This window comes from Xiphias gladius, chromosome 4, assembly GCF_016859285.1.
Source record: "Xiphias gladius isolate SHS-SW01 ecotype Sanya breed wild chromosome 4, ASM1685928v1, whole genome shotgun sequence".
Classification (NCBI taxonomy): Eukaryota; Metazoa; Chordata; class Actinopteri; order Istiophoriformes; family Xiphiidae; genus Xiphias; species Xiphias gladius.
Genome location: NC_053403.1, coordinates 953,414 through 1,227,093, shown reverse-complemented (window position 1 = coordinate 1,227,093; position 273,680 = coordinate 953,414). Strand labels below are relative to the sequence as shown.

Below are 273,680 nucleotides of genomic sequence, written 5' to 3'. Positions count from 1 at the left end.
GTTCAACACCAAAGCACGACTGCGTAGTGAATCACGCATTGTACCGACCGTCGGGAACCCAGGCCCACCTTTCTCTTTTCTTTTGCCCAGAGTGGCAGAAGAAGAGATGAAGCCCCTTTGGCAGCTCCAGTGGCATAGCTTCTTTCAGTCACTGGCCTCGGTTCAGCCCCAGGAGTGGGAAAGATTACTCCTGTTTTCTGTCCTGGCCTGATAACGCAGCCAAAGACAGCTGTAACTACAGAACTAAATGAAGGGCAACAGACGATTAAATCCCCTAAATTAAAAGGACCGTTGTAATTTGGGTGATTTTATATCTAACGTCAAACATGCTGACCCGGGCGCTGCCATTTTTACTTTGTAGGCGTTGGCTAAATTTGCTCAAAAGAAGCATTACAGGTGTTTCTGGACAATCTGATCTGGAGGACACGGCCAAACGCAGCCCGAAGAGTCGGAGACAACCGTTGTTTGAAGTGGGAACACACACATTGAGCTCGTTTATTCCTATTTGAAAATCTGTTTTACTGCTACCGTCCACAGTGGTGTTTTCGGTGTGTGATAAGAACTGACGCAACAAGTAGGATCAGTAGAACAGTTTCATAATTTCTCTCTCGTGATTTGTGCCTGAATTCACGCAGCTCAACGGTTCTTTGGCAGCTCAACAGAAAGTAACATTAGTCTCTGCTCGCTCAGATGCATAAACAGAAATCAGCCTAAATACACTTGATTTGTTTGTTTCTGGTTAAACAGCTGAATGCATGAGGTGCTGAGGTGAATCTTGTTTTGGCAACGCTGCATTTCTACCGGCCACGTGGTTACACAAAGTGCTTAAAACCCAAAAATGGTTCATTTCATCACTGTAGCCTACAGGGTTTCCAAACCCTGATTATGTTGAATGCATTGTCTACTAACCAAACAAATATCTGTCCATCATGTGGCTTTTGTTTTTCTCCTCCGTGTCGTATGTACAGTTCCAATTAATTTAAATATTTCTCTAGTAACTCTGAACCACAGTATGTCTCGTGGATGGATATTGTACCAAATGCAGATGTTTCGATGAGGATTGTAATTGATCTTGGCTTTCATTGTTGATTGGTATTTGTACTATTATTATTATTATTATTATTGTTGTTGTTGTTGTTGTTACGTAAACACTTTTCTGCACCCGTTGTTGTATGGTTTGTCAGTGATGTTATTATCTGGAAGCTCACTTCAGCATCTCAACATTAAAGGGAATTAAAAGTTGTGAAGTGGGATATTCCCAGAGAAGGGTGAAGGCGGACGCTCGTGTGTCTCCGGCTGATCGCTGGCTGCTTGTCTGACAGAAACGTCACAAAAATACGCCGTGGGCCACTTTTTCTCCCCAGTTGACCGGTAGTGAAGCCGCTGTGGCAGCTGCTGTGACCAGGGGTCTGGTCAGGCGAAGTCAGTGCAGACCCTTCAGCAGCATCAGCAGCAGGGTAGAGGTCTCCGGTAGAGCAGTCTCAGGGCTGTGAAGGTAGTCGTGTTGAGAGATGGCCCAGCTTCACCGTCCTATACCCACTTTGATCAGTAGGAGGCTGACGTGAACAATGTTTTCACACTCTGCTTCTTTTCCCGCTCTTTGGAGACATAATGCGAATGGCGCGCTAACCCCTGGTCCTAAGGTGTCGTATAGCGTCGCGTCACACGGGACGGGGCGTGTCGCACGGACAGAAGAAATGGTCAAGCTACTGTGCATTGGCTGGTTTCTCTGAAGAGCTGATGCACAATGACAGAGGAAAACCGTCCGACGAGATGACCCACGTCTTACGCCACCAGCGTTTGGACGTTTCACCAGCTTTGCAAGTCTCAACCAGTGAAATCATCCAGTGTGACAAGCTTTAATAAGTCTATGCACGAGCCGTACCCAGATGTTAGCAACCTTTGAGATCCACCAACAGTGTGCGTGCAGACGGCGTGTGTAGTTGTTCGGCTGACGGCTTGGACTCGGACTGAAGAGGGGCCAAAGAACTCCTTACCCAGTCGTGGTGGCGGCCTAGCATTCATTTGTGCCCACCTGCAGCTTTGTGCCTCTTCTAGTTTGCATTCAGGCTAAACGCAACTTGAGCAGTACCCACGTGAATATGAGGCCCTATTTTCTAGCCTGGCTGTTACACACTGAGCCCGTCTCTGTGTGCAGCCCATCCTCTAGTTGACCTCAGGATGGAGCCAGCTGTGGTTTCCCACCTTTCTCTCTGTCTCAACGCCATCATATCTTCACTTCATTAGCCAATCACAACACTGCGATTCATCCCTAAGCATGTGGTAAAGTAGATAATCCACTAAACAGACAGAGATATGTGAGGAGTCTGTGGCTACATCTGCCAGGAGCCAGAGGAGAGAAAACACAACGGCTCCCAGATAATTTATCACACAGAGTATGGAGATGAGTTGTTTTATAGACACATACGTTTAGACTGTACACATACACACACACACGCATACATTCCATCAGACGAGTAGTTTTAATGCCACGGTATCTGGATAAAATCTGAGGTTTGGAAGCAGAGGAGCATATCTGAGCAGTTGGTCCTGGGGTCGGCGAGGGTACTGCTGGGGGATTTTCAGGGGGTCGTGAGTTGAAACGAAGGCCTTCAAGGAAAAGACGTCAGACTGAACTACGACGCTTCAGTGTGGGGTCCCAGAGTCAGAGGCTGTTACGCTTTGGCAACTTCTCCGAACTTTGAAACTCCATTTCATCTGTTGATGAACAAGAAAATCGGAGATTTGACGGCCTGACTTGGAAGTTTTGAAATAATGACCTGGACAGGCAGGTGACGAAACTTCTGAGACCAACTTAGAGGACACGTTTCCAGAAAGCCCCACTTTTACAGCCTAACGTCCTCATTAAAATCTCTCTAAACAAGGTTCCCCAATGTCCACTGTCCATTTATTACGCTGGGCTGAGATCTTTGCCCTCGGTTTCGACTGTCAGGTTACATGGCGCTTGCCCTGTCTCGTTGCTGGAGGCTGTTAGGGTATTGTGCGGCCTGGGCGAAGGACTGCAGGCAAGACTCGTGGCTGCAAAAAAACAATAATAACAAAAAGGAAAGCAATTCGTGTTTGTGTTTACTGTTATTTTTCCTAAAATATAACTATCAAACGAGACAAGAGGAAAAGACACATTCATAGTCAGACATCCACACAGCCTGCATACAAAAACAGAAAGGACGGCGCTATGACACTATCCATCATAACCCATCAAGTCTCTGCCAACGAAAATAACAGCTAATTATATGGCACTTCTTTCATTTTCTTACCCTGCTTTCCAATCAAAATCATGTAAGTCATTTCATCATGTTATTAGATGAATAGAAATGTAAAGAATGCAGGAAATAGCATTAACCTCAGACTGAGCTGCAGAAGGTCTATTGAACACGATACTTCAGGGATTGAACACTGCAAAAAGGAGAAATTAAAACGAAACAGCCTTTTTATGTCACCGATTCATAGAAAGCATTTTGTTCTCGGCCGACAAGGTTGTGTATTCAAAGACATGGAATTAATAGTATTGTTAGAGTCATATTCCATCAGCTCACTATTTTACCTCGTCATAATATGAACAGCTGAAATGACAAAACACAGAGGGAAAAAAAAGCACAGCTAACTGTTTGCCAAACCAGCCCATCCATCATGATTATTACTGATTTCGTTCAGGCTGACAGGCCAAATGGCCGAGTTGTTATATCAGATTACTGTGGTTTGGCAACGGCAGACTGTGAAATTCCCTCATCTATCATCCCACGGAACCAATAAAAATCAATAAAGGCGACTGACATGACTGACTGACAGACAAATTGTGTTGTAACCCCAGATTCCCCATCGTTAGGCTTTCTGGATCTGCCCGCCCTTGGATCATGGTTTACTGGACAGTACACAGTGTACCTCAGTCTAAGGCATCTCGGGATGCAGCTGTAATTTTGGTTTAGCTGCCTCCTGATTGAATCTGTATTTTGGAACAGGACTCATGACCTGCTCTACATTTTTGGAGGCGAATTTGAGGGGAAATGGAGGGGGGAGCCCCCACTCGTTGCCCTCTCCATTGCCATTGACCTACCACCCTCCATATCTCTGGAGTCCCCCCCTCTCCCTCTGCCCCTCCTCTTGTTTCAACATTTCCTCTCTAACCATCCTCTTCCTGCTCAGGAAACAACCGATACTCAAGCCGCCGCTACGCTGTGAATTAAGCGACTGAGAAGAATGAATATTGATGAAGTACTTAATCACTCTGTCAGGAGAATTCTCCATTTCCTTCAGCGCCAGCAAAAAAGAAACGTGAAAGGTCGGGGTCAGCTGCAGGGAGAGGCCTGGTCTCGCTAAAGGATCAATCATGACAGCAAATGTCCTCCATCATTTTGACATGAGGAAATAAAGAGCGAGTCACACTGTGGTATCACTAATAAATGAGCAGCCCCTCACCAGAGGTAACGCCCTGACCTGGTCTCCAGCGAAAATGAGTATCCAGCCTAGTTTTGACAGTACTGTCCACAGGAGGCAAAGTGCAGGGAAAAGACTACACCTTAAAAGACACGTACTGGAGCGGGACGCCGCCGAGCGCACTCCCTGCGGGTGGACCCGCAAGTCATGGATCATTGGACTGTTACTGTTTCTGATCGTTTCAGTTTATCACTAGCTGTCCAGCCGAGCTATTACGCTGTACATTAAACTGCCTTTAAAAAATAATTAGCCGGTAAACTTGATTAGGATTTAAGCAAACGATCCAGTGGCACAGAGGGGACGGAGCCGTAGATCACGGAGGGACTTTATTCCAGTGGCGATTTTCAAAAAATAAAACCAGCCATTTAAGTGGATTCATGAGCAGTTCGCTTCTCCACTCTACTGTCGAGTTTCCGAGCTTCAATTTTATTTGTCTGTCTGTATTTTTAATCTTATATTTTCAGCAAGGTGAGCCCAGTGACGACGAGACAAGAGAGGAGGAAGCAGAGAAACGAATACAAGCAGGCTGCATTTGTCAGGACATAACGTGACTTCAGCGTCTTTGTAGGATTAGAAGTTCATTTCTTCAGGAAAGCAGAGAGTTTAGTTGATTTTTCAGTGAAATCTCATCTGTTTTTGTTGCTTTAGCAGCTGTGTCACATCATTAAACTTCCAGGCTGAAAATGAGACTCGCTTCCGCCCTGCATGAGACTTAATTGAATCATTTTCACACAGTTCATCACCCCTGACGCCAGTTTTCATAGTGCCTGTGGCCAAAACGCCCCCTTGATTGTAACTGCTGCTAAATGTCAGTCTGTCTGGTCAGAGGTGGTAATGCAGCCATAAATCATGGGGAGCCTGGTGACGGAGCAGCCAGGTACAGCCGCCGGGTGTAGATGAAAACCAGTGCAACTCCCAGGCGCGGTCACCGTCGCGCCACAGTGAGGCCGAATAAGCAGAAGTCCGCTGAAGAAAGCGTGAAGTGAAGTGGGAGGCCAGTCTTCTCTAACCTCCAGCGAGCAAACCCCAGTCAAACCAGAACAGCCAGTTGGTTTTAAAAGTCATGCTAATGCTATCGGCTAGCTGTGACTGGAAGCCATGTTATCACCCGGCAGGAGGAGGCCAAGAGCCAGGTCCACAGCCACAACTGCAGCGGGACATTATACGGATATGGACACTTCACCTCGTTTAACGGAGGAAGATGGACTTTGACTTCAGATAAAATGAGTTGGACCCCTTTTTGTCTGCCTGTGTGTCTGCTGGTCTGTCCCATGTCAGTCCAGTCACCCGCTGACTGTCAGTGATTAGCGAAGCGCTGCGGGCTGTGCGCAGGCTCAGCTGAGTTTAGTCTTCAGCCTTGGATTATTCAAGCTGGCCTCTGATGAGTCATTACTTAATTATTCTGATAGAATGGAGACTACTCGGGGCTATTTGTGTGTGTGTGTGTGTGTGTGTGTGTGTGTGTGTGTGTGTGTGTGTGTGTGTGTGTGTGTGTGTGTGTGTGTGTGTGTGTATGTGTATGTATATGTGTGTGCATCAGTGAGCTCCTGGACAGTCTGAGGTGCAACCTTGTGGCGTCGGACAGACGGAAACATAATGTCCCAGGGGTGTTCTATTGAGGACGTACAATACCACATTATACGGCCACATGAGGACGGGCATTGTCGTGCACCAGGCGGAACCCAGGACCCAATGCGCCAGCGTAGGGTCTGACAACGGGCCCAAGGCAGCGTAACGTTCTCCACAATGCCAATCGAGCTCCACGGTGTCGGGCAGCAGCGGCGGGGGCCCACCCAGAGGGACTGGCCCTGGGGCTTCCCTCACACAGTCTGGCAGTGCTCTCCTGTGCCTCCTTGCACAAAAGAGCAGATACCGTCCTGCTGATGGGTTAAGGATCTTCTGTGGCCTGTCCCAGCTCCTAGAGTAACCGCCTGTGTCCTGAAATCTCCTCCATGCTCTTGAGACTGTGCTGGGAGACACACAGCACCTTCTGGCAATCACGGCTGATGTGTGTGCCTGCCTGGAGGGAGAGGACTCCTCCCCAACCAACCTCTGGTCCAGGTCAGGCCATGCTACCATGCTACCAGAGACCTGACCCAAATGCAAAACTAAAAAAAAAAGTAAAAAAAAAGAGAAAAAAAAGAAAGGGGAAAAACCTCCGACCAACCAAAAAAACCCTTTGGGGGGGGGGTCCTCTACCTTGTTGGTTCCTGTTTCACACAACAGAAGCTCAGAAAATTGAACGACCCCCTGTGTATCTATATCCATATATTTATTTATATTAATATATATTAATATATTAATATAAATAAATATAAAAATAAATAATCTCATTCAGCCACCACATAAAAACCGATAACTGGTGTTAATGTTGTGGCTGACCGGTGTATAGATAGAATCCATACCCACATAAATACACACATATATAATAAACTCCAGGACTCCTCTGAATCTGGAACAACAAGGGGGATCACACTCTTCCTCTCCCCCGGTTTCCCCACAAACCACCTAGTCTCCTCTCCTATCATCATGTAACCTTTACTCTCATCTCCTTTTCCTCCCATGTTTTGTTTGCTAGAAAAAAAAAGAAAAGACGTGAGCCGCTAATGGAAAACAGGCACGGTCGGCGGTCAGAAAAGTGGTTGAGAACTATACATTTAAATTTGGTTTGAATTCAGGGTTCAAAACAGCAATCCGAGCTGCCTTCTCACTTCCCATTAAACGGGGGTGAAGGGAGGGAGGAGGAGAGGGAAGAGGGATGAGGTTGACCAAAAATCCAACCTGAAACGGTGGATGGAAGGGGAAGGGTGGTCAGGGTTGCACGTAGAGGCCATTTGAGTCAAGCCAGCCCAATCCTGAGCATAAACGAAACTGAACTTATGGAATTGTCTGTTTTCGCCAATGCAGCTTAGGAGAGGAAGAAAAGGAGGAAAAGTGGTAGCGAACGAGGGCAAAGGTTAGGAAATACAGAACCGATCTCGTCTTTTGTTTGGTCTCACAGTTTTAAAACCCAAAGATAAAGATAAATATTTACAATTATATAAAACAGAAAAAATAGCAAATCTTTTGAGTAGCTGGGACTAGAGAATGTTTGAGGTTTTCAACTGAGATGCTGTAGATATAAACTATTTTCCAGGGAGTATAGAAAATCCTTTTGCTGTACACTGATGACTGAACACGTAAAAGGCTTGGTGACACCAGCATGTATGATGGCAAAGTTTAGCATTAAATTCAGTTCATGTGACTGGAGTCATCGTGATCAGTCAAATTGCTCAAAGACAACGAAGTAATTCCTATGGGGGTCAGAGTGGAGTTGTTATGTTTACAGTCTTCTACTGTCCTTGTCAAAGGTGGCTGTCGCCTGGGGAGAGAAGCTGTGGGGAGGGCGGGTGGTTCTGGTTCTGGCGGCTCTGAGTCTGATTTTCCTCTCAGAGGGGAGTTTTTGGCTGGACCGCGACAGCGAGGCCTGAATGTCCGTGACTGAGTGACTGACTGAGTGATGCTGTTACACCATTGGCCCGCGGGCCGATTGTTGGAGTTTCCCCATTGGCTGTTGCTCTTTCGAAATGAATTGGCGCAAACAGATTCTATTACATCATCGATGGGCGTTTACAGGCAGCGCTGCCAACTTAGCGCCTTTGGTGCTAGATTTACCGACTGTTCAGACTCCTTTAGTGACTTTTCCTCACGTAGCAGCAAATCTAGCAACTTTCTGGACAGACCTTAGCTACCTTCCGTAGAAGAGAGTCGCAGTGTTGACCCGTGAGCTCGAAGTCGGGCTTTCCCTCCGCAGGCAGACCTCTCTGTGTGTCTCATCAACTTTCTCTCTGACTGATCATTTTACAGGTAAATACACCTGAAATCAAGGCACAGCCGTCGTCTTTAACTTATGTGTCTGGTGATTCTGTCAGACGACGTCGTGGTTATAAAACCAGGATTTCAGCTGCAGAGCAGCGGCTCGGAAACATCTTGGAAGTGTCTGCTGGTTAACATGTCGTCTTAATGGGCCACACTTGTTCCGTCGTCAACAGAAACAGAAAAACATGTAAATGACAACAGCTTTGTTGGGAATTCAGCTGTATTGAAATATTGTACATGTGAACACAGAGAGAAGAGAAGCAAAGAGATAAAGGGCTGAAACGGGCCGACGCTAGGCTGAACGGAAATACGACGCCATGATGTCACGATTATGCTAATTAGCGTATTACATCATTCAGCAACTTTTCCGGCAGGCTTTAGCTACTACTTGTTTACAGATATTCCACAACAGTTTTCAACTACGTCCTCAATTTCGCCCATAATGCGTTCCAGCCATATACTAGCTTTGACCTAGTTTTGTTTGGAGAGGGGATGGCTGGCGAGGGGGGTCTGGCATTACCCACCCTCTTTCTGAACTGGGAGGTGTGGATGTGTGTGAGGGAGGGGAGGGTTAGTCTGAAGTTACGGTCGTTTTGATTTTTTGTCTAGGTTATTTGTTTTCTTCAACGATACATGCATTAGAGTGAAAATCCGGATAAGCAAGTAAAATGGTTTAACGGTTTTTCAGTTGCCATTAGTTCACTTAACAACCAATCAAGCGCATTTTATGACGTTATCAGGTTTCCAAGTGGAAACCAGCTGTTGTATACCTTTATACTTTTTATGAAAACGACTCATCTTGTGGTATCCGGATCAGCTGTTTGTACCTGTGGCAGGATAAGGTCTCCGCTTTTATGAGAGTTTAATCATTTTCTAATTGTTTTCATATGAAGAGATTTGGTTTGGTGGTTTTTTTTTTTTTAAACAAGGCCTGTAGCCACTTTCTTTTCCTTTGTAATAAAAGAAACAGCTTGGCAACAAATAACATATACTATAACATAGTATTTTTTCATCCTCACTGGTGATGCTTTTTATTATCTTAATAAGTCCCTGATGTGCACCTGGTGAGCCTCAAGTTCACAGCTTATCCCAGTCCTCAAAACCCGCAGCCTACATGAAACTGGACCACCAAGCATTACAGATTAAATTTGTATGTATATATATGTATGTATATGTTCTGCTCTCCTGTTTAGTCACTTTGTTGGGTTTGGTTCACTTTGGTTTCCCAGCATTGTCAAGAAGGTCTGTCTTCTCTATATCAATGTCCTGATACTTGATCCTTTGCAGTTTCCCTCTTAATGGATCTTAAGCATCATGTCACACAAAAAAAAAGAAAATGGACACAAAATAAATAAGTAACTGGCTCCAGCACGAATATGAGCTGAGAAATCATTCATTGAATGCCTGTCTTTTTTTTTCTTTTCTTTTTTTCCCATGGAAGTTCTGCGTTCTGAGGGTGCATTTGAAAGCGGCCCCCGCCACAATTGGCAGATCCTACTCCCCAACAGCCCGAACTCTAACTGACACTCTTATATAAAGCATTTTATTGGTAGAATACACTTGCACTGCATCACAGTATTTTTGCACTGAGGTCCGGAAAATGGAGTCTGCCTAGTTCCCATGGAATTATAGACGATTTATAGGTTGTTTAAGTGATTTTTATAGGTAATTAAATTATATACGACCTGTCCTGTTAAATGTAAGTTTATAAAATTTAGTGTTTCTCATCATTCTCTTTCTCTATAAACACAATACAATAATTATTCACTCATGGTGAGCATGAGCAGTTTTTAGGGCCATAGCGATCAAAGGTCTCATGTTAACCTGCCTGATAAATGATTCCAATGAGTTCCACACAATGAAATATACAGATTATGTATTTGGGAAAAGGGAACTCGGTATTGGCCGATACCCTGAGTTTATGTATCTGAACTGGTATTGGGAGAGAAAAAGTTAGACCGGGGCATCCCTAGTCTTTACACAGGCTGTGTGAAACTCCTGCTTTAATTGGGCTTTACGCATTAAACTGCGACCCTGAAGCACATTTTTATGCCTCCACGCTGACGACAGAAGTGGCCAGAGGCGTTATGTTTTCAGGTTGCCTCTCCGTCCGTCCGTCCATCCGTCCCAATCTCGTGACTGCGGTGTCTCGGGAAACCTTGAGGGATTTTCTTCAAATGTGGCACAAACGTCCACTTGGACTCAAGGATTAACAGATTAGACTTTCGAGGTCAAAGGTCAAGGTCACTGTGACCTCACATCCGTCCCATTCTTTCAGGCAACACTAGCCGGTGGTCAGTTTTATTTTAGCCGCGACTGAGCTTTAAAATATGCCGAACTCTAGGATCAGCTCCAGACACCTCTGTTTTAATGGAAATGCACGTAACTACATTGGCCCTATATTGGGCTTAGTGTTGCAAAACGCTTCTAATGCACAGCAGTAATGAAGCTTAATGCATCCAGTGTGATACCGATAGAGGACTGAGTGTTGCTGCTGTGCTGCCTTCTCTACGTTGCCCCTGTAGACAGGATTAAAGGAAGACCCGCGCTAACCCAAGCTCTGATGATCTTAGTACCTTGATATACTTTGAAGGGAGTTCGAGGTGTTTGGGGGAAGTTTGGGCCGGGGGTTGTGGGTTGAGGGTTTAGGAGGGTGTTTGGTATACAGAGGGCAGGAGACGTGTAGGTGGGGTGGCTTCAGACCAGAAGCGTCTGCTCCCAGCCTCAGACTTTATAATGTGGCGTGTTCTCCAGCAAAACCCTGCTGGTGCACCATTGAGATGCAGCAACAACAAAGCAAGAAAACAGGCAGGACCACTTCCTGGATTGAATCAGTCTCACTTAAACACTCAGGGGTAATTATACAAGTTCAGATGGAGCAGTCAGCCTGGCCAGACAACCACAGATCTGTTTTGAACACAGGGGGATAAATTAGTGTGCAAGCCTGTGTGAATCTGTGTTTCCAATTATGCAAATGAAGAGATGAGATCTTCATATTGTTCAGTAGCTGAGGAAAAGCTATTCTTTCCTGTGAAGGCCATCTGTTTGAGCTTCTGAGAAGAACTTGCTGTAATCCATCATTCAGACAGAATCAGTGAGGAAGAATTAGCAATTTTTTATTTTCCTAATGCATCTCCCCGACCTGGACCATATGTTAAAGTTTTTCCTGGCGAGAGAAAAGGAGAGGGTAAGAAAAGTGATATCACACTTCGAAAAAAGAAGATGAGATGCACTATGGGCAGAAGACAGGGAGAGGCAGTCGAACAGGTGGACAGACTGCTCAGAGAGAAATGGAGAAAAACCTGAGATATCAGTTTAAAAAGTGAATGATTTATAGCTCACTTTATTTAGAGGTCTATGGAGACTAGGAGGAGTCTTGGAGCAAAAGAAAACCAATTTCTTGGCACCAATTAAGAGGACGTCATGTTCAAGATTCCTTTTAATTATCATTATTCAACACGACATTGTGTAATGACATTACAGATGTCCCTTTTTTTATGCAACAAAAAAGACAAAAAACAAAAGTTCTATAAATGAATGATTGAATGAACAATCAAGTCGTAAAAATAAAGCTAATGGTCTTTTAGTATCCTTTGGGCTGCGCGCAGGCCCCCCCGCAACCGACGTCACCGATGCTCGGCAGATGGGTGCCGGCGATGTTCCGCGGCAGAGCCTTCCTGTCCTGGGCCATGCACGTCCCATGCCAGCTTGGGATGGGACGGTCATGGTGCTTTCTAGTCTTCCTCGTGAAAGGTTAACAAGAAGTCGGCACAGGAATTAAGCCTTCTGAAGAACTGCAGTGGTTTCTGGGCTTTCATTACCAGAGCGGAGATGTTCGATGACCGTTGCAGCCTCTCTGTGATGTTGATGCCCAGGAACCTAAAACTGTTCACCTGCTCCACCTCAGCTCCACTGATGAAGACACGGGTGTGTGTCTTTGCCCCCTTTTTTTCTAAAATCAACCATCAGCCCCTTGGTTTTGTTGACGTTGAACAGTAGGTTGTTTTCTGTGCACCAACCTGCAAGATTGTTGATTTCCTCCTGATGTGAATTCTCATCATTGTTTGTTTGTAATCGGACTGATGGTGGTGGGGGTGTCGTCCGCAAACTCCTCAATAAAGTTCTCTCCTTCTCTGGGAATGCAGTAATGGGGGTACAGCGTGAACAGGAGGGGGCTGAGCACACAACCCTGGGGGGCTCTGGGGTACGTTTTATGAGGAAGTCCGATTGCAGAGTGTGGTACTCAAGCCCAGAGTGCCGAGTTTGATTAGAAGTTTCATGGGGGAAATCAACACATACCGTTCCGAGGTAGGTGCTGTTGTTTTCTAGGTGTGTGAAGACTCAGTGGAGGGCAGTGGATCTGCTGGTTCTGAACGCAGACTGGTGAGGGTCCACACTGGCTGGGATGTTGCCTTTGAAGTACTGGTGAACCAGCTTCTCAAAGCACTTCGTCAGAATGGGGGCGAGCGCCGCAGGGCGGTAGTCATTTAGACGTTTTAGGTACAGGGATGAGATCAAAGCAAGCATAAAATGTGTTAAGCTCATCTGGCAGCATGGCCTCACACATGGCGGGGGCGCCCCTGCTTTTGTAGCCTGTGATGTTCTGGATCGCCTGCCACACATTCTTGGTGGTGTTGGTATTGAGATCTCTCTCGAGTCTCTCCGCTTTGCGCCCATGATGCCAGCTTTCAGTCTTGCTCCGGGGCTGTTGTATGCTTCTTTGTCACCTGGAAGGCAGCTTTTTTGGCTCTGGATAGAGCCCACACCTCTTTATTTAATCCAGCCTTTCTGGTTGGGGCATGATTTATAGTGTCTTTGTGATCACACCATCAACACATGTTACTGGTGATATATATTCCTCAGATTGATGTGGTTCTCCTGGGTGGCAGCCTCTCTGAACACGTGCCAGCTCTGTAGAGCTGCCGTAGCTTCACCTGTCCACACTGTTTGACCCTTTTTACCGGCTGGGAGTAAGTGGGCAGGAGAAGCAGGGAAATATGGTCTCACAGACCAAAAGGAGGACGGGGAGGGCTTTGTAGCAGCCAGGAATGGTTTTCTTCCCCTGAGGCCGGTACTACGAAGCAACTTCCATATACCCAGGATATCTTTTTGTTATCTGGCCTCACTGAGGCTGACGTTGGCTGTCCTGGATGACCTGTATCGGGAAGCCAGTTATCAACTGGCTCCGTTAACTCTGGGTTTTCCAGTCCGGCTAGGTGTAGTTGTTAATTACGAGCGACCTTGTCGGAACCATGAATAAGTACTTAATATGACATGAGAGGAAAAGGTGACGCCTGCAGGTAAATTCGGTCAAAGCGACATCCAAAAGTGATATTCAACAGGTTGAAACATAAACAATATGATCACATAACTAGAAATAATTTCCAATTATAAAGATATACTGTAAATAAGTACAGGAATTATTATCAAGCTTCTTACTAAGTGCGTGTATTTGTGCTTTTGTTTGATGATAAACAAGCAATAATGAAAATGTGATGCAGATTAAAAAGAAAAGTGAAAGTAATGTCAGACTATTTCTGCTGCCGAAGCAGGGAGGGGAGAATAGAAGTTGTTCATCTCTGACGAGGTCAATCTGGTTGGAAAGTCCATTTCTAACCATGGGAAAATATTTAAAGGTGTGTGGATAATTTTTCCATTCATCGTCAGCTCTTCTTACTCTGAGCTGCAGTGATAGAATAACAGAGTGCAATTATCAAGACTGTCGGGAATTCTGTCCGTGTCAGAGAATCTGCAATTAAAATGAAGCTAGAATAGTTGTTATGTAGGTATGTAGTGTGATAAACTCTCCACAGTTAACACGAGAAGAGCCAGGAAACGCGAAACGATTCGACTGATCTATAAAAATTTCTGCTGCTCTTTATTATTTCTCACTTTATTGTGAACTATTTTGTCGCTGTCGGGATCCCGGGGGAATGAAGAGTCTGGTTTTCCAGGGATCTGATTGGTCAGCGGTTGGTCTGTTGACAGGTTTTGATCTGATGCTCTGAAGTTACCATGGCGATGCAACCCCCCCCCCACCTCCGGTAAGAAGCGCAGGCCTCTGGTGTGGATGTGCACATGCTGGTGGCGCTTAGATAAAACAGATCTGAGGTCTGTTTGATTGAAATCAGCAAACGGCCGTCAGCAGGCGCAGACTGGTAAAGCCCAGCGCTCGGTCGAACAATCTGTGCTCTCAGCTTGTCAGCTGCTCCCTCAGGTTAGATCATCAATGCGATTGCACAAAATTACCACATTATTTTATTCTTTTCTACCACGTGACCCTCGGGAGGCTCTGTATAGCATCCATCTGGCCTTTAATCATTCATCTTAACCGCAACGTTGTGACATACCCCCACTAAAAGACGACCTCATCATCCCCCTCATCATCATCATCATCATCCTTTTGTATGACAAAGCAATGGACGGTGGACGCCCAAATGGAATGCAGCCACCGTCAGGGCTATTAGTCACACCTCTATTCAACACCGTGCGCTGTGGGAAAATCTTTGCGTGGCAGATTTCCTGTGAAATGCTAATGACCAATGCAGAGCGAAGAAACTCCTCGTTTAGAGTAATTACACGGATCCCAGCCCCTCGACCCCAAAAATTTCTAAGCTAATACGTCTCGACTACTGGACAGGTTTTTCATGGTCCCGAAAGTCCGTCTAGCGCCTCAGGTCGTGTTTGTTTTTTAACCTCAAGGAAACTGATAACCGGCATATCCAGTAGTGAGAAGGTCAAAGATTAAATTTCAGGATTCCTGCAGCCCCAAGATGAAAATGTTAAGAGAGCGAGGGGCTAGGTAATGATTTAGAAAAAAATGAGAGAGGAACTAAAGTGTGTTTACACGAGCAGATGTGAAATGATTGTGGGTTAATTGTCATTTCTCCCAGTCTCTCTTTCCAACCAACGTCCCCTCCCTCACCTCTCTATCTCTCAGGAATGTTGATCCGGCATTTGCCTGGTGGACAGTAAATATGAGGTGGATTTGTGGACAGAATTAGATGGTTTTCATGCTCAGACCAGTCAGGACACGATGTTCGTGGGAGCTCGTCCGTCTCTCTCTTCCTTACTGTCTTGTCCACTTGAAACAACCGGCATGCAGTTCTTGCACCTGTCTGTCTGTGAGCTCCCTTGGGTAAAGATGACGTATACATTCTTCTGCCAGAGCTGCCAGCAGGTTGGGCTGCATGAGTTGATCCAGATTTCCATCGGCCTCTGCGTTTCTTTTTATTGCACATAATCTCACAGTTAACAAAACGAAATTCCCAGAATTCCATCGTTATTTATGTCATCACGTGTCCTTCATGGCCCTTTGTCCTAATCCTGGACGATCAGCTTGAGCTGTCGATCCAATATGAAGAATGTCCCAGTGTTTAGTGCGTCGCAGCTTAACCCTGTGAGGTCTTGGGGGCATTTTCTCAGTTTTTACACATCTTCTTAAATGCACCTTTCTTAGAGGGGCTTGCATAGAACATGATACCTGTGTGTTTTATATCACAATTTTCAGAAAGATCTCAGCTCTGTCTATAACGAGGTGCCCATTCCTACCAGAGCACTGTGTAAAGAGGTAGTTTGGCTTTTCTGAAATTCTTCAAATCTCTTGTGAGAACACACCTGCAGGTCTTAGGTTCACAAAAGTAGTCGAATAAATGAATAAACTAGTAGATAAATGTACAATAAATATTTGCAGTAGAAGTGTTGTCTGTCACTCTACTTTCACCAAATGCCCCCCCCCCCACACACACACACACACACAACAATTCAAACCTAAGAGGAACTTGGAGGGTGGGGATACTCTCTTTCCCATTTCACAACTCTACACCTGAAAAAGAGGTTTCCAGTCATTTTAAATTCACTATAAAATCACACTCACACACACAAACGATTACAATTCTATGACAAAGCCTCATCTGCACAGAGCAGCGTGGTAAAAGAGTCACTGGCCAAAACATATCTACTCATCTACACTATTAGTGAGTGGAAATAAGAAATTACACACTTTACTAATGGACAGTCAGTTTTGTCAAACGAAGTTCATGACTATTGATACACAAATCAATTTCACGTATGTAAGCAGCGATTAGCCAAGAGGGTCCCGTTCACGCACAAAGCGCTTTTTACTGTGATATCGCAGACACATACACTACACGTGGATCCCTGCTAATCTCGTGATCCTCTTCGTCTCCGACCCTTCAGCCAGGCCATGCTGCAGGCACTTCCCTGAGCTTTAGCTGCCGGGTTCGATTTCTTTAATGTGTTTACAGGTGACTGCGCTGTTACAGCCAAAGCACATTCCGTTATTGTCCAAACGTGGTCTGACCATTTCCTTCCCTCCTTGTGGGACTGCTGGCAGAAGATGACCCTGCAGTAAAGCAGAGGTAGGGACCTGTTTAATTGCAGGTTATAATGGAAACCATTTACCTTCTGTAACAAGAGATAATGATGAGGGGGTAATTATTGGTTGAAAGAAAAAACCCTGCCTCTGAATCCTCCCTCCCCTCCTCCGGCCCTCCGACCGCCCCCAGGTCATCTCTCCTCGCCTCCTCCCGGGAGCAATAAGACAGCTGATCAGTCATAGCATCGTTCCATCGTGCCGGGGACGGAGGGGACCGTTGAATTAAAAACAGCAGTGAGAGTTTATTGGGAGTCGGGAAAACTGGACCGGCAGATGAAGAGAAATGGGGAACAAGAATTACTGCTGTGGCTGCTGTGACAAGTCAACTGATCCTTTTTCTTTAAGGCTCAAGGTATTTGGTCATAAAACGATGTGACTGAAGCAATTTTGAGCTGATTGCAGTTCCTGTTTTCGGGGACATAAATGTCTGAACCAAATTTAATCACAGTCCATCCAGATGTTGAGGAGACATTTCACTCAAAACCACAAATGTCAACTGCATAGTGTTGCCACGGGACAGGTCAGGGGATCACCAAAGTCAACCTGCTGGGGACCATAAAGTGCTGAACCAACAATCATTTCGGTCCGCCGGTCAGCGGGTCAGTCACCTCGGTCCATTTCCCTCCCCAGAGCCGTGCTGCTAACATGGCTAAAAATTAAAACCGCGTTAACCACAATGAAGACTGTATCCACTTTAAATCTTCCCCCATTTTTCTAAATCCACACCACAGATTACTCTCGGTTGTTTGGTACACTACTAAGTTGAAATGATTGGATGTTTTTTACATGGCACTACTGCTTTAGTAACAACAATAGTAATAATGATAATAATAATGAAAAGGGCTGCAACTAACGATTCAGTTCATTATCGATGAATGTCGATTTGTTTTCTCAGTTAATCTGTTTGCCTACAAAATGTAAGAAAACATGGAATGTAATGGGTCTATCTTTAGTCCCTGTTTCTTTTATTATTTACAATCATTTATTATTTTTATACTTCGGTCTATTTAGTTATTGTAAAGAATGTAGTCTTTGATTGCATTGTTTGCTATGTTTTTTTGTGATTGATATGAAGTGGCTGCTATTTCTCTTTGGCATTAATGAAGCACTCTATTGGTCTATCTATCTATCTATCTATCTGTCTATCTATCTATCCTCGTGTAACCGATGGGAACAAGTTTCTGTTGCGTTTGTTTTCTGGAAATAATTGTAGGATTTTTTGATGTTTTTTGATGCCTGTAACCTAGACGACAGGAGACAGACACAAGGCTCACAGACAGGTGATTTAAAAAGGAGTCAATAGAAGCCTCTGTTAACTTTTAGTGCCAAGTGACATCCACGTCTTTTTCTGTATTCCTCAACGATGCCCTTTGTACATCCAAAGTCCTCTAACTTAAATGAAAAAATATGTCATTGGTCTTGGTCCATTGGAGCGACACATGGAGGGAGACTGATCTGATCTGACTCCACTATCGGCAGGAAGACATTTAAAAAAATTATTACTGAACCGACCCAAGTATAACACAATTTTTTTTTATTTTTTTTCAGATCACGTTTTAAAAAGTGGATTGTCTGATATTCGGGAGTGAGGCAATTACTTGCTCACAACACCAGATATTCTTCTTGAATGGAGGGAGCACCGGTGTACGTGTTGAATTATGGGTCGTCGTTGAGTGTTTTCAGCCCCTTCATCGCGAGTCGGCTCTAAGGGCGTTTGGTGAGTCCAGTCGAACCTACAGGAGTTTCTGAAGGCTGCCGTAACGCCTTTCGCAGCCACAGAGGAAGATAAATCATGACGAGTGAAGACGAGTTCGCGGCGTCTCCCGACGTCTCTGCTGCAGAAATGAACCAGGGAGAAAATCTGTCTCAGACGATGAGCTCAGGAAGTCTGGAAAACACTGACTGTCAGAGCAAACGATTCCGACAGGAGAGAGCGTGAGTCCGTGACTGAGAGACTAGATGCACCACTGTGGGGTTTACATTTTGCTGTATTTCATTTTCACGTACACCAGAGAAAGGTGCCGTGTGACGAGGACTCTGTTCTCCGGGGATTAGTGGGATCTCAGCGAAACTCTCCCAACGAAACCAGTGTCCCGCTCTCTGGGACACATCTCTCCTACTTTGCATGTCTACTACATATGAAACCATCAATGATTAAATTTACGTGTTTGACAACATATAGTAAACACATAAATCCAAACTCTTTGATCATTGGAAAGTCAAACATGCCCTTTCTGTATGTTGGCTCAACGGACCGAACCACTGCTGGCTGGGGTTCAAACACTGACCGAGGCTTAAATTGAAACCAATCTTTTATATCAACATTGTTTAAAGAGGAAAAAAATGCCTTTTACACAGCTGCTTTTGATCAACCACATCTTATACTTGAAGTTTCTGGTATACCGTCTATAATCTATACATACTTTCAGCTGTTTCTAATGTGGGTGGTGCTACGCTCTGATACATTTTCAACGTATACCAGTATTTCACCTTCTCCTTTCTCTCAATATACTGAGACGTTGTGTCCAATCCACTGATGTAAAGCATTCGAGATTTGATTTGTTGGCTCTGTCATGTTTACACGTCCGCATTCTTCTGTCTTTTTTTACTTTTTTCTATTTTCCTCTATTTGTTCTCATCTCTTTTCAGAGTTATGACTTAATTTCTTAGTTTTTCCTCTGTTCTCTTTGCCACTCCCTCACCTATCACCCGTATTTTCCTCCTCTCTTTTTTACTACCTCTCCTCATTGCACCCCCCCCCCATCCTCCACCCTCTATCCTGCCCCATAATCTCACCTGCGCCTCTGTAATTGCACAATATCTCGGGGCAATGGGAGAAGCAGGCTGTTTTCTCCAGTTTCCCTCTGCTCTGTAATTATCTCACCTGAAGACCTCAGGAGAAGTCAAACAGCTAACTAAATGACAAGCAGACACACGCACAAACGCGCACACACACATACACACACAAGGAATTTAAACTGTTTATGTGCAGCCACTGAAACAAATTAAAATGTGTAAAGATGGCAGATAATTCATAGAAATGTAAATGATGCATACGTCTGTCTGAGGAGTGACTCAACACCTGGAGAGTTGACGGTATGGAGATATGGAAGAGCCAATATTTTTACTACACTTGGGCGAATTCACAACCGTGTAGTGTTTTCTCTCCGCATCAGGACTCTCCCAAAATGATGCGAGGAGTATGATCAGTGTGAGCATTGTTGCTGAAGTGTTAATAGTCACATATGTGACAGTAGCACAACCGGGTGGGCCGAAAGATCGTAATCAAACATTGTAACGTGCGGATCCATGTCCTGCTGTAGTAAGGACGTGGTTAGCCTGGCTCTGTTCTAGGTTAAAACTATGCACCTAACGACACCTCTAAATCTCCCCGATTAACGTGTGTTTCAAATATTTATCCCATGCGCAAACGGAAATGTAAAAATGCCAATCTGTGGCAGCCGGACACATTAAGAGGGCTTTGACGGCAAAAGCACGAGTTGGATTGATTTGTAGCGTATGCAGATATTGCAGAAAGAATTCGAAAACCATTAGCTCTGGGCATAATCCAGGATTTGGCACAGCTGCCCAATAAAGACTTTCTTGACTGGCTATAGGACTGGTTGGTCGGGGTGACGGTGCTCGTCCTCACAGAGAGGCCAAGTTTGGTATCATCTAGTCTCAGATGAAAACTACACCAACGTATCTGGCTCAAGACGCCGCACAGAAGTCCGGGACGGTTGGATAAACTGTTGTTTGTCAAAAAATAGCTCTGTTTTACGAACAGACTGAACAAACAAGATACAGCGTGGCAATCAGTCGATTTAGAGGCGTGAGTAGGTGTATTTCTGAACTTTGGACAGAGCCAGGCTAGCTGCTTCCCCTTGCTTCCAGTCTTTATGCTAAGATAACCTGAGCATATCCTGACTCCGGCTCGGTACTTAACGCACAGACATGAGATTGATATCAATCTGCACATCTCATCTGAACAAGTTTCAGCCATGATGACAGAAAAAAAAAAGCTCCACTACCTTACAAACTGGGAACTGAACCTGTGTCACGAGAATTCATGTCATAAGAAATCAAAGAAGGTAAAATGCATTTCCAACATAAGTGACGGTCTGTTTTCGCTGTGCCTCGTCCCTTCGTGGTGGTCAAACTCACTTCCTCTGCACAGAGCTTGCTATTTGCATTTCAGGACGCTGTGCTCTTTTCAAGAAGTTTCACAAGATCTGGTGGAGGAATTCTGGGGAAACCCAACGAAAAGGTTCTTTCTGGAGCTCATTGGATCTGCCTCCCAGATGTTTGGATTGTCCTCGTTAATCTCTTTATGAATCTGGTTTACCGTGATGGCCTCTCCCTGGTGAGACCGGCAGAGAGCAGCGAGACAGCTTCCCCCTAAAGTGGGCCCAAAAAAAGATAAAAAGGTATACAGGAACAGGGGGCCGCCTCCTGCGGTTGTGTGTCGTTTCTCTGCTCAGTGTACAGTATTGTGTTCCAGATGACCTCAGAACGGTATCTTTAAAGTCTGCAGGCAACTCCTCAGCAATCCGGTCCAAAAAAAATGCCCTGAGAGTTTAATCTGCCATAATAGGGAGGCTGAGAACAGAACAGTGTTGGGGGTAGAACGATAGCTGGAGGACAGAAACGTCACTCACCATTAATTCACCTCATTATCCAGTTCCAACTTCTGCAGTTACGGTTGAATGAGCAAACACGGATTTCAGTCATTGTTCACGATTTATTAAACTGCATACATGGACGACCACAGTCCTCACGTCACCGTCGGCCTAGCCGCTGTTCCACTAGTTTCTGTAACTCAATAGCATCCACCATTTAGAGTTTTGTTTGAACGGTGGTTTAGAAAAAGGGAAACGTGTTCTTGGGGGTTTGCTATTCCATATTCCACGTCGAATAGCAAAAGCATAAATCAAGCTTCTGGGGATTTTAACCAGGTTGAGCATGTAAATCGTCAGTGTACAAAAAACCTCCAGCTCCCGTCAAGTTTTATCAGCGCATCAGCGCACAAACTATTGGTTTCTCTGTTCTCTGCGTTGCTCACACCTCGGCTGTAGAGCCGGGGACATTTAGTTCGGAGCGCTCTTAGGCAACATGAGAAAATACCAAACTTGTGTGGGCGAAGGAGATAGCATCAGCGCATAAGCTAGCTAGCCTTAGTCGCTAGCTTGAGACCTTTAGCCGAAAACACTAGCTACATCGAGCGGGCAGAGAAAAATCTTCTTCACCGCCCCAGTTATTTGTCCTGAGTTAAACGCTGCATCACATTTGTTCCTTTGGTACGGGTCCGTGTTATGCGAGCAACAATGCCTTCTGATGTGTCTCATGAAGGAAACAGTGGATTTAACGGAGGAAATCTTCGAATCTGCACAGCCTCAGTGGCGACACAAAAGTTATGTAGAGCAGCTGGATACATCAGTCACTGTTAGCGATTGGCTTCTCCTCCCACAGAAAATAACTCTGAGTGAAACATACAGTTAACAGTGTTAACCAAACAGCCGATGACACAAAATTTGGCTATTGTTACCACTAGTGGCACTAAAAAATGTAAAACGTGTCCAGAGTTTGGCACTGGATGAAGGGTTGTGGTGTCTCAAATTTCTTGTGATCCTTTTGAAAGAATGAATCCCCCACGTGAATTAAATGGCACCCGTTAGATTATGAGGTCACTTCTCTTAAGGTGAAAGTTTGGAGGGAAGGGAAAGGTCAGGGAATCACCACATCAGGAATCGTGCTTTCGCTGTCCCCAGATATCCACAGCAAACTTCAGCAGGGTCAGTGCACTGTTGAGACCTCTTTTTGATTTTAATCTCCAAACTCTTGCCTTGAGCAATCAGCTGATCGTTTCAAACACATGTTCAAATAGTGTAAGTTAACTTCAAAAACAAGAGCTTTGTTTCTTCTCAAGCTCATTCATTTACGTAGTAAAAATACTAGGTCATTTAATATGTTACAGCAGCATAAATGTGGAAACAAATCTATCCTACATTCTACCATTTCGGGTCCAGTCCTTGCACAGCTGTAAATCACTTAGCTCTGTAGCAACAAATTGTCCGACAGACGCTACCGTGGCAGTGCAGTCCAGGTCTCGGTTCCACCTGTGCCTGTCTGTGCTTTAGTCTCACAGCAAAGAGTTTGCGGTGCGTTCAGGGATTCACTTGTGCTGTGATATTACGTTCTACATTGGCAGGATAACTTGCTCCCTCTCAGACACACATGGACACAGACGTGTACTGACTGACTGAGACAGAGCTGAGACGAAATGAGCGAGCCCGCTGTGGGAGACACAGCGAGTGCGAGAGCTCGACGCGGGACAACCCCAGGCAGAGGAGACTGAAATTAATGACGTTCAAGCCGCGAAGGTGTCCCGCGGCAGATCCAGCCTCCCCTGTGTATCCTCCTCCTCCTCCTCCTCTCCCGCAGTTCACTCCTCTCCATCTGTTGCGATACAGCTCGACACAACTGTGCTCCCAACCCGTCACACTGTCCTCCCCCTTTCTGGAGCCTGCAGCAGCCTCAGAGCCACTCAGGATAAAGCTCTACACCCTGAACCAGGGGTTAGTTTAGTTCTGCGCTGCTGCAGATTTCAGCACTGACCCGACTGGATCAAATGGACATTTTCGGTGTGAACCTTAGGAAGTTTTTTTCAGTGTTGACTGGAAACATTTAAAAGCTCAGGTGTGTGATTCACCAGGACCCTTTTTTTCCTGCTTTGTGTTTGAAAGCTTTGGTAACTGTCTTTGGGTTTTTCCCTGCTGTTTTACATGACTGGAAGAAGGGAGCTGCTGTGAGGAATTTTACGCTAAGTCTGAGGTGCTTTCGCCAAATTTCTCACCTGGACATTGACTGAGGAGGCGCGCAGGATGGACTTCACTAACGTTTGGCTCCTCGCCACGACTCTGATTTTGTTCCACCAGTATCAAGGTAAATCCATCTTCAACATCTGTAGCTCCAGGCTTCGAGTAAGGAGTAGAATTATAAATAGTTTTCTCTTGGATAGGAGAGGTGATGCCTTCTGGCTAAACAGTTTTGATATAAGTTGCTGCAGATTCTCTTTTATGTTTAATTGCAGGGAGGTGTTAGCCGCTGAGGCTCAACGAGAAACATGAGTGTTAATTATTAAGGGATGCCCTCTTTTTTTCAGTCTGTTACAGCTGGACATACGATTGTTACTTGAGCTTGTTTTCCAGTTTATAGAATTTTGCTCAAAAAAGCAGCATCTATCATTTGAAAATATCACCAATTTTGTATTCTTAATACATGACCTGAGTGTATCACCAGGTTTGCAATACATTGTTATTTCACTTGTAGGTGTTCTGTTGGGGGGGGGGTCTTTATTGTTTAACTGATGGATTTTGATACCTCTTTTTACACATATGTTGTGTATTGGGAAATAATTCACTTATAGTACATTTTGGAGACTTGCCTTTAAAATCACAAAATTTATTATCCAGTATAAGCTTACAGGTTTATGGATTACAGTCAGGGTTGATGAAGGCAGAGCCCCCGAAACTACCAATGGCATTACAAGTCAAAAATATAAGTGAATGCATCAATGTATTATACAGTCCATTAAATGATGAAAGTGGGGTGTAAACAGAAATTTAAAACGAGAAGCTCGTCTTTGACTAGATCATTTTATTTCCAACCCTTTAGTTGAATCTTTCATTAAAGCACTTGTGTAAACTTATTTCTAATCCTTGTTTTCACCCCCCCCCCCCAAGATTTCCCATTTTCCTCACCAAACTTCCAGTTTTGCTCACCTTTTATATCACGAGGAGATGGATGTGTCCATGTATCCATGGCCGGGATTGGCCCAAGGCGGGAGTGTGGGTGTTCTCACATTTTAATGAGTTACTTATCTGTTAACTAACTGCTGATGTGTCAGTTACATTGTTGACTCATCTGATTATCTTTTTACTGCCTTTTTTCAGTTGTAAAGCTCCATACATGAAGGAGGTTCAATACAAAGAGTAAAGCCTTGGTGATAATGCACTACAGTTAGTCCCGAGTAACGACGAATCTTTTAGGAATGATTGAAAGTTTGTAACTTTCAAATGTAAGAAAGAAAAACACTACAAGCTCTACAAGGAAAATTTTGCCTTCAGGCAAATACCTGTGCTCCATGGAAGGCTCACTCACACCTTCAGGAATGCAGGACTGCACATCATAGGTGTTTTAAGGTTTCCCTGCATATGGAAAATCTGGAAGGGGTTTATGTGATCTCACTGCCAGCGGTTTTGAGATTGCCAGCTACACCTGTGTGAACCCATGAGATAACACAGAGGGAACATTTTTTGAAGATTTCTCAGCTTCGTCAGCTCTGGCAAAACCGCAAGAGTGAGTGTCACTACTGGCTGTTGTAAATCTTCAGTTCAGTCAACTGAGTTGAAACCATCTCTCAGCATTCGTATCTTTGTGTGTCAGGTGAGACAGCAGAGATTAGTCATATGTGGACAGATGGTGCTGGGGCAAAGAACCAACAATGAACGCAAATAACTTTGTATGGCCCCTGGCCATCAGATGCAAAGGTGAGCGATGTGGATGATGTGGTACAGTTTGGATTTTACAGCTGTACTTGCTAAGGCCTGTGTGGTAGACCCTTTTCATTTACCATAGATCCTTTAAGAGTGTTGGACAAGTTATGCAACACCCTGGTTGTAATGAAAATATGAGTAATTTAAGCTTTAGATGCCTTTGGTTGCCACTCCCTGGTTTAGGTGTTCTTCAGATTGTAACCAAAGCCAGGAGGGTTTCTCAAAGAACCCATAATAATGTGTTCACGAACCTTGATGCGCTCTTAGCAGAAGGTAGAGCAGAATTTTACCTTTTTTGAGTTTTAAAACTTCACTGGGGCATAATGGGACCCTCTCTTGCTTAAAGAAGCCCCCTCCCAAGTGATTTAGTTTTCACTTCCATAAAGTGGGGGCTTGGAGGAGATTAAAAAACAAATCAAAATCAAAGCTGCAGAGTTAGACGTAGAGATAGTTCCTAGCTCCAAAAGCCCTGGATCCTCCACTTCCGCTAACGCTACTCCTTGTCATCTTTCATTGCGCCTACCTACCTGGTACGCCCCCACGTCTTTCAAGCTTCACGACTGAGGATTATGACGCGGGCTTTTCCTTACGAAGCCTGAAGTCTCCGTGCCCAAGCTGTCATTCCAGGGTTTTTTCAGATTCGACAAAGAGCCACAGAGGACGTTATGTACAACTGGTTTCTCTACACGATGAATAAGTTGACTTGAAGACGTAAAATCATTCCTCCTCGTAGCTTGTCTTCGTCGCTCGGTGATACTGGTGGTGGTGCAGGTTTTTTTGTTCTCCTGGGTAGGTACCTATAAACAATGGTATTGGACTATAACTATTGGACAATATCAACATGCTACTTTTTTTTGAAATGGCCAAATCCCATAGTCCCACAGTCCACGCCTGTACTGGGCTATCTCCCAATACACACCCGTTGAGTGTGCAGACAAGGCCAGGTTAAGCCTCTAGGTGGGGCTCACTGCTAAATTGACCTGCTGGGCCCCTATTAACATATCGTATCCCCATTAGTCTTGTTGAGTGATACCTCTGAAGATACTGTGCGTCATGGATTTTCGAGGAACAGTTTGGGCATATTCGGGCACGTGTCTGAAACAAGCACTTGAGTGTAAAGTTTTTCAGCTGCCAGAAATGTAGAGCTGATCAGTGAAATCAGCTCAATCAACAACAGGTTGGAATGAAAAGTGAAGATGGCACACGGTTGAAAATCTTCTCCACAAAAGTGCTTCTTGTTAACAAAAAACATTGCTAAAGAGGAGGTTTGCAATAAAAAGCATTGTGTAGTTTTTAAGCGTTGAAAAGATGTGGGGATAAAATATTGTGGCAGACTAGCTTGTCCCCTCAGAGGAGGTGTATAGATTCTTACGATGACAGTTGACCTTGTCATTTTGAAATACGTTTTGATTATGGAGTCCTCAGCAGCCTTTTAATCATTCCCTTGTGTTTATCTCTCCCCATGCTTATTACTGTCCCAGGGAACTCATTTATCACTGAGGTGAAAGCTTTTGTGCAACACTGAGCGTGCTGCATTCCTGGGCAGATGCCGCCTCCATCAAGTTAACAAATATTTTAGGATAGAGTCTTCCGTGGTGTAAGGGCCTCGGAGGAATATCAGAGCAAGCCTCTGTCAACATCTTGTCCCTCCTCTTGCTCCGTGACCTTTTCCACTGTCCATTTCTACTCCTTTCCACTTCTCTTTATTTACCCTGTCTCTCCATTTTTCTTTCTTCGCTATCTGCACCTCTCTTTTGGTCTCCATGGGTGCCGTCTGTTTTGTGTTTGTCCTGTGTCACAGCCAGACACCTGAAGCCTATTAAGGTTTTCTGCAGAAAACGTCTCTTTTAAAACAAAACACCAGAATATCTGTGTGTAACCACCTACTGACTAGATAAAACCTAACAGCCCATATAACTGCAGGAAAGGTCTGACTGAGCTAGTTAAAAGGGAAACACGCCCTGAAACAAATTTCTGTGTCCCTGTGCCATGACAGTTTTAAAACACTCGGTATCATTAGTACTTACGTTTGTCCACAGGGTGGCTCCAGCAGAAAGGCCATGTTTGTCCTTAAATCAGAAAGATGAATTAAACCGTGGCTGCCAAGAACACATGTGCTGAACCTGGTCAACAATTCACACGCATAGTACATAGAATGAGAACAATCTCGCATTAAGATTCTTGGCGGCTCACCCTTGTTATAGTAAATCATACTGTAGCCTAGCAACTAGGCATAACAGCATCTGTCAGTCTCTGGAGTAAGAGGTACTCGGCATGTGATGAGTTTGGAGGGTCCGGTCTTTCTTTACCACCTGTCCTAAAGCAGAAACATGAGCAGCACAAGTCGATGAAAAGCCTTTTTTGCCTTTGGTGTTTTGTTTTTTTTAAATACTGGAGCAGAGGGACTAATAACACCTTGTATTTTCAATTCTTATGGCAAAAACAGCAACATCCCAGCTCCCATCTGCACTCTCTACTCTGTTTACATTTCTCTGTCACTCTGCGCTACGTCACATGTTTCGTTGCTCGGATTGGTTGTAGGTCTATCGAATTGAGCCCAGAGGCCTTTTGGTCTGCGACCGTCGATAAAGCCCCTTGGGAATCGAAAATGAACTGAGCGGTTCCAGACCCATTCTGGCGCTGCTAGGCCACCCCAAGCCCAAAGATTATAAAAATGTGAACAACAGGAAAAAAAGCTGGAGGAACTCTGAGTCCTGAGAACAACGAAAAGCCGGTGAGGACTCAGTCCCGTGTAATTGGCGTGACCCTTCCCCCCAAAGAGCACATTTGCTGCTGCAATTTGCTTTTTGTTTACAAAGCAAAGACACATTTCACTTTTTCTTCCCATGGATTATAAAATATGCGGAATGAAGCTGACAGCAGCCAATTGGCAATGCAGACCAGCAGACACACAAATAATGAATACTGACAGAGTTCATCGGACCTCTCTTTCTTGACTAGGAACTTGACCTGAACTTCAAAGCCAAGACCTGAGACTCACTTGTGATGTGCGCGAACGTTGCCGTTTTGGCATCGAGTTATCTGCAAACACAGGATCCATAACTTCTTATTAATATCACTTGGATATCGCACTCATGAGATTTTTCTTTGTCGTTTTGACAGTCTTTTTTTGTAAAGTTGGGATGTTGCTTTACAATTCACAGCTGTGAATATAACGTTGTGTAGCCTAATGCAGTGCAGACTAAACACTGCAAGTTGTCTGGCAGTTGTCAATATAATCTAAAGTAAGTCAACCGCTTGAGTTTTTTTGATTTTGAAAGGAGTTTATGCATTAGCTTGTGCACAAAAATTCTCCAATCCTTTTCCTGGGCAGGGTGGGAAACAGTCGGCGTTATGGGCCCGAGAGGCCCATCGAGACATTTATAGGGTTATGCAAATAAAAATGATTTCACTTGACTAGAAAAAAATAAATATTTGTGTTTTGTCCTCTCTCCTGTCCTGTTAATCATCTCACGATCTCTTAAAAAAGCCATGCAGCTCCTTGGGTGCGTCCTGAGCCGCTTTAGCAATAGAAGCCTCACCTTACACCCACCCTGACCTGAGCCCTAAAACAGGTTCTTAATGTCCCCTCCCTGCAAGCAGCGCTCACTCCGGAGGTCACAAATGGTTCTCACACCGCAGCAGGTTCACTGGTGAGAAACTGGCCTCAGAGGCTCATCGGGGATATTGGATGGAGAGGAAGGCCAGTTTTACTCCTATCAGTCCAATAAGATTTGTCCCGCCTGTCTGGAGAATCCAACCGGAGACATTTGGACTTCAAAAGCTCGAAATTAGGCCGAGCGTTTACATGTTGGCTTCCGCACCTTTTACCTCCCAAGAAACTTGAGTCCACCGAGACTAGAACAACATAATGGATGTGAAACGTTCAGACTGCGTACTTGCTTACACGATACCGCTGTATATCTTCGGTGCCCTTGCGTAGGTTCATATGCATGCCGATGAATGTGAAGATAGCAACTGCAGTATGTGTTACTGTAACAATGTTTCTGGGAGGCTCCTAACTGCCGAGTGACTCCTACCAATCCAAACAGCCAGCTCATGGATTACGCGGCTGATCTGACTGTATATTGTCGAATATTGTCAAACCCCGTGGAGCCGGGCTGACTCTCTCATAACAGTGCGAGAGATTAAACTTTGGCTTGGCAGTCTCCAAACAATGCAGGAGCCTGAGCAGGGGTTTTGCCTCTTGAGTTTTCCCACATTGTTGTTTTTTTCTTTTTTCTGAAGCCATAGATGCAAACTAAAACAGACATTTGCATGAATACTTGCAAATGTACACAAAGTACGCAAGCTTATGGCTTATGGGAGCAGGCACACAAATACTTGCGCCCAAGACCGCCGATTGAAATTATGAGCAAAGAAAGGATGCGCTGCACTCATGGCCGCTCGGAGGACTGAATGGCTGCCAAAAGCAAAGACGGGAACATAAAATTCTACGAAAAGGTATATTGGGTTTGGTTCATTGCCTTAGACAGGAAACAATAAACTGCGAACTTTCATCTTACACTCTGGTGTCGCTTACAAAAGGAGGTTAGCACATTTCCAAGCTAGGGTTTTGACCTTCGCTAAAAGGGGAAGCGGTAGTATCGTGACAGCCTTCGCACCAAAGGGCAGAAACTGCGTCTAAAATGGTGACTGATACGAATAACGTTAATGTGAAATCTCTCATTGTGAGTGAACAGGTTACAGAATGATTCTGGTCTGGCTCGAGTTAAATACAGAATTCCTCTGAAGATTTTTTTCAGTTGTTGGCTCCCAGACAATGAAATAACATCATTATTTTTGGTTAAGCACAACATGGTTGTTTTTTTTTTTACAGCCGGGGAACAATATTATTATATGTGGTTTCTCTCCGTTTGACATCCATTAACAGAACAAGAACATGAAGTTAAGGGTCTGTTATGTTATTTTTAACATCTTTGTTCTCCGCATTAATGCCGTCCCATCTGCTGGAAGCTGCTCTCTGAGCTGCTAATTCCGTTGAAACTTTGGCCGCAGTGACATGGAAACCACTGATGGCTCCGAATGACCGATCCAAATGTTTACCAGGATTTTTGTTCCCAGTGTTACAGCGCATATTGCGGTTGTCTGTGGCAGAAAAAAAAGGCCATGTGGTATAAATCATTTAGTTGGTGCAGTTTTCCAGGAGCAGCATGGTCAGACCACAATGGGAGTTTAACGAAGACTCATTGAATTACATGAGGTCACTGGATTGCACCTGACCATGTTAGTACCTTGTTTTGCACAACGAGCTACACACAGAGAAGGGAATTTGTAAGTTTGAAAAAGTAACCCTGGAAGCAGCCTTGTAAAATCTTTGTGCAAACAGCTTCTTGCTTCGTACTCTGGGAATAACAATAACAGACCGCCACTACCTGTCTCCTGTGATTAAATACAACGTTCTGTAGGATTATGCGCCATGTGAGCACAATATAAACAAAAATAATGAGGCTCTCAGAACTCAATTTTGACATGGGGCCCCTGTGCAGTAAGCCCTCAAGATGATAGAGATGATAAAGGTGTGCCCCACCTTAACTGGTGAAATCAAGCTATCAAAAAGATCTAAGAGCGTGTCAATCAAGCACATTCTGTACATGTCCACACAGTGCTGCAAAGAGATCTGATCAGCCTTCCATTAGCCTTACCCACTTGTCCTGGAGCGGTCACAGCAGGCGCCACGCCCAGCTGACAGTGGGCTTCTCCGAACAGTTCACAGAACAGTCAATCAGGCTGCTGACATGCGGAGACAGGCAACGGTTCACACTCGCATTCACGCCAACGTGCAGTTCAGAGCCACCGGTTCACATGCAAAACCCGTGTGTTGGGCTGTTGGAAGAAACCTCCGGTTTTTAAAATGCCAGCGATGCAAATCAGCGGGTGAAATTTAGATTTTTAAAAATGCAATTGCTGGCATAAACATAATGTAACCATTTCAAGGGTTTTTTACCTACTGAGAAGGACTCTGGTACAGCATTTGCTGAGCAGTGCTCAGTGCGAGGTGACGCTGTGAACTCTAAGTCGTGGTGATCAGTGCGTTTTTTGCAACAGGCAACACTGCTGGTGGATGCACAGGAATAGAACATCCAGTTGAACATTTTTGAAAAATCTGGGTATTTTTCACTCTAAAATATAGAAAAGCTAAGAGCAGTGCACGCCGGAAGACCCCGTCTTCCTTGGAACAGGCTAAATCTGCCTTTCGGCTGTTCCCGTGTTCCACAGCTGCCTGCGTATGCAGATCTTAACGAGGTAATTTGCCACTGGACTGGAGTCTCTAAAGTCCAGCTGCAGGCTGCAGACACGAGTTTTTCATTAATGATTTAATTTGTTCAGTCAGTCACTGCTGTGATGATGATGAGGATTTCTGTTCTGTCTGTGTAGAAGTTTCTTTCACACTGTCATTTATAATACTCAGAAATATATAATGTGAGCCAAAATAAAAATAAATCAAAATTAAGTAATGCTTAATATTCTCCCACACACCAAGCTGCATTTTTTAATAACCGCTGAGGAAAACTGGAAAAAGACCAAGAAACAAAACAGATAAGATGATAAACTGTCCAAGCAAAAGCTTGACACTTTGGGAGACATGCTCACTAACTAGCCTGGCTCTGTACAAAGACAACAAAGTCCTCCCATCAACTCCTCTAGAGCTCAGTAATTCACGTGTTTCATCACATTTGTTTAATCTGTATAAAAACAGAAGTAATGGGTACTACTGTTTCTCTAAGCAGGTGCTAGGTGACCAGAGGAGACGCCGGGCAGTTACTGGTCAAGGCCAAGATATAATCTCCCACATAACCATCAGTAAAATGGTGAAAATGGTCATTTTTACGCTCACTTTTTGGTCTGGGATTGAAAGAACAAGATTTAATGTTCTAACCAGTGCGGAGCTGGCAGGCGTGTTTTGTTGCCATTGTACCATCAAAAACGACTCATATGAGACTCTCCTGAGCTGCCACTTCCATGCTCAAGGTTTTGGTTCAGGTTAGGCGTCTGAAACTGCGTGGTTAAGGTCAGGGGAAGAGGATGGCCATGGTTAAAAGACACGGAGGTTGACTGTTGTTAGGAGATGGGGTGGAATCTACGGGCCACCTGTGTCAGAGTCCCATGCTGACACAGGTGTTCCAGCCTCAACAGGTTACGTGCCAGTGTAACACATCCCCCCACTTTCCCCTCTGAGAAAGGGCAGTAATTCTAAAGATCAGTAAAGGTAATTGAACCTCCAATCTGTGGTTTCCATCCTGCTTGTCTAATCTTGTACATACAAACCACAGCCAGCTCTACGCTCTGCCAGGTGGCTCTTACCAGGATATTGCACGGTCTGTTTTGTGTCCGTGTGTTTCTTGGAGGACATGCAATGCCCGTGGATGAGAAGCGCGACATCTCCGTCCTAAATGAATTAAAACCCGTGGAATTCTCATCGGCATCGGGACCAAACACCTCAGTTGAGCCGTGTTTGGCTTGGCAGTGCCGAAAATGACCGCGCAAACCGCCTGGAAGCTTGTGTTTTACTTTGTTTTTGTGCTGAAAGACAAACTCATGATAAGGTAGCAGTGTGACGTTCTCTGAAACCTAAGAGGCCGGAGAGTAAATAGTTTTACTTTACCAACGGATTTTAGATCAGTTTAATCCATTATGTACCAGCAGTAAGTGCAGAAAGTATAAAAAAAGGCCCAGATAAGTAATTTTCTTATCTTCGAAATGAACAATAATCTTGTGCTTTTTCTGACATTCTTGCTTGACAAGGCGTCCCATTCATCAGGCCTCGCGTCTCTCTTATTAAGTCTCAGTGTTTACTTCAAACACTGAGGCAATTAAGGTGAAGACCTCAGCCATGTTGATCCCACGGTGAGGACAGGAGGTCAGGCTCGAGCCTGAAGCTAGTAATTGTCAGGACTGTGAAGCGAGGCAGAACTTGAAGGGATCATTCCAGGGATGCCGTGGCCTACGGGGTACCTGGTTGAACGACCATGACTTCATGTAAACAATAATACCCCAGTTGGCGTTGGGAGAAGTTTTCTGAAAGCCTCAGCCAGAAGTTTTAAAATCCTGATACACAATATAACTGAGCCCCCCCCGGTCAAAGACTCACTGTCTCTGCTTCGCTCCTCATCTCTTTATTTTCTACAGTTTTGGTCACATTTCGTCTCCGGTCTTCGCTCCTTTCCACTGCAGGTGTCCGTCGGACTCAGGCTACCAGCTTCGCCATGGCTCACATTTATTAGCTCATCTATTTAAGTCGTCTGTCATCTTCCTACCGTTAGTTGATTTGGACTTCACATTCAGATTCATGCAAATATGATACGCATTTAAAATCACATTTGTGTTTGTTCCTCTTCGGTTGTGGATGGTTGGTTACACAAATGCTAAGGCTCAGTAGTTGCTTTCTTTACCTACAGTTTAATACTGGCGCGTTCATGTAGAGCAGTAGACAACTGCGTCATAGTTTTCTGGTTAAACTGTCCGGTTACTAAAAGTTCATCCATATCGCGCTGGCGACGTCCGTGATGGGAGCCATTAGTCTGTCGGGATGTCCCTCCGTCCGTCCCATTCTCGTGAACGCGATATCACAGGAACGTCTTGAGGGACTTTCTTCAAATTCAAGGATGAATTGATTAGAATTTGGTGGTCGAAGGTCAAAGGTCAACTTCACTGTGAAATCGTAATGTTCTACAAAAAACGCTTCTCTGCCCATTATTCAACGCCATAACTCGGGAACAGAAGGGGAGATTGTGACCATATTTCACACTTGCTTGGATACAGAATTGGTGACACTAATCTTGGGTGCCCACTGTGAAACTGATTATTTTTAGATCTCATGTGCTGCCAGGTTGAAGATGTGTGTGAAAAATAGTCCCTGAGTGAAGACAGCATGTATCTCACTGCAAATTGTTCACTGTAATCATACATGTCAATGTAGTGATAACTTCCATTTTGCCAATAAATACATAACACCTTTTATTAAGTTCCCTCAAAGTCTTCACTACATATATTATGAGTCTGGACAGACATGGATGTAAACTTCGACTTGACTGGTTGGCGGAAGCGTACAACCACGAAGCGACAATTCTAGTTAAAGCACTATTCCGATTTGTTTCAACCTGGCATATTTCAAATAAATGTGGCCATTGTGGCTCTATGGGTCGTGCTAGCTTTGCACTCGCCATCTTCGTAGAGAAACCGGGAACAGAGGACTCTCACTAAACGGCGTATATCATCACAAGCCTTCCACGGCTTTCCAAATAAAACATTTTTACATGAATCAATTCAGGACACGTACCCACGAGTCCGACCAAAATAAACACAGAGATATGTAGGCCGATATGTGCCGTTTTGCGTGAGGCTTCGTTTCCCCGAATCTCTACAGCCGAGGTGGTGAGAGCAAAGATAGAAAGACCCAGAGAGACCCGATGGTTATATTTAATGGAAACATGACAGGGTGAAATCAACTGAAACTGTCCTTTAAATCTCTTTAGAAACATTACACATTTTTATACCGAAACACAGAATGTGCATTTAAAACACAGTACATGTGTTAAATAAATTTGATTCCTCCTTAAACATGTGTAAAGTCATGTTTTGACTTTACACATGTTAGTTAACAATGTTCTTCTTCATCTTTTCCTGGCGGGCTCTCGATAAACCAGGTGCTATTTAGTTTTGACAAAGCAGTGCCTGTGATTCTTCTTCTTTTATTTAAAGTGGCAGTGAGCACAAGGCCACACAGAACAGTGGCTCCATTATACTCTCTGATTATCTGCTGCCTCATAATACAGTAATGACGTGTGTCTGGCAGAGACCAGCTGTACTGACAGATGCGTATATTGTCTTTCAAACAGACAGGTGCAGGCGAACACTGAGACCCAACCAACGCTCTAGCTGAAGCTGCAGGTGTGTCTCAGACCACCGTGAGCAGCAAAGGCCGTGTGGTGATTTTAGCTCAGGGGCCACGGTCGGAACTGCAGGTCGCACGACGCACTGTGGCACAAGTCAAGTTTCCAACCAAATGTAGTGCAAACATTAAGTCAATTTCCAGGAGAGACTGTGAGATTCTAGTTGAAAGCTCTGAACAAGCTAGTAAGGGGAACTTGAGTTAAGGTTATTTGTTAAACTTCGTATTTCTTGTTGGATTTTCCCTTTTCTGTCCTCGGCCACGTTTAAGGCCTTTAAACGTGTTTGTTCCTATTGCTCCAATATGCTGAGACTTCGGACTCTTGGCTTCTTCGCTGTTGGTCGTTTCTGAAGTTGTGTTTGAAGCCGTTGTACTTGATAAATTGCTGGAAACAAAAGACAAACACGCAAAGCGTCCACACTCACTGTAGCGTCCCGGGACTCATGTCCTGGTGTAAGACGGAGGGGGCTGGTTGGGACGTGAGCATCTTGGACAAACAGCAGCTCCCTTGGAGACTTTACATGAATAACAACCTCAAATATTTGATTCCCTGCTACACCGTAATATAAAGAACAGACTAGTACCATTTACGGTGAGAAGAGGTGTTATTTTGCGCCTCTGTGTAAATCCTGCTTTAGATGCCCAAACATTCCCCTGAGTGCACTGAGAGCAGGATCAAAGGCTCCCTGTGGGCTCTGCCTGCTTTATGGTCCCTGTGTGTGTGTGTGTGTGTGTGTGTGTGTGTGTGTGTGTGTGTGTGTGTGTGTGTGTGTGTGTGTGTGTGTGTGTGTGTGTGTGTGTGTGTGTGTGTGTGTGTGTGTGTGTGTGTGTGTGTGTGTGTGTGTGTGTGTGTGTGTGTGTGTGTGTGTGTGTGTGTGTGTGTGTGTGTGTGTGTGTGTGTGTGTGTGTGCATGTACGCCGTTGCGTATGCGAGTGTGTGTCGAGATGTAGACGCAAATGGGAAGAGGCTTAAAGTTAACAGTAAAAAAAAGGAAAAGGTGGGTCACACACTCGTGAGGGCAACACACACCGAGCGTGTCCAACCCTGTCTCCTGAAGCTTATGTTTCTATACAACTAAATTGCAACAGCAAACACATTTTGTGGGAGACGTAATTGCCACTGGATTATGTTTCCTTTCAACATGATGAGGAAACGTTGGCAAATCCACCCAAAAGTATCTGATCTTGCAGTGCAATGTTCAGCCGTAGTCACACATTCAACCAAAACCGCCGTCATCCCCGAACCTTAACCAAAGACGGGACTCCGGATGTGAACCTAGTCCCTGGTGGGACAGTCCTGAACTTTGTGCGTCCTTTTGGCTGAAACATTAGATCAATTAAGTAACTTTTGCCACAGGACTTTGGACTCAGAGTCGGACACGCACTCTAAACTTTCTTATAGAGTAGAGGCCAACTTGTCAACAGGAAGGTTTTTTCAGGAATGCCAATGCAAACCAACACTTCCGTTCAGAGGCAGATATCTCAACAACTACTGGATGGATTGCCATCAAACCCGACAAAGACTTCCTACTGGCTGATCCACAGACCTTTCATCTGAGGCAACCAACAGGTCGAATTTTTCGCAGCTCCGTGAGGCTGTACTTAAGTTAATGCTAACATCAACATGCTAACATGCTGATGTTTAGCAGGTATAATGTTTCCCATGTTTGCCGTCTTCCTAACATTTAGTAACTGTCACTAAACACAAAGTGAACCTGACCCACATGGAATGTCATTAGTTTTGCAGGTATTTGCCATAAAGTACCGGACAAATTAAAATTTTGACCTGATGGTGGCGCTAGATGAAAAGTTACGAGGATTCGTCTTCTGGGAGCCACGAACGTCTGCCCATACAATGTCCATCAGGTAGAAGCTGAGACACTTCAGCCTGGAACCGGCGTACGTTGCATTGTAAAGAGTGTGTACTGGAAAAAAAAAAAATGAGTCACTAAACCTGCCGTTCCAGCTTTGGCCACTAGGCCAAAATCACCGGCTAAGTCAGCGCTGTTCTGCGGTTCGAGTTCGCCGCTCAGAAAGAGCCCAGTAGTACGAACACGAGAGCAATGCTACAGATGGGGACCAAAGGGGTCCACTGAAAAGCTGGCCCCCCGGTGCAGCTCCTCCAAATGGCCTGACTGTAGTGTGAATAGCATTGTCAAACAGAATCTCAAATGAAAATGGGAGTTTTTCAAAGGAACTCTGGCGAAGAGACCAGTTGCGGTACATTTGCAAGGAAACAGCATACTGTGATGATGAAAACGAAATGTAAGAATCAACCTGTTGCTTGCAAGAGCATGACCCACATCGTTTAAAAAAAGAGAGACCAGACATCTCTCGAATCCTCTGGCAATGTAAACATTAGGACAAAACAACAGAAACACAGTTGAACGGATAATAATTAATACTAAACCGTAAAGACAAGTTGCTAACCACCCTCTTCCACCTGTGCTTTCCAGCTTCTACCCTCTCTGTTACAAGCCCTACAGCGGAGGAGGGCCCCCTGGCGCAGCTCACCCACACGGCCCACCGGCGAGAGAAACGCTGCTCTTGCGAGAATCAGAAAGACAAGGAGTGTATTTTTTTCTGCCACATTGGCATCGTCTGGGTCAACACCCCGAGGTGAGTTAACCATCAGAAGAACATTAAACACTGAAGGAGTTTGTTTCCACAGTAATGGAACACTGGAGTGATCATCGTGATCGTTTTTACAGTGCTAAAATCTGACAGTAAACTAAACAAAGATAAGAAGCGATCAAGAATCTGTCCGAAACCTCGGAGGGATGTACAACGTTTTGCCTGCCGCAGCGGCCAGGAGGTTTCTGAGGGAGGGGGGGGGCGTCCCACACAGCAGCTCCAGTCCAAAACCAAGACAAACTTAGACCGGATCAGTGGTTTTCAGAGTAGGAAATAAAAGGTTACAGGATTGCAGGCACAATGAACCATCAGTGTCAAAAAACACAGGTCATATCATCCATATTCTTTCAAGTTTGACTTTTAGATGGGAAAATAGACTGACATGAAAATGTATTACCATCAAAGACTCTTGATAACTTTGGATTAGGTTCTGTCAGGTGGTTGTCTGTGTGTTAAAAGGCCTGTGCGTCCATTTGCGGCTGTTGAATTTTCATGCGAGTGTAACCCTTTTTTTTCTACACCTACATTACAGATTGCGCTTCTTAAGGATTTTTTCTGTCATATAATAATAATTAAGTATGAAAAATGTCAGTTCTCAAGTAATGATTAAGTCTAAATGTGCCAGCACAGTGGTTTTTTTTCCCCATTGGTGTCAACATATTCGTTCGACGTATCGTATAGTTTATTCTCCCCTTTTGATGCCATTACTTTTAGACTGAAAGAGGCTGTTTTCAGAGATTTAATTCAGTTTGTCCCCGAGCTGAGCAACTCGCTCTAGGCGCAGTGTTGCGTGTGTTGGCTGACACGCAGCCTTCGGTTTCTTTGTTTGGTCCCTGAGAAAAGCCGCCAGCGTGAATGAAAAAGGCTCTCGCCGGCGTCACTGAAGTCCCGTCTCCGCTAAAATACAGTCCGAGCATTATGTTGTAGACACAGACCACCTGGGGCAGCACCTCAGAACGCCTCGATCCCGACACGTCTCACTTCAGCTGTAGAGATGTTAAACGGGAGGCCTCCAAACAAGAGGCTGATCCAACATCACAGACGTCGGTCACTGTTCTGCATCAACACTGATTAGAGAAGTGTTGTACACAACAGTTGTAACCCATGTACCAGTGCACGTGGCGTTGGTGAATGACAGATTAACTCAAACCTCAACTGTCTATTTTACTTAACATTTCTAACCTGAAATTGGAAATGTCAGTTGGTCAGAGCAGGATTTTTGCGAGACGAGGATAAAGACATGAAAACAAGTCATCCTGCGAAGCTTCCGCGTGTCAAGACTAAATACGTCGGAACAGGTCGACAGCGCAGGAGAAGCCTCCGACTTGTTCTCGCTCGTCGCGACACACGTTACGGCAGCCTTCAGAAACTCCTGCGGGTTAAACTGGGCTGTCGTTAATCTTTCGGGGCTGGCTGACTTTAAGAGATTCACCCACCTCTCTCTACGTTTCCGCTTTTTTTCCGCACTATTTCCAGAAAAAAACAAGGTTGTTTTATATTTGGGCCAGTCGAGAACTATTTCTTGGCCCAGCTAAGAGTCAAATCACTGCTTTGTTATAGGACACACGTGAAAAGCAACACTGACATCCAAACGGTGTTGTACCATGTTGGTTTAAACGTTGCTACGGTGAGACTCAAAGTCGCCTCCGGATTATTTCACCAGCACAGAAACCTTGTACTGAATTTCCAGCTGTTCGTATTTTTAAGTTGCCTGGCCTCAAAAAGGAACCAGGCGCACGGCTCCCGTCACCATTGGTAGCAGTTAACTTCATTTTAGTTCAGTATGTGCAAGCAATGAGTGAGCAGTTGGATGTGGTGGAGCTAATAAGAAAGCACACCTTTCCTAACGAAGGGTAATTTCTGCCATGTTTCCTCTCGCCGCTTCCAAATAGCCTGTTTTAACCCTTTAACACGAACCCAGCGAGAAGACCGCAAAGAGCCTGAAATCCCTGCGGTCGGACCCTGATCTGCCCTCAACCCGTTAAGTCCTCACAGCCTGCTCCCATTTCAGTGTCCACGAGTACTTCACAAACCCAGTTCACACTGAATTGTTGAACTGAAATGAGAAGGACTTGTAATCGCTGATTTTACTCCTGTTCAAAACGAAGGTCTGAGGATTAAAAGGTAAAACCTTGGACCAGTATGTTGTTCTAAATCGACTCCTTTTCATCTGTAAATTGGATTTTGTTGTTTATCCCTTCATTAGTCTTAGCCAGTCCTGATCCAAAGTACCAGCGATTTTAACAAATAAAAAACGTAACCTATGTTTGATTTAGAGCATTCTGGACTGTGGGTTTTCCATGTCATGCCGATAAGTCACATCCGAAATTAATTAACTCTAGGGAGAGAAAAAGAGGCGTAACCGAAATAGCTTCCAGAGATGAGCCAAAAATAGCTCCTGCAGTGGTGGGACCCTCTCACTAAGTCTCAGATTGTTAGTTTAGTCTAAATATAGCCGTGTGGTAAAGTGCCATCTTCCTGCCTTCATCAAAAAGATGTTTTAAATAGCCGCGGCAGTGCCCACCGGGACTAACTAGACCACTGAACGCTGTGGGCGACAAGGAGCTCCTCTTCTTCTGCAGCACATCCTGCTAAAAATACCAGTTTGCTTTCAATGTGTAAACTAGTCAACACGTGCCTGACCTGGTGAGTCTGGTGATAGTCTTTATTCTTCTCCAAGTCAGCAGTCTGGCCTTTAGACTCAAAGCAACAGTGAATGTCTACTAACAAGTGTGTGTGTGTGTGTGTGTGTGTGTGTGTGTGTGTGTGCGTGTGTGTGCGTGTGTGTGTGCGTGTGTGTGTGTGCGTGTGTGTGCGTGTATCACAGCCTGATGTGTCTTGATTCCTCTGAGCCCCAGGGCCACGTTGTTTCCAGAAACTATTAAAAACACATCAGTGATTCACACTGTTGCTCTGGGTGACGTGTTCCTCCATCACCACGAACACAAACAAAGACTGTTTATCTGGACCCAGTCCGACACACACACACACAAATACTCACTACGGCACCAAACGTGGATTAATCCGGCGCCGAGAACAGTCCCCAACACGTGCACCATTTCCTCCTGTTTGTTTGATTAAAAACTGCAGTGAGCAGCTGCTTCCGCGAATTAAAAAAGGGGCTTTATATTTGTGAGCTACTAAAGGGTTACGTCTTCAGTAGGAACCAACGGGCTCGGAGCTGAGAGCCACAGACAGAGGGGGGACGGTGTTGGGGGACGGACCAACACACTGTTAATGGTATTTGTTGACAATAACAGAAATGTAAAGTAACACCAGATGTCCTTTTGAGATGAGCACAGTTCAGAAAATGCAACCTAGCTGCTGACTATACACCAGATGACTGCAACTGTTAAAACTGTTAAACTACACAGTACTTCCAGCGTAAATGTCAGTTTTTTAAATCACAATCACATTTACACATATTGTTATATCATATTTATTTTATATTTGCTTTCGCAGATTTTTTATTCCCACAAGTGTAAAAATATACACTGAAATTCGTGAGGAGTTTCGCTCTCGGTCACAGATGGATGTCTCCAAGCATCCAAAGCAGCTGCGATCCAAACTAAAGACAAGCTAATGGACGACAGCAAGCCTCCTCCAGGGTGGGAGTCACCTTTGGTGAACTCAAACAAATGCCGTTTTCATAGCATCTGCCATTTGGTGGACACATTTATCCGCAATTACTTCCAGCCAGACAAAATAACGCCTTTCATTTTTTTGGTATGAACATCATTTTAAGAGTCTGACGGCGTTGCAGTGCGTCTAGATACTATGAACCAGTTCGTCTGATCCCAATGTTGAAATCAGAATCGGTAAGATCAGATAAATAGGACCAGTGCAAATCTGTCACACGCAGGTGCACATAGACTAAAAACATACCTGTAGCGAAAATATAGGCCTGGCATTGAAAGAAAAATGTGTGCAGCACGTATGTATTTACACACAGAGTTGAGAAGCGTTTATGTGCAGATGCCAGGGTATTAATTCCTCACTGCATGTTTTAGCCCACTTACAGTGCGCGATGTGAAATTTCCTCCACAGTGATGTGTTCATTGTTCAGTTCAGTGTTTTCATTTGTAATGCGCTTGTGTTTTATCTGTAGATATTGTCGTTCTTATAAATGCCGGTTATTATTAATGATGTTTTTCTTCAATACATCCTACCTGCGGTTACAGGGCACGTTTCATTCACAGCCTCGACCCAGCTAGAGAGTTCAGCGGGATTGTGGCTCACTGGAGCCACAACTCATCGAGCTGCAGTTCAGTAGTTCAGGCTCACTAAGATTTATTCACCCCTTTAAGTGAAGGGAGGAGCCCTCTGACCCTTTGACAAATAAGTAAACATACAAAGGTGGGAGTGAGGCCAAGGGAAGCATAAAAACAATACAAAAGTTAACCGAGTGTAGAGAGGAAAATTAATGATATCGCGGAAATAAGCTTCCAGAAGCTGGGTGAGTGTTGATGGAGGAGGGTACAGAGCGGAGGAGGGCTGGGAGATGAAGGGCTCGCAACTGGCCACAAAGTGGAAATGGGAGCCAGATGTGTTGCCATTTGATCAAAAAGAGAAAAAGACACAAAGCCTTTTCAATATTGTCTTCCTTATGAAATGATCACAGCTGGCTCGTCCCAGAGACCTGAGTTCAAATATCTGACACGAACGCTGCATTTGAAGAACAATAAAGCAGAAACATTAAATTTATTTTAGGTATACCCTTGTTTTGGCAATAATGTAGTGCTGTTAAGCCACTGGCATCCGCTGGCAGTTCTCCCTGTGGTCTAGTTAAACCCACCGATATTCCAGTGGTGGATCCCCCTCTAACCTGGAGCCGTGGAGCCACCACGGCGGTTATCCTGGCTCCAGATGGATCAGCAGCAGGATGATTCACTGCTAGCTGCACAGCAGTAAAAGAAGCCCGTCTGGCCGTCTGTCGCGAGTTTTCTGAAGCGGTGAAATATGTGAAACAGAATAAGGTCTTGCATATACGTCTAAAACAGATCCAACTTGCACTAACACAAATTTAATGGGATGATAAATCAGCTCAGGTATTCTCAGCCTTGTTTGTGGTGTGGTTGTAGCGATGGTAACATCCAGAAGTCGGTCGGTGCAACACGTTGGTTCAGAGTAAAGTAAGTACATGAGGGATTGCTGGGAAATGTGTAACAGACATTCATGGCTGAGTCAGGGGTTAAAAACAATAAATGCTGTCTTATATTCGAGGACTAGATAAGTACACCAGATAGTCTTCTTGAATGGAGGGAGCACCGGTGTACGTGTTGAATTATGGGTCGCCGTTGAGTGTTTTCAGCCCCTTCATCGCGAGTCGGCTCTAAGGGCGTTTGGTGAGTCCAGTCGAACCTGCAGGAGTTTCTGAAGGCTGCCGTAACGCCTTTCGCAGCCACAGAGGAAGATAAATCATGACGAGTGAAGACGAGTTCACGGCGTCTCCCGACGTCTCTGCTGCAGAAATGAACCAGGGAGAAAATCTGTCAAACGGAATCACAGCTGTCTCAGACGATGAGCTCAGGAAGTCTGGAAAACACTGACTGTCAGAGCAAACGATTCCGACAGGAGAGAGCGTGAGTCCGTGACTGAGAGACTAGATGCACCACTGTGGGTTTTACATTTTGCTGTATTTCATTTTCACGTACACCAGAGAAAGGTGCCGTGTGACGAGGACTCTGTTCTCCGGGGATTAGTGGGATCTCAGCGAAACTCTCCCAACGAAACCAGTGTCCCGCTCTCTGGGACACATCTCTCCTACTTTGCATGTCTACTACATATGAAACCATCAATGATTAAATTTACGTGTTTGACAACATATAGTAAACACATAAATCCAAACTCTTTGATCATTGGAAAGTCAAACATGCCCTTTCTGTATGTTGGCTCAACGGACCGAACCACTGCTGGCTGGGGTTCAAACACTGACCGAGGCTTAAATGGAAACCACTCTTTTATATCAGGGAGAGAGGGTGAGTCCGTGACTGAGAGACTAGATGCACTACTGTGGGTTTTACATTTTGCTGTATTTCATTTTCACGTGCACGAGAGAAAAGTGTCGTGTGACGAGGACTCTCTTCTCCGGGGATTAGTGGGATCTCAGGGAAACTTTCCGACGAGGGTAAAGGTTTTTCTATCCTCAAAGTATTTTTCTCAAAAACAGATGTTGGGAAGCAGTGTAATCAGACCAATTCCTAAACTTGTCACTTAGCTTTCAATTCCTTTGCACATTTCTCACTGTGAATTTTGACCGGGAGACAGCAGGTCCTCCACTACAGCTACCAGCTGGCTCTGTCCTTACTTTACCTACTCTACATTTGACTGTTTTCAACCTTCCCTCATTTCTTCTACCAAATGATATTTTTAAGGGGCGTCACGTTGCAGTCGTTAGCACTGTCGCCTCACAGCAGGAATGTCCAGGTTCAGGCGTGACCGTGAGTTGAGTGGTTAGCTGTCTACACATGACAGCCCCGTCCAGGGTGCAACCCCTCCTCTTACCCAGTTTAAGCTGGGATAGGTTCAAGTCCCCCATGACCTGCGGTAGTGGATGTAAGGATCAATGGCGTCTGTGTGCACTGGTGTAATTTAGACCAACGGTTGTCAGGAGTTGCCGAGTTGGCGTTGGAGGGAAATGGGTAACTCGGAGGGCCAGTGCCAAGGATGACCAGTAGGGCCACTCTCAAAACAACAGGGCATCTTCTGATCATGGCACCTCTATGGCTAAATTCTGCTCAGGTTTAGGCAACTAAAACTACGCTGATAATGTTTGGGAAAGATCAGTTGTGAGTAAAAGAAATCTACACTGACTGTACAAGAACTACGCTCTGCAGGCTCAAAGACATAAAACTGTCCAACTCCACCTCCTCCTCAAGACGCCAAAGGATAATTCGGGGTTTGTTACGACTTTGGAGGTCCTTTTGTTTTTTGTTCCATCATTTCTGAGTTACAGCGACATGTGCCCAAGTCAGCAGAGTCCCGGGAACACGGCAAAATGGCTGCGATGAGGTACAAACAAGAAACAGGCAGGCAGGTTAGAAACAAACCAACAGTTTGTCCACATTATATAAACCACTTTATGTGGAGGTATAAATGTAGGTGAGTGTACCTGAAATAAGTCAGAAACTAGGGTGAGCACAGTGTAACAAAGCTGAAGCAGGACGTGGCTCTGTCAAATGTGACAGATGTTACAACGGACAGTTTGGATCATCATTTTACTCTTTCACCTTCGTTCTCTCTTCCAAAGACGTTTGGCGAACTGGGAAGTTTGGGGGGGGTTCACCTTTCTGATCAGAAACGGTTAAAACTTCCACTCGACTTCCACAAGAATTCGTCACTTTTGCAGGAATTTGGTCATAAAACAAAATTAAATATATTGGATAAGTTCAGATGTCAACCTGAGGATGGGGCCAAATGTCAGAGGGTCACCAAAGTTGCCCCAGTTCATCCTGAGCGAAACATGAACACCTGAACCACATTTCATGGGTAAAAAGGACAGGTGGAATCGTTTTATTACTCAACAAGAGGTCGCACAACAGTAAAAGTTCACCATAGTTAGCGTTCAAGGTATCACATTTCATGCGCATGGGTCGACACCGTCAGCACACCGTGAGCACAGCATAGGAGCAGACGTAGTTGAGGTAGTCAGTCCTTATCTTCTGATCTGGCTGATGCCCCCAGGATAAGGAAAATGACAGCAGCAGCACCTGGGCTCACACGGCTCGTCAGACGCCACTGGCGTGCGCAGCCCTCGGCGGGGCGACCGGATGCGAGCGCCAATACTAAACGCCCTCTCTGTCTTCCAGCCACGTGGTTCCTTATGGATTCGGATCAGTGCGACTCAGGAGGGAGCTCGGCCGCTGCCTCTGCACGGACGCGCAGGACGCAGAGTGTATGAGCTTCTGCTCCGTCCAGCCGCGAGCAGAGTAAGGACAAACGCACGTAAATCAACACGTGCATGGTAACAACACACTCCCGCTTACAACACTTACAATGCTTCTCACCCTGTTTGGTTGGGTTTTTTTTTCCTCAGAGGGGACAATGCTGTGGTGAAGAGGAAGACTGACAAGCGACTGAAGAGATACAGAGCCGCCTTCTGGGACAAAAGGAGCCGACACACACTCAAACACCAGACCTGAGCGAGAGGAGGCCCCACAGTAACACCAGCTCTCCTGACAGGAAGTCCATTATGCATCACAAACGACTCACATGGACCCTTTTGTTTCTCTGGCTGCCCTGACGGCAGTTCAGACATGTACAGTGTGTTTATGTAAATTTAATGATGGAGAAGTACTGAGAGGCTCGTCTCTTTAACATCCGGCTGACGTCTGCGACCAAAGCAGCGTAAGCACTTCAGTGTACTTAAACTTTCAGGGAGTTGAACCCGCGACCTTTCCGTTACCTGATGATCTCAGCTGATCTGTGGCGCTGAGGGACAGGAAACGTTTCAGCCGTTAGGTTACACAGCATCGGGGAGAGAGGCCGAGAAACGTACAACTTTTTTTTGCTACTATTCACATTCGCCCGAAAACCTCACGAGTCCAAAGTCCCCAAACTTTCTCGAGTTTGTCCAAACGAGTCTCTCAGGTTTTTTCTGAAGCCAAGATAAAGACCAGTAAAATCCTGACCGCGCAGAAGAGCGTCCGAAGAGTCCTGACGCACTGCAGAGACCACTGTATGTCCTCTACGGTTGGTTTCAGGGCCACTAGTAGGAAAAAATGTAGATTTCAAGGATTAAGTAACTTTCAGGAACAAAACTCAAAATTTAATTTCTTGCTATTTCACGAGACGAGGCCATGATACTGTATCGTGTAATCATTTTACGAGGAAAAGTCATAATACTTTGTGACATGAGAATAAACTCGTGGACTATGTTATGATTAGACCTGTGCGTGGGCAAGCAATGGTTACAGACTTTTAAAATTACATTTGAATTCCTAAAACATTACAACTTTTTTGTTAAACTATGACTTAATCTCTTCATCTTTTCCGTGTAAATTTGCAACTTTATCTTAAATTATTACGAGTTCCATATAAAATTAAAAAGTTGAAATATTACTATTATTTACCAACATTACAGCTTTATCTTGAAATATGACTTTTCTTGTGTGTTTTAAACTTTGTTCTTGAGATGTAACAACGTTTTTTCATATAACTGCAACTTTATCTTCTCATATTATGGCTTCTTTTATTATGGCTTTGTTTTTTTCTTTTTTACAACCTTCTCTTCAGAATATTTCAACTTTCTTCCCTAAATTCGAACGGATTTTTTTTTCTAGTGGTGGCCTGTTTACTCTGTCGCCGTCCTGCAGTGTTTTCCTGCAGTGAGAGCTCTGCAGTGCTCACTGTAATTGATCACCTGTCTCACCGTAGCTGTGTCCCAAATCCACACTACACACTCATTCTGAACAGTTGTAGCAGCTAATACACGAAACTGTTGAGATTCTTAGTCGTTTTATACTGACAGGAAAGTACAGGAGACGGGAAATAATACAACACAAGTGACTTCAGTTTTCAATTAAACTGCAAGATAAACCTCACAAAGAGACATCAAAATATTTTCCTTAAGATTTAAAAATGTAGTTTTTGTTGTCCAAGACTCTGTTTCACCACAATCCATTCTATATATATTTTTTTTGATGCTGTCAGCAGATCCTCCATTTGTTTTGTGCATCTGTTTTGAGTATTTTGCCTTTTTTTCTTATTTAGAGTGAAAACAGTTAAAACCTGCTCAGAATCAGTGTGACAGATGGGATTACACTACCACAGGTTTGTTTCGTGTCTGCCGGCTTCACAGCTGCAGAAACTGGCTGTAAAGCCCAACATGAAGCATAAATCCTGAGGAGACGTGTCAAAACCACCTGGATGGTTCTTGGGTCTGTTAATTGTTTCATCACACACGAGCTGGGACGTTCGGAGAGATTTCAGAAAAGCAGCATTGTTCTGTAGTTCAGGACATGACTCCTGGTCTGAACCTGTAGATTTGGTCTCGGACTCAGTTTTACAGCAGATGCGTTGTTGCTGTTTATTTTCACACGGAACGAATGCAGCGTACGTCATCGCCATCGCCGTCGTCGTCGTGTCCTCAGTAGTATACCTCAGTGTGTCATTAAGCGCAGGGAGTGGCGGGTCACCGCAGGGGCCCCGAGCTGAGGAGGAACCATTTAACCGGTCTGCGGGTCATACGGCCCCTGTACACCCGCCATAAAACCACGATACCCTGGGATCCCTCCCGCTTAGTTACTGGTAAACAATCCGTGGCTTCTTCAGGCAGAAACTTTGCTTTTTTTTTTTTTCTTCGGCGTCTGCATTAAGCGGCTCGACCCCTGAGCGACAGAAAACACACACATTTTGAGAAATGTGCTTATTTTGATTTATGTCCGGGTGAGGTGTTCAGGTGGATCTCGCTCTCATTACCCGTGTGTTCAGAGTTGGGATGTAGTTAGCCTAGCTTAGCATAAAGACCGGAAGCGGCGGGGAACAATTCGCACTACTAACAACGATCATAGTCTATCTCATGTGTTTAATGCATAACCAAACATGTAAGATGTAAATCTGTGGTTCCTGAGGGGAGATACATATTCGGAGGAGCGCTCAGTCGATACGACTCCTGATGTGGACCCCTGTGGACCTTCCGAATCAAAGGGGCCGCGAACGAGAGCAGCGGTTAGGGATCGGTGTCGGAAAATACGTAAAACTATAACCTGTAAACTGCATATAAAGGACAAGCAGCCAGTCGGAGCAGAGTATATATTACACACTCTGCAAGTCCCACTTACGCCGATCAGCCACCACATTAAAACCGGGGACGGGTCTCAGCGTTGCGGCTGATCGGTGTAAGTGTCAAAACATATGTAATTCATTTAACAGAGTAAAAAAGGCCGGGAGACGTATTTTGAATATAACCAGAATTGTATGTTAGCTAACAGGCTGTGACTGGCTCATTTTGACTTTGTTAAGTACAGAATATCTTATCAGGCTCCTTCAGAATCGCATTCATTCTGGACAGTTGTGCACCTCGTGTTTCATGTCCAACGTTCGGACTCCGCGCAAAGACAAGGGAATCCTTGTCGCGGGGCGGCGGGGAGCGAGGGCGTGGAGGTCGTGGTGACGGAGGGGCCTGTAGCGCGCCCGGCTGCCGGACGTCCCAACCACGGTCTCGCTCTAACGTTAACCGCGGCGAGCCGTAGGAGGCGAGAACTGTAAAAACGTTGGCCTTGGAACCAAAACGGGGGAAAAGTGACTGAATGTAGTCAGGGTTTTACAGAATCGCTGACGCTTGTGTGGTAACAGGGTCGCTCCTCTAGCTGCTTTGACCCTTGGCCGCTGCATCACGTGACTTCCAAGCCAATATTTACAGTGTTTCTGCCATACGACCCCCGTCAGCCTCCGTACCCCGAAAGTGCTGCCTGTGCCAAACATAAAACTGAAAACATTAAGGGCCGAATGTAATTCAGGCGGACAAGTTCTGAGCAGCAAAGACCAAATTTCAAGCAAGAAAAAAACTGATTAAACCCTCAAATAAGGTTCTCGCCTGCGAACGGTGACATGATGCTGGACCGTTGAAAAAGGGCCTCTTGTTTTAATAATACACCACCAGCCTGGCTCGATCTGAAGCCACGAGCTCAGAGTCCCCCCATCAACAGTCCAACGCGTTTTGATTTCAAGCCGTTCTGCTTTACACTGCACAGACCTCCTCTGGCTGACACGGACTAGTGAAGCGCTTCCAAAAAGGCCCCCGAGTCAAACAGTCCGGGAGCTCTGTCCCAAAGTGAAGCAGTAAAACCTCTTCGGTTACGTCCAGAGCGGTTCTGTCCAGAAAGACGTGTCCACCTGCTGAGATACACGGTGACCGATGTCACCTCATTAAAGACACGTCTTTCTCTGCAGCAGTCACATATAATCAAGCGTATAGCATCATATATGTATGTGGATGATTTTATTGCCGGATATTTATTTTGTTCAAGATTTGTAATTACTTCAACACATTAAAAACTACAGTTAAATCTCGTGTCTTGTGGTGATTTTCGCTCTTCCGACACGTGCAACAACGGCGTGGCTCCGACCTGTGATCCCGGGCAAAAGTCTGTCTGTCGTTCGAGGTGAATCCACTGGAAAATCCTTGAAAACGCCACATTTCTCTAATGTTGATGAAATTATTGGCTGATTATAAATCTGAGCCTCTCCCAGAACCGCTGAGGAAAACGAGCAGCACGGAGAGTCGAAGAGGGACTGGACAGGAAACGGAAAATCAAATGCCGCTGCTGTTTTCCCGTTTTTCTACCTTTCCCACTGGCCGCAGACCTTCCGGGCGCCATCGGCTCGAGGGAACGAGTCGCTTAAAAGCGTCCCCCTGCGCAACATATCGAGAAACGAACGGCACATATGCTTTTAGAGGCAACATCTGTCATAAGAAAACTGTCAGAGCCACCGACGGTTTCAGGAGGGAGAGAGAGACTTTATTCATTAGAAAAAGAGAAATAAAAAAAGGGAAAGTGAGAAATTTGGCTCTGGAAACATCCGATATCCATTCAAGACAAGCAGACACCGACACAAAGTCACACTCAGATCTCACTTTGCCTGAAGGCAACACCTGCACAGAAGGTCAGGTTTCTGTCCCGGAGCCGAATGAATTCACCGGTTAGTCCATTTATTCGGGATCTATCCCGATAATCGATTCAGATTTCTTTCTTTCTTTTCAAGCGAAAATGCCACGACAGCTTCTCTGTTTGATGATTCGCTGCCTGTTTTCTTTGTCTTCTATGACGGTAAACTGAGCATTTGACATTTGGACACCGTGACAGGTACTTTTCTGACTTTTTATAGTCCAAACGATTCACAGATGAATCGAGAAAATGAGGAGATTGATCGGCAATGAAATGAGCCGTTGGTTGCAGCCCTGTTCAGGCATTGGCCAATCAAATAGCTTCTTCCAGACCTGGGTTTCACCTGAGTCGAGACGGAGACATTGGATATTTAATTATTTTGGAATGCGAATAAGCAGAGGGTCAGTCGTCTGTCGCAGGGTAAGAGGGAAAAACGGTTTGGTGTTTGTGGTTTTCTGATCTTACAGCCGCTTAAATCCTCCCGCCAGCCGATCGTGGGCGGTTTATCATCGTCTGGTCCGTCGACGAATTTTTACACACTTTTCTTCCAGCCTTGCTCCCAGACCGGGTCGATTCGGTGTCTCGCTCGGGGGCACAGCTTTGGCTGAGGAGCTGAGCCCGGAACCCCGCGGGCGACGGTTTCGCTAGAGGCCGTCGTCGTCGTCGTAGGAACAATGGCCCCCTCAACTCGACACGGAGGTCGAACGGCGCCTCAATGAGCCGGACCCAGATTTGTTGTCCGCATGTTACAGAGCAGACTGATGCTGTTAGACTCAAAAAAAGACAACAAAGCAAAACACGTTTGGGTTGAAATTTGAACTGCGAACTTCAAATGCGACCACACGTTGTTCTGCCAGCTCCAAATTCCCTCCAGATTCGCGGCTTCGGACGAACTGGCCGTGAGACAACGGGCTGTTTGGTGTCGGCTCAGGCAGAAAGCCTCTTCCGCAGCAACTGGCCGCCGTGTTGCCGCCAGCAGAGCCTGCCGCGTGGAAATGAAATAGAACAGCAGGGAGAGGTACAGAAGCCTGAAGTTCGATCAGGCCCCGTCCAGGCTCGGTTCGGTGGTGTAGCACAAAACGCGGGTTCCCTGCCCTTCGCATGCGCTGTTGTCACACCTGCACAAATGTGCAGTTCCGAGATTTCAAAATTAAGGACGATCGTCCAGTCGGTGGCGACACAGAAGCACAGTCACCCATGAAGCTCCGGGTGAGGAGCTGCTGTCGCTCCCTCACCCACCGACCCGTCACAGGAGCCACGTGAAGAAATAACTCAGCATACGTGACTCAACGTGTCTGCTCCTGCTGCTCCTGCTGCTCCTGCTGTTCTCCTCCTCCTCCTCCTCATTCTCCTCCTGCTCCTCCTTCTCCTCCTGCTCCCCCTTCTCCTGCTGCTCCTGCTCCTGCTCCTCCTCCTGCTCCTGCTGTTCTCCCTCCTCCTCCTCCTCCTTCTCCTGCTTCTTCTCCTCCTCTTCCTCCTGTTCTTCCTGCTCCCCCTTCTCCTGCTGCTCCTGCTGTTCTCCCTCCTCCTGCTCCTGCTCCTCCTCCTCCTTCTCCTCCTCCTCCTCCTCCTCCTCCTCCTCCTCCTGCTCCTGCTGTTCCTCCTCCTCCTCCTCCTCCTCCTCCTCCTCCTCCTCCTCCTGCTCCTGCTGTTCCTCCTCCTGCTCCTCCTCCTCCTCCTTCTCCTCCTCATGCTCCTGCTCCTGCTGTTCCCTCCTCCTCCTCCTCCCGCTCCTCCTGCTCCGAGTCACCGGAGCGCTCTTGAGCGAGGCGCCGAGCCCTCGGCGGCTGCAGTAGAGGACGGCGAGGGAGGAGTTCCCTGCACATCGGGAGGAATAAGTCACGAGTTCAACGGGAGCACGTGCTTCACAATAAACAAGCCAGACCCACGATGATGACGGGGGAGTCTTACTGTCACGATTGGCTCCGGTCCACAGTCGTCCAGACCGTTTAACTTCTGACTCAACTTGCTCTGAGGGGAACGATACGCGAGGGAGGAGTGGGCGTCTAAGGACGTATAGACGAGGGCACAGCCGTCAACCTACAGTCATGCGGGACGTGTGGCAGTTCTGGACCGGGGTCACCGGATTCTTTTACAACACCGCCAGCTGGTGGAAAAGCTGCATCACAGCACGAACCCACGGCTCCCAGGAGAAGACTCCGGGGGCTGAATCCACACGTCCCCCCTCTGGACTTCAGTGACGTCCTCACCGCCATTACGTCGAGTCCGCAGGTCGCCCCTCGTGTGTTTCCATGGAAACGGAATTCTCCGACCCTCGCAGTCATTTCGACGCGTTGAAACTGAAAAATAACTGTATGCAGGACGTGTACATGTCTACAGGTCTGCTGCATCACGCAGTAACCGTTAAAGAGGAGCAGGGAGCGCTCCCTTAGTCCTCAAGTTCGGGGTCCAGTCCAGACATTTGGATCCTGGCACAAACTGTTTTCCCCGTCCCGGTCTTGGGAACTTGACGGCGGGTGCTTCACGGTCAGAGCAGGAAGTAGAGACAGATGGGGGAGATTTTGGGACGGAGGCCGCACTCAGACATGAGCAGCCTTTAGACTTGAAAGCTTTGCTGAGACGGTCAGTTCACCTGGAGCGAGACATTCAACGGTGAGACAGTGGACGGCTGTGGCTGCTTTCAGGGATTAGGTTTCCCCCAGCTCCGGCTCTCTCTCTCTCCTCCCTTCAGATTCCCAACCTCTGGTCCTCTCCGGACCCCGTCCTCGCCCGTCCCTCCACCTGACGTCTTCATAGAGTCTCCCGCCCTTCATCGGTCACCTGACCTTCATTTCGTCCATTGGGCCCACAGGACGCGTTCCCGTCCAGTCGGAACCTGCCGCCTTGTGCTGAGTGTTCCAGCCTGGTTCTCTGCTTCGCCTTGTTCCGACTCCTCCGTCCAGCCCGGCTGCCATAGTCCGCTTGTTCTAGACTCACAAGTCGGCCTGTGCTGTTTGACGTTCGTTGCGTCACCTTTTACATCTTTGTTCGATGTTTCGTGTGCACCATCAGATGGACAGATAGTAGGACCAGATCATCTGGTCCGGGATTTCCCTGACGCAAACTGGGTTTCTGTCACGGGTTACCCGGCCGTGCGCTCGCGTCGCTCAACGATCGGCCAACAGTCGAGGAAAGGCTGTCTTCTTTTTGGACGACAGAGACGAGGCCATCCGTCTCACAATCTTCATTAACGCTACGGAGAAGTGGCTCCAAGTAATTTCCCCGATTTAACGAGTCAGCGCCTTTGTTACAAAACAAACAAGATAATACGAGGGTTGAGTTCCATGAAGCATCATAAGCATCATGTATGTCGTGAGACCTAGAGTCACTCAAGTCTTTCCGGACCAGGTCCAAAACCTCAGCGTTCTGAATCTGAAATCTGACCTTCCGCGCTTTAGGCCTTGTGCAAGTCCGGTGCATTTCTTTCAGACAAGACTTTTTTTTTTTTAACCCAAAGACAAGAGCGCGTCCTGTCGGCAGAGATTTAAAAAAAACCCCCAATTGGCCAACACGTGGAAACCTTCTGAAGGGCGTTGTTACCTGGTCTTCTCAGTCCCTGGAGGATTCTCCAAACCTCCACCTGGATCCTTCACGTCACGTGAAGCAGCAGCTACGTAGATGAAGACCGATCGGCGCAGATCTTTCACTGGATGCAACCGGAAGTGTAAAGCACCGTTCAGTTGACACCGTGTCAGGCTCTGTGTCCGAGATAAAAGTATAAATGTGTTGATTTGATTATTTTACTGAAATGTCACCGATTTTTTTTTTCCCCACAAAAAAATATCCGACTTGTGAAAAGGCCTGTGCTTCTCAGGCCTCGGTTCTCAGCTCCCGGTCCTCGTCCTTGTTTCAGAGATCTGGACCTCCAGTAACAACGACCTGCAGGATTTTGGATTCAAGCCGCTCTCTGCTGGACTGGAGAGTCCATACTGGAAACACTGGAAACCCTGAAGTCAGGACCTAGATATCGTGCCAACCTTCTGCTGATGCGTACTTGGTTTCATTTTTCTTCCTGTGTTGTTGACACCTAAAACAACAACGACGACAATTTCAAACACTTTACACTTGAAGTGGATTTTGCTGATTCATCTTCTGTACTTTTACTTGTCAGTCAGATTTTGAGAGCAAGGTTTTTACTCGTGACTTTGGTTTATTTTTATTTTTATAATTTTTATAATTTTTCTTAATGTTTTATTTATTTGTATTTGTTTCTTTTTGCAATAACGACATTATAAAAATAAAAGATGTTGTGAACGCGGGGCGGCCTGTAGATGGCGCTACTCTCCTGTACCGCCGTGGTTGTTGTGCATCCGGTTCGCAGGCTCATCTGTTTCCGGTCTGAGAAAGTCCCGTTAAACGCGACGCAAACCGACCGTCCGCTAGTGTTGAGTGTCTGCAGTGGCGCTGAATCTCTCCGGTTACAGGCGGAGCTCGGACGCGCCGTTAGTCCGGGTCGTTCCGGTCTGAGCGGGGGAGAGACGAGACGGTGAGCATGGTGAAGTGCGTGGTCTCGGGGTGTCCGAACCGCACGGTGAACGTCAACCGCGGGATCTTACACCGACCACCGAAGAGGTTCTTCAACTTCCCCAAAGACCCGGCCCGGGTCAAGGTACGGACTGTAGAGACTAACCGGAGCTGAGATACTTTTACCGGGGTATGTGATATACGAGCTGCCCCGAACGACATGACTGGTTGTCGGCATGTTTTAGCCTAGCCTCGCTCCGGAGACCGTCCAGAGTGGTTCCCGCAGAAAAGCTCAGGGAAGGGGGGTGTGCGCGGCGCTTTAACGGAGACGGGTGGTTCGTCAGACGTACATCTAGAAACCAACCGCTTCATCCTCATCTTTAAAGTCGTTCCTCTTCAACAAGTTCAGAAAGAAAAAAAAATCACCCTCAGTTCCAAGCGGAAACCTCTTCCTGAGTGTGGTTTGTCCGAGTCTGTCCGTGAACGCGTCTTCGCTTCGTTCGAAAACAATCTTAAACAAGCGACACCTGATTTATAGCCAAGATTTCTACTTTCCTGGAAGTGTTTTCTAACGACGTTTTCCTGTTTAACAAGAGAAAAGACTTCCAGGATGAGGGCTGTGTGGTTGCTTTGGCAGATGGACGTCTGGTGAACTCCCCCGCCTCCTCTAAGCCTGCTCTCCTAAGCTTTTCTGTGGGAAGTATCCGGGAGTATTATGATACTTTGTCAGGTCACTTTACTCAGAGTCAAAATACATGATTACATGATCATTTAAAAAAAATAATTTTCCGTTTCATCTGTGACCAGAACTGGGAGCTGTGTAATTCAGCTGACGCATGTTTTCTGATAATGAAACCCAGCAGACATGAAATCAGATGATGATGAGGATGATTGTCTTCAGAAATCCTGACAGATGAAGCCCAGGCTGACGCCACTGGGTTGACTGGTACGGAGCAGATGTTCAGGTTCTTGCCACATAGAAGCAGAAAGCAGCAAAGCCTCTAAATCTTAGAGATGAGACTGGAGAACATTTGGCCTGAAACGTGACTGAGATGATAGATCAGATCAGATCTCTGCAGGAAACGAGCGGTGAAAATGATCAGATAAACTTGGTCATGTTATATTTCTGTCAACAGCCGACACTTTAGTATTCCCTACTACCACAAAACTGCATATTAGGTTATTTTCACTTCATTTACCTTTTTTAGTAACAATCAAACCAACTCAAACAGAAAACACGAACAACATTAATGCAGAAACAACCGATCGATCGCTCTGTGAATCAGAGATGAGCCGTGTTTGTCGGGTCCGGGACACACGAGTCCAGCTGAGCTGCAGTAACGCTGATGACTCTGTTCAGGTGTGGCTGGCGGCGCTGAGGGAGACAGACAAGCAGGAAGCGACAGACCAGCATTTAATCTGCGAGGACCACTTCCTGCCGGAGGACATCTCCGCCTCTGGGGTCAACAGTGACGCCATTCCCATCATGCCCCCTTACCTGGACGGGCCGCTGGGCCTGATCAGCCCCTGGGGGGCCGAGTCCTCGGAGGAGGAGGAGGAGGAGGAGGAGGAGGAGGAGCAGCGGCAGCAGGAGCAGCAGGAGCAGCAGCAGCAGTCGGCCGCCATAGGCTGTGAGGAGGATGATGTTGATGATGATGCTGGTGGAGATGATACTTCTGCTGCACCACGACCTCCTGCACCAGATCCACCGCAGCAGGTCTGGAGACTGGTTTTCTACCATTATTTTTTCTTACGTGATGCGTGGTGTATGTTACGAGTCTGTTCTTAAAGGCAACATAAGTAAGTCATGCTGTGATTATAAAACGCTGATTTTATCACCACGGCTGCGTGGGAACGAATGCTACAGGCAGCGCTTGTCTTTCATCCTCCTTCAGTTGTCTGACGACCGAAAGAGAGAAGAAGAGAAGACTACGTGTACAGCTGCTCCGTGCAAACATTGTAAAACATGCAATGTTTAGCTTTTATGACAGCGCTGCAAAATTACCTGTGACTACTGAATTTCTAATTTCTAGTCTTGAAATGTTGTCAGTGTTTGTAATAGTGTAACAAGTGTAGAATAAATGTAAACCACGGTATCTTTTCTCCAGGATCCAGGTGGAGGTTTGGAGAATCCTCCGGGGACTGAGAAGACCAGGTAACAAATATCTCTTCTCCTGGTTTTCATGTTTTATGGTAAATCTGTGAAAAGGCCTCCTACCAACGTCTCACTGGTTGTTTGTTTGTTAAAATTAAACGTAGTTGTACTTATATTTATTTAGTTGTTTTTGACTCACCTGTTGTCCAGTCGTTGCGGTGGGACATCTGACGAGGAAGGTATTTTGTTGTCTTTGTCTTTCCAGTGCTGCCCTGCCACAGAGGAAACGGTCGATCCAGTCCAAGAAGGTTTCCAGGCAGGGTCAGTGCCGCTCTCATTTAAGTGAATAATTTTGAAGTAGTTTCACTGTAAAAACTGTTGCCTAACATACTACAAGTCCCTCGGAGTTTGAAAGTGTCAGACTATTGTGGGTCCACAGATAAGTAATTGACAACTTATTTTCCATTAATCATCAAGTCATTTTTTAAGCAACATGTGAACCAGATGTGTTTTTCTCTGTTTTATATCGTTATAATCTGAATCTCTTTGGGTTTGGCCTATTGATAAGACAAAACAACACATTAGAAGGTGTCACCTTGGACTCGGGGTGTCCAATATTTTATGGACCAAACTATTAATAGATAAATCAAGAGAATAATTGGCAGAGTCATTGATCGTAATATAATTATGATATGTAGCCCTAGACAGCCCTAAACAAATAACTTTATGTTGTTTGTCAGGAGATGAACATCTTTAGTCGTGTTCTTATAAACAATACAGATGTAAACACACCTGTAAGAAACGTGCAGCATTATTTTCATTATCGATAAACCTGCTGATTACTGTGATTAATCCCTTCATCTATAAAATGTCAGAAATGAGTGAACATTGTTCCTCACAACCTCCAAAGATATTCACTTTAGTATGTTAGAAGACCACCAGCAGTCGTTCACATTTGACGGGACTTAAACAGAACACCTTTGGCACTTCTGCTTAAAAATGACTTAACTGATTATCAAAATGGTTCCCATTCACCTTCTGTTGCTCGACCTATCAATTAATAACCTCCGCTCTAAAACATGGGGATGCAATTTTGTCCAACTGTCTGCGTCTTGTTGTGTTCAGACGTGTCTCTGGGGCTGCTGACTCGGGGTTTCCTGGAGCTGTTGCTGGCGGCTCCGGACGGCTCTCTGGACCTCAGGCAGGTCGCCACGAGCCTGCAGACCCGCAAGCGGCGAGTCTACGACATCACCAACGTCTTGGACGGCATCAACCTCATCCAGAAGGAGTCGGCCAACAGGATCAAGTGGACGTGAGTAATGAAAGGACAGGATGTCTCAGGCATTTGTGTTATTCTCTTTGACTCTCTTACCCTCTGACACTCTGGCACTTTGCATGACTCTGGCTCTCTAGCTCTCTGGCTCACGCCTACTGTCTGACACTCTGACTCTGACATTCGGACTAACTCTCTTTTCTCTGACACTGAATTTCTGGCTCTGTAGCTCTCTGTCTGAACCTCTGGCTCTCTGACTCTCTGACTCTGACACTAACTTTCTGACTGTGACTCTGGCTCTGACTCTCCGATGCTGTGACTCTGGCTCTGACTCTGCGATGCTGTGACTCCTGACACGCTGATTCTCTGACTTTCTGAATCTCTTACTCTAACTCTCTGTTCTCTGACACTGAATTTCTGGCTCTGTAGCTCTCTGTCTGAACCTCTGGCTCTCTGACTCTGACACTAACTTTCTGACTGTGACTCTGGCTCTGACTCTCCGATGCTGTGACTCCTGACACGCTGATTCTCTAACTCTCTGACTCTCTGACTGCAGAGGCAAGAGTCCAATCTCCAACTTTCTGTGGAAGAACCAGCAGAGGTTTCAGAGAGAACTGGAGAACCTGAAGCTGGTGGAGGACACGTTGGACGGCCTCATCAAAAGCTGCGCCCAGCAGCTCTTCGAGATGACTGACGACGTGGAAAACTCTGCATATCCTTTCTAGCCAGACCGAGGTCAGAGGTCAGCAGCAGGACTACTAATAGTAGAAAGGGTTTCTATCTATCCAGCTGTTCATCAGAGCAGCCCAGATGTTCCTGGCCCCAGCCACATCTTCCCGCTCCTCCCGGAGGACCCCGAGATGTTCTCAGGCCCGATGAGGCTTAAATCCCCTCAGCGTGTTCTGGATCTGCCCTGGGGTCTCCTCCCAGCTGGACATAGGGGTCTGGTGTTTCAGGTTTTCGTGTAGCCTTTTTTTTGTGTTCAAAAATAACAAAGCAGTTAAACGAAATTCATTTCCTACAAAAATATACTTACATTTCTTGAGATATGTTTTAATACTCTGCTTTGAATAAACTTTATAGACCAATGGCTACAGGAAAATCCATCACAAAGATTTAAAGCAGTAGAACATGCAAAATGTAAAGTGTAGTTATGGAGCTAAATTCAGTGACAAATTAGAGCCACCAAAATAAAAAAAACTTTAAATAAGACGAATATAAAAATAAATACAACAACTAAGGTTTTTGTCTGTCGTGGGTTTTCCCAGTGTATTAATCTTGTTGCTGAACAGTGTTAGACAACTGTTTGGTGGCTCAGAGAAGAGACCTATGTACCATAAGTTATGTTAAAGTAAAACAAGGCAGCAGAACCAGGTTGTCAACCTGTCGAATTGTCCTTGAGCAAGGCACTGAGCCCCGAGTTGCTCCCGGTGGGCGGGCATGCGCGGCAGCTCCGCCGCGTCGGTGTGCAGAACTGTGAATGGGTGAAAGTGAAAGTACTTCGTCCGTTAAGGCAGAAAAACGCTTTACAAGTCAAGTCCGTTTACCATCCGCTGCGAGCTGTCAGGTGAAGCCAGGACGGATGGAAGTATTTTAAAAAACAAAGACGTGAACAGAATCCTTTGTTATAAAAATGCAACAGGTTTTCTTTAACCTTTTCTTTACGTGGGCCTACGTGACCCACGAGGACATCAGCGGGCTCAGAGCCCTCCAGGGGCAGACGGTGGTCGTCATCAAAGCTCCGGAGGAAACCAAACTGGAGATTCCTGCGCCCAAAGAGGTACGGAGAGGACCCGCACAGGCAGGCGGACCACAGAAATCCAGGTTTCACGTGCACAGTACAACAAAATAAGGCTGCAAGCAAGGGAAAAATTCATGTGTACCCGTGTGATGGACACTTTAAGAACAGATCAATCAGTGAATCAAGAAAATAACGTGCAGGTTCATTGAGAATGTCAGTAATCGTTAGTTGTGGCTCTAATTCGAGTTTAGACTTTATTAATATGAAAAGATATCATTTCTCTGGTGGCTGTTGAAATCACACGAGAGACAGAATCAAAGTGTTTGCGTGTGTGTGCTGACGCAGGACAGCATCCAGGTCCATCTGAAAGCAGGGAAGGGTCCCATCATGGTGGTGACCTGTGAGGTGGAGTCAGGAGACGCTGTGACCTCTGACCCCGGGGAGACAGGAAGGGGCTTCTTTTTAACGCTGGAGGAGAGCCGGATCAGGACGACCGCACTGCACACAGGTAAAAATGTCTTTACCAGTCCTGTCCATAATGTCTGTGGCTGATTATTGTATTGCTGATGGGTTGAGCCAGTGGCTTTTATTCGAGATGTTTGCTGTGAAACAATAATTCTAAGTTTTGGAATTGAATTCACAGATATGAAGCTGGTTCCTCAAGGATTCTCTCTCTATCCTCCATTGTTCTACAGCATCTTTTATTGTTAGTGCGAGAAATTAAAAAAAAATTTAAAATGTTTCTAGTCCTTGAGGCATATAAGGTCGTTATTTTGGGGTTTAGTCACTATGACTTTTCATCTGTCCTTGGGACATAATTATTTTTACCGCAGCCTCTTATTAACTGATAGAGAATCATGCTACTGTAGATGTCTGTGGTCTCTGTCTGAGAGGGTCTGTTCTGGTCCAGCACATTTGGATCAGGTCTGATATTCCTCCAGTCTATTCACATCAGGTCGGTGATAAGCTACAAGCTTTAGTTTTGTCAGTAGGTCTCAAGTTTTATTCTCATCGTTTAGTTTCATTGTGTTGTTGTCGCTGCAGAGTCTTGTGGTCCGCAGAGCACCGTGCAGAGCGCGTAGCCAGCGGCCGACCACCAGGAGGCGCCGGCTGTCCTCAGGGTTCGGACACGACCACCTGCAGGTACCAACAGGTCTCGCAGAGTGTCTGATAGAATACACGCCGGTGCCTGCAGCATTAGGAAGATTTCTACATGTGGTGCTGAATGTTGCGACGAGAGATTTCGATCGAAACACAAACCAAAACACCAGAATCATCACTTCGACCCGGTCGTGGGGAAAACAAAGGCGTTTTCCGATTGGAATGTAAAAACACTATATTTGTGGGTCACTTTCATTCGCACCAGTGAACCCAGTTTTTAGTTTAACTTGGAAAACTCCCGGACGGTGCTGATCAGCCTGAGAAGAGCTCGGTCGGTCTGCAGAGACGTGAAACGCGTGATGAACAACGGAGGGGAGGATGGCGACGGACTGACGGGGACGTTTTCAGCTTTACTTCTGTTTGAAAGCTACGGCAGCACACAGCTGTGCCTCTGCCGTGTCGCTGCAGGCTTTGTATTATAATGTACATTATCATCACGTCCTGACTGACGTTCAGTGTAAAATATTTTACTGTTGTGTCTGTTTTTGACTTTTCTTTGTGTTTTTGGATATAAAAACGTTTTCTCCCTGGTTTGACACACACACACCGTGCAGATGTTGTAATTAATAAAACACTAGCTTGCGTAAGACTGGGTAATCATTTCCTGTTGTCAGCCTGCGTCTTGAGAGTCGCTGTCGGGTCGAATCCCCCAAGAAGCAGGACGATGGAAAGTGTCGTGGCGGTGTGGCCCAGTGTGTGCGGAGGCCATCTCGCATGAAGATGTCCTGGTTTGTGACATCCACTGCAGAAGTGCCCTTGAGCAACACACAGAATGCCTGACTGCTTCGGGGTGAGAAGGGTCCGACTGCAGACCCCCTTGCTGGGGACACCGGGTGAGCCAACGTGGAGAGAGCAGAGCAGTGGTGGAGGAAGTATGCAGATGCTCTACCAAAGTAAAAGTACATGTGCCGCACCGTGAAGATTCCTCTGTTACGAGTGACAGTCCTGCACTGAAAATGTTGCCGAGGTAAAAGTATCTAAGTTTAATCAGGAAATTTCCTTTCTGTTAAATTCAGATAAAATGTTTCTAGTCATAACCGGGCGCAGCAGGCAGGGGGCAGCAGTGGGCTGTAAGTATCGGTTGTCCAAGTCTACAGGGATGTAGAACAGTATGTGTCATAATTATAGAAATTGTCTTTATTATTCATTAGGTCCAGAAGGATCCAGTCCATCTACTGAGGGTAGTGGTCTGAGTCTCTGCAGCCACTTCACTCCAGCGGTGGAGGAAGTTTGCGGATCCTTACGCTTTATGAGAAAAACCCTTCATCCCTGCTTTCTGTAGAGTACTGTAGTAAGAGTACTAAAACAACACCAGCAAAATGTAGTTAAAACAACACCAGCAAAATGTAGTTAAAACATCAACAGTACTCGTTACTCAGAAAATGGCTTCTTCGATGGGGTTTTATCATTAAACCATCCATACAACTGAGTCCTAAAAATCTTATTTAGTTCAAACAAGTGTCTGTCGTTGCAGTAAGGACGAGTTTGTTCTTAATTTAACTTCTTTACAAAATGTAGAAATGAGCGTCTACAGCTTGAAACAAAGAGGGTGCTGATTTGCGTTAAACACGTTGGAATTTTGTGTTTTTAATCACCGCCTGCAGGGTTTAACACTTGGTTTACAAAAGGAGTAAAACTTTAAAGACTCAATTAAAATTTCCAAAATACTCAAGAACATTGCATCAGATTCTATAAAGTGATCATATGTTGTGAATGTAAAAATCTTCTCTGTAACTTAATCAATAACCTAAACTGGTAAATAAACTGTACTGAAGTTAACAAAAAAAAAAAAGCACAATATTTCCCTCAGAAACTTAGAGAAAGAAATGAAATACTCAAGAATGTTAAATAGTGTACTTGAGTGAACGTACTTTGCCTCACTGTGTTGCTGAGGTGTGGTTTTCCTGAAACAAATCCTCCTCCTGCTGGTCCTGGTCCAGCTGAAGGACCCCGCCCTCCTGCTGTCAGGACGGAAGCACGAGACTCCAACACAGATATAACACAACAAGTGAGCACGGCAGAGACAAATACAGCTCCTCCGTCGCTCCTTAGGAAAGACGCGAGGGTTTTCCTGTGTTACATCTTTTAGGTGAGTCTCCGCTCGTCGCTCTGCTCTTTGTCGTCTGCGGCTGTTTGCTCGGAAGCGAATTACTGAGGCAGTGACTCAGGAGCGTGTTGGTCCAGAAATAAGGAGGACAACAGTGTTGCCTTCACTGTCCCTGCAGCCAAAGTTTAATTAAACAAGTTTTTTAACTAGACACGATATTCCTTCCAATCTTCACATATGGACTTGTGTTTCTGCAGAGGTCTGGCGGTTGGTGGTAGTTTGAGTATCCGCAGTATTTCTCTGGTATGTGTATAATACTCCCGTAGGGAGCTGCAGTGTGTCTGTGTTATGGTTTTATCAGACTTTGTGGCATTTTTATGGCAAACTCTCCTGGGCCTACCTTGTCGTCCCGCAGTTGGTCTGAGCCCGGCGTTGATCTTCTCATGTTCCTCACAGAGGCTGAGTAGAGAGGGTCGCTCAATGACGCGAGCACAGAGCGGTGACACCGTACATCAGAGCCCGTAGTGTCTCCGTGGACTCGCTCCGGTGACGTTTCCGTTTCAAATAGAGCCCCGTTGCCTTGTTCCTGTCCGTCCGCAGCAGCGAGCGTTGGCAGACTGAAGCCGGTTACGTAACATGAGCTGAGAGCTGACATGTTGTCCTTCGGCGTCCAGATGCAGCTGCACAGGTCTCCTGCTCGGATCGGTGGACGTGTGAGGACGCTGTGGGCCCCCCCCACCTGGGGTTTCCAAAAGGGGGGACACAAGATAAATCGATTTAGAGCAACAAAGAGGGAGCTTTAACCCACATCTCACGGCCTGACATGAGCAGGGGTGTGAGAGAGGTTGTCAGGGCTGTCGCATTCATTTGAAACTCTACTTCTACTTGTTTGAATGCAGGGAGAAAAAGCGTCGGAGTGTGTTAGCCCACAGGAGGAAGTCTCAAAGCCGAGGGTGAACCGTCTGAGATGTAACGCGTGGAAGCATTTTGGATTCAACACCACAGACAGAAAAATCATGGGTGAATGTGAAGGTGTTTGCTGACTTTGAAAAAAATGTGACCAACATCGTTAATGGAAAACAAATTCTGATTCAGCCGATTCACAGGAAAATAATAAATAAAACTACCCTGATAATTGATTCAGCGTTTTTTCAAGCAAATGCATTGAAACCGTTAAAGCCACTCAGGTGTGAGGACTGGCGGCTTTTTGAGGTGAGCGAGGAGGCGGACTTGTTTTGGCCCAGCGTCGGTCAGACCACGGGCCTTATCATCAGTGCCGTTTCTTCAGCAATCAACACCGCAGCCTCTGGTTCACGCCAGCAGCTGCTTTTCTCTGTTTGAATCTTCTTAGTCATGTTTCTTTTTGTGTGGCCTCAGACTCGTTTTATTGACTGTTCTTGTGTGAATTCCACATATTCCACAGAGCTGCTTCGCTTCACGTTTCCCCGAATTTCACAGCGAGAATCTGAGCATGAAATCCAGCAGCTGTGCCTCGATTAGGGGAAACCCTGTTAAATAATCCCCCGCAGGCCCCTGTGGTGTCTTTGGTGTGTGTGTGTGGCTGAGTAAAGAGCAGACACATTAAACACTAAGTGGTGTCCTGCAGAGCCCCTCCCCCCCAAAAAAAACCCTCCAGAGACGTGAGTTCAAGACCTGAAACTCCAACACACACACACATACACAGCCCCTGGGTTTCATTGTTTGCAGTGTCATACAGTGGCGAAAAGTAAGTGGACACTCCCTTCGTACACTATCGGTCTACAATATGATTCACTGCTGTTGCGGCCCATTGAAAAGCAAACTGAACAGTGACGTTAGCAGATGGAGGAAAAAGTTAATCGTCTCCTCTACCAAAGGGGGGCACACAGAGGCTGTGCTTAAATCCTTCTCCGTGTTCTAAAGTGTGTTTATACTCGGTCAGTTTCACCTGCAACATCAGTCCCGTTGCTACGGTTACCTGCAGTTTAATACACCCGGACCAGTCGGAGGAGCAGGATTTAAAGTGGTGTATTTAAGAATGTAAAACGGGTCAAACGGCAAACAAATCCTGAGGCTGTGTTTGTTTTTCTGCCCTACTGACCATTTTCAGCTCCTCTGCCTCGTGACGCAGTTTGACCCGGCTGTTTGTGTTGCGGGACGAGCGGCTCAGGTGGCGGCCTGGCGGCGGGGAAACGCCCCGGCAGGTCGAACACTGCTCGCCTGTGCCCAGAAAACCACACGGAGCTGTGTTTGCTTTCGGCTGGAAGCTGTGCGGTCCAGCAGGCCCACGGTCGTGTCAGCGTTGTTATTCCAACGCACCCGAGTGTTTTGACAGGATTTTACTCCAGAAAAAACAAATATTCGGAGAAAAAACCTGAAGCAAGACTCTGACGTTTCTCTGCGAGGCTTCAGGTTCGATTCTAATGTCGTCACATCAGGGAGGTCGAGAGCGCCAACACTAAACAGACGTGTGATGAAAATGAGATAATGCTGAAGGACCGGCCTGCACTTTTTGCATGTTACAGTCCGTTAACTGATACTGGATATCATTTCCATTCCTGCTGTGCGTTCGTTTGAGCCCTAATTTTCATTCATTTCCATAATTATCAACATGCAGGGACTTGAAACTCGCCCTGAGCAAACATAAGGACCGGACTGGTGCTGCATGTCTTTCTGATGACTTTTTCATAATGAAGCCTTCACTTTCAAATTTTGGTCAGTGTTGTATTTAGCTTGTAAAGGAAATAAAAGAGCATTTATCTGAACTTGAGACCCCTGAGACGCGGCTCTAAGGGCGACAGCGTCAGTCGGTCCACCGCTTTTGGTCCAGGCTGAACTGACGCTGAAAACAGTTGGGAACCACGGACACAAGCGCCTGTAATAAACCAGGAAATATCTGAATGTGACTGGACATCGATCCCTCTGCTGCACTTTTCAAGTCCCTGTTGATTGGAGTTGATTCTCGTAGAAATGAGGTGAAAAGAAGGAAATCGGTCCAAAAAAGGGATGGAGGATTTAGTTTAATGCAAGCAATAAAACCGCCCCGACTCCCGGGGGACACTTGGGTGATCAGCGTGACATGTGTTAGACCAGCCATCGCCTCCGATCTCCTTGCTCGGTCCGATCAACAACAGAAACGTGTTGTCTGGGAGCGCGATGCTCCGTCAGTCGAGCGTTCAGCCCTGGCTCTCCATATGTCACCTCCCAGTTCAACAGCACGGTAATGGATTCTGAGCGGACCTCATTAGTCTCGGCCGCGCGCTAATGAGAGTCAGCTTACGCCGTCACATCGGCTCGGTGACCAAGAGGCCAGAAACAGAGGGAGGGATTGTCTGCGAGCTTCTGCCCAGTTCCAGCCAAAGCTCTGGGTCCTGTTGGCTTGTGGTGTCCTCAGTCGGAGGGCTCACACTCGAACCGCCAACAAAGGTGGTTTTTCGCATTTGCAAGTGGAAACGATCTGAAAACGGAGTTCACAAGTTGAGATTAATGCTGGTATTTTTAGAAAGGACAGAGACCGTGGAAGTCGCCTTTTTTCTTAAGTTCCTCTTATCGACTTTTGCTGTTGAGCATTTTCTCGTCCCTTGTCCTGATAACCACAGGCAAACCTGCGTTTTTGTGACGTTCAGAATCTCCAGAGACAATCCTGCAGGTAGAAGAGTGTGTTTTCTTCTGCTGTGCACCAACGATAGCAGCTAGAAATGGTCACTTCTTACTGATCTGCCTTTTGTAAATCTGCTTTACCGGAGGAAACCTTTTTTGGTTTTTTGGTCTTTTTTTTTTTTTTATAGCAACAGATTCCATGTGTCTTCAGAGACGTTGGGAGTTTTGTCAAACAAACTGCTGGATTTTTACTTTGGCGTAAGAGAGCAACTTGTGTCTGGTACAGGATGAAACACCTGACAGAACCTCAGCTGTCCAGATTCTCTAAAACTCATCCAGCTGCTTCTCCCTGCAGCTGAAAACACACACACACACACACACACAGTGTGGAGGTGAAACCAGCAGTTTGTTTTTCCTCTCCCCACAGCGGGCAGAGCGCCCAGCGCGGCCGCCGCTGCAGCATCGCGGTGGAAGAAGAAGAAGTGGCTCTGTGTTGGGCTGGAATGTGCGGTGGATTTTCTACCTAATTAACCCTGGTGTTGTCCTGCCAGGCGGCGATGCAGAAGCGCGATAGGCTCGGCCGCCCTGTCGTTCGTCGCTGAAGCCGTCCAGCTCTGCAAGCGTCTGATCCGGCAACACAGAGGCTTTGTTTGAGGCACGAGGGCGAGCCGATTGGATCTGACTCAGCTGAGCAGAACTCAATTACGGCACAGAGTGAAGCAGCTTCTGGCTAATAAAAATAACTGGATCCCATTTTCACCATGATAGTTTGATTATCGCCCTGGTACCGGCAGGAGGTTCAAGTGGCTGCTTGAGATTCTTTTTACACTTAAAGTCACAAGACTGCCACAAGCCTCAGATTAGAGGAGAGCAACATGGTACTGTATGAGGACGTTCAGCTGTAGGAAGGTCAAAGGTCAGAGCCGAAGAACCTTGATTCAGATTGAAGAGAGAGTTTCTTACTGCTTGATGAAAGTACAACATTTGATTTTGATATTTGATTTTGTCAGCATTGTTGAGCCCTAATTCAAAGAACACTGGCCGACAAAACCATTTCACATAAAGCTACATTTAGTAGCTGTTCTGGAGCTTTTGATCATATCACATGATCTTCCTCAGAGTTTACTCAGGGGTCATGGGACTTTCAGTGATTTTCCTTTTTCTTTTTTTGAGCACTTTAAAGATTTCTCATCCACGATGACTTAAAAGTTTGAAAGTTCCTCCTTTTAGCTTGGAATCAGCAGAAAAACCAGAAAGTTTGACCATCTGCAGTCCCTCAGTAAACTCCATCGGCTGACGAAGATCATGTGATGTGATCAAAAGCTCCAGGAACAGCTACTAGGTAGACCCTTGAGGTAAGATTGCTGATCCGGACTTTTGGGAGGGCAGAGACGCATCAACCGTCCTTGAGCTGCGTCGCCAAAAACAGACACAAGAATAAAAAGATGCACAATGCTGGTTTTACACTACTTCACTGCTTGAGGTGAAGTATGAATAAAACGCAGGACTGCGCCTGCAAAGGCCGTGAAGGAGGAAATGTCCAGCCTGTAAAAATGGGCGTTGAAAATTATTTTTAGGAATCTGCTCTGCTAATCTGTCACGAGGAAGGAAATGAATCCAACACATTTGTTAGAGCTCAACACAGTGTGTTTCGGTGAGAGAGACTGCATTGAAACACACAAGTGTGTTTGTGTTTGTTAAACTCCACGGGGCACCTCTAAGAAAAAACACAATCTTAGAATCCAATGAAAAACCAAACGACCGGTCAAACTGGAGATACTGTTCATTTTGGTGTAAATTACCACCGGAACAATTAGTCAATTGATCGATCAGCCAATCGCCAGGAAATAAATCAGTAAGTCATTTGATAGTTAATTGTTTACGTAATTTCTAAGAAGTTCCCTGGTTGCAACTTCTCCACTGTACAGATTTTCTGTCAGCTAAACCGAATCTCTTTTGGACTGTTGGTCAGACAAAACGAGGCATTTGAAGACGTCGCCTTGGACCCCCGGTGGACACCTCAGACTATTTTCGGAAACGATCGATCGATTTAATGAAGAAATGATTTTTCAGGAGTCTGTTATTACGTTCGGTGTGTTTCTGTGTGAAGTAGCCGCCGGGACCCGTGGTTTGACTCTGCAGCCTCCATTCAGCCTCACGTGCAGGTGAATTAAAGCCTCCTTGAGCGCCGCGATCCTCGGCGTCAACACAGGAAGCGGATGGAGCTGCCGACCAGCATACCTTAACCCGAGTTTAACAAGGCCAACACTGTTCTTGGCAAAACCCACTGCTGTTTCTGTCGTTTTCCACTTTGTGGTTTGGACTGGGTTGTTGTGGACTCAGCTGAGCCTCAGGCAGCCGAAAGACCGTGAGGCTAAATTTAAAGTGGACTCCGAACACCTCAGGTTTCAGTCCGTTCAAGTGGAGATGGATTTTAAAAATGTCTTTTATGAAGCCGGTTTGTCGCAGCAAAAAAGATAACGACAAGTCGTACAGTAGTCATTCTGTAATTCAGCAATTTTCTCCAGAGGAGCAGAGTAAGCATCGAAATAATAGAGCAATCTCCCTGCAAATAAATAAATAAAATAAAAAATTAGAAGCCACTGAACACACACAAAGACACACACTCATTCATCCTGCTTTGATTATTCAGAGGATGGAGGAAACTGTAAGCGCTCATGATAATGAGGTTTATTTGGTGCCTGCAGCTGTAATTTCAGGAGTCATCTGTCTGCACCACCGGACTGAAAGGCTTTGGTTAGCATGTTGGAGGGCTGGGGTGGTGTGTGTGTGTGTGGGGGGGGGGAGTCATTGTGCAGACGGTGGTGGAAAAAGCTCAACCATGTGAGCGTGAAATGCACTGGGAACCACAGCGGCCGTTACGGTGCATTTGATGACAGTGGATGTGAATGATGAGCTGCAGAATCGTCCACTGAGGACGTCGTTCCCAGGATACTGACGTGACGCGTAGGTGTTGCAGTGTCTCTCCTCATCGTAGGCTTTGTCGGAGTCATACTTCAGTCAATTCTGAACACGCAGACATGATACGAAACACACATTTCTAGGTCCAGCGTGACTTACGCTGTCCGAGAATATCATTATCTGTGAAGTGTGCCGCAAATAAACGTCCATTAACCCGCTTCAAATCATAGAAAACAAAGAGTCTTCGGAAGCTGCCCGAGAATCTTCCTGTTTCTAAGTTTCCTTCAGGATCACACTGATCCAGTGACGGTCGTCTGTACACGGCTACACCGCAACAGGAGCCGATCACGGCTGATTCAGCAGCTTTTCATGGAGACCAAACGCGGCTCAAGTCGGAGCCCACGGCTAACTGACCGTCTCCATGGCGACATTATACTTCACGTTCACCTCCCCCAAAAGCCCCCAAATGGTCTGAACTTTAGTTCCACAACTTGGAGCACGATTATGCCCCAAATCTGATTAAGACAAAGAAGAAGAATACTGTGAGTTACAAAATAACCTTATCATACTAGTAATAGTATGATAGGGAGGATTGGGGGGTGCAGTTGTCTGTTTGGTCTGGGGGGGGGGGGGCACACAGTGTCACACTTTGAAAACCCCTGGTCTGACACAACATTGTAATTTGAGAGTGAAAGTGGATGTGGACTGGTTTTGCGTCGCTGTCGCGCGTTACGTCATCCCGCTGTTCTCAGAGCAGCTTCCAAACCGACCAACAACCAACCAGGATCATTGTTTCCCTCGGCAGCTGCTTCCAATTACTCGCATAATACTCTCTCTCTCTCCCCGTCCCTCCCTCCCTCCCTCCCTCCCCACATCGTAATAAACCCCCCTCGCTCACCATCCCCGTCCAGGGTCACACAAGTGAACTTGGCATGTGGTGGTTAGTGTGTGTGTGTGTGTGTGTGTGTGTGTGAGAGAGATGTTTAATGTCATGTTTAATTTCTCTGTGTCCTCGGGGGCAGCTTTTTTCTGCTGTAATTGTTCATATAAAAAAGGCTCGCATGGAGCCTCCTCAAACTCTTCCCCTCCTAAAGTGGATTTGTTCAGATTGGAGAACATATATCCAGTTATCCCATTTCCCACATCTAGGGCACATCTTTCCACCCCTCCAGCTTTACTTCCATCCATCCCTCCAGCTTTGGTTCCTCGGGGAAAATTGCTCCTGTTACGTTGGGGTTTATGTTTCCATTGCATTGGTGCAGCGTGCCGTCGGCGTGCTGGCTCCGTCCGGGCAGTTTTTCCATTGTTGCTCATTGGGTTTTGGACCCAGTTTGGTTTGGTAACGGTACACTGGAGGCTGACTGAAGCTCCCAGACGAACCTGGCTCTCGTTCACCAGTCAACTCTGCAGTGGAAAACCAAAAGATGCCGATGCTGGGCTGCAGACACCAGAGCTGCTGTGTGTTTTCACTGAGTTTTCCCAATAAATATCAGAACAGCTGAAATGTTTAAGGACAGTAACTCTCCGTCCTCTTCGCTGTTCTTTACCAGAGATGTGAGGAAATCTATTCTTCACAATAAAAGCCTTCTAGTTACTGGGAATCTGGCACAGGTACGGCATGAAGCAAGCTATTGCTGCAGGGCTTTTACTGTGAAGCCATTGCAGGGCTCGTGAAGCGACCGAAGGTCCTTTACTTTGAAGGTGCTGGAATGTTTCTGCTCCAGGGGCTTTTACTGTGAAGCGGAGGGAAGGCTTTTACTTTGGATCAGCTGGAGGGCTTGTGAAGAGTCTGGAGGTCTTTAACCCTGAAGGAGCTGGAGAGCTTTTACTGTGAAACTTCACAGAAGTGTTTGCATGTATGTGTCTAACATTTTAAAGAACGTGCTGCTGTTTTCAGTAGATACTGAATTTCAGCACATGTGGGAGCAGAATCCCTTTCGGAATATAAAGTTTTAATCCAAGAAGACCAGGGGATGTTTCATGGGAAGTTTACCGCCTCAACACTGTTTCTTTTACACCAGTGAAAACATTTGTTTGGAGCCTTTGATTGGGTTTCTGACATGTGTGACATTCCCTTCATTTTTCTCTCGTTGCTCAGTTTCTTCCATCCTCGCTTCACAGCGGTCTCTCCTCCTCCTCCTGGTGTGGCCCTCTTCTCGTTTATGACCCCAGTCGTCATTGTTTTCCAGCCTCAGTTTCTCCAACCTGTTGTGTAATGAGCAGAGAGAGACAGTTTGTCCCGAGCTTCCTGTGGTTTTGGGTGACTCTCGCCCTCTTGGTGCTCTCTGGTTCAGAGCAGCTCTTATATAAGACGACAGAGCTGCCCAGGGTTTAACATGTTCGGTGTGTTTTTTATGCGACAGTTGTTTTCAAACCGGAGTTTCTGAGGAAGATCCGGGTTGCGACGGATGCTTGAGGTTTACTGCAGAATTAGACAACCTGCATGAATTCTGTGTGAAAGAAAGGAAATCAGTCTAAAAACTGATGGATGCTTTGGAAAAGGAAACGCCGGATTTTGTAGAGGTTGAGCTCAAAAAAAGGTGTGACTTTGTTCCAGCTGCGTACGTCACATTTGGAAACCTTTTTTGGACTTTGCGTTTCCTGTTGGGGAACGAAAAGTTCTGAGGTCGTTGTGTCGGTACAGTGACAGCAGGACAGGAAGTGTGTGACGGGATGCTTGACCCTTCAGAGGTGTTTGCATCAAATGCAGCTCAGAGGAAATCAGCATGTCCTGTGTGCGTGCGTGTGCGTGTGTGTGTTGTTGACGTCATGTTGTTTACAATCAGGATGGGAAATTCCTGCCCCGGCAGCCAGATGTTGCTGCAGTTTGTCCCCAGGGCGTTTTTCTTCCTTCAGGAAGGAGGTATCATTCCTATCAGGTTTTTCAGACACTGGGTTTTGTAGTTTCGACGCTAACCCCAATGAAGTACAGTGATATAGTTTCCTAAACAATGCAGCCAGATGGACGTAGCTCAGAAATGCTCCCATGTGTAAACACTTTGTGAAAGCCCTGGCAGTCAGATGTACACTTCTCAATGTTGAGACATTTGGTCAAAACTGTCGTGTGTGATTTTGCCACTCAGTGTTGGGTCAGTGGTGGTTCTGGTTCAGTGGTTGGCATTGTCTCTTCACAGTGAGCACATCCTGGATTCGAGTCCTCTTTGTGTGGACTTTTCCGTGTCTGTGTGGGTTTCCTCCAGGTGCTCCTGTTTACTCCCACTGTCTAAAGACACGAAGGCCAGGTTAGCCGACGCCTCTCAGGCTTTCCACCCCGTTCGGGTCGGTTCAAACGAATTCTGGTGCGTTTTTGCTCCTTTGGTTCGGTTCACGCGGGCTGGTGTGACAGCTGTCAGCTGAGCTAACCTGGTTGTAAACCGACTCTGGTGCGGTTTGTTTGTAGTATGAAAGCAAAAGGGATCTAACCCCAGGATTTTACAATAGTAGATATGTGAATGTAGCATGAGTTTTGTGAACTGTTAAAGTCATCTGAGCGTCTAACGTAAGTAGACTGCAGTACTTCACTCACATCGGCCCCCCTCCTCAGCTACATTCAGTCCGGTCCTGTTTGTGTGTTGGTACCTTTGTCATGGTTTAAACACTGAGGCAGCAGTGGACTGTTGCTGACTCTCTGCGCAGGAATAACAAAGTCAAAGGAAAAACCTGAAGCTGCGGCTGGAAGCTCAGAGAAAAGACGTTAAAATCCAGCAAAATCCAAATGCAGCGGTTACTCTGCAGACAACAGAGTGGGTTCAGGACCACGACTCCCAGTCAGTCCAGTAAAAACACCAGTCAGGTTTTACAGCAGCAGTCAGCAGAGGGCAACAGGAAGGTAGTCTGGGATTTCTTTTCAGCAGGATAATGTTGTAGCTTTGTTTTCTGCTCTGGTTTCATCAGAGTTTCATCAATAATTAAAGTAGTCACTGTGTGTGTGTGTGTGTGTGTGTGTGTGTGTGTGTGTGTGTGTGTGTGTGTGTGTGTGTGTGAGATCAGCTCAGACCTACAGGACATTTATTGCAGAAAGATCCAATGAAGGGAGAGAAGCCATTAAGACTCAGATCGTCTGCTGCTGTGTTAACTGCTGCACTGCAGTCAAAGGTCCCGGGCCAGTCTCTGTTCCATAGACCTGTAGAGCAAATGAACCAAACCACAGGTGTGACAGAGACTTCAATTGGCCGTGAGTGTGAATGGTTGCCCGTCTGCGCCTCTCAGCCCTGTGACGGCTCGGCCACCTGTCTGCTCCTACCCCGACTCTCACCCAGTGTGAGCTGAGGCTCCAGCCCAAACACCTGTATCATTCAGACTCAGCTGTGTGAAGTGACATCGATCCTGTCAGGTCAGACCTCTCAGTCTCTGGACAAAGAGTCGGCTCAGCAGAATTCCTCAACCTGTTTGTGTGTGTCGGCCAGTCTTTGGTCTTCATCAGTATCAGAGGTGTTTTCTCAGCTTCAGTCTGGCTGCTCTGTCAGATCAGGATCATTTCCACGACTCTGCCCACAAAACACTCTGAAAACACAACAGGCAACAACCGCAGCTGCACAGTTTGTGTTTGAAATGCTTTGTTCACCTCAGCGACTTCGCTGTACAAGCTTTCGCATTCCTCTGAGGCTCAGCGGCTGCAGACTCTGACCTTCAAGGACCGAACCGGGCTGGTACGAACGGCCGCCAGCCGTAGACCTCGGGGAGTCGTACCCGCTCTCAAACAAACGGTCCATTCTCAGGTTTTCCTATTTGATGCGCTTTCAGGACTCTGCGCTTGTTTACAGCTGATCTGAAGCGGTTTAACCACGTTTTCAGGACAACAAAGGACACATTGTCCTCAAGGTACACAAAGAGTTGTGTTAAAGCAGTGTTTCAGTTGGCAGACCTTTCCCAAGACACCCTGTCTGCACTTAAAGAACTGGTTAGAGGGTGTTTTTGTTACAGTTTCTTATTTTAGATATGATGTTTTATGTAACAGCACCAGTGGAACAATGTCACAGGCTGAGCTTGGGTGTGAACCGCACTGCCAGGCCCTTTGTCCAAACCAAGCTCTTTTCTGTGGACGGGCACTTTGCAGCCTTTGCATCCAACAGCCTGCACCTTGTAAAGATACAGCTGCCGTGGTAAGTATATCCTTGATAGATTTAATGAGAAAAGTGCACAAGACCCATGCAAATAAAACTCAAATGAACAATCACAGACAAGAAAGCTAGAGACTCAGCAGCCGTGCGACGTGTATAACTACATAAATCAAATGTCCTGTAAGGTTGAGAAGGAGAGCTCTGCAGAAACCAACAGGGATTGTGAAAAACAGCTCACTGAAGGTAGAGGTCCACGTCAGCCAGACCCAGCATGCACCTGTTGGCCTCAGAATCACAGTGAGGTGCGTGTTCAGTTTGGGTCATTTAGTGAGATCACTGGCCGGTGCATCAAAGCAGCGATTAAGTTTTGAGAAACACCCCTGTTCGCTTTTTGGCAGAAAGTTAAGACGTTCAGGTTGATGCCGCTCTCGCATCCGTACGCTAAACATGAAGCTACAGCCACAGCTGCGTAGCTTAGCTTAGCATAAAGACTGGAAACAGAGGGAAACTGCTAGCCTGGCTCTCACCCAGGGTAACAAAAGAGGTGTGATAAACATGAAGCTACAGCCAGCAGCTGCGTAGCTTAGCTTAGCATAAAGACTGGAAACAGAGGGAAACTGCTAGCCTGGCTCTCACCCAGGGTAACAAAAGAGGTGTGATAATGCAACCCTGACTCCCAAAGATCAGGTTTCTATACAGCTGGGGATCTCTGGCTGGATCATGTTCAGAGGCAACGTACGGCGATCGGCATTAAACCGGTAACTGCTTTTCATGTTGTGGCTGATGGGTGTATTTTTTGAATGATCCTAAATTACTTCCAGGTCCAGTTTTCTGTCCTGTTTACTTGTCTGTTAAAATATAGCTCAGATTACAATGGGAAGTTCGTCTCTGTGCCAAAGAACAAGTGATTAGATTTTGGTGCAAATCCAGGAATTTTATAACATTTCAAGATTTGGCATCTTTGAACCTTTTCACTATTTTCTCATGAACTGCAGCTAAAAAACCAAACCAAAACCAAAAAACGGGGTATCTCATATGTTCATGTATCCCATGTACATATGAGATTCTCTGTTGTGTGAGTTAAGATGGAGACACAGACGCAGATTCAAATCTTCTAAAACTTTACTGTTATTGGAAAAACAACTGCAGGCTGTTGTCAGTTTGTTTGAGCTCCTTCAGGTTCTGTTTACCCTGTGGTTGGACTCTGTTGACACGGGCTTTGAACTAACCACCGAATCCTGCTAATTTCTGTGTGTGTGCGTGTGTGTGGTTCCTGCTCTTGGCCTGGCGTTGATCTGCGGATTTAAACGTAGCATGAACAGAGCAGATCGTGAGCACAGTCTGAGTCAGACAAATCCAAAATGAACACTGCGTGACTCTGATTTCCGGTTGTACTTCTTCAGGCTGCTCTCGGACGATGCATCGGCGGTTTGTTTCCGTCACATCTCGGCCTCCCGCCGGAGACTTGGCTCCGAGTTACGATGCCAACACATGGCTCCTTTTACCCAGCGAGGTTTTTTGTGATCAACGTCGTTATTCTCTGTTTCTCGCTCGTCTCCCCACAGTCTGCTGCCTCCTTCCAGTGAAAGCGAATCGAAGTTTTATCTCAGAGGGAAACAGCATATGTTGTTTTAATGGAATATTTTTTGCACAAATCACCCCTGCAGGACCATCAGTGTGTTTAATGTTGTTGTGGGTTTTGCAGCGGGAGGGAATTCGGCTCATAAGTCATTTAGCTGCAGAGCAACACACGAAACATCGGAGACTACGAGTCAGTGTGAACCGCAGGGATGAATCCTCTAACGTCACCGTCTTTACCTTGGGAGGTTCCACCGTATCAGCCCCATTGGTCCCGCGGGGTCATTCTCCTTGGCGAAGGCCGAAGTAGTGTGATGTTGTTAAAGCACCAAAAGAACACTCGATCAGTTTAAATGCACTGTAGTAACATGTACAAACCGTTTCCACGCAGCAGGCCAGTAATTGCATTTCTGTCCTACCTTCCTATTTTAGAACCATGGTTTTTTTACTTTAACTGGGTTAATGGCTCAATATACTGCTTTTTAAAAAAATGCTGTCGTGTGTGTGTGTGTGTGTGTGTGTGTGTGTGTGTGTGTGTGTGTGTGTGTGTGTGTGTGTGTGTGTGTGTGTGTGCGTGTGCGTGTGTGCAACCCCAAGCAAGTAATATTTTTGCCCAAATGTAACCAAAGCGTCATACGGACTTAGGGCTTGGTTAGATACAGGTTGTTCTTTTTTCCCATGAACCTTGTAAAAAGCCACTGACAAACCTGGTCACACCTACACATGGCCCAGAAATCAGCATTGTCCCTGAAGAATCTGTCTCTGATCACGTACCAGATACAGAAACCAGGTATCTGGTTTACATGACTTCGCACTTCCACCGCGAAGCCCTCTGCTTTCCGGCAGTGAATCCTGTGTTCTGATGGATGGTCCGGGGGACGGAGGGCCCCGCAGCAGCATCTGGAAACTGAATGAAAGGACCGACGCTGGGCACTCGTCTCTGCTGTGTCGGGGTCTCTCTCCGGGACAAAGGAGGAAGAAGAAAAGTGTGATCAGAGCGCACACACACACACACCTTCCATTCAGCTCTCACACACTTCACTTCACAGTCACTGAGAAGCTCACAGTTGTCTGCTTGGATTCGGCTTTCAGAGTTCACCGATGCTTGCTGCAGTGACAAAAAACGATTGTGTAGACCGGTGGTTCTCCCAAACTGCGGACCTGGGGTCTCTAGCGGTCCCAGTAGTCTGGTTTTGGGAAGCCTTGAGTTCAGCTGTAGGTTTTCTGAAATACTCCAGTACACTTGCAAGTTCCTTTGTTATTATACAGGGTCCAAACAGAAAGTACAGGCAGGTAATAATGTTTTCAGCTTCTGGTCATCAACTCGGGCTATCGAACTATTTTCTGACATTTGCAGCCTAAGTAATAAACTGATAGTTGCTGATGAAAAAGACGAGGATCATTGTTGCCGCAAAAAAGCAGCATTTGTTTGTGTCTGAACATTAAAGCAGCACCGATTGTCCCCCACCATGTCCAGCCCCCACCACCATCATCACGGTGTCTCCCAGCAGGCCCTTCAGCCGCTGGGATGGATTGATCGTCTCCGCGCTAATCGAGGGTAAATTAAATGAAGCGTTTGCCGGTGTCGGGGAGGCTGCCGAGCTAAACAGAGACTAATCCGATTTGAGCTCAGGTCAAATGTAGTTTGGTTTAAGCAACAGAAGGTCATCCGCAGGTCTTAAGTAAACTGTCAGTAAATCAGAGTTAGTCCACAGTCTGTCAGGCCTGGATTTCCCGTCCTGGATCTCAGTCCCTCTGTCCATGGAACGTTTCTTCTTTTCATGAACAGAGCCACATTTCTGATGTGTTTAAATCAGGAGAAGGCTGATCTGTGAGCATCCTGTACGGATCCACTTTTTCTCTTTCAATGGAGCCAACAGTTTTTCCTCTTGCTTCCAGCCTTCGCACTAAGCCGGACCGACCATGGCCTGGACCTGTCTCTGAACTGGACACAGATGTAGAACTGACATCCATCTTTTTAAATCTGACCTGGGGGAAAACGGCTTACGAGGATTTCACTAAACGTCAGACTGGTTCTTTTTATGCGCTGAGGAACACATGGCCTTGTAGTGAATCTATCTTTCTTTTAAAACCAGATGATTTCAGTCTGAGGTTCGGCTCATAAATCCTGCTGCGACTGACCCCTGAGACCAGCGTCAGAACCAGGGCTGAAGAGTCTGTAAATGTTCTCCACTTTTCTTCTGGGTGTTTGAGGCTCTCCAGAGGAGGAAGCAGCTGCGGCGACCACACCAAACCCAACACTCGGCCCCACCTGAGTCCAGGGGCCCCGCCCGTCTGCCCACAGTGCCAGGACAAGGACCCCAGTCAGCCGGGACAGGAAACAGACCCCTACCCACCCCCGCCGCCCCCTGGCCCAGGAACACTTCCTCTGATGGAGAGAAAGTGGCTGCTGGCTCCAGCCCCCCCCCCTCCTTATCGAAGCTCCTGCTTTGTGCGTTCCCCTGGGGAGGTGGAGCGCTCATTTTGCTACTTGGCGTCTCCTTGCAAAAACACAACACAGCCCCCTCCCCCTTTGTGCTGCACAATTAATCCCAAAGAAAAAGAACACGAAGGAAAACAGAGTGCGCCGAAGAATCCTGAGTCTGCAAAACGAGTGGCATGTTGCAGAACAAGAATGCATCTTATCAGTTGCAATTTTTCTCAAACGTTTAATTTCTAAAAATGCAACAACTTTAAGATTCACAGAGATTTTGTGCCAGCGCCCCCAAAGCACCCGAAAAATGGGGGACATTCTTTCATTTGATGCTGCTGCACAAATCAGGAGCTGAATTCGGAACGGAAGCCCGCGGTGGGTTGCTGTGGATGGGACTCCCCGAGCTTTCCTCCAGCCATCCAAAAGGCACGTTTACAGGAAATCTCTTCATCGTGTTCTCGCTCGCCAGAGGATGAACCGCTTAGATTTTTAACCGCCTTCCTGACCCTCGGGACAAACTGTGCGCTCCACGACTGACAGGGCTCCAGGTGAAGCTAAATCGCCCGGATGTTGTTTAAGGCCGGTGCTGAAATAAACTCTGCTGATTTAATTGAACAGAAGCCTGTTGTTTGTGTTATTTTCTGCTCATATTTAATTTTCTAACCATCACGTGTGAGAGACTGGCATGTCGTAAAACAGCAGAACACATCATCCGAGTTTCAGTCTTTGCACCCGCTGACCTGAGGGTTTGTTGGCGGCTACAGTCCATCTCCATGGAAACTGTCAGGGCGGTGTTACATATATTATATCACAGCACAATTAACAACATTTTTGTCTCGGTGCGTCGTCTGGACCTGTCAGTGTGGAGTTTGGAAGCGGAGAAACGTCCTGGCAAACCGCAGCGGCAGAAAGCACATCCTCCTGGACTGCTGGCTGCTATTTGATCGGCAGGAAACATGAGGGAAAATCGGAGTGTGGAGAAGGGGAGAGGAATGCTGACTGAGTCTCTTCTGGAGCTCAGACTACCCCTTGATTGGTCCGTTGTGTTGTCTGTTTGGATCATGGATTCATTATTTAAGTTGGGGTTCTTGTTTGGGTTTTTTTTAGCAGAAATGTTAAATATTCTCTGTGGCAAATCATCTCCATTGTGATGACTTGCTGTTGTTAATACGTCTTATGTGACAGTAAACTGAATATCTGTTGATTTTAGACCGTCACGGACCGGAGCTTCATCACGTTTCCTGGAAAACAGAAAGTGTGTTTAGTTGGTTGCAGCCCCATTTTGCAGCACTTCAGTGGCGACAGTTGACCTAAAATAAATGAAAAACGAACTGCGAATGAGATGAAACTGAGATGTAAACAGTGTTTTTTGAATTGAGTTTGAAGTGTAAACTCCAGGTTTAGCATCAGACCAATCAGTTTCATTCAACAGGACATGTGCTGCAACTTTATCTCCAGTTCTACTGAGCTCCCATCTGAGCTCAGTAAAACTTGAGGCTGTAACACGGTGCCATCATAAATCCTGCCAAGCAACAGTATAAAAAATTCTTATGTGGGAGTAAACTGAGGAGCTTTGCGTTGCGCGTTGCCGAAACTGTGACGGACTCTTTCCAGTTTTCCGACGTTTTATAAACCAAACAGTTCATCGATTCATCAGAGTCTGAACCTTATTTTTATAGTCTTTACATCATCCAGTGCAGAAATCCAGGGTTTGGTCGTAGGAATATACTGTAATTATAGGAAATAACAAAAATATAGTAATAAACATTAGCAGAAATATAAATCCAGCGTCTGAGGGTGTTGGTGTGTTTGTGTATCTGCTGCTGAAGGAGTTGTAGTTTCCTGCTATTTATGGATGATCTGGACTTCCTGTTTCCTGCGTCCGCTCAGCCTCAAGACAAAAGCTCCACCACACTGAGAACAGAAAAAAAAAAACCCAGCCCAACAAGGGAATATTTAGTGAGATTTATTAAGCTGTTTCAAAACTAAAAGCTTTAATCCAGAAAAGTTGAAGAAATCTGTCCGAGACAGCAAGAGTTTCAGGTTCGTGTTTATTCTGATTTTTTTTTTTCTTAATCTGTTGTTTGCGTTGGCAGAGCATTTTGATTATTTCAACCACTTCAGCCTCGTTTATGTCAAAGTTACCAACAGTTTAGACTCAGATGTTCCGAGCTCTCCAAAAAACCCTGTTTGCAAATTTGATTTTGATTTCGTTTGAAGGTCTTTTAAACTAAAATGTATTTTGGTTTTTAGTAGTAAAGACTTTTTAGTCCTGCGTTTTTCGTTGTGGACGTCGACTTCTAATCCTGAATTTACTCACTGCGTCTGACGGCAGCTGAAAGGTCTCTGACCCAAAATGACGTTGCGTTAGCTCAGCTCTGCTGCCGGCACGTTGTCAGGTTTGTCGCAGCTTCTCGTCTAATTCACAGTGGGTTGTGGGTGAATTTAGTCCATAAATCTGTTTCTCTTGTAACGAATGAGAACAGTGATTAGTTCGTTTGTCTTTCACATTTTCGTTTGTTTTTTGTTTGAGGTGACAAAACAAATGTCCTACATTTCCTCATAGTTCTTTCTCATTTTTGCACCCTTTGTAGTTCTTTTTGAAAGTGTATATAATCCCATCGCAGTGAACGAGCCTGTGTTAATGTCAGTGTTTGTCGGTGTAGCGCCCCCCTCAGGCTGTCACCGTAGTTTCATAGACACTGAAACTCAGAAGAATTGTAAAATTGAACTAAATTTTAACAAAATCCGACCAGTGGTTTCACCTTGACGTAAAGATACTTCTGAAACATCACACTGGAGCCTTGCAGTTCGATTTAAAGTCGGCGAAAGTCTCGTCAAAACCATCAGATGATCTTTGACGTCCACTTAGAGAACAGGTGGCATTTCTCAATACAAAGTCACGGGGGTTTTTAATCAGATTCTTTTCAGTTCAAATCCGATGAATTCCTTCAATATGTCGGCCTCACGCCTGCCTGGGGGAGGGGCGAGGGGGGGCGAGGAGGGTCTTTGTCTGTGAAGAATACGAGGGGTCGCCCGTGGCGGGGCGTCCTGCGAGCCGGCAGATGGCCAATAGGACGAGGGCGAGCAGACAAAAGTGGACACCAGACTTTCTCCTTTCAGAGCTGAACGTCAGAGCTCCAAGACACAAAACAGCGCCGGGGGGAGGGGGGAGGAGGCGGGAGGAGGGGGGAGGAAGCGCTGGTTGAGAGCAAGTGGCCCGTTACACACAGTTCAACCTTCGCTGATGCTGTGAAATCTGTCATCGTAACCTCAGGTCAAAAAGAAAAGATTTAATTTATTCATTGGAGACTGAAACTGTTTTAAAATGACAATAAAAATAATGATCTCAGTGTTAATACATTTTAAATCACTTCTGATCTTCTGTGTTTAAGGTTTACACATCAGAGCTCATGTATTTTAACCACTCCGCGTGTCTGCACAGGAAACACAACGGCTCTCGTCATTTTTTCCTTCTAGTCTACCCGAGTTCTACATGCGTGACTATAGTGAGTGTGTATCGGGTTCTGAGCGCTGCCAAAACACAGATTAACCTGCAACTCAATACTGTACCTGAACGCCTCCTGCGTGACACACACGCTCTGCTAACGTTCTGCTGTAGAAGCGTTGCAAAGCATCTACAGGTGACAAGCCATGGGTGTCCAGCTTAGCCGGACTGTGGGGGATCCGTCTTTGTTCAGGTCTCGGACCTTCGTTTCAAACCCCAGCGAACAAACTCACGTGTGTCGAGTGACAAAACGAAACAAAGGCCGTTTATTCTCGTTGCCTCTCAGAGGAGGCCACATCCTGCAGTTTTCGGTCACGCTGGTCACAGGGTGTTTTACAGACGTCCAGGTTGAGGTCCAGTTGTGACCTTTGACGCGACAACGGGTCTGGTTTTCTCTCTCTCTCGCTGGTCTTTCCTTCACTCTCTCTCTTTGTGTCTCCTTCTCCCCAGCGCTGTAACATCAGTAGCTGAGTACAGATGTCTCAGTAACACGTGTGGCGTCCTGATACTTTATTTTTCTTTCCGTATCAGGACGCACATAGAGGTTGGTTGTTACCTGTTGAAACTCTTCATTGGGACGTTCTTGGCTTCTACCTCGACCGTTGCTGATGCTGCTGATTCTGCGTGCTGAGGATTTTACCACCCGCTGAAAACAAGTGACACACTGTACCACTCCCGAAACACCAGAGAGAACACAGCCTCGGCCATTCGTTCAAACAACAGCCTCTAATCAGGAAAAATATCGCAAGGTTTTATCGACTGAAAGTCAATGAAAGACCCTTGATTATATTTTAATGGGCTGAGTGTGTGGCCTACCACAAACAGTTGTGTTTGTTTTTGCTGATTACCTATCATCAGGCAGTTCCCAGCAGTCCCAGCTCTGCTGTGCGCAAAGCGTGTTTTCCTCTTTTTAGAACGACCTATGTTTACTTTTTCCTGACATGCAACCTTTCGTGGTCTTGCAGACGATGACATATCGTTCAGAAGCAAAGGAGGCCGCGGTGTGACGTCGTCGTAGTGCTGCGGAACCTGTGAGAGCCGGAGGTGTCGATGTGTCAGCCCGGGTGAGTTCAGGTTGCATGTGAACCTTTTGTGGACTTGGGCTGACGGCTCCACAAATCGTGGGACTCGTTTTCCAGTTTCCTACCGCCAGTGTTTTTTTTGGCCCCGACCACCATCTTTCTCCAGCCCGAACCGAACTCCGCCAAACTTTATCCATACAAGTGGCGGATCAGAAACTAAAGCTCATGTAGGTCGTTTTGGAAGATGATAAAAATAAAACCCACCTGTCTGGTCGTGGAGGTACGAGGACCTGGGGGAGCTGTAACCTGCTTCAGTAACTTCATTCGCAGCCTGACCGACCGTTTTCATCCGTCTCTGATTAAAGTCTTCTTCAGTCCTCCTCGTTCCAGCTGTCGAGGTTTCCCCTCAGCACTTCCCATCCTGTTTCAGTGAAACAGGTCGGAGGTCAGTGATGCGTTTGGGGGTCAGCTGTACATTGTGTTGCCTCCCACCCCCCAGCTCTGACCTGTGGCACAGGATGGGCGTCGCCCCGCCTGAGCTCTCTCTTAGAGAACCTCAAGTCCGCTGTGACCTTCGACCTCTCCACGGCTGGCTCAGGAAATGAGCACTTGTGTTCAGACAGCTCAGCACCGTTCTGCACAGGACTTCTGGCTTTGCGATTATTTGTGATTACGTTTGATGTATTTTATGTTTTAGATTGTAGCTGGATTGAAAATCAGAATAAACCAGGCGGGATGAAAGATTTTAGTTCACGGAAGCTCTGCTCACAGGTTATGGAAAGTCCTGGACTTGAGGACAGGACGGTCAGGACAGGAATCTACTTTTCCGGGCATCGTTTCACACAACATTTAAAAAAAGAAGACAAAGTTGTCAAATGTTGAATGTGTCTTGTAAACTGCTTGTAAATCAGGAGTCATCTGCTCAAAGAATAAATCAACGCGATTATGAATCTGACCAGACGTTTAATGTCAGTTTTCACAACTCAACTGTCTTCGATGCTCTGTGCTGTGGACGCTCGCTCTTTTGGTGCCACAACGGTCCCCGAGGTTCGATACCCAGACGTCTACACGCGGTCCCGTGGAGTTCAGCAGGTAGATAAAGGCGCTAAAACAAGACTGTAGGACTCCGGTCCAGTCCCGGTTTACAGTCAGATCGTATCTCATTCTCATGGGTCTTTTGACTCGGACCTGTCTTAGTCTCATGGGTGTTTTGACTCGGACTTGTGTCGGTCTCGGGTGTTTTGATTCAGACAGGAGAGAGAGTCAAAACACCCACGCAACTGAGACAAGTCTGGGTCAGAACATCTGACTTGTTGGTCTTGGACTTGTCTTAGTCTCGTGGGTGTTTCGATTCAATCAGGTCGGCGCGAAAACACCCCCACCATCAAGACAAGTCCCAGTCAAAACATCTGATTTGTTTGTCTTGGACTCGTCTAAGCCTCTGCCACTGGGTCCACCTATCATACTTTTGTCCTTTTTTTCCTTTTCTTCCTCAGGTTGTCTTTAGCGGTGCTGCAACGATTATTCAATTATCAATCAACAGACTCCAAAATGAACTAAAATGATGGTTCCAAGTCATTTATCAAGCAACAATCTCTGCATTTAGCTTCTCCAATGTCGAGATTTGCTGCTTTTCTCTGTTTTTAAATCAGTTTACATCGAATTTCTTCGGACGGACACAATAAGTTATTTGAATACGTCGTCTTGAACCTCCGGGAAACAGTGATGGACATTTTGAAGACATTTAAAAGACATTTTGTAGACAATGATCAATTGAAACAGTAACTGTCAGATGAATCTTTATTTGCAGCCCTACTCTGTGTCCCTGCTCACTCTATATCAAACCAAAAACCTGGAACTGGACAGTTTTTTGTCCAATACCCTCCGCCTGCCGCTGTCAGATTGACGCCTGATAAAAGAAAAGGCATTAAAAAAAAAAACAGAGAGAAAATGAGGAGAAAATCGCTCGGCATTCCAGAAAACCAAAATAAACAGAAGACAGAGTGAGGTCTGGTTTAAGAAAAAAAAAAAACCCTCAGAGGAGACGTCATGGAAGAGGCTTAAGGGGAGGGGGGGCTATACAAAAGGAAAGTCTGTGTGCTAAAGCTCATGAAGCCCCTCCCTCCCTCTGTTCTCCCCCAACAGATGAGCTGGTGTGAAGAGAGGGGGCGAGCGACATAGACAAACACTGGGAGACAGGGAGAGGGAGCAGCTGGAGGCGACAGAGAGAGCCTCAGTAGTGAAGGGAGAGAGAGGAGGCAGCAGGACGGAGCATGAAGGAGCTGCAGAGTTTCTGTTTCTGAAGACGAAAACACAAAAAGGTAAAACTCTTCATGCTTTATTTACTCCGACAGAGCTGCTAAACTTTTCCTGTCTTTTTTAAAAATTCTCTTTTAGTGGCTTTTGCTCATTTATCACTTGTAGATTTTCCAATTTTTTTAAACCTATGCTGTGACTTTGTTTCTTTTGAGCTTTTTTTTTTAACTTTCTCCTTTCAACTGTTTGTTGTAAACCAGTTTGTTCTGGCTTGAAAAAGTGCACTGAGAAATGAGCAAAACCTAGACCACGTCCAGTAAGTCTGTCAGCTTTTCAAGTGACGCATGGGATGCAGTTTCATTGATCACCCACAGTGTGCGTTAAGAGAACTGACGCTGGTGGGGTTTTTTTTCTTTTCTTTTCTTTCATTGGTCGTCGGAAACTAAAATACACACGGGCTGTGTATTGGTCAGTTTTAGGAGCAGCAACAGAAATGTAGAAGCGGAAGCAGCAGCAGCAGTTGTAGTAATAATACTAGCAGCTGTGGTAGTAAGTGAGTAAAACTGTTTGTATTGTACTTTTAAAAAATCTGGTTTTCAGCCTGCTTCCAAATTAGAGAAAACGAGAAGTACGAAACAAAGGATGAAACAAATATAGATCGTAGTCATGTACAATATAAATATGGCAAATATAATTAATAAATAGTTGGAGCAGTAGTCATAGTAATCACACTACTAGTAGTAATAATAATAATAGCAGCAGAAGTAACTGGCATTAGTAGTAGTAGTTGTTGTGGTAGCTGGAGCGGTCGTTAAGTTTGGTTCACCAACGGGACAAAATGGGGGCCCCAGACTCTCAGGGGCCCCCCAGGCCCCAGGTTTACTGCCTGGTTTGTTGCAGTTTGATTCATTTCAGCTCAGTTAAATGGTTTTACTTGTTTTATTAATCCCAAACAAGACGATTAAGTAGGTCAAGTTTAAGCATGAAATCTGGACATTGGGATTTGTTTGACCAAAACAGTGTTGCTTGTTGGGAAATGTAGTCAAACTGGTCGTCGTGGAGACGGATCCGTGGATATGCGAACTCGGTGGCTGTTACGTCTTCATCCATTGCACCTTTAAGACTTCTCGTCATGTCGGCTTTAAAGTGAACTTAAGTTACTTAAGTTGGTTTTCATCCCATTAGCGGCAGTAAAGGGTGGTTGAAAGATCTGGAAAACGCAGGCAGGTGGACCTTGAGTTGGATTTGCTGTGTCAGAGTGCAAACGTAGGCTGGAAGTAAAGGTGTGTGAAGATACATACAAGTAAAATCTAAAAGAAAACAGCCCCTCAAACATCTCTGAATGACTCCCGGGCTCGTTCGAGATGACGAGGACTTCAGAGCTCCCGTGTTTTTACCAGATGTTGTGGCCCCGTGTCAAAGCCTCGTTTTAACCCCTTTATTGCTTCACGTTTCTCCGACGCGCAGCAAACCTTCGCAGGGCAGCGTTCAGTGCAGGAGCGCTGATCGTTTCCGGAGCTCTGATGGCCGGTTGAAGGCACCGGGGTTATTACACAGAGAGTGGGAGGAACGGGGGTCGGGGGGGTCTCAGGGCAGATCATCTCTGCCCTGAGACCCCCTAACAGGTGAATCCAGCCCTGGCGGTGGAGCCGATAGCGATCGTAGCAGTAGTGACAGTTATGGCAGTAGCGCCTTCGTTGATTCGGATTAGTCTCCGTGTCTCCTGGTGGGTTCTGTCGGGCCTGGAAGTGGTAAAATGTCAAATATCCGATATCCGGTTTCCAGAATCTCTGTTTACAGCGCAAATATCTGCACGTTTCCAGTGAAGTAACGTCGACCTCAGAAGTCAGTCAAACTAGCTGATGCTTTCTCCTCTGAGTTCCTATGAACTGGCAGAGAAACAGCAGCAGTGGTAGTTTTTCCTCCGTCTGTCTGGTGCTCATGAAGTCATCCCGCTTGATCCTCCTCCAGGTTGCGATGGGAAACACAGACAGTCACAGCAGCTTCGTCTCTCCTGCCAAACCCTCCTGCTCGCTCAGGTTCTCCTCCAGGAGGGAGGAGGTGCCGTCGGCTCGCAGCTGGTGGAGGAGCGGCCAAGAGGGCTGCAGGAGCCGGGGGAAGAACTATCCGAACCAGCACTCCGCCGGTCCCCCGTACACCTCCTGGCTTTACGAACAAGCGCCCAAAGCAGCCAGAGGGGGCCCCAAGCCGGGAGCTGGGTCTCCTCAGAGGTACAGCAGAGGGGACTGCAGGAGTCAGTTTGGATACCCGGAGAGCGGCGGGGGGAGTAACGGTATCTGTGGCAAGCGGACGTCTCTGGAGAGTGGCGGCAGCCCCAAAGTGCTGCTGCGCAAAGATGGCAGCATGACGGTGGAGTTTACCAACAGCAGGGTCGTCCCCGTGGAGCCGCAGGGGTTATCTGGCCTCCCCGCCATCGCCACCGCAGCCACCGCCGCGCCAGGGGCCGAACCCTCCCTCCGCACCAGCAAGGGCAGCTCGCTCAGCTCCGACGGCTCCTGGTACGACTCGCCCTGGGGGGCCGGCGCTGAGCTGGCCGACAACGTGTTCGTCTGCGAGCAGAGCATGGATAACAGCAGCGGCTACACCACCTACTCCTCCACCCGCACAGAGGAGACCGCCACCAGCAGCAGTGGCTACAACACCTTCTTCTCAGCTCAGGCGGAGGACATCTCCCCCGGATTTAACTCCACGATCCTCTTCCCCGCCGCAGAGACCAACGGGTTCAGCTCCGCCGCGGGTTACACCACCTGCTCCTCCGGTCGGACGGAGGACAGCGGCATCGGGGACTCGGTGATCCTGCAGCAGAACCTCAGAGACTTCAGCCTGGTTTCATCCCCCGCTGCGTCACTGGACAGCGTTTACACCAGCCACAACGCGCTTCCCGCCTTCCCCACAGCACCAGACTGCCACCTCCAGCAGCAGCAGAGGAGCGCCTCCTCCTCCTCGGCGCTGCTGGACGACGTCATCCAGGAGGAGGGCGGTGCAGGTGGAGGTGTGGAGCAGTGTTACTCCTCCCTCACGCTGCCCTGCCGCAGGGCCGAGCCCCTCAGCAGCGGCCCCACGGGCGGGAACAACCGTAAAGACTTCCTGAAGAGCCGGATCAGACGGCTGAGCGACTGGACAGGAAGTCTGAGCAGGAAGAAGAGGAGGATCCAGGTGAGAAACCGTTTCACAAACATTTCAAAAACTCAACTCATTGTCTAAAAGCAGTGGAAGTTGTACGAATATATGGAAGATTTAAAACGTCCAAATAAAAACAAATTAAACCAAGAGAGTGAAATACAAGACACATTATGCCACTTATTTCATAATGTCGTAAATACATGAAAAAATGTTAAAAGAACAATTATTTAGCTTTTTGTCTTTAATAACTGCATGAATTTTTTTCACTGCGACGTGAATTTATCCGTTTTTAACATGTTTTTCCTTTAGTCATGAACTAGTAAATGTATAAAATAAAAAGGGATTTTATTTCACCTTGATTCTTTTGATTTGTTTCTATATCGGCGTTTTAAATCTTCCATATGCATGTGGCTACAGAGATGAAAACAGCATCTGTAGCAGCGACTTTACCTAAAGTGGTGCATGATATGCAATGTTAGTTGTGGTAATGGACACATCTTTATTTATTTTTTCCATTTCTAATTTTCTTAAATATCTTTTTTTTTTCTTCTCTTCTGAAAAAGCTTTTCTGTTCAGTATTTCGGGATTTCAAATTTCACTTTCCATTTTCGAATTTCATATCATTTATGTCCATATTTGTCATTTTAATATCCAACATCCTTTTTTTTTTAAACATTTAATTAGTATTACAGTATCATCAGTTTTACAGTTTTCCCTTTAAATTTTAATTTTGAGTAGAATCATCCTCCGTACAGGTTATAGTTGTACTACTGTAGGTCAATGTTTTTATGATAAACACTGAATATTTAAAACTGCATCATTGTGGACACGTAATACACAGTGGCTTGTTAGAATAACGTAATTCCCTGGCGGTGTGGCACAGTCCATAATTACTACTGTACTCTGGACGTTCGTGATGTTCAGTTTATCATCAAAATCCCCGCCAGCAGCAGCTGATCCCAGCTATCACATTCAGGCTTTTCATAACACGCACCAGCAATCCGACGGTTTGGTTTCATTCGGAGCGAGACTTGGCTCGGACAAACGCCACTTCCTGTTTACGTTCAGCAGGACGGGGTCGCATCCCGTCTGCCTTGAATCTGAACGTGGAACAAGAGCTCGGACACTGACGCCAGACGACACGTTATATTCTTGTTTACTGCAGTCTGTTTCCATGGTGATGGAAACATTCTCACGGGTGTGTAGCAGGACGTTGGTGACAAAAATCTGTGTTGAATTTTGCAGCCAGGGCTTTTTTACTAAGGACTTCACTGGTGTCGTCGAGCACACGTCCATTGGACTCCAGTTTTACATTCTACAGCTGCTGTTATGGGCTGAGTAGTACTGACTCTAACGGCCAGACTAGGACTGCGACAAGCAGTTATTTCCTTCTTCATCACTTTCTTTATAAAATGGTGACGATCACCATTTCACGCGGCCCAGTTGGAGGACTTCAGATGCCGCGTTTTGTCCGACCAGGACATTTTACGCTCATCCGCTGATTGACTCATCGTTGCAGCTCTTTGTACACAAAAAAGTCAGTTTACTGATCAGTGGAGTCGGTGCTTGAATACTCAGCAGCAATGGAGGACCCCTGCCCCTGCACCGCCTCCTGTTGAACACCCCCGCCCAGCTCCCCCCTCCCCTCGCCCCCTTCCCCCTTTTTTTAATTCCAGTCAAAACACGGGGAGGAGTGCAGCATATTCACACCCAATTATCTGTAATGAAGGGAAAAGCTGTGGTTGGTAAAACTAACACATAAACACATTTCACTCCTTAAAAGCAAATTTACGAAACAACTACGGCAAATAAATACCAACAATAACCGGAATAAACCGGAATAAACTAGAATAAACTGGAATAAACTAGAATAAACTGGAATAAACCAGAATAAATCTGAATTTGGCGTAAAAGGAGAACCGGGTGGTGTGTGACACACCAGTGTCTCTGTCTTCATCTTCCTGTCCCGTGCAGAAAAACTTAAATTTTCCTCTTTTACTTTCGGTTTTGGTGTTGAAAGAAACACCAGAGTAAAGCTCACGTCTGATTTCTCCTCAGGAGCCCTACGGCAGCGACACCAGCGATGTTTTCATCAGCGGACTGAGCTCGGGGCTGGTCGGCTGTGGCACACCGTGGTCTTCCAACCCCCTCCACGTTCTGAACCAGAACCAGGTCCCTCCGATCCACTGTGGCTCCTGCAGAAGCCTGAACCAGAACCAGTTCCCTCCAGCCCACTGCGGCTCCTCCAGGAGCCTGAACCAGAGCAGCGACGCCCAGCGGCAGAACATCTACGAAAACTTCATGCAGGAGCTGGAGATGGGCTGCAGCAGTGCAGCCGACCGGACTGATCCGTCGGAGGGGGATGGAGAGGAGGAAGAGGAGGAGGAGGAGGAGGGGGAGGAGGACATGGATGGGGACGTGGAGTTGGGAGGAGGGGAGCAGCTGGATGTCCTGTTCGAGAAGGAGCAGGGTGGTGTGGGGCGGATGGCTCTCCTTCTCTCCCTTCTCATCACTCATCACAACAAGGAGGAGAAGAAGCTGCTGAGGTCGCCGCCTGGTGGAGAACACTACTCACTCACACTGAAAGGTCCCCCTGTGCCTGCGACCAAAAAAAAAAAGGACCAATTCTTTATTTAGACTCCTGGAACCTGGTCTGGGATGACGCCGAGACTCTTCCAAAAAAAAAAAAAAAAAAGCCCCCCCAATTTCCATTTATTTTTTTTTCCAATATCAGTTCTCTCTTCATCTCATTCTTTCATTATTCATTCATTTTGAACGCTTTTGTTTTAGTGCAGCTCAAGTACAAACAAACACACACAAAACAAACAAAAAAAACAAGTGTCCTCGGGGAGCTTCAGTACAGGAGCCATCATACACTCCCAGCGGTAACTCCTGCAGGTTGAAGGCTGCTAAGACCATGAGCGGTTCTCTCTACCGGGACATGATCCCACATCCACATAGATAAAACCGAGGAGAACAGAGCCCGGTCTGCAGCAGACTTAACGTGTCTGATTCAGTGTCTGAGAGAAAAATAAGGGGAATCATGGATCGTGTTGTTAAGTAATTCACATACTAGTAAAGCTGAGCTGAAATACCGTTAAATTGGTAAGAAGGGGTTGTAAACAGATTCTAAAGCCAATTGAGGAAAATGTGTGGTTTGTGATATTGGGCTGTAGAAATAAAAACTGACTTGACTTCAGGTCAACAACACCTCCCGTGCTAAATTCGCAAGGCTGTCTTTTAATTGAAACTACTCACAGCTGAAACAGAGCCTCGACACCCCTGAAAGCTCCAGCTAAGTCGTACAAACCCTGAGATCAGAACAACGTGGCTCTGCAGTGAACAGTAAAAGATAAGTGATGGTGGATGACGGAGTTCCTGGGAAACAACTCATCGGTCTTTCCCCTCAGGTTGCTCTCTGCTGTTTTACGAGACGTACGGGAGGAGCGGCGGGGCCGAGCGGGAGCTTTCTCCTCGTTACGCCCTGCTGGCCGACGACAGCATCGTCCAGGCCGTCCCCGAACATCCCAAGAAGGAGCACGTCTTCTGTCTGAGCAACTCGTACGGAGACGTCTACCTGTTCCAGGTGAGGGATCCGCTCGCGCGCAGCCGGAACACACGTTTTGGTTTGATTCACTATTCTCTATTCAGTTTTTATTTTAGGCTTGTTTCCGTGTTGTATGCAAATGTGAGCAGGAATCAAAGTCTCTTGGTGGATTTAGGGAAACTCTGAGGGGTTGCGAAATCACCCACTGATGACTCACAAGCAGCCAGAATCAAACCTGAATCTCGTTCCTGTAAATAAATCTGCTCCTGTGACATTTTTAACATTTCTGAGTGGAGCTGCAGAGGTTTTCTGGGACGTTTTCCCCTCTTTCTCTCTATATTTGAACCCTCTCAGTTTTCTCTTGATTGTCTGCCTTCTGATTGCTGGCCTCGTTTCTTCCCCCATCACACTCTGTCATTTCAGTCCCAGGACAGTGTGAATGAATGGGACGTGGTGTTGTGGAGGGTTGCGGTTTCTCTCCAGCACAGAACCGTCAGCTTCACCACAAACATGCACACAGGCCGGGAGACATTTTACGATTCCTCTGCATCTGTTTTACTTGGAAATGACTGTGCGGCTGTTGGCATTTCCTCCCTCTGCTGCCTGCTCTCCACCGCCGTCACCGAAGGAAAGATGGGTGAAATTCAAGAGTAATGTGGACTGTCTTTTCAGTCAGTTTTGACAGAACTGCTCAGACAACAAAACTAAAGCACAAAGGACTCTGAGCACACAGAAACCTGGGTTTTAGAGAATTGTCTTGCTGCCTTAGTTTTTGACTATTAAACCTCAAAAAAACATGGCTGTGGTCTCACCCGAGGAGATGTTTTGGAACCTGGAGTTTGCGTTTGCCACTTGCCACCATCTTTGTCACTTACTCCAACTATAAAAACATGATTTGGTGAAAGGTGGAGGAATGTAAAAGTAGATGAAGTGGAGCTAATAGCAGCTACTGCCAAGGCACAATGTGACAGACAGAGGCTTTAGGACACGGAAAGTATCCTACAGAGTTTACTGTTGGATCTGTTAATGCACAGGTAAACAAATAGCTCAGGTGTTAACTGCTGCTAGATCCACAACGTCTCCTTTTTACATTTCTATGTTTTCTGTTTCAGCAGACAAGCTGCAGTATGTAAATTAGCTTTGGAGCTGCCGTAAGGGGGAGTTTACGGTTTCCCACTGCCTCCAGTCTTTGTGCTAAGCTAGGCTAAACGCAACCTGGATCTCTCTCTTCACTGGACGCACGGAGATGAAACTCATTTCCATTTTCTCATTTAATTCCTGCTGTTCCTTGAAAATGAAATAAGCAGACAGCTGTGTGTATTTCATTTTAGGTATTTAGCTTCTAGTACAATAAATGAATCCACAGCATAAACTAGTTCAAAGCAGATCCATATATTGATCTGCAGCAAACAGCAGGACTTGAGAGGGTCAGAGGTCACAGCGCTCTTAAGTGTCCTCGCTGGCAGCAGCGCTGTTGATTCAACGAGGGAACGTTTATCTCTGTGACCGTCTTCCTCTCGCTTTTTACGAGCTCAGAAAACACTTCTCTATTCCCAGAGTAGCTCTCACCGCCCTCAGCTGTAGAGTGTGTTTACAGACACACAAATCACACGGCGTCCCTCTCATCAGGTCTCCATGGATCCTTGAAGGTTCACTGTGGAGGAGGAGGAGGAGGGGTGAATGGATACTGAGGTGTCGAGGAGCTTTTGTCAGGGGCTGAAGATGAAGGCCGGAGGAGGATGAAAGCCCTCTAATGGGAGTCACGACACCCGGCTAATTACTGCAGCAAATGTTCCTCTTCACGACGATGACCACGACAGCGAGCTGGTTAATCCTCTGACACGTTTCCCCCCTCAACAAAAACACCTGTTAGTGTCATTAGATGAAAAATACTGTTTCAGTGACCTGAAAACTCTGGAACAGCATCCAGACCATCGGGGGAAGACTAAAGTGCTGCTCTGTGCTGTTCAGGACTCCCTCGTGTTCTGCTCTTAAAGGAAATGTTCCTTGTTACTCAGCTCAGTTCTTATTAAAATGTTTTCCCCTCATTAAGTTCTCATTAGTACCTGATAGAAAGTAAAGTTTATCGCCCTCTTTTTATTGGTGGAAAACATCAAGGTGTCTGACTGAACTGGGAGATACGTAATTTTTGAAAACAAGTTTCATCCCAACGTTTGAAGGGATAATAATTCCTCTGTTAGTGAGAAGCTTCAGATCAGCTTATTTACGCGGAACCACAGGTTGAATGATACCATGTATAAAAAAGGTTTAAAGCAATCAGCAATAGTTTCTTTTATTAACATTGGATCAAACAACTGCAAATAATTGTGTCTCTGGTGGTGAGAATTCTGACCAGCTCTGCAGCTCTGCTGAGCTTTTTAGCCTCTTTTACCTCCTAGTTTTGTTTTGTTTTTGTTTTTGTTTTTTGTTACAGCAGCAGCAGGCAGATGTTTTCAGCTGTAAAAAAAAAAAAAAAAAAAAACACTGTCCACTACCTGCTCAGTAGCAAACAGCAGACAGACACAGTCAGAGACCAGCTGGTGAACACGGTGGAGCATTTAGCAGATAAAGAGCCAGATGTTTCCCCTCAGGAGCCGGTGGAGACCAAAACCAGAGCTAAAAGAGAGGGAGCACTGGACCTAGATCCATCAGGTGACACAGACACCAGATCCAGATGAAGGGTCATGTTGCTCTGGAACTGCTGGATATAAGTAGCTGGTTGATCACATGTTGGACACAACTACTTTATGATATGTAAATTTTGTGTTTATAGGTTATTCTGCTGCCTCCAAGTGGCCAAAAAATAAAATCACATTTTTTAAAATTTATTTATTTATTTATTTTTAATTAAAGCAGTGAACGCATCCCTTTAAGTGCCAATCAGTGATCACAGCCACATGAGTATTTGTTTTTCACAGATACTTGGAATCCACCAGGGCTGCGGATTTGAGGCCTCAATAAGTCAAGTCATAAGAACAAGACTCGGCTTCAGGCTTGAAAGCAAAAACATTTGAGGCTCAAGTTTTGACTTGGCAACATCTAGAAACAGTAAAAAATCAAATATGACAGCGTCAGGTAGGATAGTTAGGGATTAGACCTGTGGATTTAAAAAACTTGGTCTCAGTTATGTAAAAAAAAACCCTATTAGTAGATTTGAAAGGAAAATGTTCTAAAGCCACGTCATGTCAGCAACCGACGTGCAATTTGCTTTGACAAGACTTGAGACTGGACTTGGAATTTGTCCACCAAAGACCAAATCTGGAATTTACATGTCGTCTTGCCTGGACAGTTTTGAATCCTTTTCTCTGTTGCAGCCTCAGTCTCCTTTTGCCTAATGCAGCTTTGAAACAGTGAATAAAGATGAACCGGCTTGCTTTTGTCTCCTCCAGGCCACCAACCAGACGGACCTGGAGAACTGGGTGACGGCCATCCACTCTGCCAGCGCCTCCCTGCTGGCGAAGCGTCAGGGGAAGGAGGACACGCTGCGTCTCCTGCGCTGCCAGAGCCGCTCGCTGCTGCACAAGATCGACATGGACGGAAAGATGAAGAAGATGGCCGAGCTGCAGCTGTCCGTCATCAAGGAGCAGAAGAGCAGGAAGGCTGTGGAGAGCCAGGTCAGTGAGAGCCAGCGTTTACTGGGATCGAGGCACTGGGACGCAGTTCAGTCAGACTGGCCCATTAAGGTCGTTAGTGACCGTGGTAAAAATGGAAACCAGAGCGTGTCAGACTTTTAGACTCTGAGGTGTTTTGTTGGATCGACGTCGTCTTCTGCCGGAGTCACAGGTTCAATTCCCCGAATGAGTGAAGTCATTTATGAGGCAAAACAGTCCAATTATTCTCAGGCCGCAGCTTCTCAAAAGGTCACTTTTATTGTTTCCTGACACTGTTTAGATGAAACAGTGAGCTGATTAATCGTAGTTAGTCGTTTAGCCTTAAATTCAGACTTCTCCTCAAAACAAAGAAAAGTTCCCCCGAGGGGCTGAGATAATTCCACTCGTTAGTGGTTCAGGTGACTTGTGTCACATGTACACATCGCATGCAGGCGTGAGGCTGCTTCGGAAAGAGAAAGAGGATCCAACTGGGAGCGAAAGATTTTCTACGTCTTGAAATAATGTTGTGGTTTGGAGTCGGTGTGCAGGCGTTGCTCTGTTTTAGGCTTGAAGCAGGGCAGGAGGAGACGGATCACTGTTTTTATATCACCGTTGAGGTTCGGGTAACGGGCAGACGGACTTGATTTCACGCAGTGTCGCACCTGGACGCGGATTCCATAGTTCAGCTTGTCATAACAAACTGTGAACGGCCCGTTTTCAGATGGGAAACCCATTCTGTTCCCGACTCATTATCCTGTGTTTGAATGGGTTTTCAACACTAGGCAGAGAAACAGTCAAGTGAGAGGGGACCACGGAGACCCGAGAGTCAAGGTGTTAACGCCATCAGAAGCGAGAGAAAAACCCGAGCGGCAGCAGCGATGAGGGAGCTTATAAAGTTGTTACCATCCTGCTGGCGGTGCGAGCGGCTCTGACAGCCACAGGAAACTCTGCGTGTGTGTGTAATGGTGGAGGTGATTGCGTAACAGACAACCCGGAGGATGCTCTGGCAGCCGCAGAGGCAGAAAAATGTCCGAGCTCGGTCTCACGTGGAGTCGGGTTTAACATCTCTTCCAGATGTTTGGGGCTGTTACCGGCAGCCTGAAATAACACGCGGTTTCCCGCTAACGGTGGAGCCAGATGAGGCTGCTGAGAGTGACGTCGCGAAGCAACTGTCGAGGTGGTGACAGCCGCCGAGTGTCCGATCGGCACAAGCCATCCACGCTGAGAAGAAATGCAGCCTGCGCCGGCCAGCCGATGACCGGGGCTTTGCTCAGCTCTCCGGCCTCTCTCACAGCTGTGTTTAACGATCGCGTCCCGTCCTCCTCCCAAGACGTTACAGACCTTAATCCCGTGGAGACGATTTAGAACTGACATTACACTCTGGGCAGGAAACAGCGAGCGGAGCCCGAAGCGCACGATTTGATTCCCTGGTGGAAAACGTGCAGGAGCAAACGAACCGCATCGTATATCACAGACAGTTGTAAGGTCAGGAGTCTAACGACCCTTTGTAAGTGGAACTTTCGGAAAGTCTTAAGTTATGTTGTCTGCATACACACTCATGTACACAGTCATAAATACTCTGTATTATTATTCTCCTGCGTTTTTACCTATTTGCAAACACCTTGATTTTTTTTTTTTTGGTCTCCTCCTGCAGTTTCAGTTCTTCCAAAACTATCGGTAGTTTGTCAGATTGTGCTTTGTTTGCTGTAGTTATGAGTTTTCTCACTGACAACTGTTCTATCGTTACAGTTATTGTTTTAAAGACCATCTCCACAGACGTCCATCGTCCCTCTACCAACGACACCGTACTGCATTAAAGCCCAATGCGGGTTTAACTCAGCCACTGTGATTTTAACATCGCTAGCGCCGCTTGCAGCAATCACACATACGTTTTTCTTCTCCCTGCGAGTCTCTGAAATGCTGAGGACAAAAAAATCAGCAGCAGCTCGAAGGCAGCCTCACCGGGCCTGTGGTTACCGCCGGTGAGGGAAGCGAGGAGACGTCTTAAATCTGGTAACTCGCGTCCCGCTGGGCAGCTAGCGGACCGATAACATCATGCGCACCGTCTGCCGATGTGATCGAATCCGGTTTTATCATCAGGGCTTGACCAAGCTCGGCTAACATCAGCTCTCACCAGCAGCTCAAACTCTGAAAATCAGACATTGTCATGTATTAGAATACGATCCCTGGTGGTAGCAGATTAACAGCTGGCTGACGCCTTTTGTCCGACAGATTTCCAACTAGTTAGATGTGGGTCCTTCAAATCCTTCTAAAAGAGCGAGTAGCTGAGTAGAAGCTGATTTCCCACCTGAATCAGAGCAACAGCGATAAAACGGAGACTAATGCCTGAAGATGTGAAGAGAAGGGAGACTCCAGATCGGATGAGTCACTCGGCAGCTGGTTAATCTCTTTCCCTGAGCGGTGAAACTGATCCCAGCTCTGCCGTTTGAACTCCGAGGTCCTCTGACTGTAGATTAGAGGCTGATCTCACATCTCAACATTCAATTACACATGTACTGGGGTGGGGGGGGGTAGAGATGGTAAATTATAAAAGCTCGTTTCAACAGCACAACTGCTATGAAGTTTTCTGTTGTTTTGTTAACAAGCGTGTCCAATTATTTTCATTTCAAGTCAATGTGTCTGAACTTGAAGTGGCGTGGGAAAGAGAAGGGGAAGAAAAGACGGGGGGGGGGGTGGATTCCTTTCATTGGCCGTCTGTCTTGATGACTGGATGCCGAAGGACAAAATAACTGCAAACGTCCTCAATCTTGGTAAATTCTTATCATACATCCGAGCAGATTCGTCCGTTTTTACTTTTTAAGCATTTTGGTGTTTACTGCTCGTGATTGAGTGGTTGTCTCTGTATTTCTCAGAGACTTTTAGCTGCTCTATGCCTCCGTCTGAAGAAATGAAATATTCAGTTAGCTACTAAATGAGCTACTGGCAGCACCACGGGTCCAGTCAGGTGTCGGGAGTTGTTTTTGACATGGTGGTCCTGGACCGGAATCTGCTTTAGGGATATGTGATGCGGGACCATGTATTACATCTCATGTAACCCTGCTGTATGACGTTGTGTCCAGATCAAGCAGTGGGAGCAGAACCTGGAAAAACTGAACCTGGATCTGTTCAGACTGAAGTGCTACCTGTCCAGTCTACAGGGCAGCGAGCTCCCAAACCCCAAGAGCCTCCTCGCCGTCGCCAGCCGGCCCTCCAAGAGCATGCTGGGACGCCTGGGGGTCTTCTCCGTGTCCTCCTTCCACGCCCTGGTAAGAAATGTGGTCAGAGGGAGGGGGTCCAGGCCTGGGGGCCCGACACTTGTCTTGTTTAGACGGCTCTTAAACTCCTCTCCCTCCTCAGGTGTGCAGTCGAGATGAGGTGACGTTGAGGCGGCGCTGTCGGTCTCTGTCGGGAGGAAACAACAGGAGGAGGGGGCTGCCGTCCTCTCTGAAGGCTCTGGACGGGCTGAGCAGGCGCAGCAGGGACTCCGGGCACTCGACGTCCCAGGTGATGCACCACACTTTGCGGGGTCACTTGTCTTTGATTGTCCTCACCACGTCCTGACGAGACAGATGTATTTGCCTTAAACTGGCTCCAAGCACTTCCCCGCCGCTGTGCTGAGCTTTTAACAGGACTGCGTTTTTCTTTCCCTGCTGGTTGCACCGGGAGCAGGCGGGAATCCAGAAAGTCTCCAGGTTGCTGCCAAACTGTAGTTTTGGATTCGACTCGAGCGTTCGCCGTTGAGGGAGCGTTGCTTCCGTTTCGTACGCCTCCAGCTTTTCCTGGAGCTTTTGTCTGTTTTACAACCGAAACATCTCTGTGAGCAAATGCCTCGACTCGACATTCGATTAACTCTGAAAGGTCTGTTGGCTCCGCTCACTAAGCCAGGCCGAATCATGGTCAGGACAGGCTCGGTCTGGATGTGTTTTGACCACGGATGACTGGAAGTCGTCTCCTCTGCTCAGACATCGACTTCAACCCTTCCTACAGCCGATTGGAAGAACGCAGTGCTCGCTGGGCTGTCGTCGGTCTTTGCTTCTGGTTTTCAACCTGTAAAAACGCGACATTGTCCCGGAAATGTTTTTCATAGACTGTCTGACGGAGATCAGCTCCGTACTTGGAGACACTTTGGTCGTGCATTTGCAGAATAATGCGTCATCTTCCGTCGTCCAGCTGCTGGTTCTCCCTGGCGCTTCCCCAGATTAAACTCTCACAGACAACACCGATCGGATATTTTCGTCCCCTCCTCATGTGTAAACTCCGCTGGAACTCAGTGCTTCAACTAAAGAGCATCGGCCAGCTGAAGTTCCCATCGCCCTGGGGTCCTGAAGGCCCCCTTCTTGATAAACAGAGAGCTATTTCTGGACTATGAGAGTCTGGGATTTAGAGTCCGGGAGGAGGATAAATCTGTCGGCCCCTCTCTCTGCAGCTCGGGGTTTATTTTGGCTCAGAGTTTTGACTGACAGGCGCTTTGCTAGCTACGGAACACGTGTTCTGTGTTGACAGTCTGAGTGTCTCTCGGAGTAAACAGCGTAAATAAAGTTTTATAGACCTGACGGCAGAGAAACTGGAAGCAGAGCAGCAGGGTTGGGAGGATCTCAGCGTGGAACCTGCTCCCTCGTGCCCCCCGGGAAGGCACTAAACCTCCAGTCCTTCAGAGAATGACTCTCGTTATCGGCGTGAACGTGCTGTGGCCGGAAGTATGTGGACACCCTGGTTGGATTTGGTCTGCCGTCGTGGGAAAATCCCGGCACCAGCCGCCACCTGTCGCTGAAGTTTGTCTCCACGATTTGGCCGAAAGTCGACAGTCGTGCTCTGAACTAAACGTCACGTCGGCTGGTTCCTTTCATTTTACAGAAAACCGACCAATCAGAGAGCTCATTGTGCTCGGAGTGTTTTGTGAGAATTTTGCAGCTGCCTTTTCAGAGAAAATCTCAATGTTTGTACAAACTTATTTTATACTTTTGGCCTTAATCCCATTCAGTTATAAAACATTCACTATAGAAGTTTCTTTTCCTGGTTTTTAGGGTTAATTTAAGGAAATTCATACAATTTTCTGAACTTATCCACTCAGTTAAAGTAAAAGCCTCTTTATCCGCATTACTCAAAAGACTCTCACGTGTAAAAATAGCTTCAGAAAACACCACCAGTCTTTCCATTATTAACAAAAATCCACTACCTGGACAAAAGTATGTAGACGGGAGGGACTGGCTCCGGCTCGGCCTCTAGATCTGGAATCAAATCCCTGCAATGGGTTAAAAAAAAAAAAAAGTTTCCTCTGTGTCCTGCTGAAATCAAACAGATTTAAAGCATCAAATTTTCAACTGCCCACCTCAAAATGCTGCCTAAAAAGGAGGTGTGAGGTCTGCAAGCTGGATCCTGGTCAGGGTTTCGTGGATCTGTTCTCAGATCACATCAGACGATACCGACGGAGGTTTCCGGGCAGACCCGACCCACCGAGACAGTCTGATCGGTCTCGTCACCGAAGGACGCGTGGGGTTAATTGTTGCGTCGTTACCGGACCCAGTCCTGCCTCCTGCTCTGGTCGGTTCTGTGAAGAGGTCCGGTCCTTCCAGAAAACCTAGGGCCCGGAAGGGCTTTCGTTCTGACGTGTCCCTCTTGGATAAATGTTACTGCACATTCACATAATAACGATGATAGTAATGATCATTTTTCACAGTTTCACTCCTGAAAAATTCACATAATGTCGGCAGATACATTTTGGATATTTTCACATGTGAAATGTAAAAACGTCAAATGTTAAAACGCGTAATGTCACATGTGATAACTTTTAAAATAGGAACATGTGGCTAATCAAGCGCAATGCAGCATTTAACATCTGATGAAGTCAGGTAGTGATATACAGTAGGTGGTTTTCAGACGGTTCACCTGTCAAATTCCACCTTTTTCCGATGTCAGTATCAATGACTTTTATGTGTTTCTGTCATAAACAACAAAAAGGCACAAGAAGACAAAACCAGATTCAGTGCAACTTGCTAAAAAGAAAAAGAATACAAGGTGAAATCTAACTCAAAGCGTGAAGCAATCATTCCTTTAGCGTGAAGCACAAAGATGTCGGCCAGAAAACTGACGCAGGACACAGGACGACGACGCTAAGAGTTGATCTAATCGAATAAAGCTCTGACGTCTCTTTTGACTCCTGTCTCCACATCCTGCTGCAGTGTGCTGAGGACGTGTTGCAGTGCGGTCCGCGATGATGATGATGATGTGTTTACTGTCAGTCGGTGGTCCTCAGACTCCAGACTGACTGCAGCTCCCCCGCTCCGGTTACTGCTCCCACTTCACAAACCTGTAATTTCGGCGCAGCTCACCCCCTTTTTTTTCCCCCCATGACTCCCCGGGGCTAATTTTGGTTTTGATCCGGAACAGAATTCAGGACCAAAGTCTTCTTTTTTTTCCCTCGATAGATCGTTTTTAATTAAGTTTAAATATAGACTGTGGGGGGTATTTTTAGTTCAGTCCCGAGCCGTGACTTCACTGACTCTGTGTGTGTGTGTGTGTGTGTGTGTGTGTGTGTGTGTGTGTGTGTGTGTGTGTGTGTGTGTTTTAGGTTTTGAAGACTCCAGTCGCCACAACGTCTGCTCACCACGCCGCCAGCTGCTGCTCTGAGGTACAGTCTCTACTTTCCAGTTTATTTTTATTTCTTTCTGTAAACTCTTTATCTCTGACTTTGACTTCAGCTGTGGAAGATTTAAAAATACCTAAATAAAAAATTTTAAAAAATCAAAAAAGGGAAGTCAACACTATGTACATGAACAGATGTTTCCAGGTCGGTAATTTAGCTTTTTGTCTTTTAATCACTGGATGAGCAGTTTTGTCCTGTGACGTGAATTTTCCCTGAAACATTCGAGTAAAACAGAAAACACAGAAACACAGAAAACACCGTGAAGAGGCAGGTACGATACACAGCTTTTGTTTAGATGAGGCACCTTTGACAAACACACACAGCGTCTCCCCACCGCCGCTTTGTTTGTATGACGGCAATCGCTTACAATGTTTATGAATGAGGAGACTGTTTGGTTGTAGACACTTTAGGCCTCTGCTCAGCTCGCACGTAGTTCCTCCGCCGCAGCCTTCCTTTTAGCTCAGGTCTGGGTTTTTTCTTCTCACCTGGCTGCAGTGATGTAAAGGTGTACTCCGGGACACTGTGACATCACTGCCGGCTGTGGGTACACACCCCGGACCGCAGACAAGCGCTGGACGCCCTCCAAACACGACCCTTTCGTTACTTCAGCAGGCGCCTCTCTGGAGCTGAAATGATTCGCTGATTAATTGACCAGTCAACTGACAGAAAATTGACTGGCGAGAATTTAGCCAACGGATTTATTGGTGCCTCATTTTTTCTAAAGCAAAACATTCACTGGATCCGAGCGACGGTGCGGCCTCCCAGTACTTCTCTGACGGAAGAACACGACTCGGCCCGAGGTTTTCTGTCTGTCAACGACCTGATACACAGGAAAAAAAAAAAAATGCAGCACACGATAAAACACAACTTTACAAAAAACCGGAGACAGGATCACAAGATGGAGGATGGAGGACTTGATGGAGCTGATGTTGGACTTTTTCTCTCGAACGCATTTACAATTAATCCAAATATGTAGACCCAAATGATAGGAGTGTACCTGTGGCATTTGGGGCCCCTGGAGGTCTGGGGCCCCTGGAGGTCTGGGGACTGAAACTGTCAACCAGAGGGGACAGATAATCATCCTGATGGGAAGTCACTCATTAAACGCAGTAAAGAGACAAACACAAAACGGCGCATAAACTGCGACCGCAGCCCGGTGCAGCTCCTCGGGGACGACAACGCACGCGTGTGAGGGAAACCTGCGTCACACCTGCACCTGAAGAGCAGGCGCGCACGCCCAGAACGCTTCACTGCGGCAGGGGAAGGTACAGGAACGGGCGGTGCGAGGACCACGCCTCGACGGACGCCGACGCCTCGGCGCTGCAGCTGGATGTAGAAGGTGCTGATGTGACCTCCTGCCACCTGTCGCTCCTCAGCTCCCCCAGGAGGAGGACGGGGGGGGGTCTTTATTCAGAGTTTGTTTGGATGGGCAGCTGTTTCAGAGCAGCCTGCTGATCTGCAGACACAGAGGAGGAGGGAGTGTTTGAGGATTAAAAGGTCCGAGAGCCTTTTATTCTCCCAGAATTCCTTTGTCCCCGAGTGTTAATCCTTCCATAGAGGCAGAGAATGACTCCCCCACCTCCTCCCCTCTCCACATGACCTCCGCCTCCTTTCTTCAGCTCCTCTTCTCCTCTTTTAACCTCCTTCCTTCCTTCCTGTCAACATGACGCCTCCCCATCCGTCCCCTCTGCGTCCTGCTGCTGCTGCTGCTTCATCTGTGACTTTCATTTTCTCCTCTGCTCTCCTCACCTTTCGTCTCCTTCCTCCTCCTCCCTTTCGTCTCCCTCCTACTCCCCCCTCCCCTCCGACACCTTTCGGTCGGTATCAACCACGCGTTCTTCGCCGATGCGGTAGAAACCGCGATAAAACGAACCGTCTGTGTTCTTGAGTCTTGAAAACTCGCGCCTGTCGGTGCATTCAAGCGCTTGTGAGAAAGTTTGACTTCACTTAGATTTTCTTCATGTATTTATTTTTTATTGTTTCTGTGTTTGAACGTCTCAGTAATTTGAGCTCGGTGGTTTTTTTATGATCAGACTAATGAACCCTGTGTTCAGTATGTTGATTGAAAACAGAAAACAGAGCCGCAGAGGAATTTGTCTTTTTTTTTCTTGGATTATAGAAGTTACTGCTCCGTTTTGTTTTCTTTCCCTTTTTGGCGAGAGGTGATGTCTTTCTCTGCCCTTTTTGTTTCTTAAATCACAGCACAGCACTTTTTCTCCTTTAATGCACGATGCCTTTTTCATGTCCTGTTATTTGTGCAAATAAACAAACTAAACTAAGAATAAAAAGTAGTTTGTGAAATGTTTCTTCATTTCTGTTTCACGTTGGATTTGACTTTCAGATAAGTTGAGCATAGTAAAAAATATTAAAATCTGTGTTTCCTCCTGCAGAGACTGGACTGTGTGTCCAAACAGAGGGAGGTGGCGCCCTCCGCAGGACGTCCTGCAGCTGTGCAGGTGTGTGCGTCCACCGATTTACCTGCACCTTGTCCTTCATTCAGCGGCTGAACACACACAGTCAGTCTAACGATTCTGATCACTGATATCAGTGAGGATAATCATGATCAGCTATTAATGTTAATCAATTCCCATAGTTTTATTGTTAAAGTTAACAATAGATTCTACATCGGGAGCTGTAACAATTAGTCAGTTAAATAATTTGAAGACAGATTAATCGTTTTTCAGGCAAAAACGCCGTCACTGGTTCCGGCTTCTCAGATCTGAGGGTTTGTCATATAGGATAGTAAATGAGATGGTTTTGTTGGTTTTGTTGTTCAGATAAAACAAACAGTTCAAGGACATTATTTTCAGCTGTGGGCGTAGCCTGAACCATTAATCGAGAGAATAATCAGCAGGTAAAATAAAAAGAAGTCGAGCTTGTTTTGATTTACATGTGTATGAGTTTTTGAGCTTTTTATTCTGTGGTTTGGTTTTTTTCTTTTCATTTGAATAGTTTCTGTGTTAATTAGGTCTTTGTTTCGGAGTCTTTGAAGGATTTTTGTGTGTTAGAGTTGATTTTGTTTGTGGTTTGTTGTGAAAGAGTTTTTTGTTTGTCATTTTGACCAGTTGTCATCAGACCACTTGCTCTTATAAATCACGTTTAAATCAACGAGTTCAGCCCTCGGTGATAAATCGAAAACGCTGACTCGTCTCTCCTCTGCCCAGGTGTGTGATGAGCCGCAGGTTTCAGTCCTCGGTGTCTTCTCTCTGCACATCTGTCGACCCGACGCCGAAGACTTTGGTAAGAGAAAAACTCCACACGTCACTACGAAACATGCTTTTCATTTCGGTGTGAAAGCTGTTTGGTCTGAAAAGGGTCGAATAAAAAACAAAACACAAATTCCTTGTGACCCTGCAGGTTTTGCGGTGACGGGTCATGTGGACGGAGCCGGGAAAAGTCACATCTACGTCAGCGAGGTGGACCCGCTGGGACTGTCTGCCAGAGAAGGTCCAGCATCTGAAGCTAATGTTTCTGTTTCCATTGAAAGATGTGGTTTTGGTTATTTTGGGGGGAATTTGCCGAGTCTTTACGGGGCGATAAGGTGGGGTTTCACTTTACAATCAGCAGCAGAGGACAGACACCACTGTCTGTGTCAAACCTGCAGCCGAAGAGAGAAAAAACACACTGAGAGAAAGAAAACAAGGGCTGATCCCGGACGGCAAAAAGCCTCCTACAGCAAAATGAGACTAAAACTGAGATCTGGACTCAACAGTCCACATTCCCAGACCTCCTGTCTTTAAATGTACATCTCCTTGATTCTGGTCTAAATTTGATGAACTAGTCAACACTGGCTTCTTCCATCTCAGATCACTTACAAACTTAAATTCCTTCCTGTCTGTGCAGGACTTGGAGATCATAGTTCGGCCCGTGGTTTCTTCTCATCTGGACTGTTGCAGTTCTCTCTGTAGGAATCATAACAATAAAACTGGTAGCAGGAAGAGAGACCAGATCCTCCCTGTGCTGACTAGACACAGATTCCCCTCCTGTTTGATTTATTTCTTGAAACGATGAACTGTTCCTACCTAAAGAACCTGAGGAGGTCTGGTCCTGACCTCCTGCAGGTGGTCTTTCCGGACCACCTGTTCTCTGCAGGGGTTTGGTTTTACCGTCTGGTCCTGAGCTGGATCAAACACTGCAGCAGTCCAGTTTGGTTACACAAGATTTAAACACTGACCTCTGTGTTTGTTTCTGTTTCCCATCAGGCCTCAGGGCCGGAGACGAGGTCCTGGCTGTGAACGGGGCCGCTGTATCCGGACTGGACCTGGACCTGATGCAGAGTCTCTTCAGCCACCTGAAGCTCCAGCTGCTGCTGAGGAGACACGAGCCACCGGACCCCGAGGAGCCCCCCGCCGTCTGGCCTGAACCCGGTGAACCCGCAGACCCCTGTCAGCTCCCGGCCCCTCCAAACCTCCAGACCTGGACCACAGGTGCGACAAGCAGAAGCTTTTCATTCAGTTTTTTAAACCGCAGCCTGTATTTTGAGTTTGTTGCCTCAGATTAAACACAGAGAGCGAAATGTTGAATTTTAAAAGTCAAAGACAAACACTTTTCTTAAATCAGACTCAGTGAATCTCCAGCTTTTTGACGACTTTTCAAAACAAAAGAGTAAAAAATCGACCAAAAACGTAGGTAATGTAGAAATACGACCACTGGTGGTTTTCTTGGGTGTATACAGAGTCGTGTTCCTCCCACTGAACCACAAAGACGTTTTCAATATTTTCTCATTTTTTCGGGGCATTTTTCTGTTTTTTTTTGTTTGTTTTGTTTTTTATTGTGATAGAGCAGACAGGAAATGCAGGAAGACTTAAAACCGAGGTCCCCATCAGGAATCAAACTGGGGACGTTGCCGCTACATGGCGACCAGACCCCCCACAAGAAACCTTCAAGGGCGGGAGCTTCGGTTTCCCTGCAGCTCCCGGAGCAGCATTTAGTTTTAAATGGAAGGCTCTTATTCTGAAAGCAGGCCGACGGTCAGTCAGGCTCAGTTAAAGCAGCAGTGCAGACGCTTGGTCTCAGTAATAAAGATCACTGTGAAGTTCATTGCAGTTTGCTTGTTTATTTGATGGTGAATCTATTCAAATTCAACCGCTCCTAGAGCAGGGTCAGAGGTCAGGGTCAGAGGTCAGGGGCTCTGCATCTGCTCTTAGTAACTCTGAGAGGAAAATGACAGGACGCGTTCTTACTCTGATCCTCATCCTGCTGGTCCCTCAGATTTTCCGTCTCCCAGCGAAGCTCCCGACGGCGTCCCGCCTCCTGTTTTTGACGACGTCCCAGCGAGGTTGTCTGAGGACACCGAGCCGACAGGACAGGTGAGGTTGAGAGCGGAGGATTCAAACCAGTCACCAAACAACTAAAAGCACTGAACTTGTTTTTCTCCCTCAGGTTCATGATCTTCACTATTTTTTCAGTATTTTAAACTAAAATGTACAGATATTTTCTATTTCCTGTTTCATAAATAACGGGTTGATATGTCAAGGGTCAAGCAGATGATCATCTTCTTTTTCGCTAACTGTTTTATTGGTCCGATACTTGACTGACGATTTCCTCCAAAACAAAGTTGTAGGCCAGTGTCCCTCCATAGGGAGCTTCCTGGAAAGGGCTTTGCACTCTGACCCTCCTTGTTAGTGTTTAATTACGACAATTAATTCTAATTACTCTCTATATTTGAGAACAGCAGGTCAGCTCGACATGACACTTGTGCGTTGTTTTAAAGTTTCAGGGAGACAAACGGCTCAACGAATATGGAGGATGAAGTAATCAGTGGTGTTTACCTGAGTTTCTCCAGTCAGTAACAATGCTTCCAGGAACTTTGTCTGGAAATCAAGTGCTTATCAGCCCTACGCTGGTTCTTACTGTGTGTCCCGTCTCAAAACGTTTGTCTGCCATTTCCCCAGAATTTGACCAGATTAAAGTTAAACATCCGTCATGAGATATAAAAAAAAGAGCAGAATAAAGTCTTATCTGCTTTTCGTACCAGTGAGACAGAAGAGTCTTTGAGGAGTAAGGATAAATGTCTCACTGATGGTTCGCAAAGCAAATGTCCCTCCTGAACCTCCTCAAACCTGCCTGCAGAAATCTGCTCCCACAATCCTCTTGTTCTTCCTGAAGCTCAGACATCCGCTGTGTCACATGACCGGTAATCCGGGCTTACACCTTCAGGAGTGCGTGGAGTGTTTGTTTGTGAAGTCGGAGCGGAGGGGATTAATGGCGTCCACTCGCGGAACCAGAGAGAACTCGTAGATGTTGTTCCTGACCGGCTCCTCCTCTGGCGGCGGCTCCAGGAGACGACCTCTGACCCCGGCCGAGGGGCCCCCGTCGTCCTGCTCCCTCGCTATGGGGGCTCTGTGCTGGGTGCTCCCGCTGGAGGAGGATGAGGAGATGCTGGAGGAGGAGCAGGAGGAGGAGGAGGAGGCGGAGGAGGGAGGGGAGGTGTTCCCCGGCGCGGGCCTGGGGGAGCGGCTGGCGGGGCTGCTGGACGAGGCGGCCCGCTGCCTGAGCTGCCAGCAGGCCGCCGAGGGCCTCGTGCTGCTGGTAAACACACCCAGAGCGACAGGGTCCAGGGTTCAAACTGGGACAGAGGCCGGGGTTGTTGTGGTTGTTGTGGTTGCTTGTTGCCCTGTTGTCGTCACTGCTGCTGCTTTAGGGCGTTAAAATGCAGTTTTCGGTCTTATTCATGGTTTCGGATCGTCCATCGTCTCAGCCCCTCGTTTCTCGTCTCATTTCCCCTCGTTCCTCGTCTCCCTCAGTCGTTTCCTCCGTGATTCTAAGCAGCTGCGGTGTGTGGGCGAGTTCCTCTGCTCTGTGCTGCGCTGGTTGGACGGTTTTAAATCTAGACTCTGCCGGTGAGTCTGGGGGGAATGTAGAGTTTCAGGGCGGACAGTGAATCAGACTCGGTCCTCAGAGACGAGGCGAACGCGGTCGTCCTGAAAGTCGAAGTGAGGTGTCGTCGTCGTTTCCTATTAAAAGCTCGGCGGCTGCGGGGCGGACACACCGAAGCTCTGAATTTATCAGACTGTCAGCGGTTTATTAGAGGCTGGCAGCACAGATTACGATGATGAATGAGGCAGCTGCTCGGTTCGAACCCTCGTCCTCCTTCAGGGTCGAACCGGCAGAGAACGCTGCCTCAGACCAGCAAAATGTCTCTGTTTGAGAAGGATCCCTGGATGTTCATACTTTCTCTTAGTTCATTATCCAAACCCGGTATGAATACAGAAAAAAATCCAATTCAAAAGACGCATCTCTGACTTCGTTGAGTGCAGAAGGACACAAATTTGAATAATTAGCGTCATAAATTTGATCAAAATCGGCGCGACTTTATCCAAGAATTTGGAAATGATTCCTAATAAAGTTTCTGTGGATGTTTTATGCACCGGTATGTAGACGTGGTTGCAGGTTTGCCGTTGAATCGCGTCGCAATCTGTGGTCGAGGCTGTGGATCCCCGGTGGGGATCAAACCAGTTACTGACCGGCGAAGGAGCAGCTGTGTGGGACTGGTCTGTTCCGGTGTGTCGTACCCTGTCATGGGGTTTCAGGGTTCACGGTTCTGAGATCTGCTGACTAAAGGCAAATCCTGGTACTGACTGTGAGGAGAGGCGGCGGCGCTGCGGCTCCTGTTTTCTCAGCGGTGTTTAACCTCCCGCTCGGTGTTAATCTCCCTCTGATCCCTCGCACAGCGGCTGTGGCAGCGTCGGCCAACTTTCACCTCCCTGAAATCCACCAGACACGGACCGAGCCTGACGTCCGGTGGACCTTTAAATCGGAAGAGTGATTTTTGTGAATTTTGGTGCGAGATGCCAGACGGAAAACGTGGCCTTTGACCTTGAGCGTCGTTTATTTCCAACCGTCTCCTTCCGCTCAACGAGGCGCATGTGGAAGAAAAAGCTCTGACAGTCTTGGATCTTTAGAGGACCGGTGTGTAGGATTCAGGGGGGTCTGTCATCCGGGTGTTCAGGTGGTTGCCACCTAGTCACCTAGCAGCACTTTCACTGTCTTCAGTTGTCAGGTGTCATTGTGTTGTTGTCCTGTAAAACTGTAGGACTCACTTTAAAAAAAAAAAAAGATCAGAACTGATGCACCAGAACCAGAACCAGAACCAGAGAGATCTCTAAAGGCTTTATGGAACTTTTTCCACACATGCAGACGTTTTTGTCCGGTCCTCTCAGGTTCTGTGGCCTCTGACCTTTATTCTGCTGCTGTTCTCCACAGCTCAGATCATCTAAACTTTAATGGAGCTTCATTTTATTTTGTACCCCCCCCCGGGTTCTCAGAACATGGAGCGGGTGTACTCTCTGTACCAGACCTTCCCAGAAGGCCGAGCCTCAGACGCCAATGTTCCCAGGAACCCGTACAGCAGGGAGGTCGGCCTGCAGCCTGCGAGCCCCGCCCACCTGAGTGTGTGTCAGCGCCTGCGTAAAGTCATCCAAGAACTGGTCGACACCGAGAAGTCCTACGTCAAGGTCAGTACCGCTGTGGTACCACTGGTGCCGGTGGAGGTACCAGCGCAGCAGCCTTATAGCTCTGTTTGTGTCCCGTGTGAGGTTTAAACCCAGAGTCACAATATTTAGAGAATCGGGTGAATTCAGCTTTCACCTCCTGTAGGAAACACAAACGCACCGTGGAAACTGAGTGGCTTCATTGTGTTGACGATCGTTGTCGTCACGCTTCAAACTGAGGTTTAAAATCTCTCAGGGTGTAAAAAAGTTGTATCTCATCTTGTCTTATTTTGACATATTCATCTCGAGAACGATTCTTTCATTTCATTTGTCCAATTTTATTTAATTTCTGTTGATTTTCTTTTGCTTCTTAATGTCTGTAAATGCTGCTTGGCATTTCTTTGTCTGATGAGTCGTCCTCTCCTTCAGGATCTGGTCTGTCTGTTTGACATCTACCTGACGCCGCTGCAGAGGGAGACTTTCCTCAGTAAAGAAGAGGTACGCACAGAAACCCCCCCTGTAGGCTCCTGTAGTGAGACGTCAGGTTGTCGGCGCCTGTGACAGTTCACTCTCTCTCTCTCTCAGATGGAGGCGCTGTTCGGCAGCCTGCCGGAGATGTTGGACTTCCAGAGAGTTTTTCTCCAAACCCTGGAGGAGAAAATCGCCTCCTGCCCCAACTTCAGCAACCTGGAAACCCCCGAACAGTTCAAGGTAACGATTGGCCCGTTTGGCTCAGATATTTTCCGCTCCTCATTCGGCTTTAGGTCATTTGAGTGGATTTGAGGGGCCCTCAGACGCGTTGCTTTTCATTTATTTTATTTCTGACGTTACGTTCATCTGGCAGCTCCAGCTCCAGTTTTCACGTTTTTCTCTCTTTTTTCTTTCAGAAACTCCTCTTCTCGTTGGGGGGGTCTTTTCTTTACTACGCCGACCACTTCAAACTCTACAGCGGCTTCTGTGCCAACCACATCAAAGTCCAGAAAGTTCTGGAGCGAGGTGAGAATCCCGTGGGATCCGCCGCGCTCGGGGAAATAAACGGCACCTTGTCCAGCTCTTTTTTTTTATTTTTTATGTCGAGCTACAGATCAAGAATCATGAGATTTAAATCCAACTCCTGCTGCGAATTCTGGAGGCCGGTTCTGTTCAGATGTTCAGTTCTAAGCCTGAAACCATCGTTTTTCTCCGTGCTGCTGTCAGGAAGTTTCAGCTGAGTTCTGCTTTGATAATTGGTCGCCTCAACTCTGCTACTGATGTTATATGAACGCTTTAATTTCCTCTCCTCGGTCCTGTTGTCCTGTTCTGACCCGTCCGCTTGGGACCGTGTGTGTCTGGTCTCATAGGGGTGTCTGATGTTGTGTTTTGTGCCTCAAAGTTTGCGCGGATGATTCACGTAAACTGAAGTTTAAGGCGAGGTCGTGTGACGAGGGATAGTTAAATCATGTTTGGAAGATGAAAAGGAGAGGTCCCGGTTCGTACTCGGGAGGTGGTTCGTGTTGCTCCTCCGTGACGTTTTAATCCTGAATCCTCCCTGTTGTGTTGCAGCAAAGACAGATGGAGCCTTTAAACAGTTCCTGGAGGCGAGGAACCCGACCAATCAGCACTCGTCCACTCTGGAGTCGTACCTGATCAAACCTGTCCAGAGAGTCCTGAAGTATCCGCTGCTGCTCAGAGAGCTGGTGTCTCTGACCGACCCCGAGAGCCCCGAACACACACACCTGACAGGTACAACGCACACGCACCTGTACAGGTAGACTTGCCTGTAGAGGACACCCGCAGCATTTTACGCTCTTAGACAGTTACTGATTCCTGGATGTATTGTCCCCTGGCGTCCACTCAGAGGCTCTGAGAGCGATGGAGAAGGTGGCGAGTCACATTAACGAGATGCAGAAGATCTACGAGGACTACGGCTCCGTGTTCGACCAGCTGGCTGCGGAGCAGAGCGGACCTGACAAACAGGTGCTGGAAACGTCACACGCACGGTCGTCACACTGAGCTCCAGCCAAATGAATCTTTCCCCGTTCTGGTGACGTAGCAGTCAGGGAAAAATTCACATTACTACACCCAGGTTATTGAAATAGCTAGATCCCATCGGTGAGGTATGAGTTGGCCCAGGTGGCCCAACACTACTAACAGCAATATTTGGGCCAGAACCGGCTCACATTCGGCTCGGCAGTCGTCTAATGACTATATCTGTCCTAGATTCATCTGTCCATTATTTCAGAGAGCTCAGAAATAGTGAAAAAAGTTCTCAAAGACCCAGGTGACGTCTTTAAATGACTTGTTTTGTCCAAAAGCTCAAAGAGATTCGGTTTATAATGAGATTAAACACAGATATAAGAGCTGCAACCACAGTGCGTTTGGTGATAACATGACCGATGACTTCAGTGATTAATCGGCTCATTTTCTGCGGAACTGATCGATCGACTCCTTTTCCAGCGCTAAATAAAAGTATTGATTATTTTTCCTCCCACTCGGACTCTCAGGTGACGGACATCTCGATGGGGGAGTTTCTGGCCCATTCGTCGGTGGTCTGGTTGAACCCTCTGCCCTGTCTGGGACGCCTGAGGAAGGAACCAGAGCTCACGCTGTTCGGTGAACGCAGACGCATTCTGATCACACGACCGCGACCACGAACCACACGACACACTATTACCACGATAAAACAAAAACGACAACAACAAACGCATAAAACCGACCGCGAGACACGACAAACGACGACACAAGCGGCGCGACAACACGACAAACAACAAAGACAAACCAAGCACGACGACACACGACACACCGACCGACGCGAACACGACGACGACACGCGACAAGACACAAAAAACACGACAGACACACGACAACGACAACACGACGACCACGACAAGACACCACGAACACGACACGACACAAGCGACAACAGACACCACGACGAACGACACGACCACGACGACACGACACCCGACCCGCGACAGCGACGACGACGACGACACGAGACGACGCGACCGACCGACCGACAAACGACGACCGACCGAGCGACCGACACGAGACGACCACGACACGACACGACCCGCGACCAAAGACGACACGACACAACAAACAACAACGAACAAGCGACGAGCCAACACAACAAAAACAAACGACACAACAAGACCACGAGACCGACACGCGAACACACACGACCACACGAGGACAAACGACACACACACGCGACGCACGACCAGACAAGACACTTCAGGGTTGATGTGCACTAACGCTGTGTTTCGTCCTCAGTGTTCAAACGAGCCGTCATCCTGGTTTATCGCGAGAGCAGCAAACTGAAGAAGAGGATGGTGAGTCTCAGGTTTTAACTTCAGTCCTCCACCTGGAGTCCAGCTGTGGCCGTCTTTAGGGACCACACTGCTTTTCATGCTCTAGCCCTTGGGGATGCCGGGGATAAATAAAGTTCTTTGAATTGAATCGAAGGGACCGTTCCTGCTGATCATTTTCCAGATCGGCCGTCAGTTTTCAGATTGATCTCCTTCCTCGAAACTTGCTGCAGAGAGATAATCAATTTATCCGACTTTATTTTGAAGTCAAAGTCACGTAATGTGGGTTTGGTGCATTCAAAGAAACTCAGCGGTTCTGTGGTGAAATACAATGAAAACTGGTCAACCTGGATTAAAAGGTGCAGGTTACACAGTTTGGAGTGAATAAATAAAGAGTGGAAATGTGGAAAATTCAACGCTGCATTTATTTGCTTCATTTAGAGAACAGCAGAATGAACGACTTTAGCTCCGGAATATCGAGATTTGACTTTGCGTGTCTTCTGTTGGACAGACTGGATCCCGCTCAGCTGATCTGGACCCCTTCAGGTTCCGCTGGTTAATCCCGGTGTCAGCGGTTCAGGTCAGACCGGCCAACGTCACAGGTCAGTGGGCGATCACAGGGTTTTCTGGGATTTTTTTTAACACCGCCACAGATCCATCCGTGCGTGGGGTCTGCGCAGCAGCCCTCCAGCAGGTGGCGCTGTGCTGCAGCCGCACTCTGCTCCTGTGACCTGACCGTTAAACCGCGGTGTGTTTTCAGGCTCAGAGAACCCGTGTGTGTGGGAGCTGGTCCACAGCAGGTCAGAGGTGGAGGGGCGACCAGAGACGGTGTTTCAGCTCTGCAGCAGGTAAAAACCTCCGGACCGACTCGTGTTCACCTGATTGTTTCAGGTGTTAACGAAGCGACGGTCTGGACCAATCAGAGAGCTCGTTACAGCAAAAAACAAGACCAGTCTGTAGAAATATTAATGACTGAAGAACACACACATTTCATTCATCCTGCACACACACACAGTCCATATACGTCCCCGCCCTGTTTGTGTCATTTAATTTTACTGTGTGCGTTTCAGTTTTAAACCATTGTGGTGAGGACCGGTCCTCACTTCCTCAGGGCCCTCCCCGAGGGTTTAGAGCTAGAACCGGGTTCGGGCTGAGGTCAGATGAGCCAAGTGACAGGAAATTAGAGCTGAATCCATCAGTGGATCGACAGAGAACTTTATCAGCAGCTGCTTTGATAATCGATTAAAAGTTTCAGTCATTTTTCAAGCAGAAAAAATGCCGGACGTTCTCGGGTCCCGACTGTCGCTTCTCTTGAGGGTCGGGGTCACGAATGTCAGTAAACTGAAACTGATGTTTGGTTCAGACTAAACGAGACTTTTGAAGACGTCACCTTGGATCCCGTGAAGTTCGCCATTTATTGACATTTCAAAGATCGAACTTTTGAAGGATTGGTCAAGAAAACATCTGGCAGATTAATCGATAATGAAAATGATCAGTAGTAGAAAGTCAGTCTGCAACTGTTTTGATAATCAATGACTCATTTTGGTCCCATGTGAGGATTTTCTACTTTTCTCTGTTTTCTGTCACAGCAAACGGAATATTTTCTGTCTTGTGATGTTTTCTAGCGTAAAGAGCGAAGTGGTAGGATACACTCACCTGTTGTTTTGTTCCAGTGGTGTGGAGACGAAGGCCAGCGTGCTGCGAGCTCTGCGCTCCCTCCTCAGAGAGCGAGCGCCCGTCGGCTCCCTGAGGAGGACCCGGCTGTCGACGGCCGAGAGGAGCAGCTCCTGGAGGGGGAGGCAGCAGAGGGGCCGCGCCGACGCCCAGAGGGCGGCTCATCATCAGCCGGAGGAGGCCTGCAGACCCGACGGCAGGTTCATCCTGGGAGAAACCTGCTCGGAGCCTCTGCTGCCCAGCCACGCCGCGTCCGACCCCGCGGGGAAGAGGACCAGACTCTGCTCCCTGACCAGCGAGCTGGAGGCCCAGCTGCAGAGGCTGAACTTCGCCGAGGAGGAGGCGGAGCGAGGAGCGACGCCTCAGAGCGACGAGCAGAGGACCGCGGAGAACAGGCGGAGCTCGGGTCTGCGGCAAAGCCCCGGTGGAGAAGTGCTGGACCTCAGCAGCCTGCTGGAGAGAGACTTCAGCGTTCAGAGCATGACCTCCATGATTAACGAAGACTGCTTCTACGACACCATGTTGGGGATTCAGACGGCTGCGGTTCCCACACTGCAGGGCTGAAGCCGTCGTGCTACAGAGCCGGGATCTACCAAACTGCAGAGGCTGGTGCTGGACCTGAACAGCGTCTCTTACGCCTGTTCCCGATTACCAGAAGCTTCTTGGACCTGTCGAAGGCCTGGGAAAATCTCCACAGAAAGACCTCTGGAAATCCTGAGGCTGGAAAACGCACCTCCACTTGGATCATGGTCGCAAACAAACAAGTTCTCCACTCATCTTGTTCTGATTCCAACTACAGACTTTTAGGGGAAAGAAACTTTTTACAAGAGCAAAGTTGTGATATTACGAGATGTTTATTCAAATCCTCCAGAGCAGCAGAACTCTCAACATCGAGCCTTTTTTTCTTAAAATTTCACCCGTATTTTGTAAGATCTTGACCTTTTTCTTTTTATTACTTAACAGTTGAGATATTACAACTCTTCTCTTGTAAAATTGCGACTTTTTAAAAGATACGATATTCACTTTATACTTCGCACAAACATCATGACTTTACTCTCATAACATTCCTTTTTTTCCCTGAAAATATTTGGGCTTTACTCTCAAATTTTTGACGTTTTTACTCCTGAACTCCTGGAGCTTCCTTCAGCCGCCGTGTCTCAGAGCGAACCTTCACTCCTTCGCCTACGAACCGAACCGATCGAACCCCGGCAGACCTGCTGAAGGAACGGGCTGAACGTTCCTCCGTCTCGTCTCGGACTCAAGCCTCAGACCCCCAGAACATTTTCAGGAACTTTCTATCAGGAGCCTGGAGGAAAGCAGCTGTTTTCTCTTTGCATCTCTGAAATCCCAGTGTGGATTCAGAAAAGGACCCAAGTTGAGCTCAATCATCCTGAGCGGCCTCAGAAACCTGAAAACACAAACATCTGGAGCTCGGGTCTCTGTCTGGTGGATCTCCAATGACTTTATTTTACAATTTTGTTGATAGTTCTTGTACGTTTCTGTTCAAGAAGTGGAAAGCGGATGAATGTCGGACTCTCGTTTTTACCCTCAGCTGCCTGAACGCCTGGTTATTTTTTTAGCTTCGTCTGTGTCGCCGCTCTGCTGTGAATATTTCTCTCTGTACAGTTTATTTTTTCGGTCCTAGTTTTCTGTGTAACAGATATTTTCTTTGTTCTTGACAAAAGCAGTTTGCAGTAACTACCTGGAGCTGCTGGATTGGATCGGAGCCTCTGTAAATCTGCCGGGTGGAATGATTGTATTTAAATATTTTGTCCTGTTTGTTTTGTGTATTTCAGTTTGGTGACTGAGGAACTAGACGACGGTGTTTCATTTTAAAGGAACTTTTCAAGTTATTTTTTGAACTGTTAAAGTATTTGGTAATTTATTTTCTTAAATATTTGTGCACATCTTTTTGACGACTTGATGCTGTTAAGGTCCAATAAATGGAAAAGTATTTAATGTAACTTTTGGTCTTTATCTTGATCTGAATTCAGTCACATTCGGAACGTAAACGTGGAAACGCCACATTTAACACCTACGGGAACATTTTTGGAAAAAGCTTCGGAGCGAGATGTTCAGATGGAGTCAGACTGAACTGGAGTCAGGTCTTAGTTAGGCCTAGCTCAGCAGAGAGACTGGAGGGCAAGCGCTGGCCCGGCTAAAGACCGGAAGTGAATTTTGAGCCTGCACATTTTCCTGCTGGACTGTCAGTGCAGCCTGTGTTGGTTCACCCCCGGACGGTGGCTGTAAACTCCCTCAGAACCTCTGACTCATTTCCCTCCGGTCCCTCTCCCCTCCCCTCTCCTCTCATAGAAACCCGGGACTGACACCGCTGTTTCAGCGCGACGCGTTAACGTGCCTGGTCTTTGTGCTCGGGGGTTGAGCAGCGAGCCTCTTTGTTCCCCCTGAACAGAACAGTGAAGGAGTTGGTGTTTGTTTTCTCCCAGAGGGAACGTTAGCACGGAAATACTGTGTGGGGGTTTGATAACCTGGGCCGACCTCACTTCAGTGTCCCAGGAGGCTCCAAACCTCTGGACACTGAAGACAGGAACATTTTAAAAAGGAAAGAAGGTAAAAAAAAAGAGAAAAAAGTGTGTGTGCGCGTGATGGTGAGTCACTCCAGCTCCTGTTGCCACAGTTACTGCTGTACGGAGGAGAGACAAAACCCTTTCTAACACACGTCCATAAACATCCAACGCAGCAGCCAGCTCCTCCTAACAAACAGCACGTAGGATGAATTTAGCAGCCGTTTCGCGATCATTTTGTCCGAAGCGCAAAAGTGGAACCAGAAGGGACGATAAGGCCCAGAATTACCATCGTTCCGTCAGGTTTTCCTCACGACCTCCCGGCAGCGAAGAACAGCAGCTGCTCATTTTATCATGAACTGAAGTAACGAGGCCTGGACCCAGACGAGCGGCAGAGAACGGACGGTGAATCATTCCACGTGTGCCTCAGGCGGCGGCGTTGGAGGCACCGCGGCCGCCTGCCGAGACAAAAGTGGTCGTGCCGCAACGAAAAGTCCCAACTAAGGACAGTCGGCAAAATGTACTTTAAAGTTTCAGAAGTAAAAATACTCATCACGCCAAATTCAGTTCGGTGTTATGGTTACGATGGGCACGTTATTGGAGTATTAATGCTGATTTATTGACGCGTGCACGTAAGCAGCATTTTAACGTTGTCAAGCTGTTTAATGAACTGATCATTCAGCGTCTTCTGCTTATCAACTATTGATCTGAAGTCCGGCTTCTCCCTCTGAAATGTGGTGGAGTAGAAGTAAAATGGAAGTGATTCGTGTTTCCAGCAGAAGCGATGGTCCGGACTCAAAGTCCACTAAAGAGGACTCCACCGCCTCCTGCAGCTCCGTCCACCGTCACAGCCACGAATAACTGTATGGAAGTCTTTTCAATATCTTCTAAGGGCCTCGGCGTCTTTTCCAGACTTGCAGATTCCCCGACTGATGCCACGAACCCCATGATCATACAGAGACTCCAGAGCTGCTGCTTTTCAAGGGAAACTATACAAAACCCAGAGGGTGGAGCAGGGTGTTTAAAGCTTTGCGCCGTAGGTCACAGTAACGTTACGAGTCGGCAGCGACGGGCTCCAACTGAGGGCCGGCGTTTATGACGCCACCCAGTGAAGTTACGGGCAAATATTTTTGTACCATAAATAAAACCGGACAAAACCTAAAAGAGTTTATAAACCCGATGGATCCGTTTTTCTGTAAAACGTGGTTCTGGTGCCATGATGGTCCAGATGGTCCTTTGCCTCTATGTGTTGGCCCTGTGACGGGAACTATGAAAGTCAAAGTTTCCGTACATGTACAGTTTTTTAGGATTACTGATCGCACATCGTACAAAGGGCTGAATTGTCGCACGGGTACGATAACGTACAACCTGGCAACGCCGGCCGGCGCAGAACGAAGCGCCGCGTCCGCGGTTCGTGTCCAGATGTTTCAGGATGAACTTTGACTACAATAGATTCAGGAGGAAAACTTCAGCTCTCGTCGGCGGGCCGGGTATTTCTCCTGCGAGGGCCAGATTTGAGCCACGGGCCGCGGTTTGACTACCACCGTCCTACACGGTCAGTGTGTTGTGTTTGAACAGCAGGAATGTGCTGAGCCAGACCTCCTCTGCATTTAAACACACACACACCTGACAGGGACTCGCTGTGTGTCCAAAAACATCCACCTCTGAACCCCCTTGTGTGTGTGTGTGTGTGTGTGTCCTCACAGTAACTGTAGGATGGTGAACGCATCACATCTCAATCTGCTGGTGAGTTTTTAGTTTCTGATTTGAATGTATGTACTTGGACAGACGGGACCACGGTGGTGATGTAATCGACTATAATTCACTCTACATCAGTCGCAGTGTCCGGCTCAGCTCCGATGTTTTTAAATTTCAACTCCTGAGCGAGACAAAATGACCTGTAATAAACTGCAGGAAGCAGGATGAGACGTCGACGGATCTTCCTCCACCTCGTGTCCTGGGCTCCTGAACCGGAGATCAGGCTGTGACATGAAAAAAAAAAAAATTAGGAAAAAAAAAAAAAAAAAACAACGACCGCGGATCCGTAAAAAAAAAAAGAATTACAGGAAAAACCACCGAAAACAGACGACCGATCCGGCATGTAAACACTGTGTGTGTGTGTGTGTGTGTGTGTGTGTGTGTGGTGTGTGTGTGGTGTGTGTGTGAGATAAAGCAGTTCATTTATATTCCTGTCTCTCTTCTGATTGATGGCTAATGGAGCCTCGGGTGGTGGGGGTGGGGTGGGTTATTTCTGCCTGAGGGTTTGATTCTGCTCTAAACTATTATCCCTGAGACTGTGGGGGGTCAGAGGTCAAGCTGTCTGCTTTAATGTGAAGCTCATTTCTGCCACATTGGATCAGAGGTTGAGGAATCACGGGTGGACGCAGTCTTGATCCGGGGAGAGGAAGATCAACTTGCACGCTCAAACCAAACGTCCTGCTCCTCTTCAGCGTTTAATCCACTACGGCCCGATTCAGAAATCGAAGAGATCTGGTGATTTGTGCTGAAAACCAGGTTCGGGTTCCACTTAAAGCTGGTGACATGAATCGATAATGCGCTCAGTGACCAAAGCTGCTGTCTGAGCGTCACGTCGGTCAAAACGTGGATTTTTTTACCTGCACCCAACCAATGTTTCATTTGCCAAAGTTCTTCTGAACCAGAATCAGGGGTCGAATACCAAACAGAACCACACTGAACATTTCACTTTGCTCAGGATTTACCGCCTCAGAAGATCCCTGGACAAAATATCTGGACAAACTGAATTTGTCGCGTCTGGAAAATATTGTGAAATTTTAGCCAAAAGCATAAAATGAATCTTTCGTGCAGAAAATCGGAAAATAAACCCCTTCACTGGTAAACAAGGCCTCCTCCCCCAGGTCCAACAGGTACAGTCGCAAACCGAAATCAATAAAATGCCAAGAACAAGCTTCATCATCGAAATAATTAGACACGAGACAGGACAGGATGTAGCCCCTCTACCACCAAACGTACCTCAATTAATTTCATTCATTCTGATTAAAAACTGAATGAAGGTTTCCGCCGGGAGAGAAACAAATCAACGCGGTCTCGTGTAAACAGGAAGTGTTGAGGATCAAGAGGATCAGGTTTTGTCCGATCTTCACTTCAACAGTTTCCAGAAAACAACAGAAATGACATTCCTGTTTTTATAAGTTTAAAATGGAAAAGTGATGATAAATAGGGTTTTCTATCGATTTGAAACTCATCTGACCATTTAACCCGCGAGCTGGAACCCAGGACCAGGACAGCACCGGTCGGACGCATGGGCCCGGTTGGTCCCGCTCGGGTCTCAGAGGTCACCAGATGTTTCTCTAAAACATAATTAACAGCGACGTCTGAAAAGCCCAGGAGCTCGTTTACAAACTCCCTCCGCTGTAGCCGGCGGGCGGCCATCTTTGTTTAGATTCGGAAACCAGAGGCACGACGTGGGAGAAGACTTCAAACCCCTTCCTCTCCCCCAGCCGAGGGAATGGGGCCTTTGTGGGAATCTCGTCAGAAGGAAACTCTGCCGGTCGATCATCTTTTAGAGAAACTGCCGCTTAGCTCCGTGACCTGAATCTCATACAGCAGGGACACAACCCGGAGCCGGTGATCACTAAATCTGAATTCATCATCCTGCGAGCAAATACGTAGAGAGAGCAACTGGACCAGAAACACAGGCTGCCCGGCCGGAGGGGAAATGGATCAGGACAGTGAGGTGGCGCGCTGACTAGAAGAAATCTCTGTGGGGCCCAGAGGACGAAGCGTAAGAGAGAAACTGTCAGTTTGTCCTTCGCGCTCTGCAGCAGCAGGACGTTTGTTTCCGTTCAGACCGTGAGGGCCTGCAGCCTCCAGAGACCGGTTTCTAATAGACCGCCGCCTCGTCTCACATCACCCAGCGACCCACGGAGCAGCCGGACACTATGGCAGACTGTTCGGCGAGCGGGACCAAACACTGCCACCGCGACCAGAGCGGCCTCGAGCGCTGCAGGCGGCGTCAGTCATCGCACGCACGACCGCTGCTTTCCCAGGCCTGAGCCCGTTGACAAGATGCAGCGTTTACAGTCTACGCCGCGTCGCCGCCGGTCAGCCCGTCCTTCAGTTCGTCAGGAGACAGAAAGTAACAGGCACTCTGACAGTTGACCGTCTGTGCAAATAAATTACATGAATCCGAATCGTTTCCGGTTTTCCTCTGGTTTCTATCAAAATAAACCGAGTCTCTTTGGGTTTTGACTGTTGGTCGGACAAAGCAGGACCCTGGAAGACGTGGCCCGGGACGCAGGAGTGTGACCTGCACAGACTGACAGTTAACAGCCTGAGCATTAATCAGTGTTGAGTTCCTTCCACCGAGCCATTGTTTCCCCTCGCTGATCTGCGGAGAGAGATCGTCCATCACAGTCGTAATTCATCCTTTTTCAAGCATGACCTTATTATTCCTATCATTCTTATTATTGCAGCGGGACATGGACTGCTGTTGATGCATTCGAGGCTGCTCCGGCATCTGAGATTGGAGAGAACGGCTGCTGAGAACCTTTAGAAAAATCTGTCAACCAAGGTTACGGTTCATGTTTGCTTATGTTTTGTCTTCTGGATTCAATTGTACCTCCCACCTAACATCAGAAGGTCTGCTGGAAACGCGGCCGGACTCATTTCTACGTTAGACACTTTTTTATGCAAAGTCACTGGGTGCGAGCGTGTAATGTGTTCAGTGTTTCGATACGAGTGGTCGCGTCTTTTTATTATTATCCGTGTCGTGCGTGAGAAGAAGATGACCAGACTGTAACTCCTGTACCACTGACAAAGTAAACCTGATATTGAGCCCAGACCTCAGGCGCTGCTCCCCGTCCTTTACTGTCGGTTTACAGCACGGACACAGTGCGTGTTTCTCTTTGGCGTCTGTATGGTGTTTTCATACGGTGGCTCTGGTTTGGTTCCAGCAGCGGTTGCTGACATCAGCGATCAGCGGATCGGGCTGCGCTGCTTCACCTTTTTACGGGCTCCAGCAGCTCCTGAGTAACACTGGCGTCTGCAGTGTTCCACCAGTTATGACTGTCGACAGTGAGCATCGATAGCATTGATATTATGTGTTGGGCTAACGCTGTTAATCTGTGGCCTGGATAACGAATCTTTCAGATGCAAATTCATTTGAACAATTTCAGTCTACTCACTTATTACTGGATCATAAACAAACACTGAAAAGTGCTATAACTATTCAGGTGGCACACTCAGGACTCCATCTCTGGGCTGTTCTGGGTTTTTTTGTGCATATTTTTATGTCTCATTTTTGTTTTAACGATTTCTTTGTCTCAATATCTGATTATTTCAGAGTTTCCCAACCTGGGGTCGGGACCCCCCAAAATGTCCCAAAATAAACCCGCAGAGGTACAAACACGTAATTCACAGTATAACATTTATTCTTTACAACTTTTCTTTAATATTTGTTTCTATTTCCACCTCTTTAGGCCACAAAAAACTCCTCAGATGTAGCAGTCTGGAGGTAAAGTCACTCTTCAGTTGAAACGGTCATAACCAAGAACCGTCCGTAACCTGTAATGTTGAGTCACAAGAGCATATGTCTTCATTTTAAGGGGCCGCAAGCCGAAGAGATCGGGAACGCCCCTTTCATCTGACCACCCTGCAGAAGCTCCATCAGAAATCTGCCCACGTTAAACTTACGGCGACTCCTGGTCTGCCATTGCTCCGTATCGCCGGTGGGAAACCGAGTCATCTCTACCGTGTTTTTATTTGGTATGAGTTGTTATATGGACACAACAACGGTAATTAAGCGGCCGTGGTGGTTGAAATGATGCCCACGGCGTCTTAGAGGTTGTGTTTCCCACAGAGGAGCCGGTTGGTGAAGGGCAGGGAGAAAATGTGTGTTTATTGTTTCCAGTTTGGTGGGAGCAGCTCGTGTCTGTGCAGGTCTGAGGCTGATAAGACCCAGACTGGAGGATTATGGTAATAACAGGCTGCCACCGGCTGACTGCTGGGTCCCATCAGAACGGGTGGGTGGGCTGCGGACGCTTATCACTGTGTTGCAGTGGGCGATTCTTCACACAGTCACATGACGGGCGACACCTTGATTCACACTGCAGCCGGACAAAGAACAGCTCAGCGGTTTTATCACCAAACGAGGACGCAATGACGACCCGACGGTGCATGTTGATTGTTTTAAAAGCGCACGTGATCCCGTCAGTGGTCTGAAATGTGACTGGTTTTCAAAGCCAAGGGCTCTGGAAAGCAGATATTATCGGTAATAATCGGTGATCAGCTTTTACCTTCACGCTTTTTATCTTTTTTAAGAGGTGGTGACGCATTTTTCGAATGCTCGTAAAACTCTTTCTGCGACTGCGTCTCAGAAACCAGCGGCACGAAAACAAAATCTGACCGGCATCGTCCGCAGAAACCGATCGGCAGGTGAGCGGCTGCTCGCGTGCGGTCAAAAGCGACAAAGAGAACCATTTCTGCGGTGTTGCGAGACTGTGGTAGCCCGCCATCAACTCCTCATCAGATAAGAACGCCGCTCTGCGGCTCCTCCAGCGGAGCCGGTGACCTTCAGGTTGGAAACAAAAACCTGTTTCCCGAACCAGACTCTGGTCAGTTTTGTTCGTACGAAGGTTTCGTCTATTCACAGTGAGATTGCAGTAAAAAAAAAAAAAAAAAGGACGCCTGGTGCATCTTTTCCAGGACGCAGAATGGCATGAAACTGTATGTACAGTTGCCAAGGAGACGGGAGGCAGGGAGGTAGTTAGGGGCTGTTAACCCACACACCCAGTGTTTTCATTCACACTGCTTCTCTCTGCTCCGTCCTCAGGAATCACTTCGGGAGACGCTGCCAGACACACAACACGGGTAAGACTCCGGTTTTCATGCAACTCCGCTCAGAATTCATTTCTCCTGATGCTGCAGACGCTCCCCTCCGTCAAGAGACTGGGGTTGAATGAACTAGAAGTAGTAACTTCCTTCTAATGGAGCTTTTACTTTTTGCTTTTTCCTGTTTTAGCTTTTTTTGTTTCTTGCTGTGGAAAAGCAGCTCGGAGGGAGTAGAGCCGAGGGACGCTGCAGCTTTAAATGGACATAATTGAGTGTCAATGATCCCCACATCAGCTGCGGAGTAACTAATGCAGGCAATCATCGAGCTCACACACGCTCGCCCCCCTAAGACAGAAATCGAACAACTGAGAGAGAAAAAGGCATTCCCGTCAGCAGCCTCAGCTGCGCGTCCGTCACGCTCGCACGCTCACTTCAATTCTCGTTCCTCCCCCGGTCGCAGCCCGCTGGAGCCCGAGCCCCTGCCCGGGAGCCGGACAGGGGGGCTGAGCCATGCTGTCCGCCGCCGTCCAGATCCTGGCGTTCGCCCTGGCGCTCCTGGGCGTCCTCGGCGCCGTCGTAGCCACTCTGCTACCCAACTGGAAGGTGAGCGTCAACGTCTGGTCCAGCATCGTGACCCCCATCTCGCAGATGCAGGGTCTGTGGATGGACTGCGTCTGGTACAGCTCTGGCGTCTTCAGCTGCACCATGAAGAACTCGGTGCTGTCGCTGCCGGCGTATCTGCAGACCACACGGGCCGCTATGGTTCTGTCCTGCATGGTGGCGTCGTTTGGACTCTGCCTCGCCTCCCTGGGGCTCAAATGCACCCGCTGGGGGGGCAGCCACCGAGCCAAGGGGCACACGGCCATCGCCGCAGGGGGCTGCTTCATCCTGGCCAGCTTCCTCTGCCTGGTCCCCGCGTCCTGGTTCACCAACGAAGTCATCACCGCCTTCCTGACCACGGACCTGCCGGACAGCAGTAAATATCAGCCTGGGGGAGCTCTGTGCGTGACGTTTATCTCGGCTGGCTTCCTCCTGGCTGGAGGGGTCATTTTTTGTTTGTCGTGTCCCGGAAAAAGAACGAGACGACCGGACCGCGCTTCCTGCGCCGACCCTGACAGACTCGTGCTGTGCCGAGACGAGCAGCGGAAGCGGGAGCCGCGGCCGGAGCGCGAGCAGCCAAAAAAACGACCAAACAAAACTGTCCAGCTGCAGATGGACAAGATGAGGCAGGAGAAACCTGGTCAGGAGCAGAGGCTCTACTCATCGCCCTCCAAACTCCCTCAAAAAGACATCAAGGACAGCTACAGCCTCCAGGAGTACGTTTAATCCTCATGGCTGAGCGGGGAAATGTGGAGGTTTCAGCTGAGACTTTCTGGCTCGTGGGAAGGGGGAGGTGGGCTGGGGGAGGCGTGTTTGAGGGGGAATAATTACCAAATGTTGGAAACGACAGATTGTGGGTTCGGCCGAATGTCACAGAAATGAGACAGGAAGCAGAGAACGTGGACTCTGTGAAGAAGAAATGAACTGCACGGGCACCAGACACTGTAAATCCTTAAAAAAAAACTGCCACAGCTTTCCCATACCAAAGGTCTGAGGGCAAAAAAAAAAGAGAAAAGAAAAGAGCTGAACCTGCTGATCATAAAAAGAGAGAGAAAGCAGATCCGAGCTCTGACAGAAATTGAAAAGCCATCATTTTCCAGCCGTAGGTTATCCTGCGCTCACGCAGGGCCGGCCCGAAGCTTTCCGAGGCCGTGAGCAGGGTGGAGCCCCCTCCACCTCGCAAACATCGCGGCAAAGAGATCAGAATTAACATCAAATAAAATGAGTAAATAAAAACATGTAAAATAAACCACCAAAAGCCGACGATATTACAACTTTATCAAACACTTTCTGATTTTGTTAAAGCACTCTCGAGACCGAAAGCTTGGCATCGAGCCCCCAAATCCAGAAAATAGTTTTGAGCATGGAGGTTCTTACGCATCTGTGGTGAAATATTCTAGACATCAACCAGTGCTACTGGTTCCATCTACTGAAGAGGGGTCGTGAAATTCTGAATTATTCCCACCCGGTAACTGTCGGGTGAAACTGTTACCTAATTAACCGAACCCAACGAAAGCAACGTCGGCTTAATGCGGTGAAGTGCTCAGACTGAAGAGCCAATGACGTCGGGCGAAATGACCGCATGGCGTCAGTTACGTCAGCAAAAAAAAACCTGTTCTGCAGAAGTCACTTTTAAGCAGAGTACACGAACAAAAGTACATAAGAATGTAACTTTGTCCCACACTCCCTGATTTTGTTTGTTGCACAAGTACATTTTCTTATGATCTAAAAATGTTCTGCTGTGTTACGTACAAAAACCTCGAAGTGCATCTTCCTCCAGAGAAACCCACGGAGAGATCACGTTTTCGGTCGCGTCTGTGCATGTTGTCAGTGCTTTACGCGCTGCTTACAGCTTGCGTGTAGCGACAGCCGCTGGTGTAGAGGCTGCGCCTGAGGCAAAAATAAACCTCGTTCAGCTCTTTAAATTCACGAGTCCGGATCCAGAGCGTCAAAACGACGGCGTCCGCTCCGTCTTTTCCCGGCGCTCCGTGGGGAGGCGAGAGGTGCAGAGCGGCGTGGAGAGGGGTAATGATGCTCTTTGCTTTCCCATTATCCTCTCACCGCGGTTGGATGCACACTGCACGCTCACACACACCCCCTCCACCGGCCTGTTCCGGCTGCGTGAGAAGGACACCGAGTCATTTTCAGGATGCAACCTACAGCCTGATGGGGACTGGAGAGTCCACGGTAGTGTGTACAATCGGCGGGCGAGGTGTCCTTTAACCTGAGGTGAGCTGTAGATCTCACCCGCCAACACGTCCCGGACAGAAAAAAAGACCGGTGAGCTGAACGCCCACAATGCCTCTCAGAAGAAGAAAAAAAAAAAAAAAGTGCCGCAATGACATTTCACTGTCAAAGCGACAGTGACGCCATATTGTAGGTATCAGGACACATTCAAGCACAAGCCTTTCAAAAAAAATGGAAAGCAAATAAATCAAAGCATGGCAAGACGACAAAAAAGGCGCCAGCGGAACAATGTATGTGCTTCTGTGGCTCAGTGTGGCTGTTTCTGGCCCTCGTGGGCTCCAACCTCAGCCCGACGTGATTCAAGACACACACTTTTGTTTCGTAGATGTACATCTGCACATCTTAAAAGCTCCCTGAGAACAGAGGTCGCAGCATTGTCCGGACCCAAAGGCCTGAGCGCTTGAATGGTTTCACTTCCCTAATGTTGGACTGCGTACGGAGTTTGGTGACGTCGTGCAGCGGCGCGGGATCGTGTACTCCTCAACTAAATTACCTCAAAAACTCAAAAATGTTAACCTCATAAATATAGGGGAGCATTTGATTGAAAATGGCTCCGTACCACTACGTTGACATATGAAAATCAGGGAGCTTAAAAAAAACGCAGTGTTTTTCAGCTCTTTATAGTCGACTTCTCTCTGTGCAGTTTGTTTCCTTTCAGCAGTTCCCGTAAAAGAGAGGAAGTAAAACGCGCTACAAAAGTCAGCTTCTAAATATTCCTTCCGTTACCATTAAATTAAGGGGTCTCTCAATCAAAACCATAACGAAAGACAGAGTTTGGTGACATCGTGAACTGGCGTGGGATCACGGGAGTTGTTGTCGTCAACGCCGCCGCCGTCATTGCCGTCGTCGGCGCGCTGAATAAAGCGGTTTTGCTTAGAAAATCTGTGTTTTCTCCGACGCTGACACGGGACGTCCCGGAGGGGCTCAGCTTGTTTCTCCGATGACTAAAACCCCACTGACTCCTTCTCTAGGTTCGGAAATGGCCGGAAACATTCGGGATAATATAAGCACACAACTCGACAAAATACATGACATAGGTCCAGTCGTTTTTGGACTTATTAACGCAGAAAAGCTGAATGTTGAACCTTTAAATACCCTCGCACGTGTCCTCGCCTGAAGGCAGCTCGTCTTCACCAGAAAGGTTTCGTGAGTACGTGATGACAACCCAACGTGACAGTCTTTTTCATTTAAACTTTTGCTGACTGCTTGTTAGAGCTGAAACATGAGTAAACTCCTCACTTTGTTGATTACTTGATAACTGATCCTTGGTTCTGAGTCTTTTTGGGGTTTTTTTCCGAAGCTAAAATGCCAAATTTTTGCCTTTGTCTGGGACGAGTAGTTTCTGCTTTTCTCTGTTTTCTATCACTGTAAACTGAAAACCTTTGGGTTTTGGACAAAACAAGACATTTAGAGATGTCACACTGGGCTCTAGGAGACTGTGAGGAGCATTTTTCACTATTTATTGATCAGTTAATCAAGGAAACGATCAGCAGACGCATTGATGATGAAAATAATCATTAGTTGCAATCTTAGTGCCTCCAACACCAAACGTCAATCCTTTGCGTTTGTGTTGGTCATATTTTTTAATATTGGTTATTGGGTCATTTACCATCCTACATTTCACTTCTTTGCTTTTTTTTATTTGGAGAAAATGACTCAAAACAAATATCATTACAACACCGACAAATATTTTCAAAAATGAGTTTACAGAGGTCAGGGTCACATTCTCAGTTGCTGATTCGTCACCTTGGAATGAAACTGTCACAGTTGAGCTTGTGAGTTTTCAAAATTAAATTTTAAAAATCCGAATGGAGCTGATCCAGAACAGCTGAGAAGCATGTGGGTGATGAGATGATCACTGTTTTTCTCTGCTAACGAATAAAACACGTCTGGACTGAAACCTTCGCTGGGCTGCCGTGATTCATTTTGCATTTGAGGCCTGTAATTGGACGGTTTGATGGAATGGATGGAAGAAACGAGGTCCATCAGAGCGACACAGCTGTGTTCGTGTCCACCTGATAAATGCGCAATGTTATTTTACAAGATACACGGCAAAGACGAAAACAACTCAGCCGTGTGTCTGAGAATCCTTTGACTGACCGGGGTTCAGATGACGGCTCGGAAGGGACCAGGCCTATCCGGTGTGAACACCCGTTCTTCCTTCCCGTAGAAGACCGTATTTCAACAAACGCTTTCAAAGAAATCGCACAGCAGAACGGAAACCGAAATCCGAACCACTTGGGTGGCTCCTGCAATAGGTCCTCCCTTTGTGAGGCTTGCGTTCGGCTGTTTTGACACAGCCTTAGACAGGTCTTGGTTCAGCTTTATGGACCTTCTGAAGTTGTATTTTGTGGTGTTGTATTTATCTTAAATTGTATAATGAGGCGTTTTTATATTCTGTCCATGTCTGAAGGCGGCTACTTCTTCTCTCGGACTGTGCAGAACACTTGTACTATTTTCTATTTTTCTTCATCTGCAGCAGATGAGGAGCACGACTGCTGCCTGTTTGTTAAACTGACCTGATCCTCGACCGTTACCAAAGCACATGAACGTACAAGCGACTGTGCGCGAGCACACGCGGAGTTTCCGATCACGTGGTTCTGGTCTGGGGAGGTTGAAGCAAAGAAAAAAGAGGAAGCTTCGACCTCTCAGCTAGAAAGAAGGTGGAACCAGTTTGTAGGCAAACTGGTTTCATGTAGCGTGTTGGGGGCACGACATAGCGCACACTCTGGGAACAAAATGTCTGCCGGGTCGATTGATCACCTGGGCTGCCGAGGGGGGCAGAGGGGGCAGACTTGCTCTTTCACATGGCGGCTTTATCCACCGGCTTCACACCCTCTACTCGCTTCAACGTGCCCCCTTCACAAATTAGACAATTTCATCCAAATCCAGACACACAATTACCCACAAGCACTGGCACTCACACAGTTCTGTAGTCAGATCTCGCTCTCACCTCAGGGGATAAGGCGTTAAGATGACATTCTGTGTTTTCTCCTGGTCAACAGATCAGCAGGCGTTTTTCCGACTCTTCTGACACACCTGTCTACTACGCGGCGGCACAATGAAGTCCACAAGATCACAAGTGATCACCCACCCAAAGCCCGTTCCATTTTCCTACCTGTTTGAGTATTTGAGTATAGTAAACTATATATTAACGAGTTGTTTTAACAGACGCACGTCTTCAGTAGGAACCGACAGAGGAGGGGGGTCTGAAGGCGTTGAGAGGCGGACGAACACACTGGTGGTTCGGGTCTTTCCATGGACTTGAGATTCTACAGTCACCCCAACGGCTAGGTGAGGCTGTAATGCTAATTATAAGGAAAAGCGCCACACAGAGAGATGAATTTTAAAAAATGTTTCCAACCAAAGTCAAATGTTGACCTGACGATGGCGCTCGATGAAAAGTCAATGGATCACCAAAGAATTTAGAGTTCGTTCTGCGAGGCCACGAACGTCTTCAAAATTTCATGGCCGAGACCTGACCAGAGCACCGGAGCTTAGAGAGTCTCCGGCAGATGCAACACAGGCGGCGGCGGCGGCGTCAGAGCTGTGTGAGGCATTCGCCGGTTCAGTCGGCGCAGACTCCAGCCTCCAGCGGCGTGACAGAGAGGTGTGTCTGTTACCTGGCCTACCCTCACTGAGATAAATGGGGTGGACTAAATGATAGAAACACCTGTACGTAGAACGCAGCGCAGTTCAGCGGCAGCACGAACTACGGCCTCCGAAATGATCACAAAGTTCAATCAACACCTTTTTTTTTGGAGAACTGCTGCATTAGACTGCATTAGTTTTAGCTAGGTGTTCCTAATAAACTGCCAACTGAGTATGAAAGTGGCTTGTGAAGAAAAAAACGCGGGAAGTTAAATGCGGAGTTTTGTGTAAAGCTGAGAAATGTCTCGTGACTGGGAAAGTGTCCTCATTCTGCGCTGACATATATTTCTAAGTGCTAGACGGAGGCAGCTGGACTTCGAAAGGCTTCAACGCAGAACCGAAGAGGCCTTTCGAAGTCCGGCTGCCTTCGTCTAGCACTTAGAAAAACCACGACCTGGATGCCTGAGAATCTTCACGGATGTCACCACAGATAAACTGTGAAAATGTGAAGCAGAATTGGTTCAGTGAATCATCCCAGTGTGGAAAAGGAGAAGTAATCTAAGGCAGTTTCCTGTCCGTTAGCTTGGTATCGATTTGGCAATGTGATGAAAATGAATCGCACCTTCCTCTGTTTTGTATTTCACGGTACACAACCTACAGGGTCCACAACGAAAGCCCAGAGACATTTTACCCTTGAGCCAGCGGGACAGTGTCCCAGTGGACCAGGTCAAACTGGCTTTGTGGGGGACATGTGAAGGAAGGTTACATGGTATAACAACATCTGACATTATTCCGTAAAATAAAAAACCAAAACCGACCACGTTACCTTTTTTTTTTTGAAGTTTCACTACTTCCACAAATTTTTACCCGTGTCTTCCAGTTCAGTCCTGGTTCTGAACTGTGGGAGGGGAACGAGTTCTACAGCAAATCCCTGACCGTCAACGACAAAGTGCACGTTCCGGTTTGTGTTTGTGTTTGTGTCGTTCCCGCCGACACGTCGGCGCCGACGAGTGACGGAAACTGTGCGGAAAACTGGGGAGGTCAGGTTGGACGCCAGTCGCCCGGGTGACAGCAGAAATCAGTGCGCTTACTCCTTTTCTACACCGGGCTGAGTGAAATCAGACTCTCTGAAGAACAGGACTGGGAACTGATCGTGCACTCAGAATCCTCTGACTATCCAACACTCGCTCGCTGCAGGTTTGCCTGCAGTTCCCTTCCCTGCAGGAAACGGCAGCCGTGCTGGGCCTGACTCCGTGTCGGTTACGGTGGGTTCACTTACATGACGCTCAGCAGTTTCCTGCCCGTTGTCCTCAAGTGGCCGCTGATCTACAGGAGCACGTACCCGAAGGATAGGATATGATTTAACTGGTGATTTTACGGGTTTGAGTCAAGAAGACTGACTACGTGAGCTCAACAGTCTTGTCTGTCTCTGGGCTGCAAGTTGGGAACCGAGATGTTGTGACTTATTTTAAATGTAGATGGAGGAGTTCAGTGCAGACGTGGGTATTTCCCCAGGACCTCAGCGATGACACTGACGTCCTGAGACGCCTCGACGGCTACGGGAAGGACCTCATCCACAGGAAAGCTGTGGCGGATTTGCTTTTCTATCGACACTGTGAAAACATTGGGTAACCGTTGTTTTTTTAATAGAATATGGGATGATTAATGCGTTTAGACTCGTTTTTAAAGGGTTGCTTTGACTGGTAATGGCTGCGTTTAAACGGTAATTCTTTTTTTATTGCATAAATTCAGCAAGTAGTAATAATAAAAATACATCTAAATATGCACCGTCTTTCTTCACTTATTTGTATGTTATGAGAAGTGAATCACTAAAAAAAAAAAGACGACAGTGAGCAGCGTTAAATTCAGATTCATTCCGATTCAGATTAAGTCTCTGACGCTCAAACAGCCTCCCCTGCCTCAGAATCGGCCTTTTCTGCTCATCACAGGGTTACAGCGCCCCCCACAGGCTGGAAGACATTACAGCACATTACGGCTAAAGGACCATTCCTAAGCAACAGGTTGATACGTGACCAATTACCAACCACTGTTACCTTGATTTCTCAAGTCAAAGTTAAATGACTGGGATCCCATTTTCACCTCCTCTTTCGTTGAACTGCTGCAGCTTCAAATTTCCCTTTGTCACCTTAAGGACTTGGAATTTTAACACGGAGAAGAAGTTCATGACGAACAAGAACAAACGTTTACCTCAGCTGTTTGGACATAAACTGAACCGTACGTGGTGGATAATATTTGGAAATATATAAATATATTTGGAAAATATATTTGCAGAAAGTATATCAGTAAGATTTTTTTGTTTCCTACTGCAGAGTAGATGGTTTGTTGGACCGTACCATTTACATTTTGCCGCGACCTCAGAGCCCCGCGACATTTCCAGCAACCAGACTTGGCAGAGACGTAGTTTAAAAGTCTCGCCTGACACTGGTTCAACAAAAAGCATATAAACAGAACACAAGAGCCACTTTCACATTTTGGTCAGTAAGTTCTGAAACCAGTGGGCATGTGCTCGACCCGAGGTGTGGGCCAACGACATTCTTGCTCGTGGAAGTTAAATTCGGTCCAAAACACAGAGAGGTTTTGACGTTTTTTAATGTAAATTCTCCAGAATCGAATATCTTTGTGCTAATGTCACTAAATTCGGTGCACGTGTTCACAGGGTTGCACATTATGCAGTTTTATGTCCAACTCATGTCGAAAACTAGTTTTGATTGACAAATGAAGGCAGGTGGAGTTTATAAGCAAAAATCCAAATTTTAGCAAAACTGCTCCAAAAAAGAAAAGAAAAAGAAAATGTCAAGAATCACCAGCAGGGGCTGGAAAGGAAAACTGTGAATAAAGTTTGCTTCGACATCTGACCTCTGGTCAGTGCTGAGGTCCGTCAGCCCTCAGATTTACTGGCACCGTGAACTCGTGTGACCTGGACCGGAGCTGTGGTCGTTCAGAGGCCCGGGAGCAGGCTGTATCGTCAGGGAGCTCCAGCAGAGGGCAGCATGCCGTTATTTTCTGATGGTTTCAAGCTGCATCTGGTTCGGTCCCTCTTCCTGTCAGGATTTCACAAATTAGCATCTCGGAGTGCGAACACGCATTTCTGTCAGTCACTTTAAACCACGTGATCAAGGCGAAAACCTGCTAAATACCTTAGAGGGTTAAAACATCTCAGTTTGAGTTTTAAAAGACCATCGAGCTCTGAACCTTAAACGAGACGAGTGCGTGTTTGTCCGTTTGGGGCAAACACGCAAGGACAAAAACACACCAATGAAACAGTGTGAAAATTAGCTTTGTGTTTGTGTCTGACAACCCCTTCACAGATTCGTACACACATCCAGGTCCTCCAGCTTCCTGTCTTATCAGTGTTAATACGCAACGTGCGAAACTCTGATAAAGAATAAAATCCAAATTAAGCGTTAAACATTTTCACTCATATGAACAGATGGAGGCTTTTACGAGGGTAATCACAGAGCTTTGACAGGACAACAAAATGGATGGAACGGATCAGCTTGGTTTTAATAAAATAGACGGAAATGACATTTGTTTCTTTTTGTTTTTCTGTCATTAGTGATCAGTGGTTGAATGTGGAGCTGAGCTGCTGAACTCAGCTCCCTGCCGGTCTCAGTCATTCTATTCGGATGAGAGGAGGGGGCGATATATTGGGACGTGACCTAACTTTTCATTGGTGGAAAATGGCAAGAGAACAAACCAAATGGCACAAAGAACAATTTTTACCCACCCACTTCATTAAAAAGTAGGACAGCTGTGCAGAAAACCGCCCAATCTGGCAACACTGACGCATCACACCAGATATTCCGTTATCACAGAATATGGACAAAAACCGGCTTTTTCAGTTTTTCAGAAGTGGAAGATACGATGTGAGGACCCGCCTCCAGACCAGTTTCGGCTCCATAAATCAGTCCGGCCCTGGTTCTGAACAGGCCTGAACCTAGCTGAGCGTGCGGCGTGTGCTGTTTGGTGTCTGCGTGGCGTTTTCAGCAGCGGAGCAGAACACTGTGTTTTCACCAGTGTGTTTCTGAGAGCTGCTGCTGCTGCCGCTGCCGCTGCTGCTGCTTTCTGACCCAGTTTCCCTGCTTGACTTGACTGGGCTGTTTCCAGTGCTGCTGTGGGAGGTCCCTGCTGGGTCCCCTTCACAAGCACAAACGCAGCTCAGTGTGCGCTCTCGTGTGTAGGCAAGGCTTTCTTTTTTCGTCCGTGAAATTCTGCTGTATTGTAACCAGCCTTTACGTATTCTGACTGCAATGAATTTTATCTAATCCATGACACCAGCTAACCTCATTACTATTTATGTCTTGAATACACTCAAAGCACAGTCACATAATCTTTGAAAGGCTGATTTGAATATGTTCCCCGTTTGATCTCACGTCGTAGTGATTTTATTCAGAGCAGAACATCAATAAGTGCATTTCCATCCGCCTGTTTTTATGCACATTTTTAATTTGAGCATAACACAATCTGAGTGGAAATTTTAAAACAAGTACAAATATAACATGTGAGGTTTTCACACTTGGCTGAGGAGGAGAAATTGGTGTGAATCAGACTGGGCGACTAAACGCTGACGTACGTGAAGCGTGAAGAGAGGAAACCAGATCGGATCAGTGTGGAGCCACGAGGAGACCGGAACCTTCCTCACATCGACACATGAAACGTCAGATTTCCATCACCTTCTCCACACGGTTCTCCACCGTTTCCCACCAGTTCGGACGAAGCGCGCTCCGACCGAATGTGAAAGGTCCTATCGCCCTTCCGGCTGCAGCCCACTGCCTCACCCATCTCTCTCCCAACAACTCTGCGTCTTTGTGGTCTCGATGCGATCAGATCTATAAAATGAGGAAAACAGGGCCTACTCTCAGAAAGCCTCTGCCGTAGGACATTCACAGCGTTGCCCCCGACCGTTCACATGAAAATTGACAAAAGTAGTTGAGTGAAGGGGGAAAGAAGAGAGTTCGAACTCGAGTTTGTGCTCCACCACCGTTAACAGGGAGGTGTCACGGGGTAGGGCAGGGTTTGAACTTCATTTTTTCACCCTCCCATCAGTTTTCATGTGTACAAACCAGGGCGACGCCACAAACGTCTTCACACCCCATCATTTCAAGCCTGTTACCTGCTTTGTTTGAAGCAGATATGATGGTAACATTCCTTTAATGATCCTGAGGAGACTTTCAGTCTGTCCCATGTTACCCAGTCGTGCGTTTGCAGGGACGACATGATGTTTGTGTTGGACATCTTTTCGGTGCAGTCTGGGGAAACGAGCGGGAGGTCTGTAAAATGGTCGATTTTATCAGTCTATTTATCAGGCTGTGAAATTTAAAGAGGACGTGAGGAGCCGGTGACTCAGATAAAACTGGAGAGCAGGACGCTGAGCACGATATGTGTCGGTGTGAGCTCAATAGGGTATAAACTCACGGTAAAAGAGGGATTGTGTGTTTTTTAAAGTCATTTTTACAGCAAAAAAACGTGTATGGTCCGTGTGAAAATAAAAACTCTGTATTTGTTCGCTGATCCTTTTCCCTCTGGCCAGTCCGTTTCCACTCGCAGGCTCTTTGGAAAAAGGTTCAGGACTTCAGGAACCCCTTGACTTTGATTATGCATTGATTTAATTATTGGGTTCATTTTGACCTTTGAAACTCAGATTAGGTCTAAATCTGCTCTGATTGGTTTTAACAAATATATTTTTGGATTTTTCTTTGGAAATCGTTGTCCAAAAACTGTAGTTATTTCCTTTCAAATGCGAGTTTTTAAGTCAGTTTGGTGTTTGTCTTCCCTGCAGATGTTCCGGGTACACGCATTTTTCCAAACGCAGTAGTTCCTACAATCTTTAACAGTTAACAGTGTATTAATCATGTCAACACACATGTAGTAACGTGTTCTGTTTGTATGTATGTGGACGGATATACTGGTAGCATATGGGTGGATACGTGCCCTGTATGTGTCTGATTGGCAGGTCGTCAGATAATGAACTGGCAGCTACTTTGACCATCAGTTACTTGCTGTGCATATGGGGATTATATGGGGGGGGTTTAATGGGAGGGTGGGGGTGTACCTGTCCTCTCTGACAAACTTGATAATCACAGAAACTGTAGAAATCACTTTTTTGGAAAAATGATGTTTGAAGTACTAAGTTGGAGTTTTCGTGTCGAATTTTCCTCCACTTGCCCGCGGCACCTGCTCCCAGTCCGCCGGGGTGATCGGGGACGACCACACGGGACATGTGCACCTGACCACGGCGGCGCGAGTGGCATCCCCGTCGGTGTCGGACGGTGATAAGAAATCGTTCGCGTTTTCGAGAGACTCCCAACTTTAAACTGGGATAACTGGTGGCTCTGGTGGAGCTGCAGCATCAGCTCGAGTCAACAGCATGAATAATGTAGATGCACATCGGGCTCCGGGGACCAGAACCACCACCGCTGGAGGAACCGAAACCAGCAGAGAAAGCGGGGATGGGAGGCCGGGGTCCGTTTCTACTGTCGCCGACACGGAGACGGGGATGCTCGGCGGGCATAAAGTGAATAACCTCGGCGGCAGTGGCGAAGGTGCTCCTGCTCCTGGCGGTAGTATTGGACCTCCTCCTCCTCCTCTACCTCCTCCTCCATCATCATCATCATCATCATCATCCCACCACACACCACCGCCGTCCAGCCACTTTATCCAGCAGCAGCACCACCAGCGGCAAACCCACAACAACAACAACAACAACAACAACAACAACAACATCCAGCGGGGCCGGGGAGAGAGCAGCGGGAACCGACAACACCATGGAAGAGAAGAAAACATCCTCCTGGTGGGGAACATCCGAACAGAGGAGCGCCATCACCAACACCAGCTGAACAAGAGTGAGGAGGAGGAGGAGGAGGAGGAGGAGGAGCGGATGGATGCCAGCCTGGGATCAGCCACCAGCACCACCACCAACAACCCTCCTCCAAGTGGGACCAGCTCCGAGTTTAATCATTATTATGGGAATGGAAGAGGAGGGCCTTGCTTTGATCAACATGGCGGACAACAAAGCCCAGGGACTGGGGTAACAGCGGCGCTCTCGGTACACAACACCATGGACCAGGTTCAGAACTCCCACGAAGGCTACAGCAACAACAGCCCGTACAACCACTACCCGAACTATCGACCCGGCTACGGGACTAGTGGATACGGAGGCATGATGAGTCCTTCACGCCAGGGGAACAGCCTGATGGGCCCGGGCAGCGGCAGCTCGGCCGCTGCTAATCACAGCAAAGCGGCTATGGTAGCTACCAGTTCCCCGGCTGGAGTTGGAGGCGTTGGCGGAAACAGCGGAGGCTTTCAGCGGTTTCCTGGACAGGGGCAACAGCAACAGCAGCAGCAGCAGCAGCAACAGCAGCAGCAGCAGCACCCGTCCGGGGCTACGCCGACTTTGAATCAGTTATTGACGTCCCCGAGCCCGATGATGCGGGGTTATGGAGGTGGATATCCAGACTATAATCCCTCTGCACAGCAGCAGCAGCCGCCGCCGAGCATGGGGCTGGCCAAAGACATGGGCTCCCAGTACGGTTCGGCTGCTCACGGCTGGGGAGGACAGCAAAGAAATCACCCGGCCTTGAGCCCGGGGAATAACGGGCAGGGTAGCGGCAGGTCCCAGGTGAGTAACACCTCGTTGAACACCTTTCTGTTTGGCGATAAACTCGCCCGGATAATCAGAGACAGTCATCTTGTTCCGGCTAACCTGTTAGCCGCTATGCTAACCCAAATAGCTAACGTCAGTTAGCTGCTGAGCTAGGTGTATTTTTTTATTTCCCCTGCAGATAGACGTCATTTATACAGACAGACACTCATTACTGGACATTTCTGACTTTTAAGTAAATAAAGCCTCGTCCTCAATTAAGTAGTAGCGGAAGCATTAACATATAACCAGCAAAGCAGTTAACATTAGTTAGTAAAGTCATGGTTTTGGTTCTGTGTCCAAGGTGACTCCGTTTTTAGCTTGCTATGCTAAGCTAACATTAGCACTTTAGCTGTTATGAACAGCTAAACACAGGCCCGCAGAGGCTGCATGTATGTATGAAATCAACCCGCTGACTGTAGGCGCGGTGACAGTGTATAATCGGCGGTTATATCGTTAAATAAAGTCGGGGAACACTGAGATTTGGTGACAGGGCCTGACAGTTAGCTTTCTGACGAGTCCATTCAACCCTGATATCCACTAATTGCCTCACACATGCTAATGATCTCTTTTGAAGTAATTTGAGGTGTCATTGCCCGTTCAGTTGTGTCTGTTGTTAGACAGCAGACCCCCCCGTGGAGAGGAGTTTTATCAGCGGCGTGAGCTTTTGGTGAGGCCGCCACTCTAAGCTTCCGATCTGGCCTCGGCTTTGTTGGCCTGGAGCCCATTATGGCCCCATCTCCACACAAGAGCCCTGACCTTCACACATGCAGATTAGCCATGTGCCCATTACCAGCGGCATAACACTGGAGCAAAAATATTCAGCATGCTCCTCCAGCCGCCCCCCACCGCCGCCCCCCACCGCAGCAGCCCGGGCCCGCAGGAGGCCTCAGTCCCCTGGTGCGTCGCTCCTGTCGCCGCTCATGCCTGCTTTGTGAAATACACTGTGGAGATAACAGAGCAGGACGCAAGATACTTTTGGCTGCAAAAAGTTCATTATCGATTAATCTGCTGAGGATTTTTTCCGATCAAGCATTAGGTCCACAAAAAGCCAGAAACAGTGAAAAATGCCAATCACGGCTACGCAGAGGCTGAGATGACGTCTTGTTTTGTCTGAGCCCAAAATCCAAAACCCAAAGAGATTCAGTTTAATAACATGCGTGACAAAGAGAAGCAGACAGTCAGAGAATCGGTTTTTGCTTGAAAAATGACAAACGACCAGTTGATTATCAGAACAGTTGCATATTGTTCTTCTGTTGATCAACTAATTGATTAACTGACTAATCGTTTCAGGCGTAATCTGCTCGATTAATAGTTTGAACTATATATCAGAAAAAAAAACGCATCACGATATCCTAGAGTGCAAGGTGTCGTTATTAAAAGTGTGTTTTTTTCCCGACCAACAGTCCAGATCCCTAAAATAATCGGTTTACTACAATGGAAGGCCGAGAAAAGCAGAATATTATCACGTTTGTGAACCTGGAACCATCCAGTTTTAACCGATTATCAGTAATTGTCAAAACAGTCATATAGAAATAGACGACGAATTTTCTTTTGATCAGTCAATCGAGTAATTGAGTAGTTGCTGCACATTTACGTTTTTCTGAAAGAAAAATCCTCTCACAAACCCAGAAGGTTGTTTGACAACACCTACTGCTGTTTCAACTATCTGGATTAAAAGCATTCCATCCACTGCATATTTATTTTACTAAGATAATAAAATGCTTTTTAAATGAAGATTTATCAGATAATTAACATTTCTATCCTCATACCCCACATCATTTATAATTCACAAGCGTTCAACAATCCCTTAACCACATTAAATAAATATATAGCCTCAACTGGCAACAATAAGAGGCCAAGCAGCTTGAAAACATTTGGACACCACATGCGTGAATTACCACATTGTTGGCAAACAGGACTTAGGCACCAGGGGATTTGAACCCTGGACCTTTGTTTCCGCAGAGAAGGTGACTTATTGACTGCTGAAAACTTTTTGTCAGCGTTGTCTTTAGATGGTTTATACCAAGTTTTGAGAGAATCGGATAAATGGCCTCCGACTAGTTTGTTTAGCTTTCACTTTTTTGGACCAGAAAACCAGCGGAGCAAAGATGCAGACGACTTGAAAGGTTAAAAGCCGTTTTTGAGATAATTGCGAAAACGTACACTTGATTATTATAGACCCTCTTCGAGGTCAATGGGTGTCATTTTTTGTGCCTGAGTACTGGGTGGAATTTTCAAATGTAAATTTTGCCTTAACGGTTTCAGCTTGCACAAACACTTTTGAAGAAGAAGGATAGACAGTAACTTTCAGGTTTAAAAGCGTGTAGTATTGAAGCATAATGATTTATTGTGTAGGCATTTTTTTTTGGGGGGGGGAAATCAGATTTCTTTGTTTTCATATTCTGTCTGCTGATGCAGTTAAAAGGCATGGAAAAAGGCAAAAAGTGGAACTTCAAGTTAAGATTTTTATTTATGTTTTTTGTCCAAATTGTTGACCTGTTTCCCAGGGTGGGACTCTTCTCTAATCCAAATAAATGTGGTAAACAGAAACGCAAGGACACAAAAAAACTGATGCTTCATTGTTTGTCTTGATCGTTTCTTCCATGATTAAATCGTAGAGCAGAAATTATTAGTAGATGAATGTTGATCTACAGAAGATAAACCGTTATTTTGATAGACCCCTTGTCCTTAAAGTCATTGATCAAGGAAAAGAAAACAAAGATTCTCTGTTCCAGTTTCTTTAATGTGACGAATTTCTGCTTTTCTGTAATTTGAAACCGTTGGTCTGACAAAATAAGACATCTGAGGACGTAACATCCAGGAAATTGTCATGTGACATTTACTGGCCAAACGATAAATTGAGAAATTAAATATCAATTAATTAGTGATAAAAATGATCCTTAATTGCCAGCATATGTAATATTTTCAAACAATATATTGTTCTTGTGTTGTACAACACAAGGAGAAAAGTCATTTGCAGCTAATGTTGTAGGAAATAGAGTCACAGCTTGGAAAATGGGTTAAAAGCAACGTAATCTTTCAGAAAAACAGATGCTTAGCTCCGAAGTGATGTCAATACACGAGAGGCACAAACTGGGGCAAAGCAGCCTCCCGATAAGTTATGTGCGGCGTTGTTTGTCTGTGTGTCTGTTTTGGATATGTCAGATGGATCCATAAACCATATAAATACAAATGATGCCATAAATTACTCCTGCTCACCGATTTCCAACATTGCCCCCGATGGTCTACTACAACCATAAATATTGAATGGATACCTGCCATAGTATGAATGTGTAGGGGGGGGGCAGTCTCCGATGGCTGACACATTTATTTCGTCATACACAGAATGCCCTCACGTCGCCCAACTCTAGTTTTGAATCAAACCTTTCATCTCTTCTATTTTCTTCTGGTCTTTGATGAGATTTGACACCTGCTCTGCCAAAACTTTCACTGTTTTACTGCCCTCATTTACAAGATCTACAAGAGTTTTATGACTGATCTGTCACATGTTGTACTGAGCATCGTTGACAGCCAACCTTCCCTTCCTTCTGTTTACATCTGGATTATTGATCAGGGCTCTTCCAGCTTGGTCTTCCTCCCTTACTACAACCAGCTGTGTGGACTTGGCAGAGCTCCAGTGTTGCTCCGCTTCTTTTTAATGTTTATTTACTCTCCTCAGCTGACCGATGTCATCCAAAGAAAAGATAAAAGAACGGGATTGAATGTTGAATCCTTTGTGTGCGTGTGTGTGTGTGTGTGTGTGTGCGCGCGTGCGCGTGCGCGTGTAAAATCCATAAATGGTTTCTATTTTTAGCGGCAGTCGTAAAACATCTGTTCACACTGAGTCACTTCTCTCACCTACTGTTATGTCAGTGTGTCAAACACAGTGTGTGTGTGAATATTAAAGCGTACCCAGGTGTGACTCAAGTTTATAGTGGCCTCCCAGGCTGCTCGCATCTCGCTGCTCCAATTGAATCTGCTCTGACATGAGAGTTTAGTCTCAGGCGTGCCCCCCCCCCCCTCGGCAGAGCGGGGACCACGAGCGGAGCGACGGGCAAACTCTACTTTCTCGAGTGGAAATTGGATTCATTGGCTCCTCGGGATTCACAGCAGTGTCATGCACCCAAAGCAATACAATCACACAGTCTGCAATCAAGTACAAAAACGATATGGATAAATGTACAACGGTGCGGTGTAGTACGATTCCCAGCCGATCTGATACGACTCAAGTCAGCTGCGATTAGGATTTGATAGTTTTACTTTTTCAATAAGTGTGACTAAAATAAATTGGATTATTTACTTTAAAAAAAAATTTCAATCCTAAATCAGAAATACCCCCAAAAAGGATCGCTTCTGCGACACCGGCAACAGCAAACATAAGCAGCGTTTAGCCCGTTCCTAATGCTAGGGTTGTTTACCTCAGTCTCTGGGTCGGTGTCATTCCTCTGAATGTGGGATTTTCAGTAAGGCTGTATGGGCACATGTCCCTTTAAATAAAACAGCACTTTCCTTCAGTGACAGTTTGGCCTTCAGCCATGAGGTGCTAGGGGCCAGTTGGAAGTAGCGTCAGGGTTGGGTTGAAGTGGGTGTCGATTTCAGATCCTCAGTTTCAGAAATGTACAGACCCAGCACCCCTAAGTATATTCAGGAGCGGCCCCAAGTATACTGTTCCCTTTAGCTGCCGATGCTAGTGTTTCATCCCTCGTAGGGCTGTCAGCTTTTCCAGAAATCAAGTTCTGACGAATTTCACATGACACGCAATTCATTTGTGTACTTTCAGTATTTGACAGCTGCACTGACCCCCCCCACCCCCCTCACATTTCATGCAGACTGAATCTCTAACTCTTCTATTGGTTACGTCCATAGTCCACTCCATTAAAATATTACTGCCACACGTAAGTAGCACTAACCACAACGTACAGCTCAGACTGAAGGCTGCGTCTTTAGCTCTGCAGGTCACAAACCAAAGTGTTGGACGAATTTCAAATGTGACCTGATGATGGCGCTAGATGAAAAGTCAGGGGATCAGCGGAGTAACTACAGTTTATCCAGAGGGGAACGTGAACGCGTGAAACAAATCTCATCGCAGTTCATCCGCTAGCTGTTGAGATATTTCAGTCACCTGCATCGGCAACAGAATCGCCCATCATCCAGTCACTTCTCTCGTTCAGGTGCCGCCCATGGACCCGATGGCGATGAAGCGCTCTCAGCTCTACGGAATGAGCAACAACCCGTACTCCCAGCAGCAGCAGGGGGCGCCATACCCCGGCCAGCCCTACGGCGCCCCCTCCCCCCACAGATACCCGATGGCGATGCCTGGCAGAGGGCAAATGGGGATGGGAGGGATGCAGTACCCTCAGCAACAGGTAGGAGAAGCTCTGTCCACCTTTTTAAAATGAAAAAGAGGAAGAAATTCTTCTGCTACTTAACTTGTGTCAGTATGTTAGTGTGGGGTTGTATCTCATGGTGCCCTCTGCACCTTCTCGATCACGATGGTAGCGTCGCAGGAACAGTTTTCCATTCATATCTTGGGGTTTCATTCCAGACTTGGGTCTCAGATGTGGCAGTTGGGTTCAGTTGGGTTCAGTTGGGTTCAGTTGGGTTCAGTTGGGTTCAGTTGGGTTCAGTTTGGTTCAGTTGGGTTCAGTTGGGTTCAGTTGGGTTCAGTTGGGTTCAGTTGGGTTCAGTTGGGTTCAGTTGGGTTCAGTTGGGTTCAGTTGGGTTCAGTTGGGTTCAGTTGGGTTCAGTTGGGTTCAGTTGGGTTCAGTTGGGTTCAGTTGGGTTCAGTTGGGTTCAGTTGGGTTCAGTTGGGTTCAGTTGGGTTCAGTTGGGTTCAGTTGGGTTCAGTTGGGTTCAGTTGGGTTCAGTTGGGTTCAGTTGGGTTCAGTTGGGTTCAGTTGGGTTCAGTTGGGTTCAGTTGGGTTCAGTTGGGTTCAGTTGGGTTCAGTTGGGTTCAGTTGGGTTCAGTTGGGTTCAGTTGGGTTCAGTTGGGTTCAGTTGGGTTCAGTTGGGTTCAGTTGGGTTCAGTTGGGTTCAGTTGGGTTCAGTTGGGTTCAGTTGGGTTCAGTTGGGTTCAGTTGGGTTCAGTTGGGTTCAGTTGGGTTCAGTTGGGTTCAGTTGGGTTCAGTTGGGTTCAGTTGGGTTCAGTTGGGTTCAGTTGGGTTCAGTTGGGTTCAGTTGGGTTCAGTTGGGTTCAGTTGGGTTCAGTTGGGTTCAGTTGGGTTCAGTTGGGTTCAGTTGGGTTCAGTTGGGTTCAGTTGGGTTCAGTTGGGTTCAGTTGGGTTCAGTTGGGTTCAGTTGGGTTCAGTTGGGTTCAGTTGGGTTCAGTTGGGTTCAGTTGGGTTCAGTTGGGTTCAGTTGGGTTCAGTTGGGTTCAGTTGGGTTCAGTTGGGTTCAGTTGGGTTCAGTTGGGTTCAGTTGGGTTCAGTTGGGTTCAGTTGGGTTCAGTTGGGTTCAGTTGGGTTCAGTTGGGTTCAGTTGGGTTCAGTTGGGTTCAGTTGGGTTCAGTTGGGTTCAGTTGGGTTCAGTTGGGTTCAGTTGGGTTCAGTTGGGTTCAGTTGGGTTCAGTTGGGTTCAGTTGGGTTCAGTTGGGTTCAGTTGGGTTCAGTTGGGTTCAGTTGGGTTCAGTTGGGTTCAGTTGGGTTCAGTTGGGTTCAGTTGGGTTCAGTTGGGTTCAGTTGGGTTCAGTTGGGTTCAGTTGGGTTCAGTTGGGTTCAGTTGGGTTCAGTTGGGTTCAGTTGGGTTCAGTTGGGTTCAGTTGGGTTCAGTTGGGTTCAGTTGGGTTCAGTTGGGTTCAGTTGGGTTCAGTTGGGTTCAGTTGGGTTCAGTTGGGTTCAGTTGGGTTCAGTTGGGTTCAGTTGGGTTCAGTTGGGTTCAGTTGGGTTCAGTTGGGTTCAGTTGGGTTCAGTTGGGTTCAGTTGGGTTCAGTTGGGTTCAGTTGGGTTCAGTTGGGTTCAGTTGGGTTCAGTTGGGTTCAGTTGGGTTCAGTTGGGTTCAGTTGGGTTCAGTTGGGTTCAGTTGGGTTCAGTTGGGTTCAGTTGGGTTCAGTTGGGTTCAGTTGGGTTCAGTTGGGTTCAGTTGGGTTCAGTTGGGTTCAGTTGGGTTCAGTTGGGTTCAGTTGGGTTCAGTTGGGTTCAGTTGGGTTCAGTTGGGTTCAGTTGGGTTCAGTTGGGTTCAGTTGGGTTCAGTTGGGTTCAGTTGGGTTCAGTTGGGTTCAGTTGGGTTCAGTTGGGTTCAGTTGGGTTCAGTTGGGTTCAGTTGGGTTCAGTTGGGTTCAGTTGGGTTCAGTTGGGTTCAGTTGGGTTCAGTTGGGTTCAGTTGGGTTCAGTTGGGTTCAGTTGGGTTCAGTTGGGTTCAGTTGGGTTCAGTTGGGTTCAGTTGGGTTCAGTTGGGTTCAGTTGGGTTCAGTTGGGTTCAGTTGGGTTCAGTTGGGTTCAGTTGGGTTCAGTTGGGTTCAGTTGGGTTCAGTTGGGTTCAGTTGGGTTCAGTTGGGTTCAGTTGGGTTCAGTTGGGTTCAGTTGGGTTCAGTTGGGTTCAGTTGGGTTCAGTTGGGTTCAGTTGGGTTCAGTTGGGTTCAGTTGGGTTCAGTTGGGTTCAGTTGGGTTCAGTTGGGTTCAGTTGGGTTCAGTTGGGTTCAGTTGGGTTCAGTTGGGTTCAGTTGGGTTCAGTTGGGTTCAGTTGGGTTCAGTTGGGTTCAGTTGGGTTCAGTTGGGTTCAGTTGGGTTCAGTTGGGTTCAGTTGGGTTCAGTTGGGTTCAGTTGGGTTCAGTTGGGTTCAGTTGGGTTCAGTTGGGTTCAGTTGGGTTCAGTTGGGTTCAGTTGGGTTCAGTTGGGTTCAGTTGGGTTCAGTTGGGTTCAGTTGGGTTCAGTTGGGTTCAGTTGGGTTCAGTTGGGTTCAGTTGGGTTCAGTTGGGTTCAGTTGGGTTCAGTTGGGTTCAGTTGGGTTCAGTTGGGTTCAGTTGGGTTCAGTTGGGTTCAGTTGGGTTCAGTTGGGTTCAGTTGGGTTCAGTTGGGTTCAGTTGGGTTCAGTTGGGTTCAGTTGGGTTCAGTTGGGTTCAGTTGGGTTCAGTTGGGTTCAGTTGGGTTCAGTTGGGTTCAGTTGGGTTCAGTTGGGTTCAGTTGGGTTCAGTTGGGTTCAGTTGGGTTCAGTTGGGTTCAGTTGGGTTCAGTTGGGTTCAGTTGGGTTCAGTTGGGTTCAGTTGGGTTCAGTTGGGTTCAGTTGGGTTCAGTTGGGTTCAGTTGGGTTCAGTTGGGTTCAGTTGGGTTCAGTTGGGTTCAGTTGGGTTCAGTTGGGTTCAGTTGGGTTCAGTTGGGTTCAGTTGGGTTCAGTTGGGTTCAGTTGGGTTCAGTTGGGTTCAGTTGGGTTCAGTTGGGTTCAGTTGGGTTCAGTTGGGTTCAGTTGGGTTCAGTTGGGTTCAGTTGGGTTCAGTTGGGTTCAGTTGGGTTCAGTTGGGTTCAGTTGGGTTCAGTTGGGTTCAGTTGGGTTCAGTTGGGTTCAGTTGGGTTCAGTTGGGTTCAGTTGGGTTCAGTTGGGTTCAGTTGGGTTCAGTTGGGTTCAGTTGGGTTCAGTTGGGTTCAGTTGGGTTCAGTTGGGTTCAGTTGGGTTCAGTTGGGTTCAGTTGGGTTCAGTTGGGTTCAGTTGGGTTCAGTTGGGTTCAGTTGGGTTCAGTTGGGTTCAGTTGGGTTCAGTTGGGTTCAGTTGGGTTCAGTTGGGTTCAGTTGGGTTCAGTTGGGTTCAGTTGGGTTCAGTTGGGTTCAGTTGGGTTCAGTTGGGTTCAGTTGGGTTCAGTTGGGTTCAGTTGGGTTCAGTTGGGTTCAGTTGGGTTCAGTTGGGTTCAGTTGGGTTCAGTTGGGTTCAGTTGGGTTCAGTTGGGTTCAGTTGGGTTCAGTTGGGTTCAGTTGGGTTCAGTTGGGTTCAGTTGGGTCACGACAATTGTAAACATAAACTAAACCCTCTGTTGCGGTGCTTCATTTGTAAATCAGGAGGTCCCAGAACACAGAGAGGGTCCGGCGGGTCAGGGGGGAGAAAAAGTCAGGGAACGCATCAAAAATCAACAGTCCTGTTAAAACTAGGCGCTAGCTGTTCAAACTAAACAAAACTAAACAGAACTGTCATCACAAACAAAGGAAGCAAACAAGCGATTTACGAGCGACTTCAATGGGAAATAAAAAAAATGACAAGAAACATTACACAGAATTTATTTACAGATTTTTCATTGTGACAAAGGAGGTGCCGGATCTGATCAAATGGGTGCCGGTCCCGGGTCCAGAGCAAATAAAGGCCTGCTCTGTTGCTAGATGAATAATCCACATGCTGTTTACTAGCTCCATGATTATACAGTAAATGCAGCACTTTTCTCTTCCTCTCTGCTTTGGCAGCAGAGTCAGTCTGACATTACTTTAACTTTTTTAATCTGCGTCACGTGTTCAGAATAGTTTGTTCGTCATTAGACACAAAAGCATACAATACTCTATACTAAAGACACGTGCAATAATTCCCACATATTTATAGCCTGACTTAATTACTGGATATGATTTCCATCATTTCTGCTGCTTCTTAATCAGTTCAGATTGTGATCGTATTGTTCACAGTGCCACTTGCTGAAAATCACTTTTTGATGCTGCCGCAGATATACGGCATCACGGTTTCATCTCATATCACACTGAGTACTTCATTCATGATTGCGATGATGTTTGTTGTAATCAACAGCTGCTCCTCTCACACATGAACACACCCGCGGCTGAATCAGTAAACTCAGAGTTGACAGGTTATTTGGGGGGACCGGTGTGGAGCCCCAAGACATCCGGACTAAGCTGAACCTGCTTTGTGGTACAGGCCCGTGCAGATCTCTGTTCACGTCAACCCTGTTACCGTGGTTTCCATTCTGCCCTTTGTCTGTGTCTGTCCACATCAAACTGATGAAGACTCTGAAACAAATGGTCCAACAAAGTCTACAACTAAAGGACACTAAATGTTTGTCAGAAAAGATGAATTAATTAAAAGATTAAGCCAAATGGTGGGAAATGGCTGAGTTGTAGACTCACAGCTACAGTTTGATAGTTGTTGTTTGACGAAACATTTGAATTTGTTTGTGTATTTTGAGCGGGGCAGTGTTTCCTGACCCACTGCAGCCGTGATGAGTTCACTTGTTTTCAAAGACTTTGAGCCGGTCGTTCGCTCGTGGAGCCGACCTGCTGATTCATCTGCAGCGACACCACCTCGTCAACGTGGACGAGCCGCTCGGATGACAGCGCAGCCATTGATGCCGTCAGACCACACGGTTGCTGCACAGAGGGCCGGGCCGGGCCGGGCCGCTGTGGGTCAGGCTATTCCGGGTGCAGACTGGGCTCGGGCTATTTTTAGACTCCAGACTTCTGGTTTGGGTCTGATGCTGCTACACAGAGCAGATGGGGTTCTCCAGGTTCATCTGTGTTTACTGACGACTGCTGCTGCTTCTGATGCGTCACATACAAGAAAAAGCGACATTTCTAGTATGAAACACTGAACTCGTGCAACCTTGAACGTGGCTCTACTGACCATCGCTCACTGCTGATTTCCGTGAAGTTTTCATGGCGAGTAAAATATAATTGACACTTTGGCAGAAACGTGACTAACACTCCTGCGCTCCTACGTACTCGCTCCACTGCTGTTGATGTGTATGATAGTATCTTTGAAATATTCATCATTTTATATGATTTAAAAAAATATTTCTACATACACAGCTTCTTTTTCATGCATGCAAGGGGAGCATCCGCAGTGAAACACAGCGGGAAACCCTGGTATCCCTGAGCAAGGCACACAGTCCTGACTAGCTCCAGACATGACCCGATTAATCTGCCGGGGGCCCCGGGGCAAAGAATGGTTGTTGGGCCCCTACTGACCCTCACTATACATGTCAGTGTCATTATTTCCCAAGACAGCCAGAAACCAGCACTCTACAGCTGACATGATGAGTTGATTAACTGAGTAGTCGATTAAAAGAAAAAAAAAATTTTTTTAATCAAAAATGCCAACAATTCGCTTGTTCCAGCTTCTGGAACGTGAATTTTTTATGACAGTGAACTCAACATCTTTATATTTGTGACTGTTATTCAGACAAATCAATCAGAATATTGTAACTTGGGCTTCAGGGGATAATGATGGGCCTTTTTCAATATTTTCTGAAATTTTATACACTGAAGAATCAATAACACATAAAAAAAATTGTCAGATGTATTGAGAATGAAAATAATTGTTGGTTGCAACCTCACAGAATTGGAATAATTAATATAACCTTGCCCAAACCAAGGTTTTCCATCTGTTAATAACCTGACACACAAAAAATGGAAGCACTCAGATGAAACACAACTTTACAGTTCAGGTTCTCAAAACTAGATTTTGACACCAAGCCATGAGACGGAGGTTGGAGGACTTGGGCGTCTGCAGTCAGAGTTATCGACCACTGATCCTATTTGATCGATAAATGTTTGAACTTGAGAGTTGGATGTGTCGGTAAAATGCATATTTTCAGTCAGTGAGGTGTTTGCTGATTGGCTGGTCACACCATAATATTTTGTCGAATATTGGGTTGATGGTTTTGTCTATAAAGTGTCACAAAGAGTCATTTTCTGTTGGTCGACTCATCGATTAATCGACTGATCTTTGCTATACACACAGTTAACAAACTCATTATTGGGCTCATTGGCCTACAGTGTGTCCACATAAACCCAACATTCTGGGTTTGACTCCAGGTTTGGCTGTTTGTTTTCACTGATCTTCCATTATTTTCTTATCCCTTTTCTGTCTTTTGAGTTTCTAGTCAAAGTTAAAACTGCAAACCTACAGTATTTTTGACGTCTTGAGGAAACCTGACTGTTGGATGCTGGTTTCTACGGTTGTTGAAGATTTCAGGTGAACCCTCTGCAGGTGGTTTTCTCAGCCGTTCTCTCCTGGCTCCGCTGCAGTCTTTGTTCTCAGGTCGTAGATTACCCAGATCACTGTTTTCTTCCCCCGGAGCTTTTCCTCCGACAATCCTCTGATGTCGTTTGGCAGATTCCTCCAGAGAGAGATTGTCATCACCGAGTAACAGCGATGTTATTACATCATTACAGGTTGACAGAGGTGGGTTTTTTTTTTCTGTTCAGCCTGAAGGAACTTGTGTCAGTGTTGTCGCCTGTGCTCAGATGAAGAGAGCCACAGAGGCAGAGAGAGGAAATGTAATGACTTTTATGTGAGCGAGGCCCCAGATGGCCCCGGGACGCTTCCTTTATTAACTCTCTGATTCCAGATGAAATTGGATGTCGACCAGTCAGCTTATCCCTCTGTGCTCGTTAGATTGATCCTGGTTTCAGGTTCCAGGACCTTTGCTGTCTGCAGGCGACTTTCTGGCACAACATTCAGAGCATTTTTTAAGTCTAAAACCCAAATCCGGGCCTGTATTCTTCATGTACTTTAAAGGAACAGTCTAATTTGGGGGAAATCCTCTAGTTTTCCATCTTAGTCCTTTTCAGGGTTGAGGTCCTTAGAAGGTTTGGAAAAAGTGCTCATCTACTCTCTTGGCTGCTGTAGGCAGTAATGTCAGTTCTTAAATGTTTGTGTATGTGGTTGCCATTGTCAGGAGAAATCATATACTGGAACTGCAACAATTAGTCTAATAATCGATAAGTTGATCGGCAACGGTTTTGATAATTTGATGACATTTTTCAAACAGGCTCAAATTCTCTGGCTTCAGTTTTTAAAACGAGAGGATTTGCTGCTTTTTTAAACACATAAACAGTCTCACCGAGTTTGCTTTGTTTATTCCAAGCAGTGAAAAATACCGAGCAGCAAAACAAAAAGTGGGAATGATCTCCACGAATAAACAGTAGAAGAGAACCAGCATCTGTCCGTCCACTCCAAACTGTCAAAGCGTATGCATAAAATATAATTCTTGTAATCCTTTCTTGTAAATGACACTTGTGCTTAAGTCCCAGGACAGTTTTACATCAGTTACTGTCAATTACAACTTCAATACACTCACCATTGATAGCTGCTTGTTGGTGTGTTTTTCCTCTTATTCTGCAATTTTAAAGAAAGTCCTTAGTTTTCTTGGTATGTAGCTAAAGAAAACTGGCCTGACACCAGCCAACAAACTCACCCTCACCTCTACCATACTTCATTTCATCTTCAGAGATCAAACCATCAATCGCAGAGCAATCGACAAATTTAACGTCGAGAAACACGCAAACGTCTCGTTTTGTCCGACAGAGAAAAGCAGGGGATCCTCACAGGGAAGAAACTGACACCAGAGAAAGTAGACATCACTGCAGACGTCGTCCCTGACTCCCGCTTTCATCATCACACTGACATTACACCACGGTTGCTGAGTGTCTGAGCTCACGCAGCAGGTGCTCCTGAGCAAGGCAGTTAATCCTCGCTGCGGCCCTCAGCGCTCCAGGTCTCTCAGATTGCAGTGAGGTTGCGTCTTGCTGCATTTTGCGTCGGTTTATATTCCCGAGGAGGGCCTGAGCTTTCGGGGATAACGAGCCAATGGGAAAGGTCTGTGGGAGTCATCTCCACCTGTCTCCGCACCTTTTTTAACGTTTATATCGGGGCTTATTCTCACCAGTTTGTGTAAAGCAGAGAGCAGCAGATGAAACTGAATCTGTTTGGTTTTCAGACTGCAGCAGGAGGGAGAGTCTGGCTTTGCTGCCCTGCCAGACCTCTTAGCGTAGATCCCCTGGAACCGGAAGAAGAAAGATTAGCGAAGCTTCTTGTAGCTGATAGATATACAGTAACTCCCGAGATGCAGACCAAGGTGAAACATCCAGAGAGAGATTAAATGCGCTTTTTAGAACATTAATGCCTAAAACGGAGTCTCTTAATCTTCATCTCTTGTACACAAAGAAAGCAAAACTTCTAAAATCCACGAAGGAGCCATTTTTAAGTTGCTCAGGAGATTCTTCTCAGATCCAGATCAGTCTATAAAGAGTATTTTCCCCTCGTGAGGCGACCAGAGCGGAAGAGTCTCTCCTTATTTGTTTAATGTTCATTTATGTCAACGTCATGGACGAATCAATGAATATCCAGCTTTACATAAAGCATGCGAGTAAGCACATCTTTATTCATACAGCGCTTCACAAGGTGCAAATGAAAACAATGACAAAAGCATGTGCGCACATAACCGAGTCAAGAGAAGCACAAATAAGTAAAAGAATGAAATCAAACAGAGACAAATCAGGTGAAGGGAGCTTCAGTAAAATGCAGTTGACAGAGGGAAGAGTCCAAACTTAATGTCCTGTCATTTTATGTTTGTTTACTCTCAGATCTGATAAAACGGGCAAAAGAACTTGTTCTCTAATAACATTAAACGATCGGTGGACTCACTGAGAAGAGGAGCGGTCCACACACACGATTGTCATTCATTAAAATTTCAAGGGGATCCCTCAGTGCTGCAGCCTGAGAGAGAACTGAGACAACACTCTGCTTTGTCGGTGTCATTACTTTCCTCTGTGGACCCACTGGCAGATATTATTTCTGCAACATGTCCGAATGCAGACCGAAGCAGCGTGTCCACGAGGGACGCCTCCGTCTGAACGACAGAGACAAAACCAGCAATGCTTCAGACTTTAGGTCAAATTACCAGAGGATCTGCAGTGAGGCGCACCCCAGCTCTTGGCTCTCCAGTCCTCTCTAATGTGGTTGCCTTTATGTTTTTATATTTAATTCTTAAGTCAGCTGTGCCTCTAAGTTTGTATTAATGGATACAAACACTGGTCACTTTATGAGGCACAGTACATCTGTACAGTCTAACGCAACCCGGCAGAAGGCTGTGAAGTTGATGATGGTCACACTTTGTCGACACTATCGTGTCCTTTTTATATCTCAACACTGAGGTAATGATGATATAATTGAATTAAGGCATTTAGCTGAACACTATAAACTTCATTAAGATAAATGTTTCTGTGGAACTGTTGTATTGAAGTGGATTAGTGGCAGACACCGATCAGCCACAACTTTCAAACCAGTTACCGGTGTGAATGTTGTGGCTGGTCGGTGTCTGCATGAGTTTAAGTATAGTCTTTTTATTTGAGACAAGAGGCCGCTATTTTACAAAACATGCATCAGTTATACAGCAATAAAATGTTTTGTTTTTTTCCAAATGAACTGTTCACTGAACATGTAATGTTATTAATATACATATATATATATATATAGTTGTGTGCAAAAGTTTGGCCACTCCTGTGCAAATCCCACATTTACTTGATTTTTGAATTTAAAGTAAATCCAACCCCTGCAGCAAACAGAATTAAAATTGAACCTTAATAAAATGGGAGAATAATTAAACAGTAATTGTAACATGTGCCAAGGTTGATGTACATATGTATTTTGCCCACGGGTGCTGTTTTTAATTTATTTTTCTTATCTGGGGGGGTGTTTAATTTCTTTTAAAGTTAAAGAATATGTAAAGCACTTTAAAACTGCCTCAGTGTCTGAATGTGTTACATAAACAAGCTTCCCTGGCCTGGGTTTGTCTCTCTGGAAAGCTGATGTGAAATTGGGAGGAATGCGTTTAAAATCCTAAATGTGGTCGCGTTCACACTGACGACCATCATGTGATTCTTCATGTGACTTTAATATAAAAAAAAACACGGGCTGCTGTTCACAGACCAGAAATATGAGGGACACTAACAGTAAAGAGGTCAGAGGTCAGATGTCCCTGCACCCGGACAGTATGTGGAGTTGTGGGAGGTTTATCCCAGTCAGAGGCAGCCTGAGAATTTTCTTAACTCTCAGGGGCCGTCAGAGATTTTCAGGAAAATAAATATATAGGTCACTTTCCAGGAATACAGCAGAATGTGTTTTCTGGCTTGTGTCACATGTTCAGCAGAGTGGAAACAGACTGAGAAACAACATGGAGAAAGCAGAAACAACTGCCATGGAACAAATTCAAAGTACCAGAGGTGCTGAATTCACCCAGAACTGACCCAAATTTTAAAAGTCAGTTGACTGAAGCTTCGGATTTTCGTTCCTCTTTTTGTCTCCTACGTTTAGTGGCGCACGGCACCAAAGTTTTGTGCCCATGTCCACAGGCTTGTAGCTTTAAATTTTAATCACCAACCAGACCTTTTCCAACACAGCTGTTCATCTTTTGCGTGGAGAGTTTCATGTCGAGAGCTCCAACTTTGAGTAAATATAACATTTGTCAAGCTGCCATCCAAATGCAGCACATACTTTAAGCAAAATACCCAAATGTTTGTTTCCCTCCACTGCTGCTGTGTGAACATGAGCCGATAATCACCCGTTGGAGCGGATTGTCCGGTCGCTGCCGTTAAACCACCACAGAAGAAGAGGACACAGCGAGACGAGGTCACTAAAAGAGCTGCAGTCAAAGCTCAGGCGATGGAGAACCTGACGTTCCTGCTGGTTCCAAGTGTTGATGTGAGGAAGGTTCCGTCCTCCTCACGGCTCCTCACAGACCTGACGGTTTCCTCTCCTCACGCTTGATATTCGTCAGAGTTTAGTCACTCAGGCTGTTTTATCCACAGCTGCTGTTCCACCTCAAACACCACCAAATGCTATTTTTAAAATAGATTTTTCAAGCTTTTTTTGATATCCAGCGTTTCTCTTCAGTTTTTTTTATGAGCAAATTGAAAGTGCTCTAAAAAACAGGTGGATAGAAATGCATTTGTGTCTATGGTAAAAATGAATAGGTCTTTCAGAAGTGAGGGCACCCAAAATAGCTCTTACCACAACTGGGCTCAGCTCAGTTTGTCTGTAGTAAATCAGCCGTCAGCGTGGGGCCTCTTTATTTATTCATCAGAGACTCGTTTTACTGATGTTTGTTGTTCTCTCTCGGCGTCTCCTCAGATGGGTTCTCAGTACAGTCAGCAGCAGCAGCAGCAGCAGCAGCAGCAGCAGCAGCAGCAGCAGCAGCAGCAGCAGCAGCAGCAGCAGCAGAACATGGGTGGTTACTGTCAGCCGAGTCAGCCTCCGTACTTCAGCCCGCCACAGCAGCAGCCAGCCGCCCCCAGCCAGCCGCCGTACATGCAGCCCCGCCCACTGCCACAACAGGTACGACTAAAGCTACAAAACTGTCCGACTGTTTCCTGCAGGACGGTGATCACCTCCTGGGTGCAACATTTAACACAAACACTGTTCTCACATGCTGATGGTTTGTTGTAAAAATAAAACTTCCTACGGATGTTTCACAAAATAAAAGCCCTCAAGGGAAAGTAAGGGATTGCTACTAACGATTATTTCCTTGTTTACTCTAGTCTATGAAATGTCAAAAAGTGGGGAGAAGAACTCCCACGCAAACTTCCCGTAGCTCAAAGCGACATCTTCATATCACTTACTGTATCTGTCCATCAGTGCAAAACTCAAACATATTTCATAAACGATCGTATATGAAAAAGAAAAGCATCAAATGCTCACATTAAAGAAGCTAAAAGCAGCAAATGTTTGATTTTCTGTGCTTGAAAGGTGACTGAAACCATAAATTAATTATCAAAATAGTTGACGAGCAATTTCGTTCCGATTAACTAATCGATTAATCAGCTAACCGTTGCAGCTCTAGACGGCTCCCTGAACTGCCTGAGGGCTTTTAATGTGAAAGAGAAAGAGGAGTTGAATTTGCATTAACCAGATGTGACAATGGAGATGCTCGCTCCTCCAATGCCCGACCTTCAGCTGCTGCGTTATCCTCCTAATCTACCACGAGACAACACAAGCCTTTCAGCTGAGAGTCCTGGGTAGAAACACTCTGACCTGCAGCAGAGATGACTGATAACGTGTTTAAAAGAAGAAACAAAAAAAGATCACGTCACGGTTCACGGTGTGATTGGATTTATCCGTCACACCGTACAGCATGTGTTCGTTTTAGGAACATTAACTAGTAGGATAAACAGAAGCAGAATATAGTCACAGCTTTCCCCACAAAGCAACATCCTTTTGAAGATGGAGTTGATTTGAGCGAAACCACCACAGCTCTACCTGGCTCCATGTTGTTGTGTTTCCCAGCAGCTGCTGGGACTGTGTCCGGGAAGGAAGAGAAACTGAGCTTTAGTTGACTTAGTCTGAGATCACCGAGAAACTTTAAACCTCACAGTCCGAGTCGGACCAGTCAATTCGCTGCAGATAGAAAATACTGCAACGTCGGCTACTGAAAACACACCTGAAACTAACACTTAACCTGTTACCAGACGCCCCCATCTTTGTGGGCTAGTCTGAAAATAATGGACCCAAAATAAAAAGGTTCCTGTTCTTTAACCCGTTTGCCTACAGTCATGACCTTGGTCTTGATCAATCAAGCAATCACAAACAAAACTACAGAGGGCTTTGGACTCTTTCTCCAGGACAACAGGTTTACTGGTCTAAAGCTTGAGTGCATTTTGTTCTTGGGAATATTGTGGTGGAAATGGTGAAGAGTTTTTAGCAGGTGGACATGTGTTTTCCCTCACTAACGACCGAAAAGGGAAGGAGCTGTTGTAGTGATAGAATCAGGAGGCTGAGAGCTTTCAAACGATGTAGAGTTAGTCAAGGTTGTGTGAAGAGTCAGTCCGGTACAGACCAAAAACAGACCTAGGGGACGGTGCGGCGTAATTGGTGAAATTGTCAGGTGTCTGCATGTCTGAGGAACAGTGAAGAAAGTCCAATTACAGTAACATAAAGCAGGATTTCCCCTGAGACGCTGCCACTCTGACAGCCCTAATTAACTCTGTGAGAGAGCGATGGCGCTCCTGGTGAGGGGTCTGGAGAGAGCAGCCGCAGTCCTTCTGCGCTGACCAGCAGAGAGTATCCCGCCGATTTCACCTGCACAGATTCTCCCAGAGAGTTAAAGGCAAGACACGCCGGCTTCATTCGGTCGCATCATGTCACTTGAAGCTTGTAGGACAAAAAAGTCCAGTTTGCACCAATAAGTAAGTATATGTAAAAAATCCAGTATTACCCACGTAAGCTAAACCTAACCTGCGCTGGTCATTCACAGTGCCTCTGATCCTGCAGCGGTCGATGAGCTAACTAGGGATTCCTGAGCCGATCTGGGCGTATTTTAATGAATCGGTACCGGCTGAAATAAAGTTGACCAGAATCTGATAATAATCCTTCCCTTTACTGTGTCTTGTCACCTCGGCCTGCTGGTGTTGCAGCACTGCCGCCCCTTTACTACAGCCAGCTACACTGTGAGCATTCCCCTGCACGTGAAAGTGTGTGAATGTGAAAGTGTGAGTGGCTCTGTTCTGACACCCAGGCTGGCAACGAGTCTGTTACCACTGCTCCCTTATTTTCAGAGCTGAGTGTAGAAAACATTCTGGCAGCGGCTTCTCGTGCTCATTCTCCACATTGTTAATTCTGTCAGTAACTTAATGACAGAACAAAGTGAAACTCGTCAGTCTACTCGGCCAACAGTCGTCTACGAGGTGACAGAACTGTACGGTCAGGGTGGACCGAGTGTTTCTGTAGTTCCAACAAGTCCAACACTTTTAGGAGTCACTTTCTCCCAATAAACAGTCATTCGTATCAGATCAATAATAGCTGGGCAGATAGTTTGGCGTCATGGTCGCTGTTCTGGCCGCTGGTTTCCCGCTGGAGTACGAGTCACGGCCCGTTGTACTCGCAGACTTGAAGTTCACATACATTTCAGGCGAGGCAGGTGTACGAGCTCGTCAGGAGCCAATCGGCTCCTGTGATCGGCTAATTGGTTTATTGGCTTGTTTAGTTTGTCTGGCTGTATAGGTAGTCACGTGCATCAGTTAATTGTAAATATGCTTTATACTTTGCGCCTTGGTTGTAACTATAGGATGAGAGAGTGTTTAGTGTGAACATTCGATATAGTGGTGGAATCTCACAAGTTAATTCTTTTCTGTCTTGTTTCATTTGTCAACTTTATTCTCTTTTGAGATTAATTATATCTGTATGTCTGATGTTGTATTGATACCCTGTGGACTTTTGTGGTGTCAGTGTAACTAATTGAATGTCTCGTGTTGTTTTAGTTCATTTTAGTGATATTTTCTCTCACTGTCTTGTCCTAAAAACCACATAAACACCAAGTGTAAACCCGGAGAGTCTTCTAGTAAGGTACAGGAAACCCGTGGAGTGTCTTCTTGTGTTTTCTAACAGATGCACAGCAGAAATGACACACAACTCCACAACCAGTAAAATTAGAGCCACCACACGTGACCCGTAGCACACACTGGACACATTGTACAGACAGAGGATGAGCTGATGTGAGGAATAAATAGCTGTTTTTGTACAGAGCTGATTTGCGACGACAGGGCAGTGGCATATAATGATGTGGCACCATGTGTTAACTCGCATGCTACTGTTTAATACTCTCTATCAATGATTCTGAAAGTTTCTTGGCTCCCTCAGCTTTCCTTCTTACTCTGTAACTCTAATGCAGAAACCACAGTTGTCTGATAAAAGACAGACAAGAAGTTTAGAAAACAGTTGTGTTGTAATTGGACAAAAGGGTAATATTTATCAAAGGTTTGCTGGTATCTCTTTGAAAAATGCAAAGTGGCTCGTCTTTGATTCACATCTTTGTCATCTGGATTTTTGTGAGAGATTTGTGCCCTCAAACGTTTCCGTCCTTGTTTGTGTTTCCTTTTGAAAAAGCTGCTTAAGCATGTAGGAAAAATAGGCATTAATTCAAGTAGCTCACCAGTAACCAGAACATGTGCTGTAGCTGAGCTTGAAAGCTCAGTCTTGACCTTGGAATCAGCTGTGAAGACAATACAATCGCCACAAGGTCCATTTAGCAGATGCTCTTGAGCTTTTGAATGTATCACACTGTCATCATCATCAGCAGAGTTTGCTTAGCAAAGCTTTTGGAGCACCTCTATGTCTTCCCATCCATGTTGACTCAAAAGCCGGCACCAATTTGCTGTTTAAGACTTGTGGTGTGGTTGAAAGCTCCAGAACGGCTGCTAAATGGACGCTGAGGTGAGATTGTTTTGTCAAATGGTAAACAGCTGGTTCCATTGAGAGTAAAAAGGTGTTCTAATGGGTGTGAGCTCTGAGCGTTTTGTAGTTTCAACTTTATTCCTCCGTCTGACCCGATGCAGGAGGTGCCGCAGGAGGCGTACGGGGGTCGGGGCCAGTCCGCCGCCATGACTCCTGGGAAACCAAACCACGAGGAGATGAGTCTAAGCCAACAGGAGAGACCGTCCAGCCTGCCGGTGAGTCCGAACACGACGGCACATCAGTCAGCTTAGAGGAGATGATGTTAGGGGCAGTCAGAGCTGTACAAAGTATCTGTGCAATAGCAGACATGTTGGTAAATATAAACAAAACTCCATCAACTACTCACAAAAACGTTTTTGTCAGAAAATGGCCCACACAAATGTAGGAAGAAGTATAAGAACGGGACTTCATGCAACGCTGATGCAAGGAAATCCGCTTTGACGTACACTGTTGAACTTTAATTTTGTCGGCTGAAATGTCAACCATCCACATCGAAGCCTGTGACTGGCGAGTTAAGTTTTCCGCGTCGAGTCGTTGCTCGTATTAAAGGTGTTGATCGACAGTAGCCGCAGATCAGGGCTTTTCGGGGGATTTTTCTTAAAGGCGAACGCGTTGGAGGGACTAAAAGCTTTTTAGCATTTTGTTCATCGGACTCGTATTATGAAAATGGAGCGGCATTTACAACAGTTTGAACGATATCTGCCCTCATGATGGTGTTTTGTTTGGTGGTGTTGCTTTGATACGGGTTAGATGGATTGAATCCTGAGGCTTTGTGCTTTATAGTGACTAGTGCGGTGCCTGTTCAACACGTGCTTGTTATCTCATTAATGGTTCAATATTTGATTCAGTCTTCTAATCATCATCATCTAATTTCCACATCACTGCTGTTATTATATTATTAATAATAATACTATAATAACTGATAATAATAATAATGATAGTAATAACCCTATTTGTCACAAAATACTGGACCACAAATTCAAAAGGATTGCTGTTACACATGCACTCAATTACCAATTTATCAGGTACAGCTAGATAAAACTAATGCAGTAGAATACAAGAGGCCTGCAGTAAATCCTCCCTCCATGATGATTATAATGATCTGTTTTCATTGAAAGAGGTGTTGATTTATTCATTTTAATGGTCATGTTGGAGGCTGTAATTTGTGCTGCTGTTGAACAGTACTGGGTTATGCTGAGAGGTGTTCCTAATATTTTGTCCATCCCATTCATATGAATTAAGGTTGACAAAATATTAGTACAAATACAACGGCCCAATAACATCGTTGGATGGCGCATGGTGTAATGTTACGTTACCATAGCAGCGGCGAAGCATAAATGACTTGCTCCTCCTGTTAATAATCCTAAGATATTGTGCTTGGGTGAAAAATAAACAGGACAGTGCTGTCTTGCTATCAGTGCTTCTTAAACTTAGCGCTCCGGGATGCACTTGTACTGCTGTGATGAGCCATTTCCAGGTCTCTGTCTACAGTAGTCCCACGCTCTAGATGATCCCGTCCTACGTTTTTTAGCAGCAGCTTGTTTTCCGGGGAGTTTGAAGTCGATTGGATGAGCGGTCGTCGAGAAAATCCTAGGACAGACGGCGGTTCCGTTTATAGTTACATGTTTAGTCTGTCAAGGTTGTGTGAGGACCGGGTGCCATACCGTAAGTGTGAACGGACTCCCACTCTCGACCCATAGCTGGGCCTCTTAACCTTTCTGTCATGTTAAAACCCTAAACTGACTGTCCTGTCCTGAGCTGCTTACAGCAACAAGGTCAGAAAAGGCTTTTATTTTGAAATCCCTCACATCTGGCCAGACAGTCTTCTTCCTCAGGCTCTCGGCAAACTTTATTTACAGTCCAGTACAGTCCGTCCGAAAACTCAGGGCGAAGCGGCTCCGAGGTTTGACTTTCAGCCCGGATTCTGACAAAGCGACAGCTCATAAAGGGTGGAAACCAACAGATGGAGCAACATCATCGAAAAAGAAGCGTTGTTTGTTGTTGTGTCAGGCTCAGTGGTCGTGATTCAGACTCTGACTGTGTGACAGATTGAACATGTTTCAGACCTCTCTGCTGTATGCAGGCTCATTGTTCTGAAGCTCATCGTTGTTGTCGGTAATGACGGCGTCCTCTTCTCTGCCAGGCTGAGCCTCGCAGGTATCACGCCCCGAATGCCTGACACTTCCTGCCGAGTCGATCTGTGTCGGCCGGGCCCCGCAGAGATACACAACTGAAATAATGACGTGTCCTTGTGATCTGTAGCGGAGCTCCGACTGAACTGTTGTTTACATTTAAAAGACGTTCCAAACCGGTTTTCATCTCTTCATGGACTGTTGGTTTCTCTGAACCCGAGAGAAGTCTGTCAGGCTGTGCAAAATCCCTATTAAAAAACACCAAAATTACTTTAATTATTGATAATCATTTTTTTCAATTAAGAACTTAGTCTAGAAAAAGTCACAAATATTGCCAACTAACTCTTGTGAGTTAGTTAAATAAATTACTTTATAAAGTCCAAAGGGAAATGCAGTACTGCAGCAGCCAAATCAGAAGAACCACAAAAAAAAAAGGGGGTACTGTGGGTAAAAAGAAGAAAATATTTTGAAAAAATAGTCAAATAATAAATAATAGACTAAAAGCTGAGAATAAAGAACCTTAAAGTTTCCAGTAACCACTGACATTGTGATTTTCAGGTTAAAAAACATCAACAACGTCTCGGTTAAAACTGGGAAATAAAATATTTTTTCGGTCTTTCTGGGTTAAATACAATTATTCTTTTGACTGCATCTAGATGTCTATAATTCAGCACACAGTTAGGAGTTGCTTCATGTAGAAATGTGGTCACTGACATGTTGAAATTAAATGTAACAGTCTGTAAAAACTTGAACTTTTAAACCATTCTGTGATATTTCATAGTTTTGGTTTTTGTTTCGTTTGTATTTATTTATTTATTTTTAAATGTCTGAATTAGTTTGTCCAACAGTTTAAAAAAAACTAAAAAAAAAACAAACATCAGTCAGTGTTATTTATTATCGATTAATTTGCAGGTTATTTTCTTGATTAAATTCTTCAGTGGTGCAAATTATTAACTGATTAATGAAATAATTTAGACTCAAATGATAAGGAGTAAACCTGGTCGCTCCCTTTGTCTGGTTGGTGATCCAGCCTTGGAGAGACTCTAGTGGACACATATGGTTAATCCTCTACACGGATAAGAAATAATAGAGGATTGATAATAGAGCCCTGAGGTACACCTGTGTCTGTCTCCGAAGGTGTTTCTCAAAAAGAGAGTCTGTGAATTTGATAAACTCTCAGTGTGAGTCAGGAAATATCAGGGACCTCAGCAGAGCATTTTCCACTCAGTATCACACCTGTTTCACTTGGTTAGAAAAACCTTCAGGAACCGTTTTATAGCTGCTTGAATGAAATCATCAGCTCTGACTGTGAACTCTCCTTTTTCTATCTATCTATCCGCCTTCTGCTGTTTCTCTCCCTGCTTCTCCTTTAATTTTTTCTCCTTTTCATCTCTCTACCTCCTCCTTTTGCTTTAAGCTGGTTGCCTCGTCCTCCCTCCATCTCTTTATATTCAGCTTTATTCCCTCCTTACTTTCTATCTTGATTCCCTTTTCCTCTCTGTTATTCCTGCTGCCGTCCTCTTCCTCTTTCTCTCTCTCTCTTTCCTTCCTCGCTTTTGGTGCCTCCTGCTTGAAGTCAGGGTGCTGATGCAGTTGCCTTGGCAACAGGCGGAGGGGAGACGGGCTCTGTTGCAGGAAGGGAAAATAAAAATATCAGCAGAAATCAGCTGCACCCGAACGCCTCACAGACTCTTTAATAAGTTACCCTCAGAGTCAATGATGTTGAGATTATTTCCTCTGGTTTAGATGTTCCAGGTGTTTAAAGACACTTTAATTTTGCTGACTGTCTCTCATCACCCCCCTTCTCTGTTCAGTTTAATATTGATGAAATAATATTGATGAAACACTTTTTCTGGCTTTAACCAGGCATTGAAGCAGTGCCACTGCTCGCTCTCTCACACACACACACACACACACACACACACACACACACACACAAGACATCCCACATCTTAAGTTTCAAGTTACTGAAATAACAATAATGATAATAATTAAAACTTTTCATGACTGCCATGTGGCAAATAAAATAATTCAGTCAAAAAAATTTAAAAAATAAAATGGATTAACAGACAATATAAAATAAAAAAATGAAATATGTGAATTCAGTTTCAAACTTCACTTTTAATGCCCGGTTAGAATAAAATACATTTAACAAATCTTAAAGTGTAAATGAGCCTGAAAGGAGAAAGAACTTTCCCCAGCTGTGGCTCTTTGGTGAGGACATGTTGGAGAAAGCTGAATCCTCCAAACATCATATCTAAGTTAATTTAAATCATTTACCACCAGCTTCATTGTCGTGGTCGGAGGACACAGCAACTGCACTGAGATCAGTTTTACAGCAAGGTTCGGTCTAGTCATCAACACGAGCCCTCAGACAGTCTGACAACTTTTGAAAGATTCCCAGTTTAACCCACTTATCTAAACCAGTTAAAAAAAAAAAACAGCAACATTTTTGTAAAAGCATTTTTCAGTCCAGTATAACCCAAACTTCTTGAATGCATCCAGTTTTAGCCTTGTCTTGGTAATTAAAACAAAGTACAAAATTAACATAAGACCCAGGCCCCGTAACCGCCAAATGTTTTAAGAAATTCAAATAAATGAGGAGATGCATATCAACTGTATTTTCCCTATGTTTTCACATTTACATAATTATATGGTTGTATGCAGGAAAAAAATCCCTGCGTAATCGTTGTAGCTCTACTGTCTTTAATATAAACATAGGAGTGACTGATCAGAGTCAAATCTGAGAAATCGCCATGGATCAGGGGGTTTTAGAAGTCAGAAACTCTTCTGCTTCTTCTTATTTTATTTTATTTTTTTATTCTCTATTTGTTTCCATTCAGTCAAACCGTCCCATTACAAGCTGCTGAATCATCTGTGAGCAGCTCCTGTCGCAGTGTAGCCGTGGATGTACAGACAACTGTCACTGGGTCACTGTGATACTGAAGGAAACTCAAAAACATCAAGATTCTGAATGAAGTTCTGTATTTTATGAGGAGCAACTTGTTATGATCCTGAAAAGGAATGAAATGTTTTTTACTCAAATTCACCTCACACAGTATCTCTGCCTCGCATGAGGGGAAAGAAGGGAGGAGAGGGGAAAAAGAGGAGAAGGAACAGACGGGAAGATAATGAAAATTAGAAGGAAAGAAGAAGAAGGTAGGAAGGAGAAAGAGAGGAGGAGATGAGCGAAGGAAATAGGGAGGAAAGACGGAAAAAGACAGCAGGAGGCAAAGAGGAGGTAGGAGGAAAAAGTGGAAGAAGATGAGGTAATAAGAGGAAACCGAGGAGGCGAGGGGGAGGCAAGGAAGCGAATGAGGGAGAAAGAGGAGGTGAAAGTAGGATGAAGAGAAGGACTGAGGACAGAAGGAAAAAGAAGTTGAAAGGAGATGAGGAGGAGGAGGTAGGAGAAAAAGGAGGAGAAAGACAGCAGGAGGTGAGGAAGAGAGAGAGGGAGGGAACGTAAGAGGAGGTGAAGGAAGAGACAACACAGTTAGAGGAGGAGAAAAGGAGGAGGAGGTGGGAGAACAGGTAGAGGAGAAGAAGGTCGAGCAAGGCTGCAGAGAAACACACTCTATCTCTGCAGCTCACTCTCTATAATTAGACTGTGTGTGTGTGTGTGTGTGTGTGTGTGTGTGTGTGTGTGTGTGTGTGTGTGTGTGTGTGTGTGTGTGTGTGTGTGTGTGTGTGTGTGTGTGTGTGTGTGTGGCAGCGCAGCCCAGCCGCTGATTGGCTGAGCTGTTGGCAAGGGGAGGAGGGAGGGAGGATGGGTTGTTGCGCTGTGATTGGCTGGTCCGAAGCCCAAGGGGAGATGGGAGATCTCAGTGCAGTGTTTCTCTCCTCTTTTACTCCTTCTTCTCCGACTCTCCTCCTCTTTTTCGTTCCTCCTTTCTTTCCTATCCTCCGCTCTTTCTTCTCCATCCCTTGCTCCCTCCCTTCTCTTCTATTCCTCATCTCATCTCCTCATAATCTCTCCCCTTTCATTCCTTCTTTTCATCTTTTCTTCATCCACCTCTTCAGCTCCCTCTTTTTCCCTCTCCTCATTTTCTGTTCTCTCATTCCTTTTTTCCAGGCTCATCTTCTCTTTTTCTCCTCAACCTCATCTGGCTTCCTCTGTTGCTTCCTTTTATTTATTTCTTTGCATCTTCATCTCCTTTCTTCTTCCTTTTTTTCTTATTTTCTTCCTCCTTGTCTTTTTTATTTTCATTTCTCCTCTTTGTCTCCTCTCTCCTCTCATCCTTCTTGACTTGTCACCCTTTTTCTTTACTTCCGTCCCTCCTCCCTTCCTTCCTTTTATCTTAATGAATTTATTTCTCTGACAGATTAATCTTCTGTCTTTAAATTCAGACTTCAGGGTTTCTGTCAGAGTGAGAGCTCATCTTGTCATAAGAATATCACAGCTTTGATCCCCCACTAACAACCATGTGTGGTGTTGTCGTGTCCCTGAGCAAGGCAGTGAACCGTAGACATTGGAGGAGGAATCAAACCGTCAGTCTGAGCTGAGTCGAGGTGATTCACTTTAATCTGATGCAATTTGTGTTTCTGAAGTGCAGCTGCTTTTGTTCTTGAGCTCCTCTTAAAGTGTCCTCACACATATCACAATGAACAGAGTAGAAGTACTGCCACTGCAATGATTAACCACTTCACTTCATTAAAATAATAACTGTAGTAGCGTAGTAAAAGGCTTAAAGACAAACTTGCAAAGATTATGTAAAAGAAATAAGTTATTCAAAACATGTCAGAAGATAAAAGCCTGCAAAGCAGAAAAAAAATCATGCAGTAAAAAGTCTGTTCATGACTCCTGGTCAACAAGAAATAGTACCAGTCACTGCACCAGCTGTTAATCAATAGGAAAGGGTTCCAGTCACTGCACCAGCTGTTAATCAATAGGAAAGGGTTCCAGTCACTGCACCAACTGTTAATCAATAGGAAGGGTTCCAGTCACTGCACCAGCTGTTAATCAATAGGAAATAGTTCCAGTCACTGCACCAACTGTTAATCAATAGGAAAGGGTTCCAGTCACTGCACCAACTGTTAATCAATAGGAAAGGGTTCCAGTCACTGCACCAACTGTTAATCAATAGGAAGGGTTCCAGTCACTGCACCAGCTGTTAATCAATAGGAAAGGGTTCCAGTCACTGCACCAGCTGTTAATCAATAGGAAAGGGTTCCAGTCACTGCACCAGCTGTTAATCAATAGGAAAGGGTTCCAGTCACTGCACCAGCTGTTAATCAATAGGAAAGGGTTCCAGTCACTGCACCAGCTGTTAATCAATAGGAAAGGGTTCCAGTCACTGCACCAACTGTTAATCAATAGGAATGGGTTCCAGTCACTGCACCGGCAGTTAATCAATAAAAAAGGGGTTCCAGTCACTGCACCAGCTGTTAATCAATAGGAAAGGGTTCCAGTCACTGCACCAGCTGTTAATCAATAGGAAAGGGTTCCAGTCACTGCACCAGCTGTTAATCAATAGGAAAGGGTTCCAGTCACTGCACCAGCTGTTAATCAATAGGAAAGGGTTCCAGTCACTGCACCGGCTGTTAATCAATAGGAAAGGGTTCCAGTCACTGCACCAACTGTTAATCAATAAAAAATGGTTCCAGTCACTGCACCAGCAGTTAATCAATAAAAAAAGGGTTCCAGTCACTGCACCAACTGTTAATCAATAGGAAATAGTTTCAGTCACTGCACCAGCTGTTAATCAATAGGAAATAGTACCAGTCACTGCACCAGCTGTTAATCAATAAAAAATGGTTCCAGTCACTGCACCAGCTGTTAATCAATAGGAAATAGTTCCAGTCACTGCAATAGCTGTTAATCAGTAGGAAATAGTTCCAGTCACTGCACCAGCTCTTAATCAATAGGAAAGGGTTCCAGTCACTGCACCAGCTGTTAATCAATAGGAAATACTTCCAGTCACTGCACTAGCTGTTAATCAATAGGAAAGGGTTCCAGTCACTGCACCAGCTGTTAATCAATAGGAAATAGTACCAGTCACTGCACCAGCTGTTAATCAATAGGAAAGGGTTCCAGTCACTGCACCAGCTGTTAATCAATAGGAAAGGGTTCCAGTCACTGCACCAGCTGTTAATCAATAGGAAATAGTACCAGTTACTGCACCGGCTGTTAATCAATAGGAAAGGGTTCCAGTCACTGCACCAGCTGTTAATCAATAGGAAATAGTACCAGTTACTGCACCGGCTGTTAATCAATAGGAAAGGGTTCCAGTCACTGCACCGTCTGTTAATCAATCAAAAACTGTTCGTCACTGCACCAGCTGTTAATCAATAAAAAATGGTTCCAGTCACTGCACTAGCTGTTAATCAGTAGGAAATAGTTCCAGTCACTGCACCAGCTGTTAATCAATAGGAAAGGGTTCCAGTCACTGCACCAGCTGTTAATCAATAGGAAAGGGTTCCAGTCACTGCACCAGCTGTTAATCAATAGGAAAGGGTTCCAGTCACTGCACCAGCTGTTAATCAATAGGAAAGGGTTCCAGTTACTACACCGGCTGTTAATCAATAGGAAAGGGTTCCAGTCACTGCACCAACTGTTAATCAATAAAAAATGGTTCCAGTCACTGCACCAGCAGTTAATCAATAAAAAAAGGGTTCCAGTCACTGCACCAACTGTTAATCAATAGGAAATAGTTTCAGTCACTGCACCAGCTGTTAATCAATAGGAAATAGTACCAGTCACTGCACCAGCTGTTAATCAATAAAAAATGGTTCCAGTCACTGCACCAGCAGTTAATCAATAAAAAAAGGGTTCCAGTCACTGCAATAGCTGTTAATCAGTAGGAAATAGTTCCAGTCACTGCACCAGCTCTTAATCAATAGGAAAGGGTTCCAGTCACTGCACCAGCTGTTAATCAATAGGAAAGGTTTCAGTCACGGCACCAGCTGTTAATCAATAGGAAATACTTCCAGTCACTGCACTAGCTGTTAATCAATAGGAAAGGGTTCCAGTCACTGCACCAGCTGTTAATCAATAGGAAATAGTACCAGTCACTGCAACAGCTGTTAATCAATAGGAAAGGGTTCCAGTCACTGCACCAGCTGTTAATCAATAGGAAAGGGTTCCAGTCACTGCACCAGCTGTTAATCAATAGGAAATAGTACCAGTTACTGCACCGGCTGTTAAACAATAGGAAAGGGTTCCAGTCACTGCACCAGCTGTTAATCAATAGGAAATAGTACCAGTTACTGCACCGGCTGTTAAACAATAGGAAAGGGTTCCAGTCACTGCACCGGCTGTTAATCAATCAAAAACTGTTCGTCACTGCACCAGCTGTTAATCAATAAAAAATGGTTCCAGTCACTGCACTAGCTGTTAATCAGTAGGAAATAGTTCCAGTCACTGCACCAGCTGTTAATCAATAGGAAATAGTACCAGTCACTGCACCAGCTGTTAATCAATAGGAAATAGTACCAGTCACTGCACCAACTGTTAATCAATAGGAAAGGGTTCCAGTCACTGCACCAACTGTTAATCAATAAAAAATGGTTCCAGTCACTGCACTGATACTTCCAGCCTGTAACTCTTCCTAAAACCACAAAATGTAGACATTTTAAGACACTCACTGTTTGGAGTTACCTGACTCTCTCACCAGTCACCTCAATCGGCGTTGGCTGTTACCATGGCTACAGATGGTATCAATTCCTCCACTGCCAGCATCACGTCCCACCTTCCCTCCTCCTCTCTCTCAGACATTTTTATACACTGACTTAATTGTTCTTTGGCCTGTCGCTGTGTCTCAGCTGATCGGCTCCTTCAGGGTTTTTTCTGGCAGGAAATGATGCGTCAGTGTTTTTAATATCACCCCCAGTGAAGGTCTGGACTTAGTCTACAGGTTTCTCTTGATGTTGAGTTTTCCTCCAACCTGCTCTGCTCTGAGGAGTGTCTGTAAACATCAAGATGCTTCTCCCCTCTAAGTACTAAGTTTTAATTTTCATTCAACCTTCACTTACACTAGAACAGAGAATATGTTTTTTTTTATTTTATTTTTTTTTACAAGTTTGCAAACTTTAAACTTTGATATCAAAACTACAGAAAAACAAAACAAAGGTTTAAAAAGAAAAGAAAGAGCCCTCTACCCACATAAAGAAGTTGATTTTCAGTTTAGTTTTGCTTTTGGGGCGAATTGAAAGAAAACCTTAGTCCTTCCATCCAGTGATCAAACACAGTTAAAACCAGTTTCAACTTTACTACTACGGCCTTATCCTGTTTTAATGATCGCACTACAGCGCATTTATTATTGGATTTTCTTTTTTTCTTCATATTTGTTGAATTGTTAATTTTTGACCTGTAGACTGAGTTCACATTTTTGCATGTACAGCTAACAGGCTAAAAGACTCTGTAGGTTAAGTGGAATAACAGAAATAACTAATTGGAAGTTAAACAAAACATTTTTTAATCGTAATTAGCACCAAATTACAGATTTCCAGGAATTATTCCAAGAATTCACAGTTTCATATCAGTTGGTAATTATTAGGAAACTATCGGCCTCATAAAATAAAATATCACCATGTTGTTGTGTTCACTCTATTTAAATTGTATATCAGTTTATCAGTGTGTCAGAGTGTGTAGCAGAAAGTGAAGGACAAAGCTGGCTGTCTGACGCCTCTTCTCCCAATTCCACCTCGATTACTCCTCCACGTTTTCATCAATCAAGTTGGTTTGGGTGAGGTTTGGGTGAGGTTTGGGTGAGGTTTGGGGGTGTCTGTCAGGAGCAATGATGACGGATGACGACGTGGCGGTTTGCATTTGCCGGTCTGAGATGAGGAGAGTTCAGTTTGTGTGGAAACATGGGGAGAAGTCTGTTCTTCTGTTCGTCCTCCTTCTCTCTCCAGAGAAACTGTGAATGAGCAATGAGGCCGGAAAACTCTATTCATCAAATTAGAGACTGTGAGGTTTTAATGAAACACAGTAATTGTAACCATAAATCACAGGAGCTGCAGCAGAGTTTAGAGATGTGGGGAAAGGTTTGAAGTCGTTCTGCAAAGGCAGAAATAGACGCTGTGCGTTGTTTCAGAGCTGATACTGAACCTGGTCAGAGCATTTTTCTTTCTTTTTTCTATTTTTCTTTCTTTGTCTTTTGTTCTTTCTGTCTTTCTTCAGTTCTTTCCATCTTTCTTTTCTTCTAAAGCCCCGGGGATAGTATAGCAGTTGAGTTCTGTCATCCCATTAGTACAGAGAGTGTTCACGCTGAGTGGCACTGGGCAATAAAACAATCTTGATAATTATCATGAAAAAAACTGATGAGTAATATATGATAAATGTGTCTGATCTGCGCTTGGATCAACCTTCATCTGCACAATGACTCTGTCCGGTAACATCAGCATCGGGTTACGTAGGTAACAACCTGTAGCGACCAAAACAAGGAAGGAAAAAAAACATTGTTGGAAAGGTAAAACTGAGCGACCACGAGCAGATTCAAAAGTCCCCAAAAGACGAGAGGTGACGCATCAGCTGTGTTTCAGAAGAGGTTTGGATTTCTACAGCTGGATAAACAGCAGAGATATCTGTTGTAAAATATGCGGCGACCTGTGTGGACGAAGACGGGAAACGATACGAACCTTTTCCGCCGTTTGAAAATGTAACGTTACCGTCGCACCCAGTAAACAGAAAGACGGTCTGGCCTCCCAAACTGCAGCATTAGCGGCCAGACCCACAAACAATAAGCCTCGTGTGGTAACGCTGAGTTCAAACCTCGGCGGCAGTCGCTCCTGTCTGCCTTTTCAGTCGTCACCCTGTACGATAAGAGCTCTGGGACGCAGCCAGTGCAGTTTCATATTTTATGGCGAAAGACGTGTTGCCAGTTAGAACTGTGGAAAAACGAGGGTTCGAAAGCTGATGAAAGTGGTCGACTCTGGGAATAAACTCCCAGGACGGAAACATTTTTCAAAACCAGCGCTGCCTCAGCTTTATGCAGGATGCGGGGAAAAGTGGAAGAGCAGCACTTTCTTTTGCCAATTCTCTGGTAATGTGGTTAAAATCTATGCTACATTTGGATGGAAACTTGCCCACTGTCAGTGTTTAAAAACCTAAAAGTTCTTTTTCTTCTTTAAGTCCTGGTAGTTTGTCCTGTTGGAGAGAATTGTGAACCCCTTGAAAGTTATGATCAGCTTTTCCTCCATTTTTGTCTGAAGTTATTTCAGTTAAGTGGAAAACAACTGTGTGCTTTTCCAAGCAGGGTTGAATCGAAAGCAACTGGACATAGTTGTAGATACTGGAAGAGGACTACAGCACCACTTACCCCCCCCTACAATGCTGTTCTTTCAACGTCTCCCAGGAGATTAAATTTGTGACTCCAAAGTCTCCAACGACTGTCGTTTATTTGGACAGTGCAGATATGAGCAATTCCAACCATTACAAGTTTAGTACAGCTGTTAAGGCCGAATGCCATGTGATCCAGCTGTGCCGCAACTTGCTTTAGATGATGGTTCAGAGGAAAGGACATCTCAGTTCTCCGAAGATGTTTTCCTGCATCCCTCATTGCTTATTTAGTGTGGGACTTAGTGGGACTAAGATGCAAGAAAGCGACATTAGTGAGGAAAACATGGATGCAATTAAGGGAATTGAGATGTAACCACCTTAGACTGTAAATGTTCACTGGTATCCCTATAATTATCATTTCTCCCCCTTCTCCATCACAGTCAGCTTTTCACTCCAACTTCCAGTGTGGACGTTCAGAGCAACTATAAACACCGATTGCCCACGTGGCCAGGAGACAACACGTCATACGAACCACTAACTCTGCCCTTAGAAACAGTGACGTTTGTCCCATAGGGTCAGCCTGCTGCAGATTTATCTGCTCAGAGTGAAAATGTGGGAAAATATTCAATAATTTGGTCTAATTTGTTTTTGTATTGTGACCCAGCAGATAACAGTCCAGTGGCTAGATGCAATACATATGTATATCTAACTCATCCTTACAGGATCCCTGCCCTGATCTAAACATCAAGGTGCCAAAAAGGGACACAAAAACCAAAAGGGACACAAACACATGAAAAAATGTATTATATCACAGAACAGCTGCCTTGAAATAATCCACAGAGACTAGAGAAAGGACTTAAACCCAGAGCAGAGCCAATTCATTGATTAGTTGATAAAGATAACGTCAAATATTCAGTACACCAACTTTTGCATCTCTGAGAGATGATGTAGATTAAATGATGTCCAGTCCCTTTTTTCTGTCAACAACACTTGAGTCTGGACAGAGGCTGGATCTGAAACGTTCATCCTCACATTGAGCAGCTCTTTGTCTTTCTCTGAGAGCCGCTGAGATTTTTCTCTGCACCAAACTCAACACTGAATCACTGAGCGGATGCTGACCCCCCTCCGACGTTCAGCCTGACGTAGAGTAAGAATGAGCCGTTTATGAGCCATCACCAAAGAATAGTCAGCGATCATCCTGTTAAGTGTGATGGTGAAGTCTCATACTAAGCTGCAGCTGTGATATTACATTCAGTCAGGAAAAAAACACGCTACCCAAATCAACAGAAAAATGAAGTGGAAATTCTGTATCTCCAGTAGGGAAACTAATGATCATTTCAACCCCTTTCTGCCGCATCCCTGGTGTGTGGACGCCGGCGTCTAAAATTCCTCTACATGTGAAACAAGTTTATGAAGGCTACTTATTGTTTGGTAATTATTAAAAGAATCTTCCCCCTTCTGTTTGTATTGCAACCAAGTGCACCATGTGCACATCTTAGTGATTTTACCTATCAACCTCAAAGGTGGTTACGCGTATGGACAAGAAGTGTGGGAACCAGGAAATATAGAATTTAAAGAGTTTTACCATTCTTTTTTTAGTAGGTTCACTGTAAAACATAAAAAATTGCTCTGATTAATTTTAGTGTTTTATATTTTGGAGATAAATGGATATGAATAAACCAAGTAGTTTGTGTTTATAAATTTAACGATTAGTCTTGTGATTATTATTCTAATTAATGGATTTATAGTGAGGTCTATGAAGCACCAGAACAGTGAAACATTCCCATGACAAAACCCTAGAGCACAAGGTGACGTCATTGAATGTCTTTTTTTGTTCCAAAACTCAAAAATATTCCACTTACTCCAGTTTAAGACAAAGAAAAGCAGGAAATTACCTCATTTGAGAACCTGGAACCAACAAATTTTGGGCATTTTTGCTTGAGCAATGATTTAAATGATTATTCGATTTATAAAAAAAAAAAAAAGTTGCCAAAGAAATTTTTTTTCTTGATTTACTATTTGATTAATTGACTGACAATCACAGCTCTAACCTCCAGAGAATTTAAAGAAAATGTTGCCTGAGATTAATAAGTCAATGAAATAAGTGAAAACTGATGAATCAGTAAGATGAAAGTCAAATGGTCAGATTTTACTTCTGTCGGTGTTGACCAGCATCTCCTCTGTGTTTCAGGATCTGTCCGGCTCCATCGATGATCTGCCCACCGGCACCGAGGCTGCGGTGAGTTCAGGGGCGTCAGGATCCGGCAGCGCTCAGGGCGACCAGGGGACTCCAGCCCGTTCTCCTTTCTCCCCCCACGTATCGCCTCGTCACCCCCCACCAGCTCGCACCGGACCCTCCCCCTCACCCTCGCCGTCCCCTGCCGGGTCCAGCAGCCAGTCACGATCCGGACAGTTGTCCCCTGCCACCAGCGGACCAGGTAGGAGGAGGAGGAGTAGCACGACAATGATGATGATGATGATGGGACTCCAGTCTGGCAAATAAGATATTAAGGGAAAAGTTTATTTGTAATTTTTAGCATTTATCCTTAATTCATTATGAGATCATATTAAAAAAACCCACATTTTTCATCAAAAGTAAAAACACCAAACATTTCATGGTTCCATCCTCTCAAATCTGAGGATTTGCAGCTTTTTCTTTTAATTCTTTTAACTATTTTGAACAATTTTTAATGACTTTGAGGTTTAGACCCCTGGTTCGCCAAAATGAGCATTGTGGAGGTGTCACTGTTTTCTGATGTTTTACAAACCAAACTTCAAATCGAAAAGATTAGTCGATATAATCCATAAGGAAAATGATCAGTTGCAGTCCAACACAAAATAGTTTAAAATGAGCTCCACCTCAACCAACTAGAAGAAAAATAAATGAAGTACATTTGTCTGTGTGTACTCACATACTTAAGTGACATTGTCAATGCTTGAACACTCCTTTGCTTGTAATGACACACACACAGTGATAGTCTCCAAGTTGAGTCTAACACGACATCACTGCCAGCATCCCCGCCGCTGAGCTGTGCTGGACGCAGTGTTGCCCTGGAGACCAACACATACACACAAACCTAAATGTCCACAGTTGGACTCAGTGACATGATATTAACACACTGTCTCTGTCTGTCTCAGGCGCACAGTTGACCCCTCAGGGCTCTGGGCCTGGATCAGATGTTGGTCATCATTCCTCCCAGTCTGCCATGACTCAGGACAGAGGTCTGTGTGTCTGTGTGTTCGTGTGTTCGTGTGTTCGTGTGTGTGTGTGGGGGTGTGTGTGTGTGTGTGCGTGTGCGTGTGCGTGTGCGTGTGTGTGTGTGTGTGTGTGTGTGTGTTTTCCACAGTTCTACAGAGCGATGTCGATTTATCGTTTAGGTTTTCCACTATGAGGAACATCTGATCGTCATCATCTCTATGATGAATGATCTTCAGGTCTTTTTAAAGCCCCCTCCAGTCAAAAATGTTTGATTTATTTTATCTTCACTTGGATGTTTCATTGTTTTCACTAACTCCATTTGCTGGAGGAGGACAGTTTCTCTGCTCATTTTAAATCTCCCTTTAACACCCAGACGTACCTGCAGAATTTTATGACTAGTATATTTGCTTTTTCGAGAGTAATAGTAGGCACCAATGCTGCAGACCCTCCCTGAGCATTATGGGTAGGTTTTTCGAACTGAGGCCGCTGCGGTAAGGACTTAATACGTGGTATGCGCTCTACCAGGTGAGCTACCGGGGTGCAACCTGCTTCCAGTCTTTGTGCTGGGCTAGGCTAAACACATCCTGGAACTATCTCTGGATTTTGGTTTTTCCTCAGTCCCTCCGTCTCTTACCTACTCCTCACTATCTATATCTTTTCTTCAGGTTTCCCTCCTTCCATGCAACGTAGCACCCCAGGGCCACAGTTTGGCCCCCAGCAGTCAGCACCACCTATGTCCCCTCACCCAACACCGGGGGGGCCCATGCACCACGGCTCCTACCAGCACGGCAGCTCATATGGCCAGTATGGACCCCCAGGTATAGTCTTCTGAAACTTAGAAGGAAAAACAGTTTTAAACAAGTAAAAATTCTGAAACTTTACTTCCTGTCTGATGTCTCGTCTCACCTCTCCTTACTCAGGTAACTACCCTCGGCCCCCCCACTATGGAGGGGCTCCCAGTGCCAACTACAGCGGCTCCGGTCCCAGCCCCGGCTTAGCCAACAGCCTGGGGTTGAATGCCAGCAGTCCGATGCACGGTCAGGGCCCCTCCACCCCAGCAGGTCGCGGCCCCGGGCCCGGCGCCGGGGGGCGACCCTACCCCGCCGGTGGGAGCGCCATGGCTCCCACCTCCCCAGGCATGCCACAGCCCGCTGGTCAGGGTATGAGGCCTCCAGGGCCCAACGCCAGCCGCAAACCACCGGACGTCAGCCCCAATGCTGGGCCCAGTGCCAACTCCTCATCCTTGTCCACAGCCGCCGCTCCGAGCAGGTGAGTCCTGACGGAGAGATGGAAAAAGCATGGAAACTACTGGAAAAGTCTGGAAAATCAGAACAATTCCAGGAAAAATAGATATTTAAAGATGCCCTGTGGAGTTTAATTATAAACAGAGTTCTCTTTACATTTACTCAAAACACATTGTGTTCATCCTTGAGGTCCAACAAACATACTGAATGTGTTTCCTTCCTCATAAAACACTTTCCTAACAACCTAGAATTGCTTTGGTAAAGATTGAAAGAAAGAAAACCTCTCATTAGTGTCTTTGAAGATCAACCTGATTGTTTGCAGCTGCTGAAAGTCGACAATTTGGACCAAATCAAAGTTTTTGTTGCCTCTCAACCTCCACCATCCCTCCATCCTTCCAGGCCTCCCTTCGCTCGTTCGCCTGTCTACCACAACCAGTCCTGGCCCAGGGGTCGACCTGCCCTCTCTCCTACTCTTCACCCCTCCCACCTTCCTCACCCTCCTCACCACTCCCAGCAGGGCACCAATGCTGTGCCGACCCCCCCTGAGCACTATGGGTAGGTTTGGTACCAGAGCCTGACAGATACAGAACACAGCCTGTCATGACGTTTCAATAAAGTCCTAATTTCTTCTGAAATTGTACCTCATTGAATTAGCACCTCTTGTATTTGGTGTGTCGTCCTAGAATCCATTGCAAAATCTGACTGGCCGAAAAAATTGTGGTGCTTCTTCTCAAAAAAAGCTATAATTTCAGAAGAATGTTTAACAGTACACAAAACCCATGGTTTGGTACGTACGGGTTTTAGGTCACAGTTTAGTACGTTTTCAGTACAGCAGGGAAAACAAAACAACAAAATTAATATAGGCACTGTTACAGTGCTAGTGAACAAACTAAAGACAATATGAAAATGAACTAAAGAGCAAACATTTTCAAGGGTGATGAAGTGGATGTCCAGACAGCCTTCATCTGTCTTTCATTGTTTTTTTTTATGAGAAACACTGGACTATAAATAACTATTAGACACATTTTGTTCATTCACATAATAAAAAACATAATGTCATTGGGAAAATTGATACCTGATAAAGCCATGTGATGTGCATGTGTCAGGCTCTGCTGCACACCTAGAGGTTATGGAATGTTTCACTAACCAGAAAACTTCCTGTCCTGTCCTCTGAGGGGTCCTGTATGGTCTCAGAGGGGCTGCTGCTAATGTGGATTCTTGAGTAAATAAAAAAAACTCTTTCTAAGATCCACAGCTGTTTAACCTTGATTTATGATCAGTCAGTTGAAACTCTAAAACTATCTCTCTTGATATTACGAGGGGGAAAAAAAAACGACTCACTGCTTATTCTGAAATCTCTGTTTTTGTGGCTGACATAAAGGAGATACCTGGTTATTGGCAATACAACTTATCAAGAGTTGGTCACAAAACAAAATAAGACAATGTGTTGAACTAAATCATGATTTGCAAAGCAAACACAGTGTTAGAAAGGACCTAAGAGGAGCACTCTGGAAAGGTGCAACTTGCTGACCTAACCTTCCACTGAGAACATCTACCATCTTGAGAAGACCAGAACTGTTCATATGAAACTCTTCAGGTCTTTCTCTCTTTGTCTCTGGCATTTTTCAGCTGAATCTTTGTCTCCTCTAACTGCACGGATCCTGAAACAGACACTTTAATCTTCATCTTCTTCCTCAGCTTAAACTTCTGCATGTGAGCTACCAACTTGCCAGTTTGATCACATCTCACAATAATTATTAAAACCCCTTTTCTCGGCTGTGGTGTCCAGGCAGGGCAGCTACCCGGGCATGGCACCAATGGGAGGAATGGGCCCCGGAGGCCCCGGAGGTCCCGGAGGCCCAGGAGGTCCTGCAGGTCCCTACAGCCAGCAACCAGGCAGTAACTCTGGGAGGATGACGCCACAGGGACCCCCCTACAACACCCTGCCCTCAGGTAGGACCATAGATGCTAATTTCTGTTAAAAAAATAATAATTTTGACGGTGGTTAGGATTAGGACTACTTTTGGAATACTTGAGTTACTGCGTAGCCACCGTTTTAAAGTGGATCTGTTGCCTTTATCCTTCAGGCCCCATGATGATGCCAGCAGAAGGGATGGGCGCTCATCTAGATGCCAAGCAAAGGGTTGAGCTCAGCAAAGAGGGCGTTGGTCCTGCCACTGAACCACCCAAACCCAAGGTGCGTCCTTTGGCTTTGTTAACCAGTCACAATGGCTGTTTGCTCCGCCGATCACGCCAACTCCCACTCTGCCGTTTTTGTGCTCTTAGCATGCTTTAACAGATGCATGTGTGCTGAACCTAGTGCAAGAATTTGCCTTAAAGCCACTAATGCAGGTTTATTGAATGGCAGTATTGACATTTCAAGAAATCATTTTCATGCTGAAACACAAGAACTTTGCTTTTTCCCGACAGTTTGATTTGGGGGTGCGGTTAGATATATTCCTGCATACGTAACCCCTCAATGAACCCATTTTTTGCTGCTTATGCGGGTCTTGGTCATGGTGACAGCAGTTTAGCAGGTAGCTCAGGGGTTTTCCTTTTCCTGCTGATTGAATCGAAGCATTCCCAGGTCTGTGTTTGTATCCCTTCAGTGTGTTTCTCTGGAGTATCCAGTTGGACATGTCTAGGATACATCCACAGGAAAGCTGTCATAGAAGCATCCTGATCAGATGCCTGACTTTCCTCAGCTGGCTCCTTTCAATGTGAAGGAGCAGTGGTCTCTTCCGAATTCCTTTTAAATGTCTTTTAGGGTATGTCCAGACACCCTACGAAGGAACTCATTTTTAGTTCTTGTATCCACAGTGTTCTTCTTATGGACACTGCCTCGAACTTATGACCACAGATGAAGGTTTGGGCGTAGATTGACCAGTAAATTGAGAGCCAAGTCCAAATGGTCATCCTCAGCTTGACAGCTTCCTGGTGTCCACCAGGAGGGATTTTTGTGTTACTGCCACAAAAGGCACTGACAACTTTCAGGACACAGTTCCTAGCTGATGCCTCTACAGTTTAGAGTTTCAACATAGCCATGTTCTTGTCCTCCCATGGGATGCAGAAAAATTTTCCTTCATAGAAGGACCTTATTGACAGGGTCTCAGCAAGTCATGGCCGGTGCAGGTCTGTTGTCCAGGCTCCCCCACCACCTGATGACTCTCACCATGCAGTGGTGATCAAAGTAAAACATGAAGAGGTGCCAGGCCTCTGCACGTTGCCTCGCAGGGGGGTTGGCCTGACTTGAACCAGAATGTCTAATGGTTATTTAAAGGTACCCTTTGGAGTTCTCGCTGCTTGTTCCACAGCATTGACTCTATTGCACAGTCTTCATCAACAGATGGAGTTGTATTGGAACTGTTCTTACTCTGAACACTTCTGTTCCTGTTTGCGTAAAAGTTCTGGTTCGTTTGTTTGTTGAAGCCTTTAAACACAATATTTGGCTGGACCGCAACAGTGGGGCCAGCCCTATAAAAGCAAATGTCGCTGACTGGCTGACTGAGTGATGAAGGTCCACCACTGGTCAGCCAGCAGAGTGTTGGAGTTTCCCCATTGGCGGTTGCTCTGTCCAAATGAATTAGCGCGAACAATTTCTATTATGTCATCAGGGGCTGTTAACAGGCAGTGTTGCCAACTCAGTGTGTTGTCGCTAGATTTTTCACACCCCTTTAGCCTCTTTTCTTCGCAAAAGCACCTATCAACAAATCTAGCGACTTTCTGGACAAACCTCAGCTACTTTGGGTAGAAGAGAGTCACCAGTATTGTGCCGCAAGCGCAAGGTCTGGCTTTCCCTCCGCAGGCACACCTCTCTATGAGTTTCTTTCAGTCGTCCATATGTGTCTGGTGATTTTGTCAGATGACATCGTGGTTACAAAACCAGGATTTTAGCAGCAGAACAGCAGCTTGGAAATGGCTTGGAAGTGACTGCTGGTTAACATGTTGTCTTAATGGGCCACGGTTCAGTCTCTATTTCATACTTGTTCTGTTTTCTGACAACAGAAACAGAAAACCATGTAAATGAGAACAGCTTCATTGGGAATTCAGCTGTATTGAAATACTCTATGTGAGCACAGACAGTAGGAGAGAAGCAAACAAGTGTTGAAACCAGCTGACACTAGGCAGAATGGAAATATGACCATAGCGCAGTCCAACCATATACCAGGTTTTGACCTAGTCTTGTTTATGTGTATTTTGAAACCTCCTTTGTTTACGTCACCTTGTGTTATAACAGCGTTTGCTAGTTGCTCCCTGTCATGGTGCATTACTGCCACCAACTGGTACCAACCTCTGCAGTTGTGTGCGCTTCTGTCCTCCTCATGCTTGTTGTAGCAGAACACAAGTTACAAATAATATGGGGACAGGGACATCTAAACACCACTCTGCTGTGACACTAGTGGTCGTAAACTACACAGGGTACCTTCTGGCATTATCAGAGGTAGACAACCGTGAATAGCCAGTGCCTAGATATATCTGTTTTTAGTAAAAGATTAGTATCTGTGGAAACCAAGGCTGGACTACCAATTCGGCAATGCGGCATCAAAGCTCCACTGTGTGGCATTTACTTTGTTGGAATTTTTGAGTTATTAACACAAACTGAAATGGAAAGGGCTGTAGGGCTGATCTTGATGTCTCAAAGCAGGACCTGTGTCAGAAGCTATCTTTAAAACCTTAAATATTTCAGTTGATGTTATATTTACATGGTGCATATTGTTAAATAGATTTACCGACCGAAGTCGGAGAACATGGTTGGCTTAATAGGGGCCCACACTCCTTGTGCTGGGGCCAGCTGGCGGGTTAATTCGGCCCTGGCAGAAACAGAAAACATAGACATGACCCTAAACAACAGAGGGTTTGAGGATCTGAAAACCGCATCTGTCAGGGTCTGTATACAACTTGTAGAAGAAAATTGTAATCCAGATTGACATGTCAACTTTTTAGTGCATTCTGTTTGTTGCAGCCAGGAGACGTTTCGCAAAGACAAAGATTCCCTAGTGCAATTTTGTGTGTGTGTGTGTGTGTGTGTGTGTGTGTGTGTGTGTGTGTGTGTGTGTGTGTGTGTGTGTGTGTGTGTGTGTGTGTGTGTGTGTGTTCCTTCCTCGTTGGTGCTCTTCATTGTCGTCGACAGTGTTTACCAGTTTGTTTCCAGCAGCAGAGTTTGTTACACCTGTCATTATTTCATCTGGGTTTGGCTGTTTTGGAAGTGGTTACAGAAAACCAAAAATAACCAGTTCCTGCCAACATGAGCCAGAGATTTTTTTTCTTCTTCTTCTCTTGCTTGTTTTATCTTGTTTTTTCCTTCTTGTTTAGTTCACTCTCAGCTCAGTAGCTGGAGTTTTGAAAGCTCCAGCTTCTCCTCCTCGCTGCTGTCTTTTGACTTGCCTCTCCTCATTATCCAGTAGTGAAGCGTCTGCCTTGATCACAGCCAGCACAGATCTGGGTCTGGCGGTCAGGGTTGCGTGAGACAACTCGGCTTTATCTCCACTTTGACTCGGTTTCACTTGATGAGAACTTTGTGTCTGCAGTTTGTCGCCGAGTTACAACAGCACGGCTTTGTGTTTCTCCCGAGTGCAGAGACTGTGCTGCTGCTGCTGCTGCTGCTGCTGCTGCTGCTAATTTTTGCCACTTTTTGTTTTGTTAAGAAGCAGTTTGCTCATCGTTCGACGCTCTGTAGGTTCGGTGTTGTGTTCTGTCAGCTGTCGGAGAAACTTCAAAATAGAAGTGAAACGACAGGAAATGTGAACAGGTTGGAAACTTGAAAGCACAGCTGGCTGTTAGAATTCACAACAATTCCACCATTTTTCCAAATAACTAGATTTTTGGGGGAAGAATTCAAATTAACAGTAACGTGGAAGGATGACTGAGGCAGGATTTGTTTACTCTGAAGCGGAAGGAAAAACATAACTGTGTTTGATCAGGATGAAATTTTCCCTATTAGCTACTAAAGGGAGTTGAAACTATATGAATATGAACTATATAAATCGAACAAAAATTAAAGGAATAAACTCAGTTCTGCTTTGCATTAATTATATCAAAAAGCCCCTAAATTTTATACCTGAAAAGCAAAAGAAACTTTCATATTCAAATCACAGTGAAATGTACAAAAAGTAAGTGATTTTTAAGGGCTAAGAACTTGAATTAATTTCATCCTTAACAGTCCTTAGGGAAGCCCTAAATGTCGCCAATGCTCCTCAGTCTGCTCTTCCATTAATGACTAAGGGCTTCACAAATTTTTTAAGGTTTATTTAAGCAGCCTGTTGCCACTTCAAGTAAATTGAGGCATTAGATATGAGGATCAGCTGAATGGATAAAATGTTTCAGATCAGCACCAAAAAATACCTCTGAAATAGCGATGTGAAAGAGTCTGGGTTATCAAGGTATATAACGCCTGTGATATCCTTGTTCGTGTCTCTAATAAAACCCCAATACTGGTCTACTTTCCTGGATATCCAGAACGTATCTCTGGGGGTCCCTAGTTCTGTTTCCTCCTGATATAAAGTCTTTAATGCCATCTGAAAAGGTAAGAATCTGCAGTTGCGGCAGGTTTTATCCACTTGTTTCTGCATGTTATGAGAGATGAATCATTTCTAAAAGACAGAACGGTTTCCTGTGTTTCTGCTCTCCGCTGAGTCACATTAACCTGACTGTCCATCCACTCCCAGCTGCTAAATGCTAAATGCTAACGCTGCTGTGTGAAGCCGGTTTCACTCCTGAGCTTCTGCTTGTTCCCTCTGAATGTGGTGGTGTGTTTTCTCATGAAAACAAAACCCAGAAGAAAAAAGGTCTCTCTCTTATTTTTTACATTTCCACTGGGCCTCCCCTCACCACATGGCTCTGTTGTGTGTGTTTGTGTGTGTGTCTGGATGATTTCTGTATGTGTGTGTGTGTGTGTGTGTGTGTGTGTTTTGTGCCACAGGACAGCTACAGCTCTCAGTGTGTGTCCCAGCCCCCCACCCCTTCCCCCATGTCCCCCAGCTCAGCTAGTCTGTCCTCCTGTCACGGGGAGGACAGTGATAGCATTAGCAGCCCTGCCTGGCCCAAGACACCGACCAGCCCCGTAAGTGCCGCAAAGCACAACGACCGTTTTCTTTTTCATTTTTGTGTATTTTTAATATTTGTCAGGGTTCTACGGTGTGAAAATGTCAAATCGTGCTACTTTTTTTTGATGGCTTTGACTGTAACTTTGGTCCTCTGAACTTATGACACCGTAGAGCCCTGCTTCCTGCTGCTGATGTATGAAAACCTCGAAGCTCCACATTCCGTCGCTCCTAGTCTCACTCTTAGTTTACATGATTAATTTTGGGTAATCTATTCTCCTGACCCCAGAGAGCCGTGTGCACCTCGAAGCTCCACATTCCGTCGCTCCTAGTCTCACTCTTAGTTTACATGATTAGTTTTGGGTAATCTATTCTCCTGACCCCAGAGAGCCGTGCCAAAACTGATTAGGTAAAGTTCACATTATGCAACCGTCCATTTGATTACAAAATATGACTTTTTGGAGATGCAAGGTTTTCATTGGACAAAGCAGCAATGTGCTTGCATCTGATTTTTTTTTCTCTTTTTTTTTCCTTTTTGTACTTATTGAAGTCCAAAAGCTGCTTTTTTTTTATTGTAAATGTTTTGCATCTGAATGTGACTTTTCAAATGTTTATTGTAAGACTTTCTCATTAAAACAAAACAAGACAAACATTTTCCATTTACCAAAATTTCTTGCTTTAAAATCTCAGTCTAATGCGACAGATGCAGGGGACAGAGGGACGTGAAAACTTGTCAGCATCATTTTTAAGTTGTCATAATTTCTCACCTGTAAAACTGTCAAAACTAAACTTGTCGGGTGAAAATTATAACAGTTGTGAGTCTGCCGCATATTCTCCAGCATGTCCACCGGTGGAGTCCCTTCGATTATGATAAATCCCCTTTTTTGTAGAAAGGGGTTCAGAAGTGTTCACATCTCACCTCCTGCAGTGCACAGTGATTTCCACCTGAGGGCCCAGTTAAAGTAGAGCTTATGATAACTATGTCATGCAAATTCAGTAAAATCTGAACTAAAAAATTGCTGACGGCAAAGTGAATTAACGTAACGCTTCAGCATTAAACTGGCAAATCTGACAAACTTTGTCACACAAATTCGAGCCCTTGTCCAACTCACAATATGAAAGTACCGTGATAGCGGATTTTATCCATATTAACCACTGCAAGATAATGGTTTTGTGTGGCTGAGGTTTGGGTAAGAGTGTGGGCAGGACTTCCATCTCTGCCGGTTAATTACGATGGGAAAGAATGTTTCATGGAAAAATGGTTTAATTCAAGACTTTTGACATATTGTGGGCTTGAAAAAGATGGTACAAAATAGGAATCTCCATATGAATTAAGTCCCTAAACCAAACTCTGAAAACAAAAGTTGAAAGATGAATTTCTGAATGTTTTAATGAGAAAGTCTCATTCTGTGAGCTGTTTTTGTATCTGACTTCATTCTGCTGACTCTCTGACACAGTGCTCCCCGACCTGCTCGCTCATTTTAGACAGATTTCCGAGTTGGGTTTCTGTCATTTCAAACTACTTTCACATTTTGATGGCATTTAAGGGTTGTCAGCCGGAATGGATTGGTGAATGGACTGAAAACCAAGGACCACTGTTCTGTATTATTTAACTAATGAACCTTTAGACTAGGTGTTATATATGCCTCACTTTGACCTCTTGTTCTGGAGTAACTGAATCCATGACACTGGCAGTATTAGTACCAGGTACTACTGTTACTCTAACCAGTGGGGGCGACTAGCTTTGAATGCCACAAGCCAGGCTTTAAACAAGCTTATTACCTACACTCTCCGAGCACTTTACTAGGAACACCATACTAAGACCGATAGCTGGTGTTGGAAACATTCCTTTGAGATTCTGTTCCATGTTGACATGACTGCATCACATCATTTCTGCAGATTTGTCAGCTGCGCATTCACGCTGCCAGTCTCCCGTTCTACCACATCCCAGAGGTTTTCTACTGAATTCTGGTCTGGTGGCTGAGTAAGGCCACTGAAGTTCACTGAACTCATCGACATGTTCATGAAACCAGTTTGAGACGACTTTTACTTTGTGACATGGTGGATTATCCTGCTGGAAGTGGCCATTAGAAGGTGGTTAAATTGTGACCATAGAAGGAAGCACATGGTCAGTAACAATACTCAGACAGAATGTGGCATTCAAACCGTGATTGGTTGGTACTAAGGGGTCCAAAGTGGAGCCAAGAGAACATTCACCACACCATTACACCACCACCACCAGCCTGGACTGTTGACACGAGGCAGTTTGGGTCCATGGATTCATGTTGTTGACGCCAAATTCTGACCCTAAAATCTGCTCCCTCAGCAGAAATCCAGATTCATCAGACCAAGTTACATTTTTTCGGTCTTCATCTGTTCAGTTTTGGAGCAGCCTGGGCCCACTGCAGCCTCAGATTTCTGTTCTTGGCTGACAGGACTGGAACCTGAACTTGTCTTCTGCTGTTGTAGCTCATCCACCTCAAGGTTGGACGTGTTGTTCATGGTTATCTGAGTTACCGTAGACTTTCTGTCAGCTCCAACGGGTCCGGCCATTCTCCTCCGACCTCTCTCATCAACGAGGTGTTTCCAGGTGTTCTTAATAAAGTGCTCAGTGAAAGTACCTGACTGAAATGAATAAAAGCTCAGTTCTGGATTTGTGGACAGCCAAATGAATGTTTAATGAGTTTTCAGAACAAAACCGGACATTTTTTAAACTAATCTGCAGTGGAGTAACTGAAGGAAATGTTTTGAATCCACTGACGTTCAGTTGTCTGTGTCTGGATGAACAGTATGTGGTGCTGATACGAAATGCACTTGAATAGAAAAAAAAAAAAAAGACAGGGTTGGGTAGCACTGTGTGTGTGTGTGTGTGTGTGTGTGTGTGTGTGTGTGTGTGTGTGTGTGTGTGTGTGTGTGTGTCCTTTTGATGTCACAGTATGTAACTGTTGTGTGTGACTGCATAATATTGATTTTTTTTAAAAAGGTGGTTTTACTTGTTTTTAGATATTAAAGTTGTGATGATTTGCTCTTGCCTCTGTTTTATATCACCATAAATTGGATATCATTGGGTTTTGGACTCTTGGAAACTGACTGATGTTTCACTGTTTCCCGAAGTATTAATAGATCATAGTCAGTTAGTAGTGGAAATAACTGCAAGCTGCAGCTGTGTTTTCCTGTAAATCATCTTCAGGAAACATTTCAGTTCAGTCAGTTTCCCTGACAGCAGCTTAACAGCAATTGAAAACAGCAAAGTGGAAATAGTGGTTAAGAGAGAGTGTTTGGATCAGGAGATAGATAAAACATTAAATTAATCGTTTTGTTCCCTGAGCTCAAGTTAACATCATCATGTCTTATTTTGTCTGACCAACAGTCCAAAACCCACAAGTATTGGATTTACAGTGGAATAAAACAGTAGTAAATCTTCATGTTAGTGACTGTTGAGCCAACAAATATTTGGTGCTTATCCCCGATAGATTCGTCAAACAATTATCAGAATTGTTGGCAGTTAATTTACTGTTGTATGGCTAATCAGCTGCATCAGCAGTGGAGTGTAGGGTAAAGCATTGGAACAAAATAAGAGATTTCAGTGGTCTGCGAGGCAGAAAATTAACTTCATTCACCAGTCAGAATTGGATTCTGGTGGGTCTTGACTGGGACTGGTACATTAGTCTACTCTGACAGCCTTAGTACAAACATTATATTTCTCCCTGAAAACTGTGCTGAGCTGATAAACTGTTTATAGTTCATATTAGCTGTCGATGGCAGGTCTCTTTTGGTCGTATTGTGCAGTCCTTCTTCTCCTCTGATCGAAAACTTGTAGCTGACCGTGGTCTCCATGTCTTGGTCTCTCCAGAAGCCCAGCGTGGCCACCATGACCAACGAGAAGATCACCCGGCTGTATGAAATGGGCTCTGAGCCGGAGAGGAGGCTGTGGGTGGACCGGTACCTGTCCTTCATGGAGGAGAGGGGGACACCCGTCCCAAACCTGCCTGCCGTCGGAAAGAAGCCGCTGGACCTGTGCAGACTTTACCTGGCTGTCAGAGAGATCGGAGGCCTGGCCATGGTGAGGCAACGAGTAACCTCCTGTTCTCTCATGTTCTCTCATTTTATCCTCATTTACTTTCTTCTCCCCCTCCCTCATCTGCTTCCCTTTACTTGTTTTCTTTTCCCTACAGTCTGGATTTTTGCAGCTGATTTAGTTTTAGTCTTTTGAATAATATGTGTATTAGTTTGAGTCACATTTTTGTCATTTGTAGAGCTGCAAAGATTCATCCATTGATCCATAGACAGAGAATTAAATGGCAACTATTTGGATGATGAATGTTTTTTTTTTTTTAAGCAAAAGAGACAAATATTTACTTGTCCAAGTCTCTCAAATTCGAGGATTTGATGCATTTCTTCGTTGTACGTAATAGTAAAGCAAATGTTTTTGGGTTCAGACTGTTGGTCAAATAAAACCTTGGAACACTTTGGAAGCTTTTGAAAATTGCAACAGGCATTTTATATTATTTTCTGACGTTCAATGGGAAAAAAACAATTTAAATAATCAAATCAAATAAATAGAGAAAATAATCTAAAGCTGCAGCTACGTATTATTTTCATCATCGATTAATCTGCCAGTTATTTTCTTGATCGCCTGGTTTATAAAACGTCCTTTTGTAAAGCCCATGGTGACATCTTCAAAAGTCTTTTTTGTCCCACTAACAGTCCAAAACGCAAATATAATCACTATTGCATTACTGTTGCAGCTATTAAGACATTTTAGCCTAGTTTTTGTTACGTGTTTTTTTTTTCAATTGTTATATAAACATTATGAGGCTATACGTGACGCTGTCTCTAATATGTTCTAACCATTGTTATAGGTGTCTTGTGTATTTCAAAGTTAGCGGAAATGTCACGTTTGCTGTGTCACTAAAATACTGAGCACGGTCTGGGTGTAGCACATGAGCAGCTAGAAAATCAACCTCAGAGAACACAAGGAACATTTAAAGTTTAACAGCCAACATAAAGCCGGTACTCGCTCTTACTGATAGCTTATAAACGCTAAAGATAGACAACTGTAAGTCAGTTAATGTTAGCTTCACATCCATAGCCCTAGCTGACATTATCTTAATGTAAGCTAACTGTTTTTGTAAGTGTCGTAATGCTGCCTGCACGGTTTCTTGGTTTTTTTCTGAGCTGTTTTGTTGCTGCATCTTGTCAGATTTTCAAGTTTAGGGGATTATGGATGAGTTTAGTAGATAAACCGTTTTTTCTTCTTCGTGTCCTGTCCTCAGGTGAATAAGAATAAGAAGTGGAGGGAGCTATCGTCCCTGTTGAACGTGGGGACGTCCAGCAGCTCGGCCAGCTCTCTGAAGAAGCAGTACATCCAGTACCTGTTTGCCTACGAGTGTAAGGTGGAGCGCGGAGAGGAGCCTCCACCTGAGGCCCTGGGGCCCGCCGGAGACACCAAGAAACCTTCGTCACTCCAGGCCAAGATTCAGCCACCTTCCCCAGGTAAGTGACCTGTTCTGTTAGCTCTTTGCCACTGCAGGAACTTAACAACCTGTGATCTGGAGTTTATCATGACCTAAAACTTCAATAGTCCTGTAAGGTTTGGTACTAGGTTCTTCCCTGTGTTTCCAAGTACACCAAACAAGAATGTGTAAGGGGACCCCACAAGTACCAAAAACAAAATAAATGCATGATGGATGATAGATGGACTCCACAGGTGCTAGAAAACAAGAAGTATATTAGGGTGGAACCTAAAAGCACTGAAAGCTGGAATTGTCCCCACAAGAGATGAAAAACACAGTCTGGCACAAAAGTTTTTTCATTTGTTGACATTATATGATTTTTTCTGTTCGACAGTTGTTCTTGAGCCATGTTTGTTTTTTCAGGCATGTCTGACCACTATAAAAGTTGGTCCTCACAAGTCACCAAAACACAGGTGGTCCCCATAAATGACATGTGTGTTTTAATTAATGTTTTAATGTGTGACCACATTCACCTTGTTTTTTTCGTGAAGGTTGATGCGATTTAACGAGCTGGTATCATGTCTGAATTGAGTCACTTACACCTGTAACATTTCAGCGCGACTGAATTCTGGACTGAATGTCGTCAGATTAACAAGAAGCAGTCAAGTACAGCTCCATAAAGTAAACAGAGAGAGTAAATGCAGGTCTGCTTCACCACTCTATAAATTTGTCACTCAATAATTATGTCCTTTAATAACATAAAATCAGCTGGGAATCAACAAACTGGGAAACACAGAATGAGCTGACTTCATGTTGTAAGCAATCTTCATCTGTAAGATGAGTTAATATTATGACTTTCCCCCGATGGTGTGGATCAAGAGTAGGTTTAAGACACAACCCTTTAACAACCACAGTAGTGTTTACGTTTTCAGCTTCTTCCCTGCCGATCGCATGGATGGATAAATTGATAACCAGCAAAACACTTGGCAAACGGTGTGAGTCCCCAACTTACGTTCCTGTCACTTTCAGTTTGTTGGACGTAAAACAGGTAATTCTCTAATAAATGATGAACCTGATGAGAAAATGAATCCGCGAATTCACTGTCCGAAGATGTGGCGAGCGTCCTCCTCGCTCATTATAGTCATTAATTAAACCTTCGACTGGGAAATAAGTTTCGAGGTCCGTCAGTGATGCGGCCTGAGAGAGGACAGAAAACACTCTTCCCGGATGGAGTCATCACTTCCCGAATCCCGACTCGACCGCCTCTGTAGGCCAGCTGACAAATATCAACCTGCACTGTGGCCCTTTCCAAAAATGTCCTATCAAGGCTTAATAGAGCTGTAAGGAACGTTCACATCACATGACTGAACAACAAAAAGCCTTCAGTTGAACGGAGAGACGACGCCAGCAGTGTTGCAGATTGACTCTGAGAAGGGCTTTAATGATGCCAAGCCGTCAGTGGTAGGAATCCCTTCACACGCAAACACAGCAGTCTGATTATGTAACAGAGAAGCAGAGTGAGTTGTCCGGCGGGGGAGGAGAGCGTGAACGCAAACATCTATGACCTCATCTGACCTAATTTCCCACAATACCTCTGTCTCTCACTCTCTCTCTCTCTCTCTGTCTGAACACACATGGTCAGAGTTCATTATACGCTGTGTTCATACAAAACATCTGGACCCTGCAGGTACTGAAAGAGAGCATAATAATATGGACCCCACAAGTACTAAAAACCAAAAGTGTATTAAGGCGGACCCTCCAAGTATTAAAAGTGGAAATTTCTTCAGGTAGACCCCACGGATACTAAAAACCGGGCTCTATTAAGCTGGATACCATAAGTGCTAAAAGGTATTGAGGTGAAAACCACAAGCCCTAAAAACTAAAAAACCAGACTTGTGCAAAAGGTCTTCCGGTTGTTGAATTGAAGGGACATTTGAGTTGAATGGTTCCTCTTGATCCACCATATTTTTTAGGCTTGTCTGAATAACTGTGGTGTGAAGTTTCATGACGACACGTAACCCTTGTTCTCAGCAGGTTTTCTGTCTGGTCTGTATCTCTGTAGCCAACTCGGGCTCCCTGCAGGGCCCCAACACCCCTCAGTCCAGCAGCAGCTCTCTGACCGAGGCCCCCGGAGACCTGAAGCCCCCGACCCCCGCATCCACCCCGCACAGCCAGATGGGACCCCAGCCTGGAAACAGGTAGGGAGGGGGCCAAAATCCCAAAATCATCTGGTCAAACTAAATGATTCCTTCTGGAGTTACTCACCAGCGAAACCGGACAAATCTGTGGAAATGATATAAACATTTTATCAGCTTTTGTTAAATTAAATATGTGTAGCTAGTTTAAAATTTGATACTTTAAGAGAAGTATTTTTTTTTTTATCTCTTTGCGTCATGTCTGTGATTGCCACGTCAGTTTTAGGAAGTTCACAGATTGATGTCAAAGGTCACGCTTAATCTGGTGCGACAGAGATATAAAGCGGAATGCTCTGAAAACAGTATACATAAACTAAACTGTAGAGGGCCCATGATCGAGCCTTGTGGTACACCTCATCCAGAATTAACACTGAAGAGGAAACATACCCAGGGACAGCTCTGAGTGCAAAAGTAGCTATTAGCATTTAGCAATATGGTCAGAGCCCTGGATTTTAATTAGGTGTTAATTTTTACGCAGAAACTGGTTCTCAACCTCTGCTGCCTGTTGATGGTCTGTAGGTAATGTTGGTGAGAATTTAGGGCTGCAACTAACATTTAATTTAATTATTAATTAATCAATTGATTATTTTCTCACCAAATCAATTAATTGTTTGGATTATTAAGTGTCAGAAAAAGGCAATTGCAGTTTCACAAAGCCCAAGGTAGCGTCATCAAATGTCTTGTCTAACCAAGAGTCCAGAACCCAAAAATAGTCACTCCACAATGTAGAAGATTTAAATAAACAGCAAACGTTCATATTGTGGCGCTGGAGAAGTTTTGCAGTTTGCTGCTTAGAAAATTGAGTTAAAACAGTTTGTCAGTTATCAAAACTGCTGGCAGTTAATTTCCATTAGATCATCTAATTGATTAATCGTCACAGCTCCACTAGAATCCAGTTCGCCACATTAGCTAGATTTAGCCAGAGCTGATATATCTCAATTTGTGGCATGTAGTAAAAAAAGAAACATGAGGACACATACAACAGTAATTAACAGTAATTTTACTTGTTTCTAGCAAGTTGAGAAAAAACCCTGAGGGTTTTGAAGCACTCAGGTTTTTAAAAACTCTAATTCCATGTTGTTTTTAAGATTTTCCAAGTTGTAATCCTGTCTCTCTCGGTTGATTATTAATTTATTTCTTGTTTGATACTTAATATGTGTCTAAAATCATTTTTAACTATTTTTATAACAAAATAATTTCTCTTTCCTTTTCCTGTAATATTTTTGATGCCTTCTCTTGAACTCTGGGGCGGTTACATAAATGTCTCCAATCAAATGTGACTTGGGACGACAAGCTAAACTAACCCATCATATAAAACTGCACTTGACTGTTAGCTGTAAAGTTGCAGCGCGCAGAGCAATATCATAGTTGGTGTTTGTTTGGACTTCAGCTGAACTGATTATCGATGATAATTGATTAATCACTTAAGTCATTTTTAAAGCAAAAAAAACCAAAAACCAGCTGTTTTCAGCCTCTCAAATATTAACATTTTCTGCTTTTCTCTGTTTTCTATCAAAATAACTGGCAGATTAATCAATGTTGAAAATAATCATGAGTTGCAGCCCTAGTTGGGATTTCAGCTGGCAAAATAAATGAATTCACTCAGAAATACGTCACATTACACAAGCTGGAGACGCCCTGATTTACGTTTCACTTTAGCGTTCTAAACGTCAGTCCTCACCTTCTGCTGTGGTTTAACTCTCAGGACCATGGGAGGGGTGAGCGTCCAGGACCCGTTCTCTGAAGGCAGCGATCCAGCCTTCAACAACAAGCGAGGCCCGGGACCCGGCGGCACCCCCTACCAGCAGGGAGGAGGTCCAACAGACCCCTCTATGAGGATGCAGTATGATGTCAACAAGGACCCGTACGGAGGACCGAGGAAAGGTGAGGAAGGGAAAAGCGTGCTGAAAATATCACGTTGTTGATGGATGGGTTTCTTTATAAAATGCAAAATTTCCACACTGACCTCTGGTGACATTTAAGACTAACGACAACCATTAAAAGTCAGCAGTAATTTTAAACACAGATGAAATCTGTGAGTTGGTAGGTGTTCTGTGGAACGAAGTCTCCTAGTGTCCATATGAAATCTCTTTTCAGTTGAAGGAAAAGAGTCCAATTTTCATTTTTAAGGCCTTTAGTTGTTGTCCAGAGCAACAAACAACAAAACAGTGTTCTCTAAAAAACAGCAACAGTAGAGCACACACAGAGGAAAATGTCAGGCTAGTACGCTGACCATGGAACAAAATGAATCAGGGTCAGATATGGGCGGTGGGGTAAATCTTCCTGGCTGTTAAAGCTTGGGAAAAGTGGAGGAAACTGCCCAGTCAGACATATTGAGGAGGATATTCAGAACTTGCTAAGTCCAGGTTGAAGTCAGTTTGATACTGCACGTTTCACTCAGTCCAGTCTGCATTGCTTTGTAGTCAGTACAAGGTTTGATATAGATCAGCAGGATATTTTTCAAGGCCACGTCTGCCACGCCTAGTGGTTCCCCACAGTACACTACTAATCAGGACCGAGATTTCTGCTGGTCTGTCCTCTGCCCATCTGATCCAGGACAAGTTTCCACCCAGGACACACAGTGAAACCAGTTCACCAATAGAAAACCAACAGCTTTCCGGCCGTGACCATCACAGTCTAGGACCAGTACTGTGGACTGAAGCGTGTCATGGTTCTGTGCTTTTCCGCGTTCAGGCCTTTAGCTGCACTTGCACTGGAAAGGATTGTGCTCTGCTGCCTCCTGGTGGTCAAAACCTGGACCGTCTTATTATCAGTCTCATTAAAGGCTTGTTAAAGGTCTCATTACTTAGCCCATCAACTGATGTTTTATCACCAGGGATCGTTTTCTAGATAATCCATCAGTTTTCACACGGATTTCCTTCCTCGTGGCCAGACATTGGTTTCACTTAATTTCCATGAGAATCAAACCCGCAGATGCTTAAAGCCGGCTGTAAAGACATAGCCCTCAACGGTCAACACCCTTTTACGCGTACCTTCAGTCAAAATTTCATTATTGTTGTAAGAGTAGCAGGTCTGATAGAATAATTGAGCCGACTACACATGGACTGAACGTGTGGAAGATAAAACATTTACAGGTGGAGATGTAAACATGTTTTTGAACCTTAGTGTCCATCCGAAACGTAACTAAGGTGCCTTTACCTGCTCCTCTTCAGGTCCAGGGCCCGGCGAGGCCTTCGGTCCCGGTCAGATGCCCAGCGGCGCCGTGCAGGACATGTACCCCCGCGGGCCACCCTCCGGGCCCCTGACAGGGATGGGCCCCAGACCCCAGTACCCCTACGGCCCCGGCTACGAGCGGAGGTAAGACACCGCTCAGACAGCCGGTGGGCTCGTTGTGTTTTAGAAGCTCTGTTTGCAGCGATTAAAGCAAAGGCTGTTGGGAACGTGATAATCACTTCCTGCCTCAGTGTGCATTTGTGAATCATTGTAGAAAGTGCACGTTATGCAGACAATGAGACAGGTGCTCTTGTTCCTAAGGAGAGGTGTTTTACTCTGCAGACGTTTTGTTAATGGACAGAAATTGATAGAACGTGAGGTCCAGTCGGTGGACATGACGTACGTAGGAACCTGCGTACAATGTATGTAAAATTGCTGTAAATTAGTATGGACGCTGGTGAAAAAAAGTGTAAAAAGTTCAATATTGCCTTTCAACGGAGGTTTGATTTTGTGTTGGTTTACTACCCAAGGACATGGCTACAACTTTGAAGACAACGGACACTTGCAAATAATTTGTCTGTGCTGGAAAATAAATGTCATCTTTAAAAATTAAAACTCCATTTACTTTGTCTTATAGCTTTTTGATCCTACAGCTGTTTATTTTGTCATGTTTGTGCTGGCGAATTACTTGCTTGTGACTTGGAGCACTGGATTTATATAGTTAAAGATGTGAGGTGGCACCGACCCTGAAATTCCTAGTGTGTGTGTGTGTGTGTGTGTGTGTCCTGCAGGCCGGACCATGTGATGGGGCTGGAGGGAGGCATGGCGCCCCCCGGAGGTCAGAACAGCATGGGTCAGACTGGAAACGAGGCCAGCATGTACCCCACCAACAGATACCCCCACCAGAGGTGAGAGCAGGCCTGGGGTAGAATACATGTGTTGGAAGAGTTTCTAGCTTTTTTTATTACGTTTGCTCAGTGTGAGGTGCGTAAATAAAGTTTTAAAGACTGGGGTTTTGTGGACCCTCTCCCTTCAGGCATGGACATGACGGCTACGGCCAGCAGTATCCTCACAGCATGGCCTACACTTCCCATCAGCCCCTGTACCCTCAGCAGCAGGTGAGCGTTCTGACTCTGCTTCACATCTTACTTCACAAAGAATGGATAGCGAGGCAGCCCGAGGTCAGAGGTCACAGCAACACGATGAGAGGTGAAACGAGGGTTAAATCAGAAGGTCCGGACCTGCCAGCACTCACAGACTTCTAGGCTTTACAGGCTTGTTCCTGGATCATTTCTGTTTTAAAATAGTTAATGTACCAGTTTATTGCACCCACGGTGACAATCTTCAGAAAGATCCTCTGAGGTGGATCAAGGGTCAAGATCTGAGCAGTGGTCACACAACGGGAAACAAACAAGATTCAAAACGTGACAAGAATGTGTCTCTTAAAATGCCTAATGAGAAAGGAAATGCATTCAACATGTTTGTGAGAAAACTGAATGTCAACACCAACGCCACATTGGAGCTTTAATATCCATTTTCTGTAATTAATTTGGCATTTTATCAATCGGATTTGTAATTTGATGGATAGTAAACAACACTGCCTGTAGTGTTTCAGACTGTGTTACAGACAGTGGAAGAATAATAAGGCCTGCTCTCAGCTCAGAGGCAGAAAACCTGAATCGTGACCGAGCAAATGTCGACTGAATCAGTCACAATGAAATGTTGGCAAAGTGCGAATGTACCCATCACTTTCTGTGATAGTCTTCAGAAATGTTCTGAAACCTTCAGAATGTTTCTGAAGGTTATCACGTTCTGTGATAATCTCCAGAAACCTTCAAAAAACCTTCTGAAATGTTCTGAAACCTTCAGAATGTTTCTGAAGGTTTCTGAAGGTTATCACAGAAAGTGATAACCTTCAGAAACCTTCAAAAAACCTTCAGAAATGTTCCGAAATCTCCAGAAACCTCCAGAAATCTTCAGTAACCTTCAGAATCTTTCAGAATGTTGCTGTGATAACGCTCTGTCAGAGGTTGGTGATCGTTTCTGGTGTTTTTCCATCGTGACTGAAGCCGAAACGTTCTGGTTTTAAAATGACGGAAACATCCAGAAACGTTCAGAAACCCTCGTGTTCACTGTAAACGTTCCTGAACAGTAAGCACTGGGGCGGGGCCGCTTGTTCTCTCGCTGTTACCTGCAGGGTTACAAGCGTCCGATGGAGGGGATGTATCCTCCCTCTAAGCGCCACGAGGGGGAGGGCTTCGGCGTGCAGCAGTACGGCTCTCAGCAGCCCGACATGTTCGGCCCCCCCTACGGAGGAGTTGGTGGGGGCTACATGGGCCCCGAGCGGCGGCCGGTCCAGGGCCAGTACCCGTATCCATACAGCCGGGACCGCCAAGGTCCCCCCCAGCACAGCCTGATGGGCTCAGGACCGCCATCGGTGCCCGGGGGTCCCGGGGAGGGGCCGCAGGCCAACATTTGGCACCACAGGACAGACATGGGCTACACATACGGCAGGCAGGGCCAGGGGCCCCCCTTCCCTGGCATAAACCGAGGGGACGACCAGGAGGGCAGGGCCCCCCAGGACAGCCAGTGGCCTCCCAGTCATCTAGGCCATCGCCAGCCGCCATACCCCCCCCACTCCTCCTCTTCCTCCTCCTCCTCATCCATGCCCCCCCTGCCATCCAGACAGCCCCCCTCCTCCTTCCAGGCGACGCCCACTGTCCCTAACCATGTGACCCGCTCTCACAGCCCGTCCTCCTTCCCCCGGCCCCTGGGGGGCTCTCTGTCCCCCAACAGCGCCCCCTACCTGCCCTCTATGAAGAAACCTGGGGTTCCCGGTGTCCCCCCCGTCCCCCCGCCAGCTCAGGGCCTCCCCCTGATCAACAGAGAAGTCAGCTTCCCCCCCGGCTCTGTGGAGGCCACTGCCCCCAAACTGAAGCCACGACGCCGGCTCACCGCCAAGGACACAGGTCAGACACACACACACACACACACACACACTTTCAGGCAGCGTCCACGGTCTGATCTCTAGTGTTGATTTAAACCGGAGCGCTGTGATTGAATTCGTCCTATCAGGAACCCCGGAGGCGTGGCGAGTGATGATGTCGCTGAAGTCCGGCCTATTAGCAGAGAGCACCTGGGCTCTGGACACCATCAACATCCTGCTGTATGACGACAGCACTGTGGGCTCCTTCAGCCTCACACAGGTCAGACGCACACACGCGGTCCTGTTACACTGGATTCGTCCTCTCATGTGGCGGTAGGCCAGTCGCTGAGACGACCCGACCTGTGATTGGTCCGTCCGGGCTGCCCGTGCTTTCTCCCGTCAGTCTCCGATTCGGCTGCAGATGAATGAACGTAATCACAGCGGCGGCGGCGGCGTCCGATTCAGTAACGAAACAATGTCATAGTTCACCCTGATGGAACTCTGCTTCCATGTGTGTGACGCAGCGTTACTCTCCGCCACAGAGTAGAGGAAACGAGGCGAACGTACAGTGGCAGGAAAAACTAGTCGAGTCCTGGGAGACTGGGACCTGGTTTTCTGCCCTGACAGGTCATAAAATGTGAACTGATCTTCATCAAATCGGCAAGTCTTCATTCTGAGTCTTCTGAGACCTGGTTCACATCAGCAGATTCCTCTTGTGAGTGACGAACTCAGAAGGTTGGAGGGTTTTTTATGAGTCACAGTAGCTGTGACCCAGACCTCCAGCCTTGTCTCACTGACTGGACTCCAGGTTTGCTAGCTCCTGACTCCAGGTAGCTCCTGTTGACGTCGTCAGCCGAGGGGTTCACACACTCTTTCCAACCTACACTGTGAATGTTTGAATGAGGTTTTCAACATGAACAACGCAAGGATGTGTGTGTCACTAGTTGAAATAGGTTGTGTTTGTTCAGAATTGTAACCCTGATGAAGATCTGGACATATTTTAAGAGAGCCATTGTTTTCTTGCCACGTTCAGTCCTCGGCCAAAAACTGTCTAGTTTTGTTCCCCACCTCGTTATCAGCCTTTCCGAGTCTCTTATAAGCTTCAAATGTGGATGTGATGCACACAAGCAGAAGCAACAATTAAAACAGGAGCAGGTCAGAAAACATTGAGGTGTCTTATTAAAATATGATCAAATATGAAACAGAGGAATTTAGAAATCAAGTCCTGGTTCTTTGTGCAGCTGAGGCCAGTTGTTGAGAATTTACAGTAGCGCTGATCAAAGTGGGAACAGATCATTTACTGTTTCTGTGTTAATTATGAGCGAGCAGTCGTTTCTCTGGTGCTGAGGATGTTCTTCTGTCCTGCTCCTGTCCTCACCCTGTCCTCCTCCTGTCCTCCTGCAGCTGCCTGGTTTCCTGGAGCTCATCGTGGAGTTTTACCGCCGCTGCCTCATTCAGATCTTCGGCATCCTGGAGGACTATGAGGTGGGAGCCAAGGACCAGAGGACCCTGCTGGTACCCCTGCCCAACCCCCCTGAGGAGGAGGAGGAGGAGGGGGAGGAGGACGAGGAGGAGGAGGTGCTAAAGATGCTGCCGGCTGCCGCCTCCGAGTCTAACAGTCGGTCAGCAGAAGAGATGGAGGAGACGTCACTGCCACTCACAACTGCTCCCGCCATCAGCGCTGAGGAGGCGATGGACAGCGAACCGGCTGTCAAGGAGGAGGTGGAGGTGAAGGAGGAGCGGCAGGAACAGCCAGAGCCCCGCCCCCGACAGGCCAGCAAGTACGACAAGCTGCCGATCAGGGTGGAGGAGAGGGCGGAGGAGTGGGAGGAGGTTGAGGAGCGCTGGGCCGAGCTCAGTCGACCCAACGGCTTCATCAGCGGCCTCCTGCACTGGAAGGCCGGGGGAGGAGACTCCACCACTCACATCCAGACACACTTTGAATCCCGAACAGGACGCTCCACCCCCCCGAAACCAACGGAGAGGGAGGAGAGGGGTGGAGGAGACGAGGAGAGGGAGGGAGGAGGGGAGGGGAGGGAGGAGGCGGAGAAGAACTTGCCGTCTGCGGAGGAAACGCCTCCTGAAACACGACCAGGTAAAGACACATTTACTTAGTTTGATCGACAGGCACGGTTCTCGCTGTTCAGCAGAAAAATCCAGTAAAGGAGTCAAAGCTCCTCTAGATTTTCATCCGTTGATCACAGTGAAGTGCGAACAGTAAAGCCTGATAATACAGGAACGCTTCTAACAGATAAGATGGTCCTCACCGGTATCAGCAGCAAATAAGGTTCCCCCACAGACCCCAGTAGACTGGCAGTCAACAGGCTCACATCAGCTACAGCCAAAAAAATTATCATCATCGTGGAGACTTTGTGCAGAACGAACTAAGTCGTGAAATGTACAAAGTCTGACAGAGCGAGAATATGATATTTAATATCGGACCGTCCCGAATCGGGCTCCGCTCTCTAGCTTTGTCTGTAAACCGACGCTGGTGGAGTCCTGCTGTTGCAGCGATGAGGATTTAGGCCCGAACAGCCTGAACTCTGTCCGTCAGTGTCTGTGACCCGCAGCAGCCCGGGTTAAAGCAGGTGAACCATCCCTTTGGTGGTAGATCGTGGAGTTTGGATTCTCCGCTCTGACTTTATTTGTAGATCTCTCGGCTCCTCTGTGGTTATAAACTCTCCCCTCCTTGTGTTCTGCCGCCAGGCTCCCTGTCTGAGGTCGGAGGCCAGAGGTCGCCCATCAGCCAGCTGGAGGACGAGCCCCGCTGCTGGGACGAGGCTCCGCTGTCCACGGCCGAGTCCTGGCAGGACTCGCTGGCCAAACGCTGCGTCTGCATCGCCAACATCGTGCGCGGCCTCTCCTTCGTCCCCGGCAACGACGCCGACATGTCGCGGCACCCCGGCCTGGTGCTGATCCTGGGCCGGCTGGTGCTGCTGCACCACCACCACCCCCGCAGGAAACGGACGCCGCCCACCTACCAGCGGGAGGAAGAGCAGGGTCTGGCCTGCAGCCGGGACGAGTGGTGGTGGGACTGCCTGGCGGCGCTCAGGGAGCACACGCTGGTGACGCTGGCCAACATTTCGGGCCAGCTGGACCTGTCGCGGTACCCCGAGAGCATCTGCCTGCCCATCCTGGACGGGCTGCTGCACTGGATGGTGTGCCCGTCCGCCGAGGCCCAGGACCCCTTCTTCTCGGCGGGCGGCTTCTCCTCGCTCACCCCTCAGAGACTGGTGCTGGAGTGTCTGTGCAAGCTGAGCATCCAGGACTGCAACGTGGACCTGCTGCTCGCCACGCCGCCTTTCGGCCGCCAGCAGAAGCTGTTCGCCACGCTGGTGCGCCTCGTAGGCGAGCGGAAGAGCCAGGTGTGCCGGGAGATGGCGGTGGCCGTCCTGTCCCACCTGGTGCAGGGGGACTCCGCCGCGGCGAGGGCCGTCGCCCTGCAGAAGGGCAGCGTGGGGACTCTGATCGGCTTCCTGGAGGACAGCGTGTCCATGGCTCAGTACCAGAAGAGTCCGCACGGCCTGCTGCACGCCGCCAGCCCGCCGGAGCCGCCCAGCATCAACATGATGTGCCGCGCCGCCAGGGCGCTGCTGGCCATGGCGCGGGTGGAGGAGAACCGGACGGAGTTCGTTCTGTACGAGAGCCGGCTGCTGGACATCTCGCTGTCGGCCGCCCTCAACTCCTCGGTGGCGGCAATCATGTGTGAAGTACTGTATAAAGTGGGTCGCTCGTGACACGAACACCGCCACGGAGCGCGCTCGGTGGCGCTGGAAGCAGCTCCGCCGTGTGACGAACTGGCTCCTATTATATTTTTATTTAACGAACAGAACACAAAGTTTTTACATACAAATGAATATATATAGAATATATATAGCTCCTCGGCTCCATCCGCAAATGTTTATTTGGGATTTTTAAGTAATTTTAATACAAAAATATTTAATACTTGTATTTTTAATTTTTTATTCTTTTCTCAGCTTGTTGTTGTTTTTTGTTTTAACCAAAGCGTGACGGTAGAGGAAGCTCGGGTTCTGCTCTCTGTGTGTTATAAACGGACGTGCTTGTTTCTTTCTGTTTGCGGGGCTGTTTTTTCTTGGGGGGGGGCGGTTACTTAGATATTTGGGGGCGGGGTCAGATTTATTTAAGTAGTGACACATGTTGTAGATAGGCCTCTCTTTTCTCATGTGGTGTGACAGAGGAAACTGATGTTCAGTCACGTACTTTGTTCTGGTGCAATAGGTTTTGTTTTGGGCGTTTTTTTAAAAATGTGAATAATTTGACCATCTGCAATTTGACCATCAGTATTTTGCCAAACCACAGCAGTATGTGTGGGGGGGGGGGCTGGGTTGTGTCACCTTCTGTTTTCTAAGAACTTTTTCTGTCTCTTCCACCAATCAAATCTAAATTTGCCTCCACCGTCATCATCCTCCTGTAAATAGACGATGTACATTTGAGCTCCAGCAGGTGGCGTCATGACTCGGTGACAGTAGCTGGTAAAGAATTAACGATCGTCATTTATAATCACAACTCTGCTCACCTGAAGATTTAGTTTCCCTCTTCCCGGCAGGTGAAGACTATTTTTTTTTTTCTTTTCTTTTCTGTATTTAAGGAAAAACCCCTCAGTTTTCGGATGTTTTATCAAGTCTGATCAAGAACGGTGCGTTTGATTTGAGAAACTGTATGTACAGGAGGTCGGGGGGGGGGACTGTACTCATCATGTTGCTAACTGACACGACTTCAAAAAACGGTTATAACAAATGTAAAGAGAGGGGAAAAAAAGCAAATCTCTACATCCAGAACGTCTCCTGTTTGATTTGACGGACGTTTCTTCGGTATGAGATCTTTATATGTTCCACGACATATTAAAGAATAAACATACATGAACTCTGGTTGAGCACTGTGAACGCAGCTCTGGACTGGTTTTTGTGAGAGCGACTGCAGGTCCAACACAAAAAAAAAAACGATCAGCTGAGAGACAGGCGATCAATAAACACACCTTTGATTTAGGCCGATCGGTCCAGACTAAGGCTGTAATGGTCATCGCACACCAGAGGGAACCAAACTGTTGAGAAACAAAGGGACAACTTTCTTCGAGTCAAAGACAAGAAGGTTTTATCCAACCGGGTGAGGTCATGTTGTTTCCCCAAGTCAGAGGGTTTATCCTGCGTATGGTGGCCATCTTAGGACATCGGCCCGTCAGCTCTGTGCTGACGTTTAGAGGCGTGGACTCGAGTCCCAAATCACATTTCCAAAAATGTTTAAATTAATTACTGAACTTGTAGGTGGTGACTTGGAACTTGGTGGTCTCGCCTTTGGGCTTCACCCTGGACCTGTTGGTCTTGACTCGGTCCTCACTTGGTACTTGATTCAGGACTTGACTTGATGCCTGTAAGTATTGACATGGGCCTTGACCTAGGACCTGTATTGACATGGGGCTGGACTTGGGTCTCGTTGGAGAATTGCAGAACACAAGGATGACCTGATTAGAATTTGTTGGTCAAAGGTCAAAGGTCAGGTTCACTGTGACCTCGCAAAACACATTTTTGGCCAAAACTCATTCGCTAATTGTGACAAAATGTCGACGTGAAGACATTTTATATCCAACATTCTGCAAAAACCCCTTATTTCTGGCCATTATTCAACGCCACGACGAGGAGACTGTGACCATATTTCCTACCACTTGACCGGTTGGCAGCAGGAATTCTAGTTGAGATGAGGGCTGGAGTCTCAAGTTGTCCCTAATCCACATTATACACCTGTCCCACTAAATATTTTTTTTTTTTAGCAGTTCATTTACAGAATATCAGCGTTCTTTACTGGTTTCTACCAACAGGAAATAACTCAAAAAAATTGACAACAGAATCTTCTTCCTAAGATTTAAGAGTCATTTTTTCGTGGCCACCGCAGTGTAGTTTATTTTATTTTCACACCTGGGAGCGGCTCCTCCTTTTCCTTTGTGCAGCTCCTCGTCTGTAGACTGAACTCAGCAGCAGAGAAAACGTCATTTCACACTGACGCAGACCGAAGTATTTTTAAATCAGACTATTCCTGTAAACCAGCACGTTGTGTTTAAACTGCGTGGCAGCGTCGAGACCTTCCTCCGAAAATAAACCTGGTGGCTTCCAGGATTTAAATAAGTTTGTGGATAAAACAAAATGAAGTTACTGAAGTTTTATTGTGGCACAGAGACGGCTGGAATTTAGAGTTAATGGCTTAACAGCTGAACGGCCATAATTCAATAATCGACTGCAGCCAGTTCAAAAGTGAAGTTAGTTTCAGGCTGAAATGTTTGTTACACAGCAAAACAAAACCGCGATGGATGAAAAATGAAAAATCTTTCCTACTGAGAAAACATTCTTGCCTCAAGGTTCACGCAGTCTCTGTTCTGGAGCTTTCGACCGTATCAAACGATCTTCATCAGCGCATGACCTCTGGCCAGCTGTCGTGTACTTTTTCCCGGTGTCAGGACGCGGCTCCGAAAAACACATGCAAACTCTAATCTGCTGAGGAGGACGGTGGGATGCGATCAAAAGCTCCAGAGCAGGTACTAAATGGACCTTGGGGGCGATTTGAACCTCCAGGTTTCTGTCCCTCGAGCTTCGGCACTAGCGAGAGCTCCGGTGTTGGGTACGGTGGCCCCTTTAGGACATCGGCTCAAGCTCAACAGTAAATACAAGTCGATCGATTGACAGAAAACCAATCGGCAGCGACTTTGACAGGAGTTTGTCGGTTCTCACGTAAAAATACCAAATCATTTCACGGTTCAAGCTGAAATCTGAGGATCTGCTGGTTTTTTTCTTTTCAACTAATCTTAACGCATCTTCAATCATTCTGAGGTTCGGACAAACGCAGTGAATTTTTTAAGCTTTATGTTTGGGGCCAGCCCCACCTCCGTCGGTCCTGGCGGGGCCTCCAGAATGACCTCTGACCCTTTAGGAGCCAGCCTGGACGGCTGCAGGGAACCTCCGCGGGTTCCAGGAAAAATCAGATTCATTTTCTCCACAAACCACTGAAAGTCAAGTCACATCACATTCGGACACAGAACAAACATGTTTATAGAGATTTACAACCAGGCCTTTTTACATCTGAAAACCAGTAGAAAATAACACGTTTTAAGCTTCGACGAGCATGCGAGCCTTCTGCCCTGTATTGAATACACCCGCTGATCAGTTTCCAAACCATCAATCGGATCGATCGGTCCCGATTGGTGTCAGTTCAAGAATTCTGGCCCAGTCCAACCCAGAAGACAGAAAAACATTCAAGAGGAAGGCTGCGAAAAGGTCCATGGGAATTTAGTCATTTCAAGGAACCTCCTGTGTCGGAGCGTCTTTGAACACACCGCCAGGCGGGTTGGAGTTAATGAACCGGAATTTTCCTTTAATAGACACAAAGCTGGAATCAGAGATTTCAACTTTATTAGTGAAACTTTCCCGTTTGTTTCTGGATGATCTTGTTCTTATCGCTCCTTGTCCAAACAGTGGTGGGTTTTTACCACTGGCTCAGCTGAGACCGTCAGTGGGACGTTTTGGACACGGCGGCTTAAAATAAACAGGAACTTTCCTTTAACTGACACGAAAATTCAAACCCAGCTTGTAGACCAGGACCCTCTAAACTCAGAGCCGTTCGAGCTCGACCGGGACCGGGACCGAACTGGTCCAGCGGAGTCTCCGGACCCTGCCGCTTCCAGAGAAACCAGCGCAAACAGCTGCCGAGTCTCGACTGTTCGATTCGTCCTCCGGCAGCAGGAGGACGTCACTTTGACTTGAAGACGGTGTCCCAGTCCAGAGGTTCAGATCCAGCCGTGGCCTCGGCGGACTTTGGGATGGACGGGAAGACGGACCGCATCTTCTGTCTGAACTCTGCCAACTGATGAAGACAAGGAAGACAAGTAACTAGAGAGGCTGGTGAGTGTCACCGGATAAATGGTTGAACTGTTAATGACAATAATAAGTTACTTCACTTTAGAAGCTGTGATTTGTCTCTAATCATCAGCGAGCAGAAGGAAAAGTTTGGATTTGATTAAAAAATAAAAACTCATTGATTTAATGATTTACCAGGAAACTTATTTAGTAGAAAGTCCAGTTAAATTGTTGTAAAGGGCCACAGTAAAAAAAATCTGTAATCTTTTCACAAATTGTTTTTTCTCTAAATATTTCAACTGTAACCAAAACTTTGTTGTTTTTTTAGGTTTATCATCAAAGTTTTACAAATTTTCTCAAATATTTCAACTTTGTTCTTAAAAACGTTATTCACAAAATTTTATAACTTTATTCTGGAATTTGTTTTGCGAATGATGCAACCTTTTCCCAAATCTTTGAATTTAAATTTAAATTTCACAGCTTCTCTCAAAATATTTTGACTTCTTCTTCTTCAAAACGTTTTCCGTCTCCGTGGCCCTGATATTTATTGGTATTACAACTGTGTTCTCTAGATTTTACAGCTTCACTCTTCACATATTTCAGTTCTATTCTCAAAATGTCTCATTTTTTTCCCTCAGACTTTCTCCAGTTGTCTCTGGTCGGATTTAACAGAGTAAACACTCGAGGGTCTGCGGATACGTACGCTGTGAACGCCGAGGACTTTCCACACGGTGAAACTGAGCAGACCGACTCCAGACCAGGCGAACAGAGACCCCCACCCCAGAGCTCTGAGGGCCAGAGACGCGCCGCTCTCTTGGACCGCTGCCGTTGAAGCAACTCCCTGGGAAGGAAAGTCAACAGGAACTGAACTTACCAGCAGATTTCCGGCCAAACCGCGATGTGCCATAAATCATTGGTCATTTAAAGCTGAAACAATTAGTCAACTAACTGATTGGCAGAAAAATAAGAAGCAGCTTTTTTAATGATGGATTCATCGTTTGAAACCTTCATTTCAAGCGGAAATATTTGCAGATTCCAGCCTCTCAAAAGACGAGATCTGCTGCTTCTCTTCGGGGTTTCTCACTTTAAACCGAACATTCGGACTTTGAGGGTTTTTGCTCCAACAAAACCCGACATTTGAAAACAACACGTTCAGTTGGAGTTTTAATTCTGTGGCAGCTCCTACAATGACGATAAAAAGATCTCGTGTCTTAAATGATTATATTAAAAGTTATTTTCAGTATCTGTCAATATCCCCATCGCAAGTCAGTGAAGCGTCCTCGACCCAAAGACGTTTCGTTTTTATACAGGTTACAATGATACTCCGTGGCCAAAAGTATGTGGACGGCCGAACGTCTCCGAACCCGCTTGGTTCCCTTTAACAATGTTACGTCGTGATGTTTGTTACGGTTGTGTTTTGTTTTCTCCGTCTCTCGTTGATGCTCTATAGGATGCTCCGTGAGGAGCTGCAGTCGGAGACCCAGAGATAACTAAGGTTGCGCCGGTGATCCGTCCTACGTCTTTAAAGGTTCTCTCCTAACGAAACCGGCCGACCTGCGGCGTTTCCTGCGCCTCAGGGGTCAAAGGTCGGATTCCAGAGACGAGGTCGGAATCGGGTTTTACACTCCGAGCTTCAACGGGCGGAATGTGATTAAAAGGCGGCGTTCATCACGTTAACTGGTGAGAAACGTCCGGTTGCTCCCATCAATACCAGCTCTGTCTGTGACCTCTGACCTCAGACGTTACTTTAGCCCGACACTGGAATTCAGCTCAACTCTTTCACTGTTTGAACTCACTTTATTTTATTTTATACCTGGAGACAACTTTTCTCAAATATACATGTTTTGCAGGGTTTTCCAGGTTTTCCAGGTGTGACGAGTCTATGGGAAAAAAAAAAAGCCACAGACAAAAGAAAACGAAGGAAAAACGAAGGAAAAGTTCATCTGGAAAGTTTCTGCTTCATCTCCACCACAGTTACCTGATGATTATCCGATAGTTACTGAGTTACTTTAAAGATTCACGTTTTCAATGACTGTCACTTATGTCCCACTTATTTGTTTCTGTCTAAGCTTCTGTTCTTTATTGCTGAGAAGATGCCAAAGGTGCTAAAAGCTACATTTAAATTCATTTTTTAAAAATGACTGACTTTTATTACAATATAACTGATTCTACTACGCTTTAGTTTTTGATTCATTTTTTAATTTTTAGGTTTTTTAAAAATTACCTTAAAAAAGAGACAATTGTACAACACAAGAAAACATTTATGAATAAATCACTGCAGAAATATTCTTTAAAATATTTCAATTTCATCCTCAAATTTTCTTTCTTGATCTATTCATTTGATTTTTATTTATAACTATAGCTACTATATATCAAAATTTTATGTTTTCTCTCAAATATTTCAACCTCATTTTTGGGATTTTTCAGGACTTTCTTCTTAAAACACAAAACAAATGAACAAAAATGGAAATAAAACAAAAAACTGGGGCAGTAGTAGAAATATTTACTTAATGTTCCTTTTCGTTTGAATTAAAAAAAAAAAAACACTTAACATTTATTAAGTAAAATAATAAGAATAAAATATCATTTTTGCCAAATAATTCAATTTCTTTTTTGTCTTTTAAATATGAATTAATATTTTAATTTTAAAACATTTCAATCATTATCATTAATTTATTTTATTTAGTTTGGTGTGTGTGTGTGTGTGTGTGTTTGTTTGTTTTGCAGCATAAAAGACAAAAATATACAAAGATTTATTTTTTTTAAAACTGCAAAAGTCAAGGATGATAAATAGAAATTCACAATAAAAATATGTAAAATATAAACATATTACAGTGAAAGTTGAGTATTTTATAATTTCACTTAAATTTACTGGGCAGGGGTGTCCACATACTTTTGGCCACATAGTGTTAATATGAGGCCGAAACATTTTTCATTCCTTACTAAAAGTTCAATGGTCCAACGTGGGAATAAAAGCAGCAGTTTGACGTGAAACGAAATGAAGGACAGCAGAGACGGATCCGCATACTGCTCCGCGTCTCTCACATCTGGGCTCGGTCCTCTGGGGCCGAGGCCTCGACGGAGACAACAAAGACCAGTCTGTGGCGGAAATAGAGTCCGGGAACAGGCGCTCCATTGTGCCCCCGCGCTAAGTTTATCTCCGACGCGAACGGCCGCCGGCGTCCGTGTGCGTCATGTTTAATCAGATCCTGTGAGCGGCCAATAACCAAACGGTTCCAGTTAACAGGACCAGATCGGGTCTCGGGTCTCGGGCCCGGTCACAACACACCGAGGACTGTTTTCACCCCGGACGCGGTTCCGGTGTTTTCTTATTTTACTTGCACTCATTCAGTCAGTCGCAGAATCTACGCTCCGACACCAGTGGAAATCGCTTTAGCATCCAGCAGCGAGCGTCCCGTCCTACGCGTGAACAACCCGCTCCGAGCGTCGCCGTCGTCGGGCTCGGTGAAGCCGAGAACCCGGAGGGGAAGCGCCGGGGTCAACTCCGAGTTTACTGCCGATGCGGCCGCGGGTGCGTTCGTGTCAAAGAGGAGCAGGTGTCGCTCGATGGACCCGAAACGTCATCGCCGTGAAGCGCTTCATCTCGTGTGTGTGTGTGTGTGTGTGTGTGATATAAGTGGCTTAATATGGGACGAAATGAAACGGTGGTGAACCTGCAGGAAACACTGATTAAAGGGGATTTTCAAGAAGGCGACATGTAAACAATATGATCGCAACTGCAACTGAAACGACAGAAATAATTTCAAAATATCAAATGAAGGCTGCAAACAAGGGGGAATCATTATTTATGCCTTTTTGTCCAAAGATGAACAAACTTATAATGAACATTCGTTGCTGCTTCGACAACTAACCATTGTTTGCTTAATTAAATCGACTGTTTTCGTCTATAAACCTTTTATTTTCTTCTTTAAACTGAGAAAATTCTCGGTATAATTTCCCACAGTCTGAGGTTTGATGATTTCAAATGTCAGGTATAATCACATGTTCCGTATAAAACCCACAAAAGCTGCAAATCCTCACATTTAAGAAGCTGGAACTATCAGTGTTTTTGAGATGAATCGATTATCGAAATCTTTCTGTCGGTCGACGAATCGATGACTCGACTAACTGTTGCAGCTCTGAAGCGACGGTGAGAGAAGCGTCGGACTCTTTCTGCTGCCAAAGCAACGGGGAGAAGAAAAGCTCGAAGGTTCATTTAGAACCATAGGAAATATTTAAGAGCGTCCGGACTATTTCTCAGAGGGTTCAGTTTTTATTTCCAACCGCCGTCACAACGTCTCCTCGTGTTGCAGGGACGGAGTAAGAGTGCAAAAGCGTCGACCTTCCCAGGAATCCTGCACACGATTAGAGGATCAGTCAATCGGTCCGATCATCGCTGCAGTTTGTCGGAGGCAGGGATTTTCAAAGTCCGGCACCGCTGGGCCACCGTAAGACCAGATCTGAGCTTGAGTCCCAGGGTTTTTAGCCTCTATCTGTTTACAGTTTTGTCAAATTGTCTCCATGAAAAGCTGCTGAATCATCTGTGATCAGCTCCTGTTGCAGCGTAGCCGTGGACGTTCAGACGACTGTCACTGCGTCACTGTGATGCTGAAGGAAACTTAAAAACATCAAGATTCTGAATGAAGTTCTGCAGTTAGGAGCAGCATCTTTTTTTCTATGATTTCTAGGTGGATTTATGGACATTTATCCTCAGTGGACATCAGAGATAGTGACATCTTTGGAAAGCGGAAGTCACACTGAATCTGTAAATACGTGTTTCACGCCTGTCCGTTCAGATTTGACTGAGTTGTGACTCTGGGAAAGGTTGTGATTCTTGACAGAAACTGAAAATTGAGGATCTATTGCTTTTCTCCGTTTTATATCACGGCAACTGAATCTCTTTGGGTTTTGAACCGTTTGGTTCTGTCGGACAGAGCAAGACATTTGAACGTGTTACCATGAGCATTTTTTTTATAGATGCAACGATTAATCTAGTGATTACGAAAATAAGGATTCGTTGCAGCTCTAATGATGTGCAGCGAAGCGATTCGATCAACTTCATTACCAAGTAGAAAACCCCCCCCGTCTTACCTTATTAAACCAATCCGGGCTTTTTTTCTTGGCGAGCGCTAACGTGGAGCCGAATCCTGCCATCACCCCCGCGGACGCCACCGTGGTCAGAAACGCTGCACCTGCACACAGGAAGTCGGGTGAGAACCCCAGAGACAAGAATCTGAGACGGGCAATCTGTGAAATCTCGTCCCACCGGCTGATCCTTTTCCGGAAACTTCAGGAAATCCAGCGGTTAGGCCGAACAAGCCAACGTGACCATCTGTAAAAACAGCCTGTGTATGGATGTGGTTTTGAGAGGAAAAACCCCGTGGGTGAGAGGTTTCTCAAGCGTCGCTGCTGGGATTGTCTCAGACAAAGACAGTCATGTTTCATTAAGCACGACGTACTTTCACCATGTGTGGCCTGTCGCTGTATCTCAGAGTCATATTTTGTGGCTCTCGAGGGATTCTCCACAACCACAGAAAACAATAAACCGGTCAAATTTTGAACGGAGTCTGGCTGGAAAAAAACTACAGGCCTAAGAAAAAGGCATCAAATGGAATCAACCTGAACAAGATGCGGACACCCCTGTGAAACCCCTACAGCCAAACTCCATAATAATATTTGACAGGTTAAGATCCTGGGGAAGACACTTAACTCACCAAACGTGGCGTTGGTAACTAAAAACGTAACGAGCAACGTTGAGAAAATTCTAATCCGGGCGCCAGTGCATTGCTCATCACGATGTATTTAATGTATACGTACAGAAGATTTGGGTAAATTGGTGGATTATACTAAACGAATTTAACAGAAGAACACATCGTTTAAGGAACAATCTCCAGTCATTATGTAGGGACTATGCTGAATTCCTGATGACCATAAAAACTTTAAATTGTTGTAATTTTGAATGGAGTCCGGCGTCACGGTCTTAATGCATTGCTGAAAAAACAACATATCTGCGCCGTAGTGCGCTTCAAATTCAGCAGCAGTCACAGCTCGCATTTACAGGGTGTCAGGGATTCTCTGCCTCTGAATACGCGTTAAAATGTCTCGTTTTTGAGTGGAGTTTGGTTCGGCGGAGGTAGCGGGCGGGTCGACATTGCTGTGACCTCAGACAGAAGATGCTAGAAAGACCGCGGCACACGGCAGAACCTGCCAACGGTTCCGGTTCGTACGACCTACGAGCGAACCGGCCAACAGCTGCCTTGCCTTGTAACATCTGCAGTTTGGCCTCTTCGTCGCTTTGCGCTTCGTCTCCCGCTTTCGCAGCCGCGTCTCCATCGGCCGCTGCCATGTTGCTTCCGTCCGTCTGCGATAAGTCACCGGACAGAAACAAGCCCGCCGGGAACGTAAGAGCGCCGCGTTTGCATCAAACGCCGATTCGCGTGAGTAGAAGATTCTGACGCACGAAAACTACGTTCAACTGTTCTGTTAAAAGTTTAAAAATAAATAAATGAATAAATAAAACTTCACGCGTTTTATTTTACAATTTTAAGTCGAGTATGTGTTTGGGAGAGAGTCCGGGAGACGGAATCCTGAACCAAAGATCGTTTTTGTCCCAGAAGCCTGGTTCTCTGGCGGAAGCATCGAAGAGGTCTCACTCCGCTTCAAATGAGAGCAGATGAACTATTTTCTCATGCGTTTAAAATGCAAAGCCAAATAAACCTGATCTAAAATTTCTGTCTCTGAATTGTGTTGAAGTAGAATAAATAGAGTCTGTTACATTCTACCACTGAAAATAGCCGAGGATCCGTTTATGTTACAGATGTGGGGAAAAACATACAAAACCCATAAACACACACACACACACTCAGCTGAGCTTTAAGAATTATTATGGAACGGGATCCTAAAGAACTAGCGTGAGGGTATTTCCATTATTGATTAATCGACTGGTCGATTCGTCCAGCGCCTATCAGAATCAGTCGTCACTTGCCCGGGACCAACTTTTCAAGCTGCCTGTTTTACGTGACCGCGGGTCCACAACCCGCACGTGTCGACGGAAAGCGCGCAGCTGGAACCCACACGTCTTGCTCAGAAAGCGACTATGAAACGGTTATCGGAATGCCCGTCGATCGATCGATCGATCCGGCTCCGCAGCGATCTTGCTCCCGAGACAACGAGATGATCAAACGTGGCGATCTGATCTACGGGAGCCCCGGAGAGCGCGCGTCCCTCTGAACGTCTCAGCCCCTGCTTTAATAGCGTGAACGCAGAGAAACGTGCCGGTTATCCGGCTGAGCTTCGAGCCGTCGGTCAGTCGACAGGACCGGGACGACAACAAGTCGTTTAGTTGGTCTGGTGTTGAGCCCACCTTTCAAAACACCAGGACTCGCGCGGAGAAAAGTGAAATCCGCGTCTGTTCATTAAGGACTGAGGCTGCTCGCGGAGCTCTGGACCAGACCGTGCAGCATCCACGTCGGTTCACGAGGTCCGGGTGTCTAGTGTCTCCCCGGTCCCGCAGATACTGGGTCCACACAAAGGAGGTGACAGAGTGGGCGCGGCCATCTTCTCGTTGGCCGAGACCCCCGTCGCTCCTCCGGCGTGTTGCCTCCATCGTGCGGACGTTTCGAACCGAGACCGGACGCAGGACAGCACCCGAGGACGGGTCCGGACTGTCTCGCCGTTGCCGTGTAGGGGCGTGTTTCTCACACGTGTCCTTGGGTGCGTTCTTTGCAGAACGACACTCTGTTCAGAACCAGCACCCGAGTTTAAGAAAAGCACCGTGAACTGGTTTCTTCTAGTCCCGAAGCAAAACTCATCAAAGTAACTCCTCGCTGGTGGTCGAGTCCACCAGCCAGACCCTGTGTGGCTGCGGTGTTTTCTCCTCTGGTCTCTGGAGACTGGGTTTCTTTGTTGGACAGTTTGAAGGGTCCTTTCAGGATCTGGTCTGCGGCTGCGGGTTCCCCTTTCCCTCCACAGAGTGGTGCATCCTCGCCGGTAAAGGATCTGTGCAGCCCGGGACTCGGAGCTCCGGCAGCTCTGCGGAGAATCAGGATGCTCCTCGCGTCCTCCCCCTCGCCGACGCAGACCATCTGAACCTCCGGAGCCGCCGTGTCTCCCGATCCGGACCCGGCTCGCACCCGGTCCGTTGGCCGTCCGGAACCGGATCAGCTGCTGTCCCGGGATAATAAAAGCCGGATTGCGTGAGCCGGACGCTGCATGGGCAGGAGGCGGGGGTGTTACGGTGCTCGGGGTTTTTGTGATCGGCATCAGACCACGAGTTGGTGTTTGTTTACGAAATATTCCGAACTGAAAGCCGAAGATTGTGGATCAGAAATGTGGGATTTGCTCTTATTTTGGCTCCTGAGAGAAAACCCGGACCCGAGGATCCGGGTTGGAGGCTGACGGAACATTTGGAGAGCCCGAACGCGCCAGCGGCACGCGCACAGCTCCGATCGCACGTGAATCCCCCCCGTCTTTATTTACCTGTCCGCTCACCTGCGAGGACACATGTCTCAGATCCACCATGCGGCTCTGGACCAGCAGCACCAGCAGCAGCCGGGCCAGTACAACCAGATCTGCACCCGCAGCAGCAGCTGCTCGACCCCGGCCGCCGCCGAGGCAGCGGAGCCGTCCCCCCGCCCGGGCCAGAGGAGCCGGACCCCCCGCAGGAAGTGGCAGGTGTTCCCGGGGAGGAACCGGTTCTACTGCGACGGGAGGATCATGATGGCGAGACAGACCGGGGTTTTCTACCTGACCCTGGTCCTCATCCTGCTCACCAGCGGCCTCTTCTTCGCCTTCGAGTGAGTACACGCGCTCACTTTGTCTTTGGGGACGTGGATCTGAAATTTAGATCCGGTTCGGGGAAAAAGTCCCTGAAAAGGTCCTGACCTCTGACCCCAGCCGGTCTTCGTGAGGTCAAACGAGAAACCAACGTGAATTAAAAACAAAAAAACCATAAGGTAAGAACTGCAACATGAACTGATGGGGGGAGCCCCCCCCCTCAGCCCCAGCCCCCCAGGGATGGTTTGGATCAAGTCAAATGAAATATGAAGAGATGAAAATCTGGTTTCTGACGGGGGGGGGGGCAGAACCGTGTGAGTAAAGCAGACTTTTAGAGTTTTATTTGACTCTTTTTCCGCTTTATTTCATTTGATCAGAACCAAATGAACCAGAGGTTTGGTCACAAGTTCTTCTTCCTCCTCTCATGTTGAAACGAGGCTGAGTCCGAGCTTTTCTCTGCGTTTTTGCCCTTGCGATGTGTTTCACGCGTCGGCCCTTTCTCTTCTCTCGTGTTTGTTACTGCTGCACACACACACACACACACACACACACACGGGTGGGACGACGACGTCCCTGCCGAATCGTCCCACGGGTCGACTGACTTCTCGCTCTTTAAAATGGGGCCGACTTCGATGCAAAGGCCTCGAGACTCGGATTTCTTCATATTTTCAGCAGGAGCAGTGAAATGTGGGGGTGGTGTAAATGTCAGGATTATTCAAAAGAGATATAAAATAAAAGGACGAGATAAAACGGCTCTGACCATAACGACTCCCCTAGAAATTAAATGTGATGGAATTAAGTTGATTACTTGAATATTAACTTCATAACATGTTTTCAGACCGAAATGATCAGATCAGATTTTTATGTCACTTTAGACATGATGTCCGTTTTGCTTCACAGTCAAGAAATCTGCAAATTGGCTTTTATTCTGGTGGATTTGGTTTGTTAGTACCAACATGCAGAATGTTTATAAATTAATACTTAAAAACTGGGAAAAGTTTATTTCGGTGTTTTTCTTTTTTTGCCTCGAAGCAAAGCAAACACGTCTCGGTTGCTAAAATTGGGCCAAATCTCAGTGTAAAACGACGGATCTTTTCGCTGTGCGTTTGATGGACGCCGAGTCCGAATGAGCGGCTCAATAGACGAGTGAGCCTTTGAACAGTCAGACCACGACTCAGGCCCAATCCACCAAAAGAACAAGAAACAAGAGCATCCGCATCGTCCTGCACCTCCCGCAAACACGAAACTCCCTCGGTCTCAGATTTCTGACTTTTCATCTCGTTTTTTTTGTTTCACCTGGACACGAAACACGGTGCTCTTTTGGGTCCGAACACCCCATTTCAAGTACTTCTGATTTAGCTCTTGTTATTTACTGACCGACTGGTCCCAGCTAATCTGAGATAACCAGATGGTTAAATTCATAGGTCCGTCGGTCCAAAAGCGATGTCGGATTCCCTTTCCCCTTTAATCCCACCTCAATATTCTTCTCTAGGTCCATGTAGGTTGAAAGAGAAACCTAGAGGTTAGCCACCGGTCAAAGCTGGAGCCCCCCCCGCTGTTAGAGGGGCCTGTGTAATCTCCAATACTGCTCTCCAGAGCCGTTAGTCTCTTGTTAATCCGGTTTTATCTTCCGCCTCTTCCGATAGGTCTTTGATTGTCTTTGAATGTAAACACCGGTCCAGGTTTGGTTGTCTGGTCCGAGCCGCCGGCTGGTCTCGCGGCTAATTTACAGCCGTGGGAAGAAGACAGAGTCCCTGGCGTCTAGAAGGGGGTGAAGCTTCTGGGGGTAGCCCGAAATGCATCGCAGCTCAGGAACATGTGTCTCCCGTGTTCTGCTCGGACACATCCTACATTAGTCTACAAATACCAGAACTCGACATGGTAACCGCAGGATCTAAACTCCTCCTCGGGTCCTTAATCCCGTTAAAAAGCCCCAGGAATATGTAAATATACGGTAAATGATCTCTGAGTCGTCAGCGGAGGCTTCGGCTGCGACGGGGATTTTTGCTTTTTCTTCCAAACCTCAGGCTGTTTCCTGCTGGTTTGTCCTCGTCCCCTCGCCGTGATTTGTTTCAGGGGATTTATTCGCAACACAAACGACGACGCGAGAACATGTAACAACGAGAGGAGTCGCGTTTACCGTCATCAGGGATAAATTTACCTCCCGAGGCTTCGGACCTCAGGCCGGGTCCCCGTAATCCGCATCCGAACCAGAAGTGTGGGACTTTGCATGGGGACAGAAAAGTGAGATTTATTCACATCGTAGTTTATTTTCAGATTCACCGTGGAAGGATCAGAGACACGAGAACTGAAACAATCAACAGAAAATGAATCCACAGTTTTGATAACCGAATAATATTTTAGGTCTGCGGCGACTATTTGTCCATAATCGCAATCAAACCCGAAACAACGTTGACATCAAAAGGCCACTGACGTACTGTGGAGATGTAGGTAAACGAGGTGGACAGAGAGAATCTTTGTGTTTTGTTCGCCCACAGCAGAGACAGAAATCTGCACCCTGACGTGGGACACACACTGGATCCTCCCAGCACAGACTCGGGTCAGGTTGGAACAACAAGTCTGAAGCAGCGGTCCCTGGAGTGAAACCCTGTCGTTTTCCACATATCGTGTCCCGAAGACACCAGAGAGCTCCCGTGATTGGCCGGGACCTTCGGTTTGTTTTGATGTTTCCTGTCTCCTTGTGTCTGCAGCTGTCCCTTCCTGGCATCCAACCTGACCCCGGCCATCCCGGCGGTCGGCGGCGTCCTCTTCGTCTTCGTCATGGGGATGCTGTTCAGGGCGAGTTTCAGCGACCCCGGCGTCCTGCCCCGGGCCACGCCGGATGAGGCCGCCGACCTGGAGAGGCAGATCGGTAACCCTGGAAACGCAGACATAAACACAAGACTCACTCACTTTGACTCATTCTGACACAAATAAGACCCAAGTCATTTCCTTCATCAGTTACTTTTAGCAGTTTTCATCTCTTTTCCCGACAGACTTCTGATATTACCGTCCCGATAAAAGATGGACGACGCGGCTCCACGTCCTCCCACTGTACGAAAATGAATTCAAAATATCCCCGATACGGGCGCCGCCATCTAGCGTTGGTAACGCTAGATGGCGTCGAGCCGCGTTATCGAGGTCCCGCCCACACGCCCGCCCAACTCAATCGCGAGCACACACACAGCTGTCGATCGTGATGCCGCGCCCCCTTTTATATCATCAAATAACTCATTAAAACCAAACTTGACTCGAACACACGTGATAAGAACTACCTAAAATGAGAGAACCCATCGTTTGATGTGTACCTTGATTTTTTTGGTAGGACCCGTGTCCCAGGCGCTCACGTGGAGGGGGCGGGGTCTATGACCTGTACTGCTACTGTCACGTCGTCCATCTTTATATACAGGCGCTGATCCTTTCAATTTCTCCCCGGTTTCCACGTCTGCTCAGGTTTTTGTTCTTATCGGAGGGAAGAAGCAGTAAATGGGCTGCAGAATAATCTGCTCACTAATGGTACGAGCCATTGTGGGAAACCGCTCACCACCTCCTCCAGTGTGTGTGTGTGTGTGTGTGTGTGTGTGTGTGTGTGTGTGTGTGTGTGTGTGTTCAGTCACATGTCATCTCTTCAGCTTCTCTGTCAGAAATGTGCCCTGGCGAATCAGTCGTTTCCACAGAAACTGAACGTCACCGTCGAAGCTCTGATCTATTTATGGAAGCCTCTCATTATTTTTTGTTTGTTTGTTTTTTTTCTGTTTTGTTTTTTTTAAATTTATTTCCATGGCAGCTTCAGAATCTGTGGAGCGACAGAGCTGTCAATCACCACGCAGCCGGGGCTTGTGGGATGACCAAATATGGGCATCGATCACCGTCTGGGTTCGCCTCAGCAGGACAGAGGCTGGATGTTTGGGCGTGAGACGAGGGGGAAGGACAGAAATGCCGTGCGGTTATTTTTTACTGTGTCTGACAAGCAGAACTAAAGACACACCAGAAAACATGAGAGGATTACTGTCAGAGGCTCCGGCCAAGGGTCACGGGGCCCCAGAAGAGACCCAGGAGACAGGAACAACCACCAAGGGACACGAAGGGACCGTGCAGAGCTCTGGCAGTGTCTTTAGGACAAAGCCAACAAATAATATATACGAGCTCCAGTTTCCCTATGCTGTACGTTGCGTGTTAGTGTGTGTGTGTGATTTGTGAGGCAGATGAACATCATGTTCATTGCTTCTTCCCAGCAGGCTTTGCAGCTGTAAATTACATCAGCTGAGGAACTGCATGAAATTTGAATTCTGCGGTTTATCCTAGTGCGTGCGTGCGTGTGTGTGTGATTTGTGAGGCAGATGAACATCATGTTCATTGCTTCTTCCCAGCAGGCTTTGCAGCTGTAAATTACATCAGCTGAGGAACTGCATGAAATTTGAATTCTGCGGTTTATCCTAGTGCGTGCGTGTGTGTGTGTGTGTGTGAATTTCAGTCGTTGCCCAGCATTTTTTATGACCCTGATGGTTGAACGCGACCTCAGCTCCTGAAGAAGACTAAAACCACAGCAGCGTCCCCGTGACGGCCGTTACCACTCGTGGGTTTGAGAGACAGACTGTCTTCACGCGTAATCCACGGCTGATAGTCTGCTCAAGGTTTACTGATGTAGACGTTAGTGGTTTCGTTGGCAGACTTCGACCTGGAACAGTCGTACGAACCGGCCTCATGGAAGAAAGTCAGAGACTTTTAGGACGAGAATATGAAAGTATGTGGTTAGGATGTCAACGCGCAGGTCCAGACTGAGAGACAGGTTGGAGGTTGTCGTGTTTCAGAGGAGGAGCGTCAGCGGTCGCGGCCGCGCCGGCCGTGTCTTCGTGTTTTGCGTAAATAGCCGAGCTGTCGTTTTGTGTGTGTTTTGTGTCTTCCAGACTCTTCGGGCTCCAGACCTCCTCCTCGCACCAGGGAGGTTCTCATCAACGGACAGACCGTCAAGCTGAAGTACTGCTTCACCTGCAAAATCTTCCGACCGCCTCGGGCGTCACACTGCAGCCTGTGCGACAACTGTGTCGGTCAGTCCCAGAGTGTGTCTGTCAGGGTTAGACGGATCCACCGTGTCCGTGTGCACTTCGAACCCTGGGTTGTGCCTCTCGGGCCGGCTGCAGGTGTTGACATGAGTTGATAATGTGTAATTATAACGTTCTCCTGATGGACACTAGAATCCACATCCATCCAGGATAAGACAGGAAAGGACGGAGCTCTTTGCAGTTTCTACAGTTTTTCATTGTTCTGTTCGTCCCTTTGAGACGACAGGACAGTTTGTCCCCGGTGACTTTGAGCCCTCAAGTGTCTTTTGTTAAAAAGCTTTCGTTTTCCCTCCTCAGAGCGCTTCGATCACCACTGTCCCTGGGTGGGGAACTGCGTCGGACGGAGGAACTATCGCTTCTTCTACCTGTTCATCGTCTCGCTCTCCTTCCTCACCGTCTTCATCTTCGCCTTCGTCATCACACACGTCATCCTCAGTGAGTAGCACGGGTAACGCCGCCGCCGCCTCCTCCTCCACGCTGTTTCTACTGTGATCCACTTAGTGATTTCATTATGAAACACTTCTGACTCTTCAGCCGCCGCACTGACGCTTTTAACAGCGTGACACAGGCACATACTCACCGTCAGGCCCGGTTTTTTAAGATCACGTTTCACAGCGAGGGGTAAGGGGGAGCAACAGGACGCCGGTGCACTCAGGCGCCTTGGATGACCACGATTAGATTTACAAACTGAGACATTAAACACGACATGACTCATGACAAATGAAGAGGGCTGCAGCTGGAGACGAGTCGGTGTCATTTCCCGTCAACTCAGGATCGCAGCTACGTTACGGGCAAATCCGAACTAAAGTAAAACTGGAGACAGAGGAAGCAACCAGCACTTTACAGGCAGTTCTTATGTTCAGAGCTCAATAAATATGCAAAGGAAAATAATCCCAAGAACACAGAGTTAATCCAAAAGCCAGTGCAAACAGCCAAGGCAACGTCGTCATTGTCAGTTATTCCTGCTTATGTTTGTCAGTTGACTGATTAATCAAGAGAGAGGCAACACTAAGTCCCCATCTGTCCTCCATCAGCAGTAAATAAACATTGAATAACTAATAGTAGTAATAATTACGTCCCTGGTGGCTGAATGTCGGCCTCTGGCATGTGAGCTCCTGAAATCACAAATTGTCCATTGAATGTATTTTCAGAGTTGGCTCTGGAGCGAACAGCCTGATCTCATTAACTCTGCCGACGGTCTTCTCGTGGACTGTCTCTCAGCAGCAGGTTTCACGTCTCTACGGGCTGATTTTGACCGGGAAGAGCTGGAACTAAAAAGTGAACGATTCGGCAGTAAACCTGTGGCTCCGTTACCTCGGTGACGTCTCCTTTATCTTGAAACGTGTACTCTGCATTTTCACTGTCATTTTGCGTATCACAGGGGACAGAGGTCCTGAGGTCTGACGCCCGGCCCCGTCTCTGTGCCGAGGCCTCGGTTCGATGCGGCCGCAGCAGTTTTCATCTGCGTAATGGACGAAACGGGGCTCGGCCATCGATCGTCCTGTGATTGACAGGCTGTCACAGCGAGGCTGATCCCGCGGTCAGTTTCCTGACGCTGATTGATCAGGACCAGAGCTGCAGTTCACACGGACTCTGCTGGATCAGACCCGATTACTGTTAGAAATCAGGAGATCAGACTGTGCGTTTCCATGATTTAAATTACGGTCAAAACACCACTTTACACACTGTTTGTCTCTGTCTCTGACCCTTTGTTGCTTTTACTTGTCTCGGTGTCGTGGATGTCGTGACTTGGACTTGTCTCAGTTCCGCAGGTGGATTTTGATTCGGACTTGTCTCTGTCCTGTAGCTGTTTTGACTCCGTGTCACGGGTTGCTTGACTTGACTCTTGTCTCAGCCTCTCGGATGTTTTGACCCAGGCTCGGTCTTGTGGTTGTTGACTTGTCCCATGTTTTCTGTCTTGTGTCATCTCACTGGTATTTTAACTTGGACTTGTCTTGGACTCTTGGATGTCTTGACTCAGACTTGACTGCATCAACACCAGTGGGACAGGAAACTTGCCAAGGCTGATTTTCATAGAAACTTGAACCAGTGTCTGCCTGGAAGGTGGACTGGACTGGACTGATCGTTAATGTTATATTTCTGGATCTGAACCCGCCTGCCGATCCTCCCCATCACGCTCATTGACCTAATTCTCTGCGTTCAGGCGGCTGATGTTGTTTTCCTGCCCTTCAGGTCCAATCTGTCAGGAAACTGGAGCCTGAGGCTGCTTCACAGTCAAACGCTAACAACCGGCAGACTGTCTGAGATAAACCCGTGTCTTCCTCTGAACACTACGCTGCTTGTTTTCCGTTTTTAGCAGCGGAGCTATAAAAAGATCCAGCAGAGTGTCTTGACTTTGATCTACAAGATGTAAATTTAGAGATCAGTAAATCTGTGCGCCGACGACGTCAGCTCATTACTGGAACCCGTGTCGTTGGCGGTGTTTTCGCCTGTGGCGGGGAGTTTTTCACCAGCAGCAGGGCCTGGAGTTCAGTATCAGTTAGTCCAACAATCTAAAACTTAGGCTCATGACAAGGAAAATAATGACCGCTTTGAAATTAAACTCACTGTGAACGATCACGGTCCTCAGAGGGTGATCCCTAAGGATGTTGGGAGCCTCCTGATCTTTCCTCTGTAGCTAGTCGCCCAACATTCAGGACAAAAGTTCGACATCTGTGGAGCTGTTTTCATTAGCGTGTCTTTTAGAAGTCTGCGGATGACGTCACGGCCCACTCAGATCGTGAGTTCATCACAAACTAGCTCAGAAGGGGCTGACTGACTTCACAACTTTAGCCCCCTGACGGTTGAAAACAACACCAAGGTTACGGGTCCCGTTTGTAACATCATTGGATAAGACGACCAGACGAGACGAGATTTTGTTAATGCTGCTAGTGCTGGGTCCGGTTGGTGGGATTATAACTGTTTCAGATTTGGAGTCGTTCAACTGCAGGAAACCATTAGACATCCAGGTCTTAACTTCATCTAGTTCTAGACTAATAGCATCCACATAGCATTGGGAAATCAGTATTATGTCTACGCATGATTTGCCCCAGGGGTAGCATGTATATAGTAAATGGAAGGGGACCGAGGAATGAATACATGCCAAGCCTTACGGACCAACCCGGACACAGACTCTCTCTCATCTCTGCAGGGTCGAACCGGACGGGTTTCCTGAGTGCGCTCAAAGACAGTCCGGCCAGATATCCTTTCACTGCGGGGACGTCACCGTGTAAAGGGTGGGTGGACTCGGAGACGCCTCATATGACTTTGAGATTCATTTAGACCTTTTGTCAAGTAAAGTCATAAACATATTTAACAGGTTTTCTCCCCTGTCCTTGGCAGTAACATTAATCTTAAAGTGTTTTGGTTTTTTTTGTCAGGTTTCACCAACCTTATGTAAAGTTCATATGTGAACCTAAAATTAATGTTATTTTTGACCAGTATGACCATGAAACAGATATTAAATTGGATTCTATTTGGTATAAAAACATGTCTTAAAAAGTCGTGAAGCTGCAGAAACCCTGCTAGATGTATTGTGTCGCAACTGACACAGAAAATCAAAAACAGGCGCTGATTGCCCCCCGTACGCCCCTTTGTCTCTCTCTGGGTTAGTGTGAGATTGTGCTTCTATCTTAGTCAGGACCAGTTTGAGTTTTAGACCTTATGGAGTGAGGACATTTTGTCCGGTCCTCCCACTTTCAAAGGGTTGTTTGAGAGTTCAGACCTGGTTTTAGGGTTCAGGTTAGAATCAGGTCTAGGTTAGGGTTAGGATTTGGGTTAGGGGCCAGGAAATGCATAATGTCAAGGACGGGTCCCCACAAAGATAGAAGTACAAACATTTGTGTGTGTGTGTTTCTAATAAATCAATAACTCTAGCACCAACCACAGGTCGATACGTCCAGTAATGCATTGCCAAGGTCAAACTTCACCCCCGTCACACACTCCGAGGGCCACATCCACATCCAGCTCCGCCGGCGTGTGTCTACTGTGGCTACACGCTATCAGCTGTCGTCCCGGCTCATTCACCTCAGTGGTCCCGGGTCCCCGCGAGGATCCAAGCTCCGGGCGTTAATCGTATAACAACTTTAAAACAAATTAAAACACTCTATGCAACATATTAGAATAAGGTCGAATGAGGGAAAGGAACAAACACAGAGAAGATTCAGATACAGCCTCTAGAGTTTCCTGCTGACAGTATTCTTAACAGATTAGTAAATCACAGTTTTTAAACGGGTAATTTATGTGCTCGGATAATTAATTTGTGCTCATGTATGATTCATGTGTGCAAACACGTTAAGGGAACATAAGGTTAAAGGGTCGACCCGCTGATTTTGCACCTGAAGCTCGGTTCACTTGTCTTGCTTAATCCTGTTCAGCCTGCGAAAACAGTCGTGTGATGTTTTCTTTGCCTCCGGAGCAGAAAATCACCAGGGTCGGGAAAACAAATGTCTAACACACAGCCTGTGTTACCACCCGGGGGTGTGGAGATTGAAAGACGTGGCTGTGTACCAGCCAGGGAGGCTCTGAGGACAGACGCTTTTGGACCAAAAGCCTGGATATCTCCACCTCTGCTGCTCAGATTGGACCCGTTCTGTTTCAGTCTTGTTTCTCATGAGAACAACCACTGGCACTTTATGCAAGTTTGGCCTCGGGAACCTTTTTTAGATCATTTTTCTGACATTCAGATGGGGTACGATATGCTGGAATATCCAGCTGGAATCGAACCAGTAACGTTGCGTCTTCACCATTAGGCTACCAGGACGCCCCACGGTGTCGTCTTTAACGTTTGTCATATACTATAACACAGTGTTGTTCCACAGGTTAACGGACCTGCTGTTGTGAAAGCGTAATCATTTAGTCCTCGAGTCAGAAACGACCCCAGCTTTTTCAAACAAAACATGTCAGCAAGTACATCGTCTTTTATTCAGGCCAATATGGAAGCTATAGAGCACAATTTAGTCACCTGGTTGGGCAGATTATTGATTTAATGTCTTATTTATCTGTGGATTATTTCAGAAATTATTGTTTTTGTTTTTTCCATAGAACCTAGAACCTAGAACAGTAGGTTTTTTAATTCGATGAAGGACAAAATTTAGAAGTGCAATCTTAAATGTTTGGTGTAACTCATCTCGGGGAATAAAACATAATAAAACAGTTTTTTAGGGCAGAAACCTTTAACTGCACGTCTCTCAGTTTCCATTCATAGAGATGTTTGATGACAACCCGAACGGAAAAATGCCATTAAAACCTACAGAACGACTACAGCCTCAGAGATGTTTAGTTATACAGTGACACAGTGTGGTCTTCTGCCATGTCTCCAACGTGTCTCCAACGTGTCTCCAACGTGTCTTCTAATTGGAATAAAACTTAAGACCTGAATTTGTCCTTGACTCCTTCGCACCGTCCTGGAGGTGGTGGTGTGTTTCTTCTCTGTCTGGTCAATTGTTGGTCTGTCGGGGTTCCACACCTACCTGATCAGCTCCAACCAGACCACCAACGAAGACGTGAGTATAAAAATCCCCACACTGTGGTCCAAGCACCTTTGGGAGGTCCCTGAGGGGATTAGTCTGATTTCAGAATGGTTACCAATGACTGTTTTTGATCCGGTCATATTTATTTGTGCTTTTGAACTGGACCAACATTCGTCTCTTTGATTCTGTCTTGGTCTGGTCCTGTTCCGGTCCTGGTCCAGATTAAAGGGTCGTGGTCCACCAAGCGAAGTAAGGATAACTACAACCCCTACAGCTATGGAAACATCCTGTCCAACTGCTGTGCTGCTCTGTGTGGACCTCTGCCTCCCAGGTTAGTAACATAACATGTAGCACTAAACCCAGGACTAAACCCAGGACTAAACCCAGGACTAAATGCAGGACTAAACCCAGGACTATCCAGACTAAACTCAGGACTAAACCAAGGACTAAACCTAGGGCTATCTGGCCTAAACCCAGGACTAAACCCAGGACTAACATCTCGACTATCAGGACTAAAGTCAGGACCAAACACAATAGAAGTGTAAACAATAGAGGTCCAGCAGTTTTCACTGTCCTCTCTCGTCTTTATTTGAAGGATCTGGTTCGGTTTCAGACGACGCAGCTCTTTCCTCCACTTGTTCTGACAGTCACTACCATTGAGTGCTGTTAACCTGAGCAGCCTCCTGCCTGAGAGCATGTGGGACGATGCAAAGTTAAAAAACAAACGTGTTTTCCGAGGATTTCCTCGTTTGCGCGTCGCAGTTTTTCTTCGCTGCTCCTGCTGGTGTCGTTTCTGCTTCAAATGTTCCTTCAAATTGTGACTGGTTATCAAACCTGTGTGAAAACAGCTGCCGCGCTGAAACTCAGCCAAGTCGAGTTAAATCACAACATCGCAGCTCTTCCCATTCAAATATTAGGCCATTTTTAAACAGTAAAGGTAGTTTACAGACGTTCGGCGTCTCCTTCCACCAATTGTCTCTTTAAAGAAACTTTCTGTGATTAAAATACTGCAGACGTGAGCCGCTAAAGTTCAAAAACCAAGATTTTCATTGTATTTCATAGTTTGAGCTTCAGTTCTATCCTCACTGGCACCTTCTCGTTCCCTTCACCTGGTCTCTGAATAACTGAATATTTATAAATATCACACCTATACGATCACAGCTTTTCTCACACCTTCCATCACATCTACTTCATGTTTCCCTCTTCCTCCTCCTCCTCCTCCTCGCTCCGCTGACGGTGTGTTTCGGTGTTTAATGAGGAAAGGTTTCAGTTGAGACCTTCCTGGAAGTAATTACACTCTTCCTTTCCCTCCTCGTCTTCCTCTTCTCAGACAGTGTCTCTTCTCTCACCTCCTCAGGGATCACCGTTCCCCCTCGCTGCCAAAATAATCAAAAAACAATCAGAGTCTCACCATGGATCGCTGCAGTTCGTCTTCGAGAGCCTCCTCGTCTCTGCTTTCATCAGCTCCGCAGTCGTACAGTGTATCATGATTACAGGGTCTGAGGGGATAAAGTGTCAGATCCACCCTCAGACCTGGGGGGGGTTCAGGGACACCTTCCCTTCTTTGCTGCTTTCTCAAAGTAGCTGATTTTAGCCGTTTCGCTCAGCTGGTCTGACATTTAATGGGAGCAGAGTTAATCATAATTAAATGGGGCGTGGGTTTGGGGTACATGTCCACGCGTTCTTGCTCTTCAGAAGCATGTGGACGGCTGACTCCTCCCTCCATGTGTGACGGGGTATCATGGGATTGCGACACCGTGGGCGTTGATCCGCTGCTGTAACAGCCGCCGTCGTTCCGTTGGAGGCGCGTTGGGTTCATTGGTTTGGTTCGGATGTTTGCGGAAGTGGTTCCACCGCGAGCCACTGAAGTGAATAAAAAATGAGGCAACAGAATGTCAGTCTAATAATGAAAACTAGCTAGTGTAAATACTGTAGTTGCCTCAGTGCAAAGATTTCACTCTTTTAGAGGGACGATCCAGCTTAATTACAAATGAATAAATGAATAAATAAAATAAAATAAGAATGTTACCTGGCGCTTCTCTCCAAGATTTCTCTCTCTGATAAAATGGAGGTGAATGAATTTATTTTTGTGGTACGGTATTAAACAAATTGACTTTAGAAAATTCAGCATGTTTTTCCAGAAACAGAGTCACTGTTACTCTGGACAGTCACAGAACACAGTGTCAACAGTTTTCACTGGAACGACTTCCAAAAAATACCCTCATCAAGATCATGGTCTTGGTATTTTGTCCACTGCCTGTCCTTGTGTCATTGATCAGCTGGGTCCAGATGTAGTAACTAGAGGAAAAAGACGGTTTGATTATCGATTGATTGACTGAGCGAGTGATGGAGGCTGACGGGAGATCCGTGGGGAGACGGAGGAGTCTGCGCAGATTAAAGTAAATATGCGAAGGATGATGGGCGACAGAGAGCAAGCTGCCTGGGGGGAGGATATGAGTTGGGTTTTTCAAAATAAGAGCATGTGTCAGAGGAGGAAGAAGGTGGAAGAGATGGGTTTTTTTTTTTCAGGACTGAACATATGGAGACTGCTTCATTACACAGTGTGTTGGATCATCACTGGCTGGTCTGTGTGTGTGTGTGTGTGTGTGTGTGCGTGTGTGTGTGTTTGACAGCTTATTGACATGTTGGCTTCACCTGCTGACACCCCGACAGGTGGTGACATCCATCTGCAAACACATGAAAAAGCTTTTGAAAAAGGTCAAGCAGCAGAGGAATAGCAAACTGTGAAGATTAATTAAAGCCTCCAAGGTTCCAGTCAAGCTCAGCTTCATTTTTCTTCTTCTTCTTCTTATTATTATACTATATTTAACCTTTGAACATCCATTGCCAACCTGCACAAACCCCACATCGCCCCAAATTCAAAGGTCATTATAAATAGCAGTATGTCAGGTGATGGTATGTAAATTTGTGTAAAAATAGAAAAATAACCAGACAAAATAAGTATGTATCTGGTGATGATGCCATTTATAAAGGTTTTATAAGCTGTAAGTAATGGTTTTATTACTGGTTTATAAATCCTTTACTACTGCTTTATAGATCAGGTAACAACAATTAATGAGAACAACTTCCGGGTTGCCAGGTTGTAGAAAATCCTCTTTCTGCAGTCACGTTGTCTTGTTATCGCTTTAATTCATTAGAGCCACGTCTCCAATGGACTGTTTGACTGCTTGTCTTCTGGACCAAAATCCATTTATCCACTGATTATTAACATTTACAGTTGCAGACCCGACGGATTATTTCGTTAATGACTTAACATTTCTAATCGACTAACCTCTGCCGGTGGCTCACTATAAATTGAGAAACCCAAGAGCCTCAATGAATGTCCTACTAAAACTTATGAGTGCAGACCTGGTGACATGGAGAGGCCTCCCTAATGAGGGGAGGAGTTTCCACAACCCGGAAACCAAAACAAAACAAAAGCTGCAGTTATTAATGGTTTATAACTGACCTTTAAAGCATTAGTAAATTAATTGTTTACTGTTAAATTATCCATTAATTACAGCTTATAAAGTCCTTTATAAACGGCGCCTTGTCAGAAAGTGGCACCGGAATCTAAATCTGCTTTCTACTCAAGGCATAAAATGGTAAAAATAAATTTAAAAAGACTAGGTCGAAACCTAGTATACGTTGGACTGCGTTACGGCCAGTGGGTGAAATGAGGACGAGGTTATCAGAACGTCAGACCAATGAAGCTGCATCCCAGACGTGTGGTTTTGCTGTAAAGCGGCTCAACATCTCTCTGTGTCCAAGTTTGATTGACAGGAGAGGTCTGATCCAGTCCGACACGCCACAGACCGCCTCCCAGTCTAACGGGACCAGTGCCAGCAGCTACGCCTCCACCCAGCTCCACAGTCACATGGTAGGTGGGGGAGCACACCACCGCCGGCTCTGCGGGGCAGAGTGACAGCTGATCAATACTGACATGTGATAGGTTATATTAATCATCGGGACGTGGAGGAGAAAAACCTGCTCAGCTCCTCTGAAGAGAAACTACAGTCAAATGAAAAAAAATCATTTACAGTCAAAGGGCATCATGTAATTCAGCAAATTACAGTGTGTTCGTCTGTCAAGCTTTCAGACACGGTTTCTGTAACGTGACCGGCAGATGTATACAGTATATATATGAATAAACGTCCCCGTGAGTGTCTGTGAACGATGTAGTTGAAGTGGTGGAGCTTATTTTACTCTATTTTACACCAGACAGCAAGTAGTGATTATTTTCATCACCAATCAATAACCCTGATTATTTTCTCAGTGAGGAATGCTGTCAACGATTACTCAGAGTCCAAAGTGACACCTTTAACAATGTTTGTTTTGTCCAACCAAATGTCCAAACCCCAAAATGATCAATAATAAATTAAAACAGATGAAAGGAACAGCAGCAAATCCTCACACTTGAGAATCTGGAACCATGAAATGATTTTAATGATTATCAACATAGCTCCCAGTTCATTTTCTGTCAGTCACCCAACTGTTTCTATTTTATTTGTTTGTGTTTTCTAGTCAGGTAGTTTAATCTATAACAAAGCATTGTTTTTACGAGCTCTTTATATGTTTTGTATGCATAAGTCTTTATCCTAACAGGAACTAGTAACTAAACCTGTCCAAGTATTTGAGTAGATGTACCTAGTTACATTCCGCCACTGTTTTTTCCTGTATAGCATGTGTAGTGTGTTTACCCCCCCCCCCAGTCAGAAGAGACAAATTCATCAAATCTCTGCTGTCCCTCTCAGTGTGATCAGGATCAGTGTATCCAGAGCACCAAGTTCGTCCTCCAGGCAGCAGCCACCCCTCTGCTCCACAGCGAGCCCGTGGTTCTGGCACCTCTACCGGGGAAGACCGCCCCCCTGGGGGGCCCCTGCGCTTACCTGGCCCCCACCCAGCCGTCCCTGCCGTCCTGCGGGGGAGACGTCCTGACCCTTAGGGACACCGCTGCCGACTCCCACTGCCACCACCACCTCCACCATCACCACCATCACCGCCACCATCACTTCGTAAGCCCGGAGGAGACGCCGTGCACCACGCCGCAGGGTGCCCCGCCCTGCCCCGCCCACCTGCACCTCCACCTCCACACCCAACCCCACCCATCTGTCCCCACCCCCGCCACCCTCTATGACCCTGCCAGTCAGGACACTCTGCACGAGGACTCGGTCAGAGGGCTGGTTAAACTCAGCTCCGTCTGAGCCAAGCTGAGCGCACATCTTTAACTTAACCTCAGCTGACCCTTGTTTAAGTTTGACCCCTATACAGTGCGATTCCAGCCAACTGATTTCATGCGCATTTTCAATTTGTGCATTACAAAACTGAAGCGGAAGTGGAAACACTTGAAGGCCGTCCACACCAGGAAGGATAGCTGTAACGATAACGATGAGGGCATCCACAGTGATGGACCGCGACGTCCTGTAAACCTTGGCGCCAAGCAGGCGCTGCTCTCCAGCTGCGTTGGACTCCAAAACGGATATAGACGACCTGCTGCTGCGCTACGTTGCGCAGAGAAAGAAAAAGTGAACCAGAAGGGCACGGGTTCACGAAGTTCTTCAAGGACAAGAGTAGTTAGGAGAATCCAACACTCTGTTTTGCAGCCTGATGTAACGTTGTACAGGCGTTTAATAAGTTGTATACAACAAGAGCAAGGACTGAGGACTAACCACCCAAAGGGGTTTCCTATACCATCAGCTGGCTTACATAACAGAGGTAGTCAGAAACGGCAGATGCAACATTGATAAAGCACTTGATTTACCTTCTATTTTTCCTATTCTTATTAATAAGAGTAGGAATAATAAGAATAAGAAAACATTTGAAAAGTAGCCGCTGCCGGAGGCGAGGGGAGAGAGAAGAGATGCTGTTTATTGCTGATAGAAAATATGCTCAAAGACCATTTCACTCATCCAACCTCCTGTGTGGAACAAATGCTCCTTTTTATTCCTGAGTGCTACGGTTCAGACATTAGTTTATTTTCTGTTCTACATGGAAGAGAAGGAAAATCGAGTCCTTGATAAATGTTGCATGTGCCGTGGTTTTTAAAACCCTCTGCTGTTTATTTTGGTTCATTTCTGACGACTTCCTCTGCAAACATTTTTAAACTGACCTTATCTCACATGCATGGTATATTTTCATTCAGTACAAACTCAGTTATAAGTCTGACTTTCTCATAGAAATGTTAGAAATGAAACTATAATACAGTGTGTTTACATTTTCAACTGATTTTATCCCAACTGGTTTTTGTGCCTGGCTGTTAAGAACTGAAAATATTCCTAATTCACAGTTTTAAACGTATTTTTCTTTCAAAGCCATTTTTATGGTCTATAGATATAAACTGGACAATGTGTGAAAATGAAGTTCAATTGAATTATGATACCATAAATATGCTCATGTACTAGAGAGGGTTTTAAAACAACAAAATAACAAATGTAAACGCCAGCGTCCAGGTTTGCATGAAGAAGATAAACAAGAAAGCATGACTGTAACTTAAAAACTGAAAACAAGAGTTTTTAATGAAGAAGAAGTCACCAAATGCTTTTGCTTTTGGCTTTCAGAAGCCAGGGATGCCAAAAACCTAAAATATTCCAGCTTTTAAATATTCAGGATGACCTGTTTACCATTTCTTTATCTGAGGTCAGACTGCAGCTGGACCAAAGCCATATTATGTCCTCATTCACCTTCTGCTTCTGTTTGTTTAACCATCTTTTCTAACCTCTCCAGGGTCTTCGCTTCACCCTCTTCTATGCCCTCTGTGGTCTTGATGAAGTCAAATTATGTTTCCTGCTTAAAACAGTGAACATTGAATCCAGAATAAGTTAGTCTGGTGCCAAATGGACATCCGTCTTCAGATGCAGTCTGACCGGGACCAAGGTCACGACTGACTGTTTTTTACATACGAACTGGCTGATCCAGGCGTTTTTGGTTGTGAAGATTTTCAGGGATTATGTGGAATAATGAGGATTGGCTGTTATTCTCAGAGGAGCTGACTGATTCAGCGTAAATCTTCAGGCTGTGTTTGATTGTGCAGACAAATACAAGAAGCGGGAATCAGGACTGAGGTTCCCGAAGAACATCGACAGTTCATCAGTTTGTGTTGAGCCAAGCACCATACTGCTAAATGTTCAGCTGGAGTTCTCTTCTTTAAATAATAATGATATTGAGGGCAGGTCACGCCGGGATTTAAAATGGCAAAATCAGTGGATTCACTTGCAGCGGGTGAAGAAAATACACATGTACTTTTGGTGAACCTGTGAATTCGCTCCGTTAACCAATATCAAACCGTCCGGACACACCTGAACATTGAGTGAATGGGGAAAAAAATGGAAAAAGGAAGCTATCGTAGCTTATTAGCTGTGTGTCATTATCCAGTTTAACTGACGCTCCTCTGTTGGAGTATAAAAGAAAATAACAGCAATGGTGACAGTTACGACACAGGAATCAATGGTACAAATACATCTTTTGAATAAACTGTGTGTTAGTTATTGTCCCTTTAGCTACCAAGCTAAGCTACTGAGCTAAGGGATGAAGAGAACATAAAGCTCTCCCAGCTAATGAGCTGGGAGAGCTTTATGTTCCCTCTTCGATAACTTATCATTGAACAGAACTGAGTGCAGTGGTGAACAAAATGTCGCGGGAAAGTAAACGTAACAGTAAAGAGAAAATAGAGCCAAGCTCCAGCTACTGTGACTGAGCTAATGGCTAGCTTGATAGCTACAGCAGTTCACCAACTAGCCCTACAACTACTGTTTGAAACCGAGCTTCTGGCTCAATCTGTTCCACGTGTTGTGGTGCGACTATCGTATTAAAGGGCTGGTCACACCAAAGTTTAAAACAACAAAATTCTGTGGAAATATCAGTTTGTTTAAGCAGAACTGCTTTGATCAATGGATTTACTGTCGGGGTCAAAGTAAATCCACGCAAAAACGTTTGGGTCGAGTTCAACTTTAGTGTTGTAGACCAATGGCAAAGCTTCTTGACAGAGCTGAACTTCAGCTAGCTGAAGAGTCCAAAATGGAGGAAGCTATTGTAGCTTAGACAGTGATGCTACAAATATGTCTGTTGCTTAAAATGTGTGAACATATTGTCTAAGCTAACCACCTTGCTAACTAGCTCTGAAAGCTTTTTTTTTATTTTTTTAACCAAACTCCGGTAACTCTTTATTGAATGACATGATGAACAGTCTTGATGACAAAACGTCTGAGGGAGTAAACAGCCCAGTGAGGAGAAAATAGAAAGAAGCTCAGGCGACTACTCTGACTGACTAGCACTAGCATGTTTCCGGCTTGCTTAGCAGTAAGTTGCCTAGCTACAGTAATTTACCAAGTAGCCCAGCAAATGTTCGCTACGTCAACAAGCTTCTATAACAAATATTTCACGAAGACGTGTGGATGAATTTTGTCGTACTACTTTTGGTGTAACCCTTTTATTTGACGCAAACTGTTAACATAATGGAGTCCAAAATTTAGGAAGCTACTCTGCCTCATTAGCTGCGTTTTAAAATCCGGCTTTATTGTCGTCGGAGTATAAACTGCTCGTACAACAGAGACGTGGTTCACACACAGTTAGGAAACAGGAGGACGTCAGAGCTGATACAGGTTTAATGAACCGTGAAGACTTATTGTCCTGTTAGCGACCAAACTAAGCTACCGAGCTAACGAATTTCTTAACCCACCATTGTTAGCGCAGAGGGCTTTCTCTTCCCTCCTAAATTACATTTAATTGTTCATACTGGTAAACAATGTTGAACAAATCACCGGAACAGCAGCAGGAGCAGTTATTACGTCACCAAGCTTCTAGCACCACATATTTAACAAAAAACACGCAAAACTTTATTTGACATTTTAGTACAGATCCCACGTGAAGTACAGACTAGGAGAGGTATTTTCTTGCCAAATTTTTCTTCAGAGCAGGGGGACTCGAGGATTCAGCGCCTCAATATTTCTAAAATCCTAGTGACAGCTTGTGTTGGTCATTTGTTATTATTCTTTTATGATTTTTAAAAATTCATAATTTATTCAAAATAATAACCGAGACATGAATCTGTAGAGAAAATCATCAGTATTTGTGAGGGTAACTCGAAAGCAAACTTCGGGGGAAATCAGAGTTGAAAAGGTGAAAACCTTGGGGATATAACGCTCTGTAACTGGCACAGGCCTTAATAAAGTCTTAAAAAGGATCGAACTCACTTCCCTGAAGAGGCTGAGAGGATATCAAAAAGTCTTAAATTTCATTTACAAAGATCTTTAATATTTTGTCTTGCCTGCCATTGACTGTAATATTAGTTATGAAACTCACACTTAAGCAATTAACTTGAATGAATTTGTTATTTTTTAATCCAGGTAACAATAATTGATTAATTTAATGACTAGGTATTGTTGTTTTATACAGTTGAGACAAAAATGTGCCATAAGAGTCAACTGTGGGCCTTATCGTTTCCAATGTTTTTAAATTGCATCCTTATGGCCTGGATCCTAAATTGATCCTAAAATGGTCTTAAAGGTCTTAAATGTAATTTGGTGAAACCCTGTGGCAGCTGTCAGCAATGTGAGATTTAATCAAACAATAAATGCCTTATTTTTTATTTTAGTTAAACGAGACAAAGATCCACCTGCGTGAAGCTCAGATGAACTGAAAATGATAACCAACGTGTAGGTCTTCTGCCGCGCCGGAGACAGAAAAACAGTGGATATGATCTTTTTCTCGACAGGTGATGAACACTCACCTGAGCACCGCCAGAGGTGTAAAAATACAGTGCGGCTTTAAAGCCCTGCTGCAGCTGAATTCAGCAGAGATTAACTTTGGTTTTCCAGATGTTGCAGGACTTTATGAATGAACCGCTAATCCTGTTACTGTCACTCTGTTGAGGATGTATTCATCCAGTCAGCTCTGGAGACACAGACCTGCTGATTGGATGATTGTGTACCACTTTGCATTCTGTCCAATAATAATGGGGGGAAAATAAAAGCTAAAGAAAACTTGAGCACAGATGTAGTTTTGTGCCAAGACTTTGTCATCCACCTCCAGCTATTGTATTAACAACTGTGGACTTCAATAAAACACACTTTTTTAAATGGCAGAGACTCTTTGTTTGCAGTTTAAAACGTAATGGGACGAATCAGACTCAACGTGGCAAACACACCTGGAGCAGAACCTCTGTATGAGGGGACCTTTAACAGGTGCACTAAGACAAAAAGTCCCCTTTTGAAACCATTAGTCGATTAATCGGTTAGTCAGTCAACAGAAAAATAATCGATTCATTGTTTCTGTCAGGTTCCAGCTTCTGAAATGGCAGGATCTGCTGTTTGCTCTCTGAAGTTTTTCTTTCGCTATTTTTTTTGACACTTCATAGACCAAATAATCCATCGAAAAAACAAATTACTGATGAAAGCCAGTGGTTAGTTGCCGTCGTATTCATGAGTACGGATTTTTGTTTATTTTTCTAAACCAAATTCAACATCATGGCAGCAGCTAAACTATCACCCACACATAGCGAAGGGGCCAGTCAACCTTCAGAACCGGGGGTCGTCAGAAACAAACACCATAAACACCGTCACACACACGTAATGGCAGTTTAGTGAAACCTTGAATGAAAGCAGATGGATGTCGGACACGTTAAAGCACTGAAATAAAACCAAAGCTAACGAAGCTAATGTCGGTTCACGCATTTATGCGGTCCAGTTTGAGGGGCCATGAACCGAATTGTTAAATATTCAGACCACTTTGTGTTTACAAGACAGTTGAACTTATGTGGAGCCATTTTAAGGCACACGAATGGTCATTATTTCCTTTTACGAGCTAATATCTCATCGTGGAAATCAGATTTACTTTTGGTGATTTCAGCATTAATTTGAACGTCACGGCCCCGTTTCAAAATGGCAGCTCGGCGGCTCCCAAGCGTCACATTAACGTCCTTTTTGTCAAACGGAGAAATGTTTCGTAAACGCTCTTTTTGACGGTTTCGTAACACCGGCTCCGGACACTTTCGTAACTCCGCACAGACAAAGGCGTTTGAATTTCCCGCAACAGGCAGGTGTCACGTGAAGTCGACGCGCAGCCGGATTGGCTCCGTCGCAGCGTTAGTTTAAAGAGCCACCGCGAGCTGCGTTCCTATTGGCCGGCTGCGTTCTAGCGCCAAGATTTCAATAAAAAGGCGAGCGGACAACAGAAGCGGCTTCAGTCTCTGCTCGTCGTCTGTGTCTGTGGCTCGCTAGTTTAGATTCTGGCGTTTCTCTTCTTTTAACCTTTTAATTTCTTAACTGACCTTTTATTTATTTGAATTCAAAATGCTTTCCGCTCGCTCTCCTCTTTCCGTCAGGGATGAAAACACACTCCGCAGTCAGATCGACAACATGTCGCTGGACAAAGAAAACACGGTGAGAAGAAGAACTCCATAAACTGACTTCCATCTTCTTTTAAACGGCGTTTTTCGCTTCGACATTGAGACCAGTTCCCGGTCACTTTAGTGATTTGTGCTCATTTCTCTTTCAGCCCCCGAGTCTGAACACCACCCGCATCCTGGCGTCTAAAACCGCGCGTAAAATCTTCGACGATACCACGGTAAGTGACTGGAAATCTGCTGAAACCTTCGGGGATTAAAACTAATCGATCCGACGGATGATCTACGTTCATTTTGAAGCCGATGACCGGCAGTTTGTCGTGTTAACTGTGCTCGTGTGGCGCCTAAAATGTCGGTTCTGGCGCCAACGTGGACAGTCAGCTGTCACTGTCCGTACTTGTGCAGGTTTGCTTTATCAGAGATTCTTTGGCATGTAAACGTTTTTATCAACAGTTTGATGTGGGTGAAGTCTTGCAGATGAATGTTATTCCTCTCACGGACGCGTGAAGCCTTTCAGTCTCTCACAGACTTCATATTAACACCGGGAGGTTCTCATCAATAACAGCTGAGCTGGGATGTCTGATCCTACATGTTCTAATCCTCAGTGGTGGAATATATGAAGGGTTTATCTCTGACATTTGTCTCTGACATTGTCTGGATCTCTAGGTTTTCTATTAACGTTCAGCAGACTGAGCTGAGACTCCAGAATATTTTCATTCCCGATCGATCTACAGATTATTTCCTCGACTGGTCCGGTACCAAATGTATGATCTGTAGAATTGACTTAATAATAATAATAATAATAATAATAATAATAATAATAATAATAAAAAATGCCCATGACTTTACCAGAGCCCAAGGTGACGTCGTTAAACTGCTCGTCTTGTTTGATCAAAAGTCAAAAGAGCCAGAGATGTTCAGCTTAGAGCTGCAGCCATTAGTCGATGGATGGGCAATTAATCAACTAATCTGATGATCAATTGATAATTTTGAGGTTTTTTTTTTTTAAAGTACTGAAGTTTTCTGGTTCCAGCTCTTCAGGTTTGAATTTATTCTGGTTTCTTTAGTCTTCTATGAAAGTAAATTGAATAGTTTTCTGGGATTTTGAACCGTCAGTCGCACAAAACGACAGTTGAAGACGTCGCCTTGGGTTTTGGGAGTTGGAGACAGACGATCAAACACCAAACCAGTATAAACCGACCAGTTATAAAATGTGTGGTAAGTGTTTGTAGTTGACGTTGTCGTTTGTTGATGTTCAGCCCAAAACCGTGAAGAAGAGCAGCAGCAGCGAGGAGGAGGAGCCGCTGCTGAAGGAGAACCCTCGTCGCTTCGTCATCTTCCCCATCCAGTACCACGACATCTGGCAGATGTACAAGAAGGCCGAGGCCTCTTTCTGGACCGCAGAGGAGGTAAGCGGGACCGCCGCTGCACTCGGAGATACCGCGATCCCGATGGGTCGTCTCCACCCGACGACGTTAACGGCTTGTGTTTCCTCAGGTGGACCTGTCGAAGGACCTGCAGCACTGGGAGTCTCTGAAGGACGAGGAGAGGTACTTCATCTCTCACGTGTTGGCGTTCTTCGCCGCCAGCGACGGCATCGTCAACGAGAACCTGGTGAGTACGAGCGACCGGAAGCCCGAGACGATGGTTATTGATCTGTTGTTGGTTCTGGATCGGTTCTGACTCTTCAGACCACCTGAACAGACGTCACTCCGGCTCCTGCTGCTTTGCCACGGGAGCTTGATTCTGTTTTTAAAGGTCACACGGCCCGTTTCCTCATCTTGCTGTTCTACTCTGTGACCACCAGGTGGAGCGCTTCACACAGGAAGTGCAGGTGACGGAGGCCCGGTGTTTCTACGGTTTCCAGATCGCCATGGAGAACATCCACTCGGAGATGTACAGCCTCCTCATCGACACCTACATCAAGGAGCCCAAAGAGAGGTGAGCTCCTGGCGCTCTTTCTGGTCTGTGCTGGTTTCTGCTGGTCTGTGCTGTTGTCTGACGGCCTGTTCGCTGACCCTCAGAGAATACCTGTTCAATGCCGTCGAGACTCTGGCGTGTGTGAAGAAGAAGGCCGACTGGGCGCTCAACTGGATCGGCAACAAGAGCGCCAACTACGGTAAGCCCGCCCCCCGAGACCCCGCCTGATGTTGGCGCTCCCGGTCGATGGGGTTTGGTATTGATTGTCTGCGTGTGGTATTGATCCTCCAGGAGAGCGTGTGGTGGCCTTCGCGGCCGTGGAGGGAATCTTCTTCTCGGGCTCGTTCGCTGCGATCTTCTGGCTGAAGAAGAGAGGCCTGATGCCCGGCCTGACCTTCTCCAACGAGCTCATCAGCAGAGACGAGGTGACGGGTCCACACTGATTCTACACCTCGCCCGGTTTTTAAGAGACCAGGCATCCAATCAATAGCTGATCTGCAGATGTTTAAATAATCGGTTTAGTCGTTTTCAATCAAAGATGTCAAACATTTGCTGGTGCAAATTGGTTCAGGTCCTCTGACCTTATTTAAGGTTTAAAAATGAAATTTAAGACTTTTCGTAACTTCTAAGGTCTTTTTTTGTAATTAACTTAATTCAGTGTCTTTTTTTTAAAAAGACTCTCTCTGGTTTAGAATTAAGTTAAATCCTGGTTTCAGGTTTGACTGACTCGGTGCTGGACTAGCTTTGTGTCGTTTGTCGTGGTCTAACTGTGTGCCGGTTTCAGGGTCTGCACTGTGACTTTGCCTGTCTGATGTTCAAACACCTGGTGAACAAGCCGTCGAAAGAAACCGTCACCAAGATCATCAGGAACGCCGTGGCGATCGAACAGGTCGGTGCGGAGATCCTGAAGGCGTTGGTCTGGTTTATCGTCTCCTTCGGGCCGTGGCCGGTCGAGCTGGGTTTGTCTGACTGTTTTATTTTTGCGTCTGTGTTCAGGAGTTCCTGACGGAGGCTCTGCCCGTGAAGCTGATCGGGATGAACTGTGAGCTGATGAAGCAGTACATCGAGTTTGTGGCTGACAGACTGATGCTGGAGCTCGGCTTCACCAAGGTAACGACGCCTCGGCTGAAGTCTTCATAGTGTCGGTTTGTTCGCTGTTCCTCGGGCAGACTGACTCAAGCTGAAAGGCCTAAATCTGACCCCGTGAGACTCACTGGCTCCGGCAGGCAGAGGTTCAGGTAGCGGGACTCGTTAAGTGCTGCGTCAGAGGTTTGGTCGTTTATTCTACCGCTGTCGGCACAAACCTTTATGATCTGAGGCCCGTGCTGTTTTTTAGTGAAACGTAACTTCAATTTCCCGGTTTCGGTCGTGATCAAACTAGATTTGTGAAGTTGTGGCTCAGCTGTTTCAGTCTGCCACATTTTTCCTACCAACCGATCTGCATGTGAGAACCCGTCTGTGACCTTTAGTGTAAATCGCCACATGATAATTAGGCCGAGTCTAAACTCGGAGCAGCCGGTGCAGCGAGCTCCCGGTCGTGGTCTGTAGCGTGTAGGGTTTCTAGTTGATGAGGATCGGGTCTGTGGTGATGAGCGGCGCAGGGGTACGGACCTCAGCCGGTGATGGGGGCTGAGTGCTGCTGCGGACTCTGATCGGAGGACGAGTGGTTCACTGACAGACGACAGCAGCACGAAACAGACGCCAGACTGAACAGACCTGGTCTAAAGGACTGCAGTCCACCTCGTCAATTTAAAAGCCTTGAAAACAAATTTCCAGCTACACGTCAAAGTTTAAAAATCTGAGCAGTCACCAGATTATTTCTTCTTCTTTACGGTTTTTCCACATGGAAAAATAAACTTCTTCCAATCTTGAGGGACAAAACCAGTTTGACCACAGCCCGTGTCCAGTGAGCTGTGAGCTGTACTTAAACACCGTAGTGGGTCTGATTCCGTTAGAGCTGGAACGATTAGTCCGCGGACAGAGAACCAGTCTGCGACTATTTGATGACCACTTCAGACATTTTCAAAGCAAAAACGCCCAAAAATTTGAAGGCCCCAGATTCTCAAATGTGAGAATTTGACGCTTTTCTTTGTCTTAGATCAGAGCAACGAAATATCGTTGCATCTATTTCCAGATGTCACCGTTGTCCATGGGAAATGATCAAGTTCATTGTAGCTGTTTTTTTTTGTATCTAGGCCAAACAACCAGCCGGTTGATCGGCGAAACGATAATTAGATCGACCGGTGATGAAATTGTTTTAGTCGCAGCCTTAATTCTCAGGACATAAATGGACCCAAATGTCAACAGTCCTTGTCCTGAAAATCTCCTCAGAGCTTCGGTCTGATGAGAAGTTTTGTCTCAGGCTTCAGGACTGAAAAGACTCGGGTCGGATCTTTTTAAGGTGTTTCTAGTTGCCCAGAGAACGAACTTACCTCCGCTCTGTCTGGCGTGTCTGCAGATCTACCGGGCGGAGAACCCCTTCGACTTCATGGAGAACATCTCTCTGGAGGGAAAGACCAACTTCTTTGAGAAGCGAGTGGGCGAGTACCAGAGGATGGGCGTGATGTCCGGCCCCACGGACAACACCTTCAGGCTGGACGCCGACTTCTGAGGACAGAGGTGGACCCGCCCGCGCGCAGTCGCACATTTCATCCAGAGAAACCGGTCGATAGTCGAGGCCGTCGCTCCACGCGACAGGATGACGGTGGACTCTTTGATTAAAGGTTGAAAACAGCATGTATTTTGACCGAACAAGTTTCTACAGTTGGACATAATCTGTGTAGAAACAGATGGATGTTCACTGTAATACTGGACACAATTTTAATATATCTCAGGTTGTCAGCTGACAGTGGTTGAAATAATTGTAATAATAAAACATCTTTTCAGGAAGTAAGAGCACTGCAGTCCAGGAACGCTTCCAAAAACAGGCTTACTGAGTTATCTAGATAACTTTTTTTTTGAATAAAATTAGTAGTTAACCTGATAACTTTGTAAAGCTTGGATCAAAATCCTGTGTTTTTGTGTTTTTAGTTTTATTCTTTTTTTAATGTAAACTATTGTAGAATGTTTTTATAAAATCTGCTATTAGTATTTTTTTTATAATTTTCCCATTTCGCATGGTTTGTTTAATTTGTACAGTATTTTAGTTATTTTGTAATAAAGTCATGTGTACTTTACGTTAAAGCCTCAATTCTGTTCATTGCTATGCATCGAAATTTTGGGTTTAAACACAGCCGAGAAGGTCCAGAGTTAAATTCAGAGACTTAACTCAATTTTTAATTTTATTTAAAGCTATAATTCAGCTTTTTGGGGAAACATGTTTTCTTAACATGAAGTTACTGATCCCAGCTGAGAGAGAGCCCAACACATAACCCACTATAAAACCAAACTTATCTTTAAATTTTGATTTCTGTGGAATTTAACACGTCCATTCTTTAGAGGTGCTGCGCGGTAGATTGTTTCCTAGCCAGGCTAGCTGTTTCCCTCCTTTTCTCTCCAGTCTTTGTGCTAAGCTAAGCTAACAGACAGACATGAATGGGATCAGTGTGAACTTGTACCTCTCAGAGTAAAAGACAAGATTTCACCAAATGTCTATTTAAAAATGAGATTCCAGAGATAAAGTGAGTAATGAAAATTAATCTTCAACTATTCTGACAATCGAGAGCAGAAACGGTTCATTAGAAATCAGACTCTCAATCTATTTCAATTTATTTTCAAACCAAGTATTTTTGAGGCTGATATTGATATTTTAGAGTTTTAAAAATCTGTTAATGATATATTGACATTAAACATTTGTGTTTTACAATTTGTGACCAGGAAGTGGACCCAGCAGGACATTTTATCGTCGGATAATAAACTTGGCCATCGTCTCTGGTGGACAAACTACAGCAGTTTCTAAATATTTCATCATATTTCAGAGTATCGGTCACTTTTGTTAATGAATATTTTGAGTCCTTCTCTAAAGCGAACTGTCCTTCGTCCTCTAGAGTTTCCTCAATGGGACGATTTTCTGCTTTTCTTCGTTTCTGTGTCACTTTAAACTGAATTAAGACAAAGAGCTCAAACAATTAGCCGATGCAAAACTAAAAAGAGACGTAAAATTTACTAGAGAGAGTTAAAACTGCTTCAAGAAGATGTAAAGAGACGAAAGAAGCGTGTGCAACTATTAAACATGTAGTTTCCGGTTTGAGAGAACCAGCTTTAAACTTGATCTGACTCTGAGTGAATCTGTTGATTAAATTTGTCCGTGGAGACTAGAAGGGGAATCCGCCAAGTCACGGTGACGGGGTTTGATGTTGACCTGACTGATCAGCCGGAGGGAGGTTAATCAATCTTCACTGAAATCACAAGACTCGTCCCCGACCGAACCTCTGCGCTGCGCAGGGAGCGGACGGCCGCGTCAGCCCGTCGACCCCCGAGCTGTCGACGTGTCCGGAGAGCAGGACGAAGAGCTGGGCTAAGGTTTCCGACGTGCGGGCTCTCCCGTGTTCATCGAGGGCTAAAACCGGGACGTTTTTAATGGTGTGAACTAACCGTATTCTCCCGGGTTGTGGCGTCTCCGTCTCATCCCTGTAACCGTGAACCGTGCTGACGTTCGACCAGGAAGTAAACACAAGGAGAAACTAGCCTCAGTCCCCGGCTGGTAGCTGCCCCGAAATGTCGATGTCAAACCCGAGACTGACGTTTTTAAACCCGGTAAGACACCCAATGTCTTTGACTTAACCATGAGCTTTTTCTCATCATTGTCGACGTCGTCCTCGCCGTTTAACCGACAATTGATCGCGGGTTTATCGGTGCGCAGGCTGGGTAGCACCTTAGCTAAGCGCTCAATGTAATTCGATGTGTCAGCTAAATAGACAACTGATATTTAACGGGAAGAGTTTCTGTATAACATGACCTAAGTACCTTGGTAGTATTCATGGAGAGTTCGGCATACATCTCATCCACCAAAAAACTTTAAGTTTCAGCAAAATCTGTAACTGAAACTTTGGTTTTCTACCGCTCGGTTCCACCCTCTTAAAAAATATTTATAAGGTATTTTATTAGAAAATGAGCCCAGTTGGGTGTTTTTCGCATGGGCCGAATTAAAGAGCTATTTAATTAAATGTGTGTGCAGTCTTCACTCTGGTCATGTCGCGATTTGGCGTCTGCGGACACGCTGACGCTGGGAAGAGCTAAAACGGCGTCAATTTCTAATGGAGTTTGGCGAAACGAACCCCCATGTAGTTCCGCGGTGTCGCGCTCGGTCTTGGTGCCATGGAAACTCGGATTTTATGTACATCGGTCCCGCTTGCCTGGGGGGGGGGTTAAGCTAGAAGTGTAACGAAGAAAATGAAGCAAAAAATACACAAATTGCCGTCAAAAATGTTTAAAAGTCCTTTACTCAAATAAAACTAGATGTTTCACCACATAAACGAATATTCCACTACAATTAAAAATCCAGAATTCAGGATTTTTACTTGAGTTGGACAAAAATAAAACAAACTCTACTGAGCGAATCTCATTAAGGAGAACCTGCCCTGGCTCCTGTACCTGGAGTCGACGGTGTGTAATTACGCTCTCTTGCCAGAAGGGGGGGCGGGACAAAAGTTCCACGGTGCAGCTTTAAATATTAAATCTCTGGGCGGAAACCAGCGCCCGTTCTCCCTGGATATTCTTCGTCCCGGTCACCCGATGGTAGACCTGCAACGAGCAAAAATACCAAAAATCTACTGGTCCCAGCTTCTCACATGTGAGGATTTGCCGCTTGTTGTTGGTTTACATCGTTGTAACCTGAGTGTTTTTCAGTTTTAAACTGTTTGACAACGTCACTCTCAGCTCTGGGAATGGGCAGCTTTTACTATTCTGTGACATTTTATAGACAAAGCCACGAATCGACTAATCAAGAGAATAACTGATAGTCTCTCAAGATTCGTTCAGTGGCTCTCAAGGCGTTACCGGCCAGTCAGAGCCGAGGAAGCCGCAGATTATTTTGTGGATTAATTGATTAAGATTTGTCTATAAAATGTCTGCATATAGTGAAGAATGGCTGGTAAAACTTCCCGCAGCCTGAGGTGATGTATTTTGAGAGCATGTGTTGTGGTAAACGGCCCAAAACCCAAAGATATTCAGGAGTAGAAGTATAAAGTTGCACAAAATGGAAATACTCAAGTTGAGTAAATATACTTAGTTACTTTCCACCATTATCAGGAAACAAACTAACCCATCAGTCGGTAAAATGTTTATTGCAATGATCAAACTATAAAAGCATCAGATCCTCACATCTGAGACGCTGAGGCAGTAAAAAACTTTCGTCTCTTTTCCTCTAAAACCGATTGAGACGATTAAAAATTCGTATTTCTCCTGAATCTCCTTCGTTCTCGTCAGATGTCTCCAGTTGTTTGGGTCCCGCTCACCTGACAGCTGGCGTTCGTGTCTCCACAGGCGATTCCCTTCGCTGGGACGATCCTGGGCGGCTTGCTGCCCGGGGAGATGGTTGTGATTCAGGGCTCAGTGCCGTCAAACGCTGACAGGTGAGGACTGGCAACACGAAATCATCGGGCACAAAGCCTCGTTTAGCCTCCTCCCGCAGCATCGTCACAAACAGACAGGTGACATAACGCAATTTCATTTTCCAGGGCACCTGCAGGGTTTGAAAAGTCTTAAAAAGCGTTGAATTCAGTTCCTCCAGGAAAAGAAAAAAAGGCCGTAGAAGATATAAAAAGCCTTAAATTTCATTGTCAGAGGCGAATGAATATTTTTTCTTGCCTGCTTTAGACAAAAACGTTATTATAACTCTTTGCTGTCAGGAGACGGTTGTCGTTGAGCAAATGATTTATTTTTTTAACTCCACAATTCCCTGCCACTTAACCGAGTCCAGTTAAGACGATGGGCAGAGTCGAGAAGCCATCTCACATGTCTCTGTCCTCATTTTGTGTCTCTTTAACTGAGCCCTCTGACTGTCCGCCGAGAAATACTCACAGAGGCTCTGGTCCAGGGGCCCCCTGTCCCTCTGGGCCCCGTAGGCCCGTCCAGGAACCCGTAGATGGGCCCAGGTCACGTTAATTCATTTATTATATTACTAGGAAATATTGTTGTATACAGCTGGAGAGTACAGACAAAAACATTCTAGAAATATCAGTTAATTCATGTACTTAATAAATAGTTGGCTTTGTTTTTTTGAATTGTCATTTATTAGGACCCTGAAAAGGTATTAAACTGCAGACGGTGCTGCACGTTACGGTCTTAAAAAGTCAGGAATTTCATTTGAAATCGGAAGTGACGCAGTGTTGCTTTTGGGCTTCTGACTCGCCTGTCGTCCCTCTGCGCCGCCTCGCAGGTTCCAGGTGGATTTCACCTGCGGCAGCAGCATGAAGCCGAGGGCCGACGTGGCCTTTCACTTCAACCCGAGGTTTCAGAGGTCGCCGTGTATCGTCTGCAACACGCTGCAGAAGGAGCACTGGGGCCGAGAGGAGATCCTGCACCAGATGCCCTTCGCCGCCGGGGGGGCGTTCGAACTCGTCGTCCTCGTCCTCAAAGACAAGTTCAAGGTGAGGTCCGCGCTGCTACAGGACGCACTGGCTGATTTTTGACCGTCTAATTTTCAGGTATATTCACATGAAAGATTTGCATGTTTGTAAACCGCAGAGTTTAAATCTGTCGTATTGTTTTCCGATGGCGTGTGTAAACTGTGAATTCTTCACCTTGGAAAACAGTCGTTGACATGACAACCTCGCCTCAAGGTCCATTTAGCGGCTAATCTGGAGCTTTCGGTCGGAATCCCGGGGTTTTTTGTTTTTTATCAGTAGAGTTGGAGGCTTTGAAGCAGAAACGTGTAGAGTTGCATAACTGTATCTGCCGATGAAGATCATGGGATGTGATCAAAAGCTCCAGAACCTCAGAGTACCTGCGCTTCTTCCGTCTGCGCCGCAGGTGGCTGTGAACGGAGGTCACGTGTTGGACTTTAAACACCGACTGGAGCTGCAGCGAGTCGACACGCTCTACATCTCTGGGAAGATCAGAGTCGAGGCCGTGGGCGTCCTCCCCCCGAGCTCCGTGAGTCCCGCTCTGTTGGTTGTCTTGTTCTTCACGTGATAAAACCTGTGATGAAGTTGTTTTGTTTTTCTTCTGTTGTCGTCGTCGTCGTCGATTTCAGAGTTCAGTTTCTCCCGCGGCCAGTCTGACCAACCAGGACTCAGAGATGAACGTAGGAACGAATGAATGGACTGTCTGATGTTCACGTGCTGGTTATAAATGACAAACGGGGGAACTCTGTGTTAGTTGTCACCCATACTTGTATTTAAACTGATGTTCTCGTCTCTTCCTTTTCCAGCAGATAATCTCGTCGGGCGACTTGGTGAGTTTCACCGACGCGTGATGGTCAGTGTGGCTCGGCTGGAGGTTTCTCTCTGGGCGACCCCATGGGGGGGTACGGCACTCCGCCACCGGCCCGAATCAACCAAATCCCTGGTTTCTATTAACACAATCACACAAAATAAAGTCCCGGGCTGAGACCAGCAACAGGAACAGCCTTAACAATTACATTACAGCCGCAGCTATTGATTATGTCCATGATTGATCGATCTGCTGATAATTTATTTTGTGAAATTTCAAATTTTTTCCGGCCCACAGTGGAAAACCCCGTGACTGAGTTCCCTGTCCAAAAAAGTGTCAAATCTTCACATTTGAGAAGCTGGAACCAGCAAATATTTGGCATTTTTGTTTGAAAACCGAAGAATTGATTATTTTTTTGGTTGCGGTCTAATCAGTTTACCGCTGCAGCTCTCATGTTTGATTTTTCTGAAGTATTGGCGTTGGACTGATGAAACCTCGTTTTCTGCAGAGTGTTCCCTTCAGAGGGGAGCTGGGGAAGGGGCTGAGCGTCGGACGAAGCATCACCGTCAAAGCAGAGACCGGTCGCAACGCACAGAGGTAAAAAATCACCTGACGGACGTCAGCCGCCCTTCGATCCTCGGATGCTTCGCGTCACAGGAAGCATTCGGATCCTTTCCTCGAGTAAAAGTACTACTGGCTCGCTGTGAAAATACGCTGTTACTTCAGTTAAAGTGTGTCAGTGTGATCAGCAAAATGTACTTCAAGTATTACAAGTAAAAGTACTCGGTGCAGAAAATTGTACCTGTGACTGTTACACTGTTGCTGCTTGTATTACACCAGTAGATTATTACTGATGCATTAATGCGTAAACAGCATTTTGCTGTTGACTAAAGCTGCAGCTCCTGATTGTTTTTCTCCATTAGTTAATTAATTGATTGATTGGTTTGTAAAAATTCGGCCCAGAGCTCAAAGTGAAACCTTCTCAATGTTTCTTGTGTCCAACATCAACAATTATTAAAAAGAAAAGCAGGAACCATGGATTTTAAGGCATCTTTATCAAAATTACCCAAGTACTTCTATAATATATAACAAAACATCCTAGTTTATAACGCCTTCATATATTTTGTATGGAAAAGTCTAAATTTCTAAAGTAATCTCCCAGATAAATGTAGTGGAGTAGAAGTATAAAGTTGCATAACGTTGTAATTCTCAAACTGAGTAAATATACTTAGTTACTTTCCACCATTATCAGGAAACAAACAAAACCATCAGTCGGTAAAATGTTTATTGCAATGATCAAACTATGAAAGTAAGAAAAATAAGTGTTTTCCTTGAGGTGGATAAAAATTTGAATCAAAAATCGTTGTGATGTTTTAGAAAAAAGTTGATCTCGGCGAAAAAAAAGCCAAAAGAAAAAAATGTCGTATTCTCCACTAGACCATAAATAAGGGATGTAACTTATATGGGAAATGCATTTCTGCAGTTAAATGGGATTTTTGTGAAATACTAAACATCTCTCAGGGGAGAGAGTACTTGTACTTTACTTACAGCTTTATACTTGTAATGCTGAACTTTTTACTGCTCTGCATTCATTTGACAGCTTTAGTGACTTTAAACCTCAAGCGGAGCTGAAACCATCAGTCCATGGACATTTTTCTACACTGAGTACGTGCTCTCTTAATACTTAGAGTACATTTTGCTGATTATACCTCTGTACTTTTACTTAAGTAAAGGATCCAAATACTCTATCAGAAGTAACGAACAGACAAATTTAGAGTGGAAGGCTCCTGAACATTTGAACGCTTGTGTTTCTCTGCTGCGTCTGGGACACGTTTCCTTCAGTTTCTGTGTGAACCTGCGGGAGTCTGGCAGCGGCAACATCGCTCTGCACCTGAACCCTCGTCTGAAGCCCCGGGCCTTCGTCAGGAACTCCTTCCTGTCGGAGTGCTGGGGCCCCGAGGAAACGAAGCTGGACTCCTTCCCCTTCGCTGCGGGACAGTACTTTGAGGTACGTCCTTAACCTTTGACCCCTGCAGGGCGACTGAAAAGTGTCCCGGAGCCTCTTAACGCGCTGCTGCTGTTTTCTTTGTTTTCCAGCTGAACGAAAACGTTTTTTAAAGCTGGTTTTTAGCTCACAAGCTGTAATCTGGCAAAATGATCCTGTTTTAATATGGAAGTTCTGTCTTTAAGAATAAATGAGGAATCTCACTTCCCATATTAATCCTAAGAATAATTTAGTTTAAACATCAGTCTAACTGGGACACACATTCACAACACACACACACAGTTCTGGCAAGTTTTTTTTTTTTTTTCCAGAACTGTCTCTCCACTGGTGTGTTTTCTCAAAGAAAACAGCATTTTCACTAGTTTGTGTTTGAAAATAAATTTTAATTATTTACAGTCCACAGCATAGAGAACATCACTATGACAGATTAATGCAAGCCAGAGAGAAGATCATTGAGTCATTAATAAAAACAGAATATTCCATTTTATTTTGCTCCAGCCTCTCAAATGTGGATATTTGCGGGTTTTTCGACCGTTGCTCAAACAAAATAGAACATTTGAAGACGTCTCCTTGGGCGCTGGGAATTTGTTAGATTTAATAGACAAACGATTAGTCAACTATCCCAGTAAAAAATCATCAGTTGAATCCCTCTTCAAATGTAAAACTGTAAATTGAGTCTATTAAATGATTAAAAAAAGTAGGTAAAAAACAGCCATCACAGCTTCGCAGAATCCAAAGCGACGTCTTCTAACTGCTCAAATTCTCTGACCAACAGTCCAGAAGACAAAGGAAAACATCTCACAGACATGTTGTTACCCGTCATGTATGTACGACAAGAAAAGCTGCAACTCTTTACGTTTGAGAAGCTGAAACCAGTAGGAAAATCTAAACATTTGAATGTGTGACTTTAAAGGTAACGTCACGTAGGAGATGGTGCCAAGCTGGTCGTCTTTAGAAAGAGTTTTTAAACTTCAACTTGCTGCACATGCAGCTCTCTAGCCGGAGCCTATTTCTCTCTGACAGACTCCAGTAACTCTGGTTTGGTTTTTGCTCAGTTTTGTAATTTTTTTTGTAAAGTTCTACAAATTTTAAAAAGCTTTGTTCATGCAATTATACATTTCTATGCCACAATATTTTACTTTGCTTTATACGAGTCAAACAGGCACTTTGACTGCATGTAAATCGCCAAAACGTGTAGTTGGTTTGCTCTGGCTTTTTCACAGCGGCTGAGTCTTCTGAAGATTTAAATACTGGGAGTAATGGGACCTTTCAGCGTTTGAGATCAACGATTTTTAACGTCTTGATAATTGACTCATAAAACATGAAAAACCCGCTCTGTCTTCATGATGTTGTTGCGTTTCCTCGGCAGATGATCATCCTGTGCGACTCTCAGCAGTTCAGAGTCGCCGTTAACGGGCAACACCAGCTGGACTACCAACACCGAGTCAAGGACCTGAGCCGGATCGATGGGCTGGAGGTGCTGGGAGATGTCACGCTGCTGGACATCAAGATCCTCTGAACCCCCCGTTCTACTATCAGGAAGTGCCTCACATCCTTTATCACAAACCAGAGCAGAGTGTCTGGTGTCGACCAACCTGGTGGTTTTCCAGGCTTCTAGCGTGTTAGAAAACATATTAATGACTCAGAACCAAGGTCCAGAACCCTGCCAGACCGTCTACTAATGTACTATTTGTGCTTCTTTAATTGTAGTTCCTGTGAATTTGAAATCAGATCCAATAAACTAACCACATTCCTCACCACTTCAGTCTGATCAGGGTTTGTCACTGACACTGGGGGACAGAACTAAGACATGTTTAAAAAAATATCTGCAGACGATCTCAATTAACAAACATGTTCTATGTAGGGACCTTCTAGGTACGTACGTACCTAGGGAGGTACATACACATGTATACACATGTATGTACATACATACATACACACACACATATATACACACATACACACACACACATATATACACACACACACATATATACACATACACACACACACACACACACACACACACACACACACACACACACACACACACACCCCTGAGTGGTTAACACTGCTGACTTTGCCGCAGGAGGTCGGGGGTTTGAATCCCGGACAGGGCGGGGTAACACATCCAGTGTACCCTTGATGCTCTACCGTCATACATGCATTAATTTATACAAACCAACCCAAGTTTAGTCATTCATACCTTCACACAAACAATTTGATTCATACAGACCTACAGCCACATGCCTGCAACACATACATGGATCTGTGACTGCCGGCCGAACTCTGCCCCCATCAATGGTCTCATTCACGTTTATTATTAGTCCTATTATATCATCATCATGAGTCTTCTAATAGATCCTTGTGGAACCTGCATGGTGCTGTCCTCTTTCCTCCTGTCCACTTGTCAGAAGGCAGTTTTTCCAGGAGAATGTTTGGTCTGTGTAAACACAACCATAAAGAGTCCTGGTCTAGACCTGCTCCGCATGAAAAGTGCCCTGAGATAACCTCGGTTTTGATTCTGCACTATATCAATATATGAACTGACATACCCAGTGTGTAAGATGCAACGGGACATTAAACATAACCATAACAGGGTTGCTCTTCATATGACAGGTGACCTCAGCAGACTGATTCTGTCAGGTGAACCTAAACGAGACCTTAAGTGACTGACCTTGGCAGCTTTTTACTGAAAAGCAGACTTTGTTTAAATATAGTGTTAATGCTGTAGGTCAATATGATTTGTCATGTGTGGGCATCATCTCAAACTTTAAAGCTTTTCATTATCACAAGACTCAAATCATGAATAATGTACAGTTTAAAGGGCAAAAATAAATCTGAGGATCTGCATGTATCCTGTTTTTTTGTTTTTTTAATATAAAAAAAATCAAATAAAAGTTTAAAAGACAGGCAAGAAAAACTAATCGAGTTCCAGTTTATACAACTTTTATTAAAGAATCAGCATTACGAGACTCAAACTGTACATATTTAACAAAAGACACTATTCTAAAAGTACTAATATACAAATCTGGAGTTTACATTTTATTACAAAATGCAGATAAAACAAGTTTTGAACTATTTACAAAAACAAACAGGCTGCAGTGCTCGTATCATATGTTAAAAAAGGAAAAAAAAAAAAGAAAAGATGGAGTTTTAGTTCATAATTCTGCTGTGGTGCAGAAAAAATAATAAAATGTTCTGTACAAGAGTGAAAGTCCATCTATTTACCTTCTAGGCTTTGTGCTGAAGTTTGCAGGGGCTGACGCCGGTCCCAGAATGCACTGGGTGACAGGATAATGTTAACACTATGAACCAACCGTCGTCCTGTCGCGTGGAGCGACGGCCTCGACTATCGACCGGTTTCTCTGGATGAAATGTGCGACTGCGCGCGGGTGGGTCCACCTCTGTCCTCAGAAGTCGGCGTCCAGCCTGAAGGTGTTGTCCGTGGGGCCGGACATCACGCCCATCCTCTGGTACTCGCCCACTCGCTTCTCAAAGAAGTTGGTCTTTCCCTCCAGAGAGATGTTCTCCATGAAGTCGAAGGGGTTCTCCGCCCGGTAGATCTGCAGACACGCCAGACAGAGCGGAGGTCAGTTCGTTCTCTGGGCAACTAGAAACACCTTAAAAAGATCCGACCCGAGTCTTTTCAGTCCTGAAGCCTGAGACAAAACTTCTCCTCAGACCGAAGCTCTGAGGAGATTTTCAGGACAAGGACTGTTGACATTTGGGTCCATTTATGTCCTGAGAATTAAGGCTGCGACTAAAACAATTTCATCACCGGTCGATCTAATTATCGTTTCGCCGATCAACCGGCTGGTTGTTTGGCCTAGAAACAAAAAAAACAGCTATAATGAACTTGATCATTTCCCATGGATAACGGTGACATCTGGAAATAGATGCAACGATATTTCGTTGCTCTGATCTAAGACAAAGAAAAGCGTCAAATTCTCACATTTGAGAATCTGGGGCCTTCAAATTTTTGGGCGTTTTTGCTTTGAAAATGTCTGAAGTGAACATCAAATAGTCGCAGACTGGTTCTCTGTCCGCGGACTAATCGTTCCAGCTCTAACGGAATCAGACCCACTACGGTGTTTAAGTACAGCTCACTGGACACGGGCTGTGGTCAAACTGGTTTTTCCCTCAAGATCGGAAGAAGTTTATTTTTCCATGTGGAAAAACCGTAAAGAAGAAGAAATAATCTGGTGACTGCTCAGATTTTTAAACTGTTTGACGTGTAGCTGGAAATTTGTTTTCAAGGCTTTTAAATTGACGAGGTGGACTGCAGTCCTTTAGACCAGGTCTGTTCAGTCTGGCGTCTGTTTCGTGCTGCTGTCGTCTGTCAGTGAACCACTCGTCCTCCGATCAGAGTCCGCAGCAGCACTCAGCCCCCATCACCGGCTGAGGTCCGTACCCCTGCGCCGCTCATCACCACAGACCCGATCCTCATCAACTAGAAACCCTACACGCTACAGACCACGACCGGGAGCTCGCTGCACCGGCTGCTTTGAGTTTAGACTCGGCCTAATTATCATGTGGCGATTTACACTAAAGGTCAGACGGGTTCTCACATGCAGATCGGTTGGTAGGAAAAATGTGGCAGACTGAAACAGCTGAGCCACAACTTCACAAATCTAGTTTGATCACGACCGAAACCGGGAAATTGAAGTTACGTTTCACTAAAAACAGCACGGGCCTCAGATCATAAAGGTTTGTGCCGACAGCGGTAGAATAAACGACCAAACCTCTGACGCAGCACTTAACGAGTCCCGCTACCTGAACCTCTGCCTGCCGGAGCTTGAGTCAGTCTGCCCGAGGAACAGCACTCAGAAAACGACACTATGAAGATTTCTGGAGCGGAGTTGGACATTTTAAACGGCACTTTCACTGGTCTGGTTCAAACCGACTGTGCCTGCCGGAAGCAGCCGAACAGCCCGCGGCTGTTTTCTGGGACCAACGCGATCTGGTTTCCAACAGCGCCAACATTTTCAGGTCCTGCAAGATCAAAACTGGAAGAACGAAGACTTCCGGTCGTTGCTGGGTCGTGCCAATAAAGACCGTTGATCCCTCAGCTACATTAACTTGTACAGCTCACGCAAGAGCGCAGCCTCGTCCCGGTTATGCCCCGGCCCTACCGGGAGCCGCGCTTTAGCCGTGGCGTCGTTACCTTGGTGAAGCCGAGCTCCAGCATCAGTCTGTCAGCCACAAACTCGATGTACTGCTTCATCAGCTCACAGTTCATCCCGATCAGCTTCACGGGCAGAGCCTCCGTCAGGAACTCCTGAACACAGACGCAAAAATAAAAACAGTCAGACAAACCCAGTTCGACCGGCCACGGCCCGAAGGAGACGATAAACCAGACCAACGCCTTCAGGATCTCCGCACCGACCTGTTCGATCGCCACGGCGTTCCTGATGATCTTGGTGACGGTTTCTTTCGACGGCTTGTTCACCAGGTGTTTGAACATCAGACAGGCAAAGTCGCAGTGCAGACCCTGAAACCGGCACACAGTTAGACCACGACAAACGACACAAAGCTAGTCCAGCACCGAGTCAGTCAAACCTGAAACCAGGATTTAACTTAATTCTGAACCAGAGTGAGTCTTTTTTTAAAAAGACACTGAATTAAGTTAATTACAAAAAAAGACCTTAGAAGTTACGAAAAGTCTTAAATTTCATTTTTAAATCTTAAATAAGGTCAGAGGACCGGAACCAATTTGCACCAGCAAATGTTTGACATCTTTGATTGAAAACGACTAAACCGATTATTTAAACATCTGCTGATCAGCTATTGATTGGATGCCTGGTCTCTTAAAAACCGGGCGAGGTGTAGAATCAGTGTGGACCCGTCACCTCGTCTCTGCTGATGAGCTCGTTGGAGAAGGTCAGGCCGGGCATCAGGCCTCTCTTCTTCAGCCAGAAGATCGCAGCGAACGAGCCCGAGAAGAAGATTCCCTCCACGGCCGCGAAGGCCACCACACGCTCTCCTGGAGGATCAATACCACACGCAGACAATCAATACCAAACCCCATCGACCGGGAGCGCCAACATCAGGCGGGGTCTCGGGGGGCGGGCTTACCGTAGTTGGCGCTCTTGTTGCCGATCCAGTTGAGCGCCCAGTCGGCCTTCTTCTTCACACACGCCAGAGTCTCGACGGCATTGAACAGGTATTCTCTGAAAGGTCAGCGAACAGGCCGTCAGACAACAGCACAGACCAGCAGAAACCAGCACAGACCAGTACAGACCAGAAAGAGCGCCAGGAGCTCACCTCTCTTTGGGCTCCTTGATGTAGGTGTCGATGAGGAGGCTGTACATCTCCGAGTGGATGTTCTCCATGGCGATCTGGAAACCGTAGAAACACCGGGCCTCCGTCACCTGCACTTCCTGTGTGAAGCGCTCCACCTGGTGGTCACAGAGTAGAACAGCAAGATGAGGAAACGGGCCGTGTGACCTTTAAAAACAGAATCAAGCTCCCGTGGCAAAGCAGCGGGAGCCGGAGTGACGTCTGTTCAGGTGGTCTGAAGAGTCAGAACCGATCCAGAACCAACAACAGATCAATAACCATCGTCTCGGGCTTCCGGTCGCCAGACTCACCAGGTTCTCGTTGACGATGCCGTCGCTGGCGGCGAAGAACGCCAACACGTGAGAGATGAAGTACCTCTCCTCGTCCTTCAGAGACTCCCAGTGCTGCAGGTCCTTCGACAGGTCCACCTGAGGAAACACAAGCCGTTAACGTCGTCGGGTGGAGTCGACCCATCGGGATCGCTGTATCTCCGAGTGCAGCGGCGGTCCCGCTTACCTCCTCTGCGGTCCAGAAAGAGGCCTCGGCCTTCTTGTACATCTGCCAGATGTCGTGGTACTGGATGGGGAAGATGACGAAGCGACGAGGGTTCTCCTTCAGCAGCGGCTCCTCCTCCTCGCTGCTGCTGCTCTTCACGGTTTTGGGCTGAACAACAACAAATGACAACGTCAACTACAAACACTGGTTACCACACATTTTATAACTGGTCGGTTTATACTGGTTTGGTGTTTGATCGTCTGTCTCCAACTCGCAAAAACCAAGGTGACGTCTTTAACTGTGTCGTTTTGTTTGACCAATGGTCCAAAATCCCAGAAAACTATTCAAATTTACTTTCATAGAAGACTAAAGAAACCAGAATATATTCAAACTGGTAGAGCTGGAACCAGGGAACTCAAAATTATCAATTGCCCATCCATCGACTAATGGCTGCAGCTCTAAGCTGAACATCTCTGGCTCTTTTGATCAAACAAAATGAGCAGTTTAACGACGTCACCTTGGACTCTGGTAAACTGATGGGCATTTTTTTTTATTTTTATTATTATTATTATTATTATTATTATTATTATTATTATTATTATTATTATTATTATTATTATTATTATTATTATTATTAAGTCAATTCTACAGATCATACATTTGGTACCGGACCAGTCGAGGAAATAATCTGTGGATCGATCGGGAATTAAAATATTCTGGAGTCTCAGCTCAGTCTGCTGAACGTTAATAGAAAACCTAGAGATCCAGACAATGTCAGAGACAAATGTCAGAGACAAACCCTTCATATATTCCACCACTGAGAAGATTAGAACATGTAGGATCAGACATCCCAGCTCAGCTGTTATTGATGAGAACCTCCCGGTGTTAATATGAAGTCTGTGAGAGACTGAAAGGCTTCACGCGTCCGTGAGAGGAATAACATTCATCTGCAAGACTTCACCCACATCAAACTGTTGATAAAAACGTTTACATGCCAAAGAATCTCTGATAAACCAAACCTGCACAAGTACGGACAGTGACAGCTGACTGTCCACGTTGGCGCCAGAACCGACATTTTAGGCGCCACACGAGCACAATTCACACGACAAACTCCCGGTCATCGGCTTCAAAATGAACGTAGATCATCCGTCGGATCGATTAGTTTTAATCCCCGAAGGTTTCAGCAGATTTCCAGTCACTTACCGTGGTATCGTCGAAGATTTTACGCGCGGTTTTAGACGCCAGGATGCGGGTGGTGTTCAGACTCGGGGGCTGAAAGAGAAATGAGCACAAATCACTAAAGTGACCGGGAACTGGTCTCAATGTCGAAGCGAAAAACGCCGTTTAAAAGAAGATGGAAGTCAGTTTATGGAGTTCTTCTTCTCACCGTGTTTTCTTTGTCCAGCGACATGTTGTCGATCTGACTGCGGAGTGTGTTTTCATCCCTGACGGAAAGAGGAGAGCGAGCGGAAAGCATTTTGAATTCAAATAAATAAAAGGTCAGTTAAGAAATTAAAAGGTTAAAAGAAGAGAAACGCCAGATTCTAAACTAGCGAGCCACAGACACAGACGACGAGCAGAGACTGAAGCCGCTTCTGTTGTCCGCTCGCCTTTTTATTGAAATCTTGGCGCTAGAACGCAGCCGGCCAATAGGAACGCAGCTCGCGGTGGCTCTTTAAACTAACGCTGCGACGGAGCCAATCCGGCTGCGCGTCGAGTTCACGTGACACCTGCCTGTTGCGGGAAATTCAAACGCCTTTGTCTGTGCGGAGTTACGAAAGTGTCCGGAGCCGGTGTTACGAAACCGTCAAAAAGAGCGTTTACGAAACATTTCTCCGTTTGACAAAAAGGACGTTAATGTGACGCTTGGGAGCCGCCGAGCTGCCATTTTGAAACGGGGCCGTGACGTTCAAATTAATGCTGAAATCACCAAAAGTAAATCTGATTTCCGCGATGAGATATTAGCTCGTAAAAGGAAATAATGACCATTCATGTGCCTTAAAATGGCTCCACATATGTTCAACTGTCTTGTAAACAAAAGGTGGTCTGAATATTTAACAATTCGGTTCATGGTCCCTCAAACTGGACCGCATAAATGCGTGAACCGACATTAGCTTCGTTAGCTTCGGTTTTATTTCGGTGCTTTAACGTGTCCGACATCCATCTGCTTTCATTCAAGGTTTCACTAAACTGCCATTACGTGTGTGTGACGGTGTTTATGGTGTTTGTTTCTGACGAGAAAAAGCTGCCGCGCTTTCTGTTGTTTACTGTCACACAAAGGCGTTGTCACCACGACAGGTTAGCGCCAAAATTATTTTTACACACCACGTATTGTTATGACTCTGCATTTTCAGCGGCCCCATGTGTCGTCAGCTGTGAAAACTTGGGACTGACTTTAGCGATTTTGTCTTAAAAACCGCCCAAATGTCAGACAATACAGGAACACATCCCGGCAATCTGCCGGTTTCTTAGCCGCCGCTTCGACATAACAAGCAGATTTAAAGACGGTATTCTCGTGTGTTTCTGTTTCTGATTACCTGAGTGTGTTGTACTTTTTATCTGTTCAGGTTTCAGGCTCTGAAGCAAAACGTTTAGCTTCTCTCTTCCCTCTAAACAGGCGAAGGTGACTTTTTCACCCGTTTCCGGAGAGACGCGCTCTGATTGGTTGCTAGCGAACCTTTAAATACACGTGAACGGTCGGTGTCGCCACCTAGCGACCGGAACGAGTTAATGTAAATACAATGCACCAACATCAGTGCCACAGCCGGATTACACCAAGGTTTTTGGTGCAAATCCCACGTGTATATGTTGGATATCCAGCACAAAGTAACGAAGTACAGTTACTCAAGGACAATTTCAGGTACTTGTACTTTACGTTTGTATTGTAATTTCATGCCACTTTCTACTTCTACTCCGCCACATTCCAGCGGGAAATATTGTACTTTTTTACTGTACAACGTTTATCTGACATTGATCAAGTAAGGGAGAGAAATGGGTCAGGATTTAAGAGGTGAATCTATTATTAACAGGCTGCTTCTGAATGTATTTTAATCACCATCTAATAATTAGCAGGTTTAATCAAAAGAACTAAGAACTAAAACTACGGAGACGATGACAAACAGAAGCGGAGACGCCAAACATTGCAGCTCTAAAAACAGGATTCACGCGTCCAGGGTCCAACGTGTTCTGGTATCAGTCCTACCGCCACTGGTATCTATTCTCACAGCAAGACTTGGTACTTTGGGCATCGATCCGCTGTGACAGGAAAATGCTGCCTGTCTGGAAATGTTTCAATAAGAATATTCCATTAATACACTATCTGTCATGTCTGACAAGGGTCGTTGAGCCCAACATGTACTTTTACTGTCAATACTTTGATACCTGTATCCTTTGGCCTGTACTAGAGTATTTCGACAGAGGTGCATTACTACTTTTACTGAAGTGAATGACTTGAGTACTTCTTCCACCGCAGCCATTTTCCTCTGCTCTATAAATTCTACTCCACTACAGTTCAGAGGGAAATAGGCTTTTTACTCCGTTACATTTATTGATAACAATGATACAGATTTAGAAAAATACATTCAGCAAATAAATTATGAAGTGTTATTATTATAGGTTAAGGTCAGTGGTGGAGGACGTATTCTGAATCTTTAAGTAAAAGTACTAATGCCACAATGTAAAAATACTCCATTACCGGTAAAGGTCCTGCGTAGAAAATGTTTCTTAAATGTTCCTGTAAACTTCTTTTCCTTTCCTTTCCTTTTTTTTTTTTACTGAATATTTATGTGGAGCAGAGCAAATAAACATCTTGCAGTGTTACATTTGTCGACCCAACCCCAGGTTTCCACACACAAACACACGTTAATCTGCAAACGACAAAGAAAACATGTATAACACATATTATTATAGATTTCTTTAAAAACTGGATCAAATAAGGGTATGACTTTAAAATAAGCTGATGTTTCCCTGTTCCACTGGTTACTTCGCCTCCACCAGACTCCCGTGCTTCCTTTACTGCTTTTTGTTTTTCTGTAATGGTCGTCTTCGGCTTCTGCTTCTGGAACTACACACAGCAGCTGCTTGTGTCGTGACAGCGTCGCTGTCAACCCTGTTCTGTTTGTTCTTGCCAAGAATCAGGACTTTGAACATGAGTCTTTGGCACATTTTTAATCATTTTACGAATGTGCCCCGGTCTCATTCAGAGGTGTCTAAGCCCGCCCCTGCCTTTTAGATCACTTACCCCAACGTCCGAAACGAACCACGATATATCGATAAACTAAATATTAATTTGGTCTTATATCAGTTTTCAGGTCGCCCTGCAGTACCGTTCGTCGCCACGCGATGCCGCCGCGACCTCCACCAGACTCCTGTGTTTTTTTCGCTGGTTTTATTTTCATTGCTTTTCTTTGGCTTCTGCCGAATGTCGGTCAGTAAGGCAAGTGGGCGGGTACCTCCTCGGCCAATGAGGCGCCGCTCTCGCGTTCCCCGGCCCAACGTCGTCCTCCGCCATTGGTCACGCCCCCTCGGCGCCGGCCGGGGATTGGCTGACCGTTGTTACCGGGTGTTGTGGGGAGAGAGTGGCCGGGGCTCCGGTTGTATAACACAACACGTAACGGCCTCGCTGTCGCCGAGCAGAAACTTCGTGTACGGGACAAAGTGTGTGTTTATAGAAAGCGACGCAGCCTAGAAAACTGAATCAGGCTCGTTTACTGTCGCGGCAAAGCGGAGAATTTCTGAGTTGCATTTGAATCCCCGGTTCTCAGCAGTAACAGACTGTACATCTTTAAAGTGCCTTGTGTGCGTGAAACAAATGAAAATAAAGCATGTTAAATATTCTACACAGTACAAGAGCCGCTGTTTGCAACTCCTTTCTGAGAGACCGGGCCCCTGGGCGCAGGCACGCAGAAGGGCCCCGCGCCTCCTGCAGGTGTACGCGGGAGTTTGGACGACTTCCGTATTCTGCTGATTGTTGAAGTGAACAGAGGTTAGTACGGCCAGACTTTTGCAGACAACTGTAGGAGGAAGACCCCCGGACTGAAGGAGACACAAAAAAATGAGCGGCGTGCGGTCGCTGTCTCGTCCATGTCTGGTTGTTTATGTCACTTTGCCTCCTAAAAAACACACACAAAGAAATGAAACCATCGACAAAATGGTTTCATTTCTTTGTGGGTGTTTTGTGTGTTTTCGTGGCCCTTTGATTGACTTTCCACCACGAAACAGTGTCTTCACACAGCGGTTCTGTACCCACTTGGCCCATTCAATGATTCATCCACGGTACTGACAAGCCAACTTCCTGTCACCCTCTGAGCATTTTTACGTCAGGGGGGCCCGACCCGCACCTGGCCATCTCTCTGGCCCCGCCCCTGATTGGAATATCCCGTTAAAAGAAAAGAAGATCCCCAACTTTAAGAAACTTATTCTTCCGCTGTTGTTTCCCGTTTGGAGCAACAAAACAGTCCAGACTCACAATGTCAACGTAGAAACCGAAGTTCTAGTGGTCGTTTCGCGGCCGGTTTTCTGCCCAGCCGAGCTGCTGCCGTTTCTTTGGATTAGAAGGGTTGACATTGATTTGGGTGAGCTGGGCGGGTTCCAGCTACAGGAGGCTTTGCTCTACTCACAGGTTTAAATTCTGAGGGAGGAGCAGAGGAAGGGAGGTGAGGTACAGAGAGCATGTCAAGGTGAGAGGGACGGGTGTACGCAGGTGTTCTAAAGACAACAGGAGGTCAGTTATTGTAGTCTAGCCGCTCATCGACATGGTCAACGGCTGCAGCTGCGACGTGCAGCTCCTGGAGGATGTTAAGGTCGGCCACTTGAAAACCCTCAGCGCCTGATTGGCTGCAATTTATTTTAAAAAATCGGTGTCGTAACCGAGTGCGGTCAAAACCGTAATACACGTGATTCTGGACGCAGTGCGATTCGCTCTAGTCCCCAGCGATTTTAGAAAAATCGCCACGTGTTGAGTAGACGCACGTATCGAACGTCTGATCGCGATCACCGAGCGGTCCGGACGTGGGCGGTCCGCTGCTAGGAGAGTCCCCGACAAATAAACTACCATTTTTTTTTTTTTTCCTCAACAAATGTTTATTAAATAATAATAATAATAATGTGTAAAGCAAAGAGAGTAGGTAGTATCACAGTGAGGAATACTGTCCACTGACATTTTTAAAATATCAATAACTCGTACTGTCGATAAATGCAAACTGGAATACACGTAACATTCATATAGATATCAATATATTTACAATATGTACAGTCAGACAAGTAAACAGAAGTAGGCTAACAACAGAAGCACAATACAGAGGCTTTGGCAAAAAAAAGAAAGAGTGCATACATTTCGCTAAACTTGACATATACACATGAAGTAAACATGATTATACACGGAGAGAGAGTACAAAAACAAGCAAGATTAAAAAAATCCAGTGCAATGTCAGGTTTTTGTTGAGTTCTGTCCGTGGATGAATAGCAGCCTGTCGCCTTCGTGTCCTCCTCCTCCTCCTCCTCCTCCTCCTCCTCGGTGAGTTTGGGGTTGCTGGGGGTAAACGGTCCTAAGCAGGGCGGGGAAACTCGCTCCGTCCTCTGCTGGCTGCTCCAGCTACGTCTACATGAACTACACTCAGAATCGCCGGGTTGTGACTACGCCGCAGCAACACTCGCATTAACTCGGCCGTTAAATCTCGGTCACGTGAACAACTGTGGCCTCGAACGCACCTTCGCGTCCGGTCACACCTGAAAGCCTCTGAATGAAGGTAACTGGTGAGCTACCGGTCGACGCGCTGGCCGCCCACGAACGTGCGTCCGCGTTGTCACTCTGCACTGGAACATTCACTTCCCCTTCACATTTGTTTTTCAAGACTGTTAATTTCATTCAGCGAGGAGTCGCCGAGGAGGACAAAAGTTTTTGGCCAGTTTCCGTCGGCTTGGTCACTAACGGAGTAATAGGTGTCCACTTCGCTAAGAGCAGTTCTACCACCAGCGGTGGAAAGCAACACGGTACATCTACTGCAGTACTGTACAGTTTATTTTTTGGAGTGTAGAGCTGCAACGCTTGGTGGATCAATCGATGAATGAATTGACAGAAAAGTAATCGGCGACTCTAATCCCAATAATCGAGTCGTTTGTCATTTGCTTTTAAGCAAAAAATGCTCTTTTTTTTTAACGTTGGATGTTTCCAGCTTCCCAGATGTGACGACCGGATGCTTTTCTACGCCACACGTGACAGCAAACTGAATATCTTTGGATCTTGGACTGTTGGTCAGACAAAACAGGACATCTTGAGATGTCACATTGGTCTTTGGGAAACACAGGAAAAACAGGCATTTTATCTACACACTTCATCCGTAAAGTGCCAGGTGACGATTAAGCGAATAATCGAAAAAACAAGCGTCCGATCCGTCGTCAGTTCCGACCCGACTGGAGTGCAGGTGAATATTTCAGCCTCAAGGGGGTGCTGGTGTGTCTGCGGACTTTTAGACTTGTTATCAGAGGAAACCATCAGTCTGGCCGAGGCTGCTGGATCAGACGCTCGGAGGCTCAGCTTGGAAAAGGATCGTTTCTACGCCAAAACGAAAATAAAACCACATCAGGTCCCGGGGAAGCAGGTGACTGGTCTCGATCCACGGCGAGGTAACCAATTTAATACGAGACTGAGTTTGACTGTACCGTGGAGTTTGCCACGTTTTAGTGACCCTGTTCTGAGGTCTGCATGTAAACGTAGCCGGGGCCCGGTAGCGGCGTGCACCGCGTTCACCAGCTGAATGAGTGATTTGTAGAGTAGAAAAGATCGTCCTGATGTGACTGGTGGATCGGACTGAAACAACCAGTCAGTCTAACCTCTAAGTGTCCGGTTGCCCCCCCCCCGGGGTCCTGAGTTGGCCCTGTGGGCTCCCGACGGAGTCCGTTAGTTGGCGGTGGGAACGAGCACGCCGACAGGAAGCACGGAGCCTCTGTTCTGGCCCTTGGGCAGGGCCACTTTGTTGAGGTCTCCGGTTTCGGCCGGCCACGAGGACGCCCTCTTGGTGGTCATGTGCCGCCGGGCGTGTTTGGTCAGGTGGTCGCTGCGCATGAAGCGCCGGTCGCACACGTTGCAGACGAACTTCTTCTCACCGGTGTGCGTTCGGCGGTGGCGGGAAAGCTCGTCAGAGCGGGCGAACTTTTTGTCGCAGCCCTCCCAGTGACAGCTGAACGGCTTTTCACCTGCAGAGGAAGAAAGGAGGACGGACCGTTAAAACCCACAGGGTGATGCTTCGGGAACCAAAACCACAAACCATCACAGCCAAAGCTGTAAGAAGCGTCGGCTCTCAGATCATAAACGAATCACGCTAACAGCGGTCAAGCGTCCCTGAGAGAACCACGTATCTCCTAGACTCCAAGCTGTTTTCAGCTCTCAGCACATCCGGTGGGTTAATGAGCCAAGCTCATCCGTAGCAGTGACAATATCAGTCGTTCCACCCCTTTGTTCTGCTGGGAGGACTGTGATGACATCTGGTTCGGACGTTCCCCTCGGGACGAACCGGAAGAACCGCGATGATCCTCTGACTTTTCATCTAGCGCCTCCATCAGGTCACATCTGACCAAATAACTGGAACTAAACTAATGACATCAGCCTCGGCCGTACTTCACTGGATTTTGGAGGCAGATACTGATGATTATACTGATTTTTTGTTACCAAGATCCGAGACGATCGGGACATTTTACAGTTAAAAATCAACCTGTTGAACTCTGTACTGGAGATACAGTTTTTTTTTAAAATGACCTCAAACCCAGTTTGGCTTTTCTGTGCTGACGCTTCCTGTTATTTCTCGGCCGACGCGCACACCGATCCTGACATCGGCAATAAGCTAATGTTCAGATGTTAGCATTTAGCTGTGCGGCGGGGCAGTAGGGCTGAAACTCACCAGTATTTTCACTACTGACTAATCTGTTGGGTACTTTCTTCACGTTTGGTATAAAAAATGTCTCAAAATGGTGAAAAATGGTCGTTGCAAGTTGATTTAACAGTATTTTTATCTCAATTTTTTTTCATATTACCATTTGCCATGAAGCATAACCAGACGTACACAGGGATCTCTAGTTATTTATTTATTTATTTGTTTGTTTGTTTGTTATTAGTATATTTCCACTACTGCTACCACGTCTACTGATTTTCGTGATTTGTACCATCTGTAAAAGGACCTGACCGTGTGACGACTCTGCCTCCTACCTGTGTGTGTGCGCAGGTGAGCCTTCAGGTGCGAACTCTTGAAATACGTCTTCTTGCAGCCGGGGAAGTTGCAGACATAATTCCGTCTGCGGGAGAAGTCGGCCTGCGAGGCGCCGCCGCCCGCGCCTGACGGCATGTAAACCGGAGCCGGGGCCAGCGGGAGCAGCTTGGTGTTGCCCAGGGTCATGACAGTCTGCGCGCCCTGCGGGGGCTGGGAGACGGGCGGCTGGGGGACCACGAACATCACGGTCCCCTGCGGCACGGCGGAGCCCACCAGCAGGGGCTGGGTGAAGCTGGAAGGAGACTGGGGCAGGATGGGCTTGGGCCCCCCTTGAGTCTGCACCTGAACCGGAGCCTGTACAAAGGCGGAGATCATCCCCGTCCGGCTGCTCACCGGGAACACCTGGCAGAGGACCGGAGACGGGGAGACCGGAGAGGAAGAGGAGGAGGAGGAAGACACCGGGGAGGAGTGAGGGAGAGACCCTGGGGAGAGAGGAGAGGACGGGCTGTTGGGAGATGGAGGGAGTCCGTCCCTCTCCTCTGGAAGTGTCTGCGGAGGTCCCGGGTGAAGCGGCGCGGAGGTCTCTGTCTGCCGGGAGCAGGAAGGGGCAGGAGGAGGAACGCCGAGGCTGTCGGCGGTGTGGCGGATGACGCTGGTGGCCATGGCTCGGCCGGGCGGGGCCACGCAGGAGGACTCCGTCTGAGGTGGAAGTGCTGAGGTCTCTGAGGTGAAGGGTGAGGAGGAGGGGGAGGGTTGGCTGAGGCCGGCGCGGGAGTCGCCGAGGAGGGCGGGGCCGACGCCGAGCCCCGGGCGGGGCAAGACCGGTCTGGAGGCGGGGCTCGTGGCGGAGGTGGTGGTGGAGGCCTCGGCGAAGCTGGGACTGTGAGGCGGAGTCATACACTGGAGGAGACGATTATCATCACATCGTTACAGTTACTGATCACGGTCCATGTTCAACAGCCACATTCTTTCTTATACTAATTATATTTGCTTCATGATTTCAATTATCAGTGGCTTTAATGGCACAACTATGATTCACTGCAACATTTATTTATGTATCTTTACTTATTTTTAATCATTTGACATTATTATAATTTCTAGTTGTACTGTACAGATCTCGCTCAACACAGCTTCGCAGCTGAAAAACACACTTTTGAAGTTTTTCGTATTTGCTGTATATTTTATTTCCTTGAAACTGCTTTAGTCATTCATCGTGGACGTTGTATTACTCCACCATTTAATCATTTTTTCAAAACAGCTTTTTTTATTGCTACCAGCTGTAATAGGACATTCGGTGGTTTTATTTCATAGGTAGACATTAACCCGTCATTTATACCTATTGAGCCGGTTTTTCACTGGGTTCAGGAAACTTATTACAAGATATATTTTTGTTTGTCTTGTGACAGTTGGCTCCTTCTTCTTACTATATTTAACGACATCTGTGACACTCAGGACCAAATAACTTCTGGATGTGATAGAACTGTACTAGTACCGCAATGTGGTTGCATATTCATTTTTGAAAATGAAAGATTCTTTACTCAGGTAAAAAATTATTAATTTTTAAATCGATGTGATTACTGTAAAACATTCAGCAAAACCTATTTACATGAAGACGTGTCGTAAATGATCCTGAGGGTTTTATTGGATGTTCAGCAAAAAACTTCAACCCGGTCTAGTGGGAAACCAGCGATTGGCTGAGAATACACATTTTCAGAGAATCGAAAAAAAAAAAAAAATTCATAACTAAAAAAAGTGTTTGGAGCAGAAGTGCCATGAAAAATATAAACATACATTTTGCAAGGTCCCAAAATATATTTATATAATTTTCTTAATTAAAATAAAAGAGTTACTAAGCTACTAATAATAATGATCTTTTTGTGAGTGCTTAATAAAAAGTAAAATCCAAGCTAAATTCAACAAGGAGCATCACGTCAAATAAAGCACACGAGCATAAAAATTAAAAACTAAAAAGTTAGGCATATTTTGAGTTCTGTATTTAATATTTTACTTTTTAGTTTAAAACTTGTAAATTATTTTTATTTACTAACAATGATGTTGTGTTGATTGTATGGATGGCCTGTTTATTTACATCTTTAGTCATAGTCCAGCAGGTTTTTACTGCTGTTGAGTGAATTTTCCGGGTTTTTAACCCGATGGCAGATTTAATAAATGCTTTGGTCTCTTCCTACCAGTGAGGACAGAGCGATCAGGTCTTTGGGGGTGTCCCCTCCCTCCGGGTGGAGCTGGATGGAGTCACAGGAGTCGGAGGTGGGGGTCAGCGGGCGCGGTTTATGTGACCTTTGACCCCAGAAGCTCATGCTGACGAGCGCCTCGGCGGCCTCCAGGTCGTGGTACTCGACGCACGGCTTCAGCTCCATGGTCGTCGCCGGCCCGCCGTCCATACCGTCAACCTGAGGCAGATCAGCAGGTCAGCAACTCGTCACACGAAGCAGGTTTGTCTCTTAAAATATCGTCTTTTCTCTCTCTCGCTCAAATGCAACGACAAGAATCAGATTCACTATGAACAGGAATCAATGCACGGAACTGAAATCAAAATCAATAAAACAGTCAAAGTTGAGTCAAATTATTCCGTTTTAAGCGCAGGATCAAACAGCACTCCATAATTATTAGTTACGCCTGCAAGAGAAGGACATTTTTGCACCGTTTTGCTTCCATAAAACTCATGGAAATCTTGTGTAAATCTCCTGAACATCAACAGGTTTATCTCAATTATTTTACGTTTCCATATGTTTCCTATATGGACAAGATCTTGCAGGATTTATGTGATTACAGATGCGAGGTCAGAAATGTGTGATGGTTTTAAAGTGGTCTAAATATCTGCACGCTGGTGTGCACAGATCATTTAAACCAGTAACTGGTTTTCACAGCTGATCGGTGTACGCTCCGCATGCCGGTTCACCACTAGCACCACAATCTCCCATCTCTGTAGTAACGGAAACGTCCTGGTCGACATAAAAATCAACTTAATTTCACAGCCAACAACATGAAAAAGTGTCTTTTTTCCACAGTGATTTTTACATGTGAGTTGGGAGCCCGAATGTGCCCCTTAGTAATGAAAGTGTCCTGATGTATGATGTTGTTGTTTTAAGTTCCTGAGTTCGGAGAGTCCGTTGGATTATTACGGCTCAGAAGACAAACAGATGTCTTGTATTCACAGTAAAGATTGTATGAATTGTGAAATGTTCTTCTGCTGAGATCCCTCATGATTCAGCCGGACACGGTCCTTCTCTCATAAAATGCTCTACGTTCTACAGTCTTGTTAAACTCTTATATTCTTCTATGTTAAAAAAATTGTGCCGTGTGTGAAAAGTTTCTTTTCTATTTTCAGAAACTTTAAATATGAGAGGTGGGATCCCAAATGAGTTCCCCATAGTTGCCTCATGACTTTTATGACTATTATTCCACAATATTGTTTGTGGGTTTTTTTTTTAAATTGTTTTGTGTCAAAAAAAAATCTTTTTGATTTTTCAGGACAGCAGGATGAAAGTTTTCTTCTTTTCACAGCGACTTTAAATACCAGTTGGGATCCCAAATATGCTTCTGCTGAGTTCCCTAGTTGTGCTCTATAACATCTTAAACCCTTTTCTGTAAAAAATAAAATTACATTTGATTTGACAGTGAACAGGATGAACAACTGTCATGATCTTTTCACAGCAGCCAAGCTGTTCTGCTGAGGTCCCTCATGGTTTTGATGAACACGAATCTTCTTCCTTTCACAGCAACTTTAAGTACGAGTTGGGATCCCAAATGGCTTTCTGTGCATGATTCAGACTGCCCTACCCTCTACGGTATTGTCTTTTTTAAAACTGTTTTAAAACAATCAGTGTGATTTCTCAGTTAAAAAGATAAAAAAAAAGTGTCTTCTTCTTTTCACAGCAACTTCCACGATTATTTGGGATTCAAAATATGATCTTTGGACTTCCTTCGTGATTTAACTAATGATTGTTTTTATATGTTCTTTTCTGTCCAGGAAATTTGTTTGACAGATAAATGAGATGAGCAAGTGTCGTCTTCACTCCACAGCGGCTTTGAATATGCGTTGGGATCCCAAATGTGTTCTGATGAGTTCCTCGTGTTTCAGGTGATTGTTTTTACGTTATTTTGTGTCCAGAAAGTTTGACGGATAAAGAGAAGAAGAAATGTCTTCGTCTTTTCACAGTAACTTCAAACGTGAGTTGGGATCTTCATGTGATTCAGTGGGGATCCCAGGTAACGGACCGTTACTTATGTAATGAAAATGTCTTGATAATCTGCTCAGTAACGAGCGTGTCTACCTGTCAGAGGTCAACCACCAGTCTATGGCTGTGTCTGAAATCCCTCGCCGTTTACTGTAAACTATATTTACTGTCCGCCATTTTAATTGAGAGCCCAAATTCTGAGCATGTAAATGTTTCAATGAAAAAGTCCAGTCAGTAACCCATTTGGGATCCCAACTCATTTTTAATTACTTGTATGTGCTGTCAGCTTGGGTCGCCATGTTTGCTCTGCGGAGCAGATCCAATTGTATCGTGTTGTCTGGAAACTACTGCTGCTTTCATGACTGGTGATCCTCTACGGACGATGCTGGAGATCCCCAAAGCCTGTACCTGACCGGGTGGGGCGCCCTCCCAACAACACACATGGGATGCAAAAAAGAGCCTTCTTTGCCTTTCTTTGAACCACTCCCTGTTAAATTTGATTATTTTTACCAGGGGTGTGGTTTGTACCAATGTCCTGCGGCTGGTGGCACCGAGGAGTTTAAGGTTTTCCTCAAAAGTCAGACTTTCACATGTCTGCAGTAGGAGATAATCCACTTGGGTCAAGGAGACCACAGATGCTTTCTTCTTTAAAAGAAATATTAACTTCTACCAACTACGAGCAAATGACGACAACAGTAATCTGCAGACAGCCAATCAAAGTCATTGACCTGAAACTGTAAAACGATGTATGATAACAGCAGCCGAGGATTTTTATGTCCTGCATTAATCCAGAATCATTTGAAATTCCAAGGTACTCGGTGCCTCTAAAACCCCCTTTTTTTTTTCCCCTGCTGCCAGCAGGAGGAGCTTTGCCCCAAATGACCCGACGCCTGTAGCAGGGAGCAGTGAAAGAGTGAACAAGGTAGTGATTTCAGGACACAGCCCATGTTGTTCTTCTTTCTTCTTCTTCTTCCCTGGGGAATTAGAGTGCACGCCACCCATCTAATTAACACGATGTCGCTCGTTTTCCCACTTCCTCCCGTCTCCTGAGCCATAAAATAATGTCGGGAAAAACATGGAAAATAAAATTATAATAATTAAATAGTGTCGCCCTCAACCAGAGGCAGCCGAGGTTAAAACAGTTTAAACAAAAAATTGCACACGAATAATGCGGGTAATAAAAGAAAATAAAAATATAAATGTAGGTGGGAGGCGACAGGGGGACAAAGGGCTCCTGGGTGCTTGGCTGAGTTGGCTGGCATCTGGTGAATGCATACAGGAAGGGTGGAGGCAGAGAGCGAGCGGGGGGCGAGAGACATAGATATATAGATACAGAGAGAGAGAGAGAGAGGGGCCCCACTGCAGCGGGTACACCCGTCGTCTCACTCAGGCTGAGGGGGGACCTCCCCAGTACCCAGAATAGATGATGGGAGGTGGCGTGCAAGATATTATAACCCCCCCCCCAAAAAAAAGAAAGCCCTGCCCCCTACTCCTCCCACATTAACATGCACCGACTTACCCCAAGAGACAGAGAGAGAGAGAGAGAGAGAGAGAGAGAGAGAGAGAGAGAGAGAGAGAGAGAGAGAGGGAAGCTCTTAACAGGAAGTATAGTTGGAAAAAACAAAGTCAATCTGTTGCAACACACACACACACACACAAACACAGACGCACGGCATCGCACTCCGGCGCTGCGATTTCCCACGCAAAACATCACACAAACACATCGCACGGCAGCACATAATGAGATTACAGCAACAAGACACAATGCGGAGCGCAGAACATGTTATCACCACCACTTCCAACGGGACTTAATTACCGTTAAATAATTATTACCATCACAGAAAAACAGAAAAACAACACACCAATTAGCCCAGGAAGGATTTATTGATTGAACTCGACTGTTCGTCAGCCTCCGATTTATCTTTTCCTTTTTTAGTTTCTGGGATTTTGGTTCTGGTTGTTGATTTTTTTTTTTGTTTTGTTGTTGTTGTTGTTCGTACGTGGTCCTGTCGCGTCGCTTCCTCCGCTGTCTCTTTGTTGTGCTCAGCTGCAGTTTTTGGGTGCAGCTTTACGAACAAACCGATCCCGGATCCGATCAATCGGGGAGTCGATAAACCGAAAACTTATCGATCCTAACGCTGGCAGTCGAATCTTGATCGACACACATTTAATGGGAAACAAATTTGGGTAATTTCGGCCATTTTTAAAAGCGAGAATGCCCCAGAAGTCACCGGTCGCAGCTTCTCAGATGCGAGTATTTGCTGGTTTTCCGCCTCTTTTATGACAGTTGAGGGAATTTGTCTCGGCTTTGGGCAGTTGGTCGGACAAAACGTGCAGCGTGAATATGTCGGCGTAGGCTTTGGAAAACCGTGACAGACATTAATCGCTTTTTTCTGTCATTTTACAGATTACAAAAAATCGCTTGTTTTGCAGATTAACGGGAACGGGGGCAGTACCTGTTACAGCGCCACGGATACGAACGCCGACTCCATATCATTTTACGTCTGACGTCTTTCTCTTTTGTCTGACCGGTGATTAGATCGATCGACGCATCTAAAGACCGAACTTCGGTCGTCGTTTCAAATGCTTCGTCAACCACTGGTTCACTCGAAGGAATCATCTACGGTAGAGCCGCAGCAATTAGTCGATTGATTCAATCAACAACTACTCTGATAAGCGCGTTTGTAGTAAATGGAATATTTTGGTGTTTTGGACAAAGGTTGGCGGAACAAGAACGAGACGTTCGATTTGATGCCAGCCTTTGCTCCAAGGCGACGTTGGTCCACCGTTTTACGGCGCCAACGATTAATCGACCGACCGATGTCGTCAGAACCGTCGATGGTGAAAATAACTGCCGGCTGCGGGTCGAGCCTGCGGTGATGGAAAACCAGGAGCTGCAGTTTGATATTTCTCCATTAACAGACGAGGCGAAGCTAAATTAAAAACCAAAAACAGCCCTGGCAGCCTCCTCGCTCATCACAGCAACAACAAAGACGATCAACTAGAATCAGATCCTACTCGAACAATGAAAACGGGTCGAACCGGCAGCGGCGGCGGGTCCATCGTCAGGCCCCGCTCGGGGCAAAGTGTCTCCGTCAGTCGTTAAACTTTATGATGCACTGCGGTGATGCAACTGTTGTGAACGCACAGCAACACACACCGTCGACGGCAGGCTGCAGCGCGCGCGCACGCACGCACGCGCGCAGGAGACACCGGGTTCAGCGTGACCCCAGATAAACCCGCCAACGGCGCCAAAACGAGACCGACTCGTCAACGAGCCCACCCGAAGCCTGCGCCAGGAGCTGACCCGAGACCTGCGCCTGCCGCCGCCAATGCGCAGCTAGCGGCGCGGCCGCGGCAACTTTCACGGAACCCGCCGCCGGACGGCCGGCGCGGGGCGGACTCACCTGGCAGCGGCGCTCCGCCGTGAAGCTGAGCATGAGGAAGAGTTCACGAAACCGGCGACAGATGATTCAAAATAGAGGCAGAGGCAGCGGCAGGAGTGCGAGCAGTCAATAAAGAGCTGAGCCTCTGCCAGCAGACTGGCTTCAGCTGAGCGGAGCCAAAAAAAAAGAAAAACCCGAGGGAAAAAAACACAGAAACGAAATTCAGAGCGCTCTGGCGGGTGGTAACCGGCGGCCAATCACAGGCAAAGGTGTAGCGGGCCCCGGCCAATCCGCGGCCGGGCGCTGCGTGATCGGTACGTGGCCGCGACGCGATTGGCCGGAGGCGGGGTGCGCGGCTGTCGGGGGGCGTGGCCGGGGAGTCAGCGGTGTCAGAGTAAACCCGGTGAACCCGGCCGCGCGCTCGAACTGGGGGAAAGGTTGGGAAGCAGACAGGCGCGAGGCGCGAGGCGCGAGGCGGGACCGCGGTGCCCGCGAGGACGCGCGTGACAGGCATGCGGGGACCGAGTGCAGGTAAAAAATACGGCGCTCGGGGAATGTGGGACGCACGCGGAAGCCCGTCGTCGCCGCCGCCGTAAACACTCCGTGCTTTCACGGCGTTTGGTTCCGGTCCAGATGACGAGTGGGCTCGAGCTTCAAACGACCTGCTTCATAGCAACATCACTAGGGCCACGAGCGAACGTGTGTGTGTGTCGCACGCGTATTAAACCTGTCCATCGAACCGGTGGTTCTCGTGTTAAAATGAGGAATTCATCTGAACTCCTGTAGGCTCACGCCATGTCCACACTGAGGACGGGACGTTCACAACTTCATTAGGACGTTTTCGTAATCACATGTAACTTTTTGGTCTTTATGTTTCTACGTTTGCTTTTCAGTTTTTTGTTTGTTTGTTTTGTCCTGAAGAAACTGTGTTTATAGTTGAAACGAAAAACTCAGCTTTGACTGGACCTTTAAACAGTGTAAGATATTAATTAAAATGCATTTGTCATCCACTTATTTTTATTCCAGTGTATTGACCAACATGTTTTTATATTTTAAAGATGTTTTTTTAAGGTAGAAATGAAACAAATTTGTACTTTTAAAAGACTGCAATCATATTAGAATATTATGGTCATGCAAAATGTGGGATATTAATGTGTTTTTGTTTTGCTGTTTTTTTTAATTTGTTTTGGTTTTTTTTTCCTCTGTCCCGAAGGAGCAAGAAGGGCATTATTAATTAGTCCATTAAGCGATCGGTCGGTCCACTGAATAATAATCTACAATAATTTTGTCAGTCATTTAAGTCATTTTTTAAGGAAATAAAACTTACAAATGTGTTCGGTCCAGCTTCGAACGTGTGAACATTTGCTAGTTTCCTTATTCTACAGTGTGAGGAAATCGAATGTCTTGTACTGAAATCTGAATTTTAGACAAAACGAGACGAGGCATTTTTCACTCATTTATGAGACGTTATTGACCAAACATTTAGAAAATGATTAAAATAATTGCCTCCTTTTTTTTTTTCTTGCTTTGTTTCCCCGTGTTCAGAGATT

General features: G+C 46.0%; 10 protein-coding genes and 2 non-coding genes across 25 annotated transcripts; 8 read left to right on the top strand and 4 right to left on the bottom strand.

Annotated features, from left to right (window-relative positions):
• Window positions 1–54,727: 54,727 nt before the first annotated feature.
• LOC120788570 (transcription factor E2F3-like) lies at window positions 54,728–61,742 on the top strand. The gene is made up of 9 exons (XM_040124432.1): window positions 54,728–55,030; window positions 56,246–56,602; window positions 56,994–57,040; window positions 57,246–57,301; window positions 58,106–58,292; window positions 58,810–58,965; window positions 59,919–60,033; window positions 60,340–60,502; window positions 61,039–61,742. The coding sequence occupies exons 1-9, from the start codon at window positions 54,914–54,916 to the stop codon at window positions 61,074–61,076; spliced, it is 1,236 nt and encodes a 411-aa protein (XP_039980366.1). The 5' UTR covers window positions 54,728–54,913; the 3' UTR covers window positions 61,077–61,742.
• A 1,423-nt stretch (window positions 61,743–63,165) lies between these two features.
• Window positions 63,166–117,810, top strand: LOC120788936 (T-lymphoma invasion and metastasis-inducing protein 2). Of its 3 annotated transcripts, none has more exons than XM_040125231.1 (26): window positions 80,718–80,818; window positions 83,249–83,347; window positions 85,451–85,626; window positions 87,533–88,738; window positions 90,764–91,292; window positions 92,116–92,291; window positions 95,642–95,866; window positions 98,923–99,108; window positions 99,200–99,346; window positions 102,411–102,470; window positions 104,876–104,941; window positions 105,650–105,725; window positions 105,843–105,932; window positions 106,688–106,912; window positions 107,697–107,794; window positions 110,753–110,941; window positions 111,347–111,415; window positions 111,503–111,628; window positions 111,805–111,913; window positions 112,460–112,639; window positions 112,755–112,873; window positions 113,401–113,509; window positions 114,173–114,231; window positions 114,719–114,809; window positions 114,968–115,055; window positions 115,881–117,810. In XM_040125231.1, the coding sequence occupies exons 4-26, from the start codon at window positions 87,539–87,541 to the stop codon at window positions 116,443–116,445; spliced, it is 4,782 nt and encodes a 1,593-aa protein (XP_039981165.1). In that variant the 5' UTR covers window positions 80,718–80,818; window positions 83,249–83,347; window positions 85,451–85,626; window positions 87,533–87,538; the 3' UTR covers window positions 116,446–117,810. The 3 variants fall into 3 exon arrangements, with proteins under 3 accessions (XP_039981164.1, XP_039981165.1, XP_039981166.1); XM_040125232.1 differs by having other exon boundaries at window positions 80,796–80,818; window positions 82,734–83,347; XM_040125230.1 differs by lacking the exons at window positions 80,718–80,818; window positions 83,249–83,347 and adding an exon at window positions 63,166–63,244.
• Window positions 117,811–125,726: 7,916 nt separating this feature from the next.
• On the top strand, window positions 125,727–126,542 carry LOC120789283 (claudin-20-like). Its single transcript, XM_040125903.1, has one exon. The coding sequence runs from the start codon at window positions 125,727–125,729 to the stop codon at window positions 126,540–126,542; it is 816 nt and encodes a 271-aa protein (XP_039981837.1).
• Window positions 126,543–138,461: 11,919 nt separating this feature from the next.
• arid1b (AT rich interactive domain 1B (SWI1-like)) lies at window positions 138,462–202,995 on the top strand. Of its 5 annotated transcripts, XM_040124911.1 has the most exons (23): window positions 138,462–139,293; window positions 144,489–144,683; window positions 156,145–156,348; window positions 160,341–160,454; window positions 174,782–175,028; window positions 175,729–175,812; window positions 176,455–176,607; window positions 176,710–177,058; window positions 177,433–177,588; window positions 178,823–178,986; window positions 179,121–179,230; window positions 183,953–184,093; window positions 187,927–188,136; window positions 189,350–189,569; window positions 191,592–191,727; window positions 193,430–193,608; window positions 194,898–195,042; window positions 195,690–195,806; window positions 195,935–196,016; window positions 197,096–197,867; window positions 197,974–198,104; window positions 199,229–199,919; window positions 200,531–202,995. In XM_040124911.1, exons 1-23 carry the CDS (start codon window positions 138,553–138,555, stop codon window positions 201,559–201,561), a joined length of 6,372 nt encoding a protein of 2,123 aa, XP_039980845.1. In that variant the 5' UTR covers window positions 138,462–138,552; the 3' UTR covers window positions 201,562–202,995. The 5 variants fall into 5 exon arrangements, with proteins under 5 accessions (XP_039980845.1, XP_039980841.1, XP_039980843.1 ...); XM_040124907.1 differs by lacking the exon at window positions 183,953–184,093 and having other exon boundaries at window positions 200,531–202,994; XM_040124909.1 differs by lacking the exons at window positions 156,145–156,348; window positions 183,953–184,093 and having other exon boundaries at window positions 200,531–201,561.
• A 1,860-nt stretch (window positions 202,996–204,855) lies between these two features.
• On the bottom strand, window positions 204,856–212,763 carry tmem242 (transmembrane protein 242). Its single transcript, XM_040125193.1, has 4 exons — window positions 211,945–212,763; window positions 210,775–210,875; window positions 206,387–206,524; window positions 204,856–205,690 (listed from the first exon to the last, which is right to left on the bottom strand). Exons 1-4 carry the CDS (start codon window positions 212,027–212,029, stop codon window positions 205,577–205,579), a joined length of 438 nt encoding a protein of 145 aa, XP_039981127.1. The 5' UTR covers window positions 212,030–212,763; the 3' UTR covers window positions 204,856–205,576.
• A 701-nt stretch (window positions 212,764–213,464) lies between these two features.
• LOC120788918 (palmitoyltransferase ZDHHC14-like) lies at window positions 213,465–235,050 on the top strand. Its single transcript, XM_040125192.1, has 9 exons — window positions 213,465–214,478; window positions 217,170–217,330; window positions 219,366–219,506; window positions 219,819–219,956; window positions 222,673–222,721; window positions 224,923–225,025; window positions 225,214–225,323; window positions 228,764–228,872; window positions 229,747–235,050. The coding sequence occupies exons 1-9, from the start codon at window positions 214,186–214,188 to the stop codon at window positions 230,194–230,196; spliced, it is 1,554 nt and encodes a 517-aa protein (XP_039981126.1). The 5' UTR covers window positions 213,465–214,185; the 3' UTR covers window positions 230,197–235,050.
• A 1,076-nt stretch (window positions 235,051–236,126) lies between these two features.
• On the top strand, window positions 236,127–241,220 carry LOC120789441 (ribonucleoside-diphosphate reductase subunit M2-like). The gene is made up of 10 exons (XM_040126164.1): window positions 236,127–236,367; window positions 236,483–236,551; window positions 237,590–237,739; window positions 237,828–237,944; window positions 238,138–238,271; window positions 238,355–238,449; window positions 238,542–238,675; window positions 239,035–239,139; window positions 239,247–239,360; window positions 240,709–241,220. Exons 1-10 carry the CDS (start codon window positions 236,278–236,280, stop codon window positions 240,859–240,861), a joined length of 1,161 nt encoding a protein of 386 aa, XP_039982098.1. The 5' UTR covers window positions 236,127–236,277; the 3' UTR covers window positions 240,862–241,220.
• LOC120789500 lies at window positions 239,830–239,965 on the top strand. The gene has a single exon (XR_005707403.1). It is a non-coding gene; the product is annotated as a small nucleolar RNA SNORD94 (small nucleolar RNA).
• Window positions 241,221–242,359: 1,139 nt separating the features above from the next.
• On the top strand, window positions 242,360–250,355 carry lgals8a (galectin 8a). Of its 6 annotated transcripts, none has more exons than XM_040125862.1 (9): window positions 242,360–242,945; window positions 244,617–244,762; window positions 245,569–245,779; window positions 246,162–246,284; window positions 246,385–246,435; window positions 246,562–246,585; window positions 247,072–247,160; window positions 248,406–248,571; window positions 249,938–250,352. In XM_040125862.1, the coding sequence occupies exons 2-9, from the start codon at window positions 244,722–244,724 to the stop codon at window positions 250,085–250,087; spliced, it is 855 nt and encodes a 284-aa protein (XP_039981796.1). In that variant the 5' UTR covers window positions 242,360–242,945; window positions 244,617–244,721; the 3' UTR covers window positions 250,088–250,352. The 6 variants fall into 6 exon arrangements, with proteins under 6 accessions (XP_039981796.1, XP_039981797.1, XP_039981794.1 ...); XM_040125859.1 differs by having other exon boundaries at window positions 242,361–242,945; window positions 244,674–244,762; window positions 246,565–246,585; window positions 249,938–250,351; XM_040125858.1 differs by having other exon boundaries at window positions 242,361–242,945; window positions 244,674–244,762; window positions 249,938–250,349.
• A 1,198-nt stretch (window positions 250,356–251,553) lies between these two features.
• LOC120788707 (ribonucleoside-diphosphate reductase subunit M2) lies at window positions 251,554–256,970 on the bottom strand. Its single transcript, XM_040124702.1, has 10 exons — window positions 256,733–256,970; window positions 256,549–256,617; window positions 255,367–255,513; window positions 255,162–255,278; window positions 254,836–254,969; window positions 254,647–254,741; window positions 254,421–254,554; window positions 253,958–254,062; window positions 253,736–253,849; window positions 251,554–252,134 (listed from the first exon to the last, which is right to left on the bottom strand). Exons 1-10 carry the CDS (start codon window positions 256,820–256,822, stop codon window positions 251,982–251,984), a joined length of 1,158 nt encoding a protein of 385 aa, XP_039980636.1. The 5' UTR covers window positions 256,823–256,970; the 3' UTR covers window positions 251,554–251,981.
• LOC120789499 lies at window positions 252,871–253,006 on the bottom strand. The gene has a single exon (XR_005707402.1). It is a non-coding gene; the product is annotated as a small nucleolar RNA SNORD94 (small nucleolar RNA).
• Window positions 256,971–261,413: 4,443 nt separating the features above from the next.
• On the bottom strand, window positions 261,414–272,352 carry klf11a (Kruppel-like factor 11a). 3 transcript variants are annotated; one of them, XM_040124699.1, is made up of 4 exons: window positions 272,152–272,352; window positions 266,735–266,956; window positions 264,545–265,445; window positions 261,414–263,538 (listed from the first exon to the last, which is right to left on the bottom strand). In XM_040124699.1, exons 1-4 carry the CDS (start codon window positions 272,182–272,184, stop codon window positions 263,243–263,245), a joined length of 1,452 nt encoding a protein of 483 aa, XP_039980633.1. In that variant the 5' UTR covers window positions 272,185–272,352; the 3' UTR covers window positions 261,414–263,242. The 3 variants fall into 3 exon arrangements, with proteins under 3 accessions (XP_039980633.1, XP_039980634.1, XP_039980635.1); XM_040124700.1 differs by lacking the exon at window positions 272,152–272,352 and adding an exon at window positions 271,787–271,903; XM_040124701.1 differs by lacking the exon at window positions 272,152–272,352 and adding an exon at window positions 270,607–271,851.
• Window positions 272,353–273,680: the final 1,328 nt, after the last annotated feature.

What these genes read in the sequence shown, in the direction of transcription:
- LOC120788570 (XM_040124432.1), top strand. Translation starts at nt 54,914, where the DNA reads ATGGTGAAGTGCGTGGTCTCGGGGTGTCCGAACCGCACGGTGAACGTC. An exon ending in GCCAACAGGATCAAGTGGAC is followed by an intron (nt 58,293 to 58,809) that starts GTGAGTAATGAA and finishes CTCTGACTGCAG; the next exon opens with AGGCAAGAGTCCAATCTCCA. An exon ending in GACGACCGCACTGCACACAG is followed by an intron (nt 60,503 to 61,038) that starts GTAAAAATGTCT and finishes TTGTCGCTGCAG; the next exon opens with AGTCTTGTGGTCCGCAGAGC.
- LOC120788936 (XM_040125230.1), top strand. Translation starts at nt 87,539, where the DNA reads ATGGGAAACACAGACAGTCACAGCAGCTTCGTCTCTCCTGCCAAACCC. An exon ending in CGAACACACACACCTGACAG is followed by an intron (nt 112,640 to 112,754) that starts GTACAACGCACA and finishes GCGTCCACTCAG; the next exon opens with AGGCTCTGAGAGCGATGGAG. An exon ending in GCAAACTGAAGAAGAGGATG is followed by an intron (nt 114,232 to 114,718) that starts GTGAGTCTCAGG and finishes TCTGTTGGACAG; the next exon opens with ACTGGATCCCGCTCAGCTGA.
- LOC120789283 (XM_040125903.1), top strand. Translation starts at nt 125,727, where the DNA reads ATGCTGTCCGCCGCCGTCCAGATCCTGGCGTTCGCCCTGGCGCTCCTG.
- arid1b (XM_040124911.1), top strand. Translation starts at nt 138,553, where the DNA reads ATGGATGCCAGCCTGGGATCAGCCACCAGCACCACCACCAACAACCCT. An exon ending in TGCAGTACCCTCAGCAACAG is followed by an intron (nt 144,684 to 156,144) that starts GTAGGAGAAGCT and finishes GCGTCTCCTCAG; the next exon opens with ATGGGTTCTCAGTACAGTCA. An exon ending in CCCGCCCACTGCCACAACAG is followed by an intron (nt 156,349 to 160,340) that starts GTACGACTAAAG and finishes GACCCGATGCAG; the next exon opens with GAGGTGCCGCAGGAGGCGTA.
- tmem242 (XM_040125193.1), bottom strand. Translation starts at nt 212,029, where the DNA reads ATGGCAGCGGCCGATGGAGACGCGGCTGCGAAAGCGGGAGACGAAGCG. An exon ending in CAAACTGCAGATGTTACAAG is followed by an intron (nt 210,876 to 211,944) that starts GCAAGGCAGCTG and finishes TCCTGTGTGCAG; the next exon opens with GTGCAGCGTTTCTGACCACG. An exon ending in AAGTCCTCGGCGTTCACAGC is followed by an intron (nt 205,691 to 206,386) that starts GTACGTATCCGC and finishes TGTCTTCATCAG; the next exon opens with TTGGCAGAGTTCAGACAGAA.
- LOC120788918 (XM_040125192.1), top strand. Translation starts at nt 214,186, where the DNA reads ATGTCTCAGATCCACCATGCGGCTCTGGACCAGCAGCACCAGCAGCAG. An exon ending in CTCAAAGACAGTCCGGCCAG is followed by an intron (nt 222,722 to 224,922) that starts ATATCCTTTCAC and finishes ACTCCTTCGCAC; the next exon opens with CGTCCTGGAGGTGGTGGTGT. An exon ending in TGTGGACCTCTGCCTCCCAG is followed by an intron (nt 225,324 to 228,763) that starts GTTAGTAACATA and finishes TCTGTGTCCAAG; the next exon opens with TTTGATTGACAGGAGAGGTC.
- LOC120789441 (XM_040126164.1), top strand. Translation starts at nt 236,278, where the DNA reads ATGCTTTCCGCTCGCTCTCCTCTTTCCGTCAGGGATGAAAACACACTC. An exon ending in CAACAAGAGCGCCAACTACG is followed by an intron (nt 238,450 to 238,541) that starts GTAAGCCCGCCC and finishes TTGATCCTCCAG; the next exon opens with GAGAGCGTGTGGTGGCCTTC. An exon ending in TGGAGCTCGGCTTCACCAAG is followed by an intron (nt 239,361 to 240,708) that starts GTAACGACGCCT and finishes GCGTGTCTGCAG; the next exon opens with ATCTACCGGGCGGAGAACCC.
- lgals8a (XM_040125858.1), top strand. Translation starts at nt 242,907, where the DNA reads ATGTCGATGTCAAACCCGAGACTGACGTTTTTAAACCCG. An exon ending in ACCAGGACTCAGAGATGAAC is followed by an intron (nt 246,436 to 246,561) that starts GTAGGAACGAAT and finishes TTCCTTTTCCAG; the next exon opens with CAGATAATCTCGTCGGGCGA. An exon ending in ACCGGTCGCAACGCACAGAG is followed by an intron (nt 247,161 to 248,405) that starts GTAAAAAATCAC and finishes CGTTTCCTTCAG; the next exon opens with TTTCTGTGTGAACCTGCGGG.
- LOC120788707 (XM_040124702.1), bottom strand. Translation starts at nt 256,822, where the DNA reads ATGCTTTCCGCTCGCTCTCCTCTTTCCGTCAGGGATGAAAACACACTC. An exon ending in AAATCTTCGACGATACCACG is followed by an intron (nt 255,514 to 256,548) that starts GTAAGTGACTGG and finishes GTTGTTGTTCAG; the next exon opens with CCCAAAACCGTGAAGAGCAG. An exon ending in TGGAGCTCGGCTTCACCAAG is followed by an intron (nt 252,135 to 253,735) that starts GTAACGACGCCA and finishes GCGTGTCTGCAG; the next exon opens with ATCTACCGGGCGGAGAACCC.
- klf11a (XM_040124699.1), bottom strand. Translation starts at nt 272,184, where the DNA reads ATGCTCAGCTTCACGGCGGAGCGCCGCTGCCAG. An exon ending in TGATCGCTCTGTCCTCACTG is followed by an intron (nt 265,446 to 266,734) that starts GTAGGAAGAGAC and finishes CGTCTCCTCCAG; the next exon opens with TGTATGACTCCGCCTCACAG. An exon ending in TCACCTGCGCACACACACAG is followed by an intron (nt 263,539 to 264,544) that starts GTAGGAGGCAGA and finishes CTTCCTCTGCAG; the next exon opens with GTGAAAAGCCGTTCAGCTGT.